This window comes from Mirounga angustirostris, unplaced genomic scaffold, assembly GCF_029215605.1.
Source record: "Mirounga angustirostris isolate CCGP_5_RB_7025 unplaced genomic scaffold, mMirAng1.0.hap1 SCAF_2, whole genome shotgun sequence".
Classification (NCBI taxonomy): domain Eukaryota; kingdom Metazoa; phylum Chordata; class Mammalia; order Carnivora; family Phocidae; genus Mirounga; species Mirounga angustirostris.
In genome coordinates this window covers 186,917,908-187,206,265 of record NW_026991710.1, presented here as the reverse complement: position 1 = coordinate 187,206,265, position 288,358 = coordinate 186,917,908, and the positions used below count along the sequence as shown (strand labels likewise).

Below are 288,358 nucleotides of genomic sequence, written 5' to 3'. Positions count from 1 at the left end.
TGAGCTGGTAACAAAGAGCTGAAATGGTTTTCGGCCATAAAGTAGTGATGCTCAAACTTATTCTCCCTGTGACATTTCCAGAACCTGTAGCCAAAGTCACAAAAGGAACGTTAAAAATTTTTTTTCAGAGAAGGTTCTGGTCTTTTCCTGCATGGTTCCAACTGCCAGTGCAATAAAAAATGCAATGAATGCATAAAGCAGAATTGCAGCGGCATTTAAGAGAAAATTGGGGGAAGAATTGACAAAAAGAAACCATCACTTTGGTAGAAAGTCTCCAAGGAGCAAGTAACACCAGCTCCTACCATCCTTCCATGTGATTCCATGACTTTAAAGGGGTCTTAGAGCTGCCCAAATGCAGGAAATATTCAACAGATTCATTCAACAAATGTTTGTTGAGTGCCTACCGTGTTTCAGCACAGAGACACAAGGAGTTATGATCACAACAGTGAAGTCGTCACATCACATCGCTTTAACGTTTTAAGCACTACTCGAAAAATACGTGATCTCTTCTGTAGACATGGTGCTAGACATTCATAGATGGGGACTATTATCACCCCCATTTTATAGATGAACAAATAGGACTACAGAGGTTAAATAACTTGCCTGAGTTCGCACACTAATAAATGGCAAAGCCAATGTTCAAGCTCAAGTTTCTCCAGTTCCAAAGACCGAGGTTATAAACCCTGGGCCGCTAGCTTAACTGCCCTGGTTTAAGCTTCGTCCCTTCTTCTGTCCTCTTATTGTCTCTCTGTCTTCACTCTTTTCTTTCCCCTGTTCCTTTTTTACCTTTATTTTATTTTTTCAAGTCAAGTGTATAAAGGTATAATATATAAAAATAAAATTCACCCCTTTTCAGTACAGTTTGGTAAGTTTCGACAAATTATATGGTTGTTTCCAGCACCCCAAAAAGTTCTTCTTGACCTTTTACCAGTCAAGCCCTTTTCCTGTTTCCGGACCTTGATGATTATTAATCTGATTTTTCCCCTCTATCATTTTGCCTTTTATTTATTTATTTATTTTTTAAGATTTTTATTTATTTATTTGACAGAGAGAGACACAGCGAGAGAGGGAACACAAGCAGGGGGAGCAGGAGAGGGAGAAGCAGGCTTCCTGCGGAGCAGGGAACCCGATGCAGGGCTCGATCCCAGGACCCCGGGATCATGACCTGAGCCCAAGGCAGATGCTTAACGACTGAGCCACCCAGGTGCCCCTCCAATATAAGCTTTTAATGCCATAAATTTCCCTGTAAGCTCTGCTTTAACTGTGTCATAGAAATTTGATACATATACATGTCATATCAATCATTCATATTATAATTATGTTATAATTTTAATTAATTGATTAAATTATAATATTTCCTCATCTTCTTTGTGATTTCTTCTTTAATGTAAGTTATTTAGACAGGTGTTGATTAATATTCAAATATTTAAAGTTTTTCCAGATATCTTTTTGTTATTGATTTATAATTTAATTTTATGTGATAAGAAAACTTACCTTGTATGAATTTCTGCATTCCATATTTTTCTCCTCAAAGCTACACTCTAAATGAAGAATATCTCTCTACATTGCCATGGAGTGATGCCCAGAAAATAGTGTAAAAAAAGCAAGGTAGAATACAACTTATATATGTTTTTAAATGGAAGGATAAACCACAAAATTAATAAACAAAATGATTCCCTACAGAGTGAATTGAGGGAACCGCTTAGAAGTGAAAAGTAGAAATTAGATTCTTCAAATATACTTTGTTTTGTAGATTTTACTTTAGAAGCATGGTTATAAAACAAGATTGAATTGGAGTTAAGAGGGGGAAAGAAAACTCTTAAAATAAAAAACAATATGATCACAAAATCATAGAGACAAATAAAATGGTTTTGCCACGATGATTTGTATTTGCTTATAAAAATAAATATAAAATATAAAAATAAAAATAAATATAAACATAAACAAATGCTCCATTTAAACCTTCTTAAAAGAAGTATTGTGGCTTAACTTGACCAAGTTTTTGGTCTGGGCGCCAGAGTATAAAGAGGGGGAAATATAAACCCTAAATCTTAAAGGAGACATTTTGTAATGAGAAATACCTATTTGTTCATCCTTCTCCTGAGTAAACATTTTAAATTTCTGTTTTTTGTAAAGAAAGTAAATCTAACTATATCATTCTACTAAAAAACCTCAAAGACTCCCCACTGCTTACCTGAACAAGTGTGATATACATACCCTTGGTAGTATCTGAGATGATTTGAAGTCATCCGTGGATAAATATTTTCTAAATTTTTAACTGTAATGTACTTACTGTAAAGTGTATTAGAAAAAAACTAGCATAACAAGATGGTGAGTTCAGGGACATTACGCTAAACAAGATTAAGTAAAAAGTGAGCTGATGTGAATATCAAACAAATATTACGGAGACAACATGGATATGGCAAAAAGTTTGAAAAGCATGGAGAAAAAAAGATGTTTTGGAAAAAGTGGCTAACAAGATGAAGTTCAGGTTTTTCCACGTGGCACGCAAGGTGCTTATCTCTCCAACTTCATTTCTTGCCACTTCTTGCCCAGCATTTCATGCCTCAGTAACAAACACCGAATACCAGCCTTTTCCCACCCTCCAGACTGTATCTTGCCTTCCTATGCCTATCCTTTCCTTCTCACCCGTCCTCTCAACTCCAGATGATCCTTTCAAATGGCTTGCAGGCAGACCCTACATTTGTACTTCTTCTCTAACTTGCACCTACCCACAGTCTACGGGAATGATGTCTTTGTATGCTTTTTAACCCACAGGATTATGAGCTCCTGAGGGTAAAGATTGTTTTATCCATCTTTGTATCTCAGTGCTGGCACAGTGATTATTCAAAACTGCCTTGCATAAAACCTAGAGTCAGCTTGGAATACGCTTAGTCATAAAATGGTAGTGCTTTTATTGAATCATTCCTACATGCAAGGTAGGGTAGCAGACAATTGGGATCAAAGAAAAATAAAAATAAATCCCATTAGGTAGCTTACAATGATCTCATTTAATCCTCAGAATTCTTTTATGAGTTAGGAATTATTCTTTATCTTACAGATGAGAAATTTGAGGCTCAGAGTGGTAGCAATATAGCATAATGGTTAGAAAAATAGATTCTGCCTTTAAAAAGCTTATATTCAAGAGGCACCTGGGTGGCTCAGTCGGTTAAGAGTCTGACTCTCAGTTTCGGCTCAGGTCATGATCTCAGGGCATAGTCTGCTTGTCTCCTTCTCTCTCTGCCCCTCCCCCCACCCATGAGCTCTCTCTGTCTCTCTAAAATAAATAAATAAATCTTAAAAAAAAATAAACCTATGTTTAAATCCACTTAACAGCTCTGAGTGGGTTACTCAACCTCCCTAAATCTGGGTTTCCTCTTCTGTTAAATGGAATAATAATAACAATACCTACCTCTTTGGGTTGTTATGAGGGTTAAATGAGATAGATAGTGTTGATAAGGCAACTTGAACAGGGTATGTATACATATATTAAGCCTAAGTCTAAATGTCACATTTTAAAATGTACTATATATATCACAATATTTATAACATAATTATATAGAAAAAGACCTTTGTGTTGCTTCATGATCTGCCTCAGTAATAGAAGATGTCAATAAATTATATCCACAAATAATTTAAAAGCAACTCAAATCTTTATATCATCCCTTGAAAATGCCAAGGAGGATTTCATCCATAACACACAATAAAATGTCTGTAATATCCTTCACATCTAGCATGAATCTGCCCAAAGCACTACTGATCAAAGCATTCAACTACCTCCCATCTTTGTCTGCCTATGTCTCAACCTTTCCCCTCCCCAAAAGAAAATCAAACAAAAGTCTCTCTTCAAACACAGCCTGTGCTGGCTTTTTTTTTTTTTTCTTTTTGCCTCTCCCATTTCCCCTGCCAAATCCATTCTTTCCCCAAGTAACTTTCTGCCCTCTCCACTGTAAATCAATTTGGCTGTGAACCTAAAACAACTCTAAAAAATAAAGTCTATATTTTTAAAAGTCTTCAGAGATTTCTTGGTTTATATGCTGTGTCACAGTTTTTTGGTGTAGTCTGCACAACACTGAGTTATTTAGTAGAAGAATAAAATAATAGCTAACATTTTTTGGACATTTCTCATATGACAAGCACTGTTCTGAGTATTTTATGTATATTATCTCATTTAGTCTGGACCCTTCCCTCCCCTTAATTTTACCCTGATCTGGCAGGTGGGGCCCAGTCACCAAGATGGCGAAGATAGACTTATCCTCATTGGGTGGGAGAGGACACCCTATAGGTATGTTACTTTTCTTTCCATGTCTCATTAAGTTAACTTCCCCAAATCACATGCTTAATAATGGAGGAGGTAGCATTTCTCTCCAACTCCAAAGCCCACAGTCTTTGCAAACTCCATGAGGATAAGACACTAGATTATTAAAAGCAGAGCTGTCTCAAAGGATAGCAATGGAGTACAGACCTGTGGCTGCCAGAGGTTAGTGTGACTACAAAGACATAGCACAGGAAATTTTGTGTGGTGGTACAATCATTCAGTATCCTGATTGTGATGGTGGTTACCCAAAATTATACAGGTAAAATTCACAGAATGTATTCCCCCAAAAAGTCCGTTTTGCTCTGATGATTTAGAAGAGGAAGAAGAAGAAGAAGACGACGAAGAAGAAGAAGAAGAAGAAGAAGAAGAAGAAGAAGAAGAAGAAGAAGAAGAAGAAGAAGAAGAAGAAGAAGAAGGAGAAGAAGAGGAAGAAGAAGAGGAAGAAGAAGAAGAAAAGGAGAAGGGGGAGGAGGAGAAGAGGAAGGAGAAGAAGGGGGAGGAGGAGAAGAGGAAGAAGAAGGAGGAGGAGGAAAAAAAGTAAAGTTGCTTTAACACTTAACAAAATTTCTCCCATCCAATATACATAAAAACTGAAATTGACCCAAAAATCAGAAACTAAAAAGTCTAGGCTGTCTTTCCTCTCTAGGAAAACTGTACCCAGGGTCAAGTTGTGACTAAGCAACTTGACCTTCCACCTCCCTTTTTACCTTCCACCTCCCTTTTCTGAGCATCTGCCCTCCTTGCCTGATCCTCTCCTGCAACCCTGCAAGCAGGGCTCCCATGGGCTCATGCTGCCCTCCTCCCAAGTGCACAGGATCTGCTAGGGGTAACATCTGGGCCCACTGCCCTGGGATTCCTGCACTGGGGAGCTCTGTGCATTCTACAACTATAGCCTTAATCTATGCTAGGGGTAACATCTGGGCCCACTGCCCTGGGATTCCTGCACTGGGGAGCTCTGTGCATTCTACAACTATAGCCTTAATCTATTTATCAAAAGTCATTTCCTTGACATGAGGTTCGGCTCTCGGCTGGTTGCCATAGTAGGAAGGATCTACTAAACCCATGCTCAACAAAGGGAGGTGTTAATAACCAAGAATGAGCAAACAGGATAGAAATTTTAGTCAGGAGTAGACAAACAGACAGTAGTCGGGAGATGTGGGGCAGGGAAGCTTTCACAACCTCATTCCACTCATTCCTTGTAGGTCCTGCTCATTCTGGCCTCTAAATATAAACGAGCCACTACAGAAAGATATTATCCCTTTTCCTTTTTTTAAAATTTTATTTTATTATGTTATTCCTTTTCTTATTCAGAATAGTGGGGGAGGCTGTGGAGGGGGGGAGAGGGGCAGAAGTATATAGGAACTCTGTACCTTCTGCTCAATTTTGCTGTGAACGTGAAAATGCTCTAAAAAGTGAAGTCTATAAAAAAAAGAAGTCTTCAGAGCCTTCTCGGTATACATGCTGCATCGCAATTCTTCAGCCAGTCTGGGCAAAACGGGCTTTATTATTCAGTAGGGTAATAATAAAATAACAACAGCTAGAATTTTCTGAACAGTTATCCCATGACAAACTCTGTTCTAAGTGTTTCACAGATACTTTCTCATTTAATTCTCTAGCAATCCTAAGAGGTAGGTATTATTATTCTCAATTTTACAGGTGAGGGAATGAAGGCAAGAGGTCACGTGTGGCAGACATGGAGGTGTGCCACCCAGAGACCTGATCCTGTGGCTCACCTGTGGGGGAGGGGGCGGGTGGAGGAGAGCAGTCAGCCTCCTTTCCTGAGCTCCCCCAGGGCTGGTCACAGATGCAGGGCATGCCTGGCCTGAGGCCTGCCCTTCCTGGCCACACACATCAGGTTCTGTACAAGGTCGGGCCACTGCAGCTCAGTGAAGGACACACCGTCCGGAGCTCCCTGCAGGGTTGACTGAGGCTGTGTCAGACCTGCGTGTCACTCCTAACGCTTTCACCCAGCCCTGCTTCTGCCCTGCTTTCGTAAGTGCTGAGCCTCAATACATATCCTATACCCCAAACTCCGTCTCAGCGTGGGCTTCTGCAGGACCCAACTTACATAGCATTGGCCAGGGGGCACACGGCTGCTAAGTGGTGACGCCATGAGTCAAACCCGGGCAGTCTGATACTCTCAAGCACGTGATGCGCTGCTTCCAGATATAAAAACAAACATGGAACATTGATAGCAATGGTTGAAACCATTCCTTGGAATATCGGAAACTTTGTTCTTAATTCTTTATAGCGGCGCTATTGAGATATAATTCACATAACATACAATTCACCTTCTTCAAGTATACACACAATTCAGTGTTTTTAGTATAGTCACAAAGCTGTGCAACCATCACCACCATCTAATTCCAGAACATTTCATCATCCAGAAAAAAAAAACCCTGTACCCATGAGCAATCACTTCCCGCTTGTCTTGAATTTGGTCCCCCTAAACAATAATCAATGTAGTTGATCTGTTCTTGTGGGTTAGGATATCTGTTTACTATCATCAAAGGTACAAACTTTCCTAATTTGATTATTTTTTAAAGTATCAAAGCCATAAACACGTTCAAATTCTTGTTTCATGATCTCGCTCCTGGGAATTTATTCTTTAAAAAAATTAGGAAAGGGGCGCCTGGGTGGCTCAGTCGTTAAGCGTCTGCCTTCGGCTCAGGTCATGATCCCAGGGTCCTGGGATCGAGCCCCGCATCGGGCTCCCCGCTCAGCGGGAAGCCTGCTTCTCCCTCTCCCACTCCCCCTGCTTGTGTTCCCTCTCTCGCTGCGTCTCTCTCTCTCTCTGTCAAATAAATAAATAAAATCTTTAAAAAAAAAAAATTAGGAAAGATGGGGGGGCGGAAATAAAATTGTTTGCTACAGTATAGTTTATACAACTAAAAAAGTGGAAAGAACTTTGTCCATTGTGGGGATTGGTTAATGAAATCATGGCACTTTAACAAAATGGAGTATTATGCATCCATTAAAGACCGAATAGCAGCAGGAAAAATGCCTGGTATCATATTAACCATAGCAGCAGAATACAAAATTGTATCTACAGCTATGTAAAACATGTACATATGGATAAAGATCAAAAGGAAATGGAGAAAAATGAAACAGTTGCTACAACAAGATGTTGGAACCGTGAATTATTTTTATCCCTCTGAGTTCCTCTATTATGTCAAAATGTGGTCCTTACAATAAATTAGATTGGAGAGAAACATGCATATATCTACACCAGTGAAAGTTTTCATTCAGAAGGGCAAGTGGCATAACATAAAATTCTCATCAAGATCGAAGACTTTGGAGTCATGAAGACTTGGATTTTAATTCTGGCTCTGATACTTTTGAGATGTGACTTGAGACCCTGACCTAAGCTCTGTGAGCCTCGTTTTCCACAACGATTAACAGGAGCTAATATCTGCTGCATAGAGCTATTGTGAAGATGGGGTGAGGTAGTGGCGCCTATTACCACTTAATAAATGGAAGCTACTGCTCTTTTTTCCTACATGAGTAACTGATGGGACTCGTGGTGGTGGGATTGACAAGGGAACAGGGGGAAGGGGACAGACGTTTCTGTTCATGAAAATACTACTAATACTGCAAACTTTGAATGGCAATCTAATTTTACACTGAATACACAGGCAGAGGATTTTCCATCATCCCTATCAATGGATTCCTCCAATTTAGACCAAGTCAACATTGCTTGAAGGGAGAGTTGGGATTGAGGGCATTATTCTTTCTTAGCTGGAGACCTCAAAAAATCTGTACCTGTAGGGTACTCTTCAATGTGCTAGTTGAAAACTTCATCAAAGAAAATCAAGTACTGCTGAATTTGTGTGACTCATTTTATTGATGAATACAAAGGCCTCGCAACTATTCTCATTGCTGGAATTGTTGGTGTTATCATCACTAACAAAGAGCCACTGTGGCATATTAAGCAAGCAATTCTTTGTCTGTTACGGAGGAGCTATGCCCTTCTCCCAGGCGCATGTCTCCCTTGAGCACAGGACACAAGCCCACTCAAGGACTCAGTTCCACTTCCTTATGCCTCTATTTGTCCTCTCTTCTCATCCACATAGAGACATGCTGTAGCACATCCCACCTTAATAAAAAACAAAAATCCCCATGGGGCGCCTGGGTGGCTCAGTCGGTTAAGCGACTGCCTTCGGCTCAGGTCATGATCCTGGAGTCCCGGGATCGAGTCCCGCATCGGGCTCCCTGCTCAGCAGGGAGTCTGCTTCTCCCTCTGACCCTCACCCCTCTCATGCTCTCTGTCTCTCATTCTCTCTCTCTCAAATAAATAAATAAAATCTTGAAAAAAAAAAACCAAAAAAACAAAAAAACAAAAATCCTCGCTTTATCCCATAATCCCTTCTAGGTACGGCCCATTTCTCTGCTCCCCTTTACAGCAAAAGTCATTGAAAGAGAACAGAAGAATGCTGAAAATTACTGAAGCAGAGTGATGGGAGTATGTATGTTACATTATTCTAGCTACATTTTTTAACAAAAAAAGTTTATTGAGCTGTAATTGAAACCCAGTAAATTGTATATATGTCATATGTACAGTTTAATAATGTGCAATTTTTAATAGTGTACAATAATCAAAAATTACATATTTCATACATATAATTTAATAATAATATATGCAATTACCCTGATTATTCATTGTTATTATATAAAAACAATTTTTTTATATTGGTCTTGTGTCCTGTAACCTTTCTAACCTCATTAGTTTTAGAAATTTTTTGTAGATTCCAAGGGATTTTCTACATAGACCAAGGGTTAGGAAACAATGGCCTATGGGCCAAATGGGACCTGATGCTTGATTTTTAGGTAAAGTTTTTTTGGAACACATAAATACTCATTGGTGATAAATTGTCTTTTGCACTACAATGGCAAGATTGAGTAGTTACAACAAAGACCAGATAGATAAGCATATTATCTGCAAATAGTTTTATTTCTATAACTTTTAGCACAGGCTGAATAAAAGTGTTGAAAGCAAACATCCTTGTCTTGATCTTAGAGGAAAAGCATTTAGTATTTCACTATTAAGTATGATGTTAATATAGATTGTCTATAAAGGCCCCTGTATAATTAGTTTGCTGAGAGTTTTTAATCATGAATGGATGTGGGATTTTGTCAAATACTTTTTTCTATTTCTATTAAAATTATCCTAGTTTTAAAAATCTTCAGAATCTCATTCTGTAGTTTTCTTTACCTAGAATGTCTTTGGTTTTGGTGTCAGGGTAATGCTAGCCGAAAAGTAATTCCACCTTTCCAGCGTCCTGGAAGCATTTGTGTAGATTAGTATTATTTCCTTCTTAAATGTTTGATGAAATTCACTAATGAAGTCATCTGGACTTGAAGTTTTCTTTGTGAAAAGGCTTTAACCACAAATTAAATTCTTTAGTACAAATAGAGCAATTAGAGTATCTCTTCCTGACTGGGCTTTTGTAATTTGTTGTGTCTTTCAAAGAACTGCACATTTCATCTAACTTGTTGGGTTTACTGGCATAAAATTGTCCATGACATTCCTTATCATCTTTTTAGTATCAGTAGAAAATGTAGTGATGCCACCACTTTGTTCCTGATGTTGATAATAATAATTTTTCTTGATCCTTCTAGCTAAAAATATATCAATTTTATTGTTTCCATTGATTTTCTCTATTGTTTTTGTTTTCTACTGTATTGATTTGTGCTATAATTTTTTAAACTCAATTTTGGGTTTAATTTGCTCTTCTTTTTCTAGTTTCTTAAAGTGGGAGCTGAGGTCGATAACTTAAGATCTTTCTTTCTAATACATTTATTCAATTCAATAGAGTTCCTATGTACTATTTTATTGTCATACTGTGCATTTTATATGATGCTTTTTTATTTTCGTTTCTTTTAAAATACTTTCTCATTTTCCTTTTGATTTATTCTTTGACCATTTGTTATTTAGATTATAAATATTTGAGGATTTTCCAGTGATCTTTCTATCATTGATTTCTAATTTAATTTTATGATAGAGAACACACATTGTATGAATTGAATCCTTTAGAATTTATTTGGAATTATTTTATGGGCCAGGATATTGCCAAGTTGGTATATGTTCCATGCACATTTTAGAAGAATGTGTATTGTGTCATATTCAGGCTAACTATTCTATGACTGTCAAGTAGGTTAATTTGATTGATAGTGTTCAAATTACATATTATCTTAGAGCTTTTCAGGTCTTGATGATGCCTTCATAATGATAAATCATTATGGAATGACATTTTTATCCATGATCTCTGAAATCTACTTTATCTGATATTAATATAGCCATTCTTTTTTTTTATTAGCTATTCTGTCTTTTGATTAGTATTAACATGGTAAATATTTTTCATTATTTTATTGTTAATCTATTTGTACCTGCATTTGAAGTGTGATTCTTTTTTTTTTTTTTGAAGATTTATTTATTTTAGAGAAAGAGAGAGAGCATGAGTGGGAGGTGCAGAGGGAGAGGGAGAGATCTCAAGCATACTCCACACTGAGTGCAGAGCCCAATGTGGGGCTCGATTTCACGACCCTGTGATCACCACCTGCGCTGAAACCAAGAGTCAGTTGCTTAACTGACTGCACCACCCAGGTGCTCCTGAAGTGTGATTCTTGTAGGGAGCATAAAATTGCGTCGAAATTAGCATGCCCAAAAGCAAATTCTTTATCTATTCTGAAAATCTCTATGTTAAATTTAGACCATTTAGACCATTTACATTTACATTTACATTACTGATATGGTTAGGGTCACCTTTATCATTTTTCTATTTGTTGTCAATTTGTCCAATCAGTTTTCCCCCTCTTTCTTCTTTTTCTGCCTTCTTTTGATTTAATCTAGGTTGTTTTTTTTTTTAAAGATTTTATTTATTTATTTGACAGAGAGACAGCAAGAGAGGGAAAACAAGCAGAGGGAGTGGGAGAGGGAGAAGCAGGCTTCCTGCCAAGCAGATGCTTAACAACTGAGCCACCCAGGAACCCCTTAATCTAGTATTTTTTTATTATTTCATTTGATCTGCTTTGTTAGTTTATTAGCTATAACTTTGTTTTGTTATTTTTGTGGTTGCTTTAGACATCTTAACTTACCACAATGTGTCTTCTAGAGATGTTATACCACTGTATATATAGGAACCTAAAAATAACGTACCTCCATTTCTCCCCTCCTAACCTTTTTGTTATTGTTATCACATGGTTTAGCTTTATATATGTTGTAGTCCTATATTACATAGTTATTATTTTTGTTTAAACAGTCAATTATCTTTTAACAAGATTTAAATACTTTTAAAAATCTTATATTTTTACCTATGTAGTTTCCATCTCTGGTGCTCTTCCTTTCTTTGCTTAGACCCACCTTTCCATCTGTTACCATTTTCCTTCTCTTTGAAGGACTACCCTTACTACTTCTTGTAGTGTGAGCCTGCTGGTGATGAATTCCTTCAGCTTTTGTATATCTGAAAAAGATCTTTGTCACACTTTTATCTTTCAAAGATAGTTTTGCCAGGTACAGAATTCTAGGCAATCTTTTACTTTTAAATATTTTAAAGATGTTGCTCCACTGTCTTATCATCTGTATTATTTCTGGCAAGAAATCTACTGTCATTCTTATCTTTGTTCTACTATATGTAACATATCTCTTTTTTACTCTACCTGTTTTTAGGATTATTTCTTTATCAATAGATTTGAGCCGTCTAGTCATGATGTGCTCTGGTGTGATTTTCATCATATTTCTTGAACTTGGGCTTGTTGAGTGCTTTGAAACTGTGAGTTTATAGTTTTCATTAAACTTGAAAAAATTTGCTTATTGTTACTTCTTCAAAATTTTTTTCTGTCCAGCCTTCTCTCCCAATTACATATATATTAGGCCATTCAAAACTCTGCCACAGCTCACTGATACACTGTTTATTATTTTTTATGATTATTTCCTTTCATTAGTGTTTCATTATTGTTATGTCTTCAAGTTCACTAATCTTTTCTTTTACAATGTCTAATCTGCTATTGATCCCATCCTGTATATTTTTCACCTGTGATATTGTAGTTTTCATCTTTGTAAGTATTTGGGTATATTTATATCTTCCGTATTTCTATTTAAATTTTTGAACATATACAACAGGGCCGTTAAAATCATGTTCAAGTTTTTGCCTGCTAATTCTAACATCTGTGTCACTTCTGAGCTAATTTTGGACCAATTGATTTGTGTCTTTATTATGAGGAGTATTTTCTTGCCTGGTTATCTTTTATTGGATACCAGACATTATGTATTTTTCCTTGAAGGATGCTGGATATTTTTGTATTCCTATAATGATTCTTGAGCTTTATCTTAGGATGTTAAGTTATAGTGATTTGACCTTTTTGGATCTTGCTTTTAATATATGTTAGGCAAAAAAATGCAGTGTTTGTGGCTAATTAGTCTCACTACTGAGGCAAAAACTTCTAAGTACTATAACAAATGCCATGTGGATCTTGCGTTCCACTCTGGCTGGAGGAAAAAGACACCATTCCCAGCACTGTGTGAATACCAGACACTTTTTCTGCTAATCCTTTTAAAGGAACCATGTGCTGGTGTGTATGAAGCTAATAATAAAGTAAGACCTTCTGCAGATCTTTGAAATCCTCTCTCTGTGGCTCTCTCCTCTCCAGTATTTTGTTCTATGATGTCTAGTCACCTTAGTCTCCCTAGACTCTCAGCTCCACATCCTCAATTCAAGGGTACCACCAGGCTCTGTCCCCCTTCCTGTGCTGAGGCCCAAAAACTCTCTCAAGGCAGTAAGCTGCAGCAATCATGTGGCTCATTCATTTGTTTCTTCTCTCTCCAGGATAACTGTCTTTTGTCACCTGAAGTCTTTCAAACCACTGTTTGATGTATTTTGTCCATTTTTAATATGTTTCATGTGGGAAAGTAAATACAGTCCCTGTTACTCAATCTTGGCTGGAAGTGAAAGTCTCTATTCTTGGTATTTTTGTTCATGAAAATGTCCATAAATAAAACAACTTAAAAAAAAAAGGAAAGAAAAAAGAAAAACTCCTCAAAAGAGTCTTCTCTGTTTCCACTTTATTCCTTCCCATGCTTTCTCAAACCCACTCCAATCTCTTGTCCCCAGCATTGTGGAAACCATGCTCTTCAATGACCTCCAAAGCATGATTCTCAGTCCTCCTTTCACTCACCCTCAGCTTGTAACCAGTTAATCACTTCCTCCATCTTGTAACACTTTTTTCCCTTTTTATATCCAAGATACCACACACACTCTCTTGGTTTTGCTGCTGTCAGCCTCCCTTTTGTTGGCTCCTCTTCCATTTTCCCACCTTTAAAGGTTGGGGCACCCCACAATCAGTCTTTGGGACTTATCTTTTGTTTATACACACTCCTTCCTTCTTTCATTTCATTCAGTCCCAAGACGTTGACAATCATCTGTACATTCACTTTTATTTCAATTCTAATATCTTTCAGACTTAGTTTTTTACTTGCCATTTTCATAAGGATTTTTAATAGATATCTAAAACTTAGCATGTCCAAAAACAAATTCTTTTTTTAAAAGATTTTATTTATTTATTTGAGAGAGAGAGAGAGAAAAAGAGAGCACGAGATGGGGGAGGGTCAGAAGGAGATCCTCAGACTCCAGGATCATGACCTGAGCTGAAGGCAGCTGTTTAACTAACTGAGCCACCCAGGCACCCCCCCCCAAAAAAATTCTTGATTTTTGTCCACTAACCCACTCTTCCTCAGGGGTCCCCATCTCAGTAAATGGCAACAGTGATCACTTAGTTACCTCAGTCAAATCTTTATTTACCCTTAGTTTTTCTCTTTCGTTCACACCCTATATCCAATTCATCTGCAAACCCAGAGAATCATATCTTCAAAATTCAACCACTTCTTACTAAATCTATGACTAATATCTGGTTCCAAGCCAATATTATCCTTCACCTAGACTACTAAAGTAGCTCTTAACTGGTTTCTCTACAATATGTTCTCTACAGTACAGCCATTTTCTTACTTTTAAAACACAAGTCATCCTACTTAGTTTTTTTGCAGAAATTGATGAGGTGATTCTAAAATTCATATAGAATTTCAAAAAACTTTAAATAGCCAAAAAAATCTTTAAAGGGAAGACCAAAGTTGGAAGACTCATTTCCCAATTTCAAAACCTATTACAATGCTACAGTTTTCAAGATTATAGTACTGGGATAAGGATAAACATATAGCTCAGTGGACTAGAATAAGAATCCAAAAATAAACCCATATATCCACGGTCAACTGATCTTCAACAACAGTAGTAAGATCATTCAATGGGGGAAATAACCTTTTAAACAAATTATTCTGGGACAACTGGATATCTACATACATAAGACTGCATTTGGACCCTATCTCACACCATTTACAAAAACTAACTCAAAATGGTCAAAATCTTAATAAAGAGCTAAAACTATAAAACTCTTATTAGAAGGAAACATAGACGTAAATCTTCATGTCCTTGGGTTTGACAATGTCTTCTTAGCTAGGATACCTAAAGCACAAAGAAAAAATAAATTGAATTTAATCAAAATAAAAAATTCTTGTGCTTCAGTAGATACTATCAAGACAGTAAAAAGACAACCTTGATAGTATAAATTGGGGAAAAAATCTGCAGATCACATATCTGATAAGATCCTAGTACTGAGAAAATATAAAGAGCTCTTATAACTGAACAGTAAAAATACATAATCTAATTTAAAAATGGGGAAAGCATTTGAGTAGACATTTCGTCAAAGAAGATATATAAATGACCAAAAAGCACATGAAAAGATGCTCAACTTCATAGGTTACTAGGAAAATGCAAATCAAAACCACAATGGGATACCCTTAACACACAATACTAGATGATTACAGTCAAAAGACAGAAATTGAAACCCTCATATACTGCTGGTACAACTGCTAGGGAAATGGTCTGGCAGTTCCTCAGAAGTTTAAGTGTAGAGTTACCTCATATCCAGCAATTTCACTCCTGGCTACATATCCAGGAGAAACAAAAACACACATACACACAAAAATTTGTACAGAAATGCTCACAGCAGCTTTATTCATAATAGTCAAAAATTGGAAACCCAGGTATCCATCAACAGATAAACAAAATGTGGTGTGTCCATAAAATAGAATATTATTCAGCTATAAAAAGGAATGAAGAACTGACACATGCTACAACGTGAACGAACTCAGAAAATATGCTAAATGAGAAAGACACAAAAGACCACATGTTGTATAACACCACTTATTTGAAATGTGCAAAATCAGTAAATCTATAAAGACAGGAAGTACGTTAGGCATTTCAAAGTTCTGGGGAAAAGAATAGGGAGTGACTCCTAATGGGTACTGCTAAAGGTTTTTTTTGGCGGGGGGGTCACAAAATGTTCTGCAATTACAGTGGTGAAGGTTACACAATCCTATGAATATATGAAAACCACTGAGTTGTATACTTTAAAAGAGTAAATTTTATGGTGTATGAAATATATCTCAACAACAACAAAAAAAATATAAGCCAGATCTTGTTACTCTCCTACATGAAGCCCTCCAATGACTTCCCATCACACTTAAAATAAAATCCAAAACCCTCAGCCAGCAAGACTCTGTGTGCTCTGGCCTTTGGTTTCCTCTGCAATGTCTTCACACATACTCTTGTTATCTCTCATGTGTGCCAGCCGCTCTGCCCAACCTGCTGTTCCTTGGCCCTCTCTTCAGGGCCTTTGGACTTACTACGTTCTTGCTTGAAATGTTCTTCTGCAAGAAGTGAACATGGCTCCCTTCCTCATTTTATTTTGGAAACTATTCACTTTCTCTAAAAAGACCTCCCCTGGCCATCCTATCTAAACTATTAGTACCATTATTTCCTAGCTCTTTATCTGAGATCATTTGCCTCCCCAGCACTTACCATTGACTGTCATTATATAATTTGCCCATTTGTTTACTGTCCATCTCTCACTAGAATGTAAACTTTATGAGGGAAGGGACTTTTCTTATGGTTTGCTCTTTGTTGTATTCTCATACCTACTTTCTGTGCCTGGGAACTAGTAGGTGCACATTATTTAGTAAGTTAAATAATGAAGAGAAAAATGTGTATAGTGGGGTAAAAAATATTTTAAATAAAAAATGACTTTAACTGTTTCTTCCTTCTATGGGAGCATGTCATAATTAATATTAGTTAGAATATAAGGCTCATCTCCATGTAAAATAGAAAAGGAAGAAAAGACTCAAAATTTCAAAACCTTTGTCAGGAGGGAGGGAGGCAAGATGGAAGAAGAGAAGGGGACCTCATTTCATCTGGTCCCTTGAGTTTAGCTAGGTATCTATCAAATCATTCTGAACACCTATGAATTCAATCTGACATGTAAGAAAAGAATTGCTGGAATTCTACAAAGAGAAAAGCGACCACTTTTTGCAAGATAGGAGGTGTGGAGAAGTGAATTGGAAGGGATATATTGGAAGATAAACAGTGGGCAGAGGGCTCCATAAGCCAGCTGCTGGAAAGTGATATAGCCCTGGAGTGCAAAATTGGAACTTTTAGAAGTCTGCTCCAGCGAGAGACGTCCCTGCCTGAAAGGTGCTGGGTCGTGGTTGGTATTTCTGATTTTGTTCTCTCATTCATCCATTCTTCTCTGGGAAAAATGACTAGAAAGGGGAATTCACACCAAAGGAAAGAACCAGAGGTATACTCTCTGCCACAGATCTAATCAATATGGATATAAGTAAAATGTCAGCTGTAATTCAAGATAACGATTATAAAGTTACTAGCTGGACTTGCAAAAAGCATAAAAGACACTAGAGAATCTCTTAGTGTCGAAATAAAATCTAATCAGGCTGAAATTTAAAATGCTTTAACTGAGATGCAGTCTAAATTGGATGCTCTAACAGCTAGGGTAAATGAGGTAAAAGAGAGGGTCAGTGACATAGAAGACAAGATGATGGAAAGGAAGGAAGCGGAGAAAAAGAGGAAAAACAACTAATGGACCATGAGGGGAGGCTTTGAGAAATCAGCGATACTATAAAGTGAAACAATATTAGAATTATTGGGGTCCCAGAGGAAGAAGAAAGAGAGAGAGAGGGACAGAATGTATTTTTGAGCAAATCATAGCTGAGAACTTCCCTAATCTGGGAAAGGAAACAGGCAATCAAGTCCAGGAGGTAGAGAGAACCCCCCTCAAAATCAATAAAAAATAGATCAATACACCAACATATAATAGTGAAGCTTGCAAATTTCAGAGATAAAGAGAAAGTCCTGAATGCAGCTTGAGACAAGAACTCCTTAACCAACAGGGGTAGGAACATTAGACTGGCAGCAGACCTATCCACAGAGACCTGGCAGGCCAGAAAGGGCTGACATAATATATTCAGGGTACTAAATGAGAAAAACATGCAGCCAAGGATACTTTGTCCATCAAGGCTGTTATTCAAAATAGAAAGAGAGATAAAGAGCTTCCAGGACAAAGAGAAACTAAAAGAGTTTGTGATCACTAAACCAACCTTGCAAGAAGTAGTAAAGGGGATCCTGTAAGCAAAGAGAGAGCCCATAAGTAACATAGACAAAAAAGAAACAGAGACAATCTACAGAAACAGGGACTTTACAGATAATACAATGGCACTAAATTAATATCTTTCAATAGTTACTCTGAATGTAAATGGGCTAAATGCCCCAATCAAAACACACAGGGTATCAGATTGGATAAAAAAGCAAGACCCATCCATATGCTGTCCATAAGAGACTCATTTTAGACCTAAAGACACCTCCAGATTGAAAGTGAGGGGGTGGAAAATGATTTATCATGCCAATGGATATCAAAAGAAAGCTGGAGTAGCAATCCTCAAATCAGACAAAGTAGATTTTAAACCAAAGACTGTAGTAAGGGATGAAGAAGGACACTATATCATACTTAAAGGGTCTATTCAACAAGAAGATCTAACAATTATAAATATTTATGCTCCTAACTTGGGAGCAGCCAATTATATAAACCAATTAATAACAAAATTAAAGAAACACATTGATAACAATACAAGAGTAGTAGGGGACTTCAACACCCCACTTACTGCAATGGACAGATCATCTAAGCAGAAGATCAGTAAGGAAACAAGGGTGTTGAATGATACACTGGACCAGATGGACTTCACAGATAGATTCAGAGCATTCAATCCTAAAGCAACAGAATACACATTCTTCTTGAATACACATGGAACATTCTCCAGAATAGATCACATACTGGGTCACAAATAAGGTCTCAACTAGTACCAAAAGATTGGAATTATTCCCTGCATATTTTCATACCACAAAGCTTTGAAACTTGAACTCAATCATAAGAGGAAATTTGGAAGGAACTCAAACACTTGGAGGTTAAAGAGCATCCTACTAAAGAATGAATGGGTCAACCAGGAAATTTAAAAAGAATTTTAAAAATTCATGAAAAAAAAGAAAATGAAAACACAACTGTTCAAAACCTTTGGGATACAGCAAAGGTGGTCCTAGGAGGGACGTACATAGCAATACCAGCCTTTCTCAACAAATTAGAAAAGTCTCAAATACACAAGATAACCTTACACCTAAAGGAACTGGAGAAAGAATGGCAAATAAAGCCTGAACCAAGCAGGAGAAGAGAAATAATAAAGATTAGAGCAGAAATCAATGAAATAGAAACCAAAAGACAGTAGAACAGAACATGAAATTAGAAGCTGGTTCTTAGAAAGAATTAATAAGATCGATAAACCCCTAGCCAGATTTATCAAAAAGAAAAGAGAAAAAACACCAAATTAATAAAATCACAAATGAAAGAGGAGAGATCATGACCAACACCAAGGAAATACAATTTTAAGAACATATTATGAGCAACTATATGCCAACAAATTAGACAATCTGGAAGAAAGGGATGCATTCCTAGAAACTTATAAACTACCAAAACTGAACCAGGAAGAAATAGAAAACCTGAACAGACCATAACCAGCAAGAAAATTGAAGCAGTAATCAGAAATCTCCCAACAAACAAGAGTCCAGGGCCAGATGGCTTCCCAGGGGAATTCTACCAAACATTTAAAGGAGAATTAATAACTATTCTTCTGAAGCTGTTTCAAAAAATAGAAATGGAAAGAAAACTTATAAACTCGTTCTATTAGGCCAGCAATACCTTGGTCCCAAAACCAAACAAAGACACCACCAAAAAGGAGAATTACAGTTCAATACCCATGATGAACACAGACGCCAAAATTCTCACCAAGATACTAGCCAGTAGGATCCAACAGTACATTAAAAGGATTATTCACCACGACCAAGTGGGATTTATTCCTGGGCTGCAAGGGTGGTTCAACATCCGCAAATCAAACAATGTGATACATCACATTGATAAAAGAAAGAACAAGAACCATATGATCTTCTCAATAGATGCAGAAAAAGCATTTGACAAAATATAGCATTCTTTCTTGACTAAAATTCTCCACAGTGTAAGGATAGAGGGAACATACCTCAATATCATAAAAGCCATATACGGAAAGCCCACGGTGAATATCATTCTCAATGGGGAAAAACAGAGCTTTTCCCGTAAGGTCAGGAACATGACAGTGATGCCCACTCTCACCACTGTTATTCAACATAGTACTAGAGGTCCTAGCCTCAGCAATCGGAAAACAAAAAGAAATAAAGGGCATCCAAATTGGCAAAGAAGAAGTCAAATTCTCACTCTTCGCTGATGACATGATACTTTATGTGGAAAACCCAAAAGACTCCACCCCAAAGTTGCTAGAACTCATACAGGAAATCAGCAGTGTGGCAGGATATAAAATCAATGCACAGAAATCAGTTGCATTTCTATGCACTAACAATGAGACAAAAGAAAGAGAAATTAAGGAATCGATCCCATTTACAATTGCACCAAGAACTATAAGATACCAAGGAATAAACCTAACCAAAGAGGTAAAGTATCTGTACTCTGAAAGCTAAAGGACACTTATGAACAAAATTGAGGAAGACACAAAGAAATTGAAAAACAGGCATGCCTGGGGGGCTCAGTCAGTTAAGCATCTGCCTTCAGCTCAGGCCATGATCCCGGGGTCCTGGGATCAAGCCCCATGTCAGGCTCCCTGCTTGGCAGGGAGTTTGCTTCTCCCTCTGCCTCTCCCCCTGGCTTGTACTCTCTTTCTCACTCTCTCACTCTCAATAAAAAAAAGAAAGAAAGAAAGAAATGGAAAAACATTCCATGCTTATGGATTGGAAGAATAAATATTGTTAAAATGTCTATGCTACCCAGAACAATCTACAAATTCAAAGCAATCCCTATCAAAATACCATCAACATTTTTCACAGAGCTGGGACAAATAATCCTAAAATTTGTATGGAAGCAGAAAAGACCCCGAATAGCCAGAGGAATGTTGAAAAAGAAAAGCAAAGCTGGCGGCATCACAATTCCGGACTTCCAGCTCTATTACAAAGCTGTCATCATCAAGACAGTATGGTACTGGCACAAAAACAGACACATAGATCAATGGAACAGAATGGAGAGCCCAGAAATGGACCCTCAACTCTATGGTCAACTAATCTTTGACAAAGCAGGAAAGAATATCCAATGGAAAAAGGACAGTCTCTTCAATAAATGGTGCTGGGAAAATTGGACAGCCACATGCAGAAGAATGAAACTGGACCATTTTCTTAAACCATACACAAAGATAAACTAAAAATCGATGAAAGACCTCAATGTGAGACAGGAATCCATCAAAATCCTAGAGGAGAACACAGGCAGCAACCTCTGTGACCTTCACCACAGAAACTTCTTGCTAGACACATCTCCAAAGGCAACAGAAACAAAAGCAAAAATGAACTATTGGGACTTCATCAAGATAAAAAGCTTCTGCACAGCAAAGGAAACAGTCAATAAAACTAAAAGGCAACCTATGGAATGGGAGAAGATATTTGCAAATGACATATCAGATAAAGGGCTAGTATCCAAAATCTATAAAGAACTTATCAAACTCAACACCCAAAAAAACAAATAATCCAGTCAAGAAATCAGCAGAAGACATGAACAGACATTTCTCCAAAGAAGACATACAAATGGCCAACAGACACATGAAAAAATGCTCGACATCACTTGGTGTCAGGGAAATATAAATAAAAACCACAGTGAGATACCACATCACACCAGTCAGAATGGCTAAAATTAACAAGACAGGAAACAACAAATGTTGCCAAGGATGCTAAGAAAGAGGAACTCTCTTACACTGTTGGTGGGAATGCAAGCTGGTGTAGCCACTCTGGAAAACAGTGTGGAGGTTCCTCAAAAAGTTAAAAATAGAGCTACCCTACGACCCAGCAATTGCACTACTAGGTATTTACCCCAAAGATACAAATGTAGTGATCCAAGCGGGCACCTGAACCCCAATGTTTATAGCAGCAATGTCCGCAATAGCCAAACTGTGGAAAGAGCCAAGATGTCCATTGATAGAGGAATGGATAAAGAAGATGTGGTTCATATATACAATGGAATATTACTCAGCCATCAGAAAGGATGAATACTTACCGTTTACATTGATGTGGATGGAACCGGAGGGTATTATGCTGAACGAAATAAGTCAATCAGAGAAAGACAATTGTCATATGGTTTCACTCATATGTAGAATATAAGAAACAGCGTAGAGGCTCATAGGGGAAGAGAGGCAAAATTGAATGGAAAAAAAAATCAGAGGAGAAAAACCATTAGAGGGGTGCCCGGTGGCTCAGTCGTTAGGCATCTGCCTTCAGCTCAGGTCATGATCCCAGGGTCCTGGGATCGAGCCCCGCATCGGGCTCCCTGCTCCGCGGGAGGCCTGTTTCTCCCTCTCTCACTCCCCCTGCTTGTGTTCCCTCTCTCGCTGTGTCTCTGTCAAATAAATAAAATCTTTAAAAAAAAAAAAAAAAGAAAAACCATTAGAGACTCTTAACTATAGGAAACAAACTGAGGGTTGCTGGAGGGGAGGTGGGTGAGGGGATGGGGTAATTGGGTGATGGGCATTAAGGAGGGCACGTGATATGATGAGCACTGTGTGTTATACCAACTGATGAATTATTGAACACTACATCTGAAACTAATGATGTACTCTATGTTGGCTAACTGAATCTAAATTAAACAAACAAACAAAACCTTTGTCAGTGCTAAAGGGTAGATGATGTAATATAAGACCCTTAGTGAGCAGGTCACATTAACATGATTTTGGATAGGGGCACCTGGGTGGCTCAGTCATTAAGCATCTGCCTTCAGCTCAGGTCATGATCCCAGCGTCCTGGGATTGAGCCCTGCATCGTGCTCCCTGCTTGATGAGAAACCTGCTTCTCCCTCTCCCTCTGCTGCTCCCCCTGCTTGTGTTCCCTCTCTCGTCTCTCTCTCTATATCAAATAAATAAAATCTTAAAAAATAACAAAACTTATTTAAAAAAATATGATTTTGGATAGGCAAAGGTAAAGTTTAAAGCTGAGATGGGTATGCAAGGCTAAACTGCTCTGTATGACAAGAATAAAAATATAATTTCCTTGGAGAGTCTGAAGGAAAAGAGGCCCAAGTTATAAAAACTGGGGCTCCACATAAGTAGGAAATATAAGAGGAACCATGCTACATGGGAGGAGACAAGAGCTGGAGAATAAGATATCTGGTAAGAACCTGGCAAGAGAAAGCACAGAGTCCCTCCCCGGAGGCTGAGAGAGAGAGAGAGAGAGAGCAAGTTCGGCGAGAACAAGAACTCAGAGCCGGGGTATCCCTGGAAAGTGATAGGAATCTTGGGAGCTCGACCCCAATTTTACTCAAAAGTGACCACGACTGTCATATCTAAGGAATGAAAGGAGCAATGTATAAATACAACCTTCATTATCCTCCTTTCCACCTTTTAAGAAACTTATGGAAACAAATAATCAAGGTGTCCTCTTTGAAAAAAAACAAACAGAATTTGATGTGAATGGTGCCCCGTGGGGTTGTGCAGTGAAAGGTGGGAGACAGTGCAGCAATTTCTATAACAGAGGTAGGCTTCCAACTCTGCTAAATGCTTCCATTATCAGAGACATTGCAGATGTGGACATCCCACCGCTAACACGAAACAAAGTCGAGGGCTGGAGTCTTACTCAATTTTATCCTAGGCTATTCCTATTAGGAAAGGCTTTATTAAGATATTCCATTGTTTTGGATAGGACATCAATTAGTCTTAATTTGACACTGAATCACATTGGCATTCAATTATCCTTAATTAAAAAATAATGAACTTGAAAGTGCTGTTTTAATTCTTTGTTGTGAACATGTCTACAATAAAATACACAGGAGAGCAAAGAGTAACTCTATTTAAATCAGTGTGTTTTTCTCCACTTGGGAAACAGAGCACAGAACAGTGATCCTTTTATGACCACACCTAGCATTTAGATAGGAAGTTATCTTGTAATATTGAAGTAAGGTCGACGTGACCACTGTGACCCACCAAAGTCCAGCCATCCTGAATTGGATGACAGTCAAAAAATGTTCCTGCAAGTTCTACAGTCCTATCTACATGAAGAAATAAATGGCCTTTGGGTAAAAACAAGAACTGCTCAAAGCATCTATCGTTCTGAAACACGGCTTTCTCTCCCATCTATCTTATAACAACAGAGCAAAGCAGAAATCAAGCAGCAAAAACAAAGCTCAAATGCTGCAGCCAACTGTCTATTTTTTTTCCCACATTCTGCCCACACCTTAAATAAACATGAAACATTATAACTAGCTGTAGTCAGATACTACAGGAAACAGCAAGGTCAAAAGAAAAACCTCAAACATCCGGCCTTCATCTTTCTTCTACATGAAATCTACTTTGCTTCATGACTATAAATGTTGCCTTACAAAAAGGTAAAATCAGACATGATGTCATAGAATGACCAGGTCCACACTATCTTTCTCAAAATTAGTATTTTTCTGAAAAACACACAACTCACAGGTCAGAAAAAATTTATGTTCTATCAGAGGCGACCAAAACTAAAAATTCTGTTTGTATCACTATGCCAGGAACAAGACATGGACAGGGTTCAATATGAGTGTCCATTCCTTTGGATATTTACTTAAATGCCTGTTAGCTATATGTGGTAATAATTATAGTGGAGTTGGGTCAGGGTTATTTATAACCTAACATCTCTTTTGTTGTCCAAAGCAACAACCTCAGGAGAAAACAAAAGAATCCTAGTGAGCAGAACATCAGCAGCAAAGAGTGCACATTTTCTCTCATGTATCAGTAGGAAGCAAATGAATGGGGTCTCTGACCTAGAACCAACTAGCTCTGCACTTAAAATGGTAGCTTGGGCAGGGGGGCACCTGCGTGGCTCAGTCAGTTAAACCTCTGCCTTTGGCTCAGGTCATGATCTCAGGGCCCTGGGATCAAGCCCAGCATTGGGCTCCTTGCTCAGTGGGGAGTCTGCTTCTTCCTCTCCCCCTGCTCATCCTCTTCCTCTGCTCATCCTCTCCTCCTGCTCATGCTCTCTCTCTCAAATAAGTAAAATCTTTAAAAAAAATAAAATAAAATGGCAGCTTGGGGCAAATCGAAAGGTTTGCTGTCAGTCTGTTTTCTGGGCTGCATCTGCTGAGAGATTTTCATTCTGTTTTTGCATCTGAATAAAAAGACCTTGGCTTGCGGAGCCCAAACTTGTGTATTAATATCAATTCCGACTTTTGCATCCTAACCTCCCACGTCTTTTATCTTTTCAATTCCAATAATTTTAGTCTACTTCAATTATTCTTTTTTTTAAAGATATTTATTTATTTATTTATTTATTTGAGAGAGAGGGAGATCTAGCATGAGAAAGAGGGAGCACCAGCAGGGGGAGAAGGGGAGGGAGAAGCATGCTCCCCGCTGATCAGGGAGCCGGATGCAGGACCCCGGGATCATGACCTGAGCTGAAGGCAGTCGCTTAACCCATTGAGCCACCCAGGCGCCCCTACTTCTATGATTCTTATTAATGTCCCCACTTTGATACTGAATAATGATCAGAATGACAACAGCCACCTCTCAATAAATGCTCATTACATGCCAGGCCCTAGGCTAAACCTATTTTATACATCAGCTCTTTGTAATTGGAACAACCCTGTGTATTAAATATTATTATTCTCGGTTTATAGATGAAGAAACGGAGGCTCGGAGAGATTAGAGAACCTGTCCAAAGCTACAAAGCTGGGGGGGGGGGCGGGGGGGGCAGGGAATGTTCACTCAAGTCTTCCTAAGCTGCTTCTGCACTACTTCTACCTCCAACGTATCAAACTGAAATTCCTCCCTTCTCCTACAATCTACCCTTCTACCTGGCTCCTACTGAGACTGTTCAGGAATACCTCAGGATGAAGCAGTCATCCCTCATTCCACAAATATTTTCTTGGGCGTTCATCTTAATACTTCATCCAGGCTTTCATATGTATTGAGAGCCTACTGCGTGCTGGGTACTGTTCTAGGTGCCGAGGAGACATCAGTGAACAACACAGACAAAAACCCAGCCTGGTGGAGCTTACATTCCAGAAGGGGCCGAAAGACAATAAACAAGAGCAAGCCGCGAACCACCGGTGCTGGTCCCGCCTGAAGTGAGGTGCAAAGAACCATCTCCCGGTTCAGAAAAGCAAGTCTGGACACACCATAAAAAATCGGGCAGCTGTACCTCTGCTATAGACCTGCTGCCTTTTTGTGACAGGATAAAATAAGCTACTCCCAAAGCTCTCCAGGCGGCCCACAAACCCCTCCCACCTTAAACTTCCCAGACTGGCCGAGCCACTGTTACCCAGGAAACGCCCGGGCCGGAAGTAGGGCTGCGGGGGCAGCATCATGATGCATCCTGGGAGTTGTGGTCCGCGCTCAGAAGGCGCAGGCGCAGGGGTAGAGGCCGGGGGCGGGGGGAGGACACCCAGAAGCAGAGCCCCATGGGGATTGTAGTTTTTCATGAATTACACACATTAAGGGCGTCAGAAAATCAGACGGTGCGGTTGGAAGACTTCTCGTTTCAGGCGGTAAAGGTACCCTGCATGAATGCCTGTGGGACAGGGAGACTTGGTTTGGGAACGGTGTGGGTCGTCCTCCGTTCAGCTGTAGATCTGAGATTGATTGGTAGCCCCCAAGTGGAGAGAATGGGCGAAGGACAAGCCCCATAATCTATTTGCAAACGGGAATATGGGACGATGAGAAAATATAGTGGAATCAAGGAGAGGAAGACGCCCCAAAGACTCAGAGAAAGAACAGGCCTCATTATTCATTTCATGAATCAGAAGAACATTTTTCAGAAATTTTGGCCTCTTCAAAAAGGCTACAAAAATTATGTATATGACATGCAGGCTAATTAAAGTATGGCACAGTCTGGAAGAATATACAGCAAAAAGTTAAGATTATTTTTCTTTAGGATTACCTTTTTTTTTACACTTTTATGTGTTTTCTGAATTGTTTGCAAGGGCTAAGTATTCCTTTCTGGTAAAAGATACTTCAAGCATGAAAAAAAAAGTATACAGAGAAATTTTTTAAACATCCTAGTATCCTTCCTTCCTCCTTCCCTTCTCTCCTGCCTCTTTCTTTCCTTCATTCTAAGAGAAAAGAAACTACAGGGAAAAAAAAATTAACGAATAGAGATGCCCTTTATGTAGTTCTTTCTCCTCTGCAGAGAAATACACACACGTACACACACACTCAGACACACATACACACACATACCTTCTGCAAAGTATGTATGTGTCTGTGTGTGTATGTACATATAAATGTGTATTATATGTTTTTCAGATGATGGTGTCATACTGTATGTATCATTCTGTAATTGGCTTTTCTCACTACTCTGCATCCTGTTTTTGAGATTTATCAAGCACAATACATGTAGTTCTAAATAATTCATTTTAACTTCTATATACCATTGCATTATATGATAATGACACATTTAATTATCTAATCTGGTAAGGAATATTTACTCCGTTTTAAATATTTTGCTCCTACAAACCGTCTTGTTATGTACATTCTTAAACAGGTGCATGAATTTCTCTAAGGCATTTACTGTGATCGAAGTTGCCAGGTCTTGGGAGTACACCTATTTTCAGCTTCAGTGATCCTGCCAAATTGCTTTATAAAGTAGCTGAACCGCTTTTCACTCTATCAAAATTGATTGTGAATTCCCTGTGACTCACAGTCTTGCCATCTTGTTAGCTTCATTGACTTAAAATAGTATCTATTATTTTAACTTACATTTACTTTGTCAGAATTTTTAAATTTTGAAAATGGGCCTTTTTTTCTCCTTTTCTACAAGAAACATGTATATTTATATAGTAGAATAATTTATTTTAGATTTAGATTGCATTTCGATAATGGTGTCTTTTTCTCTGTATTCTGTTTTATGTTCTATTTTACATTACTTGGATGTTTTAATTATTTTTAATTTTATTATGCTACTTTTCGCTGTCTTTCTTTATGTATGTCAAGGACTAAGCAACACTTCCTTGCTAATGTAGAGAACACTATATTTTTAGTGAGTTCTGCCTAAGGCTGCCTGAAGTTTTTAGCTATTATGAAAACAAACAGTATTGTGTATTATGTACTCTGTACTCAGAGTATGTGTACATATTGAACCTGTAGGCCACAGAAAGCCCTCAACCTTTTTCTCCTGAAAGGCTTCTCACCAGAAACTAGCTTTTTCTACTTCTGTCTACTTTCAGCATTTCTGATGATTTGGCCTAGATCTTTTGGCTTTGCCCATTTCCATCTAAATCATTTCATTCTTTCTCTTATTTTTTTTTTCAGGCTTTGACTCCATATCTTGCTGTCATCCATAAAACATTTTTAGGAATCAGGTGTATTGAGATAAAATTGGCACATAGTACAATTCACCATTTTTAGTGTACATTTCCAGAAGTTTTGACAAGCATATGTAGTGATGTATCCACCACCAAAATCAAGATAGAGAACAGGTCCATCCTGTCCAAAATATTCCCTCATGCTCCTTTGTAAACAACTGCTCCAGCCTGATGCCCTGACAACCACTTATCATTTTCTGTTCCTATGGTTTTGCTTTTCTGAGACCGTGATTGTGTTAGTCTGCTCTGGTTGCTATAACAAATTATTATGGACTGGGTGGTTTCAGCAACAGACATTTATTTCTCATAGTTCTGGAGGCTGGGAAGTCCAGAATCAAGGTGCCAGCAAATTTTGTTCCTGGTGAGAGCCTGCTTCCTGGCCTGCAGATGTCCACCTTCTTACTGTGTCCTCACATGGAGGAGAGAGTTCTGGTCTCCGTTCCTCTTCTTGTAAAGACACTAATCCCATATTGGGGGGGCCCCACCTTTATGACCTCATTTAAACCTGATTTCCTCTCAAAGGCCCCACTTGCAAATGCCATTGCATTTGGGGTTAGGCCTTCAACATATAAATCTAAGAGTGGGAGACACACCCATTCAGTTCACAGCAGTGATAAAAGTTAAATCATATATTATGTAGCCTTTTGAGACTCAATAAAATGCATTTAAGAGTCAACCATGTTGTTGTGTGTATCAGTAGATTTTTTTATTGCCAAGTAGTATACCAGTACATAGGTGTATGGCAATTTGTTCATGGATTCATCAGCCAAAGGAGATTTGTGGTGTTTCCAGTTTGGGGCAAATAGACACAAAACTGCTATCACCATTTGCATACAGGTTTTTGGGTGAAACTTCACTTTCATTTCTTTTAGGTAAATACAAAGGAGTGGGTTTGGTATGCCATATTTAAAAGTATTTACCTTTATAAGAAATTACCAAACTGTTTCCAAAGTGTCTGTACCATTTTGTATTCCCACCATTGCGTTTGACAGCACCTGGTGGTGTCCTTTTCCCCCCCACTCTAAATGTGTATACTGGTTCCTCATTATCACTTTAAATTGCATTGCCCCAATGACTAAAGATGATAAGCATTTTTTCATGTGTTTTTTGCCATTCATAACCTGTTTTTAAAGATTTTATTTCCTTTTTTTTTTTTGAGAGAGAGAGAGAGAGCACACAAGCGGGGACGGGGGGGGGGGGGTCCTGGTGGGGAGGGGGAAAGAATCTCAAGCAGACTCTGCGCTGAGCGCAGAGCCTGATGCGCAGCCAATCTCAGGACCCCAAGACCATGACCTGAGCCCAAACCGAAAGTCAGATGCTCAACTGGCCAAGCCACGCAGGTGCCCCAGAACTCTTCTTTAATGAAGTGTCTGTTCAAATGTTTTGCTCAGGGGCACCTGAATGGCTCACTTGGTTAAGCGTCTGCCTTTGGCTCCTGTCATGATCCCAGCATCCTGGGATCAAGCCTGGCACCGGGCTCCCTGCTCAGTGGGGAGTCTGTTTCCCCCTCTGCCTCTGTGTGCACACTTGCATGCTCTCTCTCTCTCTTTCTCTCTCTCTCTCTCAAATAAACGAATAAATCTTTAAAAAATAAAATAAATTTTTAAAATATCTTGCCCATTTTCATGGATATATATATCATGGACTTATTTGGCTTCTTATTATTGAGTTTTGATTTTTTTTAAAGATTTTATTTATTTATTCATGAGAGACAAAGAGGCAGAGGGAGAAGCAGGCTCCCTGCTGAGTGGGGAGCCCGAGGCGGGACTCGATCCCAGGACCTCGAGATCATGACCTGAGCCGAAGGCAGACACTTAACCATCTGAGCCACCCAGGCACCCAAGTTTTGAGAGTTCTTTATAAATTCATTGCAAATCCTTTATCGGATATATGTTTTGCAAATATTCTTACAGCCTTTATATCTCTTTTTATTTTCTTTAGAGTGTCTTTCAAAATGCAGAACTTTAAAATTTTGATAAAGTTCTATTTTTTAAATTTCTATTTTATGGACCAATCTGTTAGTGTCATCTCTAAGAAATCTAATTGAGGTTACAAGGCTTTTCTCACATTTCTTCTGAAAGTTTTAGAGTTTTAGGTTTTACATGGAGGTCTATCTATGATCAATGTTGAGGATTATTTTTGTGTGTGGTATGAAGTATGGATCAAGGGTTTTGGTTTTGGTTTTGTTTTTTTGGATATTGATATCCAAATGTTCCAGCACCATTTGTTAAAAAGTCTATGCTTTCTCCATTGAATTGCCTTTGTTGAAAATCCGCTGCCCATTTATGTATGGTCTATTCATGGACTCTGTTTTGTTCCATTGATGCATTTGTCGATCTTTATGCCAATACCACACTGTCGTGATTCATGAAGCTTTACAATAAATCTTGAAATCAGACAGTGTTAAGTTCTCCAATGTTCTCTTCCTTTTCAAATTTGCTTTAACCATTCTTGTTCTTACACTTTCCATAAAAATTTTAGAAAACGTTGATTTCTACAAAAAAAAATTTGCTGGGATTTTGAGTGGGATTGTGTTGAATCTATAGATAAATTTAAAAAAATTGACTCTTAACAATATTGAGTCTTCAAATTAATAAAAAAGAAATTCTGCCTATGGACAATAGTTTTGACCCATGCCTTTCTAGTCCCAGCCTGCGACCTTCCATCTTGACTGCCATCCCCATGGGGTTGGCACTTGCTTAGCCAGCCCTCACAATTGCATAAACCAATTCTTTGTAATCCCCCTCTCTCTTCCCTCTTCCTTTCCCTCTTTATCCCTTTACCTCCCCTTGAAATTATATATCTCACCATTTATTTAGGTTTTCTTTGCTTCCTTCATATGTTTTATAGTTTCAGCATATGGATCTTGCACATATTTTGTTAGAATCATACTTAAATATCTCATGGTTTTGGTGATATTGTAAATGGTACTTTGAAAAACTTTAATATCCAATTGTTTGTTGCTAGTATATAAAAATATTATTGGTTTTTGTATGTTAACATTGCATCCTGTGACTTTGCTTAACTCATTTATTATTTCCCGTAGGTTTTTAAAGGTTTTTTGGATTTTTTTTTACAGGGACAACCATGTCACCTGCAAATAGAAACAATTTTATTTTTTATTTTCCAGCATATATGCTTTATTTTTCTTTTTTTAAAAAAGATTTTATTTATTTGACAGAGAGAGACAGAAAGCACAAGCAGGGGGAGTAGGAGAGGGAGAAGCAGGCCCCTCACTGAGCAGGGAGCCTGATACAGGGCTGGATCCCAGGACCCTGAGTTGCTTAACGGACTGAACCACCCAGGCGCCCCTGTGCTTTATTTTTCTTGCCTTTTTGCAATAGCTAAGGCCCTCAGTATATTGTTCAATAGAAGTGATGAGAGTAGACATTCTTGATTTGTTCCTGTGATACTAGGGGAAAGCATTCAGTTTTTCACCATCAAATATGATGTTAGTTAAGGATTTTTTATAGATGCCTTTATCAGCTTGACGATCTTCTAGTCTATTCATTGTCTTCTAAGAATTTTTATCATAAATGAGTGAATTTTGTCAAATGATGTTTTGCATCTATTGAAACGATCATGTGGTTTTTCTTCTTTAGTTCCTTGTTATGGTGAATCACATTGCTTGATTTTCAGATGTCAAACTGGCCTTACATTCCCAGGATAAACACTATTTGGTCATGATATATTATTCCTTTTATTAATTGCTGAATTTTACTTGCTAATATTCTGTATAGTATTATTGTGTTTGTGTTCATGAGGGATATTGGTCTGTAGGTTTCTTTTTCTGTAAAGCCTTGTTCTAGTTTTGGCGTCAGGGCAGTGTTATTCTTCTAAAATGAATTAGGACATCTTCTCTCCTCTTCTACCGTCTTGAAGAAACTTGGTGTAGAATTAGCATTATTTTCCACCAGTGAAGCCATCTCTGATGGTTAATTTTATGTGTCCAATTTGACTAGGCCATGGTAACCAGATATTTGGTCAAAGATTATTCTAGATGTTTCTGCAAAGCTATTTTTCAGATGAGATTAACATTTAATTCAGAAAACTTTGAATAAAGCAGACCCATAGTGTGGATGGGCCTCATCTAATAAGTTGAAGGCCTTACTAGAAAAAAGACCAACCACCCTGAAAAAAGAGGAAATTCTGGCAGCAGACTACCTGGGTCTCTAGCCCTGGCCTATCCCGCAGATTTGGGGCTAGCCAGCCTCCAAATGTACATTATTATAAATTGTTTATTAATTGTTTGCAAAAAATAAGATAACCAATCACAACAGGCATCCCAAAAAACAAAAACTGTTCTCAGTTTTATAATTTTTGGAAAACAAAGAAGAAAAGAAAACGTATTTGGTGTGGTATACTTCAGAGAAAAATATCAATCATGCATTTCATAAGCTGGTACAGTTTCTTACAAAAACATGTGTCATGTCTCCAGACAATCCTCTCAAGTTTGGAGGTTAAAAATTACAGTGCAGATGTAAACATCTTAATGAATTTTGACAAGAAGGTCTCTATTTCTTGACATTAAACAGAAGGATATCACAAGAGAGAAGCCTTACTACTTAAATGAAACATAGTAAAATGAGTCTTATTGGGACTGTGCTTTAACCTAATTAATAAGCTCCTGCCAAGGGAGGAGTGGCTTCTGGTACGATGACCACCTGGGAATTTGAACCTACAATCAAAGAACATACAGATGGAGCTAAAGGATAAGGTTGTTATTCAGAGAAATTGGATACAACCTAGGAAATTCAGAAAAGACAAATTTGGGTTTTTTTGAAATTTAGATAAACAAATATAGAGTCCCATGTAGAGCCTCTGGCTTGTGATTTTTATTTCTTCAATTATTTAATAGTTAATCATTAGTAGTGTTGATGTTATCTTTATCATTTCAATTAGTTCCATTATTATATGGGCTAAGAAAATAATACGACATGGTAAATAACTACTGAATATGTAAAATAATAATAGTTAACTCTTACTTGTCTGTATCAAGGGAGGGAAAGGCTTGGTTCAAATCAGAGAACTATTAATCCCTCCAGCTGGCAGAGGCTGTGGTCATGTTTCTAGTGGCCTAGACGAGCTTTTAGAAGAATAGAATATCCCATATGGGTTAGAACGTGGAGAAATGGACTACACTGTTGGTGGGAGGGTGTATTGGTATTGTTTTCATGGAAAGTTGGCATGTTATTAAAATTTTAAATATTCTTCAACTCAGAAATTTTCCTTCTTGTTATCTATCCTAAAGAAATACTTGTACATGTTCATCACCCAGTTACCCCATCCCCCTCATCAACCTTCAGTGTATTTCCTGTGATTAAGAGTCTGTTATGGGCATTAAGGAGGGCATATGATGATATAATGAGCACTGGGTATTATATAAGACTGATGAATCACTGACCTCTACCTCTGAAACCAATAATACACTATATGTTAATTAATTGAATTTTAATTTTAAAAATGTGTTACATAAGAAAAAAACCACTTGTATATGTGCACGAAGAGGTATGTACAAGGATTTTCCTTGCTTCTTGGTTATAATCATGAACGACTGAAAACAACCTAAAAATCAGCATTAGGTGAATAAATTATGGCATGTCTATAGAGTAAAAATATATTGCAGCAATCAAAGGGAACAAGTGAAATCTGACATAAAAGAAATCCTTAAGGACAGACAATGTAGAGGGGAGGGGAGAAGTAAGCTGTGGGATAAAGTACATAGTGTGCCATGGTTTATGTCTGTGAAAAAAACTATATTATGTATATGAACAAGAAATGTATGCATAAAAATGCATTTTTAAATGTCTGGAAGAATCCACTTCTTCCAGAGGATTGGGATTGGGGGTGACAACCTTATAGTGTGATTTTTATAACTGGAACGCCATCTTCAGGTATTATTACTCATACATCTTTAAAATTTATCAAATAAAAAGCATGTGGAAGAGAGGGCAAAGCATTCAAACAGGTTAGGCACAAAAAGAGAAATATGAATAACAAAAAAAAGTTCCAAAAATATTTTGAAAATATATCAAGAATTAATGATAGCTCTTTTTGGATGATGAAGCTTTGAATGATTTATTTTTAACTTCTCTTTCTACTTTTCTGTATTTTTCAATTTTTTTATAATGGAAATACATATAAGAAATTTTTAAAGGGTTAAGAAATGGCTGGTAAATCCCAACTAGCATGCTTGTACCTTTAATTCTTACTCTGCTAGAGAGGGTAATATAGTCTATTTGGAGTATGAGGACATTTCTGATGAAAACACCCATGGAAAAGTGAAATTTGAGGTGAGTGGCCCGCTCCTGATATCACATGACAGACCAATGCACTGATATGCTGGAAACCAACTCAAAAAAAAAAAAAAAAGCCCCGATTTGTAGCATTTTTTCTGATTTCCATGGTGTTATGGGTTGAATTACACCCCCCAAAAATATATGTTCAAGTCCTAACCCATAGTACCTCCAAATGCGAACTTATTTGGAAATAGGGTCATTCTAGATGCAATTAGTTAAGATTAAGTCATACTGGAGCCGGGTGTGCACTTAATCCAATATTACTGATGGCCTTATAAGAAGAAGAGACACAAAGAGACACACAGGGAGAATGTCAGGGCCCACAAGTGGAGATTGGAGGGATGTACCTACAAGCCAAGGAATGCCAAGGATTGATGGCCACCACCAGAAGCTAGGAAGAGGCAAGGAAGATTCTACCCAGAATGTCAGAGGAAGCATAGGCCTGTTGGCACCTTGACTTCTGGCCTCCAGAACTATAAGAGAATACAGTACGTGTATATCATTGATATTATCATTATAATAGTAAATAGTTACATCATTACATTGGTTAAGAAAATAATGTTACGTAATAACTAATATGTAACATAGTAATAGTTAACTCAATTATGGTACTTTGTGGTACTTTGCTAAAGCAACCCTAGGAAGCTAAGAGACAGGTATAAATACTTCTATCATGGCCATTTGATATGACTTCACCGAATGTAGAGTTTGGAAGGGGTGTGCACGGCTGGTTCTCATGAGCCAGTATAAACCAGCTCCAACACACCCCTGAACAGCGGACTTAGGTTCATCGAAGCCATAGAGAGTTCTAAGTTGGTCAAAGAAGAATTTGACGTGGGTTTGACCAAGAACTTTCAGCGCATAAGTATCATCAATGGACATTGTCTTATGTCGTATGCACCCAACTTTTCTAAATCTCTATGTTGGTTTCAAGAAGCCCATTAACCTATTTCAGTTCTAGAGAAGCAAGTGCAATCATGAATGTGAAAGTACCTGCTAATCATTCAAGTATCAATGACGACATGAGGGAATGTAGGTCAAGTTACTGGGTTGAGATAATTTCTGTGTCTATTCTGACTGTTTCAGTTAGGAGTTTTAAAACCACTCAGCACTGATATATCCTGGATCAAGAGAGACAAACACACCCACAGTGACACTGGACACCTACAGGAGTGTCAGAACACTGGAATCTTCCTGCAGAACCTGTCTTCTTGCTCCCATCCCTCCAGTGAGGGCCTGCAGCTTTGGAGTCAGTCAGACCTGAGTTTAAATCCCGGCTCTCCTGCTTACAGCCTACTTGACTTGGGAGAAACTATTTAGCTTCTACAAGCTTCAGTTTCTTTATCTCTAAAACGGTGATAATAGTCTAACTTAATTCAAAGGTGATAATAGAACTTAATGCAAAGGTCAGTTATGAGGATTAACATATTTAATGAGACACCTGGCATATAATAATAATAAACAGTGAGTAAATAATGATTAAACTATGGCAGCAGCTCCCTGATCAAGGAGTCCTTAATCCAGGAGGGCGAGCAGCCCAGTTCCCAGAGTCGAGGCACAGAGGCTTACTGATCAGGTCTGACAGCAGCGTAGAGGGAGCGTGGTGCCATGTACCCCACATGTTTTGCCATGGGGTGCTTTCAACTAGGGGAACACCAGCCACCTTTCTGTTCGGTTTGAAGCCTGCCTCCTTCCCGGGATTTGGAGACCTGAATCCACCCATGGTTTAGTCACTCCTCGCCAAAGCAAATGGGCCACGCCGAGAGGAAGCAACAAATGTGAATGATCAAGACAGAAAACAAGACAGCATCCCTTTAAAAAGTCGGTGGAGCCCTCTGTCTTGACAGGCTCTGGAAGCCAGGAGGGAATGCCTGAAACCGTGGGTAGTACTGAGCCTTATATACACCATGTTTTTTTCCCTATACACACATACCTGTAATAAAGGTTTAACTTCTACATTAGTAGAGTAGGAGATTAACTACAACTAATAATAAAGCACAACTGTAATAAAAGCTATAGGAATATGATTTTTCTATGTCTCAAAATATCTTGTCGTACCGTACTGGGCTTTCTGTTGGCCTCGTGAGACGATAAAACGCCCACACGAGGAGAGGCCATGAGGTGAATGACGCATGCGCGCCGGACACGCAGCTCCGCTACCGTTGACGCTCTGACGCTCTGACGCTCTGTCGGCAGGAGGAGCATCTGCTTCCGGAAGGCTTGGCCGGGTCGGCAGGGACTTCCGCAGAGCCCGTTTGCTTCCGGAGGGAAGAGCCCGACTTCTCAAAGGTCAGTCTGTTCCACAAGTGGGACCCCAGGGCCTTCTGTATGTTCAGCAAAGAGAGCGCCCCAAAACATGACTCCCGTCTCCATTCTGGGCTGTGATGATGCCACTGCTTGTCACAATGTGGTCCTGAGACCTACAGATCATGAGGCTACCTGCCTGACACATTGTGAGGGAACCGACCCAGAAGCTGAGGTCCCCGTGATCACGAATTCCATAGTAAGATCCTTTTTCCGCCGGCGCTCTGTGAGGAAGGTTGCAGGTGCTCCTCCTGGTCGGCTTCAGTGAGGGCCGGCATTGTCACCAAAGCGTCCTTAACGTCTTAGTGAATTTGACAGACAGGAAGATGACATTCACTTAGTGACACTGTGTGTGACAGAATTAAATGGCTGCGAAGAAAATGAAACCCACATTCCGATAACTTAAGGTAGTGCTGTCAGCTTTAAAACCGGGGAGATTTACAGAGCCTCCTTCGGAGAGGGAGGTCGGGAGGAGGAGCTGCACACTGCACCAGGTTTTCAGGGAAATGTCCACTCCTTTGGAAGGAATACAAGGCCCGGAACGACCAAGATCCAGTACACACAGTTCATCTCCCATCTGTAATGTTTCATCTCTTGTTTCCTGTCCTTCTTCCTCTCGCCCTGTGGATTGCCAAGCCGTCCAGAAGGCAGTCTAATCCTTCACCTCTCTCGTTGGTCCAGGCTGTTCCCACTCTGTGGCCTACTCTCCCTCCCCCATCCATCACCTGCTCACCCTCCGCATCAGACCTGGAGCCCTGCTCCTTCTGCCAGGTCTTCCCGACCCCCACAGGAGGACCTTCTTCCCTACTTGCGTTATACTTGGTCATTACCTCCACTGTAACATTTATCAATTTTTATTAGAATCATTTTTATTTCTCCCCTCCATGAGAGCTAAGCCTCTCAAACATAGAGGTGATTTTGAGTTTCTTTCTTTCTCTCCAGTGCTTGGAACATAAATGTTTAAATACTGCTTAATGAAAACCAACAATTTCTAAAGCGGTTGGCAGTTTACAAGTCTTTTTTCAAACGCATCGTTTCTACTGATTCTAGAAGTGACTCCGTTTTACCTGTTACTAGCAATTATCATCATCCCACTTATTTTGCAAATGAGGAAGCTACAGTTCACAGAGGGTAAGGAACTTGGCCTGAGCTACTCAGCTGGTAGATGGTCGAGCTGGGGCTTCGAGGCTTGGATCTACAGGCAAGAAAGCAGGGAGTCAGGGGAGCAGCATAAGCATGGAAGCCTCAACAGACTTCAAGTTCATCAGATCTTTTGACTTACAGCCCCGGCAAGAGAGCCAGGAAGCCGAGTGTTTCGGCTTCACCAGATTTCAGATTTTAACCATGCTGTACCTCAGTGTTCTCGTGTATAGAACAACAGGGTTATACTAAATAAGTCCACTTATGTCCACTCATCTTTCTAATCCAGAGATTCCCAAATTTCCCTGATTTCTGCTGCCCTGAGGCCAAACACCTAAAAATTGCCTTTATTAAGTAGTTAGGTCTAAACAACTTAATAGCAGCAGCTTATGGGGTGTCCAGCTGCGTCCCTCCAAAACATAATGGCCCACGCTACCTCTGCAGTCATCCCAAGATGCTTCAGCTCACAATTTGGGAATCACAGTTCTAATCAAAGAAGGGCTCTATTCTGGTAGAAATAAAAATTTTCCTTTTTAGAGAAAGATGTTTATATCATCATTATACCAGTTTTAAAGACCTGAACTATTGATCTATGTTTATTTTTTTTATTTTATGAACATTTTAATGGTATTATTAAGGGTATATTTTAAAGCCTTCATTTTAAAGCACAGATGATTTTGTTAATAATCTGAAACATTGAAAAATATTGCTGAGAATATAGTTTACTGGTATTGCTATAGAGACCAGAATAAATTCTAATATTTTCAGAAATATTATAGCACTAACACGTAAAAATAAAAATCATTCTATTAGAAAGTAAATTATAGTAATACTATCGACAATCACTTTTATGGCTATCACTATACATTCACAAATAAAAATATCATCACCAAAAAACATACCAATTAGTGAACCTTATTGTTGAGAAGGCTGCAGTTGCATTTTACTGAATAGCGTCTCTGTTCCTGGGATAACATTTAAAACAGCATCTAGGGGCGCCTGGGTGGCTCAGTCGTTGAGCGTCTGCCTTCGGCTCAGGTCACGATCCCAGAGTCCTGCTTCTCCCTCTCCCTCTCCCACTCCCCCTGCTTGTGTTCCCTCTCTCGCTGTGTCTCTCTCTGTCAAATAAATAAATAAAATCTTTAAAAAAAAAATTAAAAAAAAATAAAACAGCAACTAGAAGAACTGCTTTAAGTAAAAACGGTTTTTATTTTCAGGGGTGTCATCATATAAAAGTGATTCTCACATGCTAAACTGCTGGAAATAGCCAAAGTTTTGTGAAAGTTTTTCATTAAGTGTTTCATGTTGTCTGTCCTTTAAACCCAAACAGTTGCAAACTCTTCACAAGTTATTGTAATGCTAGTTCAGCTGATAAGTTAATAAAACTCCCTTTCTTTGAAATCCTAAGCCACAAAACATTTGTTGCAATGCTGATAAGAATAAATGGACATGGATGTGCCACCCAAAGGTTCTCCTATTCCAGGATCATCTGCAAAGAGGAAACATCCATTTCATGTGTTTCTTGCTTACCCAGGTCAGTAGGTACAAATACCCACATGTCCAACTGCACAGAGATTGAGCCTAGAGCAGCAGGAGGTGATGTACGAAAACACGGGAACCAGAGGAAGTTGGGGGAGGGGCAGAGCATTAATTAATAGCTGGCAGGTGTGGTCTGCAGGATGTAGGAGGTAGCTGGTTGGCTAGAGGAAGAGAATTAGAAGAAAGGATGCTCATCCAAGGTAATGGTGATGAACCAGCCAAAAGGCCACAGATGGGTACTTGCAGTCGGAAGGATGATCGGAAGAAGCAGAAATAGCACACTTGGCACATAGATACGGGGCCTGAGGAATTCATTTCACTTTTAAGTTTAATTTCATTTTAATTAATTTTGTAAAGATTTTAAGTTTTAAAAATCTCTTAATTTTTTACTGTGGTAAAATACATATAACATGTACCATTTTAGCCATTCTTAAGTCTACAGTATAGAGGCGTTAAGTACATTCACATTGTTGTATAACCATCATCACCAACCACCTGCAGAACTTTTTCATCTTCCCAAACAAACTCTGTACCCTCAAATAACCTATTACCCTCCCTATGCAGCCCCTTGCCTCAGACACCATTCCACTTGCTGTCTCTGTGAATTTGGCTACTCTAGGTATCTCATAGGAGTGAATTATCCAGTATTTGTCCTTTTGTGTCTGGCTTCTTTCATTTGGCATAATGTCCAGGTTCATATATATTGTAGCATGTATCAAAATTTCTTTCCTTTTTAAGGCTAAATAATATTCTATTGTATGTATATACCACATTTAAAAAAAAAATCCATTCATCTGTCAATGGACATTTCAGTGCTTCCACCTTTGAGCTATTAGGAATAATGCTATGATGAACATGGTTCTACAAATATCCACTTGATTCCTTGCTTTCAATTCCATTGTGTGTATACTCAGAAGTGAAATTCCTGGCTCATAATTCTGTCTTTCTTTCTCTCTCTTTCTCTTTCTTTCTTTCTTTCTTTCTCTCTCTCTCTTTTTCTTTCTTTCTTTCTTTCTTTCTTTCTTTCTTTCTTTCTTTCTTTCTTTCTTTCTTTCTCTCTCTCTTTCTTTCTTTTCTTTCTTTTCTTTCTTTCTTTCTCTCCGTTCGTTCATTTGTTCGTTTTTTGGAGGGACTGCCATATCATTTTCCACAGTGGCTATACCAATTCACATCCCTACCAGCAGTGTAGGGATCCTCTCCAACACTTATATTTTGTTTGGTTTCTTTATAATAGCTATCTTAATGGGTGTGAAGTTGCATCTCATTATGGTTTCAATTAACATTTTCCTGGTAGCTAGTGATGTTAAGCATCTTTTCATGTGCTTCTTGGCCATTTGCATATCTTCTTTGGAGAAATGTCTACTCAATGCTTTGCCCATTTCTAATTGGTTGTTTGGTTGTTGTTGAGTTGTACAAGTTCTTTATATATTCTGGATATTAATCCCTAATCAGATAGATGATTTGCAAATAATTTCTCACATTCCATGAATTTTTTTTCACTCTGTTGATAGTGTCCTTTGATGCACAGAAGTGTATTTTGTTTTGTTTTTGTTTTTGTTTTAAGTAGGCCCCACTTAAAATGGAGCATGGATCCCTTGTGGGGTTTCAATTCATGACCCTGAGATTGAGACCTGAGCCAAGATCAAGAGTTGGATGCTTAACTGACTGAGCCCCGATATACAGAAGTTTTTTGTTTTGGGGCACCTGGGTGGTTCAGACAGTTAAGTGTCTGCCTTCGGCTCAGGTCATGATCCCAGGGTCCTGGGATCGAGCCCCGCATCGGGCTCCCTGCTCAGCGGGGAGTCTGCTTCTCCCTCTGCCCCTCCTCCTGCTCATGCGAGCTCGCTCTTTCTCTCTCTCAAATAAATCTTAAAAAAAAAAGAAGCTTCTTATTTTGATTTTTTCTTTTGCTGCCTGTGTTCTGGGTACCGCCTCATATGTACCACTGGACCAGGTCCTTTTAATTGCTAAGATTTAGTCAGAGGTAAATGCATTTTGAGGTGGAGAATAAGTATAACTTCAGGATTGGAATGGAAAACTCAGGTAATTATTAATGTTCCAGATGCAAACAGAGAGGGTTCGGCATGCCAACAGCTTACTAATCAGTCCTAGAAGTCTGTTTTAGAATTCCCAAAGGGCAGGAGTGGGGTTCAGTTACACAAAGGCCTCTTGGGATCAAATAGACAAGGTGTGAAGAAGAGATTGAGATAAAATGAAATAGGATAAGATAGAATAATAATATTAAGGAGGCTTTTGTCTGGAAGATTGAAAAAGGGGAAGCTTCACTTTGCTGAGGGATACAGGTGGTAAGCACACTCTGATGGAAGACCCTTGCTTATTCTGACATAGAGAGAAGGGCTTGACTTCTTCCTGAAATTGTGTATTAAAATGTGAACTTTAAGATGCTGTAGGCTCCTTTTAGACTCTAGGACACTTTGGCCTCTGGATCACTATTGCCCTATACAACCCACTCTCCTAAGGCATTCAAACTTACATTCAAGTTCGTTTACCCTCTGCTGGTGGGGGCAAGTTGCTCTACGTGTGAAAGTTTAGGGCTAGAAGCTCACACCTTCCTACCAACTCCTCGGGAGATTTGACAGAAGTCTTGCCCTCCTGAGGGGCCCAGTTGAGAGCAAGGCCTCCTCTTTGGGCTGAATCAGCTGTCTTTCCTCCTGGGCATATTCTTTGCCTTCCTCAAGATGTTGGCTCTGGATAGACATTCAGTCAAAGACGTATTTCCCTTTAGGGTCTGGTTCCTTCACTGCTTATCTTTCAGTCATTTCTGTTAAGAGCAAACTACACCATCCCTGTGCTGCTTCTGGAGAATTGGAAGCTACTCCCAAGGGACATAGACTTTCTACTGCTTCGTAAACACTGAGCTTCACGTGAATAGGATGTGGCAGGAAAGTCAATAGCGATTATCGCTTGCCTCTGAAGGTCTCTGGATGCTCTGAATCTCCCAGGGCTTTATTACTTTGCAGTCTCCTAGGCAGATGAGAAATATTTCCACTGAGGACAAGATAACCAGCCTGATGTGACCTACTTGCTAGTTATGTTGCCAGCCTGATCGACAAGGGACTTTTGCTCGGAGTCCCCCTGCTCATTGGTAGAGCATAGACATGTGTCCACTCAAGAAAGCCTGGAACCAGGAGGGAGCTGACTTCACCAGCGCGGCATGCCACACTCTGTGTGATCATGAGGCAGCAGCAATCCGGCCACACAGGCAAAAGTGGGGGCAGTGGGAAACCTTGGGCAGGGAGGACGTGGGACTCTTGATATGAAAGGTGTCCATGGTGGTATTTAAGGGACATCAGGGGAAACGTATGATGGGAATTTACTAAAATCAATCTGTTGTAGAGCATCTGTGACTTGTAGATTTGTTTTTTTCTAGCAAAATTTCTGTGTAGCTAGTATGATTGTGACTGCGGGACTTGGTGCTTATTAGGGTGGGAAGATTTTTCCTATGCCTTACAAGGTTCTTCTGACTGGTCTAAGAATTTAAATTGACAGAGACAGATTAAGAGGAGAAAATCAAATTTGATTACGTATATATGAGGAATCCACATAAACATGAAATAGCCAAAGACAGGCAAAATGAGGTATATATGTCATTCTGGGCTAAGGAGAAGGGGCGAGGGGTTTGAGGTTTCAGAGAGAAGGAGACAATTCACAGAAATAATGGAAAGAGCAAATGTTTAGTAAACAAATGCTTGTTAGGCTATCCAGAAAGAATGGGACATAGAGAGACCTTTGATCAAATAGGCCTTACTAGGTTCCTCCCTGTCTACCATACCTTGTTCATATTATACTGTAGTTATCTATGGTGGTACCTTCCTTCCTGGAGCCAGCTGGTCCTCTATCTAGATATTTTTAGACAAAATAGATAAATAAATAAAATAAAAAATAAAAAAATGAAAGTTTTTAGGCAGTTAGGGGGAAGGTCAAAGTTTCTTCCTGACCCTTCTTAAAAATAATCAGCTTAAAATAATCCATCCACATGCCAAATAGACACATTTTGGGGTGGCAAATTTTGCTTCCCTACATGTTTCCCCAACCTAGTGACACCCAGGTTCCTGGTTGGAAGTTGTAGCCAAATTTCCGTCAGTTAGCCATGCACATCTTTTATAAAGTATTACCAGCAAAATCTCTGACCTCCTGTCTTCTCACATCTCCCACGCCACAATACTGTGTCTCTTCTGCCTAGGTCTTTCTTGCAGTTTATCCAGGAGCTCTATGAAAACTCAATTCTGTCTGTTTTTACTTTATTTTTTTTAAGATTTTATTTATTTATTTATTTGAGAGAGAGAGAGTGAGGAGCAGAGGGAGAGGGAGAAGCAGATTCCCTGCTGAGCACAGAGCCCAACATGGGGCTCGATCCCATGACCCTGAGATCATGACCTGAGCTGAAGTCAAGAGCTTGACACTCAACTGACTGAGCCACCCAGGCGCCCCTGTTTTTACTTTCATGAGAGTCAACCCCCTGGAGGGAACACAATAAGGAAGCAACTATTAGAATTGTGGGATAGTATGAAGGTTAGCCTTGTGGTTACAACAAAAGGCAAACGACAAAAGATAAAAGAATAATAATATTACATGCAAGTGAGTCCACCAAGAACTTCGCTGCTTTTTACATATTTTTAGGAAAAAGAAAAAATAAGTATCGTGCTAGGAAACCTAATATATATATATATATTTTTTCTCAAAGTCACACCATTAAAAGCTAATTAAGCAGTTTGATTTTAGATATTTTTTGGAAGAATGTGGAGAATAAACAAGTAACCCAGACACTGTTCATAGAAGTAGTCTGTTGTCTTCCAGATCAGATGTACCTAACATACAATTACTTTATATATGCCCCAGTCTTCAAGTCAAAATTTTGATGCAGCTAGAGTTTGAACACATGAATGTGGTTCCATGCTCTTTGCAGGTTTATGACTCACTCATCTTTGAGAATCTTATTTACTTATTCAAGTCAATTGGTTTCCTTGAAACATTGTTGCTGTCTAATAGTCAATAGTCCATCATCAAGTTTTTGGTTTTTTTATTTTGGGGGTTTTTTGCTTCAAAAAATAGCAGAGGAAATGACATTAACATTTTAAGATCAGTTCTGTTTGCTCATATATAAACATATATATTGTTTGATCAAAAAATGTATTCAAGTAAAAATTATAGAGATCTTTTTGAACATCTGCTTCATCTTTTTTTTTTTTTTTTAAAAACTTTTTATTTAAATTCAATTTCATTTACATATACTGTACTATTAGTTTCAGGAGTAGAATTTAGTGATTCATCGGTTGCATATAATACCCAGTGCTCATTCCATCACATGCCCTCCTTAATGCCTATCACCCAGTTACCGCATCCCCCCACCCCCCACCCCTCCAGCAACCCTCAGTTTGTTCCCTGTAGTTAAGAGTCTCTTCTGGTTTGCCTCCCTGTTTTTATCTTATTTTGTTTTTCTTTCCCTTCCCCTATCTTCATCTGTTTTGTTTCATAAATTCCACATATGAGTGAAATCATATGGTATTCATCTTTTATAACTGACTTATTTCGCTTAGCGTAATACCCTCTTGTTCCATCCACGTCATTGCAAATAACAAGATTTCATTCTTTTTGGTGGCTGAGTAATATTCCATTGTATATATATATATATACCGCATCTTCTTTATCCATTCATCTGTCGATGGACATCTGGGCTCTTTCCATAGTTTGGCTATCATATTATATTTATATATGTATCTGTTTCCTATTCAGAGTGTAAGTTACTTGAGGGCAGAGACTGTATCACATGTTTCCTGTACCCCTAATGCCTAGCTAAGCACAGAGCACACAGTAGGTGCTCAATAAGTACTTTAAAAAAATGTACTAAGGGAGTACCTGGGTGGCTCAGTCATTAAGGATCTGCCTTTGGCTCGGGTCATGATCAGGGTCCCGGATTGAGCCCCACATTTGGCTCCCAGCTCAGTGGGGAACCTGCTTCTCCCGCTTCCTCTGCCCCTCCCCCACCATTTGTGCACACGCCATGTGCTCGCTCTCTCTCTCAAATAAATAAATAAATAAATAAATAAATAAATAAATAAATAAATAAAATCTTTAAAAAAAAAGAATATCAGACATTGGAGATATGAAAGGAAATGACATTGATGTGATTTTTTTTTTTTTTAATTCTATTGTGGGGCACCAGGCTGGCTCAGCCAGAAGAATATGTGATTCTTGATCTCACAGTTGTGAGTTCGAGCCCCACATTGGGTATAGAGATTACCTAAAAATAAAATCTTTTAAAAAAATCTATTATTGGGGCGTCTGGGTGGCTCAGTTGGTTAAGCCGCTGCCTTCGGCTTGGGTCATGATCCCAGGGTCCTGGGATCGAGCCTCGCATCGGGCTCCCTGCTCGGCGGGAAGCCTGCTTCTCCCTCTCCCACTCCCCCTGCTTGTGTTCCTGCTCTCGCTATCTCTCTCTCTCTGTCAAATAAAAAAAAAAAAAAAAAAATCTATTATTGTAGGAACACTAAACATGAGATCTACCCTCCTAACAGATGTTTAAATGTACTTTACAGTATTGTTATCTATAGGCACAATGTTGTACAGCAGACTTCTAGAATTTGTTCATCTCACATAATTTAAACTTTCTACCTGTTGATTAGTAGCTCCTCATTTCCCCCCTTCCAGCCCCTGGAAACCGCCATTCTACTTTCTAATCTCTGCTTCTATGAGTTTGACTATTTTAAAAGCCTCATGTAAGTGGAATCATGCAATATTTGCCCCTTAGTGATTGGCTTATTTCACTTAGCGTAATGTCTTCAAGGTTCATCCATGGTGTCCCGTATTACAAGATTTCCTTCTTTTTAAAGGCAGAATAATGTATCATCGTATGGATATACCACATTTTCTTTATCCATTTATTTGTTTTGAGTATTTAGATTGTTTCCACATCTGGGCTACTGTGAATAGGAACATGGGAATGCTAATATCTCTTTAAGATCCTGATTTTAATGCTTTGGGTAAATACCCAGAGTGGGATTGCTAGATCATATGGTGATTCTATTTTTAATTTTTTAAGGAATCTCCATACAGTTTTCCATAGCAGCGGCACCGTTTTGCATTCCCGCCAGCAGTGTACAAAGGTTCCAATTTCTCCACATCCCCAATAACACTTGCTATCTTCTTTTTTTCTTATGATCACCTTCTTAATGAGATTATATCTCATTGTGATTTTTGACTTGCATTGATGATTACTGACATTGAGCATCTTTTCATATACCTGTTAGTCATTTGTGTGTCTTTTTTGGAGAAATGTCTATTCAAGTCTTTAGCCCATTTAAAATTGGTTTATTTGGGTTTGTTTTTATTTTGTTTTGTTTTTTTTGTTACTGAGTGGTACGAGTTCCTTTAATATTTTGGAAATTAACCCCTTCTCTGATATATGGTAGGCAAATATTTTCTCCCATCCTGTAGGTTGCCTTTTCACTCAGTCATTGTTTTCCTTGCTGTGCAGAAACCTTTTAGTTTGATGTAGTCATGTTTGTCTATGTTTGCTTTTGTTGCCTATGCTTTTAGGGTTGTCATATCCAAAACATCATTGCTAAGGCCAATGTCATGAAGATTTTCCCCTGTGTTTTCTCTGGGAGTTTTACAGTTTCAGATCTTGCATTTAAGTTTTATCTATTTTGAGTTGGTTTTTGTATATGGTGTAAGTTATGGGTCCAATTTCTGATATGGAGTTTTACATTGTTAAATTGGTTCTTTCTCTTGGTCATTCAGTTTCTGCAATCCCCTTGACTTCAACCACACAATCCACCTTTTTATTTTTCTTCTAAAATTCTTCTCTTCTTGTTAGATTCATCTTTGCCTAAAACAGAGCCCATTTCTTTCCACTTTGCTTCCCACATTCCTTTCTCGCCTAGATAAGCATTGGTTCTGGTGCTCTCCTACACCCCCTGCAGCCAGCACTGAGTCAACAGGAAAATTTTCACATGTAATATTTGGAGATTCAACACTCAGGTAATAATTCCCTTGCTTTTAGTCATTCATATCCTTTGGTTCACCGAAATGTTGAGTCTAGTGCCTTCTAATTGCTGACCTAAATAATATCCCCAGTTTTTTTAAATATAAAGTTTATTTTAGTAACAACCATGAGTCATTACAGAAGCTAATGAACTTGGGAATTCTATGAAATCATCCAAGCATATAAAGCCTATTTTCTAAGATTCCTTTCTCTTAGTTCAAGGCCACAAGAATTGGAACATGATGGAACTTGACTTCCAGCCCACATTTGCCTTATGTCTAGATAATTATGAGTTATAAATCAAGCTAACAAATTGTTAATGAGGCACATTCTACTCTCCTATCTTAAATCTTAACAAAATATACCATTGTAATGACCTATAAGGCCAAGGTTGAACTTAGAATTTTCAGACTCCTTGGTGTTCTGTACAGGACTATGGTGACAGAGAGAAAAGCTGGCCCTAGCCCTGGGCCAGTCCCCTTCCCTTTTACCCAGCCCTATTCCTCGAGGAACTAAGGGGCCTTGCATCCCCCTATGTGGACTCCTTAAGCCGCATTCAAGTTCCAGCCACACATCCTCACTCCCTTCAGACAGCAGTACCTGGGCATCCTTTGGGCAAGCACAGTCTGTCTTTTGAAGATGGATCCAGGGAAGAGTCCCTGCAAGCTCAGGGCCATTTGGACAGGGCCCTGACTTGTGGTCTAGAAGAGAGGGTGCAAGCTCCAGATAAGGAGTGCAGTCAGGGGAAGACCAGAGGAGCACCTCCTAAAGCACGGGGTCCAGGCAGGGGCCTACTTGCCCAAGTCTACTGCTCAACCCAACGGTGTGTCATGTCCTCTCAGCCCACTTCTCATTTCAGGCTCAGCCCAGTGGACAGTTCCATGGAAGCACAGACTTTCCTTGTGTTGCCAGCATAAGCTCAAGCTACTTCAAGCTCAAGCTCAACTTTCTGCCCCATAGCCATCTCCAATATTGTAGGAGTTTGCCTGCACACAAATGCAGACCAGAAATATCTCTGAGTTAACCATCTCAGAGGAAGCCTCAACTAATACAGGACAGGAGCAGGTGGGCAAGTGCTCAAACCTCCCATTGCTTCAGGTAGACAAATCTGGGCAGGTTTCCCTGAGCCTCTTTTGAGATCCTCATAGAAACAAGCCCACCGCTCAGAGAAGCCACCTCAACACGTCCTTATCTTGGCTTTTCCTCCTCCCCTGTCTCACTCGTGCTCTCTCACTCTTGCTTCCTGGAATCACTTCCCAAATAAATGCCTCACACTCGAGTCCATGCCTCAGGCTCTGCTTTTTGGAATACTCAACAGAATAAAGAGACACATCCAAGAAATAAAAGGACCAGCCCCTTCCAAGTACAACCGCACGATCAGCCCAGGCTCACTGGAGTCCTTCATCAACAATCATTTAAGAACTTGTCTGAAGGTAAAAAGTATTCTCCAACACGTTTCTATTATAACCTAAATTCCTATTAAAGAGGTTTTTGTTGTTGGTTTTTTTCCTTTGAGGGGGTGGTCCCTTTGGTCTTTCCTCTATCTGAATGTCTAAAGTCCTTTTATGAAGCCTCACTCCCATGGCTAAATTTTCCCAAATCGACCATAGCCTATTGGGAGGCAGGATGGAGGCAGCTGCTTATGGAAAATGAAGAAGGAAGGGAAGCAGACCAGAAGCAAAAAGCTGTTAGTAATTTTGACATCAAAGATTACAGTGAGCAAGATAAAGTACAAATAGTTGACCATTTTATACAGTTGACCACTGGGCTGAGGATTGCATATACCAGAATTTCCTGAACAGTTCCCACTTCAAAGTTTTGACATGAGATTCATAAACACAGTCTTCTGGTCAGACTGTTGTCCAGATTTAAGCTTCAGAAAATAGGGTCACAGACCATCCATGACCAGGCTAGGGGCTGCTTTCTGTTGTCTGGGTGCCTTGTCCAGGGCCAGGGCCTTAAGATTGGCTTCCTAAAGGGTGCATAGTGCCCAGTTCCTGGAAGCCTATGGGAAGGAGCTTTTTGACAAGACCAACAAACACCACTTCTTGCACAGCTTAGCCCTTTAGGGGTACCCTATTGCAGAAAGCCCCCTGAGGCCAGTTTACTACTGGCCTCTGGAACCACCTTGCTGTACACCAACTTTTACTACCAGGCTCTGAGTAGAGACTGTAGTGCCCAGATTTTGGCCCTTGTGGGAGGGAGCCACTCATGACCTAAAGGTGAACCTGGCCATCTACTATTTACCTCTCCAATTTAAAAACCAAAAATGGGGTGGATGGCAGAGAGGACCAACCATGTAAACCATCAATCTTAGAGCTGGAAGGATTAACCCCTCACTTAACAGATGAGATTCTGCCATAGAATTATAGCCTAAGGTAATATATTGGGCTTTTCTTAGATTTAGTAAAATTAATCCTAAAACCTTAAACAGTTGCATAATTGCAACCATTTGTGATTTAATATTTTCAAGGGGTTATTTTGTATGGCAAACTGGTGTGGAGGGTTCCTGCAAGGTGCAAACAGATTGATTTCATTATCCGTGCTGACCCCCAGTGGTGGAGGTAAGGAGGCACACCCAGGAGTGGGCACCGGTGTTCGTGCATCCAGGAAACAAGACATACACAGACCTAAGAATAGCCAGCTACCCATCCTTATAATCAACGCTACAATAACCTTGTAGATTTGGTCCTTCTCTTCAGATATGAGAATGTCATCTCTATAGTTATGAATAAACACCTTTTATGTACTAACACTGAAAAAAAAATCAAACTCTTGACCTCCAGATACAAGGCCATAGAAAAATGTTTTAAATATTCCAGGTATTATTCAGCAAACATTACTGAAATGAACCATGGGTTAGGCACTGTTCTAGGCCCTTGGAATAGAAATATCAACAAAATGGGGCCTTGAGCTAGAGGAACTCACAGTTCTTTCCCTGGAATGAACACTCAACAAATCATTACATTCAGTGTGACATGCCCTGTTATAGCAACAAATTGGCTTTTTCTACTAATATTATTAAGAGCATCAAATATCAGAGATATCAGGGAAGAAAAAAATAACTTGGCAACTATGGGGTTGTCAGAATAAAGCAATAGAAAGTGTGAACTTTTAAAACATGCCAAATTACAAATTAAACAGAAAATGGTTGGTAATGAAGCAAACATCAAAAAATCTTAGGAAGCAGTATTATGAAAAGAAAATAAATGCAGTGACCTGAGCTTTGGATGTATTTGTCATGCAAAATGGAAGGTGGAAAAAAGGCAATATGCATAGATCTGAATATATTAACATATTTCAGTAAAAAGTAGACTGAAATACATTCATCCCTAGCAGATGAACAAAAGGAATAACGCTTTAGATTTTAGCAACCTTGGCTGAAAGGATGGAAGCAATTTTGAGCCATTTAAAAAGAAAGTGACAAACTAAATCGGGCCAAAATTTAGGATTAATTTAATTTAATTAGTATTTAATTACACTTAATTAGTAGTGTAGGGGGTAAATGTTACCTAGATAAATGACAACCAAGGAATGACAGACACATTCTAAAATATCAAAAACTAACAATGTCTTGGTTTGGACACATATCACTGAGAAAGGACCAAAAATGGAAATTTCTACTTTTTAAGAAAATGTTAGACTTTTGGGTAAAGATGATTGAATGCAGTTGGATCACAGGATCTACCTCTCTCAATACCTAGAGATATAAACTACCTGAAGAGAAACAGCAGAGTTCCCCTAAAGAAATAAACATGGTATAATGTTAGGCTATAGCCTTCAGAAGGAGATGCTGGCTAATGAAAGAGAAAGAGGACTTTGGCAAGGCTCTGCCAGATGTCAGACCCCCTGGAGCCACTGGGCAGTGCAGGTGCAGAGTCCAGGACCACAAAACCACAAGGATCTCCAAGAATGTTTGCCCTTGTCTCAAAATGAGAAAAGAATTTAAATTAATGAAAACTTCAATGCTGTTTTATTTTTTTAATTTTTAAATATTTTATAGGAAAATTATTTTTACTGCAAAATATGTGATCTGATATGTTTGATATGATAAATAACAAGACTATCTCCAAAAATGAATGTTCAGGACCCATCATAATTTCTAAATGGCCCCGCTAATATGCCCCATATTGAAGAGAAAGGGACTTAGGGAATAGCTTTATCTTGTCATGGAGTGAAAAAAATAATTTCTCTAAAGGCCAGCACTGATTTCACTTTTACTTCAGTTATCTATTTTTCTGGTAAATTCAAGAAAATACAACAACTGAAAAAAAAAAAAAAACTGGCCAGATGGGCTCAACAGTAGAGTGGAAATGACAAAAGATAAAAGCAGTGCACTTAAGAACAGTGAATAGAAATTACTCAACCTGAACAACAGAAAATAGATTGGAAAAAAAATGAACAGGGCTTCGGGGTCCTGTGGAACAGTAACAAAAGTTGTATTTGTATCATTGGTCCCAGTTTGAGAGGAGAAAGAATAGAGAGCTAGAAAAACATTCAAAGAAATAATGACTAAAAATTTCCCAAATTTGGTGAAATATATAAACCTATAGATGCATGAAACTAAATGAATCCCAAATCAAAGAAATCTGTGCCAAGACACATCATAATCAAACTTTTGAAAACAGGCAAATCTAAAAGTAATCATTCATTGCTTAATACTTTAAAATATATTACATTAGTACATTACATACATTTTTACATTAAAATATAATACATCATATCATTTTTAATTAAACGGGGCTAATTATAAACTTTCAGAAAAATTGCAGCAATAATATGAAGAGTTTTGTTATATTTCTCATCACATTTCCCTTACTATTAACAACTTACAAGACCATAGTACAATTATCAAGAGAGAAAATTAACATTGCTACAATATTATGAACTAAACTGTAGACCTTTTCAAATTTCACAAGTTTTCCATTAATGTCCTTTTTTTGTTTTGTTTTGTTTGGGTTTTTTTTGTTTTTTGTTTTTTTAATTTTACTATGTTATGTTAATCACCATACATTACATCATTAGTTTTTGATGTAGTGTTCCATGATTCATTGTTTGCGTATAACACCCAGTGCTCCATGCAGTACATGCCCTCTTTAAGACCCATCACCAGGCTAACCCATCCCCCCACCCCCCTCCCCTCTAGAACCCTCAGTTTGTTTCTCAGAGTCCATAGTCTCTCATGGTTCATCTCCCCCTCCGATTTCCCCCCCCTCACTTTTCCCTTCCTGCTATCTTTTTTTTTTTTTTTTTAACATATAATGTATTATTTGTTTCAGAGGTACAGGTCTGTGATTCATCAGTCTTACACAATTCACAGCTCTCACCATAGCACATACCCTCCCCAATGTCTATCACCCACCAAAACTAACTAACTAAATAGATAGATAGGTAGATAGATAGATAAATAGATAAATAAATAAAAGTAATCAGAGAAAGATGATGGAGAACACCAACTCAAACAACAGGAGATTACTCATCTGGATCCATGGAGGTCAGCAGGAAGTGGCACATTTTTCAAGTGCTGATAGAAAAGAATAGGAAACTGTGAATTGTGTCCAGAGAAACTACCCTTCAGGAAGGAAGGGTAGGGAAAACAAAATCATCCTCAGATGAAAGAAAACTAAGAGAATTTGTCACTAGCAAACTACCCTTGACGAATGGTAAAAGTTCATTCTCCAGATAGAAAGAAAATGGTAACAGAAGGTTTGCAACTTCAGAAAGAAAAGAACTGGGGAATGGGTAAAAATAGGGGTAAATATAATGAACTCTCCTTCTCATGAGTTTCTGAAATTATGTTTGATGGTTGATGCCAAAATTGTAACAGCATCTGTTTGGTGTTCAAAATATGTAGAAGAAATACTTGAAACAATTATAAAAGGAGGGAGGGTAAAAGCATCTAAATGGAAGTTAAGTTTTCAATACTTCACTGGAAGTAGTTAAACATTGATACCAATAGGCTGTGGTAAGTTATGTATGTACATTATAATACCTAGAGCAACCACTAAGAAAACTATGCAAAGCAATATACTCAGAAACAGTATAAATTAAGCAAGGTGGAATCCTAAGAAAATGATCAAGCATCCCATGGGAAGGCAAGAAAAGAGAAACAGAGGAAACAAACAGAAAACAAATAATAAAATAGCAGACATAAACTCCAACATTTTAAGAATTACTTTAATGATAAATGGTCTAAAAATACTAATTAAAGACAAAGATTAGCAGAATAGATTTTAAAATAAAAGAAAACATAATTCAGCTACATGCTGTGTACAAGAAACTCACGTCAAATACAACATAGGTAGGTTGAAAGTTAAAGGATGAAAAAAGATATATCATGCTAATATTAATACTGGTAACAGAAAACAGATAAAGTAGACTTCAGAGAAAAAATTAAAAGGGATAAAGAAGCACATTATATAATTATTTTTAAAAATCCACCAAGAAGACATAGAGATACTAATTGTGTGTGTACCATAGAGCTTCAAAATTCAAATAAAGGCAAATGTAAAATTTTTACTCAAAATTAGCATTATAGTGATCCCATTTATTCAGAATTATTTTAGTCTATCCATCCTTCCATCATGTATCTTTTTATCTTCCTATTTATCTGTATATGTTCCCGAGAGGTGGATGGTGTGGTATTTTCCTATATTAAGGATAGTTATTTCTAGGTTATGGGGTTGAGAATGGTTCTTTACCATCTCGTCTTTTGCTATATTAGTCTGCTATATTTTTTAAGATGAGCATTTTTAAAAACAGTGAAGTCATAAAAAGAAATAGCTACATTAAAGCAAAATAATGTAGAAATTAATGAATTCAGTGTTTGAACGTTTTACTGGCATTTCTAATTAGATTTAAATTAGATTTTGGAATACTATCTCACAGAAAAGCAGATGGGCTCAACTTACGTTCACTGTGCATTTGCCTGTGGTTCAGTTTAAGCAGCTTGCTTTGTAAAGGGACATAAATTGAACCAGATTTAAGTATATATAAATGCTTATTTATTAATTTAATTAAAATGAGATAGAATGAGATAGAGTCAACTCTTCATTTGAATAAAGTAGAGCATCCTGATCTATATTCTGGGGCACCATGTGTTCTATGTATATGGAGATGACCGATGTTTTCAGCCATCAGGAAGGTTCAGTGGGGCCTGGGGCACTGGAGCCCCTAAGCCATTCACCTTGGCCATAAGCACTGTTGTCCATTTATCCCCATCTGTTATAGGAATGTTATTTCCTGTGCATTCTGTGATTAAAAAAAAAAAAGAAGAGGAAGAAGAAGCTGAAAGATTTATTACTCTTATGCATAAGTCAGATTGGTAAATGAAGGTGAAGTTCTTCTAGATTATCTAAGAAACCTCACTGATATTGATGCCAATATGCATATTATTAAACAGAGCAACTGATTATCAAGTAAGACAACAAGCTAGAATTGCAGAATTGTAGTGGTTATAGGTTATGTTTCATAGACTATAAAAATAACCGTTTAAGTCTATGTATGTTAAGAGACTCCATAGTTAAGCAGAAATTAAAACAAGGTTCATTAATATGACTGTGAGTACTTTCAATGTACCGATTTTTCAGAACTAACTAGATGATTCAGGAGAGTTCCCGCTTTTCTGCAATAGAAAGAGAAGAGAGAGTATTTTATTTTATTTCTATATTCCTTAGATTATTAGTGTTTACTAGCAGCATTCTCAAGGCTAAGTACATAGTTCCAAACAGAACCAAGAGAAAAAAGCAGCTTTGACAAGATTAGATCTTAAAATAGAAGAAATGAAAATAGCCAAGAACATCTAAGACACTACTAAGAAGAAAGAGGGGAGATTTACCCTGCTAAATATCAGAACTTCTGTGAAGCTACGGCACTTAAGATAGTGTGGTATTGCCACAAAGATAAACCACCTGACCAATGAAATTGGCCCATGAAGCAGAATAGGGTCTCCAAACAGACCTCCACCTATTTAGTCTTTGACATGTGATATAGGTAGCATGGCAGATCAGCAAAGAAAGGAGGGACTTTTCAATAAATAGGACTAGTAAAAAATGGTTATTGATAAGGGAAAAAGAAAAATATATATTTATCTTTATCTACGAAAATTAATTCCAGATGGATCAAGGACTTAAGCGTCAGAAGCCAAACTTTAAAATGTTTAGTAGAAAATATGGGAGAATGAGATGCAAAAAGACATTTAACCATAAAAGGAGAATGAGATTTTTGATTGTAGCAAATTAAAATTGAACTTCTTTCATCAAAAAGTGAAAAGACAGACTACAAATGGGAAGAAGATATTTGCAGTACATAAAATCTACAATATCAACACAGAATAAAGAGCTCCTGTGAATTAATAAAAAATGACAAAATTGCCAAAAGACATTAATAGGGATTTCACAGAAGAGGAAACATATGGCTGATAAACATAAAATTTTGCTCAACCTCAGTAATCAGGGAAATTAACAAGACATTTTGCATCTATTCTATTGGCAGCTATTAAGAAGACAATACCAGATTTGGAGATCGTAGACCAAGAGATCACCTATTTATAATTTGGTGAGAGTTTAAATTAGAATCACTGTTTTGGAAAACAATTTGGATTATCTCATGAAGTTGAGCATTCTCTTATCTTATGGCAGAGTAATCCCTCTGCTATAAGCCACAAAGAAAGTCTTCCCCATGTGCATCAGAAGACATTAAAAATAATAACAATAATACTAATAATAATACCCAGTGCCATTCATAATAGCAAAAATCCAGAAATAAATCCGAATGTTCATTGATAGAAGAATGGGTAAATTAGCAGGAGAATGGATAAACAAGTTATACACTTAAAAACAGTATGTTATTTAGGCAATCATATATATGTGATAGAATATTTTTTAAAGCAAGGGAATCATAAACATAAATTCAGGATAGTCATTACCCCTGGGCTGGAGGGTGTAACGCAGGGAAAAAGACAGGGGAAGAGTAGTTATCAGTAAATGTTAGGGTCAGAGTTCTAATTCTTGAGTTGTGTAGTGTGGTGCCAGGAGATCATTGTATTATTCAAGTACATTCAAATATATTTATATAGAGGCCCAATGAACTATGAACCAATGTGTCCTATGAACCAGGAATTATGATTAATCTATTTTGTGTAGTAAGTCATTTTAAAAAGAAAAGTAAAACAGCAGAATTTTAAACAAATGGAATGTAGAGCTTCTTGTCATTTTCTTATTCTATAATTCTTTGTTGCCTCTTTAGCAGTGTTTTATTTTAAATTTGATTTTTCATAAAATTTCTTATGTTTGGTTCTTCAGATTTACTTTCCAAGTCTACTCTTAAATATCTAGTGTTCATTATCTGTTAGTATCCAGGTGAGAAAGTTTAGAATACATTCTTTTCAGGGTTCAACTTCTGCAACATGTTGTAAGTACTGATGTTTCATGTAAACCTTTCTAATTGTAATTCTAATGTTTCATGTAAATACTTTCTAAGATGGCATTATACTCTACAGGTGTTTGGGTTGATTTTTAATGTAGCCTAGGATAGGAAGAGATGTTGGCTTCTAACAACACAGATTTATCAATGGCCTAGCACACTAATCTATTAGTTGCTAGTTATCTCTATATTTTTCCACTAAGTTGGAAAAGGAAAGTATAAACTCTGTGAAGTTAGCCTAGTTGTGTTACCCGTAACATTTAGGGAGCCTGTTTTTTTGTTTTTTTTGTTTTTTTTTAACTTTTGCTGCCTAACTGTCACACTTCTTATCTCATGTGAAAGACATCTTCCTATAGGGATTTTCCCTTAGTGCCTTGTGGCACATGAGAGCAGACCCACCATTTAGAGGCATTTAAGTAGCTTGTATATTAATGTGACAATTAAAGAAACAAAATGTTATTGTATCTTTTAGCTCCTGAACACAAGACCACAGTGACAGTAAACTAGGTCAAGGCATGGTATCAGAGAGAGTTAGTCTTGGTCTTTGAGAGTGAATCCCCTTTACCTCCTAGTCATGACTCATTGACCAAACCAGAAAGCTCAGATGGAACAATGCAGCAAAATGGCACACACCATGGTGTGTGATCACCGTCATGTGCTACTGATACTTACAATGGACAGTAGACCTCTCTTCTTGTTGACGACAGGTAGGTTGAAAAATATCTCCTTGGAGATTTTCTTCGGTCTTTCCAATTATATTGAGATGGGCTTAGTGTTGAGGAAGATCATTGAACCACGTAGGAACACAGGTTGGAATTTATTCCTTGGCAGGTGTAGGTTAGAGGAGCGGGTCTGTCATTTGTCCTTGTGGCCTCAGGTCACCCTTGGGAACATGATGGTGCCATTACTGATTTGGAACGTGGTGGAGAGTAGGTTGCTAATCCCTGTGCCTAGGGAGAAAAAGAGATATTAATAGCATAAATTTATAAAATGAGGGGGACTGACACTTGCTTATTGTGAGAGGTAGGAGTTTAAGATATAAGAACTTAGTACTTGACAGCCATATTAGTTAGCGGGGCTTGGTAAAATCCCTTCCAGTGAGGCTTAAGCAATGTGAAAACGGATGAACACAAATGTTAAAACATTGTTATTTCATGATCACCTGGATCAATTGCTAGAGCCTCTCCTACTTGGGAATGAAATGTTGCATCTCGTATGTATTGTTATAATCCAACACAGCACCATTTAACTAATGTATAGTTTGCCAAAAGCGCTGGGAAGACCCAAAGTCCTACAAATTAATATTTCATATGAGGAGAATGCCAGTCTTTTATAAGCTATAGATTTCATGTTCATGCTATGGGCAGGCCCGTTTTTAACATATTATGGCAAGCTTCTTTTCCAAATGCAATTTTCAGATTTTTACTGTTCCTGCTGGATCTGGATGATGTGGGTGGTGGAAACAATGTTGGTGTTATAAAGCTTTACAAACTGTTTACAACATCCTGTAAAATGCCCACTCAGTCTTAATGGACAAGGCATTTCAAACATTGGAATAAGGTCTTTTCCAACATTGGCTGACAGGTATTTGTATAGGAATTACTTCTGTCCTTCCTGAAAAAAATACAAATACTAAAGCATACATTTATAAGGATAACATTTTATTTGAATAGATTAAGTCTGAATAATTATAAATATCCTTCAAGGGAAAGGATGAGTTGCCTTCTTTGTCTTTAGAGTTCTTCTCATACTGTGGGCCTGGAAAATGGGGCAGTTCTTATGGTACTATTGAGGCTACACTGGTAAAATTGTGGACTGTGTAACTCACATCTAATTATTGTTAGAATTCTTTCTTTGTTCATGTGTGCCAGGCCATGAGTTAAATTAGTGGGAAGTAGAAGTCAATACATTGGCAATACCAAGTGGCTATCAGGAAGTGCCAAAGATGATTTGGTTACCAGGTCACCCTGACAGTTTGAATGTCGGGTTGTCGAGAACACTGGTTATGTTTTGTACACCAAGGGTCCAGTCTGAGAATGAGGAATAGCGTATTTGTATTAGAGCTCTGGCAATATAATAGTCACAGAAGACAGTGATATAAGGGCCATTTGGCTATCTTAGCTCCTCCAGAAGTGAGGCACCCTTATGGTATTATAACCACCATTAGCCATAATTACCCCAAAGCACAGCCAGTGCCATTGAAAATGTTAGCAGTTTTTTGGGTTTTGGGTTTTTGGTTGTTGTTGTTTTTAGAAGAAATAGTACTCACTTAAGGAAGAACATCAAGTTCTGCTGCTTGGGGGTACCTTCGTTGGCCAGGTAGGGGTGGGGCCTCAGTTGTTTCTGTGGCTTGAGTAGGGTGGTTATTGTCTAAAAGTTTTCTGTCTTGCTGGGCAAATGCTTTCCTGGTCCTTTGGCAAGAAAGAGCAGACTTCTTTGGAGGCTTTTCTCTTTTTTTGGTGTGCACCCATTGGTGTTTATGGGAGGTTAGTTTCCTCCCTAGTTGATCCAGGACATATGAGACAAAAACAAAACTCAGGAAATTCACTGTCACATCATTCCCTGAGTTCTGAGGTTGCTCCCCAGACTTCCTTTTTCTGTCCAGTTTTAAAGTCTTACATTTGCTTTATAATGTCTAGGCTTTTTAGCTATACTTATCAGGAGGAGTAGGGAGAAGTGCATCTACTCCATCTTGGTCCCTATAGTGTTTTCATATCAATGAAATAGGAATTCCATTGGAATTAAGAAACATAGCATGAATTTCAGATGTCTCTAGAGACATGCAGAGTGATCTAGATCAGAGTTTTCTCCAGTGGAAACCCTAAGCCTGGGTAATGTTTTAAAAATCAACTTTATCTTGTTTAATATTCATACAATAAGGAATATTTACATACAATTGAATGCACTCATTTTTAAGACTACAGTTTGATGAGTTTTGACAAATATATACACCTGTGTAGCCATCACCACCATTAAGATGTATTCTCATTACCCCCAAAATCTCCTTTGTGCCCCTTTGCAGTTGATAGAGCCCTAATCCCTGCCTCAGGCAAGAATTGATATGATTTCTCTCAATACAGCTTTGATTTTGCCTGCTCTAATCCTTTATTTAAATGGAATCACAGGGGTGCCTGGATGGTTCAGTCGGTTAAGTGTCTGACTCTTGATTTCCACTAAGGTCATGATTTCAGGTTTTCGAGATTGAGCCCCATGTCATGCTCTGCACTCTGTGTGGAACCTGCTTAAGATTCTCTCTGCCCTCCGCCTACTCTTTCCCTCTCTAAAAAAAATAATTAAAGAAATGGAATCATATAATATGTACTCTTTTGTCTGGCTTCTGTTACTCAGCAAAATGCTGCTAAGATTTATCCATGTTGTGTGTACTGGTATTTGTCTTTTGTTATTGATAATGACTATTCCATGATACAACTATCCCTCAATTTGTGTATCCATTCACCTCTTGATGGACATTTGTACTGTTTCCATTTAGGTCATTATACGTAAAGGTGCTATGAGCAGTCATGTGCAAGTCTTTTGGTGGATCTGTATTTCCATTCCTCTTGAATAAACACGTGGGAGTGGAATGAGTGGCTCATACAGTAAATGTATATTTAACTTTACAAGAAACCGCCAAACTGATTTCACAAGTGGCTGTCCAATTTTGCATTACCAACAGCAGTATGTGAGAATTCTGGTTACTTCACTTGCTTGGGCTCTGGCTTTGGTCCTTGCCACCAACACTGGTGAGGATCCCTCCAAAACCAGTGTGCTTTCAGTGCTAGGCTCAGGCAGTGGCCCTTCTTACTAAAACTAGTCCATGCTCCCACCATGCCAGCTCTTTAAATTCCCTTGCACTGAAGGGTTGAGTCAGGTCAGACTCTGGGGTCTTCCCCTCACATACACACCCAGAACCACTCTCCCCATTTGACTTTTGAATTCTGGCTTTTGAATCCAGCAAGTCTTTCTCAAGCTTAACCCCACTTTTTGTCAGCATAGGAGATCCTTCCTGAAGGGAAAACAGTGTTTTGCCCAGTGTCATTAAGAAGCCTAGCCTGAAAGAGATGTTAAAAAAAAAAAAAATCATTTGGAGGGGCAAGGGTGGTGGAGCCCAGTAGATCAGTCAGCTATCAGTAATCTGATAGGAGGTCATGAGCAAGATAATTTTGTAGCTGTTTTAATCCTAATAGACCGTGGAAGATTTGTAAGTTACTTACTTTCAAAATATGGTTTGTCTCATGGAACTGATTAATACTAATACAAAATTGTTTTTTCATTGAAAATGAGATAAAAAAAGGCTTTATGCAAAAGAAATATTCCCCAATTAATTCCATTAATTCAATTTCAATTAATTTGAAAATAATTTTAAACAATCTCTTTTTCTTTATAGTAATGATCATGCAGGATATTAAATTTTATTCAGAAAACATCTCAACCCACCCAACACTGGCTAGTATTTTTTTCAATTCTCCAATTATCACCTACTCATTAGACAACCTGCTGGAATCCTTCTTAGTGGATACTTCTCTCCTTTGACAGCCAAGGCAAACCAATCTGTGGATGTTTTGACGTTTTGATCAGGACATCACTGCAAGAGGCCCAGAATAGGGGGCCAGATGGTCCTATCTGGGCCTTAGTTTCCCCGTATTAGATTGAGAGTATTTCTAAAATTAGATCTCAGGCCACAGGACCTGTACTCCTCTGGATGCCCATTATAGTCTTAAGATGTCTGCAGGACAGACGGAATGGAAAGTATCTGAAATGATAAAAAATGCTTCCCCAGGGCAAAGCATTTCCCAGAATGACAATATTCTCTCAGGGCATGGTGTCTGAAACGTTCACTGTGATTCTGTAAACCTCCTAACAAGGAGAAAAATCACCTTGTGAATTGCCAAGTGAATTGACTGCTGATTCACAAGGGTGTCCACCAGGTGGTGAGTAAGGCTCACCCTCAGTCCTCCCTTGGAGTGGGATACAACTAAGCAGGTCTAGCCAGCAGAATTTTCCTGTGTTCTCCCAGGTTCTGCCCCCTGGTGTCCATGCTCCATGTTATTCTCTCCCCCGTGAGTGTAGGTGAGATCTGGGAATAGGACAGGATTTCATCCTGTGATGCGGTTGTGTTACCTGGCAAAGTGAAGGGATTCTGCAGATGTAACTAAGGCCTCTAATCAGTTGACTTAGAATTCAGCAAAAGGGAGATTATTCTGGGTGAGACTGACCTGAGCAGGTGAACACCTCGAAAACGGATCTGGGCCTTCTCTGAAGGGAAGAGATGTTTGAAGTGAAAGAGACCCTCCTACTGGCCTTGAAGCATGTTAGAAACTCTCTGTGGAGGGAGCCACGTGGCAAGGACCCAAGGGTGGCTTGTAGCTACAGAGGGTGGTTTCTGGTCAATGCTAGCAGGAAAACAGGGACATTCATACTATAGCCATAAGGAACTGAGTTCCACTGATAACTTTTACAAGCTTGGAAATGGTTTCTTTCCTAGTCAAGCGCCCAGGCAAGGACACAGCCCACCTGGCATCTTGCCTTCAGCCTGGTGGGACCCTGAGCAGAGAACTAGCTCAACTGTGCCTGGACTCGAGGCCACAGAAACTGTGAGAGAATAAATGCGTGTTGTTTAAAGATGCTAAGCTTGTAGTAAGTGGGTCTGTGGCAGCAGAAAACGAATAGAGCTGGAGCCATTCAGCACTCATCCTCCCCCAGCTTTGTGCCCCTTGATTTCACAGCCCTAGCACAGGGCCTTGCACATAACAGGGCAGAGTCCAACCTGGTATGTGCTCTAAGGATCTGGTGGAAACCATGAAGGATCCCTTAGGTGGTAGTATGTGAGCCTTGATGTAGGACAGAACCCATTGTCTATGTGGTCCTAAGCTGTGTGCTTTACAAACCACTGTGTAAGGATGATAATATTTGTTAGAATCCTTTTATGAATAAGAAAGCTGATGTCCACAGAGCTTAACCAAAGTGCCCAAGGTCGTGTTGTTGATGAGCGGAGACGTCAGGCTTCGTGGCCTGATCTTGATGACTCCAAAGTCAGCGAGCTTTCCAGTTGATGGTGCTGCTTCCTCTTCCTCATTTCCACTCTGTTTTTGTGTTCCTGAGAACCACGTTATCACCCACCTCCCAAGTGCCCAACTCTGGCATGCTCATGCAGTTTTACTCCTTGCCTAGAGCAACACTTGCAGCCAAAACATTCCTCGTTGGTCCCCTTGCTCATATATGTTTACTGCTCCTCACACACACTATCACGGACAGATGCTCCTGGCTTCGATCCCCCAGCAACAGCAGCTTCTGCTCCTTTACTTTCTGGAACCTACAGTAACAGGTGAGAGAAGAGTAGAGCTGGATAGAAAATCAGGGAGTGACGTAAAAAAAAAAGAAAACTATGAATAGGTATCTGCCCATTTGCAACCAAAGTTGACTCCCCAGCTCTGTAGCATTCCAACTCTGTCCTGGGATTTTTTCACCCTTCTTTAGTTTGGCTTCTTTAAATGATGCCATAAGTATATAGTTCTTGGCCCTATTGAGAGCAGGTTCTGGAAAATGAGTCTCTGCCATTTGTTCAGACTATTTTTAAGGATCTGAGATCATCTGTTCTTCTGCTCTTTCCTGCAGCCATTCCCAAGGAAGGGCCCGGTCCTTTCTGAGCTTCTATCCACTTGACCAATTCTCCTTACACGTGCTGCTTCAGTATCTCAAGGGGCCAAAGCTCTAAGAATCAAGGATAGGGTGTTTTCACAATCTGCTTTACAGATGCCTGTTCTCTGCTAGATTCTAGTGCATGCTTTGGCTTGTGTTTTTGATTTGAATCTCTTGGAGAAGTTCACAGTAGAAAGAGTAAAGAATTGAGAGTCAGAAATACCTGGATTCATGTTCAGGCACCATCACCTACAGGCTGTGTAAACTTAGGCAAGTTGTTCAACCTCTGAGCTTTCATTTTCTCAGTTACAAAAGTAGGATAATAATACCCACTTCATAAGATTCACTCATAAATTCATAATTCTCATAATTCTTATAATTCTCATATTCATATGAGAATTATAGGAGGTGATGTTTGTAAAGCCTCTGGCATGGAGAAATTGCATAACGGAGCTAGCAACTATTATAAGCACATGTGGCAAAATGATGGTAGGAAATATTAACTGATGCGTTCCCATCATCAGCATCTTCACTTGCTTATACTCTATTATGCTCCCTCTTCCCACACTGTCCATTGGCTGTTAGACATGAAGTCTTTGTGGCCCCAAGGAGAATTGTTGCAGCAGAAGAAAGAGGACTTTATGTTCTCAAGTTCTGATGTCTAACAGCTGAAGTTGACAGAGAATGAGAGGGCTGATCTGCTTCTTCCCTCCCCTGCTTCCCTGCCACTAGGTCAAAGTCCTCCAAGCTGGAGAAGGGAGGAGACCTAGTGAGGAGAGTTCCAGAGTGAGTCACTGGTGTGGGTTCCTGCCCATTTCCTACTTGGAACCCTGAAAGAGTAGCTCCCACAATAAACCCCCCATCAGAGTAGCTATAGGAAAAGCAGCCCCATGGACACCCTGCTTGTCCCAATAGCACTCAAGAAACAGTTAACTAACCTTTCTCTGTGGTATGAGGTGCATTTGACTTTGAGGGGTACAAAACATGCCATCCCCAAATAGACCTCTTTGGCATAGGATTATTTCAAGTAACTGCAGACACAGGATTAGCTCTGAAAATGGAGTAGAAGTTACTCTTTTGCAAGAGAAATTTGTATTTATAAAGGAAACCTCCACTTATAAGGATATCTCCCTCTCCGTATCAAGAAAAGAAGGATCACTCTTAATCATAAGAGACTTATCGATGGAGGAGGCACAGACTTAAATCTGTATAAAAACCTATGGCGCGAGCCAAGCTACTCATGCTGTTTGACAAGGTCCAAGTATGGGGGACGATCCTGAAAACAGGAGACTCCATAGCCGGCTCCTGCTATTCTCTTTCATTTTGTTTATGGCAATCTTTATAATTGTGGGAATATTTCTGGGGTTTCATGATAAAGTGACTACTCATCTTAGTTACGCCTATCTAAGCAATCATAATGAAACTAATTCCACGAAGAATTAGTTTCTATAGAATAAAATAACAAGACAGTCATGCTCTGTCTAGCACCTTTCTCTTTGTGTACTGTTTTTTAGTTTTAGCGAAAGCCAATAAGCAGAAATCAATAAAGGTCATGTAAATCATTACAAAGGAAACATGAAAGAAGGCTATGGCTGTAATCCAGAAAATGATCTAAGATTTGGAAAAACAAAAATATCCTAACATATAAATAAAGTTCCTCCAAGGCTGTCAGGAGGAGATGCTTGCAACCTGATCCTTTGTCTGTGTCTCTTCATTTGCCGACGCCGTCCTTTCCTACGAGAGACCCACCCCGGCTGGAGCTGGACCCCGGCAACCTTACTTGTGTTTACCTTGCTTTTCCTGATAACCTCCCCCATAACCAGCCCACCTCACCTTTCCTTCTTTTGTCTTTAGCTGAAGATGGTATTTAAGCCAGAGGCTAAGCCATCTCAGGGAGTTATTACTCACTTTTCCCTGGGTATCTTCCATTTACACATGAGGTATCATGTTAGTAAACTTCTGGGTTTCTTTCTCTTGTTAATCTGACTTTTATTACAGGGGTCTCAGCAAAGAACTCAGAAGCTTAGAGGGAAGATGATCTTTCTTCCCCAACAGGGATTTGAGACATTGAGTAGTAACAGTGTAAACCATAAAAGCAGAAGCTCAATGGGAATGCAGCTATCTCCATGGATGCCAGAGAGCAGAAGTGATGAAGACAACCAAGTGGAATGATGTAAGTCTTAGCAGGACCCACTGGGCACCTGTGACAGTGGAGGACCAGATACTTCCAACCGTCCAACCTCTTCCTACCTCTATGACACAATGCGTCACAGACTCCCAAGCAAGGAGAGAGCCCCAAATAGGCTGAGTTAACTTTGAATGGATCGAGTGTGCCCTAAACTGATGAGTTTTCCACTACCAAGTAGAATTGAGGTTCAAGTAACTTGATTTATTAACAGAGTGCTAAAGTTAATTTGTATACCCAGAAAATGGAGGCTGTCCCAGTGAACTGAATGTCCGAGCAAGTGTGCACACACGGGTGCTTGCACGAGTGCGTGCACATGCGCACACACACACAAACACACATGTCATCATGGCATCCTTCCCTGCTCTGTACACCTCTGGGAGTGATCTCCTCTTTTGCCAAGGGCCCTGCCACCCTGTACTTTCTCACTATTCTTATACTTGGGGTTAAAGACAGTTTAAAGCAAACTCACGGGGCGCCTGGGTGGCTCAGTTGGTTAAGCGACTGCCTTCGGCTCGGGTCATGATCCTGGAGTCCCGGGATCGAGTCCCGCATCAGGCTCCCTGCTCGGCAGGGAGTCTGCTTCTCCCTCTGACCCTCCTCCCTCTCATGCTCTCTGTCTCTCATTCTCTCTGTCTCAAATAAATAAATAAAATCTAAAGCAAACTCACATGTTTATTGAAGCTTAGTTTTGTATTTTTTAAGATTTTATTTATTTATTTGAGAGAGGGGGAGGGAGAGAGAATCTGAGGCAGACTCCACGCTGAGTGCAGAGCCCCACTTGGGGCTCAATCCCATGACCACGAGACCATGACCTGAGCAGAAACCAAGAGTCCGATGCCCAACTGACTGAGCCACCCAGGTGCCCCTGTAGCTTAGTTTTTTTAACATACATAATTCTAGGTCAAAGTAATCTAAGAACTAGGTAGAATTTTCTCTCACCTACGATATGTGCCTTTCTATCTAATCAGCTGCTAATTTGAGCCATAGGAGAAGTTAATTTTAAGACTGCTGCCCATTTCCTGAAAGAGAAGCTCCCACAATTCCTCCCCCATCAGAGTAGCTGTAGGAAAAGCAGCCTCATGGACACCCTGCCTGTCCCAGCAGCGCTCAGGAAACAGCTAACTAACCTTCTTCTGTGGTCTCAGGTGCAGTTGACTTTGAGGGGTGCAAAATTTGACTGACTCTCCTTACACATAGTGCTTTGAAAAGATTATGGATACTGACTATTTGTACTAGAAAACTTCCTCAGTTGAACGTCATCCAAAACATCCTGGTTGGCAAGCAACGATGTGATTCAGCTGAAGCTGATGTGACTGATGAAATTATCAGGGTAGCAATGGCACCAGGACAATTCAGAAAAAAGCAGCAGTTGACCCAGCTTTTTCTTGAAGGCTGTTTGGTTACTTTTGCTGGGATACTTCTGTTGAAAAGTAAACTGAGGAATATTACATTTTTAAGAGTTTATTTGAGTAGAAATGGATTTGAATCAGGTAGCACCAAACCACAAGTGGTTAGGAGCCCCCTGGGGCCTCGGGGAAAGACTTGCATAGAAAAGACAGAGAAGCAAAGCGTGGAAATTGATTGGCTCTAGCTTGAGCAGTTGCCTTATATGGAAAAGTTGGCTGTTTGTGATTGGTTGTCCTTAGGTTTTGATTTCTTTTTTTTTTTTAATTAGTTTTTGCTGTAGTGTTCCATGATTCATTGTTTGCATATAACAGCCAGTGCTCCATGCAGTACATGCCCTCCTTAATACCCATCACCGGGCTAACCAATCCCCCCTCCCCCCTCCCCTCTAAAACCCTCAGTTTGTTTCTCAGAGTCCATAGCCTCTCATGGTTCATCTCCCCCTCCGATTTCCCCCCCTTCATTTTTCCCTTCCTTCTCCTAATGTCCTCCATGCTATTCCTTATGTTCCACAAATAAGTGAAACCATATGATAATTGTCTTTCTCTGTTTGACTTATTTCACTTAGCATAATCTCCTCCAGTCCCATCCATGTTAATGTATTTGTCCTTTCTGATGGCTGAGTAATATTCCATTGTCTATATGGACCACATCTTCTTTATCCATTCATCTGTTGAAGGGCATCTCGGCTCTTTCCACAGTTTGGCTATTGCAGACATGGCTGCTGTGAACATTGGGGTGCATATGGCCCTTCTTTTCACTACATCTGTGTCTTTGGGATAAATACCCAGTAGTGCAATTGCTGGATCATAGGGTAGCTCTATTTTTAAATTTTTGAGGAACTTCCATACTGTTTTCCAAAGTGGCTGCACCAGCTTGCATTCTCACCAACAGTGTAAGAGGGTTCTCCTTTCTCCACAACCTCTCCAACATTTTGATTTCTTAGCCCTGAGGCATTACCGGCTTAGGTTTGGGCCTGCTTACCTAGGCTGCCCCAGCATTAGAGTCACCTCAGTCCAAATACTTACCTTTCAATCACAATTGGAAGATATCCTTTTGTTTTAGTGTCCTGCCTGGCAAGAGCTGACCTGGAGAGAGCCGAAGGTATCAAGGTGATCAATTAGGACAAGCCAAAGTGAGAGTAACAGTGGAGCCTTTAAATGCTTAGAGGGTTGGAGGAGCAAGAGGCAAATTGGGGATGCACTAGCTCTCCCAGTGTTTTATTTCCCCCCCTGGAACAGGGCCAGCACAAACAGGAAACCCCAGACAAAAGGCTCCTGCCAGTTTGTGGAGGGGGTGGGAGAGAGCTGGGGGAAGAGTAGGAGTGAAAATACTGAATACTGAGTCAAAGTGAAGGCGAGTGTCTTCAGGGTCCTCCTCCCCCCAAGCCTAGAAGGTGGTCTCTGCAGAGGTGCCTGAAAAATGACTTAACCACGGGCTCCCCAATAAGGAGGCCTCCAAATGGAGGTGATAGGGCTAGGAATGCAGATATATGTAAGCATCACCAGGGAGGAGGGCCTGAGGATCCCTCCAGAGACCCCGTGCGATGCACACAGACACTGTGCATTGGCTTTGCACAAAGTGTGCTATGGGGAGGTCAGCTCCCCGCCGACGAGGTCCACCAGGGAAAGCCTCTGTGATTGGCTAACATTGGGCCTGAGAGATCACACATAAGGTTGTGACCTGGAGTCACCCCTCAGCTTGACTTTCTTATCCACAACCCAAGACCTAATTGGATGTTAGTGGAAAGAAATTTGTGACCCACACAAGGAGATTTCAAATGTGGCTGAGTAGGTCTTTTTGAGCATTTGTCTGTATTCTAAACCCTCATTTGTTCATTTGCTATTTTTCCATATGCTTCCTGAGAATAGATACAAATGTTTCCTGTATTATCTTGACCTTTATTGCTATTTTCCTTTAAAAACGCAACAACGTGAAGATGGTAGCATGCTCCTTTTCTGTACTTCGGATGCACTGGTTTGTTAGCAATGAGGACAAATGGCCTGTTTCTTTTCATCACTTCTTCCGATTTTGTGATGTTCATTCCCCTCCATACCCTCTCACCATGTAAAACCCAGTGAGGAAATCAACATTCCCTCCAGAACAAATGTACCATGTGTACCCCACATGGGTGTTAAGAGCAGTCCCTTAAAAGTTGACCTATTCTGACTTAGCTTGGCCTTGTCTCTCTGCAGTCTGGGAGAAGGAGGCTATACCAAGACCAATAAGTTGACCTGCCCTAGGATCAGCTGGAAGCAACCCTAGTTTTTAAACTATTGAGTCATCCAGGTTTCCTTTGCTTTCTTTTCTGACAGATAAATAGGTAGAGATTGACTAGTCTTTGACTAGTCAAAGACTACCTATGATAAGGCAGGGGTTTGACTTCACACTGGAATTCTTTGACTCAGCTTACTCTTGTTGACTTGAAAGGAAGGGAAATAGCCTCTTATCAGGTGTTCCCTGAGTTGTTATTTCAACAACCATCTGACAAACTCCACAAGGGCATGAAAGGTGTCTTTTATCTTTTTTTTTTTTTAAAGATTTTATTTATTTATTTGAGAGAGAGAATGAGAGAGAGAGACCACATGAGAGGGGGGAGGGTCAGAGGGAGAAGCAGACCCCCTGCTGAGCAGGGAGCCCGATATGGGACTGGATCCCGGGACTCCAGGATCATGACCTGAGCCGAAGGCAGTCGCTTAACCAACTGAGCCACCCAGGCGCCCAGGTGTCTTTTATCTTTATAGCACCTAGCACAGTGCCTGGCAAAGAAATTATAAATACTTGGGGCGCCTGGGTGGCTCAGTCATTAGGCATCTGCCTTCGGCTCAGGTCGTGGTCCCGGGTCCTGGGATTGAGCCCCGCGGGCTCCCTGCTCAGTGGGGAGGGAGCCTGCTTCTCCCTCTCGCACTTCCCCTGCTTGTGTTCCCTCTCTCGCCGTGTCTCTGTCTGTCAAATAAATAAAATCTTTAAAAAAAAAAAAAGAAATTATAAATACTCAATAAATATTTGTTGAATAAAAGTTTAAAATCCTCAGGGCCGTCTGTACATTCAGGACTGAACCTGCTAATGTGGCTGCCATAGTCAGGCAGGATCTCTCTCAAGGTAGCTCAGCATAGTGGTTAAGTGGGTAGACCATATAGATAGACTCCTGGGTTCAAATCATGGCCCTGCTCCTACTTCATTGTGTCTTTGGTCAAGTTACTTCAGTTTCCTCCTTTGTAAATTGGGTCTGTCTTGTAAGGTCGATAAGAGCATCACATGAGTTAATATTTAAAGCCACTTAGAAGAGAGGGGGCATAAAGTTGAGAGCTGTATGTGTTAATAAGTAAAGTAGTTTTCCTAGTTCTACTGACATTTTCAATGACAGCAAACTGGTTGATATCTAAATAACCTACCATGGTTCTGTTGTGCTTTAATTTGTCAGACAACTTCTCTGTCTTTATCTTTTTTATTGTTGCTGTTGTTTTTGTTTTTTAGAGAGAGAGCAGGTATACACATGCATGGGAGCTGGGGGGGGGGGCACTGGGGGAGGGGAAGAGAGGGAGAGAGAGAATCCCAAGTAGACTCCATGCCCAGCATGGAGCTCAACGTGGGGCTTGATCCCATGACCCTGAGATCATGACCTGAGTAGAAATCAAGAGTCGGACTCTTAATAGACTGAGCCACCCAGGTGCTCCTCTGTCATTCTTTTAACAAATTCTCATGTCACTCCTACTGGAAGGAACATATTATGGCCCCCATAGTAGAGAAGGAGAAACTGTAGTTCAGACTCAGGTAGAGGTAGGTAGTTAGCTCAATAGAACCAATGCTACTTAACTACATGAAACCCAACAGAGGAGGTGTAGATGTGGGCGGCAGAGTGGGGATGGGGAATTCTGAACTGAAATGAACTGTGACTATGCTCTGTGAAAAATATTTCTTAGTCATAGTTGAGCTATAAGTCTCCTATGCTGAAAAATGGGTTGCTCCAAAACCATAATACTTTCCAGATAGTGCACGTGTCAACTCAGCATTTCCTGGAATTTACTTGACACCGTTTGAAATTATGCCACCCTCCAGCTAAGGTAGTTCTATCAATGCAATGACTCGATACAAAGTAGATGGCCTTAAGACTCACAGATAAACTTTCACAGTAAGCTTCCATCAGTGACTTGAGTTTTAAGGAGAAATTTGTAAAGAGAGTCGGTAACAAATAACTTAAAAGTTTTAGTGGTTAACTTTAATATCAATGTACTACAGTGGCTCTGAGTCTAGCCTTTCTTCTTATGCTCTCATTGGATAAACCAAACTACTATTTTGGTTCAACCGTCTCAACCTTTCAATTCTGCTCCATGCTTGAAGATATATGAGGAGATGTACGATGGGAGAGGGAGAGAGCAGGGATAAATCAGATCCTAATTTTGTATGATTATATACTAATATTAGAAATTCAAATGAAATATAAATGGTATTTGACTGGTTTGAACATCAGAGAGATATATCTAGAAAGTTCATCTTCAATTTCTTACAGTAAGGATTTTTTTTTTACTGTAAGGATTTTTGAAAAAATGTTTTCAGAAGGCTAAAAAGTCAATCAGTAGGGATAAAGAACTGAAAACAAAATAGAAGGATGGAATATTAATTAATTTAAGTCATTAAATTTTGTATCAACCTGGGCTGGGTCAAGGAAGTGTTGAATCAGACCACAGCTGATATGCACAAGCCAGGCAAATCTAATTTTTTTTTCCTCATTCCAAAGTCTCAAGTTCATAGCAGGAAACAGAGAGCTATGAGGGGTGGAGAGGGAGCAGGAGATGGGGAAGGCAGGGTCAGAATATGCAGGTGCAGAATAAGATTTCAGTCCACACACTGCCTCTACCCCCCACCCAAGCAGTAGTCTGACTCATTCTTACAGATTTTGAAATAGTAGACACTCTCAACAGGCACCACTTGCAAATTTAATTTTTCAGTCCTTTCCATCTGAATTTGCACCGACAGCCATTAAGTGGCTCTGGAGGCAGGTGTTCAAAATAAAGACACAGCAGCATTGGTTAGAAATAGCGAGCTGCTATTTCTTGATTGTATTATGTTCTGATTAAAAATTGGAAACAAACAACAACAACAACAAATACAACAACAAATACACACACACACTAAGGTTTGAGCAGAACCGGGTTTTTTTAAACTTTAAAAATGGGAGAAGTTCTTGGGAAACTTGAAGGCCTAAGAAATAAATACAATAAATGAACAATAGGGTCTGGAAATATTGCAATAGACTTACTTCTTTAGAAGATTGTTAGATAGTATTAGATATGGATAGGTTACAGAATATTAAGTTTTGTTTCCTCCTTGGCTCGCCACCATCTTATAAGCCTCCAAACCTAGATCACCTCTCCCCTCTCCCACCATGGCTTCTTCTGCTGTTTGTCCATTTTTACCAGGCTGCTTCTGTTCTGGCCAGTTATTTTTAGCTAGTGAGAATGATCACTGCCTACACTGCCCACAGGTACTGTGATGAGTTCTTAGTCACAGAACTTCCATATACATCTTGATAATAGGAGAGAAAGGGAGATGAAAGGCTTAAGTCCAAACCTGAGTTGGGAGAAGAAATAGCAGAGCAGGTGTTGGCCAAAGTTTTCCTTTCATTTGGTTCATGGGTAAGAAGGATCACTAAATAGGCCCCCAACAGTGTTTCTCCAAATGTGATCCTGGAAACAAAGATGCAGGGATCACCCGAAGTGCCTGTTGAACCTGAAGATTCCTGGGCCCCGTCATCCTTGACCTCCTGAAGCAGGATTTCCAAGCACAGAGCCCTGGTATTTTCTTTTTCACATGGTGATTGTGAGGCATGCCGAAGTTTGAAAGGTTGTGAGCTCTCTAGACATGCTCAAAGCACCACTTACTTTTACATATGATGTGAGCGCTGGAAGAGTCTTTAGAAACCCCCTGACTTTACACCTAGGGAACACAAAGTTGTAATTTGGCCACGATCACTCTACTATTAGTGGCCTAGTAGAGACTGGGACCCAAATATCTTCCTAACAGCCACATGCGATTGCATTTGATTTGCATCTACTATCTATTATTTCCTCATCATCTATGCAATGGACTGATGGAGATCCTCCCACAGCAACATTTGCTTTTTTCTCTTGCACAGGATCCACTGAAAAGTTAGATAAATCTGAAAAGAAATGAAGACTTAAATTGTAATCTTTTATTTTAATCTATGGAAAGTTCTGGCAAATCGCTGATGTTGATGACATAGTAACAGTGTACAAGGAGGATCTTTGATCACAAGATTTCTGTTAAAAGACAATTCTGGGCCATTTCTAGTCCCTGCCGCTTCTCACTGCTCAAGTCTCATAAAGGAAGGGCATTTTTAAGAGTACAAATTTATTTCATGTGGCAAGTAGAATTTTATTGGACTAGAGTAAGAGTAGCCCTTCTCAAATGCTACATCAAAGATTCAGATCTGACACCAGTTTCAACATGTATGGGTTTTTTCCCCCACACCACCAAGCAATTCTTGGACACCCCCAAGGTGTCTTCCAATGCAGTTTGATGCTGATACTACCTACCAGGAGAGAGTGTCAGACAGCACAGGGTTAGGGGCTTGATCCTGCAAGACTGCCCCCCCCCCCACAGATGCCAGTTGTGAGTTCAGATGGTCACCTGTGCCTCTGAGGACAGTCTATAAATCAGAGGTTCCAATGATGCCCTTATGGGTGCCCTTGGTGGGATCCCCTTCTACTGGGTTCCATTAATTAGCTAGAGTGCCTCATAGAACCCAGAGAAGCATTTTATTTACTAGCTTACTAATTTATTATAAAAGGATATAACTCAGAAACAGCCAGACGGAAGAGATGTGTAGGACAAGGGATGGGGAAGGAGCACAGAGCTTCTGTGCTCTCTGGGTACACCATTCTCCCCACATATCCATGTGTTCACCAGCCTGAAAACTCTCTGAACCCAGTTCTTATGGGCTTTTATGGAGACTATGTTACGTAGGCATAATTGATTAAATCATTGGCCACTGGTGATTGAACTCAACCTGCAGCTCCACTCCCCTCCCCAGGGGTCAGGCCAAGGAGGGGGCAGCTGAAAGTTCCAACCTTCTCATCACATGGTTCCCCTGGCAACCAGCCCCCATCCTTAGGTTACCTGGCTGGCTTTCCAAAAGTCATCTCATTGACATAAAAGGCACCTTTAGGGGCGCCAGGGTGTCTCGGTCGTTAAGCGTCATCTGCCTTCGGCTCAGGTCACGATCCCAGGGTCCTGGGATCGTGCCCCGCGTCGGGTTCCCTGCTCCACGGGAAGCCTGCTTCTCCCTCTCCCTCTACCCCTGCTTGTGTTCCCTCTCTCGCTGTGTCTCTTTCTGCCAAATAAATAAAATAAAAAATCTTAAAAAAAAAAATTAAAGGGCACTTTTATCTCTCTTATCATTTAGGAAATTCCAAGGTTTTTCCGAGCTCTATGTCAGAACAGGGATGAAGACCAAACATCTATTTCTTACTATAAATCACAGGATCACATGGATCATTTCAACCTGCAGGAAGTTTGATCCTGGCAAACTGAGAAAAATGAAGATAGTGGAATGTGTGTGTATGTGTGTATATAATAAGCACACCACCTTTTCTTGGGAAGTATTGGTCCTTTAATCTGAGATTATGTCCTTCTTTATTTGGAGGTGGGGGGGTAGTTAAAATATCTTTTTTTTAAATGAATAATGGTGATAATAGGTGGTGTTCTTAAAAAAATGTTCTTATTTGGCAAAAACAAAAGTTGGATATTTTTAATTCCATAAAATCAAAAGTTGTAAACATAACTAGATTTTTTGACATTATCTTATTACCATACTCCCTCATATTGAATCTCATTTCAGCAAATCAGTGCTCACGGGGACACACCCGACATTCTCACCTCTTAGTTCCATGCCCTTATTTCCAAAATGGTCTGTGTCCTGCTTCTTCATCCTTCTATTCAGTCACATCTTTTTCGGGATCAGATTTGCCCCACCTTCCACCCATTCTCTGACCACAATCTCTCATCATTTAGTCCATTACTGGCGGTACAGTGGATATTCAAGTTTATCAGGACCATCACGTTCTAGACCACTCCTCTTATTCCCTGTATGTACCCCCCTTCTGTTTTCATTTCCCTCTCCAGCCAGCTTAGATTCCATGGTTCATCCATTCAGTAACTCATTTTTCAGCATCCTGAAGTCCTCTGTGTTTTTTTATAAATGTGGGCAAAGGCCCAAAGTTGGATAAAGCCAACACATGCCAATACTCAAGCAGCTGAGTATAACTAGATAGAATCACACCACAGGGCAGGCTGGTGCCACTGTGGACTGATTCATAATCGCTAGTGTTAAGGGGAGCCTCAGCACTGCCCAGCGACCTTACTGAGCTTCTCTGGTCAACGTACTCTCCCACTCTTGACAATGACTGTTTCAAACTTTCCTTAATGCCACCATCACTTCCCTAACTTTGAGCAGAGACCTTGTCTTCTACTTCATAGAACATATAGACGCTATTATAAAGGAACTTCCTGCCACAAAAACTGTAAACCTAGCTTCATTAGCACCCAGCCTCACACTTTACCCATTAAAAAAAAAAAAAGTCTCCTTTCCTCTTCCCCAAAATTATGCTTCGATTTACCCTCATTCACTTCCTGCTCTAACTACCCTCTTCTCTCTCTCCCTGTCCTTCAAAGCCAACTTCTCAAGTTTCTTATACTTGTTATTTGTTTCTTTACTTTCCGCTAATGAATCAATCCACTCTAAGCTGGATTCTGCCTCAGTATTTGCAGAGTCCTCTTTGTGGGGATCACCTCTAAAACCTGCTGTCGTCACAAATCCAATGCATATTTAAAATCTTTTTTTTTTCCTCTGAATTCTCAGTAGTTTGTCACATTTCCTCTGGAAAGTTTCTTCCCGTGGCTTTCTCAGTCAATACGGTTTTCCCATCTTTGACTTGGGTGGTCCTTTGTCTCCTTTCCTGGGTGTTCAAATGTTGGAGCTTTCTCTTCCGACGTGCATTCTCCCTGGGTGGCATCTCTAACAAAGCACCTGCAAGGCCATTCTTGACCTCATCTCCAGCCCCCTAACCCCCCCGCCCTTGTTGACTCTCCTCCAGCCACAGTGGCCCTCTTAACGCTCCTTCAACCTGCCAGGCAGAAATGGGTTTTTGGAAATTCTTCAGTAGAATCAGTGAATTAGCGTTCAACACCCTGGCCAAGCATGCTTCCCTTGAAGGGAGGGCTGTCAGGTCCCCGAGCTTATATTTAAGTCACATAAAACCAAAGCATAAAGAGCAGATTAGACAATGGACTCTTTCAGCTCAGGCATGCTCCTTAATAGCTTTTGTACTAAGTTTAAATTTGGCAAAAACATTTTCTTGAGAGGGAGTTGCTTGCCTTTTCTGAAGATTCCTAAACATCTCAGTTCTTCGGGTATTTTCTTTTTTTTAATTTTAATTACAGGATTATTAACATACAGTGTTATATTAGTTTCAGGTGTACAGTATAGTGATTCAACAAGTCTATTTTTTTTTAAGATTTTATTTATTTATTTGACAGAAAGAGACACAGTGAGAGAGGGAACACAAGCAGGGGGAGTGGGAGAGGGATAAGCAGGCTTCCCGCCGAGCAGGGAGCCCGATGCGGGACTCGATCCCAGGACCCTAGGACCATGACCTGAGCCGAAGGCAGACGCTTAACGACTGAGCCACCCAGGCGCCCAACAAGTCTATACTTTACTCAGTGCTCATCCTAAGTGTGCTCTAATCCCCTTCCCCCATTTCCCTCACCCCCCACCCACCTCCCCACTGGTAACCACCAGTTTGTTCTCTGTAGTTAAGAGTCTGTTTTTTGGTTTGTCTTTTTTTTCTCCCTCTGTTCCTTTGTTTTGTTTCTTAAATTCCACAGACAAGTGAAATCATGTGGTACTTGTTAGGTCTTTTCATTATCAGTGTAGTAAAAGGTAGAGATTCTGGGCATGAAAATTCTTTCATGGATATTTGTTGGCCTGCTTACCATGTGATAATTATAATCATATTGTAAAGGAAAAGGATGGAACGAGTAGAAAAATCAATCAAGAAACTAATACTCTAGTTTGTTCCTTCAACAACAAAACTCTGAGAATTATCTTGGGCTCAAGTTCTAATATTAAGTATGTTATGATTTCTCAATTAATACCTACAGAGATTGACACACAGAAGAAAGTTAACAAGCTAAACAAAGTCACATAACACGGCTTTTGGAAATGTATGGTACCCTCTCCACCCCTCCCTTCTGTACGCATCATGTACAACCCGTGTTCTCATCACTGAGAGAGTTTTGTGCCCCTTTCACCTCCCCTTGATTTAATTTCATTTTTGAAGGCTTGAAAGGTACAATAAAGAGGAGTCATTTACATCAGTGGGTTTTAAAATGGAGCTGGGAGGCCATTAAGGTGGGCCTTATGCACACTCCTCACAGGGTGGAACCATGGACTTTTGCACTGGGCCAAACAGCAAATATTCCCAGGCCTCTGCGGGAGCACCTGCAATTCGGCATATGAATGAAGTTTTGCTCAGTGATAGCCTTCGCAAGCAATTATGGTTAGCCAGGACTAGTTTTCTGTTGCCAACACCAACCAGAATTCTTTGCAAACAACATAGACAAGCATTCCCTTTTGTCTTTAATAAACCCTGACTTCTGTTCCCTAGTGGGTCAAATTTTGGGTTGCCACCTGAATCTGTGCTCCCAAATTGCTATTCTGAGACCCAAAATGAATGTGTTTGTTTGATTCAGTTCTGCTTCTTTTCTCAGTCGACACAGGTAATACATTGACATGGTTCCAAAAAGTCAAAGTCATCTAGAAAAGTGAACAATGTGAAATCTCACTTCCATCCTTGTCCCCATTCACCATTTACATTTTTATTAATTTCTTCTTCTTCTTCTTTTTTTAATCCTCCTGGTGTTTCTTTATGCAAATGCATTCATATCTCCCTCCTCCCTTTTTATGCAAAATACAGCATATTATTATAGTGTTCTGTTTCATCCTTTTCTACTTAATCATACACAGGGGAGATGTTTATCTATCATTTGAGCAGGCTCCTCCTCACTTTTTTACAGCAAATCATGTTCCATTATGTGGACGTATCACAATGTATTTAACCTGCCTTCTCTACAGATGGGTTGCTGCCATTTTTTTAAACCATGAAAACGAGGTTTTGATGAGTGCATAAAATTTTGTACATGTACAGATGTAGGGGTAGTCTGAATTTCAAGAAATGAAGATTGCTACTTCAAAGAATATATAATTGGATAAGTATTGCCAGATTCTCCTCCACAGGGCATTACACCATTTTGCAATCCAACCAGTGGGAGGAGATATTTCCTTGTGTTGCCCACAGAATGATATCTAACTTGAGGACTTCTGTCAATCTGATAGAGGACAGATGATCCCTTAGTTTAATTTGCTTTTTCTCTTATCATGATGGAGATTAAGCTCTTTACCTGAGTGTTAGGGACATTTGGTTTTTCCTTTTCTGTGAACTGTGTTCATGCCCTTGGTCCATTTTTCTACTGAATTGCTGGGTTTTTTTCTTTTTAATATCTCAGACTTCTTTAGATAGTAGGGAGATTAGAATGGGCTGGTTTTCTCAACCCGTTACAGCTTTAAAGAGCCTTAAAAAAGTTATTCATGCCATCCTCTATTCCTTGGAAACAGGAATCCCCTATTCCCAGTTCGGATCATTTAATTTAGTTTTCTGACTTAAGAAGTATTCCATGTTCATTATAGAAACACTGGAAAGAATTTAAAACTACACGTTTGCACTTGTTAAATTCCTTTTCTAAGTACATAAAATAAGGGAACACTTCCCCGGAGGTGGCCACCAGGGGCATCAGTGGTTTGACATGTATGTCCCCTAAGTTCTTTTTCCCCTTCTATTAGCTCTATTGAAAATGTATGTGGTGGAAAATGTTGTCCTTCAGCAATATTCTTTATACTCTGTTACCATTCTGCAAAGCAAGGAAACAAACAAAAACATGGTCATATTTAGGGACTGTGACTGCAGACCTGCTATCCTTCCTGGCATCATGGTCATCTTAGGAACAGGGCCCCAATGACAGGGCCTGGGAAGAAGAGAGCTCTACTCATCCTATTTAGTAATTTGCCATCATCTCAAAATATTTGATTACAGGGTCCTGCTGCATCCTCTTTGGTCCTTCCAAATCAAGCCCCAGCTCTTGGTTAAAACCATTTTTAACTAGAGTTAGTAGCACAATATCAGAAACAAGAACAACAACAAAAACTTGAACATGTTGGTAATTTTAAGTTAAAATTTATATTTGGAAATAAAAATGCGTAACAAAAGTTTACAAAACAGTCACACAGGAACACATCTCAGGATACCATTACATGCCTCATTTACTTAGAAAAAGTTCCATAGGTGAAACAAAGAGTGGTCATTTATAAATGTGAGTTTCTTTCCTTGAGCAAAAGATAGCTCCCGTGAAATGTCAGACTGCAAAACCTGTGAGGCCCCGGGATGCGGTAAGGGCTCAGGGCCTGCCTGAGTGAGGAGGCCTGCAGGCTGGCCTTCCTGGTGGGGGCTGCTTCCCCACGCGCCAGAGGAGGGGCGAGACTGCTGATTGCCAACGTCCTGTGTGCCACAGGCCTTTTTTTCAATGAACAGTATATCGTTATAACCACCATTTTTTGTACCTTTGACCGAAAACTTCAACAGAAAATAACTTAACGTGCTTAGAAATGGTACCATAAAACGTGCTATGGTTTCTGTTGTGACTCTTAGCATCTTTGGAAAATTTCCATCTCAGAAATTTCTGATTTGGTTAGCTTTCTTGGAGATTCCTGCCTTGGTGGTGGTGGGAGGGTGTCATCCTCCAAGCACACTAGTCCGTACGAAAAAACTAGCTAGGGTGCTTTTTCCAAAGCCGGTCTAGGGCTCTGCCCTCATCACAAAGGCTGTGCCCACCTGTGTCTCTGCTCAGGCTCAAACCATCTTCTAGTGATGGAGTGCCCAGCTGATTGATTTACTGTTTCTTCGTGGCATTTCACTGATTATTATGTAAGTTGTATTTTAGGATGTTCCTATAGAATTTCTTCAATTCACGCTGCTATCAGCGTGATCGACAGTTTGAGATGTTTACATAACAGCTCTTCACATATTTTGCTGGTATGTGAAGCTCAAGAGACTGGCTCAGGCACAAAGGACGGGATATGGAAGCTGCTGGATGAGCTGCATTTCAGCACCATGAGGTTCTAACTCTGCCTCCCTCCGTTAACGCTGCATCTAGCTAAATGCCTCGCAAGAGTCAAGGGGATTTGCTCACACTTCCTCTGGTCAAATATTTAGTTTCCTTTTCAATACTAAACATGACTTTTTGTAACAAAGACATGCTTGGGCCAAACATCACAAAACCATGCGCTCAGACAAATGATCAAAAAATACAGTTGACTTATCTCCAAATCCTGATTCTAAAAATCAAGGTAGGTCTTTAAGACCATGACCCTGCCCGGGGAGCTCCACGTTCTAAGATACATTATTCCCCATCATCGTGTCTGTAGTTTGACAAAAACCAGAGTACATACTCTCATATAGGAGCATATCAAGATCATTAATTCATAACTACAATGTTTAACTTCTTCCATGATTACTCAAAAATTCGTAACAGCATCGCTAAAACTTGCTAATTATCAGGGCAGTTAATTTAGAAACATTTCCTCTCACAACAATTGTACCACTATCCATTTTTATTTATTCCTAATTAAATTTGATTTCGACTACCTGATTCTGAGTGTGAGGTAGCCTCATAGTTCTATTGCTTTGAAAGTAGGAGGTTCTAAAGTACCATGTGAAGTATTCGATTAGATTTAAACGAGAGGAAAATATAGGATTGGTTAAACCATTTCCTCACTTGGCATATGAACTTAAAAAAAAACCCAAAAAACCATCCATCTTTAGTGATAAAGATACAGTTCTTTTGTGAGCATAGACACAATACACGGAATCTGTTTCTTTCCATGAAAAGCAGAATCAAGAGAAAAGGACTCAAATTCTGTGGCTACCTTTCGGTTAACCCGGGTAAGAATGTGCATAAATTCAAGCTTGTAAGCATATAGTTTCAGCATCATACAAAGTGACTGGATGAACCAGGATCCATCCTTTGAATTTCGCCAGGAATAGTAACCTACGGGGCAGAACAACAACCGAAGTATCATGAGTATCTGATTTTATAGATTATTACATAATTATAAAGGTAAAAACAAGCACAAACTTCCACAAGCATTACTAGCCATAAAAAAAGGAAATAAACAACACCTCTTGTTTCAGGGGAGATGATGCTGGTACGGGGTGTGGGGGGTGGTTTTGTGCATACACCTCTGCTTTTGGCAAGGAAAAGAGTGTGGACTACCTTCCCCGCTGAATGACGGGGAGCGTTCTTGTCTGGGTTTCCCTTCTCACAGGGAGGAAGAGGGAAACATGCAAAAATGCAGAAGCAAATGTGAAAGAGGCACCATTGTAAGGAGCATGGTGTTGCCATCACATTGATTCATCCAAGAAATCACTTGCTTATGTATGCACACACATTTGCATGTCCTAAACTTGTCTACAAGGCATCCAAATAAAGTACGATGAAGACATGACAGAGTATTCAAAAACTCCAAAAAAGGGAACACAATGTATTCATTGTACATTTTTCAGATTAACTCTTGGATCTATTGCTTCTAATTTGGAAGTACTTTACCTGGAACTGTCTTGAGGTTAAAAAGAAATCATGTTGAGCGTATTTAAAAATGTAACATTCTTTAAAAATACATTTGTCCTCTATTTCCAAACTTTGTGACACCCTGAGTTAGTTGTATAATAAATAAATTGCACGATCAATCAATACTTATTTATAGGAGGACAGGTATAACACAATCACAAAAACGTGGAATAACCTATTTCTTTTCCCTCGTTCCACTTTACCTTCTCACACACTTTTCAGGTTTATTTTTATTATTTCCTATCTTCCAAAGAATTCCTGGAAAACATACCTCTCTCCTATTCTAAGAAGTGGACGAAGCTCTTAGCCGATTACCATGCATATGACAATATAGCACATATTGTACCATTTCACAAGATTACGACTCATTACTCTATATTGCAATATAGTATCCTATCTGGCATTAAGTTCATGAAGGACACTGTGGAAGTATGCTTTCTTATTTTTTTTAATATGTTCAGGTAGACAGCATATAATACATCATTAGTTTCTGATGTAATGTTCAACTATTCATTAGTTACGTTTTTTGTTTGTTTGTTTTAAAGATTTTATTTATTTATTTGAGACAGAGAGAATGAGAGACAGAGAGCATGAGAGGGAGGAGGGTCAGAGGGAGAAGCAGACTCCCCGCCGAGCAGGGGGAGCCCGATGTGGGACTCGATCCCGGGACTCCAGGATCATGACCTGAGCCGAAGGCAGTCGCTCAACCAACTGAGCCATCCAGGCGCCCCATTAGTTACATTTAACACCTAGTTTAACACCTGAAACCATGCGCTCAGACAAATGATCATCCTCACATGTGCCCTCCTTAATACCCATCACCCAGTTACCCCATCCTCCCACTTTCTTATAAATGCACATTTTCCAGCCAAACTTTGCTAAAGACAACTTTCTGACACATCTCTGTCGTTAAGGTACCTAAAATACAGACCAGTTAGCTGTTTATGAATGTCAAAATCTTGGCAGCCTTTGGAACACTTGTTTTGTGTCTAGAATCTCCAGGTAATGTTCGTTATTGGTAACTGTCTTACCAGGGGCTGTAGAATAGGCATACAAGAAGTCTGCTTCAACTGGTATTTTCTGACAGGTCATGTCATCCTCGGTTCCACTGTCTGTCTCAATACCGCAGTCCAGTTCTGTGCCTCGGCAGGCCTAGCGGTTAGAAAATAAGCATTTAAAGGTGCCTGGGTGGCTCAGTTGGTTGCATGTCCGACTCTCGATCTCAGCTCAGGTCTTGACCTCAGGGTCGTGAGTTCAAGCCCTGGGTTGGGCTCCACGCTGGGTGTGGAGATTACTTAAAAAAAAATTTATTAAAAACTGTATGTGTAAATAAACAAAAAAACAAAACAAAAGGGCAAACAACAACAACAAAAAACAAAAACCAAAAAAAAACTGTATGTGTGTATACACATTACTGTTATTTCTAAGAAATGTAAAGGCTGTGTAAAAATGGATGTTAAAATGAGGAATCTTTTTGATACAAGTCTAAAAGGAACATTTATTCTCTATCTTGTAAGTGGTAGCTTAAATGAATAAAAAAGTTACAGCAGTTGAGTAGCTTCAGGGGAAAAAAAGAAATCCATTGGCTAATCCACAAATGAGTAAATTAATCCCTGATTAATCCTCAGTAACCAACCTGTTTAGGTATAGATTACCTGAATAATGAAAAGTTTGGGTTTTCCAGTCAGACTTCGACAATAATCCCCTCTGAAGAAACCTGTTAATTTTTTCAGGTCAATGGGTCCATTTGTTCCAAAAATTATTCCTTCATCCCCATGGCTTAGAAGCACGCAAACAAAACTGCTCCTTTTGCTGTGATCTTCTTTAGAGACTGGAAAAATGTTTACAAGTAAGGAAAATAGACATACAAAAAACCAATACAACTTCATTCACCCATCAATCTCCCATTAAACTGTACAGGAGGAAGATGAAGAAACTTGAGGACAGAACTAAGAGATCATCGAAACCCAATTTGGGGCAGTCAACATACCTCAAGCCACGTTAGGGAGGTGGCATGAATAACTTTTATTTTATGTATATAAAATATGGGATTATATAGAGTATGGTGTCATAGTTCTCGTGCTTTATTATTATAATTACAGCTATACCATAATATAAAATTAGACAATGAAAGTAGGTCACTCTTTTAATTATTTCTTACCACTGTCCATTAATTCCAAAATTTCTTCACATGTGAGATCATTTTTATTCCTGACTTCATATTTCAAGTTTGTGAATGTTTCCCGGAGGTTTGCTGCATCTACATCTGTACCAGATCGAGGTGTCATTCCTTGAAAACAGAAAGGATTACTTATAATTGCATAAAAAAAAAAAAGTAACTGCTCTGAAATAAACTATTCAGCAAGTCACACAATCCACAATAAATTCTTCTTTTCAACTGCTAAGAAAATTCAATGACTTTGATCATGGTAACACAAAGTCTCTTTAGTTTCTTAGCATATAAGACACTTCATAACATAAACTGTATCAGTGTTATGGTCATAAAGATATCTTTCACAGCTGCTTAGATAGTGAAAAACACAACTGAAATGCTTAATGAGAGAAGTCTGGTTAAATAAATTATGATTCATTTACATAATGGAATACTATGTTGCCATTAACATTTCTGTAGACATGGGGTGCCTGGGTGGCTCAGCTGGTTGAGCGTCCGACTCTTGATGTTGGCTCTGGTCATGATCTCAGGGTTGTGGGATCGAGCCCTGCATTGGGCTCCAAGCTTAGCTCAGGGTCTACTTGGGATTCTCTCTCCTTCTGCCCCTCCCCCTGCTCACTCTCTCTGTCTCTCAAATAAATAAATCAATCTTAAAAAAAAATTTCTGTAGACAAAATTTTGCCATGGGAAATGGTCACTGTATTAAAAAAAACTATAAAACGGGCGCCTGGGTGGCTCAGTTGGTTAAGCGACTGCCTTCGGCTCAGGTCATGATCCTGGAGTCCCGGGATCCAGTCCCGCATCGGGCTCCCTGCTCGGCAGGGAGTCTGCTTTGCCCTCTGACCCTATCCCCTCTCATGTGTTCTCTCTCATTCTCTCTCTCTCAAATAAATAAATAAAATCTTTAAAAAAACAAACAAACAAACAAAAAAAACCTATAAAACAATAGGATCCTACTTTTGCTTAAGAAAAAATGGTATATATATACACACATTTCACATACTTAGAGGAAGTGTATTTTTTTGATTCTAAGTTCCCAACAATTTTCAGATCTGTTACTACTTTAATAATATGTTTTCAGAAGCCCCCCCCCCAATCAATGACTACCACATTGATACTGTTCACCAGGCATCCTGCTATGAGTAGTTTCTTCAACCCTTCCAAACACAAGTGAGACAGTGATTGTGACCAGCTTCACTTGTACGAATGTGGGACAAGGAGCACAGAGAAGTTCAGGAACTTGTTGAAAGTAATAAGGCCAGCGTTAGGCTGGTACCCAGGGGTTCTGGGCTTTTGTCCCTCCTTTACGGTACCCTCCACATAAACGTACAGACTGACTATACAGTGCACTCAGATCTAAAAAGGCTAAAGCATTAGGGAGGACACACCTTAGAACTGAGTAAATTATTAACATGTATGAATGGGAAAAAAGACTCAATGTCTGTGCCTACAAAATATCATTGATAGAGCATCTCTGAATAGTGTGACTATGAGTGATTTTAATGTTTTTTTTCTTTTGGTAATCTGTAGTTTCTGAAATTTCTATTATGGCCATACGTAAAGTTTATAAAATTAAAATAAGCCTATCAAAGTTTTGACTTTGGAGAGGCTGAGGACACCATGCAGCTATGTGACAAGGTGAGTGAATTCCAGTCCGGGGTTGTGAGCCATTTAATAGTAGAATAGAAAACATGAGTCAGGAGATCACTGTGAGGACCTGACCTTCACATTTCAAAGCAGAAGAAGAGCTCACTCGAATGCTAAAGCCAGACTCCTGGGTTAAGTATTTTGTTGTTATGGTTGTTAAAGAATAGGTCCCACAATGTAAAATTCTACAGGACGTGGGCATGATAACTTAGCAACATGATGCAGAGTATCTAATGGCTGAAGGTGGCACCTCAGCTTACAGCCAAAAGCAATACAAAGGCTCCCATTCAGAATCAGACACCAATTTTTCCAATTACTCTTTCCTTATAACTAGTCTAACACCAAGCTCTACTTATTATTCCAGTGCAACCTGGATTCTTCTGGCCATTTTTACCACCAGCCCTATGGCCTCCTAAGTTGGATCTGCTGCTTCTAATTTCTTTAATTAAAAATTAAGTCTAGGGGCGCCTAGGTGGCTCAGTCGTTAAGTGTCTGCCTTCGGCTCAGGTCATGATTCCAGGGTCCTGGGATCGAGCCCCACATCGGGCTCCCTGCTCGGCCGGGAGTCTGCTTCTCCCTCTCCCACTCCCCCTGCTTGTGTTCCCCTCTCTCACTGTGTCTCTCTCTGTCAAATAAATAAAAAATCTTTAAAAAAAAAAAAATTAAGTCTAATGTGACCAATATGCCAATTCAAAGAATTATCACAGCATCAATATAAAAATAATGGAGAAATAGCCCAAATGTCCATTCATATGGTAAATTATGCAAATTAAGCAAATGGAATATTATGTAATCATTCAAAGATCTGAAAATTATATAGCAATGAGAAAAATGCTTATATTACATTAAGTGGAACAAGCAGGATAAATTATTGCTTAAATATTATGAATGAAATTAAACTTTGAAAGAAACTGTCAGGAAAAAGAATCAAGTAACACATCAAGATATTAATTAACTTTTTGGGATTGTAAGGGATTTTATTGTTTATATTCTCTAAAAAAAAATGTCTGAACCATATTAGTAGATTCAAGTCACACCCAGTATAGAGACTGAGAAGGGAGATTTGGTGATCAGGCCATGGTGAACCTAAGAGAGCAGTTTCAGTAGAGGTAGAGGTAGAAAACAGAAAACAGATTCTAGAGGGATGGAAAGAAGTGAAGATGGCATGCTAAAGCACATGTTTTCAAAATTTAGAGGAGACAAAAATCAGATCAAAGCTTAAGAGGAAGCAGGGTAAAAGAAAGGTCTCTTTAAGATGGGATTCTGTCATTTTTGTGGGGGAAAAGGAAAAAGTCATTAGAGCAAATGAAGATACAAAGAAGTGAAGCAGTGCAGGAGGTGGATTCAGAGCTCAAACTGGGGGGTGGGGGTGGTCAGACACACCAAGGCCAAGTCCTAGCTCGGCTACTAAATGACCTGTGTGAACTCTGTGTCAGAATTTTAACCTTTCAGCATCCAATAGTGGTTACTTTTCAGAGTTGTTGTAAAAATTAAATGAGATAATACCAATGAGGTGCCTTGCACAGTTCTTGGAAAGAAAAAAATACCACTCCTTATTTGTTGTGATCCCTCTATTAGAATGAAAGAGGGAGCAGAAGGATAAAGAAGCAAGGGTTACACAGAAGTCAGGGCAGAAGAGCCAACATACAGATGGGAGGGAGCTGTTGGAAGAGGGAGAAATTCTGATGATGGGCAGAAGATCAAGAGTTTGTGATAGAGGATGTGTAGGGTCCTGCTCTATCTTTACTCTGTGGCTATTCTGTGTTATCGTTTACTAACTAATAACATCAGTTCCATTTTTCATATTATACCAAACGTAAATGGTATAATATTTGAAGAGGACTAAAAATTACATTAGGATACATACCAGTACTTCTATGAAAGTTCTTATTATTAATTATTATACATAAACCCATTTCAGGATAATCCATTTTATAACTGTTGTCCAAGAACATTCCAGAGTCCACTGATTTGCTTCCATGTAAGATCTTTCTGTTTGGAAATCAAACAACAGTTTACAAAGGCAGAAATGACCAATGCTGCTGTTTACATTAATGCAACTTTTATAACACATAAGAACAGTTCACATTTGTTGAATGAATGTCAGGCTGTGTGCTACAGGCCTTTCCTGATTTAAATTTCATGAGAAACCATTTCACAGATGTGTAAATGAGTGCCCCGAGGCTCAGTGCTGAGGGTTACGCAGACACTGTGTCATACCTGTCCGACTTCAGAGTTCAGGCTTTTGCTCTCTACATTTTACGTTTTCCTCTAAATTTTTACAAAATCTCACCAAATACATTGTATAGTTTAAAATTCTTAAATTTCTTATAACTTGTGAGATATTTATCTCTCAAGGTACGAGTAAGATCTTAAAAATTACCCTGGAAATGAGAGGAAACCAACAAAATACAGATAGGACTCAAAGCATAGTATTTTTCACAATTCCTAAATTGTTCCTTAAACACTACGAGCTGAACAAATTAATAGTTAATACATAGAATCACTGTTGTAAAGAATTGGAAATACTTGTCTGAAAGTCACTTATCCAAAAACCTCTGTTATCTAGACCAGGGTCAAAAAACTTTTTTTCAAGAGAGCCACACATTAAGTATTTGAGGCTCTGTTGAAGCAGCTACTCCATTCTGCTGGTGAAAGTCGCCCAAGACAACGTGTAAAGGAATGTGTGTGACTGTGTTCCAATAAAACTCGACCAAAATAGACCGCAAGCCTGACCCCCGATCTAGGCCAGAGATCAGGACATACCAGGTCTAGGAACAGCCAAACATCAAAACAAAGTCCACGTCCTCATACATTTAACCTGAGTGTATTTCACATTACATACAATTCTAAAAACATTTTTGGAAAAAAATTAAAATAGTAAATTAAAACAGTCAAGGTCAGAAACAATTATATTAACTAAGGTGAAGATCCCCACGTTTTATGGGTGAGAAAATTAATACTCAGAAAGTATTAATACTCAGTGACTTGTTGAAGATCATATAGATCACAGATAGCAATAGGAGAGCTACACGCCTGATGCAGGGCAGAGACTCAAAAAGCCGAGGGACACGAAGATAACTTATCATCGGATAAAAACAGACCTAAATCTGTTTTGGGCTCCCATGCAATTTGCTATTAAATTATATTCTGTATGATATGAAAAGGTAGGAAATTTTATAAATCACTTAAAAGGTTTAAAAAAAAAAGACCCCAAACTTTCTTAAAAGAGATTGTATTTCAAAAGTTTAGTTTCTAATAAATCTCCTTACCTAAACAGACACTGCTAAACCTTTATTGGTAACCTGTTAATCGTTCTGTAATACTTTTGTTTAGTACTAAGATCACTAAATAATTACTATTATTTTTGTCCAAAATAATAATACTGGGTCTCAGGAGAAACTTTCTAGAATTAAAAGCTCCACAAGAGATCCCAAGTGGATAATGACATGAATTACACGAAGGGTGTTTGCATTTTATCTTTTTCCTTTCTCCATCATCTGGTTAGGGGAAGCATTATTAAGCAAAGTACTGCAAAGAGGAAGACGGAAAAACAAAGGGTACAAGATCATCTAAAATCAGTCAATTCTTCCCCAGACTCAGAATTGGCATTTCATTTTAGCCTTAAAACTCATAAATAGGGGCGCCTGGGTGGCTCAGTTGGTTAAGCGTCTGCCTTCAGCTCAGGTCATGATCCCAGGGTTCTGGGGTCGAGTCCCACATCAGGCTCCTTGCTTAGCGGGGAGCCTGCTGCTCCCCCTGCTTGTGCTCTCTCTCTCTGGCAAATAAATAAATAAAATCTTAAGAAACAACAATAACAACAACAACTCAGAAATAGACAGAAAGCCAAAAATCTCCTGCAAACACAAAAGCTCTCATCCTGCAGACGGATTTAGGGAGGCACAGAAGCACCCAGACTTGCGAGTTCTGCCTCTTCTGTAGCGTCCTTCTGCTTCCAGGTCGGAGATTCTGACTGTGGCTCGGGCACTATACCTCATCTTTCCCTCCATCCTCTCCACAGTTTCGTGAAAGTTTGATTTTAAAGACAAGATTCGGGGAGAATAAGTTAACATGTGCAAAAGCCACGCAGCTGTTGAGGTAAGAAGTCAGCTGGTTCTCTCTGGTTTGAAAGCCCTTTCTGCTTCCCTATTCCTTAAAGTTTGCTGTATTACATACACATCTTTCCCTGATTATAAAGGATAGCATTAGAAATACTCACGTTTCTGAATTTTTAATGGATTTTGCATCCACTGAGTGTTCAGTGTTCTCCATGGATACTTCTAACTGGAATATAAAGAAGACAGAAGTTAATCCGTCATTAGGAGACCATGCATTATATTAATTATTCCAATGATTATTTCTCTAAATTAATGCTTTATATGACATTTTCAATTGGCATTACCACTCCTCGCCCAGCTTCACCTCTCTTGTTAAAGGTTTTGGTGAGTCAAACCTAGGAGCAATAATCCTTTCCAAAAGTATGTGTAATGTAGTCCATTTCTTTCTCTCTCTCTTTTTTTAAGTGAGCTTTGAAGTTCATATAGTGTACAGGTAAGAAGCATGCAGCTTGATAAATTTTTACATTTATCCACTCCCAACCAGATCAAGACACAGATTGCAACTTGTTTCTCTTGCAACAGATCAGGTCATTCATTGCTAAGAACTCAGCCTTCCAACTCAGCATAGTCAAAACAAAACCCAGAAACTTCCCATCACAATCGTACACCTCACACAATACTATGCTACAATGCTTTAGATTCTCAAGAGATCCAGCACCAGGAAGTTCCAAACCTCCATATAATTTTTACTCTGAAACTGGGCTTGAGAATTCCAACTTCTCATCTAGCGTCGTGGAATGTCCAGGGACACCTGGAAGTGAGAACTAAAGTTTCTGCTTTCGTTCTTCCATCAGACAATTCCAGTGGACCTGACATGGTGAGCCGGTCCTTACAACTGGAGGAGCTACCACTTATGGGGCACTTATTATACAGCAGGCACTGAGCTAGGCATCTTATCTTTTCTCTTCCCAACACTCCTGAAAGTCAGGAAACCCTACTTCTCGTGATTAAATGACTTTGTCCACAGTCACAGAGCTAAGTGACTCAGGCGCTCTCCTTCCCACTCTGCTCTGCTGCCTCTGAAGAAGCCAGTTCCTTACTACTTGTCTTCCGGAGTTCTCCCATGTCTTCTCTGGCCTTCCAGAAGTAAAGGTACTTCCCATGGCAATCTGCCTCCCTAAATAAAAAGAGAAAAACAAGTCCAAAAATTCTTGACTTCCTCCAGCCTCTAGAAGCCCTGGCGATCTAAAAAATTTGAATCGAAAGACAACTTTAACCTGACTCGTATGCTAAGATCAGAAATCGTAAAAGAATATACAAGCCCATCAACAGGACTCACCCAATCACAAAAGCCTTTATAAAAAGTCCTAGCCTTCCTCCCCATTTTTAAATTTAAAAAATTGTGATAAAACATACATAAATCTACCATCTTAACTATTTTAAGCGTACAACTCAGTGACATTAAGTATAGTTACATTGGTGCATAATTATCACCACCATCCATCTCTAAACTTACTTTTTCATCTTCTCCCAAACTGAAAATCCCTACCAAAGCCCACCCTCTTCCAAGCCCAAAGCTAAGGAGACCTCTTTTATTCTCCAAAACTAAGTTCTTTCCTGCCTTCTCCCTGAATAGCGTGCAAGCCTATGGTGCGAAAAGATGGAGACAAGAATATGGAGGAAGGGAAGCATCACCATTTCAATTCAACCACAGAGGAGAGCAGTGTTTTACTTTCTCTCAAAGCCAGTCTTTGTTTTGCTTTTCTAACAAAGACTCTTTGCTTTTCTACCATCTTGTTTCCTATAGGCTTTCTAGAAAACCAAGGGAGGATGGTGAATACAACTGGGATGAACCATCTTTTAGTCAGTAAGCAAATACTTAATGAGCACATGCTTTGTACCAGGTACCAGTGTAGACACCAAGACAGAGTGGAAGGCAAGACAAAGTTCTGACCCTCAAACTTTCATCCTAGAAAGGAAGAATAATTACAAATTGATAGTAAGATTTCTGACACTAATTGGGACTATGAAGAGAAGAAAACAGAATAAAGTAATGGGGAGACTGGGAGTATGAGCTACTTTAGCTAAGGTGGTTGGGAAAGACATCTCTCAGGTGACGTTTACATCGAGATCTAAATGACATAGAGGCTATCTTTGCCAGGAAGGACCAACAAGTACAAAGTCCCTGAAAAAGTTTGGTGTATTCATGGTACAGAAAGAAGACTACTTTGACTAGTGCATGGTAAAAGAAGGGAAGGCATAAAGAGAGATGAAGTAGGGAAGGTGAGATCACACAGGGCCCTCAGGAGCTGAGAGCAGCTTTGGTTTTATTCTGGTTGCAAGGAGAAACCATTGGTGTGTTTTAAGCAGAGAGGGACGGCATGCTTTAAAAAGATCACTCTGGCTGCGGAGTGAAGAATCAACTGTGGAAGATTGGAGTAGAAGCACACAGGACAATGGAAAGCCTTATAGAATAGTTCTGGAAAGAGATGATGGTGGCTTAGATTACAGTTGATAATTGGAAATAGGTAGTTAAGAGTCTGGAACTCAGGGAGAGATCAGCGCTAGAGATACACGGGGCACTCTGGTATTTACAGGCCAGCACGAGACTGAGAGAGGTGACTGAAACGGGTTGTGGGGCGGGGGGGTTGGTAGGGGTCGGTCAGATGAATGTGGTATACCAAAGCATGCAGAAGTCTTTCAAAGAGTGTTCCATGCTTTAAATATTGCTAAGAGGTCAAGTCAGTTAAGGACAGACCACTGGCTTTGGCAAGAAGGTCATGGGTATAGTGGGGATTATCAGGAAAAATTGTCCAACACCTGGAAATGGGCAAAATGGGCAAAAGAAATTATTGTATATCATTTCAGCATGGTGCTGGGCGTGGTCTAGAGGAATCTTGAGGATTAGTTGACTTTATAGAGTCTTTTTTTTTTAAGTTTTTATTTAAATTCTAGTTAGTTAACATATAGTGTAATATTGGTACCAGGAGTAGAAGTCAGTGATCGATCACTTACATACAACACCCACTGCTCATCACAAGTGCCCTCCTTAATACCCATACCCATTTAGCCCATCCCCCACACACCTCCCCATCAGCAACCCTTCTGTTCTCTATAGATAAGAGTCTCTTGTGGTTTGCCTTTCTCTCTCTTTCCTCCCCCCTCCATGTTTTGTTTCTTAAATTCCACATATGAGTGGAATCATATGGCATTTGTCTTTCTGACTTATTTCACTTAGCATAATACACTCCAGCTCCATCCATGTCATTGCAAATGGCAAGATTTCATTCTTTTTAATGGTTACTATTCCGTTATATATATATATGGCATATCTTCTTTATCCATTCATCAGTCGATGGACATTTGAGCTCTTTCCATAATTTGGCTATTGTTGATAATGCTGCTATAGACATCAGGGTGCAGGAGCCCTGTTGAATCAGTATTTTTGTATCTTTGGGGTAAATACTTAGTAGTGCAATTGCTGGGTCATAGGGTAGTTCTATTTTTAACTTTTGAGGAATCTCCATACTGTTTTTGAGTGGCTGCACTAGTTTGCATTACCACCAACAGTGTAAGAAGGTTCCCCTTTCTCCACATCCTTGCCAACACCTGTTGTTTCTTGAGTTGTAATTTTAGCCATTCTACAGGTGTGAGGTGGTCTCTATCTTGGTTTTGATTTGTATTTCCCTGATGACTGATGTTGAGACACATGTCTTTTCATGTGTCTGTTAGCCATCTGAATGTCTATTCGTGTCTTCTGTCCATTTCTTTACTGGATTATTTGGTTTTTGGGTATTCAGTTTGATAAACTCTTTATGAATTTTGGATACTAACCCTTTATCTGACCTTGTAATGACTAGGTTATTTTACAACTCTGTAGGAAATTAAGTCATAGAAAATGGATAGCCATGCTAATGATTCTTGCCTATAGCAACAAAAATGAATTTTGTCTTTTAATGATGCAATTGATTTTCGACCTATAGAAAAATGACCCTTCCAAATTACCTTTCACTGCCCCGTAGGATATTAACCAGTTCCACTTCTATTAGCAAATTCATATCCTTATACCCAACCATCTATGTTTGTTCTTCAAATTCTCCTTTGAACTGGTCTTAATATCTTACTGGTTCTATTATTTAATTAAATATCTGACACATTTATTCTACATTTACACAACAGCCAAGTGTTAGACTTTTCAAACATTATAGTTTAAAAGGATCAATGTTGCTGCAGTGGGTTGGGGAGAAAATGGGAGAACAAAAATGAGTAAAGATAATACCAGTGAGCAAGCAGTTTTGCAGGGAAGGCGAAAGGAGAAATGGAATAGGAGCTGGAGGGGGACGAGAGGTAGAGATTTCTTGCTTTGTTTGGTTTTAAAGATGGGCCATAGAAGGCTTGCTTTCATGCTGATGAGAACGATCTATGGAAAGTGAGAAATTAATAAGGCAAGAGGAGAGAAAGTTTGCGAATCTAGCTCACATATTGAAAAGCATCGGTCTCAGCTAAGAACAAGTGAGGGTTCGTCCCCCCATAAGGAGAAGGAGGGCAAACTATTGGGGCACAACAGGTGAAGGAGGGTGAATGTGATGGAAGGAGGATGAGGTACTTCTTATAAGATTGTTCCTATTTTCTCTATATTTAGAAGATAAACTATGAGACATGAATCCCAAAACGTCTGAGGTGTACTTTCGTGGGTATTTACCCATGTATTGTAACCAAGTAATACCAAAAACCAATCACACACAATGCTAGCAGAAGTGTGGGAGATAGGCATTCTCATACTCTACTGGAAGGGGCATAAATTGGTATTATCTCTTGAAAATGATATCTCTTGATATGTCCTCCTATCCCTCAGTAAGAGCTTAGAAGTTTGATCCGGTAAAATTACACTTCTAAGAATGCAGCCTAAAAAATAGCCCCAGGGGTTGGGAGAGAGGAGGAAAAGGGAAGGAGGGAAGAGGAGAATATTGAGAATTGAGAATAGTTAAGTTGTGGTATATCCATACATTGGTTAATACAGCTATAAAACTTTTTAAAAGAACTTACCAACTATATATGAAATGCTTATAAGGCAAAGTAAAAATAGGTTATAAAGTTGTATAAAATAATATAATCTCAATTAAACACAAGAAAAAGATCCAAAGTAATTATCCAGCATCTTTACATATTAACCTATCTTTTAACAGTGGCTGTCTCTGGGTGATGGATTACTGGCAACTTATTTACTCCTTGATATTTCCCTATATTTTCTACAACATCTGTATTGTTTTTAAATTTAGAAAATAGTAACAAAGATTATCTTATAAAATAATATCTATCAGCAAGGATAGATTGCATCAACCAGGACTGTGTGGTCAATTTCAACTCTCAGCCCTGTTTCAAGAGTGATAAAAACAGGGGAACGCTACTACTATGAAAGTAGCAATCTTTCCTTGGCTGCTCTGTACCATGTCCTAGTCTCCCTCTTTTTCTTTCTCTTTTGTTTCACACATACAACAAACATAGATCAGGTACAAGAAACCTCAAACGTTCTTGAACCATAAATATAGAGACCAAATTGCCCCGTGCATGTCAATTCTAACTGGGCAGACTAAAATGCAAAATAATTATCCATCTGTGGTTGAAAAACAAAGTTGTGGTTAATTTGATGAATTGAGAGAATAGAGTGGCTAACAATTCTCAAACCAAAGGCAAATACATAATAAGTGATTTACTGTTATTATATTACAATCCATAAGAAAATAATATTATCTATGTTTCAAGATTTTATGGCCAGCCTGTAGTAAATCTGGAGTGAAAAGAGAGTGGGAAAGAAGACTTAATAAAAATAGAAATTTCTAAAGCTGAACCTGGAGCTCCCACCAGTGTCCTTTCTGGCCCGTGTTTGCCTCAAATTGGCCCTGTGAATGGGTTTTTCCAAATGTAGGGTGTTGAGGACCCCATGATGGGTTCCCACATGACTGAGGCCTTTAAGATCTCTTGTCAAACACTTCTGCAAACAGTGTCGTGATTCTTAGACTGAAATAGTAACTTCTAACAACCTTTTATCTCTTGCCAACAATAAAGCTATGGGATGAAACTATTTTATCCTTATAGATAGTTTAATTTTTTTTTTTTTTTGTGATGAGTACTGGGTGTTACACGCAACTAATGAATCGTTGAACACTACATCAAAAACTAATGATGTATTGTATGTTGGCTAATTGAATAAAAAAAAAAGAAAGTTTAAATTTAAATAGTGATCTGCTTTCCAGAATTTTAAAATATTTGGCTTCTTCGCTCATATCAATGTTAAGATTTCATCTAAATAATAGGTGACTTTTAAGTAGTCACTTCCTTTTCATGTATTTATTGAACTTTAACCAAATCATTTTTAATAGTTAAGAAAGTTTTCATATAGATCAAGCCTAATAAAAGTGATTGTAATTTAATGATATCTGATATTAGGCATGAGATGGACGATTTTGTTTCAGTAAGGTAGTTGGTGGCTGAAAGGAAAAAATGGGAGTTCTTTGGAATGGGATTTAAAACAGTGTCTTATACTATTCGATAAGGATTTCTCAGGAACACATACTATAACGTGTTCCATTGCTTTCTTTATCAGTATCTGAACCATATATATTGCAACAGTATCAGCTGACCTTCATACACTATCACGAACTTATATAATGGTAAATAAAATCCTCATTGCATCAGACATGTGCACATTTGCTCTCTCCTTGTCACCATCTGCTTTTTCCACATGAAAACACCACATCCCCACTCTTGGGAGAGGGCTTTGGTTCTTGCAACTTACTAACGTGTCACACTTAGCATTACCTCACCTCCATTAGCTAATGCCGGGCTGAATACAAATTATTCTGGGGATGGTGATCTCATCTTAGAAGAATAAAAAAAATATCCCTCAAGGGAAATATTTAACGCTCTAAGAGGTAACAGGAGTTTATGTCTTAGAACATTTTCATTTGACCAAACATAAATGGGAAAAGCATACCAAAAGGGTTTAAAAAATATATCCTAGCACAGCAATGAACTTAACACTAATTGTTTCTTACTGTATTGATATATATAATTCTTTCCATCAATTCAGGATGCTGCTGATTATAAAGTACATTTCTGAACATTAGATCCTGGAGAAATTTTAATAGACCAATTGGCATTAGATGGCAATTTGAACTTGGGTCTTAGACTCACCTCTCTAGTTCCTAGACCCCTTTAACACTTGCCAGTAAAGCTGCTCCACACAAATCTTCAAAAACTAAAAGAAGGTTGTCAGTATAAATGTACTGTCACTCTAAAATAGATATTTAAACATTTCATGCTGTTTTCCTAAACAAGTGAAAAGTTGTAACGTTTTCCTATTTATATTCTAGTTAGCCAACTAAAGGGACCATTGTATATTGCAATAATCCAGTAAAGCAGAATAGATGATCTACAGTGAAGGCAGCAGAATGAAAATTAATTTCTAAAACTGAAATTTCTATATGAAGTTATAAAGTGTTAAAAATTAAAAAGCCCACAAAACCCTGTTATTAAAAATGAATAGTTTAAAAGCATGCCTATGGTAAAGATTTCAAAATAAGATATTAAATTAGTATCAACAGTTTGCCAGATTCCTACTCCACTAACCTGTCCCGCAGCAGTAGGCTGTTCCTAGGGCCTGTCCTAATAGGAAACTGAGGTAAAGGATAAAGCCTGGTCTCAAAAGGGTTTGAAATCTCCAAATGTGACATCAGAATGAATACTGCTCACTTATGAATCATCTCCATGAATCTATCTAAAAAAAAAAAAAAAAATTACAAGTAAAGATTTACCAGAACACATAGCCAGAGAAAAGGCCAAAGAATCAAAATGTCTTATGTGATTTGAGGGTTGTGTACAAGTGTCCCGTAACAATAGTTCCTCTTGATGATGTCTCGTCTGGGCTAGACTCTGAGCCAAAAGGTACTTTTGCTTACTTAGGTATGCATTTATTATTTACTTATGTGTTTCTGGCTAGTCCTTCCAGTGATGGTCTGAGACATAATGATCCCCATTTTACAGTTCAGCTGACTGAGGCTCAGAGCAGTTAAGTAACTTACGGGGCAGAGCCAGCACTCAAACCAGGATCTGTCTGCCTTGCGAGGGCAGAGTCCCACTCCTCAACATGACTTACTACCTTATGGGAGGGGTAATAGTCTCTCTACTTTCAATAAAGGAAACTAAAATCCATAACCTAGAAGCTCTAATTAAGATGAGACAGAGAGCATAAATAACATGACAGAAACTGACAGCAGAGACACTGAAATAGTATAAAGTGCACTTACTGTAATTAATGAACAAAATAGGAATGACACTTACGGTGTTTTTGATGCCACTGGGTAATCTACTTCTAAAAGCAAAGTATCTGGTTTTATGTTATTAAGACATTTTCTATATGCCTGTAAAGTAAAGGTGAAGCCTTTCCATCATGACTTCTGGGAAGGCTATACTTTTGCCAAAGAGCTTGAAAAACATCAGGATTGTATTTATGACCTATTAGAGAGGACAAAATCTTAAAAGCAGTCACATATCCAGATTCAGCAAGTGAAACAGAAAGAGCAGACTTTTCACAATAGTTTGGATAAGAACAGATTTCAGCTGTAATGTACTAGAGGTTTTATTGAAATTCTTTCCCATCTGGTCTCTGAATTTCTCCGGGGAATTAGAAGAATCACCAAATTGGATATTGGTGATTGGACCAATATCGTTGAGCCTGGTAGTCAATCTCTTAATATGTACTTTGTAATTAAGGTGAAAACACACTGAGCAGCAAGTGAAATGAAATACAGAGTAAACTGAACAAAGTTTAGTGGTGCCATACAAACAGATCAAACCATTCTTTCCTTTTCTCTGGAAGGGCCCCAGGACCAGGAAGACAGGCTGAAATTGTTCCCCACTGTCCAAAGCCATATTTTGTATAAAATAAATGTAGAATGAAGGATCTTGGATGCCATTTATAGAAACTACAGATAACCTACAGGGCCTCCTCCCTTCCGCTCAGGACCACTCCTCTGTAGAAGGAGATTCTGGTTTACAGCCACCTGATTAAAGAAATTCCGCCTACCAGAGAAGGTTTGAAACTGGGAAAAGTCTGAGTTGGTATTTATTCATTTGTCATTTGCGCTGTAATAATTTACTGAACTGTGTGCAGAGTACTGCAGTAAACCTGAGTGTCCGGAGTGATGGTTAGAGCCATGGATCCTATCCCTGTGTGGGACTCACACCTGTACTCCCTTTTTCAAAAGTGGCTCCACAAGGCAGATGCCACACAGTGCTCAGTAGGGATCAGAGAATTTTATCTTACTCTACCCTAATTCGAAAAGCTCTATAAGCAATTTGCAGGCAAGAATGAAATAGGCAGAGAAATAACATCATATAGTTACAAAGCATAGTCAACAGACATCTCATTTTATCCTCACAACAACCCTATGAGGTGTGTATATGATTTATGCTTAATTTATGAATGAGCTGGTAAGTGGCACCCTTGGGACTTGGCCTTGAGTGGTCTGGCAACAAAGTACCTGTTCCCCTCCATTATATATGCTACATCTGTACAAAACATTATCTAACAGTCTAAAAATTCCCACCTCTTTTTTGGGACCCAAACACCAGTGCTTCCCATATTTGAGGCAGAATTTAAAGATCTAATAGTAGGCACCAAAATTGTTTTAAAGCCGTACATGAAAATAGACTGCTTGTTAGCACTGAAGGGGGATGAAGCAGTAGATTGTGTTAAATTGGGTTTGAAAGCAAAACAGTAAAGAAACATTGTAATTGCCTGTATCAGATAACATGTCAGTCTCTTAAAATGGCAGGAAGTAAGGCCTTTTTTAAAGAGAGCAAAAGCAAATCTGATTTAATTAGGTACAATGTTGTTGTTTTACTGTGAACAGGTTTTATTGCCACACTCCAATAAATTGTTCGTTCATTAAAACACATTCTAACTTGGGGCACCTGGGTGGCTCAGTTGGTTAAGCGTCTGCCTTCGGCTCGGGTCGTGATCCCAGGGTCCTGGGATCGAGCCCCGCATCGGGCTCCCTGCTCGGCGGGGAGCCTGCTTCTCCCTCTCCTCCCCACTCATGCTCTCTGTCACTATCTCTGACTTTCTCAAATAAATAAATAAAATCTTAATAAATAAATAAATAAATAAATAAAACACATTCTAACTTTCAAAGCCTTCTTTTGCAAAAGAGCAAGGCAAAACCAAAGCTCCAACATCAGGTTGTGACAGGGATGACTTAAGCTTTACATTTCATTCTTGGAGATCATCTAACTCCAACACAAAGTGGCTGAGCACATTTTGATGCAGGCTGGTCTAACCACTTTGCTTAGCACCTGTTACTATCCTGCATATTCATATTGTCACAGCAACTCCATATTTCACTTCTGCCATTTCTTTCTAATTCACATCTTTTAATTATAATTTGCTAAGTAAACCTAAAATAGGTTTAGTTTTTCAGATAGGGCATAATTATTAAAAAGCATAATGCTGTAGTATGGCCATTACTTGTGCCAAGCCCGATATACGGGAAAAAACAATAAGGAACAACAAGGTAACAAGATAAACATAGTCCCTCATGGAATTTGCTTACAGACTAGTAGGGAAGATAGTAGGGAAGTAAACAAGCAACTGCAAAGCATATGCCATTTGCTTTTTATGGAATGCAGGATGCAAAAGGAACTCATCATAGAAAACTTAACCTTGAAGTACTTAATGAGAACAGAAACCTAAGTGGGAGTTCCTCAAGCAAATGTGATGTAATGAAGGGAGAGAGGGAATGCAGAGTGTTCCAGGAAGAGAACAGGTATGAAGATCAGCCTGGCTGTTCAGTAAGTGAAATGGTGGTATAACGAAAGATAAGATGGGGAGGGGACCACGGCGCCAAACTAGGCTTGGCTTTGTTAGCCTTGTTAAGGGATTGGGTTTGTCCTATGGGCAAAGGAACAGCCTTCTAGAATTCTATTTTATAAAGATCACTCAGCTTGTGCTGTGAAGAATGGAATGGAGGGCAGGGGGACGGGTCTGGAAGTATGGAGGCCAATGAGGACTGCTGCAGCTAGGTGAGAGCCTAGGGTGGTTCTCAAAAATGGAGAGAAGTGGACAGAGCTCATGGGTATTTAGGAGGTCCAGGTGGCTTGATGGCTAACTGGGGAAGGAACAGGGAGAGGTAGCTGAGAAGGCTGGTTTGGGGCTTGGATGCCACTTACTAAGTACAGGGACATAGGCAGCTTCTGCATGGCTTGAGAACAGACCCACTGAAATCAAGAGTGACAAAGTGTGAGAAAGGCACGCTTTTCAACATGCCCTGAGGGGATCTCAAAGCGGCTCCTAGGTGACTTTGGCTACAGATACTAAATCACAGGGAAGAGCTGCAAGGATTCAAGGAAGCCTGCAGGTCTGAAAAGGAAATAGAATTCAATGCTTGAAATTTACTTCTCTGGAAAATTGAGCCACACAGTCAACCCGAAAAAATCTAGACCCGACAGAGAAAGCAGCAGAGACTAAACCCTCTTCCAGTAATAGGAGGATCAGTCCGCGCCTCTCAGCAGCACCAGGCTTGCCTCCAGCCCTCTCGGGGCACCGTTTTTTGGCGCCGATCATCCGCTCCACTCTTCCCGATCCAAACGTCAGCCCAAGGTCCCGGCCACTCTCACTTCCCAAGCACCCCGCTGCCTTCGGCTTCGGCTCCGGCTCCAACCCCCTATTCCCACCCCCGGGTCCAGACTCTCCTGCCATCCGGCCTCGACGCTCCCGGACCGGCCTCTCGATCCTCCAGTCCTCCGGGCTCCGCATCTCCAGCCAGATCTCCGTTCCCTGGCCTCCACATCCCCTGGTGTCCCCCACCCGCCTCGGGTCTCTCGCTATGCAGGCTTCAGTGCAAGTTCTCGCACCCGTCTTGGTGCGATAACAAAGGATCCGCCGCAAGGACCGTGCCCACGTCCTCCTCCCCGGAACAGCTGCAGGCCGGGGCAGGGTGCCGGGGCGGGCGCAGGGCTTGGGAGGATGAAAAGAGCGGCCCAGGGTTGACGGGGCCGCTGCGGGAAGGGCGGATGGCAGCACTCACCGCACAGCCTCCAAACAGCCACGACTCCTCTCGCACCGGTTAGACTTCCCAAACCGCAGGCCCCAGCCCGCAGCCCTAAAAGGTGTGCTCCCGGGAGGCCCCGCCCCCGCTAGCCCCGCCCCGGGCCCGCCCCCGCGCTCTCGTCCCGGCGAGGACCTGTCCCTCCAGCCCCAGCGCTCTCCCGCTCCCGCCGCCCCTACGCCGCTGCCTCATAGGCCCGGCGCACTCCTCTCCCCGCCCCCGCCGCCCCATGCTGCTCCCTCAAAGGACGGCGCACTCCTCTCCCCGCCCCCCGTCGCCCCAGCCGCCCCCTCATAGGCCCTGCGCACTCTTCTCCCCGCCCCCGCCGCCCCAGCCGCCCCCTCATAGGCCCTGCGCACTCTTCTCCCCGCCCCCGCCGCCCCTTGCCGCTCCCTCATAGGCCTGAGCGTCCCTTCCTGTCGGCACGCCCTCCCCGCGCTCTGGCCTCGTCCTTGCGCTTGGTTTGAAGACTGGTCCCGCCTGCAAGTGAGAACCCGCGGGTTTCCGCTGGCGGCGCGGGCTTCTGAAAGCAAAAGGAGGGACGCGTGAACGCCTCGCGAGGCCCAGGGAGCAGAGAGGAGGGAGTCAAAGGCGGGCCTGACGCCCACTCAGACCTCCCGGAGGAAGGGGAGCAGGCCGCGACCCGCGCTGGTAATCTCTACTTCTCCTCTGGTGCCTGAGGCCTTTCCTTGGCTCACCCCCAGTTCCCTGCCCCTAAGTCCTCCTTCCCTGCGCTACTGCTTCCCCGCCTGTTTTGGTTCACGAATACGTTCAGACCCTGATGCAAACAAGGAGTCGTTTTCGCAGAATGTATCAACACAATCGAGCGCGAAATTCTGCATCAAACTTCAAGAGGTTCAGGGCATCCTTCTAAGTCAGGGATTCCCACGTTAAGAACCAGCCTGCCCCCAACATTTCTGTCTATTCGGGTATAAGTCAGGGGCCGTAGTGTGTCCATAAATAGACGTCGTTATATATATATATTATATATACATATAATATATATATGGCAGCCCTTTGTTGAGTGCTTAGTACATTTTTCGCAGCACATTTTCTTATTTTATCCTTTCAACAACTCCTGGAGGTAGGAATCCCAATCCCTGCACGGGTTTAAGAAAGTTAAGTCATTTGCTCTTGCTAAAAGAATTACCGGAGTTAGATTTGCATCCCAAGAAGAACACTTGGGCCTTTCTTAATCCCTCCCAAACTGAGAGAGGACCAGTGTTTGGCAGGCTTTTTTCTGCTGCGGTAAAACTGAAGACTAGGACCCCCTCCGAACCCTACCAGTGGTTCAGCGTGCAGTTCTTCATAAGGAAGGTGCTAGTATGGTTGCACAGATCCTATCACCCCATTGTGATGCCCACACCCCTTCCTGTGCTAAACTCTCTTACTAAAATGATACTTCAGTTAAAGCAGCAGCAGTGGTTTTCTGTTTTCCTGTAAATTATACTAATTAGTCTAGTGAAACTTTAACATAGTAAAAGGGTTGGCTAGAGGCGATGTCTTCTGACTGAATCCAGTTAATTTCTTTTTACAGAATTGTCTCAGAGGTGGCCGACTTTGATCTGGGCCTGGAAGAGGGAGAGGCAAGTGAGGCATTCCAGGTAAGAGGAATATATATGCAAGAGGGTGATTGTAGTGGGCCAGGGACAGGACGTGGTCCTTATCATTCAGTTGGTGAGATGCCTGAACAATAAGAAATAAAATGATTAAGTAGTTTCGATTCTGGAGACTGTAAAGTGGTTTAGAATCTGCTCTAGATTCTCGAGGGAGTTTGGATTTCTTGAGGTAAGCCAAAGTGTGAATTGAGTGATGTTCTGAATCATTAATGAGTGTTGCTATGGAAAGTTACAAATCTGGTTTTAAGGGTGATTAGCCTGGCAGAGAGTTAGGCTATTTGGATGGGGGATCCAGTGGGGATGGTAGAAGGGGGGAACTGGAAAAGAACAATAGATCACTGTAGGTTTTTTTATCTCTTACAGGAGATTTCTGGGAAATTATGAGTTGCTTCTGTTCAAGCACTGAGAGGCAAAATGACCGAAGTGGAAAAGGTGAATGTGCTCATCTGGAATGTACTCTTATATAGCAGTAATACTATAAATAAATTTTAATCACATACTTTATTATGACTATTCTAGCAGTGGGAGAAATAGTACAAATGTATTCCAAGAGGCCATAAAGGGGATTATGTTAAGAAAACATTGCCAGGGGGCTCCTGGGTGGCTCAGTTGTTAAGCGTCTGCCTTTGGCTCAGGTCATGATCCCAGGGTCCTGGGATCGAGCCCCACATCGGGCTTCCTGCTCGGCAGGAAGCCTGTTTCTCCCTCTCCCACTCCCCCTGCTTGTGTTCCTTCTCTCGCTGTATCTCTCTCTGTCAAATAAATAAATAAAATCTTAAAAAAAAAAAAAGAAAGAAAACATTGCCAGGAGCGCCTGGGTGGCTCAGTTGGTTAAGCATCTGCTTTCGACTCGGGTTGTGATCCCGGGGTCCTGGGATGGAGTCCCACATCCGGCTCTCCGCTCGGCCTGGAGTCTGCCTCTCCCTCTGTGATCTCTCTCGCTTTCACTCTCTCTCAAATAAATAAGTAAAATCTTTTTAAGAAAAAAATATATATATTGCCAAATACCAGAGCATGACTAAATACTGGCACTGAACATATATGCCAGAAAGCACAAAATACTGATGAATCTGTTCTCAGGGCAGAGGAAAGAGGAGTTGACTTGTGATAGACAAAAGAGGAAAGAAGCTTTCCCTAGAGGCCAGGAATCATGAAGCATGTGCTGTCTATTCCAGCTGGTCCTGGGACTCAAGCTTTCAAGTGTCTGAGCTGGGCAAGTCTAGGCAAAACCTAGGGAAACCAGGGCTACTGAGGTTGGCTGGCTGTGTCATCTCTCTTCCTCCTTCCCTCTGCCTCTTCTCCCACTACAGTTCCTCTAAAAGGACTAAGCCAGCCTTTTTTCTAGCCTGACCACCTTTAGTTGTAAAATCAGTATTGACCATGGTTAAACACAATGTTAAGAAATAACATTGTGGGCGGGGTGGGGGAGGGGGGCGCCTGGCTGGCTCAGTGGGTAGACCATGTGATTCTTGACCTTTTGGTCATGAGTTCAGGCCCCACATTGGGCATAGAGCTTAATTTAAAAAAAAAAGAAAGAAATTAACATTGTGGTGCAATGTGAAGAAATAAATAATAGAGCTCTTAAACCTATTATTTTAAAATACAACAAATATTTTTCTTTGGAACTTGGAAACTTACCAAAAATAGTTACGGCCCCTGTGTGAAAAGGGGTTTTTGATGTACAGTTATATAAAAGAAAGACAGCAGTCCTTCCCTACCAGGAATTAAAAGCATTTCTAAAATGGTGACCTATTTCTTATCCCAGGGGGTAGGGATGAGGAATACGATAGTCCCAAACCAGAATGCCAGATGCCTTCCTTGTCTCCATTTCCTTTGCTTTTGTCATTCAACCCTCCTGCGCCAGTAGTCCAGCCCCCAGTTGTCTTCTGACCCTCAACCCAGCTGTTAAAATTTTTGAACTGTGCAGAGAACATGAGAGCACAACATATATTGAATTCCTCTTTTTCCTCTGTTGACATTGTGGTTTCTTCAGTCTGGTAAGTGTCAGACTGGTTTTCCATTGTGTCTCCATGACTTTCATGTATGGTGTACATAAAAAATATTGGATTTTTTTTTTTTTTTTTTTACAAAATCAAAAGTTTTCCTGATGTCCGTGTCACTAAGTGTGAACATTCACATGGTTATTCTGTCAGTTACTGGCTAGGTACTAGAGCTACAAATCCTGTCTAACTGCATTCTGTGTTTATTTTCTTCATTAAGTAATCAGTGGGCTTTATTAAAAGTTAGTACATTTCATAGAAGAAAGTCAGTTTCTCACTTAGGTTGTCTAAATGTAAAGGATTTTTATCTGTATGCGAAGCAGATTAAAATAAACTGAATACTCAGAATCTAGCAATCTGGAGTCCTATGTCACTTTATATTGAAAAAAGCCATTTCATTAAAAATTATTCCAGCTCTTCAAACCAGTGAAATTGTATTCTGTTTCTAGGCATATCTGTTATGAAGATTATATTGATACCTTTAGAATTATGTTTGTTTCTTGGTTTATAAAACATAATTTTCATGTGGATCAGGTGTAACAATAATCTTTCTTGGGTCTGATATGTTTGAAGTCCAATGTGAAATCTAACAGTGTCATGATATTCTACCATCTCAGTCTTTTAGGATGAACCTGTTTTTCCTTCCCGGGAATATATCAGTTGCCATTGAGTTTGTGTTGCAAAGTTTTCTGCAAAAATTCAAGAGAATATTTATCGACTCGATAAGCGTAAGTACTGGAAAGGCATTGCCAGAGGTAAATAGGAATTTTTCCCTTGAATGCTTTAGTACATGTTGTTATTTCACTTTAAAAAACTATTATATGTGTTTTCTACATAAATTATGATATTACTAATGAAGATGATACTAAAGAAGAGGGAGACTACATCAGCTATCGATTTCTATATGAAAAACCAGACCAAAACTTCTTGGCTTAAGACAAGTTAATTTTTTCTTACAGTTCTATGGGTTGACTGGCCAGGTCTTTGGCAGATGTCACCTGAACTCACTCAGGCTTACTCAGGCATTGAATTCAGATGTCTGGATGATCCAAAACATCTGAACTCAATATACCTGAGAGTTAGTTGGTCTTGGCTGTTAGCTGGGGTAATTTGATTCTTCTCCTGATGTCCTTTTATCCTCTGTGAGACCAGAGTTCTAGCATGACAGTCTCAGGGCAGGACTCCCGGCATAGCCAAATCCAGCTCAAAAGCACTTACTACACCTCGGTTTGCTTCACACTTGTTGATGCGGCATTGACCAAAGCAAGTCACATGGCCAAGTACAGAATCAGTGAGTGGGCTCAGATACCATCTCTTGATAGGAGGAATGGCAGAGATTTTGTGGCCATTACTTACCTACAATGCAAGCTTTTCTCCCCTTCTAAAAGGCGATCCTTTTTTTTTTTTTGTAAGTAAACCAAAATCCCAAATCATAAAAGTGTTTCCTGGCCCCCTTACCCTGGCCTGGCTAACATGGAAATATTGTGTGCAAACAAAAAACACATGTCATTAATAAACAAGGATTAAAAGACTGCTATTTCACATTGACTAATGACAAAAATACAGTCCTTAAATTAACAGACACAGGTTAAAATGTGTTTATTCCTATCTTTAAACATGCTTATGATTAACATAAACCAAAACTAACCAATATTGCAGTTCGCATTTATACACTGAATTGTTCTCCCAACTAACTATCGTGTTGGGACAAAAGAAGAGCAATGGATAGAAACAGAAGAAAAGGGAACTGCACAGTGGTGTCTAGAAATGAACTCTGTGCTAAGAAACAGCACAAGAGTGATGGCCAACGTAATAGCACTACTTGGGCAAGATAGATAGTGCTTGATGCAATAACGTGGTTCTAATAAAAACCATAATGATACAAAAACCACTTATGTTTACATGAGGCTTTGTAATTTACAAAACGTTTTCTTACATCCTATCACATTTATCCTCATGATAATTACATAAAGTGTTCAGGATGACATTGATCCCCATTTTGCAGGTAAGGCTTAGGGTGCTTCTAAAATCATAGTACTGTTAGATGGAAGAGCCAAGATCTAAAGCTACCTGATAACTAGCCCCATTCTTACTTCACATTAAAACTCCATGCAAAACTATATATACACATATATATATAGTACATATATACACATAGTATATATGTTATATAATATACGTATATACATAGTATATATATACATAATATATATTATATATAAAGGCAGTTAAGGAAATAACCATTACGAAATGGGTTTTGAAGTTTTACCAAAAAAATATATTCTGAACAAAGAAATTGATGTCCTTTTTTGTTTTAGTACTAACTGCAGAAATCTTACATGGGATACAATTTACTTTCCCGTAACTTCTAAACCAATGGAGAGAAAATGGGAAGCAAGACTGAAGCAAATTGAAGAACGAGCATCTCGTTATGAGAGGAAACCATTGTCCTCAGTATACAGACCAAGATTGTCCAAGCCAGAAGAACCACCCTCCATTTGGAAACTATTCCTTCGGCAAACTCAGGCTTTTAATTTTGTTAAAAGCTGTAAAGAGGTAATTTTCTTGTCTCCTACTTTTTTTTTTTTGTGAAGCTACTATAATTTAGGATTAAAAAAAAAAAGTCTGTTGTTTGTCTTCATTTCAATCCACATGATCTATCAAAAGAATTTAATTGTGATCTAAATATCACACTATTTTTTTTTAAGATTTATTTATTTGTCAGAGAGAGAGCACAAGCAGGGGGAGTGGCAGGCAGAGGGAGAAGCAGGCTCCCAGCTGAGCAAGGAGCCCGATACAGGACTCGATCCCAGGACCCTGGGATCATGACCTGAGCCAAAGGCAGACACTTAACAACTGAGCCACCCAGGTGTCCCTAAATATCACACTATTTACAGAAATTATTCCTATGAATTTTTGGCCATTTACTTAATAAATGAAAAAGAATGAGCCATGTAGTGACAATTAGTTTAAAAAATTTGTAATGATATTTTAAAAAGTTTTAATTGAAATATAGTTGACATAGTATATTAGTTTGAGGTGACCATGGTGATTCAACAATTATATACATTACAAAATGCTCACCATGGTAAGTCTAATCACCATCTATCACCAAAGTTACTATAATATTATTGACTATATTCTCTATGCCATACTTTTCATCATCATGACTTATTTATTTTATAACTGGAAGATTATACTTCTTAATCCCCTTCACCTATTTCTCCTGTCTCTCCATCCCCTTTTGCTCAGGCAACCACCAGTTTGTTCTCTGTATTTATGAGTCTATTTCAGGTTTGTTTTGTTTTTAGATTCCACATATAAATGAAATCATGATTTTTGTTTTTCTCTAACTTATTTCACTTAGCATAATATCCTTTAGGTCCATCCATGTTGTTGTGAACAGGAAGACGTCATTTTTTTTATGGCTGAGTAATAATCTTTTGTGTATATATACTGCATCTTCTTTATCTTTATTTATCAATGGACACTTAGGTATCTTTCATAACTTGGCTATTACAAATAAACATAGGACATATACTTTTTTGAATTAGTGGTTTCATTTTCTTCAGGTAAATACTGAATTATTGGAATTACTGGATTGTATGGTAGTTCGATTTTTAATTTTTTTTGAGGAACCTCCGTTCTGCTTTCCATAATGGCTGCACCAACTTACATTCCCACCAGTGGTGCATAAGTGTTCCCTTTTTTCCAAATCCTTACCAGCATTGTTATTTCTTGTCCTTTTTTTTTTTTTAGATTGATTGATTTATTTTAGAGAGAGCAGGGTGGGGGAGGGGTAAAGAGAGAGGGAGAGAGAGAATCCTCAAGCAGACTTCCCCACTGAATGCTGAGCCTGACTCAGAGCTCCATCCCAGGACCCTGAGATCATGACCTGAGCTGAAATCAAGAGTCAGATGCTTAACCAACTGAGCCACCCAGGTGCCCCTATTTCTTGTCTTTTTGATACCAGCCATTCTGACTGGTGTGAGGTGGTATCTCATTTGATTTGATTTGATTTGATTTGCGTGTCCCTGATGATTAGTGATATTGAGCATTTCTTCATGTGTCTGTTGGCCATCTGTATGTTTTACTTCTTCCTTACCAATTTGGATGCCTTTTTTTCCCCTTCTTTTTCTTGTCTGATTGCTGTGGTTAGGATTTCTACTACTATATTGAGTAGAAGTGGGAAGAATGGGCATCTTATCTTTTCCTCATCTTGGAGGAAAAGCTTTCAGCTTTTCATTACTGGGTATGATGTTGGCTGTGGGTTAGTCATTTATGGTCTTTTTATGTTGTGTTCCCTCTATATTCACTTTGTTGATAGTTTTATCATGATGTTAAATTTGGTCAAATGCTTTTTCTGCATCTATTGAGGTAGTCATCTGATCTTTATCCTTCATTTTATTAAAGTGTTGTATATGTTGATTTGTGGATATTGAACCATTCTTGTGTCCCTGGAATAAACCCTATTTGATCATGGTGAATGATCCTTTTAAAGTATTGTGTTAGGTTTGCTAATATTTTGTCGAAGATTTTTACATCTGTGCTCATCAGGGATAATGGTCTGTAATTTCCTTTTTTTTGTTGTAGCATCTTTGTCCGGTTTGGTTTGAGGGTAATGCTGGTGGCCTTGTGGAACAAATTCAGAAGCATTCCTAAAAAAAGAAAAAAAATTCCTTTCTCTTGTATATTTTGGAATAGCTTGAGAACTCTTTATTAAATGTTTGGTAGAATTCACCTGTGTAGCCATCTGGTCCTGGACTTTTGTTTTTTGGGAATTTTTTGATTATTGATTCACTTTCATTACTAGTAATCCATCTGTACAGATACTCTGTTTCTTCCTGATTCAGTCTTTATCCATTTCTTCTAGGTTGTCTAATTTGTTGGCATATATTTTCTTGTAGTAGTCTCTTATAAACCTTTGTATTTTTGTGGTGTCAGTTGTAACTTCTCTTTTATTTCTGATTTTATTTTTGAGTCTTTTTTATTCTTGGTGAGTCTGGCTATATTAATTTTGTTTATCTTTTCAAAGAAGCAGCTCTTAATTCCATTGAGTTTTTCTATTATCTTTTTAGTCTCTATTTCATTTATTTCCACTCTGATCTTTATTATTTCCTTCCTTCTAATTTTGGGCTTTGTTCTTGTTTTGCTAGTTCCTTTAGGTGTAAGTTTAGATTGCTTTTTTGAGATTTTTCTTATTTCTTGAAGTAGGACTGTATTGCTATAAATTTCCCTCTTAGAACTGCTTTTGCTGTGTTCCATAGATTTTGAACCATTGTGTTTCCATTTTCTCTTGTGTCCAGGTATTTTTTTTATTTCCTCTTGAATTTCCCCATTGACTCCATTGACCCCATTGATGCATTGTTTAGTAACATGTTGTTTATTCTCCATGTGTTTGTGTTATTTACAGTTTTTTTCTTGTAATTGATTTCTAGTTTCATATTGTTGGAACAGATGCTTGATAGGATTTTAGTCCTTTTAAATTTATTGAGACTTGTTTGGTGGCCTAACATATGATCTATCCTGGAGAATGTTCCATGTGCACTTTAAGAATATGTTTTCTTCTTTTGGGGATGAAATGTTTTGTATATATCTTTTAAATGCATACGGTCTCGTGTCATTCAAAGCCAGTGTTACTTTATTGATTTTCTGTATGGATGATCTATCCATTGATGTAAGTGGGGTGTTAAATTACCCTACTATTATTGTATTACTGTCACTTTCTCCCTCTTTGTCTATTAATACTTGCTTTATATATTTAGGTGCTCCTATGTTGGGTGCATAGACATTTATAATTGTTGTATCCTCTTGTTAGATTGATCCCTTCATCATTATGTCATGCTATTCTTTTTTTTTTTTTAAGATTTATTTATTTATTAGAGAGCGCATGCAGGTGGGGGAGGGGCAGAGGGAGAGCATCTCAAGCAGACTCCCTGCTGAGTGCAGAGTCGGACAAGGGGCTCAATCCCAGGACCCTGAGATCATGACCTGAGCCGAAACCAAGTGTTGGATGCTCAACCGACTGAGCCACCCAGGAGCCCCTATGTCATGCCTTTCTTTGTCTCTTTTTATAGTGTTTAAGTCTAATTTGTCTGATATAAGTACTGCCTTTTTTTTTTTTTTTCATTTTCATTTGCTTGGAATATCTTTTTTCCATTCATTTGCATGGAATATCTTATCCCTTCTTTTTCAGTCTATATGTCTTTCAGTCTGAAGTCTCTTGTGGGCAGCATATAGATGGGGTTGGTTTTTTTTCCATTTAGTCATGCTTTGTCATTTGACTGGAGCATTTAGTCCACTTAGTCCGTTTAAAAGTGATTATTGATAGATATGTACCTATTGCCATTTTGTTAGTTGTTTTCTGGTTTTGTAGTTCTCGTTTTTTTTTTTTTTTTTTTTTTTTTTTTTTTTTTTTTTTAAAGATTTTATTTATTTATTTGAGAGAGAGAGAATGAGAGACAGAGAGCATGAGAGGGAGGAGGGTCAGAGGGAGAAGCAGACTCCCTGCCGAGCAGGGAGCCCAATGCGGGACTCGATCCAGGGACTCCAGGATCATGACCTGAGCAGAAGGCAGTTGCTTAACCAACTGAGCCACCCAGGCGCCCCTGTAGTTCTCGTTTTTTCCTTCTTGCTATCTTTCCTTGTGATTGATGACTTTCTTTAGTGTTATACCTGGATTCCTCCCTCTTTATTTTCTGTGTATCTGTTACAGGTTTTTGGCGTATAGTTACCACGAGGTTCATGTATAATATCTTACGTATATAGCAGTCTATAAATTTGGTGGTTGCTGATGTTCCAACACGTTCTAAAAGTGCTACATTTTTACTTCCCATCTCTGTGTTTAAGTGTATGATGCCATATTTTACATCTATTTGTTTTATGTATCCCTTAACTAATTTTTGTAGATATTTTACTACTATTGTCCTTTAACTTTCATACTTGCTTTATAAGTGATTGATCTATTTTTACTATATGTTTTCTTTGATAAGTGAAATTTTTTCCTTTCATAATTTTCTTCTAGTTATGTTCTTTTCTTTTCCACGTTAAGAAGTCCTTTTAAAATTTGTTGGAAAGCCAATTTAGTCATGAAGAATTCTTCTAAATTTTATCTGTAAACTCTTTATCTCTCCTTCAATTCTGAATGGTAATCTTGTTGGGTAGAGTATTCTTGGACATAGGTTTATTTCTTTTCAGCACTTGAAATATATCATGCCACCCCCTTCTGACCTGCCTCGTTTTTGCTGAAAAAATCAGCTTACAATCTATGGGTGTTCCCTTGTATGTAACTAGTTGCTTTTCTCTTACTGCTTTGAAGAGTCTCTATCTTTTTATTTTGACATTTAGTTATCATGTGTCTTGGTGTGTACCTCCTTGGGTTCATCTTGTTTGGGCTCTCTGTGCTTCTTGGAGTTGTTATATTTTTCCTTCCCCAGGTCAGGGAAGTTTTAGGCTATTATTGCTTCAAGTAAGTTTTCTGCCTCTTTATCTTTTCTCCTTCTGGGGCTCCTATAATGTGATTGTTAGTGCACTTGATGTTGTCCCAGAGGTTCCTTAACCTATGGTTATTTTATTCATTTCCTTTTCTTTTCAGTGTTCAGCTTGGATGCTTTCCAAAATCTGCATCCTCTAATCTGCTCTGATTTCCTCTAGTGTATTTTTCATTTCAGTTACTGTATTCTTCAGCTCTGATTCCTTCTCTTTTATATCTCTTATTTCTTTGTTGAAGTTCTCAAAGTACATCCACTCTTCTTTCAAGTCTGGTAAGCATCTTTATGACCATTATTTTGAACTGTCTGTCAGGTAGATTGCTTATCACCATTTCTTTTTCCAAGGTTTTGTCTTATTCTTTTGTTGTAAACATAGTCCTCTGTCTCCTTATTTTGTCCGACTTTCTGTGTTTTTGTTTTTATGTATTAGGTAGGTCAGCTCTGTCTCCTGGTCTTCAGAGTAGTAGCTTTATGTGACAGGTGTCCTGGGGGCCCAGAAGCACAACCCCCGCCGGTCACAGGAACCAGTCGCTGTGGGGGTGTCCCCTTGTGACTGCATGTGACCTCCTGTCATGCCCAGGCTGCGGCGGCTGCTTGTGCCCAGGTTGCTGGGCCTGGTCCTCAGCCTTCCTTGTCCGTCAGCAATGACTGTGGCCGTGGCTCCTCTGGGCGCCCTGCTGGACAGTCCTGGCCCCCAGGTCAGCAGACTCTAATAACTGGCTGTGACTACGTGGGCACACGGGTGGGAAGAGCTGGTCCCCAGTGCTGTCGGCCCTGAGGCCTGGCTGGCGCTGCTGCAGGTGCGTGGCGTGGCGGGCTAGAACCTGAGGCCTCTGGCTGAGAGGACTGGCCGCAGCCACCGCGGCTCCTCACCTGCCTGGGGCAGGACTCGCTTTGGGGGGTGCCAGTACCAGCCGGGGCTGTCTGCTGGGTGTGGCCAGGTTGGTGTTGCTTTTTGGGGGTGCTGGTCCCAGCCGAGGCTGTCTGCCAGCTATGGTGAGGCAAGAGCCATGCTGGATGAGTGCCTGTCAGGGCAGGCAGGTTAGATGGGGTCAGTCGCCTGGGGAGCACTGAAATGGGGCAGGCAGACAGAGTCAGGACTGGCTCCCACCATTGTCGGGCCAGCTAGGCAAAGGAGGGCAAGAAAAATGCCACCCACTAGCGCTTTCGTCTCCCGAGGGAGCTCCTACCCCTATCTTGGTTCCTCTGGCACTGGTCTTAAAATTAGTCAATAAATCTTCCTGTATATAATCCAGTTGCTTTTCAAACTGCTGCTTCTGTGTGCTGGGTCTTGGACCGAGTAATACAGTGTGTTGGCCCTGGAACAGTGGGGTCTGTCTGAGAGTTAAGTCCTGGTGATTTTCAACAACCAGACATACTAGGGAATGGGGACTTGTTCTCAGTTCTCTTGCTGTAGGTCCCCAGGCCTGGGGGTGCCTGATGTGGGGCTTGATCCTCTTCCTCCTCAGGGAGGACTTCTACACCTGTGCTAACCGTCCTGCTTGTGGTTCTCCGTACCAGGTTTTGGTTCCTATTTTTGTTTTACCCCCTCCTACCCTTCTTGATGTTGCCCTGATTTTACATCTTTAGCTGTGGAAGATCTGTTCTGCTGGTCTCTGACTGTTTTCAGAGCAAGTTGCTTTACTTGTGGTGGTTACCTCAGTGTGTCCATGGGAGGTGAGCTCAGCATCCTCCTACTCAGCCTATTTGTCCTACTCTCACATGATGACATTTATTTGTTTATTTATTAAAGATTTTATTTATTTGACAGAGAGAGACACAGCGAGAGAGGGAACACATAATGACATTTAAAAGAAGCTGTGCTGGGGCGCCTGGGTGGCTCAGCAATTAAGCGTCTGCCTTTGGCTCAGGTCATGATCCCAGGGTCCTGGGATTGAGCTCCATGGAGGGCTCCCTGCTCAGCGGGGAGTCTGTTTCTCCCTCTCCTGCTCCCCCTGCTTGTGCTCTCTCTCTCTGTCAAATAAATAAATTAAAAAAAAAAAAAAAAAACTTAAAAAAAAATAAATAAAAGAAGCTATGCTTAGAGGAAGAATGACCATGGACTGAAAAATAATAGAATGACTAGATTTAAGTGGAGAAGTACAACAATACCCACAGAAATATGAGGAAACGAATGAGTGGAGTATGAAATTTTTAAGGATGAAATGAGGAGGAGGGAAAATTGCACTTAGCGCAGAGTCTGCTTGAGAGTCTCTATCCCTCTGCCCCTCCCTGTGATGCACGTGAGCTCTCTCTCTCTCTTTAAAATGAATACATCTTTAAAAGAAATAGTTCAATTTCATAAACTAGAAAGTGAAGCTATAATAGGAAGTCAAGCTGGAGTGATTGAAAAGTGATTTTTCTCCTTTTTTTTTCTCTTTTTGATCTGGATATTTGAATTGTTTCTGCCTTGAGCACGTATTACTTGAGTGAATAAAAATAAATATAATTAGATTTTAATTGGCATAGATGTAATAATTGTATTTCATTTTTTAGTAATAAAGATGTTCAAATTCCACTTTTCCAAAATTTGATAAAATTCTTCATGAACATTGCATAGCTACAGTTGATTTTGGATTTGTGCCTTATTAATTTTTTGATCTTCTAAAGGATGTTCATGTATTTGCTTTGGAATACAAAGTGGGCGATGGACGACGTATTTACCTGGTGACAACCTATGCTCAACTTTGGTTTTATTATAAATCCCGGTAAGTCTGTAAAGGACAACACATTAAAGTTACATTTCCTTCATCTAGTAATGTTTGTGAAATTAATTCTGGCTGAATTAACTGTTGTAGATCTCCATCCCCCATTTGGTTATTCCTTTAATAGTAGAATTGAATTCTGGAGCTTCCTTGTCATGGAACACTGCATGATCTTACCTGGTGCCGGGAGAAAAGTGTGCAATTGTGTGTGTGTTTTGAGTTCCTACGCATGTGATGACTCAATCCCCCATCACCTCTTGTTCAGATTACAAACCTTTTACTTCTGTAGGATGCCATCTGGAATTCACTTAGCACGGGTCATCATTTACATACCGAAGCAGTATGTATTTTTATTAACCCATGTTAAAGTCTTATCTCTTGATCCACATGTGAGCATTGAAAGCTCTTTGAAGTCAGGTGATTCAGAATATGTTTTTAGCCAATTTTTAAAATACTGTTTTCTTAATGAAAATACAAAACTTTAAAAATTCTCATTTATCAAATCCCAAGAATACATGTGTAGATCCTGAGATTTTGGTTTGAGAAAGAAAGTTCTTTTCTCAGACAAGATTCTTTCTATAATGACACCAAGAAAAAAGAAAGGTCATACAATGTCAGAATTCTGTGAATAAATAACAGCGTGAGGTTGACCATATTTTCAAATTAAATACTGTTACAGAATATGATTGTTACATCTTCTTTGATGGAGCTCTTAATAATATGATCCCTAAACCCACAGAGAGCAGTTGTTCATTTTGCCATGTCTTCATTATGCCGTAGTTATAAGTCATTCAATCACAGTTAATGCAGTATCTTGAGATACAAGATCAACTGCCATGATTTTAAAAAGGTATAAGATGTAAACCTAACAATCTTGCATTATTCAATTCAGAAAAAATCTCTTACACTGCTATGAAGTCATTCCTGAAAATGCTGTGTGCAAGCTTTATTTTGATTTGGAATTTAACAAACTTGCCAATCCAGAAGCTGATGGGAAAAAGATGGTTGCATTACTCATTGAGGTAAGTTACAAACTCAGGTTTTTCTCCTTATATCTGTATATCTCTTCATTCACTTATTCATTCATTCATTGAGTCCAACCTATGTAATATTTGGGTTCTGTGTTTCACCACCTTTTTCTTCTCTTCCTTTTGACTTTTCGTTTCATAATATGACTTCTCTGAGTAAACTTCTAAAATGGTCAGAGGTTCAGTTTAGGTCCATATATATTGTAATATTAGTATATCTATTAAAAATGGACTTGAGAAAGGTAGCAGTTTGGAAACTTTGTTTTTAAATTATATATTAACTCTCTATTACAAGTAGCTGACTCTGGTAAAAGTTAGGCAAAGTAATTTTTACTGTAAAAATTGGTTACTGAGATGAATTTCAAGAAAACTTTGATTAAAAATTGTGTCCTAATTTTTGTCCTGGAAGGAATTTTGGAAATTATTCTGTCTTACACCATCATAAATGAGGAGACTACGGTCTAGAAAAACTTAACTCCTATTTCAGGTCCAATAGTATTGGTAAAACATGATCTAGAAATACAGTTATTGTTTTTTTTAACAAAGAGAAAAGACTGTAATTCTAGTATATGTTTTTGATTTAGCAGTGTCAACCAGAAAGTTACTAACAAAAGGGATAATATGGGCTTGTTCAACTAAAGTCTGTTAATATTTGTTTATAAAATCTTTTAAGATTTTATTACATTAAGTTTTATTAAACTTATATTGGCTCTTGGGCTCGAAGTAGGTATTAACATTTATCGGTTAATTTTTCTTTTTTCCCTTTTAAAATTTTTTAAAGTTTTTATTTTATTTTATTTATTATTTTGAGAGAGAGTGAGCAAGCCAGGGGAGGGGCAGAGGGAGAGAGAGAATCCCAAGCAGACCACGCTGAGCACGGAGCCCGACATGGGCCTTGATCCCATGACCTGGAGATCATGACCTGGGCTGAAATCAAAAGTTAGATGCCTAACCCAACTGAGCCGCCCAGGCACCCTTAATTTTTTTTCTTTTTTTTTTTTAGAGAGAGTGCATATGCGTGCCAAAATCAAGAGTCGTATGCCCACCTGACCGAGCCATTGAGGCGCCCCTTAATTTTTTTCTTTTAGATGTTAACTATAGATGACACATTTTATAACTTTAAAAATATATCTTAAAATGTTTTTGATGAAGAGTATCTGCTGATTATGTTGAATCACTCTTTTTTTAAAAATTTTTTGAAAAATGTATGCAAATACTTTTAAAAAGTCATGTAATGTTAGCTTTCTCTTGGCTTCCCCCTTCCCTTACTTAGGTTTATTTATTTATTTAAAATATTTTATTTACTTATTTATTTATTTATTTGACAGCGAGAGAGAGATAACGAGAGCAGGAACACAAGTAGTGGGAGTGGGAGAAGGAGAAGCAGGTTTCCTGCTGAGCAGGGAGCCCCATACGGGGCTCGATCCCAGGACCCTGAGATCATGACCCGAGCCGAAGGCAGACGCTTAACAACTGAGCCACCCAGGCGCCCCTAGGTTTATTTATTTATTATGAAGTATAGTTGACATCTAATATTTTACTAGTTTTAAGGGTATATTAACATAGTGATTTAACATTTATATACATTATATAAGATTCACCATGTTAAGTCTAGTTTCCATTTGTCACCATATAAGCTTATAATATTAATGACTATATTCCCTATATTATTGTGCATACATCCTTGTAATTTATGTATTTTATAACGCAAGTTTCTGTCTCTTAATCTGCTTCACCTATTTTGCCCATACTCCTACTTCCTCCACTCTGGCATCTGCAGCTTGTTCTCTGTATTTTTGAGTCTGTTTTGGTTTGTCTTGTTTGTTTTATTTTTTAGATTACACAGATAAGTGAAACCATGTGATATTTGACTTTCCCTGTCTGACTTCACTTAGCATAATACCGGTGCTGGCAAATGGCAAAGTGTCATTCTTTTTTCATGGCTGAGTAATTTTATTGTGTATATATACCACATCTTCTTTTTCCATTCCTCTATCAGTGGATGCAGGTGTCTTCTGTATCTTGACTATTGGAAATAATGCTACAATGAACATAGGAATGCATGTGTCTCTTTGAATTAGTGCTGTTGTTTTCTTTGGGTAAATCCCTGGGAATGGAATTGGTGGACCGTTTGGTAGTTCTATTTTTCACTTTTTGAGAAATCTCCATACCGTTTTCCATAGAGGCTGCACCAATTTACATTCCCACCAACAGTGCACAAAGGTTCCCTTTTCTCTACATCCTTGCCAACACTTGTTATTTCTTGTCTTTTTGATACTAGCCATTCTGGCTTGTGTGAGGTAATACCTCATTGTGGTTTTCATTTGCATTTCCCTGATGATTAGTGATGTTGAGCATTTCTTCATTTGTCTCTTGGCCATCTGTATGTCTTCTTTGGAAAAAGGTCTGTTCTAGTCCTCTGCACATTTTAAAAGTCAGATTGGTTTTTTTGGTGTTGAGTTGTAGGAGTTCTTTATATATTTTGGATACTAATCCCTTATCAGATATATCATTTGTAAATATCTTCTCCCATTCAGTAGATTGTCTTTTTGTTTTGTTGATGGCTTCCTTCACTGTGCAAAAGCTTTTTAGTTTGATGTAGTCCCAGTTGTTTATTTTTGCTTTTGTTACCCTTACCTGAGGAGACAGATAAAAAAAAATAATGCTAAGACAAATATCCAAAGATTCTTGCAGTCTGTTTTCTTCAAGGAGTTTTATGGTTTCAGGTCTTCAGTTTAGGTCTTTAACCCATTTTGAGTTTATTTTTATATATGATGTATGAAAGTGAATTCTTTTGCATGTAGCTGTTCAGTTTTCCCAGCACTAGTTATTAAAGACACTGTCTTTTATCCATTGTATATTCTTTCCTTCTTTGTCATTGAATAACCGACCACTTAATTGTGGGTTTATTTCTGGGCGCTCTGTTCTGTTTCATTGATTTATGTGTGTACTTTTGTGTCAGTACCATACTGTTTTGATTACTATAGCTTTGTATTATAGTTTGAAACCTGGAAGTGTGATACCTCCAGCTCTGTTCTTTTTTCTTAAGATTGCTTTACCTAGTGGTGGTCTTTTTTAGCAATCTCTACACAACTGGGTTTACCTGCTGGGTATAGCAGGGGGAGGGGCAACGGGAGAGGGAATCTTAAGCAGAGCTGAGTGCTCCATCCCATGACCTTGAAATCAGACCTGAGCTAAACCAAGAGTGGGATGCTTAACTGTGTCACCCAGGTGCCCCGGGATTATTTTAGATAATATAATCTTCATACATATTTTCATGGAGATTAATTTCATTTATTGGTTACTTTGTATAACAAGTGTGTAACCCAGTAAGTACTTTTCCTTTTGAGTCTCCATGTGAAGAGGCACATAAATTAGATTAACTCTTAACAGATGGTTAAGAAGTAACTGACTAATAATAGCTAGTGATAACATATCATCCTTTGAGTCAATGACTTAACTGACAAATTTTAGTAAGCCCCTTCTGCCAAATGGAATGGACTCTGGTGCTAGTGCATTTGTAAAACTATACTGACAGGCAACATTGCTCAAATAATCATATTTTTAACTTGTGGATTTTGTAGTTTTAATATTTAAATGTCTTAAATTTTTATTTGAAGTTTAACTTGGGAAAGTTAACTTAAATGATTAGGGTTGCTTTTCGTTTGTTTGCTTAACCTGCAGAGTCACTACATTTATTCTGTATAGCTCCGAAGTATAAAACTAGACTTTATTCATTTATCAAAATGTTTCAGCCTCTAGTAAGTGTCGGTGTGTCTAGGCACTCGGGAGACCATGGTTTAGCCCACAGAGACCTAGCTTCTGCCTTCATAGAATTTATAGTCGATGGGAGGATAACAAATTAGGATAGGCTTAGTTACCATAATAAAAAAAAAAGTGACTTAAACAAGATAGAGATTTTTTTCTCCCTCATGTAATGTCTGGGTATGCTCCATTACATTAGAGACTAGGCTTGGTTGCTTTGTTATTTCCTGAGGTGTTGCCTTTATGTACATTGTCCAAATGGCTCACTATCACAATATCTGCTTTCCAGTCAGTAGTACATGGTAAAGGGACGGGCATGCCTCTCCCCTAGAAGAGTATAACTGAGAAGTCACCTGCTTTCCTTCTGTTCACATCCCATTGGCCTGAACGTAGTCTTGTGGCCACACGTTACTGCCAGGGAGTCTGGGAAGTGTGGTCTTTATTCTGGATGGCCTTGTATCCAGGTAATCAGCATTCTACCTCCACAGAAGCAGGCGAGAACGGGTAGTGAGGGATAGCCTCTGTAATGGAGAGGAAACCGAAGTCAAAATAATCACACAAATGAACATAAAATTGTAGTTGTGTAAGTACTGTAACTGGGGACAGAGTATGAAGGGGGAGTTGATGTAGAGAGGGAAATTGAGGAGGCCTCTGAGGAAATGAGAACTTACTAAAGAATACAGAGAGCGTGGGAGGGGTTGCTCTAATAATGTAAAAATGACATGAATAAATACAAGTTATTATATTATATAACTGTTAGGTATCTAAATGCTTGGCAGTTTATAAGCATTTTGCTAATGTCAAGATAACCACATATGGTACTTCTTAGTAACTTCCTTTTGCAAGTGGGAAGACTGAGGTTTCAGAAGTGACTTCTTTAGTGGCTGCACAGCTAATGCTTTTAAGCAGGTGCATATGCCAAGCACTGTGCTCACTCTTTACTATCATCTTGTCATTTACTCCTAACAACAGTACCAGAAGTTAGGTCCAGTTATTATCCCATTTTGCGATGGAGGAATGTAAGGTTTGGACTTGACCAAAGTCACAGAGCTGGTTAGTGGCAAAGCCAGTACTCAAACTAGATCTTTCTGATTTCACATCCTGTGCTCCTATCCCTGTGCTTGCTGCCTTCTTACAACGGGTAACTGCCTTTGCTGTCAGCAGCGTCCAGCCCCAGTATTCTTGGAGGTGGACTTCGGTTCAGTGTGTGAGGAACCTTCCGAAAATTAAAACTATGAAAAATGGAATCGTGACTTTTTAACTCACAGATGATATTTAAAGAGATGCTTAAAAAGAAATATACTTATTGTGCTTAAAAAGAAATATATTTATTGTGATTTTAGAAGAGATTAATGTATAAGCTAAACTGTTAGAATTTTAGGAAGTCCTTTACTCCTGAGAGCCTAGGACTTTTTGAACATGTATGATAATTTAAATATGTCTATTTCTATACATCAGTAATTTGGTGAAGTTGTCACATAGTAAATATTCAGATAATAAAATAAAAAATGAGTTGGAGTTGTACCAAGATATTTGAATTTTCTCATGGAAAATTTTTTTTGAAATATTAATTACTTATATTTTACCTGTGTTTTTAGCATGTTTGTAAAGCACTTCAAGAGCTATACAGGGTTAACTGTTCAGCCGAAGATGTTTTCAACTTGGATTCCAGCACTGATGAAAAATTTAGCCGCCATCTAATATTTCAGCTCCATGATGTGGCATTTAAAGATAACATTCATGTTGGTAAGTATACTGTTTTTTAAAAAGTCATGGAATTCTGTTAAAATCCTCGTATTTTCCTGTTCCTCTTAAACCTTTGTAAGTATTTGTCAGGTTTTATGGTTATTAACCTGTCCTAAATAATGAGATGTGATTTTTCACATCTTCAGGATTTGCCTTTAGTTCTAGACCTACCTTCCTCTTCTAGACACATTTTAGATACATTAACTACTCAGGAGGTCCTTGGCATTAGCGACTCTTGCTAGAGATTTTGAGATGGCCATGCATTGCCTAGTACTGGTTTCTGCCCCAACAGGAGTCTTTTTAGAAGTCTTTTTGCACGAGAGGCCTAATTCAAGTCTCATCTGTGATGCCTCAGAGCTGTATTTCTGTCCTTCACTTCAGCCTTGCCTTAGCCTTAGCCTTTAGTCCATGAGGACTGGGGCTTGGGCTCCAAACCACATCTGGAGAGGCTTTTTTATTGTTTATTGCTCCAGGCCGAACCTCAGGACTGGGAAAATGTCTGCATATGTAAGCCTGAGAGTGTAATCAGAGTGTTTGTCTGGAACTGGACATTGAGAGATGCAGGCCCAGGTATAAAATGAAGTCAGTCTGAGGGGCAACAAGTAGGTGGAATGGAAACGCTGAAAATCAAGGTCTAAACAGAAGCCCAAAGCCTGAGTGTTTATCAAAGCAGCAGTAGAGCAGAGTATTTCTAGGTCTAAATGGCAGATGATTAACTGAAGTTCCCGTGATAGGTAATTCATTTCAGAACTACATTTGTTTGATAGTTTCAGGGGTACCTAGGGGAAAAGGCATGAACATGGTCGCAAAAGGACTGGCATAGAAGTCAGGAACCTAATTACTAAATTAGAGTAATGCTAGGTCGCAGTGACCCAGTTTGCTGTGTATGAGGGGCTCCTATTAATCTCCCTATTTTGTGTTGTATAGTTGGATATTCCTTCCATCTTTCTTTCATCCCTTAGATATTGATAATTGTAGAATCTATCCTTGTCCCTCTGTTCACTCTATCCATAACCTTGATTATCATCCACTCTCAAGTCATCAACACATAGATGGTAATCAAAGCCTTAAGTCTTCGTCTTCAGCCAAGATTGCCCTCCTTGACCCATACAGCCAACTGCCTATTAAACGTTCCCACACAGATACTTCAAACTCAGCATTCCTAGACCAGATGCCTCATTTTCCCCCTAACCTTGCCCTTTCTCCTGTGATATGTATATCAGTGAGTAGTATCCATCATCTACCCAACTACCCAAGTGGAAATGTTGGTGTCATCTCTGAGCTCTATTTTCTCTCAGCTTATTTATTTATTTAGTCAGCTGGCTGGAGTGATCTGATTACACCACTAATGTGCCTCACACCCTTCAGGGATTGCTCACTGCCTTCAGGAAAATTCCAAATGTCTTAGTTTGTACAGAGGCCCGCAGAGGTCCACCAGCCTCCTCTCTCACCACCTGATGCTTGTAGTGTAAACCTTGACAGTGTTCTGTTTTGTTGTAATGCAAGCGCCTGACTTAAGCTTTGATTGCTGAGGCATCCCTTTCAAAGACAGCTATCTCAATAAACACCGTCAGCCACACACTACCCACTGAGGCTCTTTAGATTCAGAAATCTTGATTGATAACTGACCTTTTGGGCCTCTTGTTTTGGCTTCCTTGCTTTAAATTCCTGTTCTTTTTTTTTTTTTTTAAAGATTTTATTTATTTATTTGACAGAGAGAGACAGTGAGAGAAGGAACACAAGCAGGGGGAGTGGGAGAGGGAGAAGCAGGCCTCCCGCCAAGCAGGACCCCGGGATCGTGACCTGAGCCAGAGGCAGACGCTTAATGACTGAGCCACCCAGGCGCCCCTAAATTCCTGTTCTTATGTTTTAAATTCACCAATAAGGGGTGAGCCCAGGAAACCCTAGGACTCCACCCTCAACCCCAATACAAGCAGAACCCCCTGCCCGTGTATGCGCTCCCTACCCGAGAGCTTGCTGTGTGGCCCCAGGTATGCAGTGTAATTTTCAGGTCTTACAAGTAACAAACCTCTATTTTTTCCCCAAGTTTCCTGATGGTTGTTACTGAGGGGCCTCTTGCAGTCATAATGAGAGCCACAAGGGCCAGTCCTGGTACAAAATAGGCCTTCTCCCTCTGTCCTTTACTTAGCTCCTGCGGGGCCACATTTTCTCTTGTCCGTGGGCCTTTGTACTTTTTGTTGCTGCTGTCTGAAAAGACACACTCCAAGTACCTGGCCTGTGGAGACTCAGTGTAGATATCGTCAAATGAGAAGCCATTTCTGTCACGTCCCGAACCCTGAGACCCAGGGCAGCGTGTTGTCTGGGTTGCGGAGAGCCCATGGCTTCTCGCGTCCAAGCATTCGGCTCTTGCTGAGGTAGTTTTCTGTGTTGTTGTTTTGGCTTCTTTATTTCCGTGCTACTTAATGTTTTAGGCAGGGACAGTTTCTTACTCACTTTTCATTTCCAATGCTTGGTACTACGTAATGGTATCTTCATCAATAGTATTAGTGATGGCGCAGACTGCAGGAGCCGTACAATGCAAGCAGGCATTTGATAAGGACGCGCTGAATCGAAGACTGCTAAGTGGGCTCTAGCACCAGGCTCTCCACTCTTCGGAGTTTTAAGCAAGATATTTCTTTGATTCTGTTCACTCCTCGTAGTCTGCTCTACGGCTCCTTGGCCGCAAGGCTAAACCTTGAGATTGGTTGTTTGGGAAGATGGGAGAGTAGCAGTGTGTCAGGTAATTGGCAGTCTCTGCTGCAGATGTCTTCTGAAAGCAGATGACGTTCAAGCTGGCTTTGAATCCGGTTCCCTCGCAGAAACAAAGTCAGAAAGGCTTTACTGGCAGGACAGCGTACACAGAAGTATGGAGACAGAAGTGTGAGGCTAACCTGGGGGTGCGGGGGCAGAGGGTGGCCGAAACTTCCTTCCTCCAGAATTAGGAACCGCCAGGACCGGGAGATGACAGAATTAGTCCAAGATTTCCCCTTCAGTTTCCGTCCCTCCATGTATGTCTTGGTGACACTTCTAGCGCCCATTGTCAGCCTTCCAGAAAGTAGAATTAGAGTAAGCGTAAGCGATCAGAGAATGTTTGCAAAAAGTGAAATTTGATCTGCCTAAAATACACCTTTGCCAGCCTGTAGGAGGACCTGAAATTCCTAGGATTGACAGATTCTTTTGAGTTATCTGCAGCCAGTGAAATGCCTGTCCCCACATTAATGATGAGGACGAGCCTGTTAAGAATGGGGGAGGGAAGTAGAAAGCAGAGTTTACTGGAAGCCTATGTTGGACTTCATGCTGCTGAAACTGTCATTGTTGTGTCCTGGCTAAGTCAGCTCCCTGCCAAAGGTTAGAGGCCCCCCTGGCCTGCTGAGCGCAATGGCTACCTTCCCAAGTGGTTCTGCAGCCCTGCCTTCACTTCTCGCACGGCCTCCAGTCAAGTAGATGTGATTTTACATTTCCGGAAACATTAACCTTATCAATTTATGTTCGTATTGCTTTGTTGTCCTGCGCTACGTCATGATTTCTTTTTACTCAGTATTTACCCTCAGTTCCCTCATTCCAGATTTAATCATGCCTGTATATCCCTGCAAGGATCACATGCTTTTGCTTTCATTTTGATGTATCGTGTTTTATGAGCTACTGGGTTTGTTTCGTTGAGCAGAGAGTAATTAATTTGGAGAGAGAGAATTTTGAATTTAGAGCATCTCTATTTAAAAGTTTAAGCTGTCTGGTAAATAAAGTGACAAACCCAGACAATAGCAGTTTTAGAAATTAAAATCAAGTTTCTCTGACAACACGGCGTTTCTCCAGTATTGTTCTATATGAAGCAACTTAACCAAATTCTCGCTTGATTTTATGGTATAAGTAATATATGAGAGTTAAAGAAGTTCTGGATTGTCGTATCTTCTTTTCTTGGTAAAGACAGGACCTCTAGTAGTTAGAGCTCTTAGAGTAAGTGTTGAAATACAGTACATGTATTTAATTGCTTGCCATCTGGGCTTCACTTATGATGCCACAGCCCATCTGGTGACCGATGAGAGGGTGAGGCACGAGGAACAACAGTTGTGGAGGTGATGGCTGTGAATGTCAGGGCGCCCAGGGCGTATTCTGACAGGCAAAGGAGCGAGAAGCAGCTCTGCAGAACTTTGCTGACATTCTGACTCAAGTGTTAATGTGCATTATCTCGGCAGCACTCTTGATGCATATAAACCTTTCATTCTTTAACCCATTAATTGTCAAGATAAGTTCTACTCAATTTATATTGATAAAAGTGGTGCTCTCGGGGCACCCGGGTGGGTGGTTCAGGTCGTGATCTGGGGTTCTGGGATGGAGCCCTGAGGCATCAGGCTCCCTGCTCAGCAGGGAGTCTGCTTCTCTCTCGCCCCCTCACCCCGGCTCATGCTTTCTCTCGCGTGCTCTGCTCTCTCTCAAATAAATAAAATATTTAAAAATAAGAATAAAAAAATAAAAGTGGTGCTTTCTTGGTGACAGTATGTTAGGGTCAGGCTCATACTAGCAACATTGACACTCATCTTCTCAAACCAACCTTCCTTGCTAAGATGATTTATTTACTTATTTTTAATTTTTACAATGGAATAAGATAAAATTGTTTTAAAATAACAGTAATTAGAGAATCTTGCAGGTCAAGTCACTGGGCAGTTGTCTTTTTTTTTTTTTTTTCAAATTTTTATTTAAATTCTAGTTAGTTAACATATAGTGTAATATTGGTTTCAGGAGAATTTAGTGATTGATCCTTCACTTACATACAACACCCAGTACTCATCACAAGTGCCCTCCTTAACACCCATCACCCATTTAGCCCATTGCCCACCCACCTCCCTCCATCAACCCTCAGTTTGTTCTCTCTTGTTAAGAGTCTCTTATGTTTTGCTTCCCAGCCTCTTTTTTTTCCCCCTTCCCATATGTTCATCTGTTTTGTTTCTTAAATTCCACATATGAGTGAAATCGTATGGTATTTGTCTTTCTCTGATTGACTTATTTCACCTAGCACAATATACTCTAGCTCCATCTATTCATTGCAAATGGCAAGATTTCATTCTTTTCAATGGCGCGCGTGCCACATCTTTATCCATTCATCAGACAGTGGACACTTGGGCTCTTTCCATAGTTTGGCTATTGTTGATAATGCTGCTATAAACATCAGGGTGCATGTACCCCTTCGAATCTGCATTTTTGTATCCTTTGGGTAAATACCTAGTAGTACAGTTGCTGAGTCACAGGGTATTCTATTTTTAATTTTTTGAGGGACCTCCATACTGTTTTCCAGAGTGGCTGCCCAGTTTGCATTCCCACCAACAGTGTAAGAGGGTCCCCTTTTCTCCAAATCCTTGCCAAGATCTGTTGTTTCCTGACTTGTTAATTTTAGCCATTCTGACTGGTGTGAGGTGGTATCTCATTGTGGTTTTGATTTGTATTTCCCTGATGATGACTCATGTAGAGCATCTTTTCATAGGTCTTTTAGCTATCTGGATATCGTTTTTGGAAAAATGTCTATTCATCTACCCATTTCTTAACTGGATTATTTCTTTTTGTTTTTTAAAGATTTATTGTTTTGAGAGTGAGAGAGCGATTAGGGGGAGGAGCAGAGGGAGAAAATCCTCGAGCAGACTCCCCACTGAGCACAGAGCCTGACACGGGGCTCATTCCCAGGATTCTGAGATCATGACTTGAGCCAAAACCAAGAGCTAGATGCTCAACCAACTGAGCCACGCAGGCGCCCCTGGATTACTTGTTTTTTGGATACTGGGTTTGATAAGTTCTTTATAGACTTTGGATACTAACTAACCCTTCATTGGATATGTCATTTGCAAATATCTTCTCCCATTCCATAGGCTGCCTTTTAGTTTTGCTGATTGTTTCCTTCACTGTGCAGAAGCTTTTTATCTTGACGTAGTCCCAATAGTTCGTTTTCACTTTTATTTCCTTGCCTCCAGCAATGTGTCTAGTAAGAATTTGCTACAGCTGAGGTCACAGAGGTTGCTGCCTGTGTTCTTTAGGATTTTGATGGTTTCCTGCCTCACATTTCGGTCATTCATTCATTTTGAGTTTATTTTTGTGTGTGGTGTAAGGAAGTGGCCTGGTTTCATTCTTTTACATGTTGCTGTCCAGTTTCCCAGCACCATTTGTTGGATATTCTTTCCTGCTTTGTCAAAGATGAGTGGACCATATAGTTGTGGGTCCACTTCTGGGTTTTTTGTTCTGCTCCATTGATCTATGTTTTTGTGCCAGTATCATACTGTTTTAATGACTACAGCTTTGTAATAGAGCTGGAAGTCTAGAGTCATGAAGCCTCCAGCTTTGGTTGTCTTTTTCAGGATCACTTTGGCTATTTGGGGCCTTTTGTGGTTCCGTACAAATTTTAGGATTGTTTGTTCTAGCTCTGTGAAAAGTGCTGGTGTTCTTTTGATAGGGATTGCATTAAATATGTAGATTGCTTTGGGTAGTACAGACATTTTAACAATGTTTGTTCTTCCAATCCATGACCGTGAAATGTTTTTCAATTTCTTTGTGTCCTCTTCAATTTCTCTCATAGGTATTCTATAGTTTTCAAAATACAGGTCTTTCACCTCTTTAGTTAGGTTTGTTCCTAGGTATTTTACTGTTTTTGATGCAATTGTAAATGAGATTGATTCCTTGATTTCTGTTTCTGCTGCTTCATTATTGGTGTATAGAAATGCAACTGATTTCCGTACACTGATTATATCCTGCGACTTTGTGAATTCATGCCTTAGTTCTAGCAGTTTTTGGTGGAATTTTTTTTTTTTTTAAGTAGGCTCCATGCCCAGTGTGGAGCCCAATGTGGGGCTTGAACTCTCGACCCTGAGATCAACACCTGAGCTGAGATTAGGAGTTGGACACTTAACTGACTGAGCCACCCAGGTGCCCCTGGTGGAGTCTTTGATGATATTTATTATAAGTGACACCAAGCTACCCTGTCAGTGGGAATTGAAAAAATAAAAGATTGCACAAGAGGAAGGAAATAACAGAAGTATGTTAGTTTGTAATAACAACTCAGTTTTGAAACCAGAAGTCAAAAAAAGAAGCCTTACTGTATAAAGTTGGCATGTGTAGATTTGTGCCTAGATCTTGAGTTACAGTTTGTGGAAAAGAATTAGATTAATCATAATATTTTTTCTTCTAGGTAATTTTGTGAGAAAAATTTTGCAGCCTGCTTTTCACTTAATTGCCAGTGAAGATGATGATAGTATTTCAGAGAGCACGGGCCACGGATTTTCCCATTTTCCTGAAACGCCAATTAAACAAGGAATTTCCTTTAGCAAAATGTCCTCAGATAAAGATAGAGAAGAGAGCCGGACACAGAATTCAAAGGAATGGGAGAGGCTGGGGTCAGCTGAGCAAAGCAGTCCTGACCTATCATTTTTAGTTGTGAAGAATAACGTAGGAGAAAAGCATCTTTTTGTAGACCTCGGTAAGTAAGATTGCCAGCTCTCTGTTAGACTGTCCTCGTGTCCCTCCCTGAGCGACCCATCAGTGCCCATCTGTCACTTTGCTTGAGGATTCTTGCTGCCACCACTGGTCCACAGTGACCATGGAATCACTAGCAGAATGTGACCCATGAGCTAGGGTGCTGGCACATGGCGAGGCTTCTGTCCGGAGATCTGAGAGCGGCCCCTGTGGGACCGAGGCCCCAGGCTGCCCTGAGTTCCAAAAGAGAATCATTGGAACTGTCACTTGCCCCGAAGCGTCCAGAGGATTTGTGTCAGGGGAGTCCTGACAGGGGCCAGTTGGACCAGCGTTCTCCAGGACTGGTGACGGGTTTAATGAGATGAAATACATGTTAAAAACAGATACAGTATAAAAATGGTACTTTTATGTGGCAAAATGAGGCCAGTGGTCTCTTCACTCAAGAGCTTTGTAGTCAGTGGCTGGAGTCATTTCGCCAGCTTTTGGACTATCCTCATGCTGGGGCTTCTTCACGTATGCTGTCTTCCTCCTTGCTTCTGGTCCGTGGACCTGAGGATGTATGAAGCACTGGGCAAGAGGGAGCCTGGTCAGGTAACACATGGGCCGCTCAGGACCCCCAATTCAACCGGCTCCAATCTGGTGAACTAAACCTCATTTTTTAAGAATTTTAAGTAGGCTTCACGCCCAGCACAGGGCCCAACGCGGGGCCTGAACTCACGAAGCTGAGATCAAGAGTCAGATGCCCGACTGATGGAGCTACCCAGGCGCCCTTAAACCTCATTTTTATGCTGTTGTTCTAGCTTGTGGTTTGAAAGCCATTAAGAGCACATTTTGCCATTGCGTGTTAGGTCAACTGCGAAGGTTTCAGTGTCTAGAGGCTGAAGGAAACTCTGTTTAACTTAGAGGCAGGATTATCAAGCCAACCGGGCCAAGAGTAGGGAAGTGTGCCTGCTGTATTATATACCTTCCTAGCTAGCTACCCTGACAACCAGGTGCCAGAATTTGGAAATGTAGTCAGAGAAGCGCAGTGCAGTGGTTTGGGTGTGAACAAGCATGAGTTACGAACAGAGGAGGATTCTTCCAAATGACAAGTCTTGTTTTGTTAGCGGAATATCCTCTCCAGGTTGTGCTAACATGCAGTAAACTAGGGAGAAGGCCTAGTAGGAAGTGATTCGGGAAGGGGGGCAACAGTAGCTGGTCGCTGTGCTCTACCTCAACCCCAAACAGATACCCCAATTCATGACAGTTAGCCCTAAAAGTTAGTTTACTGGACTAGCAAGGAAATTTCCATGATATGCTTGAAAGATAGATTTCAAGAGTATACCCAGAATTATTTATGTACCAAAAAGGGACATTCCTTAAGGCATCTTTTGAAAAGGTCAGAGATTTAATAGTACACACCCAAATTTTTTTCTGAAAGATTTTATTTTTTTTAAGTATTTTTCTACACCCAACCCAGGGCACAAACTCACAATCCCGAGATCAAAAGTCGCATGCTCTACTGACTGAGCCAGCCAGGCACCCCACAGGCCAAAATTTTTTGAGGAACCTTTTTATTGAAGTATAACAATTCAAACTGAAATATGAGTAATTTGTGAGTGTACAGGTCAGTGAATTATCACAAGATGAACATACCTTTGCCACCAACCCCTAGATGAGAAATAGAAGATTATCAGGACCCCAGAACCTCTTCCATGTTTTTCCAGTGAGTACTCTTCCTCCTCCCCACAGGTGACCCCTAATCCATCCTCTAACACCATAGACTAGTTTTTGCCCATTTCTGAACTTTTTATCGTTGGAATCATATAGTATTTATGGCTTGCTTTTTCACTTTCTTAGTGGTTTCTTTGATGAAGAAAAGTAACTTTAAATAGTAGTAGTCTAATTTATCAACATTTTCCTCTTAGTGTTTCTGGTATCTTGTTAAATCTTTATCCCCAAATTATGAAGATATTCTCCTTCTTATCGTCTAGAAGACTTATTTTTTTTTTACCTTTTATATTTAGATCTATAATCCACTTGGAATGGATTTTTTGCCTATTGTGTGAAGAGGAGTCAAGATTCATTTTTTTTCCTGTACGAATATCCATTTGTCTCAGTACTATTTGTTGAAATAATTGTCCTTTTCCTAAAAGGACATCTTTGTCATAAGTCAAGTGTCTATATATGTTTGGTCTTTCTCTGGATTATGTTCTGTTCCATTGTTATATAGATCTACTTTTGTGCCAATACCATTTACTGTCTCAATATAGGCTTTTTTTTTTTTTTTTAAGTCTTATATCCAGTAGGAGAAGTCCACTGAGTTTGTTCTTTGAAATTTCTTGGCTGTTCTTGACCATTTGCACTTCCATTTAAACTTTAGAATCAACCTGTCAGGTTACACATACACACACACGCACGCGCGCGTGCGCTCTGCTAGAATTTTGGTTTAGTTTACACTGAATCTAGAGATCAACTTGGAATTGACATTTTTATAATACATGAGCATGCTTTGTCATTCCACTAACATAGATGTTCTCTAATTTCTCTCAATGTTTTATAATTTTCTAAACAGAGAACTTATGTATCTTTTGTTAGATTTATTTTAGGTATTTGGGTGGTTGTTTTTTGTGGGTTTTTTGTTTTTTTGGCTTAAACAACAAACATTTATTTCTCACGGTTGTGGAGGATAGAAGTGCAAGATCAGGGTACCAGCATGGGTGGATTCTCGTGAAGTCCCTGTCCTGGTTTACAGATCATGATCTTCTCATTGTATGCTCACATAGTGGGGAGGGAGCAATATTTGATTTTTTTGATGCCTCCCTTCTTTGGGATTTTGGCACCAGAAATACTCACTGCCTTGGAAGCTCTTTAATAGTCTCAAACTTTTTTCCCTAGATGATTTGCCCAGCTTTTCTATTTATTTACAATAGAAGGGTTACCCCCAAGTAATCTCGTCTCGTTTTCTGTTTCTGCATGTGGCATTCTTCCATACCAACTCCACTTTATCTTAATTTGTATATTGCTTTTGTTTACAGCTGATAGAAAATAATTACTTTTTCATTTTTATTTTTGTTTACATGAAGGTGAGGTTTTTTTTCCGCCTTCATTTTTTTATTGAGGTGTAATTGACATACCACCTAACATTAGTTTCAGGTGTACAACATAATGATCTGATATTTGTAGATATTGCAAAAGGATCACCACAGTAACTCTAGTTAGCATCCGTCACCATACATAGTTACAGAATTTTTTTCTTCTGATGAGAATTTCTAAGATGTACTCTCTTAGCAACTTTTAAATATGCAGTACAGTGTTATTAACTGTATTTGCCGGGCTGTACATTACATCCCCGTGACTTACTTATGTTATAACTAAAGCTTGTGTTTTTTGACTCCCTTTACCCATTGGCCCACCCCCACCTCCCCACCTCAAGCAACCACCAGTCTGTTCTCTGTATTTATTGGCTTGGGTTGTTTTTTTCTTTATTTTAATTTTTAGATTCTCTATATAAGTGATACAGTATTTGTCTTAACCTGACTTATTTCACTTAGCATAATGCCCTTAAGGTCCATATGTGTTGTCACAAATGGCAGGATTTTTCTTTCTTTTTAATGGTTAAATAATATTCCATTTTGTGGAGATACATATATATTTTTTCCAGGTTCATTTTCTTTATTCATTCATGCTTTGTTGTAAGTTAATTGAACATACATACTTGATTTATTTCTTTGCTTTCTGTTCTGTTCTGTTGATCTGAATCTGTTTTTACTGCCAATCCTGTACTGTCTTGATTACTGTTGCACTGTGATGTAGTTTGAAATCAGGACGCATGATGCCTCCAGCTTTGTCCTCCTTTGTCTGGGTAGCTTTAACCATTCCGGATCTTTTGTAGTTCATGTAAATTTTAGAATTCTTTATTCACTTCTGTAAAAAATGCCATTGGAATTTTGATAGGGATTGCACTGAATCATAGCTTGCCCTGGGTACATACTATAGACATTTTAACAGTATTCTTCCAGTCCAGGAGCTTGGAATATCTTTCCACTTGTTTGTGTCATCTTCAGTTTCTTTCATCAGTGTCTTTTTTATAGTTTTCTGAGTATAGGTCTTTCACCTCCTTGGTTAAGTTTATTCCTAGGTATGTTATTCTTTCCAGTGCAATTGTAAATGACATTTCTTTTTTTAATGGGATTGTTTCTTAACTTCTTTTTCTGATGGGTTGTTACTATATAGAAATGCAACAGATTTCTGTACTGTTGATTTTGTATCCTGCAACTTCACTGAATTCATTTATTCTAACGGTTTTTTGGTGGAGTCTTTGGGGTTTTCTACATAGCCATTTCTGTACATAAACATGTGTAAATAATGACAGTTTCACTTCTTCTTTTCCAGTTTGGGTGCCTTTTATTTCTTTTCTTGCCTACTTGCTCTGGCTAGGACATCCAATACCATGTTGATAGAAGTGGTGAGAGCGGATGTTCTTGCCTTGTTCCTGATCTTAGAGGAAAAGCTTTCAGCTTTCACCACTGAGTATGATGTTAGCTTTGTGTGTGTCACATACAGACTTTATTATGTTGACCTGTGTTTCCTCTGTGCTCCTTTTGTTGAGAGTTTTGGTCATATGTGGATGTTGAATTTTGTCAAATGCCTTTCCAGCATCTATTGAGATGATCATTTGATTTTTATTAAGCCACTTTGTTTTTTATGAAAGACCCATATTAGCATGGCAACAGCTTTTTTTGTAAGATTCCTCTTTGGAATCTTTCGGTTAGTGAACACAGGTAGTAATGTAGATCGTTCATAAAAGTAAAGTGTAGTAACACGAACTTCCAGAAAGTGGGGGATACCCATATTGTTGAATTTGGTTTGCTGTTACTTTTCTTCTTTAGTTATTTTGTTGAGAACTTTCACGTATGTTCATCGAGGATATTGGCCTGTAATTTTCTTTCTTCTCTGTTTATTTTTGGTGTCATGGTAACACTGGCCATGTAAAGAGTTTGGAAGGGTTCCTCCCTCTTCTGTTTTTGGGAATGGTTTGAGAAAGAACGTATTCTTCTTCTTTAAATGTTTGGTAGATTCCACTTTAAAGCTCTCTGCTCCTGAGCTTTTGTTTGTTGGGAGGTTTTTTTGTTTTTTTAAAGATTTTATTTATTTATTTGACAGAGACACAGTGAGAGAGGGAACACAAGCAGGGGGAGTGGGAGAGGGAGAAGCAGGCTCCCCGCAGAGCAGGGAGCCCGATGCGGGGCTCGATCCCAGGACCCCGGGATCATGACCTGAGCCGAAGGCAGACGCTTAATGACTGAGCCACCCAGGTGCCCCAGTTGGGAGGTTTTTGATTGCTGATTCAATCTCCTTACAAGTAATCGGTCTATTTTCTATTCATGATTTCAGCCTTGGAAGGTTATCTGTTTCTAGGAAGTGGCAGACTTGTTCAGGTTGCCCAATTTGTTGGGGTGCATGCAGTTGCTCACAGTCGTTTTCTGTGATGCTTTGTATATCTGTGGTATCAGTTGTAACATGTTCTCTTTCATTGCTGACCTGATTTTAGTACTCCCTTTTTCCCTTGGTGAGTCTAGCTAAAGGCTTGTCAGTTTTGTTTATATTTTCAAGGAACCAACTCTTGCTTTCATTGATCCTTTCTGTTGTTTTTGAAAGTCTCCATTTCATTTACTTCTGCTCTGATCTTTATTATTTCCTTTCTTCTACTAATTTTGGGTTTGTATGCTGTTCTTTTTCTAATTTCTTGAGGTGTAAAGTTGTTTGAGATTTTTCTTGTTTCTTGATATAGGTATTTATCATTATGAACTTCCCTCTTAGAATTGCTTTTGCTGAATCCCATAGGTTTAGGTTTGTTGTATTTCTTTTTTTTTTTTTTTTTTGTCTCTAGGTATTTATCTTTTGATTCCTTTGTGACCTATTTTTTTTTTCAGTAGCACGTTGTTTGATCTCCATATGTTTGTGAATTTTCCAGTTTTCTTAGCATTGATTTCTTTTTTTTTTTTTTTAAAGATTTTATTTGAGACAGAGAGAATGAGAGAGAGAGAGCACATGAGAAGGGGGAGGGTCAGAAGGAGAAGCAGGCACCCTGCCGAGCAGGGAGCCCGATGTGGGACTCCATCCCAGGACTCCAGGATCATGACCTGAGCCGAAGGCAGTCGCTTAACCGACTGAGCCGCCCAGGCGCCCCTTAGCATTGATTTCTAATTTCACGGTATTGTGGTCAAAAAGATGCTTCATATGATTTCAATCTCAAATTTGTTAAGCCTTATTTTGTGGCCTAATGTATGATCCATATGGAGAATGCTCCATATGCACTTGAGAAGAATGTATTCTGTTGCTTTTGAATGGAACGTTCTGTATGTATCTGTTATTTCCATCTGGTCTAATGTGTGGTTTAAGGTTGATGTTTCTTTGTTACTGATTTTCTGTCTGGATGATCTATCCATTGATGTAAGTGGGGGTACTGAAGTCTCCTACTCCTGTATTTCTATTTCTCTTGTTAGATCTGTTAATATTTGATTTATGTATTTAGGTGCTCTTATGTTGGTGCCTAAATATTTGTAAGTGCTATATCCTCTTTTTGGATTGACCCCATTGTCATTATGTAATGCCTTTCTTTGTCTCTTACTACAGTCTTTCTGTTGAAGTATTTTGTCTGAGGAAAGTAGAGCTAGCTACCCCAGCTTTCTTTTGGTTTCCATTTGTGTGGAACATCTTTTTCCATCCCTTCACTTTCTGTGTGTGTTCTTATATCTGAAATGGGAGCATGTAGATGGGGCTTGTTTCATTTTTATCTTTTCAGCTACTCTCTCGCTTTGGATTGGTGAATTTAATCCATTTACAGTAATAATTGATCCATATGTGCTTGTAGCCGTTCATTATTTTCTGGCTGTTTTTTAATTCTTTTTTTTCCTACTTCTCTTGCTCACTTCCTTTGTGGTTTGATGAATTCTTTAGTGGCACGCTTCCTTTCCCATTATCTTTTGTGTAGCTACTATATAGCTTTTTGCTTTGTGGTTACCATGAGGCTTACAGATAACGACTTACATTCATAGTAGCCTTTTTTAGGTTTATAACAACTTAAGTGTGAACGCATTCAAAGCTGTGCATTTTTATGCTCTGCCCCCGTTTTACGTTTTGCCAGTCACATTTTACCAGTCACATTTTACATCTTTTTATCTTGTGCGTCCCTTAGCTTATTATTATAGTTGCAGTTTTCACTACTTTTGTCTTTTAACCTTTACACTAGCTTCACACTTGACTCATATACTTCTTTAATATATGGTTGCCTTTACCAGTGAGATTTACACTTTTATACGTTTTCTTGTTACTAATGAGCAACTTGCCCTTTGTTTTTTCCCAGCTTACAGGTGTCCCTTTAACATTTCTTGTAAGACCAGTTGAGTGGTAATGAACTTTTTTATCTCGTGCTTGTCTGGAAAACTCTTTATCTGCCCTTCAGTTATGAATGATAACTTTGTCAGATAGAGTATTCTTGGTTGGAGGTTTTTTCTTTCAGCACTTGGAATATATCATGCCACTCTCTGTGGCCTGCAACATTTCTGCTGAAAAATGTGCTCATAGTCATATGGGGTCTCCTTGTATGTAATAAGTGATTTTTTTCTTGCTCCCTTTAAGATTCTCTCTCTCTTTTTTTGTTTAACTTTTGACATTTTAATTATAATTTGTCTTGGTATGGGTCTCTCTGCGGCATTCATTTCATTTGGAATTCACAGTCCGTCCTGGATCTGTATGTCTTTCCTTCCCCAGGTTATTGAAGTTTTCAGTTACTTCTCCAGAGAAGTTTTCTGGCCCTTTCTCCTTCTGGGATTCATATAATGTAAATGTTAGTCTGCTCAGTGTTGTCTCAGAAGGCCCTTAAGCTATCTTCACTTTGTTTCATTCTTTTCTCTTTCCGCTGCTCTGTTGGGTGAGTTCCTCTGTCCTGTCTTTGAGTTCATTGGTTCTGCTTCATCTAGTTTGCTGTTGAACCCCTGTAGGGTATTTTTCAGATCGGTTTTTGTATTTTCAGCTCTGTGACTTCTGTTTGCTACTTTCTTACATTTTCTCTTTTTGTTGAAGTTCTCACTGTGTTCATCCATTCTGCTCCCAAGTTTGGTGAGCACCTTTATGACCATTACTTTGAACTCTTTATCAGATAAATTACTTATCTCCATTTCATTAAGGTTGCTTAAGAGTTTTATCTTACTTGTTTGGAATGTAGTCCTCCGTTCTTCATTTTGCTTGACTCTGTTTGTGTGCATTAGATGAAATAGCATCTCCTCCCAGTCTTGGAGGGTTGGCCTTGTGTAGGAGATGAAACTTATCCTTCAACCCTGTCCTAGCTCTTGGCTGTTTCTCAAACTTTTATAATTATCCAAGCAGCCTATTTTATTTTTAAGAGTTCCCAGGACTTCAGAGTATGCCAGGCCCAGTTAATGTCCCAAAGGAGAGGATCTCATTCAGCACCTACATTCAGGTGATGGGAAGCCAGACCCTCAGGCAGCAGCTTTTAAAGAATGAAAATATGTATAGTCATATGGGACTGCGAGTGTAAGTCCCGCTGACCCTCACAGCCAGGTAATATGGAGGTCTCCCATAGGTCGTAGTCGCAAAAATCAGGACTGGAGCATATAAGCTCCTTTCTGAGAGATGCTGGTGCACTATCGTGAGGTAGAAGAGAGCACGGAGATAGCATCCCCTGGCCTACCTTCCCTGAGAGCAGCTCTGGAGCTTCTAGACCTGTGCCTAACTTGAAGACTGCCCCTCAGGCCAGAGCTCTAGGACAAGCCATTAGGCCTCTTTCCCAGAACGGCTGGGGGTGCTCCAGTCTGCTGTCTGTGCAGTGCCCTGCGGGTGGGAGCCATCTAAGAACTATCTCTGAAGGCTACAGTCTTGTGAGCGCCCCCCCCCTCCCCCCCGCTGAACCGAAGCCCCCTGGCCACCAGAGCCAGGTGATTGAGGGTTATCCCCTAGGAGGCAGCCCCCAAAAAGCAGGGTACCCGATGTCAAAACTGGGGCACGAGACACGTATACAAGTTCCCCTCCGAGAGATGCTGGTGCTGTAAAGCACAGCAAAAGAGAGGATGAAAATATTGCCTGCCCTCCGAGGTCTCAGGAAGGGTTTCCAGTTAGCCCCTAGGTGCATGTTTAATTAGAAGCCTGCCCCAGCAGCTGCACCAATGATGATAGCTAATGGGCCTCTTAGGCAGAGAGACTGAGCTCCTGAGCCTGTTGGCTCTTGCTGTGCCCTCGGGATGGTCGCTGGTTAAGAACTCCTTCTCCGTTGGTTACAGTTTTGTAGGACCTGTGAGCATCAGTCCCACTGGCCACCAGAGCCAGGTGATAGAACGAAGTCCCCTGGCAGCAACTGCAAAAATCAGGGCATCGAACAAAGGGCATAAGCTCCATTCTGGAAGATATCAGTGAGCTGGATGAAGCAGAGGGAGAGTGCAAAGGTGATGTGCACTGAGCTCCATTCCCTCCATTCCCTGAGAGCTCTTCTGCAGGCTCCTGTAAGTGTGCCAGACCAGAAGCCTGCCCCTTGGGCCAGAGCTGCTGCACAAACAAATAGGCCTCTCTCTCAGAAACTGGGGATGTGTTTCAGTCTGTCCCTTTGTGGTGCCCTGGGAGTGGTAGTGTCCCGAGAACTGTCTCTCCAGTCGTTACAGTCCTGGGGACCCAGGAACGCAAGCCTCCCTGGCCTTCAGAGCCGGGTGATCAAGGGATCATCTGAAAAATGGATCACCAGTAAACACTGGGGCACCAAATGTGAATAGACACTTTCCTCCAGGAGCTACTGGTGCTCTGGAGCACAGCAGAGGGGGAGCCAAAGATTGTGTCCAGTGGCTGGAGTGAGGCAGAGGGGGTGAACAAAGATGGCACCCACTAAGAAAAGGGGGGAAAAGGAAGAGGGGGAGAAAAAAAAAAGATGGCGCAGAGAAGAAGATGGCGCCCACCACCTCCATCCCTGGAGAGTATCCCTCAGTCCAGCACTTTAAAGTTTGGAAATGAGTCCCTTTCGCATAAAGTCTGGGCACTTTTGAAGGGCTGCTTCTGCACTAGGCCTTGGGGTGAGTGAGTCTGCACGTAAGCCCTTAAGAGCCCTTCCTCAATTTGCCACGGCCCAGCTGGTCTTCAAAGCCAGATGTTTCTGAGGCTCATCTCTTAGGTGCAGGCCTTAAAAGTTGGGGTACCTAACGTGAGGTATGAATCCTTTGCTTTCAGGGAGAAGCCCCGGGTTTTGAATTCTCCCAATCGTAGGTTGTTGCACTGGGGGTGGGGCTTATGGTGAAATTGTGTCTCAGCCTTTCCCACCTGCTTTGGTGTGGTTTCCATCTCATTTGGTGAAGGAGTCAATCTGCCGGGTTGTAGGTTTTTTTCAGATGAAATCGTTCCAAATATAGCTATAGATTTGGTGCTCTGTGGTGTGGAGGGAGTTTGGGATCATCCTGCATTGCCACCTTGAACCAGAACCAGTTGTTTCTCTAACAGTGCTCTATACGAAATTAGTATTTGCTGACTGTCACTGAAAACATGCATTCATACTTGTTTTATTAATTTTTGACAATAGGAGTTTATACAAGAAATAGAAACTTTCGGCTGTATAAATCATCGAAGATAGGAAAGCAGGTGGCTTTGGAGATTGCTGAAGACAACAAATTTTTTCCTAAACGGTCCAAGAATATTTCTGAAGAAAACCAGTATTTCCTATCTTCTTTGGTCAGCAATGTCAGGTATATAGTCCCAGAATCAAACCATTACGTATTCATGAATGCTCTTTAAACAGTGATAGGCGTTGTATAGTACCAACATGTGAATTGTGTAAATTCATTCTAACTTAAGAAAATGAAAGTTCTTAAAATTCCAGGTTAACTTTTTTCTTTCATCCATTTGGAAATAGAGTTACTATTAATATCTACTTTTCATGTATGCACATTCATACATATAATTTACGTACCTCCTTCATTCAAAGAATATTTTTTGAGTTCATTATTTATGTGGTTATGTCAGTTGTTTTATCCACTTAACATTATATCATGAATATCTGCCAAGCTAATAATTTGCAACAGTTAGTTGTAATTAAAACTTTTAATGCCTATATGGTTTTCCCTTATACTGATAAACTCTAATTTGTTGTCAGTTTTGTTGTTGAACACTTAAGTTGCCACGCTTTGGTCATTTTTAAAAAGTGTGAAAGACCCCTTTCAACAGAAACGTTTGCCTCTACTTCCCTATATCTGGGCTGGCAAATTTTGTTAGTCCCAATCACGTGTTTAACGATCAGACTAAATTGCCTTGCTACATTAACTTGCTCTACTTCTTTTTCCTTGGCCTTTCCTAGATCGAATTCTCAGGAGAAATCCCATAGAAATAAATGTTAATAAAATATTTAAAATACTTCACTGGAGGGGAAGTTGTGTCCAGATGTCCACTTGGCAGCAGTTACCCAGGAGGGTGGGAAGACAGGTGGTTTTTCGTCATGTTATTTCTGTCATAACATTTTTCAGAAGTAATGTCAAAGTCTTCACTTCCTTACCTTTTATTTTTTTATTTTTTATTTTTTATTTTTTTTTAAAGATATTATTTATTTATTTGACAGAGAGAGACACAGCGAGAGAGGGAACACAAGCAGGGGGAGTGGGAGAGGGAGAAGCAGGCTTCCCGCGGAGCAGGGAGCCTGATGCGGGGCTCGATCCCAGGACCCTGTGATCATGACCTGAGCCGAAGGCAGATGCTTAACGACTGAGCCACCCAGGCGCCCCACTTCCTTACCTTTTAAATGGAAATGATATCACCCCCTATCTTGGGGAGTGGTGAAGATTGAGTAAAAACTGTACACATAGGGGCGCCTGGGTGGCTCAGTCAGTTAAGCGTCTGCCTTCGGCTCAGGTCATGATCCCAGGGTCCTGGGATCGAGCCCCGCATCGGGCTCCCTGCTCAGCAGAGAGCCTGCTTCTCCCTCTCCCGCTCCCCCTGCTTGTGCTCTCTCGCTCTGTCAAATAAATAAAAATGAATTTTTTTTTTTTTTATAAAGGATACAAGTGTTGTTTCTTTTTTTTTTTTTTTTTAAGATTTTATTTATTTATTCATGAGAGACAGAGAGAGAGAGAGAGGCAGAGGGAGAAGCAGGCTCCCAAGGAGCAGGGAGCCCGATGGGGACTCGATCCCAGGACGCTGGGATCATGACCTGAGCCGAAGGCAGACGCTTAACCATCTGAGCCACCCAGGCGCCCTAAAAATGAAATCTTAAAAAAAAATTTAAAAAAACAAAAAAGAAAAAAAAAACCGTACACATAAAATGACAGCCGTGTCTGGCACATGGTATCTGCTCAGTGAATGTTAGTTGTTAGCAGTAGCAGTTTTGCGATTCTGGAAGCACTGTGGGGATAGTGGAAGAATTGTATGACAGCCACTTTTGACTATTGTTGGCTAAGAGTAGGATCTTACTTTCTCTTGGGTGGGAAAAGCACCACACACAGCCTGTAAGACGGCCTGAAGTCATCTCCCTATTATCAAACCCCATTTCCTTTGTAGTTTCAGTATTCATTCCACAGAAGTGGAGAGAGTTCTTCTACTGAATAGGGTTTCCTTAATTTTCTTTTGTTGTGTCCATTTCTTCCTGAAATGAAGGCTGAATTCTTTAGGGTTATGAATATGTCTTTTAGTTTATTTTATTTAAAAAAAATTTTTTTTTTAAAGATTTTATTTATTCATTTGAGACACAGAGATACAGAGAGAGAAAGCATGAGCAGGGGGAGAGGCAGAGGGAGAGGGAGAAGCAGGCTTCCCGCCGAGCAGGGAGCCCGATGCGGGGCTCGATCCCAGGACCCTGGAATCATGATCTGAGCCGAAGGCAGACGCTTAGCCATCTGAGCCACCCAGGCGCCCCATGTCTTTCAGTTTATTTTAATTCACTTTTTCCTTTGCTCTCATCCCTCCTTCCTTCTTTCCCTCCCCCCCATTATTCACACTTTTCAAATCATTGTAACAAAAATTTCACAGGCCCTGTGCATTTGAAGAATAGAATTATATACTTCATTCCATGGCTTCAGCAGTCCCAGAATCCTCTGACACTGTAGTTGAAGAAAGTATTTTTTTTTTTTAAAGATTTTATTTATTTATTTGACAGAGAGAGACACAGCCAGAGAAAGAACACAGCAGGGGGAGTGGGAGAGGGAGAAGCAGGCTTCCCGCTGAGCAGGGAGCTCGATGCGGGGCTCGATCCCAGGACCCTGAGATCATGACCCGAGCCCAAGGCAGACGCTTAATGACTGAGTCACCCAGGCGCCCCGAAAAAAGTATTTTAAATGATCACCAGACTACTCTTTGGATTGGTGTTTTTGTAGGCAAATGTGACTTAATTGTCCTAGAAGAATTAGCTGTTGAATAAAGGATTTTAATATGGAACTAGGTGAAATTCAGTTTCCTTTCTGTAGCCATCTCCCTTTGATTCTTAGATAACCTTACTTTGTTTCTTTCAATATTTTCTCCAGATTCTCAGATACTTTACGAATTCTGACATGTGACACATCTCAGAATAAACAGAAACGAGTTGACTATTCTAACAGTACCAACACTAAAGGTAATTTTAAGAAAACAGTTTCCTATGAAAATTTAAGGATACAAGTCTATTTTACCTTCAAAATCTTAAATCTTCAGGATTCATATCTACTGATCCTTTAAAACAACTTAGTTTCTATGCAAAATGGAAAATGCGTAAAGAAAAGATATTTTTTAAAGCTTATTCACTAATTTTCATTATATGGTAATTTTGAGGGGGGCAAAAAAAACCCAGAAGAAAATAGATGGTTTGTAGAAAGAAACCCCTATTCAAAGAAAAAACTAAAAGTTCTCTTCCCCTCGGTCCACAGTCACAGATGGGCAGTCACTGTTCGTTTCCACTGAACCCAGCGGAGCTGTCCCTGTATTCTCTCATTCTTTTAATGGCTGCAGAATTTTTTCAAGTAATGTGTATGATCTTCATTCTTTTACTGAAAAACATACAGGCTCTTTCTAACATCCCATGCATTAACTCTCCAGTCAACATTTTTATACACATATTTTGGGCCATCATTTTTTATAAAAGCAAAAAACCAGAAACAATCTAAATGTACAAGAAAATGGGATTGGTGAAATCCTATAACATACTCTGTAGCCATTTAATTTAAATTTATAAAGCCAATATAAAATGGAAAATGTCCATTTATGTTAAGAGAAAAAATAGACTCTAAAATTATTTTGGAGGTGTGATCCCAGGTTCATTAAAAACATTTAATGGATAACATTTTCTTAGGTTTATTTTCTTCTGGTTAACAGTTATTTCTAGGCGTTGATTTGGACTTTATTTCTCTCATTTCTGCTTCAATGTATTTTCCAAAGTTTCTCCAATTATGTACAATCTTTTGTAAGTGAAATATAGGCTTTATTTTAAGAAAAGTAGACAATTCTGTGTTTAAAAATTAAATGACATTTTAAACAAAATACCGTAAATTATTCCAGGAGATTCTTAGATACAAAATATAACTGAATTGTCAGAGCCCTACACCTAAGGATCATGGGAGAACACACCTATAGCGAACAAGTGGAGTTTGGTCCTGGCTTCAGTGTGGAGAACTCCTGCCATGGGGAACTGTGGGGCATCTCAGGAAGAGGGTATTAGGAAAGATTTATTATAGGATGCAGGCTTGAGTTAGGTGCTTTTGAGAAGTGTCTAAGGAGGCGTGGATTTGTTTTGAATTGGGTACTGTCAGAGACGATTCTATGGTTGAATATCTTCGTAAATTTGATCTAGAAGGAAGGCAGAGGGCAGTGGGTGTAAAGCTATAATGGGTAAAGAAGCAGCAATTACTTATATTGGATAAGATGAGAGGTGTTGGTCATTTTTACAGTTTGGAGAACATTCATGTTTTGTCTGCGTTCAGACATGATTACAGAGTGGTCTTGTTTTTGTCACGAGTCATCTTGGCCACAGAGTGGCCTTATCTGATGTTGAAATTCTGTGAGATCATTTCTGAGTAACAGGAAAGCACCGGGGCTGAAGTGTGAGTGACCAGCCTGCTCTGTAATACCACCAAGGCCTAGCTGCTGGTAGTGGGCTGGCTCCTGGGGATAAGGGCTTGCTTTTCTCTTTATCAAAATGAAGAAAGCAGTTGAAATGATTACAGGCGCTTCTTATGAATAGTAGTTCACATTTGACTTAACTGAGAGGTTTGAATTTTCCCTGCTTGCTTGTAAGGCAAGCAAGAACCCATGGCTGCCTAAAAGCCATGGAAACAAAAAAGCTGCAGGGACTCCAAAACCTGTAATTGTCCTAAAGAACAGCTTAACATTTAACTCTTCAACTTTGAGCCACTTTAATTATAATTAATTTTTCTCTCTGTTGCAGCAGAAAACATTGAAGGTTTTCACTGTTCACCCTACCCTGAAATTGATCAGTTCGTTCTTTCTTTGGTGAATAAAAATGGCATTAAAGGAGGTAAAGATAATCTTATTCTTTATTCACTATAATATGACAGAGTTTTAATACCTTTAGAAACATTATTTGCATTTTAGGAATTCGACATTGGAGCTACTTTTTCCCAGAAGAATTACTGGTTTATGATATTTGTAAATATCGCTGGTGCGAAAACATTGGAAGAGCCCACAAGAGCAATAATATCATGTAAGTAATGGTGTTTGCTAACGAGTTCTGGGTATTTAACCAGTATTATTTTAAATGTTTATAATTTTTACAGTTGAATGTAAAAATGATTTTGGTTTTATAATAAATTTAGTTATATCAAATATTGTATTTGGTTTATGTTTTATAATATTAAATTGACTATCTTAATTATCATCTTGCTTTATAGCACATGTCATCTTTATTTGTACTTTATTCAGTAAAATAATCCCTTAGATAGTATAATCTTGAGAAAGACAGACTTGAGCAGTTCTAGGAAGAAATTAGAGGCAATAGGTGAGCGGACAGGGGTGATGAAGTGTCTCTCCCTTGTCTGTTGCCATTGGTCCTTGACATCTTATGGAGTGTAAATTGAAATTGAGCAGATTTGGGTGGAAAGGAAATTATTCAGTGCTAAGAGTTGGAGTTAGTTTAACATGGTCAAGGCAGAGAATGGTATTGGGATGCCTGGGTCATGATCTCAGGGTCCCGGGATTGAGCCCCACCTCCCTCTCTGCTCAGTGGGGAGTCTGCTTCTCCCTCTGTGCTCCCCCCCCAAATAAATAAATAAAATCTTAAAAACAAAAGACAAAGAATGGTATTGAAGGGAACCAATATTTATTGAATGCTTGCTGTATACCCTAGGCCCTGTTTTAAGAGTTTTCTTTAAAATCCCCCTGGCAAAAGGAGAGGAAGTGAAGGATGAAATAGAATTTTAGATAATACAAGGATATGGTGACAATAGGAATAAGACAGAAACCCAGTAGTTATCAGTTATGATATGGGAAATTTTGCTCTGTTTCATATATATGTTTTATATTTAATATCAAAGCTGAGACTTCTGTATATCAATTGTTTAGAGCATGTGTGCCAGACATGAGAAAAGATCCTGAAGCTTTTGCTAGAAAGCTGGAAACATCTTGGGTAGCACCATTTAATGCTATACTTCTATATGTAGATTAGCTCAGTTTAAAAAAAAAAAAAATCAAAAAACTATATGCTCAATACACAAAAGCTATCACATAGAATAACACAAAGCAAAAGCTCCCCCAGAGGGCCAGAACCAGTGATCACTATGGTTATGATTTTGGTATATCTTTCTAGTCTTTTACTCTCTGCATATAAGTTTACCAGAAAATCATTATCATAAGATGATCATCTGTTAATTTTTTGAGATTCTCAGGTCACTACGTATTTCTTCCTGAAAAATTACCTGCTTCTATTATGTATCCATAATCTCTTCTTTTTCTTAACTATGAAATCACCATATGTATAAAAAGCATGTATTATAATGTGTAGGTACACTTCAAAGACTAACACTAAAATGATTACTTGTCCTATCTGCCACCCACCTTCAGAAGCAGAACTTGACCAAATCTCAGAAGCACTTTGTGGGACCAACCCCAGTTTCTTCCTTTGCTCTGACCATCTGAGATAATAGTACCTGTTATCCTGGGTTTTGTGTTAATCTTCCCCTTGCTTTCTTTAAATGTCTTTTTTCCCCATATATATTTATATTTCCAAACAATACATGTTTTTGAATCTTGTGTCAATTGCGTCCTTTGAATTGCTTTTTGGTCAACATTGAATTTGTGAGGTTCATCCATATTGCAACATGTAGTTGCTTATTCTTTTTTTCACTATTGTATAGTACACCATTATATAAATACAAACGTGCCAGTCTGTTTTCCTCCTGTGCACATTTGGCTTGCTAGTATGAACAGTGAAGCTACAGATACTTTGGTACATCTTGCCTGTGGCACATATGTGAGAGTTTCTCAGAGTATTTGCCTGAAAGCAGAATCGCTCTGTCATCGAATATGCACATACTTCATTTTACTAGGTAATAAGTTATTTTCCCAAATGGTCAGTTAATGTATACTCCCACCAGCAGTGTTTTCAGATTTTCTACTGTCCCGTATTCTCACCAACACTTGGTGTGTTAAAAACCTGTTTAGGGGCGCCTGGGTGGCTCGGTCGGTTGGGTGGCTGCCTTTGGCTCAGGTCATGATCCCAGGGTCCTGGGATCGAGCCCTGCATCGGGCTCCCTGCTCAGCAGAGAGCCTGCTTCTCCCTTTCCCTCTGCCTACCACTCTGCCTCCTTGTGCTCTCTATCTCTCTGTCAAATAAATAAATTAAAAACAAAAAAACAAAAAAAACTCTGTTTGGCTGATCTGGTGATATAAGATGATACTGTGGTTTTTCATCTGAATTTACCTGGTCACTAATGAGTATGAGGTTGGATGATCAAACCACACTCACACGAAACAGAGATCTTACCCAATGTCGGGGTTTACGAATACTTTCTAAAGATTCAAGGAATCCAAAGGCACAGGTGAAGCCGACCGAGGCCCACAACACCTGGCTCAGCTCTCCAGGTCCATCCTGCACCGGAGGCTCTCTGTGACTCCGGTCGAAAGCCGAGGCAGAAGTGAGCGGTCACTGCACACGGGGGACACTGAGGTCATGAAACGTGTGTTGTACAGCTCTGTAGTTACATAGCATGTGTGACATTCCCAGGGAACTGTACCTCCTAAATCCACAGAGTAGGTTTATTTACAAATACACAGAAATCAGAAACATCCTGCAGAGCGCCTTCTGTAGGCAGGGACCCTCCACCTAGTGCACAGGCCCACAGGGTCCCAGCCTTCTCCACTCTTGGTGCCCTCTGGATCTTAGCAGCTTTTACACATTTCTCCCAGGCCAGCAGAGATACCTAACAGTTCAGTTTATTAATTTCAAACAGTAAGTAATCATGATCTAACAACTGAGTAGCTATTTGAAAAAACAGTATTCATCAAAGAAAAATTTTTAATTGAGATAGAGTTGACAGCATTACTTTTAGCTGTACAACATAGTGATTTGATATAGGTACACACTGCAAAGTGAGCTCCACAGTCAGTCTAGTTAACATCTGACACCATGGAGTTATAATTTGTTTTTTCTTTCTTTTTTTTTTTTTTTAGATTTTATTTATTTATTTGACACAGAGAGAGATAGTGAAAGCAGGAACACAAGCAGGGGGAGTGGGAGAGGGAGAAGCAGGCTTCCCGCGGAGCAGGGAGCCCGATGCGGGGCTCGATCCCAGGACCCTGGGACCATGACCTGAGCCAAAGGCAGACGCTTAACCGACTGAGCCACCCAGGCGCCCCTCTATTAGAAACTTTCAGATATGCAGTACAGTACCATTAGCTATCGATAGTCACCGTGCTGTACATCACATCCCCATGACTTACTTACAACTGAAGGTTTATACCTTTGAACTCATTCTTTTTTTTTTTAAGATTTTATTTATTTATTTGAGAGAGAGAGACACAGCAAGAGCAGGAACACAAGCAGGGGGAGTGGGAGAGGGAGAAGCAGGCCTCCCGCTGAGCAGGGAGCCCAATGTGGGACTCGATCCCAGGACCCTGGGATCATGACCTGAGCCGAAGGCAGACGCTTAACGACTGAGCCACCCAGGCGCCCCTTTTGAACTCATTCTTAAATAAAAATACTTATTAATGGGGTGTGTGTCCTTCTGAGCATTGCATAATCTCTTAAACCTTGGAATTAGATTGAATGCTGCCACCCCACAGTTATCTCTTACTCCACATTGGTGGTTATGGTCCTTGTTTGTTTGATTGTTTGTTTTTTTAAAGTCCCATGAGTTGTTTTCTGTTTTTTTTTAAGATTTTATTTTTATTTGAGAGAGAGCATGAATAAGCGGGGGGTGGGGAGGAGGCAGAGGGAGAAGCAGACTCCCCTCTGAGCAGGCAGCCTGACGCGGGGCTCAATCCCAGGACCCTGGGATCATGACCTGAGCTGAAGACAGACCCTCAACCAACCGAGCCCCACCCAGGCGTCCCGATTATGGTCCTTGTCATCACAGTCACCACCAAAAACCTCAGCTCTGCAAAGTAGGCCACCACTGAAAGGAGTGAAGCCTGTTACAATACCAAAGCTGTGAACTGTAAACCAGTATTACGTGGGGCGCCTGACAGATGTCAGCTATCACTTTGTTGCCCTAGGAGGATGTAAATATTCTTCATGGCCTGGGGACAGGCTGGTGTACAGTTTGGGAACGGCAGCATTCGGGTGTTTATGAGGATGGTTCAGCTTTTCTGTAACTTTTTAGATTTGCTTAGTTTGGTATCTTTTCATCTAGTACTTTGTCTATTTTACCAAAATTTTTAATGTTATCGGCAGAAATTGTTCCTAATATTCTTAAATTTTTAGTATATTGTGATTTGTTATTACATCTGCACTTAATTTCTTTCTTTCTTTTTTTTTTTTTTTTAAGATTTTATTTATTTATTTGACAGAGAGAGACACAGCGAGAGAGGGAACACAAGCAGAGGGAGTGGGAGAGGGAGAAGCAGGCTTCCCGCCGAGCAGGGAGCCCGATGCGGGGCTCGATCCCAGGACCCTGGGATCATGACCTGAGCTGAAGGCAGACGCTTAACGACTGAGCCACCCAGGCGCCCTGCACTTAATTTCTAATAACATTTGTTTCTTTACCTTATTTATTTTTGATCAGTCTTGCAAGAATTGTATTAGTTTTCACATTCTGGCCTTGTTGGTTCTTTTAAATTTTTGCTTTTTATTACTTCCTGCCTTTTATTTTATTAGGGTTTATTCTGTTGTTCATTTCCCAAGTTAGTTACTTATTGGTCTTTAGCCATTCTTTGTAAATAAGCTTTTAGGATTCTAAATTTCTCTCCAAAGATCATTTTAGTGCTGTTTCACATATTTTAATAGGTATTTTCAATTCCATTCGGTTCCAAACATTTTCTAATTTCCATCATGATTTTTCTTTGAGTAATTGGTTATTTAGAAATTTTTTAATTTCCAAGTTACGGGTTTCTATTAGCTATTTTTGTTACTTCTTTTTTCTTTTAAAGATATTATTTATTTGAGAGAAAGAGAGAGCAAGCACATGAGGGGGCGGTGGGGGGTCGGGGAGGAGCAGAGGGAGAGGGACAAGCAAACTCTGGGAAGCGGAGCCCAATGCGGGGCTTGATCCCAGGACCCTGAGATCATGATCCGAACCAATACCAAGCGTCCAATACTTTACCGACTGAGCCACCCAGGTGGCCTTCTGTTACTTATTTCTAAATAATTTGCTTTGTGGTCAGAGATGTGTGAATACTTTTAAATTTAATGAGATGGACATGGTACCTAGCACAGTCAGTTTTTATAGTTGTTTTTTATGGGTGATTGTAAAGAACTATTTCTAATGATCTGAGGCCGTGTTCATATATGCCTCTTATAGCAAACTTGTTAACTGCTTCTAATTTTATTAAAAAATGCTTTTTAGGTCATTCAAATTTTCTGTACCCTTACTGAATTTTTTGTGATTATTTGTATCAATTACTAAAAGAATGTTTTTTAAAATCTTGATTTATGGTAGACGATTCATTTATCCTTGGAGTCCTGTCAGTTTTGCTCACCCATTCTGAAGCTCTCTCACTTGGTGGGGACAGGTCAGGAATTAGGTCTTCTTGGGAGGAACTTTTGTCAATGTGTATTTTTTTTGCCCTAAAGTCCATTTGGGGTGCTATTTTTCACAACCAGCGTTTTCTTTGGGTTGGTGTATTATTTATTTCCATATTATTTACTTCTTACCTTGTCTTCATCTTGAAGTCTTAGGCACATCTCTGGTAAGCAGCATGTAGATGAATTTTGTTTTCCATCCAGTCTGGGGATTAAGTAATAAATTTTTCCTTTTTTTTTTTTTCCCAATGTAAAGGATTTTGATTGATCTGAAAAATGAAGTGTGGTATCAGAAATGTCATGATCCTGTATGTAAAGCAGAAAACTTCAAATCAGACTGTGAGTTTTTAAGTTTTACATGTATGTCAAGTGAAAAGTGGATCTCTACATAAAAGAGTAAAACTGTTTTTCTTGTTCAGGTTTTCCATTACCTGCTGAAGTTAGCCTCCGGTTTCTTTTCAAAGAGGTGAGTGCAGGTTTGAGTTTCTCTCTCATTCCTAATCCGGTCTCAGTGCGACAGTGTAATTGAGCTTATGCGCCGTGTCCGGACGTGTGCAGAGTTTGTGAACACACTCCTCAGTACGTGTTGTCACTTAGGGGTGTGCCGTGGTGACTATGCCAATGTCCGCACACATCTCGTGTGCGCACGCTCTCACCTGCTGCGCACAAAATTGTGGACACGCCTGTTTGACCACGCCCAGCCAGGGGGCAGGTCTCTCCCTTTTGGCTTTACAAAGGATGCCAAAATACTCATCTTTGTGTTTCTTTCAACAGCTCTGTAGGTAGAATTGCTAGAAGTAGAATTATGTCAAAGGGTGTGTGCATTTTAAATTTTGGTAGATATTACCAGATGGCCCAATTGACCTTGTCACCTTAAAAACTTTTATTTACCCAAATCATTCACATTCGATGTGAGAAAAAATTAGAAAATACATGAAAAACCAAAGGGGATAAACCCCTCCTCAGCTAGAAATTGACCACTCAGGGATAACTGATGTGTTTTGGCATGTATCTTCCAGAATTTCCGTTGATGTGTGCTCACGTATGTATTTTCAAAGTCGCAGTATGCATCCTACTTTATAGGCTTTTTTTTCCTAGTTTTCATGAGAACGTATTACCAATTGGTATCCATAAAAATGGTAGGAAATTAGGCTTCACGAATTTATTTATTTATTTATTTAAATTGTTTTAATTTATTTGACAGAGAGAGACACAGCGAGAGAGGGAACACAAGCAGGGGGAGTGGGAGAGGGAGAAGCAGGCTTCCCGCGGAGCAGGGAGCCCGATGCGGGGCTCGATCCCAGGACCCTGAGATCATGACCTGAGCCGAAGGCAGACGCCTAACGACTGAGCCACCCAGGCACCCCCTAGACTTCACAATATAAGATGGTACCGGTTTACCCTACATTTTTGCCAACATTATTTTTACCTTTTAGTGTTTACCACCTTATTTGGCCAAAAGTGGTATTTTAGCCATTTTAGTTTACATTTCCTAATGTATTGAGGAAATGGAACTTCTTTCAGATTTCCTGTTTGTATTTCTTTTTTTTTTTTTTTTTAATTTTTATTTATTTATTTGACACAGAGAGAGATAGCGAGAGCAGGAACACAAGCAGGGGGAGTGGGAGAGGGAGAAGCAGGCTTCCCACCGAGCAGGGAGCCCGATGCGGGGCTCGATCCCAGGACCCTGGGATCATGACCTGAGCCGAAGGCAGACGCTTAGCGACTGAGCCACCCAGGCGCCCCAGGAGATATTATTTTGAAGTGTAGTCTTTCAAGAACAGTCCAAGAAATTGCTGGTTCTGCAGAGCTGCATTTTCTATGGGAGAGAGAAAATCCAGGATCTTAGGTCAATGACGTGACAAAATGGTGGGTATGCATTTAAAATATAGAGTAGGCTCAGGGAAAGGAGGCTTCTTTTTTTTCCTTTTTTTAAAAGATTTTTTATTTATTTATTTGACAGCGAGAGACACAGTGAGAGAGGGAACACAGCAGGGAGGAGTGGGAGAGGGAGAAGCAGGCCTCCCGCCAAGCAGGGAGCCCGATGCGGGGCTCGATCCCAGGATCCTGGGATCATGACCTGAGCCGAAGGCAGACGCCTAACGACTGAGCCACCCAGGCGCCCCCTGTTTGTATTTCTGTTATCGATTGTCGGTAACTGTGCTCTATCCACTTTTCTCTGAGGTCTTGTTGATAATTTATGAGAACTTTTTATTAACTCTTTGATCATGTTATTTTCTAGACTGAACATTTTAGTGTTCTTTTTTCCCACATCTATCAGCCTTTTCCTTTCTAGTGTTCTGGTTAGAATAAAAGTTACCTGCTACAGGCTGATTAAGTGCTCAGTTTACATTCTAGATAATGGTCTGCTGCCTATTCGATTTGACTAAAAAATACCTCTGGATATTTGCCAAAACACATGGTAGGAACTGGACCAACATAGCTGATAACCAGATTCCCTGGTAAATGATTAGGTTAAAAAGTGTTCTTGAAATAACCAAGAGAAAATTAAATTTGTAAAAATAAACTTTGCCTCTAAGAGGAGGAGGTATATGTCATCCTTGTATGTTTGGAGTCTTATTTTGAAGCATGTTTGTGGTTTTAGTGGATTTTTAAAAATTACCTTTCCTGCTTATCCAGTAGTACCTCAAAAGTGCCAAGTTGAAAGTTGTTTTGGTACATAGTATTACCACTGCTTGGACAGAACTTTTTTTTTATTATTTAAAATAGAAAATTAATAAAAGATGGAACAGCTTCATGAATACCCATGTACTTGTCACATCGTTTTAACAGTGTATATTTTGTCATTTCTGCTTCCTCTGGCTTTTTTGCTTTTAGTATTTTAAAATGAATTACCCATCAGTGTTAGTTACCTGGCTTTCTGTTGCATTAATCATCTCTGTTTTTTAAACATTTCTATTTTTTTTCTCTTCCCTATAGCAGTGTTCCCCAAGGACAGTGGGCTCTCCCTTCACCTACATTTGCCATCGTTAACATGTTGCTTGGCCACATTTGTTTTCCCCCTCTCCTGTTCGGTCGGGCGCACACTGTTATTTTGGATGACTTTTTGTCTTAGTCCATTCAGGCTGCTATAAGACAATACTATAGACTGGATGGCGTAGACACCACAGAAGTTTCTTTCTCACAGTTCTGGAGGCTGGGAGTCTGAGCTCGGGGCACTGGCCGACTTGGTGTCTGGTCAGCTCTCTGGGTCATAGCTCTCTCCTCGCTGGGCCCTCCATGGGCTGAAGGAGCTCTCGGGGGGCCTCTTCATACTTAAGCATGTAGCTAGAGAGATTTAAGTTAAGGATATTCTTGAGTATGGTACCATTTTTAGATTCAGGAAATTTAATGTTGATACAATACTGTTACCTAATATACAAATCCATACTCCTCTATCTTGACAATTGTCTCAACTGTTCTTAACAGTTTTTTAAATTCATGTTAATTCTTAAAATACTTTATAAATAGGAAAATCAGTCTTTTAAGATAGCAGATAGGTTTTCCAGTTTGCCTTCAGCTGGACTATCTGCTTTTTAAAAAATTCAGTCTACCATCTCTCTAGCCCCATCTGTGTATATGGAAAAGAATGTACCAGAGGAACGGGACGGGGGGGAGGAGGGGGAACGGACTTCCAAATTTAGAGCTTCGAGTGTCTGAGCTACAGTGGCAGTGACATTTGAATTAATGAACTCATTCCCATGGCGACTGTACTGGAGAGAGTATCATCCAGAGTATTTATTTTAGTGTCTGCTCAAGACCCGGTCTTATACCGAATACTTTAGTTTAACACAGACTGACTGTAGAGTGAGAGCATCACGTAGTCTCCTTGACTGACCTGTATTCTCTCCCTTTCCCGCTCCCCCCCCCCCCCCCCGCCGCCTTCCCCTTTCAAACGAAAGGAAGAAGAGTTCACAGCAGCTGAAACAATGAGCAGTGACACCAAGAGTCCTCATAAGCCACCGTCGGGTCTGTTGTCAGAAGGTGCCATTTCCGACGCCGACTGGGACAATGGCCTTGATGAGCCTGACTTTGTGGAAGCTACTGAAGATGCTGAGCTAGCCGCAGCTGCCGAGTGTGGTCTGCTCGGTTACTACAGCGGAGATGGTGAAATTCCCGATGAACTAATCATGCGGGTATTGCAGGAGTAGCTCTTGCGTAACCGGCTGTGCTTTGGCCTGAAGACAGTTTTAGTAACCTGAACATACTAAGTTATAGTAACTTGTTATTAAACCTGTTTATAGGGCGCCTGGGTGGCTCAGTTGGTTAAGCGACTGCCTTCGGCTCAGGTCATGATCCTGGAGTCCCTGGATCGAGTCCCGCATCGGGCTCCCTGCTCGGCAGGGAGTCTGCTTCTCCCTCTGACCCTCCTCCCTCTCATGCTCTCTGTCTCTCATTCTCTCTGTCTCAAATAAATAAATAAAATCTTTAAAAAAAAAAAAAAAAAAATAAACCTGTTTATAAAAACCAAGTTTGATCACTTTGCTTCTCAATTCCTGTTTTTTACTGAAGTAAGCCAGTTTTATTGAAAATTAGCTTAGAGGGGCGCCTGGGTGGCTCAGTTGGTTAAGCGACTGCCTTCGGCTCAGGTCATGATCCTGGAGTCCCGGGATCGAGTCCCGCATCGGGCTCCCTGCTCGGCGGGGAGTCTGCTTCTCCCTCTGACCCTCCTCCCTCTCATGCTCTCTCTCAAATAAATAAATAAAATCTTACAAGTAAAAAAAAAAGAAAAAAAAAAATTAGCTTAGAAATCTTATTGATTGACCAGAGGTGGTCTATGTTCATATCAGCATAATTCTGCATGTCTGGCGATAGGTTAAAACTCTTAATCTTATTTAAAAAATTTTTAATTGAAGTATAATTGACATACAGTATCCTACTCAGGTATATATCCTTCTGATTCGCTATCTTTATATGTTACAATCCCCGTGATAGGTCTAGTTACCGTCTGTCATCACACCAAGTTATTACATATTACTGTATATTCCCTATACTGTATATTACATCCTCATGACTTATTTTATAACTGGAAGTTTGTACCTCTCAGTCATCTTCACCTGTTTCACCCCCTCCAATCCCTCCTCCTCCTGGCAACCAGCAATTTCTTGTATCCAGGAGTCTGTTTCTGTTTGGTTTTATAGATTCCACATATAAATGTAGTCATATGGAATTTGTCTTTGACTTATTTCACTCAGCATAATATATTCTAGTTCAGTCCATGTGGTTCCAAATGCCAGGTTTTTATTCTTCTTTATGGCTGCGTAATATGCCTGTGTGTTTGTGTATACTCCTCGTTTTCTTGATTCCTCTGTCAGTGGACACTTAGGTTGCTTCCACATCTTGGCTGCCTCAGGAAACAATAATGCTTCAACAAACATATGATACATTCCTTTGCACTACTGTTTTCGTTTTCTTCAGATAAATACCCGAAAGAAGGGGGATTACTGGATGGTATGGTATTTCTAAGTTTTTGAGGAACCTCCATACTGTTTTCCCCAGTGGCTGCACCAACTTACATTCCCACCAACAGTGCACGAGGGTTCCCTCTTCTCTGTAGCCTCACCAACACTTATTTCTTACCTTTTTGATAATAGCAATCTGATGGGTGTGAGGTGCGATACTCACTTTTGTTTTTGTTTTTTAAAAATTTTATTTATTTGAGAGGGAGAGCACGCACATGAGCTGGGTGGAGGCGCGGAGGGAGAGGGAGAAGGAGACTCCCAACTGAGCAGGGAGCCCCATACGGGGCTCGATCCCAGGACCCTGGGATCATGACCTGGGCCGAAGGCAGTCGCTTAACCGACTGAGCCACCCAGGCGCCCCTTCATTATGGTTTTGATTTGTGGTATCGAGCCGTCTTTCACATGTCTGTTGTCTATGTGTTTATCTTTTCTGGAAAAATGTCTGTTCAAGTTCTCTGCCCATTTAAAAATTTTTTTTATATTGTGTAAGTTCTTTATATATTTTTTATATTAACCTCTTACAGAATGTATGATTTACAGATATCTTTTCCCTTTCTGTAGGTTGCCTTTACATTTTGTTGTCCCTTTGCTATGCAGAAGCTTTTGAGTTTGATATAATCCCATTTGTTTATTTCAGCCTTTATTGCCCTTGCTAGAGAGACTGGTCCTCTGGAAAAAACAACAAAAACAACATAGATATAGAGAAGGAGGGGGTGTAAGGGCTGAGGGAGAGGGAGAGAGAGAATCTTAAGCAGGCCCCATGCCCAGCACAGCGTCAACATGGGGCTCGCTTTCACAACCCTGTAATTTTCTTTGTGATGTCTTTGTCTGGTTTTGGTTATCAGTTATGCTGACCTTGTAAAATGAATATGGAAGCATTCCTTCCTCTTCAATTTTTTGGAATAATTTGAGAAGAATAGGTACTACCTCTTCTTTAAATGTTTGGTAGATTTTACCTGTGAAATCACCTGGTCTTGGGCTTTTGTTTTTTGGGAGTTGTTAAATGACTGATTCTGTTTCATTACTTGTAATTGGTCTATTCAGATTTTCTATTTCTTAGTGAGTCTTAGAAGGTTGTGTATTGTTAGGAATTTATCCATTTCTTCTAGGTTGTCCATTTTGTTGGTGTATGATTGTTCTTAGTAATCTCATGATTATTTGAATTTCTATGGTGTCAGCCATTTCTGACTTTATTGGTGCCCTTCTCTCTCTTTCTTAACGAGTCTGGCTGGTTTTATCAGTTTTATCTTTTCAAAGAACCGGCTTTTAGTTTCACTGATCTTTTCTATTCTTTTTTTTATTCTCCATTTATTTCCCCTGTGATGTGTATTATTTCCTTCCTTCCCCTAACTTTGGGCTTTGTTCGATCTTCTTTTTCTAGCTCCTTTAGGTATAAAGATTGTTATTTGGGACTTTTTTTGCTTCTTGAGGTAAGCCTGTAGCACTATGAACTTTCCTCTGAGAACGGCTGTTGCTGTGCCCCCTAGATTCTGGAAAGTTGTTTCCATTTTCTCTGCCCCACGGTAATTTTCAGTTTCCTCTTCGATTTCTTCATTGATCCACTGGTGGTTCAGTAGCAGGTTGCTCCCTCTCCACATTTGTATTTTTCCAGTTTGCCTGAATTTGAGACAGGTGATCTTTCTTGGAGAGTACTCCATGTGCCCTTTAAATGAATGTGTGCTCTATAGTTTTGGGATGGAATGTTCTGTATGTCAAGTCCCTCCGGTTTAATGTGTCATTTAAGGCCAAGGCTTCCTTATTGATTTTCTGTCTGGATGACACTGATTTAGTGGGAGTTTAATATTAAAGTCCCATATTATTATTGTTAATTTCTTCCTTTATGTCTGTTACCTGCTTTGTGTTTAGGTGTTCCTGTGTTGGGTACATAGATGTTTACTAATGATGTTCTGTCCTCTTCTTCTTTTTTTTTTTTTTTAAAGATTTATTCATTTGACAGAGAGAGACAGCGAGAGAAGGAACACAAGCAGGGGGAGTGGGAGAGGGAGAAGCAGGCTTCCCGCGGAGCAGGGAGCCCGACGTGGGGCTCGATCCCAGGACCCTGGGATCAGGACCCGAGCTGAAGGCAGACGCCTAACGACTGAGCCACCCAGGCGCCCCCTGTCCTCTTCTTGTATTGACCCCTGATCATAATGTAATGTCCTTCTCCGTCCTTTGTTACAGTCTTTGTTTTAAAGTCTATTTGGTCTGAGTATTGCTACACTAGTTTTTTTTTCCATTCCATTTGCGTGGAATATCTTTTTCCATTCCTTCGCTCTCAGTCTGTGTTTAGGTCTGCAGTGTGTTTCTTGTAGGCAGCGTATGAATGGGTCGGTTTTTAAATCCATTTAGCTACACTTTGTCTTATGATTGGAGCATATCAAAACGCCATTTTGTTAACCATTTTCTGGTTGCTTTTGTTGTTCTCTGTCCCTCTTGTCTCTTGGCCCCTTCCCTGTGGTTTGATGGTTTTGTTTTTGTTTTTTTTTTAAAGATTTTTATTTATTTGACAGAGAGAGACACAGCGAGAGAGGGAACACAAGCAGGGGGAGTGGGAGAGGGAGAAGCAGGCTTCCCGCGGAGCAGGGAGCCCGATGCGGGGCTCGATCCCAGGACCCCGGGATCATGACCTGAGCCGAAGGTAGACGCATAACGACTGAGCCACCCAGGCGCCCCTGATGGTTTTCTTTAGTGTTTGGGTTCCTTACACGTTATTTTGTCTATTTTAGGGTTTTGGTTATCATGAGGTTCATATACCTGTTTATAACAGTCTATTTTAAAATGATAGTCACTTCTAGTCCTTGGTGGGATAGCCGGGGCTAGCCTGGGCCCAGGCAGTCCCAGGGTCCTCTGTGCCGGGGGACGGGGGCCCAGACGCTGCAGTGGGCACGGGCCAGAGGGTCCTGGTGTCCTCTGCCCTCGCACTGCCCTGGGACTAGCTGCAGCTGGGCTGTACACACTGGGCCGGGGGGGTCCCGGGGGTTGGCTGGAGCGGGCGGCGGGGAGGTCCCGGTGCACACGGCCCTGCAGCTGCCAGCCCCAGAGGAGAGGTCCGAGGGCCCGGAGCCCGCTCCAGTCAGGCTCCCAGGCAGAGGGGGACAGTAAGTAATGGTGCCCGTCAGCCCCCTCAGCCCCACACGGTTCTAGCAGTTTCCCAACAGCCTGGCGCATGTTCTGAGGTTAGTCAATGGGTTTCCTTCACTGACAAGTCTCTTTGTCCTTCAAAGTGCTGTTTTGTTTTGGGGTTTTTTTTTGCTCTGCCCCCCCAGTGCTAGTCCTCGTGCGGGCCGTCGCATCAGGGCTGGGGTTCCCGCCGTCACCCCGTGTCCATCGCTCCCCCTTCTCTCTCCACGGGGCCCCCCTGGCGTCAGCACAGCAGCGGCTCCGTCAGGCCTCGGGTGTTGTTGAGGAGGAACTGCTCCGCGGGCAGCTGGAGATCCGGTGGGTTCAGGGTCCTGCCCCATCTCAGAACTCCGGACGTGCGACAGGGCAGAACGCTTGGTGGTCAGCGTCTGATTGGCTAGTGTCTGGATCTGGCCTCTCAAGCTGCTTACACACTCCAGCTGGCCACTTAACATGGTCACTCAAAGCAAATGACTAGGAGCCAAGTGATAAATTTGGGTGACAAGCCAACCTGAACAAGCAGACAAGTTTAACTTCTCCAAGAATTTTTATTTACAAAAGTATAGTATCAGAAGACGACAGGCAAGAGCAGGGGGACTAGTCTTTACATAGTCACATTCCAGTAGACTGGTCTTTCTGGTCAAGGAGCTTCTCTAATTGATGGTTGATATTTTGTAGGTGGTTTTCAGCTCCCAGAAGGGTTCTCGCTCTGAGTAACAGAGCTGGAAGGCTGGATGAATCATACTGTTGAAGGAAAATTATATTTAGATTAACACGCATAAAAAAACTTTTATAGCCCTATCTGTTACACAGCTCGATGCTAAGTAGAGCGTTTCATTAACTTTCATTTTTTAAATTAGGATCATTTTTTAAAAAGTTGATTTAATCCTTTTCCTTAGGGCATAATTAATTAATAAGGTTACAAGGGAACTGCTCTAGAAAGCTTATGCTGATCTCCTCCCAGAAGACCAGTTGGTTCCAAGAACAGTGGCATCTAAATTATTTAAAACAAAATTATTCCTCGTACAGATCGAGGCTTGGTTTGGGCAAGTCTGCTGATCTCATGCCTATTTTAAACCCAGAAAACGGTAAGGCAGATTAACTTTTACTGGAAGAACTAATGGAAGGAGAATACCAGGCCCATAAAAGGTCACGAGGGAAAAAGTCGTCTAGAAAAATTTATGGGGAAGACTGAAGACAAAATTAGAATACAAACCCAACATAAAATAGAAATCAAAACCCAACTCATGATTTTGAAATAACAAAGCCAAGCTTCATGTTGTAAACTGTATCTAAGGACGAGGGACTATATTCCCCTTACAGAATTTGCTCATACTTAGGATAACCATTTAATTTCATTTTTTAAGGTATTTTCCTTAGTAATGAAAAGAGCAGCTTTGCGCAGAAAAGCTATGCAACTATGACTACCACTCACATAATCCATTCTTTCTAGACTCTACCCTACCCTATTACTATGGACTTCAGTCAAACAGGCATTTGGAAGCCTACTGTATTCAAGCTGCCGTGGGACACTTGCTCTCAGGGAGGCGTGAGGGGTAGGACTCACATTTGGGGTTAGAGCTCTGGCTTAGGAAAGAAGACAGATACCCAAATGCCTACTTTCCACAAAGGCAGACAGACACTACAAGAGAGCACAGAAAGCCTACGGGCATGCGAAGGACACGTTAGTACGAGTAGTGTATTCCGAGCAAAGTCGAGTCCCCAGGTCTCTGTTTTCACCAAAGTTATGTTCAAATTCAAGAAGTGCTAAAATCATCTCCAAGTGAGTAACCGAATCCCCAACTCCAAGCAAGCTTTAGACTAGTTGGGTCCTGTCACAGAAAACATTAATCTCAAAGCATTCTATTTTCAGATCTAACATACAAACAAACTGAAGGCTTTTAAATCAGTGTAAAAAAAACCTTAGAAGTGAAGAATACAAGTATGATCATAAGATATATGTATTTACATTTTATATAAAATTATTGTTTTTTTTTTTTTTTCCCTGTAACTTAAATTTCTTATTGATCTGAGCTGGTTATTGTAACAACAGCATTGTCTGCAGCAAAAATCTGGAAGCAACAAGTTTTATTAGAACAATAATATACCACGCCTTTCCCTACTCTATGTCTCTTTTCATGTTTCCCAATTAGACCTACCATGCATAGGGGATAATGGCCTGTTTCCAGATAAAAAAAGCTACTGTGAACACGGGCAGAACAAAGAACAGGTCCGTGTGGCCTGACAGGGATGACGATTCTCATGAAGCAAAGCACAGTTGTTCGAGCACTCTCCTGTTCAGTCATTTCTCTTTAATAAAATCAGCGTTTCTAGATTGTTCTCTATTCCTCTAGCCTGAAGTAGCTAAACAGGTGATGGGAGAACACATTTTCATGGATTCACAGTGACGCTGTTTGGGTAGACTCTCATGTTGCATCCCTCCTCTCTCCCCCAGGCTTCTCCAGAAGTTCTGCACAATGTAGATGCCCTCATCTTCTGAATCACAGTGCAAAATAAAAACTGAAGTTACCGTTTCCTTTACATGAGGTTCTTTCTCTCGAATATCTGAATAATCTTGATGAAGCTGTTTTAGGTTTGATAAGAAACACGCTGCTTTCCTCAGGGAAGATTTTCTCTCCTTAAGTTCGTCATGTTTTATTTGTAGTTGTTTCAGCTGCGGTTCTAACCTGCAACAACAACACAGTTTCCCCCAAATGAATGCCTACAGTCAAGTGTAACAGCCTAGGGGGGCAAGAGGCTGAGTGCATAGGTCCACTGAGGCAGGACCATGCAAGGCAGGGGAGCTAGGTCTTTAAAGAACCTTCGGTTCTGAAATTGTGGATGTGTGACAGGGTCTAAATTTCAATTTAAAATATAGACAAAACTCTGAGATACAATACATAATGAGGAATCAGAAGTGAAACCCACAGAAGATGTCTTGAACAAGCCCACAAGCCATCCAGGCATTTTGAGGGAACCGCGGTTAACGTCTCCCAGCCTCGGGCAGGAGCTCGGGCCCGGCAGGGCAACAACGAAACGTGGACAGAATGCCTTCCCTCTGCCCATTTTCCAAGGTCCAATAAAACCACTGGAAAACTTATCAGAGTGACTGAAGGAAAACTGCACGGGTGGACTACTTTCTCTCTCAGGGGCTTAGGTTCTCATCTATAAGATAAAAAGGGACATGTGGAATTTTATGGACCAGTAAGGGAAGAGGCTGCCAGTTCTTTATTTTCTTAAAGATAAAAGGCAACTGCCCTCTAATACAATTTTAGAAAAGTCCTTTCAACAGTTTCGTCTGTGGGACAAATGCAGCAGTTGTGGAAAAGCTGACAAGGGTTGTGCTCAGGGGTGCAGGATCAGCCATCAGTCTGCAGATCTGGGATCCTGGCCCCCACTTGCGACGGGGCGGGGACTGTGGGTAAGTACCTCTCCCCCAGGCCTGAGGTCTTCCACACGTCAAGTCAGAATAACGACACACCAGAGTTTTCTTTCTAGGCCCTCTCAAGATGCACTTTACAACACCTAGAATTATATCTAGAAAAGGAACCAAGAGGCTGGTCTTTAAAATGCCCGATTCTGGGCGCCTGGGTGGCTCAGTCGGTTAAGCGACCGCCTTCGGCTCAGGTCATGATCCTGGAGTCCCGGGATTGAGTCCCGCATCGGGCTCCCTGCTCGGCGGGGGGTCTGCTTCTCCCTCTGCCCTCTTCCCTCTCGTGCTCTATCTCATTCTCTCTCAAATGAATAAAATCTTTAAAAAAAAAAAATAAACAGATAAAATGCCCGATTCTGACGAAGCAGGCACATGACCCCCCCTCCCAGGACTATGAGGACAAGGAGCGCATATATAAAGCGTGCAGGCCAGCGCGCAGCATACCCGGGAAGCTCGTCCGAACGTTTTCCTTAGGCCGGAGCCCGGGGAGCTCTGCCCCGCTCTGCCCCGCTCTGCCCCGCTCTGCCCCGGGCCGGCGCTGCGCCACAGTCGCATGGGGAGCTCGCCCTCTTCCGAGCCTTTCTGGCCTCTTCAGACTCGGCACTGTACTTACAGGCGGTCTTTTCTGGTAATTGCACTGTCTCGCCCTGTTTTGCAACAGCTCGGAGCACAGAGTGGACCTGCCTCCCTGCCCCTCAGCTCGCACCATCGTCCTGGCCGCACGGAAGGCCCCCCACAACCCTCTGTGCTCCCGGCGCCCGGACCCACTGCGGGGGCAGCCCTGGCCCCTCTCCCAGCCCCGCACGCAGGAGCGCGTTCACACGAGCGCCGGGCCAGTGATCCCGTTCCCAAGAACCGGTAGCACACAGCACCAACTGAAGGCCAGCGACCGTGAGGCGCTTTGTGTCTGTTCAGGCATGTAATCCTCCCAGCACCCGGGGAGGGGTGGGTCTTGTGCTCGGTTACAAATGAGGAACCGAGGCCCTGGGGGGATAACTAGCCCGCCCGAGGGTGCACAGCCGGTAAGTGGCCGGCCCTGTGGTCAAGGCCAGGCATCTCGTCCCAGAGTCTGTGCACGGAGTCTCTAACTGGGCTGCCTCGGAGGCCGGAGTTGAGAGATCTGATGGCAGAGAGCCCGGTGCTGACTTCTCCTTTGCCAAAAGCTCCAACTCGGCAGCACGACCACCTTCACTGAGTTTGCAGGCACGAAGAAAACCTGGGACTGCGCTACAATACAGCAGAGGTTAGCAGGCCCACACGATGTACTGTAATTAAATCCTTCCAGGTAGGTTCTCAGAGGAGTCTGACACATCATCTTACCAAAGCAGTTCATCCTGGAGTTCAAGCAAACGTTGCCTTTTCTTTTCAATATCTGAAATAATCTAAAGTAATAAAATAATTTGTTACAATAACGCCTTAAATGTCCGAGCACTGCTAGCTACCCCGTACCAGGTGTTAGAAATGGCGTGGGAAAGAGACTCCATTGTCCCCCGCACGGAACTGTGGTCTAAAGGGAAGACCGGCGCTGCACACAGACCTGACATAACCACAACTCGTGAGGCGTGCTGCCAAGGGAAAGAACAGGGGACACTGAAGAATGGGAACAGCAGGGGCATTTCCTCCAGGACAACTCTGAAGAGGAAGCAGGGGCCAGGTCTTTACAACCCTGTGAGCAATCAAGTAAGGAGTTGGGATTTTATGCAGGTACGCTAGGAAAATACTGAAGCAGGAGAGTGCCCTGATCCAATCCGTATTTTAAAAGAGTATTTCCACATAACAAATTATCTCAGCCATCACTTTTAGGGACTACCAGACTATTCCACGGCTGGACATTCAGACCGTTCCCTTGTAAGCAATGCAGGGTTGACCAGTAGGACAATAAAACTGAAGAAAAAAAAAAAACAGCAAAGGCGGCCTGTAATCGCTGAAACGAAAATATATGTCTTTCACCTCCATTTCTATTATAAATGTGGAGGGGGAGCTGCTCTTCCATTCCTGGATTCCTGCAAGTGTGGAGCTCAGAGGTCATCTGGTCCACCCATACACTGATGGGGAAGTAAGGCCCGGCACTCACTGGCTCGTTTCTCCTCACGTATCCCAGTGGTACAGTTTCCAAGAAGGTGGGAAAACATCAAAGTAGCAGAACCAGGACAAGAAATGAGGTCGCCTCGCCCTTAATGCAGTATTCTTCCTGGGCTGCCCCTTGAGACATGGGACAGTTCTTTATTCTAAAAGGTCTTACTCTTTGACAGCCACAAAAGCCATAAATATATGTTACTTATAGAGTTATTAGTTACTTAATAGCATGGAAGTGGTTATTTGGGGCTTGATAGCCTTTTTAGGCTAGTTGGGATCCCCATCCCTTAGCATGCATTAATAGTACACAACCACAAGACCAACCAAATAAAAGCCTGACTAAGAAAAAACAACTTCGACAAAGCGGAGGTCCTGAAACCCAGCGTCAGGGTGTTACTTAGCTCTGCACTGGGTATGCTTCTAATAACACATGTCATTTACCTTTGTGTTCTTCCTTTTCAGAGTTTTTGACATCTGGACTTCTTTAAGCTGCACAAAAGAAAAAATAAATATTTGTGTGCATTTTCCAAAATTAAAATGTTTATTAACTCACAATATATTGCATTGAGTTGAAAAACAACCTGTGAAACACAAACAGTTCTAATGAGCCCTTTCCCACGTTGCCAGCAAAGGCAATCTTTTCTAAGATAGCCATACACTGCGTCAGGATAAGCAAACCAAATTTAGACCAACAAATTTATGTCAAGGAACTTACCATTTTGATGAGTTCTTCTTTCATATTAGAATGAAATTTTTTGATGGCTTCCTTACAAATTTTAGATTCTACTTTTTGTCTATAGCAAGAAAAAAAAGATCAAACTAGGTATCATATAAAGGATTTTGAAAGGTGTGTTTCATTTGCTTAGCACATCAACAAACCATGATTTGGCATACACCCATTTTGAATATCTAAGATGGCAGGGCTAGAGATATTTTTCAGGCTTAAAAAATATACTGGAGGGGCGCCTGGGTGGCTCAGTCGGTTAAGCGGCTGCCTTCTACTCAGGTCCTGATCTCCTGGGGTCCTGGGGTCCTGGGATCGAGTCCTGTCATCAGGCTCCCTGCTCAGTGGGGAGACTACTTTTCTCTCCCTCTGTCCCCCACCTGGGCTCAAGCTCGCTCTCTCTCAAATAAATAAATCTTTAAAAAAAAAAAAAAATACTGGAGGGCGCCTGGGTGGCTCAGTTGGTTGAGTGGGTGCCTTCGGCTCGGGTCATGATTCCGGAGTCCTGGGATCGAGTCGAGTCCCACATCGGGCTCCCGGCTCAGCGGGGAGCCTACTTCTCCCTCTGACCCTCTCCCCGCTCATGCTGTTTCTCGCTCGCTCTCTAATAAATAAATAAATAAAATCTTAAAAAAAAAATACTGGAAACAGCCTCAACAAAAGAGAAGGAACAGGAAATATGTTCCCCTAAACCTTCAGGTATGTGGTCAGCTTCACTCCCTGCCACTGGCTATGTCCACAGGTGAAGGCAAGCGACGTAGAAAGGTGTACAGCCAGTCCCCGTCCTTTCCTGCCACCTGATCCGACGAGCAGCAGACTTCAGCGCCCCCGCCTGCCAACAGCTGCAGGATTACTTATGTAACACACCTGGACTAGCCAACAAGCATGGAGAAGCCAGCTGGACTGAAGCAGCCACAAGCCCAGTTCTTCAAAACCTGACAAAGCTGACCCTAACAAACTGGTTCCGGTCCCGGTCATCAGAAGAGGGCCCAAGGCTCCCAGTCTGGCGCAGTCAGGGCCGCATGGCAGACCCCTGGTGTGCAGCGGCGGCCGCCACCTTCCAGGACAGCAGCTAACCCCCTACTCAGCCTCGGCGCCCTAGGATACCTTTTAATCGAAAGTAATAAATATTTTGTAGAAGTGACAGGTAATTAGAAAATGGTTTCTTGGGGGGGAAATCCATGAGCAAGAAAAGTCACTCAGGAGAAGGGGACCGAGCTAAGCATAACACAAGAGAAGGCCTGTACTTTCGAATACAGATCTTTGTAAAAGGTCTTATCAAAAAAGAGTGTTAGAAGGTATTTCTAGTGACATCAGCAAGATAGTGGAATAGGAAGCCCCAGGCCAGATTCCCTGCACAGGGAAGCCAACCTAACCACTATATTACATCCCAAAAGGCCTTGTCCGAATCCCAGAAACCAATTAAGAAGTTGCAGGCAAGTTCAGAGTCAGAAACAGTCCTACTGAAATAGGTAAGAAAAGCGGTTTCATATCAACTTGGACAGCCCATCTCCCAAGCCAGCACAGCTTGGTTCACTCAAGAAGCTCTGCACATGGTTTCTCCCTTGGGAAAGAAAGAGTGGAACGTGTGTCCAAGGTTCTGGCTTTTCAGGGGGCTGCCCCAGGAACTCCCTTCCACCGTGCCTGATCTGGAATGCTAACGGAAGCGGCATACGTGGGATGCCTGGTTGCCATGGAGACAAGAGTTCAGCCACTGCTGTAGTAACAGAAGCTGCAATGCTACCCACAGGGGATCGGGACAAATAGCCCAGCTCGCACCTTCTCCCTTGGGAGGGAAAGAGAAGAGTAGAAGGTTATCCAACGTTTGGAATGGTTTCTGTGTCACCCGAAGTACAGCAATGGTGGGAACTGAAATAGTTTGGATGCCTTTGGTCAGAGAGATGAAAAAGGAGTTCAGCAGCTTGTTGCAGCACGAGAGAACCCACAGTACCACAGAGAGACACCAGAGGGAGCTCTAGTCTTTAGAGATTACAAATCCCTAAAAAAGAAAGAAACAAACCTCTCTAGTTGGGGAATCACATGCACAAGCCCAAAGAAGATACATCCCCAGAAAAGCACGGAGGGACCACCCAGGTTGATTGGCAAAGGTCTTCCCCTGTACAAATCCAGTGTAAAGATGGGGAGGGGTGGCTGCTTTTTAAATGTACAAAACACAGCAAAAAATAACAAGGCACTAGAAGAAACAAGAAAACATAACTCAATCAAGTGGGGGAAAAAATCCCCAGAAATAGACCCTAATAAAGAAATGGAGACCTGTGAATTGGCTAACAAAGAACTCAAAAATAATCATCTTAATGAAGCTCAATGTGTTACAAGAAAACACAGATGAATAACTAAAACTACATCAGGAAAATGATGCATGAACAAAAGGAAAATATCAACATAGAACTTATAAAAAGAATCAAAATCTGGAGCTGAATAGTACAATGACAATTGAAAAATTCACTAGATGGGTTCACAGCAGATTTGATCAAGCAGAGAAAAGAAACGGCAAACTCAAGAATGAGTCATTTGAAATTATCAAATCGGAAAAAAATAAAAAAAAGAATGAAGTGGAGAACAGTGTATGGGACTTATGGGAACCATTCGATACACCATTATGTGTGTTATGGGTATCCCCAAAGAGGAGGGAGAGAAGGAGCAAGGAACTTTTTTGAAGAAATAATGGCCCCAAACTTCCCAAATCTGAGGATGGAAATGGACACCCAAATTCAGAAAGCTCAAAAGACCTCAGCTAAGAGGAACCCAGAGAGGCCCACACTGACACACATTATATTCAAACTGTCCAAATTCAAAGGCAAAAATAGAAGGTAGCAAGAGAAAAGCAACTTGTCATATACAAGGGAACTCCCATAACATTGTCAGTCATTGTCATTCTCAGCAGAGACATTACAGGACAGAAGGGTGGGATGATCTATACAAAGCACTGAAAGAAAAAAAGTGCCATCCAAGAATACTATACCTGGCAGAATTATCCTTCCAAAATCAAGGAGAAATAAAGACTTTCCCAGATAAACAAAGGCTGGGTTCATCATCACCAGACCTGCCTTATAAGAATTACTAAAAGGAGTCCTTCAAGTTGAAACAAAAGGACACTAGACAATAACACAAAGACATATGAAAATATAAAGGTCTCTGGTAAAGGCAAATATACAGATGAATACAGAACCCCATAATACTGTGATAGTGATGCATAAATCACTTTTCATACTGATACAGAATTTAAAAGATAAAAGCATAAAAAATAACTATGAAACTGTGTCAATGGTAACAATATACAAAGGTGAAATCTGTGACATCAATAACAAAGTGTTATCCCCATACGGTGGGGGAGGAAGACAAAGGAGTAGAGCCTTTGTAGGTGATTGAAGTCAAGTTAACATTTTAAAGCAGACTGCTATGATTTATGTCATCCCCACTGTAAGCACACATGCACACACAAAATCTATAGAAGCACAAAAGAATAGAGAATCAAGACATGCCACTACAAAAAAAAAAAAAAAAAAATCAACGAAACACAAAGGAAGGTGACAAGAGACGAAAAGAAGGACAAAATAACTAGAAGACTTAGAGAAAACAATAGACTTCAGTATTAAGTCTGTCACTATCAGGAATTCCCCAATCAAAAGACATCAGAGTGGCTGATTGGATTTAAAAACAAAGATCCAACTACATGCTGTCTACAAGAGACTCATTTTAGTTAGGTATAAGGAAATACACAGGCTGAATGTGAAAAAGATACTCCAGCAAATGGTAACCAAAAGAGAGCAATGGTGACCATACTTACATCAGACAAAACAGACTAATTCAAAAATAGTCACAAAAGAAGGATATTATGTAGTGATAAAAGGGTCAATTCACCAGAAAGAAATAAAAGTTACATGTGCACCCAACACTGGAGCAATTCAACAATTCTGAATTAACAGGATTGAAGGGGAAAGCAGGCAGTAACACAGTAAGAGTAGATGACTTCAATACCTCGCTTTCAGTACCAGACAGCAACCAGACAACAGCTCAATAAGGAAACAGGATTTGAACAAAACTATAAACCAACTGGATCTAATAAACCTACACAGAACATTCCACCCAATAACAGAATCCACATTCTTCTGAAATGCACACGGAACATTCTCCAAGACAGATCCCATGTTAGGTGACAAAATAAGTCTTAACTAACTTAATACGACTGAAATCATACTGAGTATCTTTTCAGGCCACAGTGGAACTAGAAATCAACAGCAAAAGGAAACCCAGAAAACTCACAAAATGTGGAAATTAAACAACACACTCTTCGACTACCAATCGTTCAAACAAGAAATAACAAGGGAAATTAGAAAATATCTTGGAACAAACAAAAACAAAATGTACCAACACTTATGAGATGCAGCAAAAGCAGTTCTAAGAGAATTTGATAGCAATAAATACCTACATTAAAAAAAAAAGAAGAAATACTTCAAATCAACAACCTAACTTTACACCTCAAGGAACTAGAAAAAGATCAAACTCAACGATAGCATAATGAAGGAACAGTAAAGATTAGAGCAGAAATAAATGAAATGAGAAACAGGAAAAAATTAATGAACCTAAGGGTTTTTTGAAAAGATCAACAAAACTGACCAATCCTTAGACAAAGAAAAAAAGAGAAAAGACTCAAAAAATGAAAGAACAGGCATTACAATTGATGCCACAGAGGTAAAAAGGCTCTTAAGAGACTGCTGTGAACAATTGTAAGCCCACAAATTGGGTAAACTTGATGAAATGCAGAAATTCTAAGAACATAAAACCTGCCAAGATTGAATCAGGAAGAAATAAAAAATATGTTCAAACCTACAGTTCATAAAAGTAGACTGAATAACTGATCAAAAACCTCCCATTTAAGACCCAGTGAAACCGGATGGTTTCACTGGAGAATTCTACCAAATATTTCAAGAAGAATAAACAATCCCTCTCAAACTCTTCCAAGAAATTTAAGAGTGCCGGGAGTAGGGTGGTGGGGAAACATTTCCAAACTTATTTTATGAGGCTGGTATTACCCTTATCAAAATCAGACAAAGATACTACAAGAAAAGAAAACGAGAGACCAATATCCTTATTGATACAAAACTCCCCAACAAAATACTCAAAAAGGAAATTCAACAACACATTTAAATGATTATATATCACAAGAAAGTGGATTTCTGGAATGCAAGGATAGTTCAGCATACAAACTACAATCAGTGTAACACACAATAACAGAATGAAGGACAAAAGCCACATGATCATCTCAACTGATAAAGGAAAAAGCATTTGACAAAATCCAACACCATTTCATGATAAAAACTCTCAACAAACTATGAATAGAAGGAAATTACATCAATATAAAGGCCATACATGAAAAGCCTACAGCTAACATCATAATCAAAGGTGAAAAGTTAAAAGCTATTGCTCTCAGATCAGGAACAAAGTGGGGATGCCTCACTTGCCATTTCTATTCAACACAGTACTGGGAATACTAGCCAAAGCAATTAGATAAGAAAAATAACTATATGGTATCCAAATTGGAAAGGAAGAAGTAAGTTACCTCTGTCACAGAGGACATGATTTTATGTGTAGAAAATCCTGAAGATTCCATACACACACAAAAACTGTTAGAATAAACAAATTCAGCAAGATTGCAGGATACAAAAAACACACAGAGAACAGTTGCATTTCTATATACTAACAATGAACAATCCAAAAAAGTAATTAACAATCCCATTTACAATAGCATCAAAAAAAAAAAAAAAAAAAAAACCTTAGAAATAAACTTAACCAAGGAGGTAAAATATACATTGAAAACTGTAAAAACATTGTTGAAAGAAATTGGGAGATACAAATAAAAGGAAAAACATCCCAAGTTCATGGACTGGAAGCCTTAATACTATTAAAATGTCCATACTACCTAAAGCAGTCTATAGATACAATGCAATAACTACCAAATTCCCAATAGCATTTTTTGCAGAAATAGAAAAAAAAAAAATCCTAAACTTCATATGGAATATCAAAGGACACCAAATAGCCAAAACAATCTTGAGAAAGCAAACCAAGTACTTAACACTACTGAAATGTATACTTAAAAATGGTTAAGATGGTAAATTTTATGGCATATAAATGCACATTTAAAAATAAATAAAAAATAAATAAGATAAATAAAATAAAAATTAAAAATTTTTAAATAAATTTTAAAAATAAAAAATAAAAATTCACAATTAAAAAATATATCAGCTCTATCTAATAAAGGTATTTCTAATATAAATATGAAATCATGATTTTAAGATGTTAAAAACACATAAAAAATTAGGAAAACTGATTAGGTCTTTCTGCATATGGCTTACAATGATGATAAACTGGTAGACTATACCAACCAAAATGGTGGTGGTCTACATACGATAGCCAGACACAACTTTTTCAAATTCTAGTATCTTAAAAATTTGGTCAATTCCCTACAAATAACTAATTGAATCAGTTATAAAATAGCCTGTTTGTAATGTTTGCATTTCATGGCATACTTCCCTACTTATATATACATTGGTAAACTACTTACAATCTGTAAGTTTAACAAATTATTCAGGTGGTGAGTTCCAGATACAGCGTATTAAAAATAGCACACCCTTCGGGGCGCCTGGGTGGCTCAGTTGGTTAAGCGGCTGCCTTCGGCTCAGGTCATGATCCTGGGGTCCTGGGATCGAGCCCCGTATCGGGCTCCCTGCTCCGCAGGAAGCCTGCTTCTCCCTCTCCCTCTGCCTGCCTCTCTGCCTACTTGTTCTCTCTCTCTCTCTCTCTGTGTCAAGTAAATAAAATCTTTAAAAAAATAAAATAAAAATAGCACACCCTTCAATAGTTAATTTGATTTTGAAAGAACAAAACTTTTCATGTGGTTGAGAATACTTTAAGAAAATAAAACAAGACCAGAGATTCTACCAGAATCATGGGGTATGACAAAAACACAAGGGTATAATTTTAAGTCTATGGAGTGCCTGGCTGGCTCAGTCGCTAGTGCATGCAACTCTTCATCTCAGGGTCGTGAGTTCAAGTCCCACATTGGGCATGGGGCCTATTAAAAAAAAAAAAAGGCTAACAAAAACACTATACCTCTTCTAAATCATTTCTTATATCAAGAACACTATGCTAAAAGGCAAGATACTGCCATTTTGCGCAAACGTCAGAAATCTAAGTCTTTTCTTCCTTTTGAAGAGATTTATGAATGGGAAAAGGGTAACACAGTCAAGAGATGGTCTATAGTAAGAGACCTTCTGTACCAATTTTAATAGCAAACTGGCTTTAGAACATACAGTACCAAAAAAAACCACCCCAACCAACCAAATAAAAACATAGAGTACAGAAGAACAGACAATTCCCACAAAGATGATGATGAGTTAGCATGACAGGTGAGAAGGGCAGGGGCTGTGGCCCGGGACAGGAAAGGACAGGTCAAGGTTGGCCTCTGCTTCTTCCCCAGCATGATTCTTACAGCTGTGCCTGCCTCACAGCTGCAGCCACTTAGACCTCTGTCCCTGTGACTGTAAGAATAAAATTACCTGGGCTGTGCTTGGGGGTCTGGAGAGAAACATGGAGACTACCTTTGGGAGCTTTCTCCTCCGCCTTCCCCTGCCAAACCCCCGGGGCTGGAGAACGATAATCTAAGGAGTGTAGCAGCTCTTAACCGCTACTTATCTCTGGAGGGTTAAGATTAAGTCCTGACCTGACAGGTTACTTTGTGGAATAAGTGACTGAGGCTTCCCACCCTAGGCCTTATCCGCCCCCATCCCTCGTACTCCTGGGAATGGATGTGAATCAGGCTTGATCTTCCCTTATATACACTGTCTGTCTGACAAAGAAGCTGACAGACGGGGGTAAATGAGCTCATAGGCTGGAGTAACAACACACTGGAGGAACACAACTATATCAAAGAGAAAGCAAACTATTTGATCAGAAATCCTAAGAGAAGCAGGTATTTCGTAATAGATGACCCAGTATTTTGAAATAAACCTAATAAATATTCTAAAGAGGACAGTAGCAACAGAAAACATGACATAAAAGGAACCAAATAGAAATATTAGACAAAAAGTCATATGGCTACATACAGAACTCAGGAGATGGGATAAATGGCATAATGGATATATCAGAGAAATAAGTTAGCAAACTTCTAGTTTCTAGACTGAGGAAATCTAGAAAAACAGAGCAGAGGACAAGGATATAACATTAGAACAAAAATATTTTTAATTTTGGAATTAAAAAACCACCTTAGACTAGAAAAGTCAGACCCAATATAGTGAAATTAAAGGATATCACAGACAAAATATTCTAAAAGTTTAGAGAGAAAGAGCAGATCACATATAAATAAGACTTCGACAGATACCAAATTTTCCACATCAACACTAGATGCAAAAGAAGACAAAGGAACAGTGATTCCTAAGTATTTAAGGAAATGATTTAGAACCTAGAATACTATATCCAGCTAAACTGTTATTCAAATTCAATGTCATGACCAAAATAATCCAAAGGATTTAGAAATTTTACAACATAAAGAGCCACACTCAACAGTGTTGGGATGAAACAAATAAGAAAAGATACATTACCAGAGATTGTTGTAAGAAATGTATGAAATAAAGGTGATCAGATAAATACCTTAATAAGTGTTGTTGCTGTCTAAAAAAGAGAAAAAATTTATGTGCCCCAGAATTAAAAATCTCTGGGGTAGGGGTAAAGAGAGAGGGGACCAAGAGTTAAGAGAGCTTATTAATGGAGTTAAAAATTCTATTTTTTAACGAAGTTATAATTAAAAACACCAAAGTAGAACAAAAGAGATCTAAAGACGTAAAAACAATGTATCAACACGTTCTTCCAAATATATTGGTAATTATAATAAATGTAAATGGACTGAGGTCAACAAAGATGGACATACTGGATTTAAATTTTACTATTTCTTTTAAGATTTCATTTATTTATTTGAGAGAGAGAAAGAGAGTGAGAGCACGAGGGGCAGAGGGAGAGGAAGAAGTAGACTCTCCACTGAGTAGAGAGCCCAATGCAGGGCTTGATGCCAGGCCCTGGGGATCATGACCTGAGCCGAAGGCAGACGCTCAACCAACTGAGCCACCCAGGCGCCGCTAAATTTTACTATTTATTATAAAAAAATTTTTAAGGTCAAAGGCTAGAAATAAAAGGAAGTAAAAAGAATGTAAGTTCTAGCAAATGCTAGCAAAAGAAATCTAGTGACACAATACTAGCATCAGATGAAACAGATTTTAAGACCAAAAGAAGCATTTTTAGGAATGGAGAGGGTACTACAGAAGGATAAAGTGTTCAGTCTACAAGACAGAGCAATTTTATTTATTTATTTATTTAATTTTTAAAGATTTTATTTGACAGAGAGAGACACAGCGACAGAGGGAACACAAGCAGGGGGAGTGGGAGAGGGAGAAGCAGGCTTCCCGCTGAGCAGGGAGCCCGATGCGGGGCTTGATCCCAGGACCCTGGGATCATGACCTGAGCCGAAGGCAGACGCTTAACGACTGAGCCACCCAGGCGCCCCAGTAGAATTTTTTTTTTTTTTAAGAATTTTATTTATTTATTTGACAGAGAGAGACAAAGCGAGAGAAAGAACACAAGCAGGCGGAGTGGAAGAGGGAGAGAGAGAAGCAGGCTTCCCGCTGAGCAGGGAGCCCGATGCGGGGCTTGATCCCAGGACCCTGGGACCATGACCTGAGCCAAGGGCAGACGCTTAACGACTGAGCCACCCAGGAGCCCCGACAGAGCAATTTTAAACATGATGTACTAACAGAATAGTCTCTAAATATATACAGCATAAATTGATAAGAGAATCAGGAAAAATAATACTGATTCTACAGAGATCCAATAATTAGATTCCCTACAGATTATGTGCTAGGCCATAAAGAAATTTTAAAAAATTACAAAAAATATCACGAGTCTATCAAATTTGATCAGGACATATGTAAGACACAAGGTTAATACAAAAATATAAATTAAAAAGTCACATATTTGGACATACCAAAACATACTACTAAATAATTCACAGGATTAAAGAAAAAATTATAATGGAAATATAAAAACAGGTAAACTAGACGATGAAAATACACCAAGAGCCACGGGATGAGCAAAAGTGGTGCTTCGAGGAAAATTCACTGGGTGCATATATCACAACATCAGAAGACTTACTTATACTCTAGGATGGTTTTCTCAAATGCAGACAAAACGACATCTAACTCCGCGATGTCACTGGCTTTCTTTCCTTTCAGACACCAAATATGTACAGAGTCGGAAATATCTAGAATATTATGAGAAGTCCATTGAATATACTGATTATATTTTGGCTCTAGGCCCAGGGTTCTGAAAGCCTACAACAAAAACTGCCCCACCAAATTGCCAAAAATAGCTATGGTTGAAGAGGCACATGGGAGGAGACAGGACTCACTTCTCCCCAGGCCAGGCCAATCTCACAAATCCCCGTCTATATGCTCACTAAGTGCCATCTCCTTGGTTCTCCCGTTTCTACCAACACAGCCTGAAGTACCGCTGACTCACAACTACCAGCTCTACCTTTACTGCATAGTCTGCTGCTACCCAATACTACTTACTGGTCACGAGCTCTTCTTTGTTATAGTTTAATTTTAATCTACCTAATAGGCCACACAGAGATTCCCCACTGTGCTGATTTAGTCTCAGTAATGTGGATGAAAGGTCAAGCATTCAGTAAGAGGGGGTTGCAGAATACCTAATGATAAGGATAGGATCCTATTCGGGGTGAGCAGTGTCGGTAAAAGGATAGAAGAGTATATACCAAAAAGCAGGGTGGCTCTTTTTTGGGTGATGGGATTCGTAGGTGATTTTATCTTCCTTTCTATACTTTCCAAATGTTTCTAAACATATATGACTTATCTTTTAACAGATTAAAAGATTATCTTAAAATAATTAAAATATATTCCTTAAAAGGAAATGAAAGAGGAAGGAGAGAAAATGCTTTATTTTCCTCCCATTTTTCAATAAACTTTTATTTGTATCAATAAAAATGCAGAACAATGTGGATGAATCTCAAAAAAGTTATGCCAAGTGGAAAAAAAAAAAGCCTTATTCAAGGTAAAACTATGTGATGTGTTCAACACTGTTTCAACATTGTGTGATGAAAAATTAAGGTGATAAAGCAGGTATAACAGTAAAATCTGGGAGTATAAATATATATTGTAAGATTCACCTTCGTTGTAGGTTGAAAATTTTCATGACATATGTTGTAAAAATCAGTTACTACAAAATCATAAATTTTTAGCTTTTCAAAGTAGCAATTTTATATACTTACAATTTACTACTTTAACAACAACAAAGTTTTTAAAATAAAATTCCTGAATGCTTGACAAAGTATAAAACACTATTTTGTACCTGAGTCTATGGCTTCACTTCCTGATTTCTTCCTTTTGCCACAAAACACCTTTCTCTGAGTTTTCTACAAAAAAAAACAAAACAAAAAACAAAAGCAAAGATGTTTATTTAGGAAAAGTTTTCATTCTCTTAAAACATGTAAGTTATCTGATCATGGTATTTCAAACACTCTCAATTCTGGCTGTTACTCTCATTTAGTTCTAAATTATTACGTATACTATCTAAATTAATATAAAGAGACATTGAAAAATTAAATGGTTTCAAAAAGTAAATAAAACTTTTAGTTGGCTTTTAACAATGGTTACCTTGGGGGCGCCTGGGTGGCTCAGGTCGTGATCCTGGGGTCCTGGGATCGAGCCCTGCGTGGGGCTTCCCCGCTTAGTAGGGAACCTGCTTCTCCCTCTCCCTCTGCCCCTCTCCCAGGCTCGTGCACTGGCTCTCTCGCTCTCTCTCTCTCGCTTGCTTTGCACTCTCTCTCAAATAAATAAAATCTTTAAAAATTAAAAAAAACAAACAAACAATGGTTGCCTTGGAGGAAGTTCAACTTTTATTACTTAAGGTAATAACCTGTGGAGTCAGGCTGCCCTCTGCTCCAAGCTAGGATGAAGGAAGAGCTTCTGAACGAGCTCTGGGGCCACACCCGACCATCAGATGGGGCTGGGGAGGAGGCTCCTTTACTTAGGTGTAGGACCCCAGGGACCCGCGGCAGGGAAGCTCAGAAGGGGAGCCCTAGGAACGCCCGCTCCCCTCCGCACCCACACTGAGTGACGACTCCGCCCGCAGCGCGGGACTCCTACTCTGCCGAGGCGCTGGGAGCAGGCTGCTCAGAAATGAGCACCGGGAGTCCAGGTGGGGGTGCCCTGAAGGTCCTGAGTCCTCCGCATGTGCAGAATGAGACTACGTCAAGCTTCCTGGAAAGCGGCTAGCACAGGATTAAGAATGTAGCAAGTAGGGGCGCCTGGGTGGCTCAGTCGGTGAAGGGGCTGCCTTGGCCTCGGGTCGTGACCCCAGGGTCCTGGGACCGAGCCCCACATCGGGCTCCCTGCTCCGCGGGAAGCCTGCTTCTCCCTCTGCCTCCTGCTTGTGCTCTCTAATAAATAAATTTAAAAAATCTTTAAAAAAATAAAATAAAAAGGCTTTTTAGGCAGGACTGTAATTCAAAAGGATTGAGAAACACTACCCTTGAGTAAGGCGTACTCTACACCCACCCTGAGAAACCCTAAAACCCATCTCAGACCAGATTCACTAGAAAGACAGAGACTGGAGGTTGTAGGCAGAATTCAAAGATGATCCCCAGTGATTTGTAGAACTCCCTCCCCCTTGAGTGTGGGTGGGACCTGTGAATAGGATAGGATACTTGTTCCCTCTCTCAGGTTACCTTAGAGAAGACTCCACTGTAGCTGACTCGAGGGATTCTCTGGCTTTGAAGATGTTAGCTGCCATATTGTGAGAGGGCCGCATGACTAAGACCTAATGGTGACTCCCAGCTTCAACCAGACAGAAAACAAAGAACCAAATTCTACCAACAATCTGAATGATCTTAGATGAGGATCATGAGTCTTGGATGAGATTTCTGTCCTGGCTAGCATCTTGATTTCAGCCCTATGGGACCGTGAGTAGAGAATTTGGCTAAGAGGGACCTCTGACCGCCAGAAATTGGGAGATACAAATGTGTGCTGTCTTAAGTTACAAAGTTAACAATTATAACAGACATTGAGTCGCAGTCCCAGCGAGTTTGAGCTGCTTGGAAAATACATTCGGCTTTCCACAAACTGACCCTAACAAAAGATAAAAACCAAGCTTACAGAAGTTAAAGATGATCAGCCAATAAACAGGCCACCAATTAGAATAAAAAGTCAACATTCGTAAGAAGATAACAGAATTCAGAGTCTCAACAACCCGTCAACAATATCCAATACACAATCCAAAAGTATTCAAAATGTTATACAAAAAATGGGACCCATAGTCAAAACAGAAAAAAGTACTCAAGAGAAACTAACCCCAACTTAGCCCCAAACAAAGACTTTGTTAAAGCAGCTACTTCCCAAAGAAGTAAAAAGAAATGGTGGTCTTAATGACTAAAAAAAACCAGGGTACCTTAGCTGAGGAACTATATTAAACAAACAAACAAACAAAACCCCTAAATGGAAATTCTAGAACCAAAGAGCACATAGCTAAGAAGTCACCGGGTCATGTTTTAGTTTCCTGTGGCTGCTACAATACATTACCCAACTTGATGGCTTAAAACAGAAATTTATTCTCCAAGAGTTCTGGGGGGCAGAAGTCTGAGATCAGTTCCAATGGGCCAAAATAAAGGTGTTGGCGAGACACTTCGGTCCCTGGGCCGATGGTGCTGAATGCCACATCTCCCATCACAGGCACTTATCTGTGGACGGATGCCCAACTGTTGTTGCTGCGGGGGGTACACAAAGGGCGTCTGACTCGGCCATGATGCTCTTGTTTTTGTCTTTAAAGTGTATCTCTTGCAGAGTAGCATAGAGTTACCCACAGTCTCTGCGTTAGAGTTGGAATGTTGAGTTCACTTACTTGGGATGTAATTGTTGGTGTGGTTAGGTTTAAGTCAGCCATATTGCTCTTTGTTTTCCACTCATCTATTTTGTCCTGCTATTGCCTCTCCAAAAGCCCATTTGCTTTTGATGTAATTTTAAGTATAATTAGGTTCAAGTCTACCATCCTCCTTATTGTTTTCCACTGGCCTTTCGTTTTGTTTTTTTTTCCCTCTGTTGCTAATTTTGGATTAACTGAATATAATTCAGTATTCCATTTTCTCTCCTCGATTGGCTTCTTAGCTATGCCTCTGAATTTTTTAAGAGTGGTTGCTCCTGGGTTAAAAATATGCATCCTTCAGTTAGCAAAATCTACTTAGATTCAGTATGTTACCACCTCATATCCTACTTCCTGAGAGTTAACTACTTCCACTGCATAAATCTCATTACATAACCACATTATTTTCTTTATCCATCATCCTCTGTGCTGCTTTGGACACAGGTTTTGCTTCTACATACATTGTAAACCCAACCTTATGGTGTTGTCATTTTTGTGTGAAACAGCTGTTTCTTAAGGTAATTATGAGAAGAAAAAAAAAATATGTAGTTTTTGTCACCCACTCATTTTTTAAAATTTATTTATTCTCTTTAAGTAGGCTCCACGCCCAGCGAGGGCTCGAACTCACAACCCTGTCAAGAGTCTCATGCTCTGCCAACTGAGCCAGCCAGGTGCCCCCCTCCTTTTTTTAATTGATTTTTCTTTTCCAGTTGTCTTTTCTCCTTCCTATAGATCTGAGTTTCCTTCTGATACCTTTTCTCTTCAGCCTAAAGAACATTCTGCAGCATCCTTTTAATGCAGGTGGGCTGGCAACATATTCTCTCAAATTTGCTTTCTGAATGTGTTTATTCACCCTTTTTTAAAGGATGTATTCAGTGGATGTAGAATTCTGGGTTGACATTTCTTTTTTCTTCAGCTCTTTAAGTATGTCTTTGTATTGTTTTCTGGTCTCCACTGTTTCTGTGAGACAGCTCTGAGACTTGTCATTGTTCCCATATATATTTACTCTGTCCCTTTTCTCTGGCTGCTGTCAAGATTTTCTGCTTTTCTTTGTTTTTTGGCATTTTAACTATGATATGCTTAAGTATGGTTTTATCTTGCTTTAGGGTTTACTGAGCTTCTTGGATCCGTAAGTTGGAAAATTCCAGTAATTTTATTTCTTAAATTTCAATTTTTCTACCCCCATTCTGACTCTTCTTTCAGAACTTTTTTTTTTTTTTAAGATTTTAATTATTTATTTGACAGAGAGAGAGCGCATAAGCAAGGGGAGCGGCAGGGAGAGGGAGAGGGAGGAGCAGGCTCCCCGCTGAGCAGGGAGCCAATGTGGAGCTCGATCCCAGGATCCTGGGACCATGACCTGAGCCGAAGGCAGACACTTCACCAACTGAGCCACCCAGGCACCCCTCAGAACTCTTATTATATATTTTAGGTCCTTGGTATTGTCACACAGGTTCCTGTGACTCTGATTTTTTTTTTTTTTTCCCCAAACTTTTTCTCTCTGATTTGCAAATTGGATAAACTTTTATTGCTTTGTTTTCAGTTTCACGGACTAAACTGGCTTTTAAAATCTGCAGTGAAGGGGGCACCTGGGTGACTCCATCGGTTAAGTGTTCAACTCTTGATTTGGGCTCAGGTCATGATGTCAGGGTTGTGAGATGGAGCCCCATGTCAGGCTCCATGCTGGGTGTGGAGTGTGCTTGGGATTCTCTCTCTCTCTCTCTCTCCCTCTGCACTGTCCCCTCTCCCACCCCCACTATAAAGAAAGAGAAAGAGAGAGGGAGGAAGAGAAAGAGGAAGGGAGGAAGGAAGGTCGTTTAGTGAAGCCCATATGTAGTGAATGGTGCCCCTTAAGATATGTCCATGCCCATGAGTGTCATCACAAGCATCCTTTGTGAGAGAGGCAGAGGGAGATGAGACACACACAAAGGAGAAGATGATGTGAAGATGGAAGACAGATAAGGAAGTGATGTGACATCAGCTGAGGAATGCCAGAGCCACCAAAACTGGAAGAAACAGAAAACAGAATACGCTTTACCGCCTGGGCCATCCAGGTGCCCCTAACGTCCTGGTTTTAATCACTGTGCTTTGGTAATGTAAAAAGTAAGAATTAGATGAAGCTGGGTAAAAAACATGTGGGAACTTCCTGAACTATTTTTGTAACTTTTAAGTGTAAAATTAAGAAAACAAAGAACTAAGCTAAAAAATTCATGATGCAAAACTCCGGAGAACTAAAGAGAATCCACAAAATTGGGATATTAAAAACCACCTGAGGCACCTGGGTGGCTCAGTCGGTTAAGCGTCTGCCTTCGGCTCAGGTCATGATCCCAGGGTCCTCAGTGGGGAGTCTGCTTCTCCCTCTCTCTCTGCCCTTCCCCCTGCTCGTTCTTTCTCTCTTACTCTCTCTCAAAAAATAAGGTCTTTAAAAACAAAACAAAACATCCAAAAACTGCACTTTGTAATCAAGTAGACTATTCCCCCACTATAAAAAGACAGTAAAGGAGATAGAATATCTGAACATGTCAGTCACCTTGACCTGAGAGCACATTCCCACGATACCTCAAACAACTACAGATTCAAGTTCACATGGGATGTTCACCAAGACAGACCAATAAGAGGCAAAACAACATGTATAATATGCTTCTATTTGTGTAGAAAGGGGAACTAAAAGAAGAAAATAGATCCATATTTGTTTATACTGGCAGAAGGAAACTGGAAGAACACATAAGAACCTACTTAGAATGTCACCTGGGTGTATATTTACTGGGTGAGGAAGATGGAAAGTGGAACATGATGCAGCAGAAACACATTAAACTTAAAACTTTTTTTGGACATGAGAATGAATTATTCAAAGCATTAAACCAAGTGAATAAAATGATATATTAAGAGCTTGACCAAAAGATCATAAATGTCAAGAATTTAAAACAGAGTGCTTATGACCCAGAAATCTTAGCCACTTTTTTCCTAAGGAAATGATCAAGGGTGTATACCAAGATTTAGCTAGAAAAAAATTCATGAAAGCACTTAAAAATTTTTTTGAATTGCAACCATTCGTTAGAGATTAACTACACTGCAGCACACTCATGAATGAAATGGCGTGTGCTCATTAAGATGGTAGCCTAGAACACTCAGTCAGATGGTAGCCTAGAACACTCAGTCAGATGGTAGCCTAGAACACTCAGTCAGATGGTAGCCTAGAACACTCAGTCAGATGGTAGCCTAGAACACTCAGTCAGATGGTAGCCTAGGACACTCAGTCAGATGGTAGCTTAGAACACTCAGTAAGATGGTAGCCTAGGACACTCAGTAAGATGGTAGCCTAGAACACTCAGTCAGATGGTAGCCTAGGACACTCAGTAAGATGGTAGCCTAGGACACTCAGTCAGATGGTAGCCTAGGACACTCAGTCAGATGGTAGCCTAGGACACTCAGTCAGATGGTAGCCTAGGACACTCAGTCAGATGGTAGCCTAGAACACTCAGTCAGATGGTAGCCTAGAACACTCAGTCAGATGGTAGCCTAGAACACTCAGTCAGATGGTAGCTTAGAACACTCAGTCAGATGGTAGCCTAGAACACTCATTCAGATGGTAGCTTAGAACACTCATTCAGATGGTAGCTTAGAACACTCAGTCAGATGGTAGCCTAGAACACTCAGTCAGATGGTAGCCTAGAACACTCAGTAAGATGGTAGCCTAGGACACTCAGTAAGATGGTAGCCTAGGACACTCAGTAAGATGGTAGCTTAGGACACTCAGTAAGATGGTAGCCTAGAACACTCAGTAAGATGGTAGCCTAGAACACTCAGTAAGATGGTAGCTTAGAACACTCAGTAAGATGGTAGCTTAGAACACTCAGTAAGATGGTAGCTTAGAACACTCAGTAAGATGGTAGCCTAGGACACAAGTGCCCAGGCTGGTCCCACTGGGGGTGAGCAAAGTGCAGGAAAGGCGCTGAGGAGCCTAGACCAAGGAGCAGGGTGGCTCTTTTTGGGAGATGGGATTGATTGTAGGTGATTTTATTTTCCTTTCCATACCTTCTGAATGTTCTCAAACATTTTTATAACAAAAATATATAACTCATCTTTTTAAAGAAACAAAGGAAAGAGAGGAAATGCTTTATTTTCCTCAACTCTTTTTTTTCCCTCCAGGGGGATGGCAGGCACTCTCTTACCGACTGATGTGGTTCTGTCATGGCCTCTTTTTCAACAACTGACTTGGCACTAAGGGGTCTGATTTTTTTAGGAGTGACCGACTCAGCCAATTTCTCTGGAAGCTCTGAAGATGTACATGGTGTATCTGAAACAGGTTCGTGTGGCTGTGTCCTTATTTTCTCTGCAGACTGAACTTTTCTTCTTATATCACCTTCTTCGGTGCTTTCAGATTCATCGCTAATGGGCTTGACTTTTCTTCTTGGCTATGGCAAGAAAGCAGCATTACTGGTTTAGAAAATACAAATGCTTTATCATCCTTACTGTAATAGCGGATAGCCCTAGTTAAGTCCACATTTCTCATTTCCCACCTTCCAGCTTGAACATAACAGGAAGATGGCAACGAGATTAGCAGGCAGGTGGGGAAACCCAGACTCAAGAGCTCCGAATAAACGCTCCCCACAGTTTGCTCTGCCTTTGTAGATCACGATCTAAACAGATGACATGAACGCTCTGAAAACCGACTAGGGACACAGAGACTGGAGGTCTCTATAAATAAAAGCACCTAAAATATGAAAAGCTATTTCCCTTTTTACAATAAAAGTATCTTCTGAAACGTAACATTCTTTCTCTATGTAAAATGTGGTTACGGCACATTTTCTCTATTTGCATCCAATCGAAATAGGAAAGGAAATCTGCTGCAAGATAGCAGAGAGAACATTCCTACATACCTTTTTTGCACTCATCTCTATAGACATGTTTTCACCTGCTTCAATTTCGTAAGTGTCTGACCTGTACCGAAGAACAAACCATCAATATCTTGCACCTATTTTTTTTTTCACGTCTTGTATAAGTCGCTCATCCAATATTAAAACAAGCTCACTTTCATGAGACGATTTCCCTCTGGGCGGGCCTGCCACCTTCCCAGAGTTATGGGTCATCTCCCACATCTTCCCACGCCCAGGCCACATCAGTTTATTCTTGGCGGGCAGGTGGGCGCCCCATTACTGCACCACCTTGTGGTCATGCCCCAGAACTGCACTTTCCCCCACGTTACCACTCCCAGCTCTATATATGGCCCATCATTTGAAATAAAAGCTTATCCACAGACACCAGCCCCATCATTAGGGGATATAAAAGGGAAGCCCGTCTTTTTCCCTTTGAAAAGGAAAAAAAAAAAAACCCTAAATTTCCGATGAGAGATGAGAGTTCATTTTTCCATTCAATTCAACATTCATTTAACGCCAACTTGTACACCATGCATTCAGAACGCAGGGGGCCCCCTGAAGGTGGCAGCATAGCAGGGAGAGAAGACTGGCAGTTTAGAAAGACGGCACTGGAAGGTGTGGGATGGGCGGGCCAGAAGGGAAAGAGCGGTGCTGGAAACAAGGGACAGCAGGCCCCTGCTGCAAGAACGTGGCGAGAGGAACAGGTGGTCAGACCGTGGCAGGGTTGTGGACAGGACAAACAGGACCGGTCAGAGCAGAGAAGCTACCAGGAGTGACTCCTAGGGGACAGCAGGACCATTAATCTAGAGAATCTCAAAGCAGCTTGCTGACACTGGGTGAGAGAGGAAAGGACTGAGCTTGGTTTTGCCTTTGTTGAATCTGAGGTGCCTGTGGACATCTAGGGACATATGGCCAATCTGCAGGACGTGGCGGGCCCCGGAGAAAGGCTGGGCAGGACAGACAGACTCGGGGCGCAGTGGCATCTGGGTAGCTAACACCATGAGAGTAACACGGGGGGCGGGTGGAGAGGAGAGAGCCGAGAGCAGCATCACCTGTGCACATCAAGAGGGGAGAGGGGAAGGAGATCAAGGAACAAAGACCCAAACATCCCTGGTGAGGATCTGGGCCTAGAGGCTGATGCCTCTGCGAGTCCTGGGAAATGCTGCTCTCTCTCGTCCCTGCTGCCCCAACTCCCCTTCATGTCCATATAAATGGATGAAAGACATAAATGGGAGACCTGAAACCATCAAAATCCTAGAGAACACAGGCAGTAACCTCTTTGACATTGGACATAGCAGCTTCTTACTAGGTATCTCTCCTGAGGCAAGGGAAACAAAAGCAAGGGCCTTCATCAGGACAAAAAGCTTCCGCACAGCAAGGAAACAATCAACAAAACTAAAAGGCAACCTACTGAGTGGGAGAAGATATTTGCAAATGACATATCTGATAAAGGGTTAGTATCCTAAATATATAAGGAACTTGCAAGGGGTGCCTGGATGGCTCAGTTGTTTAAGCATCTGCCTTGGGCTCAGGTCATGATCCCGGGGTCCTGGGATTGAGCCCTGCATCAGGCTCCCTGCTCAGCGGGGAGCCTCTCCTCCCTCTCCCTCTGCCCCCCAACCCCCCCTGCTCACTTGCTCTCTCTCTCAAATAAATAAAATCTTTAAAAACTTTCATTTCTTAAAAAAAACTTACAAAACTCAACACCCAAAAGGCATACAATCCAATTAAAAAATGGGCAGAAGACTTGAACAGACATTTCTCCAAAGAAGACATCCAAATGGCCAAGAGACACATGAAAAGATGCTCACCACCACTTACCATCAGGGAAATGCAAATCAAAACTACAACGAGGTATCACCTTACACCTGTCAGAATGACTAAAATCAATGATAAAAGAAACAACAGGTGTTGGTGAGGATGTGGAGAAAGGGGAACCCTCATGCACTGTTGGTGGGAATGCAAACTGGTGTAGCCACTGTGGAAAACAGTATGGAGCTTCCTTAAAAAATTAAACAGCAAATTGCACTACTGGGTATTTACCCAAAGAATACAAAAACACTAATTCAAAGTGATACATGCATCCCGGTGTTTACAGCAGCATTATTTACAATAGCCAAACTGTGGAAACAGCCCAAGTGTCCATCGACTGATGAATGGATAAAGTGGTGTACATATATACAATAGGATGTTATTCAGCCATCAAAAAAAAAAAAAAATGAAATCTTGCCATTTGCAATGATGTGGATGGAGCTAGAGAGTATTATGCTAAGTGAAGTCACTCAGAGAAAAACAAATACCATATGATTTCACTCATATGAAATTTAAGAAACAAAACAAAGGAGCAAAGGGAAAAAAAAAAAGAGCAGGAGGCAAACCAAGAAACAAACTCTTAACTACAGAGAACAAACTGATGGCTCCCAGAGGGGAGGAGGGTGGGGGGATGGGTGAAATAGGTGATGGGATTAAGCAGTGCACCTGTAATGAGAACCTGGCGATTAGAATTAAAATAAAAACTTTAGTATATGTGCTGCACGAAACTTAAAAAAAAAAAAAAAAAAAGCTTCTCCCTCCCTCCCTTTACCTCAAAGCTAAAACCCCCTTCACAAGCATGTTTTCTAGGATAGTCTGTTGTCAATTATGACTACTTTGGGGCTTTTTAGATTAAATTGGACTGTTATAACTGAGGTAGAACTGACATATATTAGTTTCAGGTGTACAACGTGATCATTTGCTACTGTACACATTGCAAAATGATCTCCACAATAAGTCCAGTTAACATCTGTCACCATACAGAGCTACAAAACTTGTTTTTCTTGTGACGAGAAGTGTTCAGATCTACTCTCTTCGCAACCTTCAGACATACAACACAGTATTAGCTACAGTCACCCTGCCGTAATACATGCCCAGAACTGTTTTCTAGGACTGAAAATATGTACCTATAATTAGTTACTATAAGTAGTGTTATTTTCTGAGAACAAGTTTTCATGCAGCAGTTCTCTTGAGGAAAAACCGAGGTTGGCTCCGAAGATGTTTAGAAAGCTTTAGTTTTATAAGCTTCTATCTTAGAGAGCTTCTCAGAAATCCCATTGACCATGAATAAACAACTGCTTGAAATGTAACCGTACCCTTTCTCCACTTCTTTTCTTTGAGGAGTTGAGGGGATGGACGACCCGCAGTATTCGGAGAATTCTTCTTCATCAGCATATATAGCGGTGCTGTGTAAAGGAGGGTCTACAAAAGATTATTTAAAAAAAGAAAAAATGCCACTTCAGAAGTCTGGCGGCTTGGGCAGTGTCTATGCCCTTTACCAGGGCAAGCTCAGTCTGAACGACTCACCACCACACAGGCGACTTACTCCCCAAATGCTTTTGAGCTCGCACCTCAACACTAAGAAATTTAAACTGTTTCACAAGTACATACATGGACATTTATCAGTTATAACCTGTATTACTGTATTTACATACTATGTGGGAATTTTTTAATGAGCTAAAAGAAATCTAAATAGGAATCCTGGCATTCTCTGTTCTCACCCGATGGAGCGTCACGGCTCTACGTGAGAGACCACTGCTGGGAAAGGCACAGAAAGGACTCAGAGTAAAGGAGGACATTCCTACCTGCTCAGGTCAATTGGGACCTCAGCACGCCAGGCCAGGCTGCTGGCTGACAGGGGGAGCTTGGGGGAGGGCGGGGGGCGGCCAGGGATTGCTGCAGGGTGCCTGGTAAGAGCCAAGCGACCATTGCTTCATGCTCAAATTTTAGCATGGCGGTGTAGATTTAAAAGACAGGTGTTCAAATAAACAGCTGCTTAAACGATGAACATTATCAATGCACGATTTTAAAGTTAGTAGTATATTCTGTGTTGCTCTCAACCAAGCAAAGGGATTTGTTTACAACTGCAAATAACAAAGAATAAAAGAAATAAACCAATCCTGAATCTCCATAGGTAACCAGTCATCCAAACTGGACTCTCACATAGAGAGAGAGATAACCCAACTTTAATAAGATAAATAATCTGATTTAAAAATGGATAAATGATCTGAATAGATAGCTCTTAAAAAGATACACAAATGGCTAATAAGCACATAAAAGGATGTTCAAGATCATTAGCCACTGGGGAAATACAATTCAAAACCAAAATGAGGTACCATTTTCCATCCACTGGGATGGCTATCATCAGAAAAAACCCAAGTGAGGATGTGGAGAAACTAGAACCCTCATGGACTGCTAGTTGGAAATGTAACGTGAATGTTGCAGCCTCAATGGAAAACGGCATAACGAGGCCTCAAAAAAGTGAACACAGGGGGCGCCTGGGTGGCTCAGTCGTTAAGCGTCTGCCTTGGGCTCAGGTCATGATCCCAGGGTCCTAGGATCGAGCCCCGCATCGGGCTCCCTGCTCCGCGGGAAGCCTGCTTCTCCCTCTCCCACTCTCCCTGCTTGTGTTCCTTCTCCCACTGTGTCTCTCTCTGTCAAAATAAATAAATAAAATCTTTAAAAAAAAAAAAAAGTGAACACAGGATCCAGCAACCCTACTTCTGCATCTGTACCCTGAAGTGAAAGCGGGGACTCAAACAGATGATCGTACGTCCGTGTTTACAGCTGCGTTATTCACAGTCATCAAACGTGGAAGCAACCCCAGTGTCCATGGACAGATGAATGGATAACACAGAGGATGGAAGATGATTCAGTTTTCAAAAGAAATTCAGACACGTGCTACAACATGGGCGGACTTTGAAGACATACTGCTAAGTGGAAAAAAAAAAAAAAAAGGCACGAAAGGAAAAATACTGTAAGAATCCTCTCATACGAAGTATCTAGAGTCGTCAAATTTCTAGCGTGGACAATGAGGAGCTACTGTCTAGCGGGCAGACTTCCAGGTAGGGGCAAACGGGAAGGTTCTGGAGGTAGACAGTGAGGAGAGCTGTACTCTTACAAATGGTGAAAACGGTCAATTTCACGGTCTGTAGAGGTTACCACACAAACACAATGAGACCGCTTCACGCTCATGGCCAGAATCAGACAGTCAGGTGACAGCAAGGGCTGACCAAGCTGCAGGGAGACTGGGGCCTCGTGCATCGCTGGGTGGGGGGCGGCTGCTCGGTAAAGCAGTTCCTCAAAACGGTGATGGGGCACGACCATACGCCTTAGCAGCTTCCCCCTCAGGTGTGGACCCAAGAGAAATGAAGACACAGGTCTGTACAGAAACTTGTACATGAACGTTCACAGCAGGATAACTCAGACTGGGCCCACAGGGGAAACAACCCAGGTGTACGTCGACTGCTGAGTGGAGAACAAAGTGAGGTATAGTCAAACAATGGATTACTGAGCTACAGCATTTTTAGGAATGAAGCACATCGACACTTGCTACAATACATACGGACCTTGAAACTACTGCGCTGAATGAAAGAAGCCGATCACAGACGAACAGGGTATGACCACTCCATTTACGTGAGCAGGCACACCCATGGTCAGGAAGGAGGTGGAAGGTTGCCAGGGGCTAGGGGTGGGGGACGGAGGGGTGAGGAGGGACTGCTAATGGGTACAGAGTTTCTTGCTGGGTGATTAAAAGATTCTGGAATACACAGTGGTGATGGTCGTACAATTCTGTGACTACATGAAAATACCACTGAACTGTACACTTGGGGCGCTTGGGTGGCTCCGTCGGTTAAGCAGCTGCCTTCGGCTCGGGTCATAATTCCAGGGTCCTGGGATCGAGCCCCGCATCGGGCTCCCTGCTCAGTGGTGAATCTGCTTCTCCCCCTCCCACTCCCCCTGCTTGTGTTCCCTCTCTCACTGTGTCTCTCTCTGTCAAATAAATAAAACCTTAAAAAAAAAAAAAGAATTGTACACTTGAAAACGGGGAATTTTTTGGTAAATGAATTACATTTCAATTTAAAAATTTATGTGGGGGCACCCCAGGGGGCTCAGTTGGTTAAGCGTCCAACTTGTGATTTCGGCTCAGGTCATGATCTCAGGGTCGTGAGATCGAGCTCCGTGCTGGGTGTGGAGGCTGCTTAAGATTCTCTCTCTCCCTCTCCCCCTCTCCTCCCTCCCCCTCTCTAAAAAATAATAAAATGAAAAAAAAAATTATGGGGTTTCTTTTGGATTCCGATCTTTTACATTTAAATTTCCTTTAAATAAGTAATTAAAACATTTTAATAAAGCCATAACAAAAGATGTGTTCTGGTAATGCTTATCTTATAAAACGTACAATATTCTTTTATTAACGAAAGACTACAAGATCTTAGAGACCAAATTAAAAATATGTCAGAGGTTACAGGTTTTCAAAATGCCCTTTAAACTTATTCCAGCAACAATGTCTGATCAGGGCGCCTGGGTGGCTCAGTTGGTTAAGCGACTGCCTTCGGCTCAGGTCATGATCCTGGAGTCCCGGGATCGAGTCCCGCATCGGGCTCCCTGCTCTGCGGGGAGCCTGCTTCTCCCTCTGACCCTCCCCTCTCTCATGTGCTCTCTCTCATTCTCTCTCTCTCAAATAAATAAATAAAATCTTTAAAAAAAAAAAAAAAAAAAAAAAACAATGTCTGATCACTGCTGATCTCAAAGCACCTGGTACTTTCTGTTCAGTTTTGGCCTGTGGAGTGGCCAGTGAGGACCCAGCCAGAAGCAGGCCCAGCTGGACAACTCACATACTCCTGGTCAACCGGGTACCAGCCCTGTTTTCCTCACATTCCAAGGAACACAGGTGAAGCTCTCCCCCGGCTCTCCTGAAGGAACCTCTGACTCTGTATTAAGGAAAAGGGGAAATTACCCCTCTTCTCCTCCCTCAATTAAAGCGCCTTACTGAATGACTCTATTCGTGGTATGGAGTGAGAAACACAGTTCATATTCTTCTTGTTAGAGAGTACTGTAACGGGTGTCCTGATCGGACTGGCTTGTTGACAAATGCTACTAGAAGAGTTCCACCCTGATAAATGTTTAACAGAGTTCTTAGTTCCAACGTACCTAGAAGTGGGGAAAATTAACTCAAATTATCAAGTACTCCCCCAAACGCTATAGTCATATGCAGACATAGGGTTTTTATACTTGAAGATATTTCCATATTTTTATCAATAACTAGCCTAAAGCTTTTAGGATAAACTATAAAATTTTTAGGATAAAGACTTAAAATACTAACCAAAGATTTCGTAAGGTTCTTCATCTTTCTCATTTTCACCCAGTCTGCCGATGCTGGAGATAACAGAATTATCAGGAAAATGAAATACATCAGTGGGCTTCTGCTTTGGGCCGGCTTTCTAAAAGTAGACAAAGTCAAAGTCATTGAATTGGCGCTAACAAGCAGGAACATTATAAAGCCGATTTATTTAGCAAGGACAATTCTGCTATTAGTGGGGCTGAATGAAATGATCCTTCACACTTGCTGTGGGGAGAGGCACAGACCACTTTGACAAACCAAGGCCAGGACTGGCGAACTTTTCTGGAAGGGACCAGACAGCAACTACATTAGGCTTTGCATCTGTTCCAACTACTCAGCCGCTACTGACTGAAAGCAGACAGCAACAATGCAGAAAGAATAAACATGGCTGGGTTGCAATAACACTTTATTTACGAATACGGAAATGTGCATTACATAACATTTTCCCCTATCATGAGATGTTCTTCTTTTGACTTTATTTCAACCATTTAAAAATGTCAAAATCATTCTTAGTCCAAAAAAACAGGGGGCAGGCCAGATTTGGCCTCTGGGTCATAGTCTGCCGACTCCTGATCTCGGGAGAGCTCTGGGCCCTCTCTCCAGAAATATGCCCATACACCTGAAAGTTCGTAAGGATACGGGGCAGGGGGAGCTCCCAACCAAAGGAGAGAGACAAAGGTTTATGGTTCCATATACTAACAAGCCCCATGAAGTTTGCTGCCCTAAATCCTCATGAATAGACCAAAACATACAGAAAATGAGAAAAACTTCCATCATAACTCTGGAAAATGAGGAAGGGTGCCATTAACAGATGAGAAAGTATGAGAAAATTCTGGAAGATATAAAGAAGATGGAATAAATTGAACAACAAAAAACAAAACTTTCCCATTTATAGACCTTCCATCTCCCTGAGGCAAACTGGCCTCCGGCATACAGCCACTTCAAGGGAAGAGGTCCGGAGAGCTGAGAAATCCTCCTCGGGCACTGCGGACTTCCTTCCGGCTAAGGCAGGCTGGGAGTGGGGCTGAAGAACTTGGAGAAACCCACGCCAGGTACGCTGGATGTTAGCCACCGAGGGCAGAGAGCTGAGAGAAATCCATCCATAGAACAAGCACGCTAGGGCAGTGTGGGAGCCCAGAGCTGAGCGCAACCTTTGCAGAGGTGTCCCAGGCCTTCCCGCAGGACAAGAAGGGGGTTAGGGCAGCAGGTGGAGAGAGCTCACAGGACAGGAGGGCAGGGCAGAGAGCAGACAAAACCCCCCACTCCCTGCACCCTGAAAGCAGCCACTCTCAGACGTCGTTAATGTAGGTTTCCACTGCCAAGTGGATGAGCCATTGGAAAATAATATGAAATGAGCTATGGAGAGTGAAGAAATATACCCGCCTTTAACGTACATTTATTTTAAGACCCTAAAGAGAAACTATAATGTGGACTAAATCAATAGCATGAAATCATAAACAATTGTGGGAAACAAATGGAGAAGTAGTTAAATGAAAAAAGCAAAATACAGAGAGTTGTACACATTTTTATAGGATATCAATTATCCAACTGGAAAAAAAACCAAAAAACAAAACGGAGGCCCAGAAAAAAAGATTCAAAATGTTAACAGTGGTCATTTCTTCCAATATACTGGCAAAGGTGGGAGGAAAAGGAATATGCTTTTCATCACAATAAAACACTGAGTTTACCCAGTGAAATCTATGAGATTCGAAGCTTCCCACGAAACGTGTTATTTCATATCATCAATTATGAGAGAATCACATTAAAATACAAAGATAACTTACATCTTTTGTGGAATGTGTTCTTCCTACAGTGTTCTTTGAAGATCTCACACTATTAAACAGCAAAAACACACATAGGAGGAAATATTTAAAATAACTGGGGAAGCACCCTATAACTTGCAACCCTCTCTAAGCATTTTTTCTCCCCAAATTATATTCCTTGTTAGTTGCATGAATAGTGTGCACCCAGTGCAAGTCAGGTTATGGCCAAATCCTTTCAGAAAACCGAACCTGTATCTCACACATATTTTTTACAGGTCAAATCATATCACCGGTGTAGAAAGTTGCACAGCTCTCTTCCTCAGACACAGACACTCTTCATCCTGCTGTTATCCTCGGCCCTGAGGACAAGTCAACAGCAGCGACTGAGCGTTTCTGCAGAACTGAGCAAAAGGGAGGTCCATTGGCATTTAAAAAGCACCTGACACCCATTCCACCCCATGCCTGGCTCTTGCACATACATCTTCTCATTTGGCTCTCACAGTCCTATAAAGCAGAAGCGAAGCCCATGTTGCAGATGTCGATTCACCCAAAGCAGCACACAGCCAAGGAGAAGCCTGCATTAAAACGTGCACCAAAATAAATAAAATCTTTAAAAAAAAAGGGCGCCTGGGTGGCTCAGTTGGCTAAGCGACTGCCTTCGGCTCAGGTCATGATCCTGGAGTCCCGGGATCGAGTCCCGCATCGGGCTCCCTGCTCGGCAGGGAGTCTGCTTCTCCCTCTGACTCTCCCCCCCTCATGCTCTCTCTCTCATTCTCTCTCTCAAATAAATAAATAAAATCTTAAAAAAAAAAAATAAAACGTGCACCAGTTCAAATCCAGCTTCCCTCCTTCCGCCCCTTCATGCCCCTCCACTGGACATTACGATAAAAGGATAAAGTTGTACATCTTCAAGCTTAAAGTAAACAAGATGTAAAAACAGGGACTAAAATACAAACTGGAAATAAGAGTGGCAGGAAATATTATCGCCAGTGAATGTGTATCGAGTATCCTTTGTGCACCAGGCATTGTACTAGGGGCACTGGGAATGCTCTGGGAAATCCCATCCTCAGCCCCTGACTTTACAACACGCCACGCAGACACCCGTTTGTGGGTAGCAAAATCAGCTTAGTGTGTCTGAATCCATATTTGAGTAATGTTGTATTTGATAAAACTTCAAACTCACAGAAAAATCACAAGTGTAAGAACATTCTGTATATCCTTCACCCAGGTTCACCAATTGTTTCCATTTTGTTTCATATGCTTTCTGTGTGTACATGTAAACGACAGACACCATGCACCTTTACCCCTAAATAAGTCAGTGTGTCTCTCCTAAGCAAGACAGTATATTGCATCGTCATGGTACAATTTCCAAATTAAGAAAAGTAACACTGCTATGATTATATAATCTACAGTCTATATCCAAATTTCATCCGTTGCCCCATCATGTCCTTTAAAAATTTCTTTCTGCGTTTTCAAAAAGGAAATACAAAAGAATATAAAATATAAGATTGGGCGCCTGGGTGGCTCAGTTGGTTAAGCGACTGCCTTCGGCTCGGGTCATGATCCTGGAGTCCCGGGATCGAGTCCCGCATCGGGCTCCCTGCTCGGCAGGGAGCCTGCTTCTGCCTCTGACCCTCCCCCCTCTCATGTGCTCTCTCTCTCTCATTCTTTCTGTCTCAAATAAATAAAAAAAAAAATCTAAAAAAAAAAAAATTAAAATATAAGATTGCACTGGACATTGTATCTGCATAAACTCTTTCTTGTTCTACATGTGTGTAGCGCACATTTATGTACAGTGATGTAAAAATATCATTATTGTGACTCACAAACAAAAAAGCTGAACTCCTCAGAGCAGCAGTTTTCAAACTTCTGGCATCAGAATCACCTGGAGGGCTTCAAACCCAGAAGGCTTGGCTCCAGCCCCAGAGTTTCTGATTCAGCAAGCCCAGGATGGGATCTGAGATTTTGCATTTCTAACAAATGCAAGGAACCACACCTGAAGAACCTCTGCTCTACTGGGTTCTCAGCTCCCAAGAAGAAGATAGAACAGGTCTTCATTTTATGGCATTTATGATTCTAGGGTTTCAGAAAAGTGACTTATCCGTGGTCATACAGCCAAGGAACAGAAATAGGACTAAAACCCAGATCGCCTAATTTCTTATCCTCCTCCCCACTGGCTCCTGCCTCCTCTGTGTTTAAGAAAAAGTCAGGTTTCCTCCTTACCTTAGCGTAGGAGCAAGGTGAGGTTGCCGAAAGACAGAAACCTCTGTGATACCATATGTAAGATTTTTGGTATATGTGCCCCAGTGTGCTTTAGGGGGAGGGGTGAACAGATTTCAGGAGTCTCAAAGGCAAGAATGTTACATGTATACACACACACACACACATATGGAGAAAGAGGGCGAAAAATGGGGAAGGGGAAGTCAGGGGACAGAAACAAAAGCTACCTGGCCTATCAGAATAAGCTTAACTCTTGTCAGGTGATGTTAAGGCCCATATTCTTTCCCCATCCTCCCCTCCATTGGGAGAGTCTTCCGTTCTTCCCCACCAGCCACAGGAGTCTAGTCTGTTTATTCCACCTGCCTGCTCCGCCCTGCTCCAGCCTTTCCCCACCCTATATTCTGCTTGGCTCACCTTCCACAGTCAGCTCGCATCTAAAATGCCACCTCCTCCAGGCAGTCTTCCCACCGTCCTGGAGAACTCCTGGATTTGTATGACCCTGTGTACCCACTGTGGCAAGCCGAGACCCCTTTAGTGCTCAAGACACCGCCAGTGGGCCAGATGTCAATGAATCCATTAAAAATAACATTTTGGAGAGCGGTTTGGCAGCCTATATTTAAATGCATGCCCTTTTTGATAAATAAAAACCAAGCGCCTGACCCATCCTGGAGCGCCCCTTTTAAAAAATAACAAGCGGCAGCTTGGTCTCCCAGCTGGAGATTTGATTCAGCTTTAAGGTCTGTGTTACAAAACCACCAGGGTCTTGAAAATAAGAATACTGACTACCAGCCGGAGTGCAAACGTTTCTAGAATGTTATGTGTGGCAAGCAGCAGATAATCGATGCGTTATTTATTGGATATTTTGTTTCAAAATATTTTGAGTCTTTAGACTACAACCGCCCACGCAAAGCTAGCAAACGTCCTTTTCCACCCTCCAGGCACAGGGTTCAGCTGTTAACTCCTTTAAATCTTGCGGCAACCCTAGGTAGTCGGGGTAATTATTCCCATTTTACAGGTGGAAACCGAGGCCCTGAGCGAGTTCCAAAGTGGCAGAGCCAGGGAGCGTCGCTGCGCAGCACAAACAGCTCCGAGAGGCACAAACACCGCAGTAGAGGAAGGAGATAAAGCCTGTCCCCAGCCCGCGTCCCCCCGGGCCGCACAACTCACCCGCCCGGCCCCGGGCACCGCACCCTCCGCGGCGGGGCCATCCGAATCCACCGCTCTCGCCGCAGTCTGAGCCCGGAAAGCTCCCGCCAAACCCCGCGCCGCTCCGAGCAGCCAATCGGGACAGAGCACGCTCGCCTGCCCCCCAAGCCCCTCCCCGGACCTTGAGCGCCCGCGGGCCCGGGGCTCCTCCCCGTCCTGGAGAGCGAGAGAAAACCCGGACTGGACTTATGGGAAAGCTGGAGTCCACGCCTTACAACCAATTGCTGATGGTCTCTGAGTCGTCAGCAGTTTGCCGGGCTTTTCTTCGCACCCGCGCTCCGCGCCAGTTTTCCAAAGCTCCGCAGTTCCTTAATCGCATGGGCCCGCCCACGGGGCGGGGAAGGGGAGGAGCCGGAGCTGAAAAGAGGTGGTGCGGTCGCTCTGTGGACCGGATCCAAATCCGGCTAGGAGCTCCTGGTGCTTAGGCTTAGAGCAATGCATCGCAAAAAGGCAGGATTTGACTCCGCCGCTGCCCTCAACCAGATGTGTGAGCTGCGCGTGTTATTTTACCCCTATTCCAGTTTCCTCACTGCAAATGGGGAGGGCCCCTTCTGGAGCTAATATTCTCCTATTCTTTTCTTTGTTTAAAAATGTATTGTCCTGCAAACCAACGTTGGGCCCTAACCATACCGTAAATAAAAATGTACTTAAAATGGATCAAAGACCTAAACTTGAAAATTATACAACTCGTAGACGAAAACAGGCAAAAATTTCATGACGTTGAATTTGGTGATGATTTCTTGGATATGAGGCCAAAAGCACAGTTTGGGACGATGAAAAAGTTCTGCAGATAGGTAGTAGTGGTTGATTGCCTAACCTGAATGTACTGAAGTAGTGTCGCTCAAGTGTAGAGTTAAAAATGATTAAAATGCTAAATTTCATGTTATGTATATTCTATCACAATAAAAAGTTATAACGTATTTCATGCACACAAAAGAATAGAATATATATAATGTACGGATAAAAAGGAACACCCATGGGGCGCCTGGATGGTTTAGTCAGTTAAGCATCGGACTGGTGATTTAAGGCTCAGGTCATGATCTCAGGGTCATGAGATCCAATCCTCCCCACCCCCCACTAACGTGGGCTCTGTGCTGGGCATAGAATCTGCTTAAGATTCTCTCTCTCGGGGCGCCTGGGTGGCTCAGTCGTTAAGCATCTGCCTTCGGCTCAGGTCATGATCTCAGGGTCCTGGGATCGAGCCCCACATCGGGCTCCCTGCTCGGTGGGAAGCCTGCTTCTCCCTCTCCCACTCCCCTGCTTGTGTTCCCCTCTTGCTATGTATCTCTCTGTCAAATAAATAAAAAAATCTTAAAAAAAAAAAAAAAAAAGATTCTCTCTCTCCCGGGTGCCTGCTCAGTCGGTTGGGCTGTGCCTTCGGCTGGGGTCCTGATCCCAGGATCTTGGGATTGTGTCCCGCGTTGGGCTCCCTGCTTCGCGGGGCGTCTGCTTCTCTCTCTGCCCTTGCCCCTGCTCATGCTATCTCACTCTCTTTCTCAAATAAATAAATAATCTTAAAAAAATTTTTTTCTTTCTCTCCCTCTGACCCTCCCTCCCCACTCCCTCTCAAAAAAACCCCAAAAAACCAAAAAACCACAAAATAAAAGCACCCATGTACTCACCACTGGATTAGAAAATAAACCATTATCTCCCCCCACCCATCCCGCCAGCGATAACCACTCTTGTGACTTGTCCTCAGACCCACAAACACCAGACTTACAAAGCTTTTCCCAGAAAATGGAGCTACCTTGATAAATCCCTAAATAATGTATGAATTACTGTATTGTTCTAAACTTTATATAAATGATATTTGGTATCATTTATATATATATATCTGCAAGTGCTCTTAATCAAAACTATGATTTTTAGATTTAGCCACATCAATGCATGTAGCTGTAGTTCATTTTTTTTCATTGTCTTTGGAATGCATTAAGCAAATATTCCACATTTTATTTCTCCATTCCCCTGTGTATGGCTACATCAGTTGTCTTCAGTCTTTTTGCTCTTACCAACAATGCAGTGCTAAACATTCTTGTGTCTCACATGACATATGTCTGAGAGTCTCTCTAAGGATAGACTCAGTAGTAATATTATCATCTCATAGGGCAATGACATTTTCAGCTCTCCATGGTAATGTCAATTTTTTTTAAAAAAATTTTATTTATTTATTTGACAGAGAGAGACACAGAGAGAGAGGGAACACAAGCAGGGGGAGTGGGAGAGGGAGAAGGAGGCTTCCCGCCGAGCAGGGAGCCCGATGCGGGACTCGATCCCGGGACTCTGGGATCATGACCTGAGCCGAAGGCAGAGGCTTAACCAACTGAGCCACCCAGGCGCCCCGGTAATGTCAATTTTTATACCCTGTTTGGTAGACTACAATTTAAATCCCCCATCAGCGGTATATAAGAGTCCCCTTGGCTCTCTATACTTTTCAACACTTAGAGCTTTCAAGACTTTTACATTTTTACCTAACTAGTGAGCTGAAATGCTATCCTATTATGTTTTTGATTTGCATTTTCCTTAAGTCCATCATCTTTTCATTGTTTATAGGTCCTTGATTCCTCCTTAGTGATATAACCCCACCCAGGAATTACGTGGGCAATTACCATTGGAGAGTAAAATACCTTTGAGGAATTGAAAGTACCTCCCGGCTAATGGGTAGAAATAGGGTTCCTGGAGCCACAGAAATCTGTGGATTTCCTATCCACCCTTAAGAGAGTGGATAGGTAGTTCCATTTTCTGGGAAAAGGGTAGTAGGTCTTGTGCTTGTGGGTCTGAAAAAAAAACAACAAAAAACAGAACTGCCCAACTGTCAAGACAGAAGAGATTCAGCACTCTGGATGAAATAAAAACTCAACCCAAGTAGCGTTTAAAAAATAAAAGGAATTTATGAGCTTGTGTCCAGAGGTAGAATGGCTGTCAAGCACACTTTGACCTAGAGGTTTGACAAGCCATCAGGACTCTGAATCCATTTTCTTGCCCTCCTTGTACATCAGCTTTTTCCTCAGGCTGGGTATTATCATCACCATCATCATCACCATCATCATCATCATCACCATCATTATCATCATCACCATCATCATCATCATCACCATCATCATCACCATCATCATCATCATCATCATCATCACCATGATCATCATCATCACCATCATCATCATCATCACCATGATCATCATCATCATCATCATCATCATCATCATCATCATCGCTTGGACTTATTGAGCATTTACTATGATCCAGGCATTGTTCTAAGGGTTTAGTACTTATTAAACCATTTAAACCTCTCAATAACCCTATGTGGTAAATACTCTAATCCCACTTTACAGATGAGGAAATGGAAGAACAGCCCCACAGGTGGTAAGTGGGGGTGCCTGCATTAGATCTTAGGATTCAGGCCCAGAGCTGGCACCTGCTAGCTGTTCCAAGTCTCACATGTGAACTCCACCGTTCAAAAAAAAGGGCATAGCCGTGTCTAGCATTCCCAGAAAAAGCCCTAAGCTTTACTCAAATCAGTCCAGCTTTGGTGACATACCTACCTCGGTGAGTCAGGGTTCTCCAGGGAAACAAAACCAATTATCTCATACAATCAATTATAGAGGCTGGTGAGTCTGCAATGAGAGGGCAGGCCAGCAACCTGGAAATTCAGGTTAAGTCTGAATTCTGCAAGGCAGCAGGCTGGAAACTTAGGGAGAATTTTTAGGCTGTAGTCTTGAGGCAGAATATTTTTTTATCATGCGTGAAATCCCAGTCTTTGCTCTTAAGGCCTTCAACTGGTTGGGTGAGGCCCACCCACAGCATGGAGAATAATCTGCTGTACTCGAAGTCTGCTAATTTAAAGATTAATCACATCTAGGGGCGCCTGGTGGCTCAGTCGTTAAGCGTCTGTCTTTGGCTTGAGTCATGAGCTCAGGGTCCTGGCATCAAGCGCCTCATCGGGCTCCCTGCTTGGTGGGAAGCCTGCTTCTCCCTCTCCCACTCCCCCTGCTTCTGTTCCCTCTCTCGCTGTCTCTCTCTCTCTGTCAAATAATTAAATAAAATCTTAAAATAAAATAAAGATAAATCACATCTAAAAAATACCTTCACAGCAACACCTAGACCGGTGTTTGGCCAAACACATGACCCCTGAGCCAATTCCTGCGGCCAAAGAACTGGAATAGCATCCAGGAAGCCCATGGATTCCTACTAGAATAGCAGTGGTGGATGGGGGTTGGAAAGTGAGAAAGTGGGAAATGGATGCTGTGGACACAGGCAACTGAAGTCCTTTGCAGAAACTTGCCCAAGCCCATAGAGCTAGTCATAGGGAAGGCAGGATTCCAACCTAGGCTTTCTAACACCAAGCTCACATTTGTTCCTCTCATGCTCCCTTCTCAGTTAAACTGTTAGCTTAGAGCAGAGATTCTCAAATTGGGTGAGGAAAGGGGTCACATTCCAGGATCTCCGAGGCATGTGGAGTATGATAAAACAGTAATATTGTAACACAGAGAAGACTCTCAGTTGCTCTGGTCAGAGGGTGGGTGGGAGGGGCACCTGGGTGGCTCAGTCGGTTGGGCGTCTGCCTTCGGCTCAGGTCATGATCCTAGGGTCCTGGGATCAAGCCCCATGTCGGGCTCCTTGCTCAGCGGGGAGTCTGCTTCTCCCTTTGCCTGCAGCTCCCCCTGCTTGTGAGCTCTCTCTCTCACAAATAAGTAAAATCTTTAAAAAAAAAAAAAAAAAAGAGGGTGGGTGGGAGCCTCGCCTAAGAATTTAGTGTTGAATGGCAATTTCCAAGCTTCTGTGGTTTATTGTACTGCTGGGGCGAAGACCAGAACTTTCATGAGCATCTGAATGTAGAAAGCCAAGTGTAGAGCCCAGTCTGGGTGGGAGGAGGCAAACACCAAGGCTCATCATAAGACAGTAAGAGAAACGTAGGGGCTGGGGGCTGGGAGCTGGCAGCTGGAGAGGGGAGAAGGGTTGGTCAAGCGAAGAGGAGAAGCCCAGCAGGTGAGCAAAGCTGCAGCCAAGGACAGATCCGGTTGCTGGGAAACTCTTTAAGGAAGCCATGGCCCATATTTCTATTTTCAGATGGCCCCTGTGTTGTGTGTGCTCTCTCCATCACCATTAACCTTTTGCATATTTGTTAAACTCAACAACCTTGTCTCGGTGTACGTAGGGATTAGGGCCAGGGGCCAGGATGGGGTGAAGCATGGTGTTGGAAGGGGGCTGAACACACAGGAGTGGAGGGAGCAGGGTCCCGACTCCTGCAGGTAGCCTGGGACAATGTGAGCAACCAGAAGATGAAAAGTGATGGCAGAAAAGCTGGAGGACATCTTCATGGGTGGGTTGGTAGGTAGGCGGGGGCCCTTGGTAATAGAACATTCTTTCATGTTTGGAAAATGAAAAAAACCCCACAATTATTGCTTTTATAATACACATGCAGAAAATAAAGAACTACAAAGCATCTTGGACGCTGGGATGAATGGAGTGGTTGGGCATGGACACTCCCCTGGGGAAATATATCTTCCCTGTGGATTTGGTTGATATATATATTAGTTTTAGGTTTTAGAATTATTAGTTTGATTTTTAAATAAGAATATAAATGAGAATATTATTATTTATCTTACAGGTTTATCATGAAGGTAACAGGTAAAGAATATGGAATCTACATATATAGACTGCATTTATATACATATATATATAAAATATCCATTTGTAATTTATTTTTTAAGAATACAAATTTTTGCCAGGAGTTTTAGGAATTGCTCTAACATTGCTTTGGTTTTTTGTTTTTTAATTTAAATTCAAGTTAGTTAACATATAGCAATTGCACTACTAGGTATTTATCCAAAGGATACAAAAATACCAATTCAAAGGGGCACATGCATCCCAATGTTTATAGCAGCAATGTCCACAATAGCTAAAATACGCAAAGAGCTCAGATGTTCATTCACAGATGAATGGATAAAGATGATGTGGTATGTATACACACACACACACACACACACACAGTGGAATATTACACGGCCATCAAAAGGAATGAAATCTTGCCATTTGCAATGACGTGGATGGAACTAGAAGGTATTATACTAAGCGAAATAAGTCAGAGACAGACAAATACCATATGATTTCACTCATATGTGGAATTTAAGAAACAAAACAGATGAACACAGGGGAAGGGAAGAAAAAATAAAATAAGATAAAAACAGAGAGGGAAGCAAACCATAAGAGACTCTTAACTCAAGGGAACAAACTGAGGGTTGTTGGAGGGAGGGGTGGAGGAATGGGGTAACTGGCTGATGGGCATTAAGGAGGGCGCGTGATGTAATGAGCACTGGATGTTATATGCAACTGATGAATCACTGACCTCTACCTGGAACCTAATAATGCACTGTATGTTAATTAACTTGAATTTAAATTAAAAAACAAAATCCAAAGCAATCTTGGAGCAATTCCTAAAACTCCTGGCAAAAATCTGTATTCTTGCAAAATAAATTACAAATGGATATCTCACTTCTGGCATAAACAACAACAACAAAAACAAAACAAAAGCGGCGCCTGGGTGGCTCAGTCGTTAAGCGTCTGCCTTCAGCTCAGGTCATGATCCCGGGGTCCTGGGATCGAGCCCCGCATCGGGCTCCCTGCTCTGCGGGAAGCCTGCTTCTCCCTCTCCCACTCCCCCTGCTTGTGTTCCCTGGCTCCCTATGTCTCTGTCTGTCAAATAAATAAATAAAATCTTTTTTTTTTTTAAAGATCTTATTTATTTATTTGAGACAGAGAGAATGAGAGAGAGAGAGCTCATGAGAGGGGGAGGGTCAGAGGGAGAAGCAGGCTCCCCGCTGAGCAGGGAGCCCGATGCGGGACTCGATCCCGGGACTCCAGGATCATGACCTGAGCCGAAGGCAGTCGCTTAACCAACTGAGCCACCCAGGCGCCCAATAAAATCTTAAAAAAAAAAAAACCCACAACAACTTATCATTTCTTATTGGGCCTCTGTTTTTTTTCAAGGGAGCTTTTCTGTAGAACTTTCTGTACAGAGCCACGGCCACCAGAGGGCAGACGAAGACTGGTCCTGGAGGTTTGAAAATGTAATTGTGGAGTGCTTGCATTTTCAGATGTTGTTAAGGAAAAAAACAGATGAACACAGGGGAAGGGAAGGGAAAATAAAATAAGATAAAAACAGAGAGGGAGACAAACCATAAGAGACTCTTAACTCTAGGAAACAAACAGGGTTGCTGGAGGGGAGGGGGGTGGGGGGATGGGGTAACTGGCTGATGGGCATTAAGGGGGGCACGTGATGGAATGAGCACTGGCTCTTCTATGCAACTGATGAATCACTAAATTCTACCCCTGAAACTAATAATACACTACATTGAATTTAAATAAAAATTTTTTAAAAAATTAGAAACAAAAAGAAGTCTGTTCAAGATTAGTAACACTACTTTTTTTTTTTTTTTTTGGAGAGAGCGAGAGAGAAAGTGAGCAAGCATGAGCTTGGGAGAGGGGGAGAGGGAATCGATCCCAGGACCCCAGTATCATGACCTGAGCCGAAGGCAGACGCTCAATCGACTGAGCCACCCAGGTGCCGCAAGACTACATATCTTAACTACCTGTTGCTCAATTCATTTTTCCTGGCCCTGTTATCATCTGTCAACCTCATTCCTATAAGTTTCCCTGAAGGTGAAGGGGGTGATTTGCTATTATGGAAAAGAAAACACAGAAAATAATTTCTTTCTCAAATGTTCCTTCTGTGTTTTTAAACTTCCTGCAGCACCTACTAATTCCTGGGTGCACAGGAATAACCCATTAAACCTGGCCATTCTCTTCGGGAAAAAACTCAAGGCGTTATCTGTTTCAAACAGACCAACTGCTCCGCATCTGTGACTATGATGCTGTGAAATTAACCGGAAATGTCCCAGGAGGGCAAGGCCGGGGCGAGGAAGGAAGAGACCACTGCTTGGATGTTCCCTTTCAGAAAAAGAGGAAATTAAACCCAGAAAGGAAGTTTTATTCGGTGTATTTTAAAGTCGGAAGGCAGAAAGGTTTTTCTGTTGTGGCAAACTGCAATGACCTTAGATCCCTCCATGTGTCACAAGCTCGCCGGCATTTCCCTGGCTCCGATCCTCCACTGCTGAACTTATTTGCTCTGCCACCAACGTCCTACTTTTTCCAGACCTAACTGGCACTGCTCCTAGCCAAGCTGAGATCACATGGCTAATAGGTCTGACCACTGCATCAGGACCTGCCATGTCACATGTTTCGGATTCCATTCCTGGCTCCCTGCAGGGCTGGGTCTGGTGCAGGAACCCTGGCAGGAGCATTCTAGCAAAATCCAGGGTTTCTCCGGCCGAGCAATCGGTGACTCCGACCTGCAGGGGAATTTGTTTTATAACTCAAACTTGTAAAAGGGACACATGAGCACATAAGTGGAGAAAGAGAAACGAAAGCACACCCCATAGGAAGAGATTTTCGTAAGAAAACAAGAGACATAAAATTTCTACAGTAGAAATTTGTCTCCATGATTCACTCTCAAGCTGTGGTCAAAAAAAAAAAAAAGTTTCTGAAAACAGTTTTCATCCTTGTAATGACCTTGCTCACTCTGACATGACTTTTGGGTGGCCTGACAGCACACACAGTTGTGCAGATGATTTTGTTCCCAGAGTTCAAGGCAGCTAGTTCCCTACCTCAGGGATCTTTTTCTGCTCAGCCAAGAATGAAACAGTAAAAGAGTCAAGGTGCCATCAGCCAGACAACCTCAGGTCAGACAGGCTGCCCTCTCAAACCCCCAGGTGACACAAAAACCTTCTTTCTGGAACCTTCTGTAGGAGTAAACAGCTCCCCCCACCCCACCACCACCCTCTGGCTGCCACCCTGTGTCTCACAAGCCACCTCTCTAACCCTGTCACTTAGCATAAAGAAAATCATTACCAGCTGCCCTACCCCTTCACCTCACACCACTGCCAGGACACAAACATGCCTGACTTTTTATTTCCTGGGCTTGGAGAATAGGAGAAGACTTCCTAGAGGAAGTGGCATCGACAATCGAGTTGGAATAAAGGGATAGGAGTCAGCTAGGCCAAGGTAGGAGAGGGCTCTAGGGAGAGGGCATATGCAAAGGCCCAGTAGTGAGCAAGAGTGGGATGCATTCTGGGAGCTCGAATACGTTCAGTGTGGCTGGAACAGAGTTGGGGTGGTGGCAAAAGGTGAGGCTAGAGACACAAACAGGGGTTCCCCAGTTCCTTGCTCCTCAAAGTGTCGTACCCAGACCAGCAGCATTGGCATCCCCTGAGGAGCCTACTCAAAATGTACAATTTCAGGCCCAATTCCAAATTTATTGAATACAAATCTACATTTTAAGATCCCCAGGGGATCTGATGCACAACAAAGTCTGAAAAGCCCTCCTCTAAGTATATTAAGCAGTTCAGACTTGGGAGCAACCAGAACTTTCTGAATGATAACACAGGGGAATCACATGATAAGACTTGTGATTTAGAAAATTCATCCTTGCTGCAAAGTGGAGGAAGAGAGGGTGAGTCAGTAGAGACCCACAGAGAGATACAGAGGCCGGTTAAGGGGCTGGTGCAGCTGTCCCAGCGAGAGTCGGCTGCCACCTGCCTGGGCAGTAGGGATGGGAGATGGGGAGTGGACACAGCCAATAGGCTACGGGAGAGCGCATCCGCAAGACGGTGGTGGTGGGTGGAATTCCTCCCAGGTGCAGGGTCCACTGCCCACCCGGCCGGGTGGGGCCAGGGAGCTGGCACGAGCTCAGCAGGGTGGGGAAGGCAGGATTAGTGGGTGTGGGAAAGCACAGGACTCTTAAGGGAGAGTCCCTCTATGTCTGCACATGTTAAAGCAGAATGTGAGCAAACCGGTTTCACGCATGCTTCACACGTGTCCCATTCAGGGCCTGGTGCTTGGGTACCCCTGTGGCAGGGCCCGCCGCCCCCCCGCCCCCGGCCGTCACTCCCATGACCCACCCTCCGATTTTAACTGGCCACGTGCAAAGCAGGAAAGACTGCCTAGAGTTCCGGGGGGAGGGTGAACCAGTAGCCTGAGCATTGAGCAAGGACAATTTCTGTAAGGGAAATTTGACAGGCAAGACCATTCCCCCTTCCCCCATTAAAAATCGCAACACAAGTGAGTGGCTAAGAACTTAATTTAACATGTATTTGTGAAAAACCCCTGCTTCTGGCCAAGAACAGTCCATCTCTGTAGCTTTAGGAATGCTACTGAGGAGCAGAAGTCATCCAGCAAGACTTCTACATGTTTGCAAGTCAACAGTGTGAAGGAGTTAAAAGTCAAAAAGGACAAGTGTGGGTTTCTTTTTATGCCAAATAGGAGGCTCGCGCTAACCTGCAACTGCACTTTCTCAGCTCCTGGCTCTGAGGCTGGTGCAGCCAGGAAGGATGGAGGAGCGGCCTCTGTCCGGGCCGACTGTGGCCGCGGCCAACCTCCAGGATAGATGCGGAGGGGGCTGGAGGTGGAGGAATGGGAGGGACGCTCAGTCCAACAGCCCCGCGGTCCTCGCCTCCCAAGGTGCCGCCAGGCCTTCTGCCCTCTGTCCACCTGTCCTGCCTGGCATCTAGGGCAGGCTGGCCGGCTTCTCTTCTGCTTATGCTGCCGTGAAAAGAAACAATGGCCACAAATATGGAAGAAAGTTCCAGAGTCCACGGCATTTACCAGTCTCCACCTTGTGACATGGAATAAGATGCAAGCAGGTGCATTTACAATGGAGAGATTGGGGGCCCCTGGGGACTGGCTAATGAAGGAAATGTGTCCGACACGGTGACGGGCATCACACTGTGGAGGGGAAGGCACAGCCAAAAAAGGTGACCCAGGCACGAGAAGTGGTGCAGCGGGAAAATTCCGAACTAGTTAGCTGATCTTCCTGACTTCGCAGGAGCCCACGCCCCCACTCGCTCCCAACGGGCTTCTGTCCTCACTGCTCTGCTGGAACACTTATGTCCAGAGTTGTCACCGTGGTGGAATCCACTGGAAGTTCCTCTGTCCCCACCGTATTCCACCTTTCAGTAGCATGTGACGTAACTGATCCCCTCCCTCCCCAAAACTTTTCTCTCTTGGCTTCCGGGACACCACCTGCTTGGTTGCCCACCTTCCTTCATGGCAGGTGATTCTCAATCCCCACTGCTGGCTCCTTAATTCCCTTTCACATATGCAAGGCTGGTTCTGTCTTGGGATCTCCTCTATTTCCCATCCAGATTTTCTGGTTCCCCGGGTTACCTGGCGAAGTCTCTTTGACCTCCCGTACACTGCTGACTTGCCCATGTGTTATCTCCAGCCTGACGGTCTCCTGAGCCATAGACTCCTATCTTCACGGGCTTGTCTAGCAGGCACCTCCAGGAGAAACTGTGTCCAGATTCAACCTCCTGATTCCCTCTCCCAAAGCCCATGCAAGTCTTCCCAGCTCAGCGAGGGCAGATGCTCATCTCCCCACCTGTGTGCACACCCCAATCCCTCCCTTTCCCTGGTTCCACCTCCAACCCCTTTCCTATCTCCGCGGCCACCAACCTGGTTCAAGCCGCCATTATGCACCATGCTGTCCTTGCATGGTCTCCGTGCTTCTCTGATCCCTCTGTGACAGCCAGGGGTGGTCTTTGAAAAGGGTAATTCAGGGAATGTTACCCCTTGCCTCAAAACCCCTCATTGGTTTCCTCCTGAACCCAGAGTCATATCCAGATTCCTGTCTGGTAACCCGGCCCTCCTTCTGTAACTTTTCCCAATACTACACTTGCCCTCGCTTATGATGCTCTAGCCTCACTCGCTTTCTTTCAGGTCCTGGAATACATCACACGCCTTCTCACCTCAGGGCTTTTGCACTCACGATCCTGCTTTTTGAACCCTTTCCCCAAACCCTGTGAAGCTGGTTCCCCTTCCTCATTCTTCAGGTCATCACCATAAGTGTCACCTCCTCAAAGGGACCTTCTCTGACCCCAACACTTAAACCAGGCCCTGTGGTCCCCTCCCCAATACTGTCTCAGTTGTTTTTTTCAAAGCGCCCATCACAATCTGAACTCATTTGTTTGTTGATGGTAAACACATAATTGTGGATTCACCCCCCAGTGGGTCTCTATAAGGACTGAATGGGGACATAAGTAAGGAACGAACACAGCATAGCACAGGAGTGTACTCCCTAGGATAATCCCACAGCTGCCAGGAACCCCATCCCTGAGGATTTCTTTTTTTTTTTTTTAAAGATTTTATTTATTTATTTGAGAGAGAGAGTGAGATAGAGAGAGCATGAGAAGGGGGAGGGTCAGAGGGAGAAGCAGACTCCCCGCCGAGCAGGGAGCCTGATGTGGGACTCGATCCCGGGACTCCAGGATCATGACCTGAGCCGAAGGCAGACGCTTAACCGACTGAGCCACCCAGCGCCCCTGAGGATTTCTAGAGCAACTTCTGAGGGATCTCATGAACCTGCTGTATGCCTGTACACGGCCTCACACACACTCTCCGCTAAAACAGAGTGGCTTGTTGTACCAAACTTTTAGTCCTTGATGGATCTGGGGTTACCAACATCACAGAGAGCAACTGTATTTAATTTCGGATAAGCCATAAAACCAGAACAAGACTCTGGGAAGTGATATCAGGCCCTGCTGGGACGAAGAGCAATCGTAGGATAGGAATCAAAACCATTTGTACTGAGGCTTAGAGGCAGAACGGGTAGGGCCGAGAAATAATCCACCGACCTGTTTGGTCAGAAGTTCACGGCCAAGGCGCCTGGGTGGCTCAGATGGTTAGGCGTCTGCCTTCGGCTCAGGTCATGATCCCAGGGTCCCGGGATCGAGTCCCGCAGGGCTTCCTGCTAGGCGGGGAGACTGCTTCTCCCTCTGCCTCTGCCTCTCTCTCTCTCTGACTCTCATGAATAAATAAATAAAATAAAAAAAAAAAAAAAAAAAGAAGTTCACGGCCAAAGGTGGACAAGAAGAAACATCCACAGCATGAGGTTGGAAGCTCAGTTCCAGCTTCTGTTCTGTCTGGTATGTGGCATTGATCCCATCACACGTGTGCTTTGATTTCCTCATTGTAAAATGGGGACAGCGGTAGCATTTGGCTCCAAGGGTTGTAACGTAAAGTGGGGCATCTGGGTAAAATGCTGAGAATAGCGCCTGGCGTGTGGCAACATCGGATGCATTTCAGTTCTTCTTCTTCCAAGTAATTGAAAAAGTGGGAGGCAAACCTATGTACCAAATGCCAAATATCCTTGAAAACAAACTGCCTTTCTGATTTTGGATCTAGAATGTGGGTGCATCGTGGGGGAGGGGTCCTGCAGGAAGGGGCAGGACGAGCTCTGAGCGCAGAGAGACGACTGTGGTTTTAGCTCGCTCTTCCTCACTCCTCGTGCATCCTCGCTCCTTGTCTGTAGGGAGACGCCTGCTCTCTGGCTGTTCCTGAGAGAAGCTTAACACACAGGGGGTCTGGACAGAAGAAAAGACTGCCTCATTCCGAGTCAGCCGTCCTCTTCTGTTCCAGCTGGGTTTGAGACACAGACCACTGGGCTCTGGAGGTGTGGTCTGATTTGTGGGAAGAGTGCCACTAAATATTTACTGCTGTTGAACAGGCTCAGACCCCAAACAGTGCACCACGGAAGTTAAGAATTGAGACAGTGTTTAGGGATTAATATCCAGAATATATAAAGAATGCCTATAGCTCAACAAAATGCACAAATAACCCTATTTGTAAAAATAGGCAAAGGGCTTGAAGAGACACTTCTCCAAAGAAGATATACAAATGACCCGTAAGCCCAGGAAAGGATGCTGACCCTTACTAATCATTACAGAAATGCAAAGCAAAACCACCACGAGATACCACTTCACACCCATTAGGATGTGCGTTATATCACAAACACAGAAACCAACCAGAGAGCACGTTTACAGACAGGTTGTGGATAAATTGGAACCCTTGTGCACTGCTCGTGAGAACATCAAGGGGTGCGGCCACTGGGGCAAACAGGATGGCAATTCCTCAACAAATTAAGCATAGAATTACCGTAGATATGATCCAGCAATTCCACTTCTAGGTGCATACCCCAAAGAATTGAAAGCAGGGACTAAAACAGGTATTTGTACACCTGTGTTCACAGCAGTATTATTCTCAATAGCTAAAAGGTCCGAACAACTCAAATGCCCGTCAGCAAATGAAAGGATAAAGAAAATGTGGTCTGTGCCTACAATGGACTATTATTCAGCCTTAAAAAGGACGGAAGTCCGGTGATGGGCATTAAGGAGGGCACGCGTTGTGACGAGCACTGGGTGTAACACGCAACTCATGAATCGTTGAACACTACATCAAAAACTAATGATGTACTATACTATACAGTGGCTAACTGAACATAATAAAAAAAAGATCAAAGGGAATTAATAAGAGTGTAACAAAGAGTATCCATTCTCCTTCAAAAAGCCCAGAGGTTATTACTTTGAGTTGGTCATGAAGGACATATAATCTTGGCACAATAAATTGGCCTGGCACTAAATAAAATGTACTATTATAACAAAAAAATAAGTAAATAAAAATAAAATAAAAGGGAAGGAAATCCTGACCTGCGCTACAACATGGATGAACCCGGAGGATATTATGGTAAGTGAGATCACCAGTCCCAAAGACAGATATGCTGTAGGATTTCCCTGCAGTGGAATTCACGGAGACAGCGAGGACAAAGGTGGTTGCCAGGGGCTGGGGAGAGGGAATGGATGAGCAGAGTTTCGGTTTCACAGGATGAAGAGTTCTGTGGACAGATGGTGCTGATGGTTGCACAACAATGTGCATGCACTTAAAGCCTCTGAACGGTGTGCTTAAAAATAATTAAGATGAGGGGCGCCTGGGTGGCTCGGTCAGTTAAGCGTCTGCCTTCGGTTCAGGTCATGATCTCAGGGTCTTGGGATCGAGCCCCGCATCGGGCTCCCTGCTCAGCAGGGAGCCTGCTTCTTCCTCTCCCTCTGCCCCTGCCCCTCACTCATGCTCTCTCTCTCTCAAATCAATAAATAAAATCTTAAAAAAAAAAGTAATTAAGATGATACATTTTATGTGTTTTACCACCTTTTTTTTTTTTGAAAAACCCAGCAGGAAGATCAACCTCATTACAAGAGAAGCTTTGTTCAAAATTGCAAGTATTTGTTCACATGAGATTTAATGAACACCTACTGGTTTGCAGGCCGTGTTGGGCGCTCAGGGAGGGAAAAGAAAGGTCATGCCCAGTGTGAAGATGCTCACACTCACTCAACTCAGGGGAAGAGGAAGAGAAAGGGGAGACGACGAGGGCAGACAAGATAAGGAGTTTATTAGCTCAAGCCAAAGGCAGAATGGATTAGGAGCCTCACCCGAGATATGTGAACAGGGCTTGGGCTTTAGAGGAAAAAACCAACCATCTCCACACCAAACAAGAGATTTAAGGGAGGGAGGCGGATTTCAACCCCACACACTAGAGAAGGAACTGGGGGCTGAATACCTACAGAAGAGGAAAATCTTTACAATGACAGTGTAGCCTGGAAACCAGAGGAAAAGGAAAGAGAAAAAGTTGGCTGCTACAAATGAGACATCTTCTAAAACAGTGCTTAGTAAGAGAATTACTAAAATACACGGAATTAAATCCACCACAGAACCGCCACCTACAGCCAATGTCTCCAGAAACAGAGCTTCCCAGCAAAGAATTTGCATTTCCAAGAATATCCGTATTATTCACACCATGGTTTCTTCTGCACAACATATCAGGGCTGTTGCCAGAGAACATGGCCGGAGGCCCCGGGTCACCCTATGTGGGGGTCAGGGAAGTGGCAGGCGGGCAGGTCTGTGGCCGAGGGCCCGTCCTGCTCTGCACCCGCGCACGTCCGAGGCTGGCCCGAACACTACCCCGGTCATGAAAAGAGAGGCTTTCACTCGCTTGAAATGCAGAAATATTTATTTTGGTTTCCTTCATTGTTTTTGGAAATTCTGTTTTGGTTTATAAAACATAGAAATAGCCAACACTTAAAGCAAACATTCAAAACCCCAAGGTGACAAATTATTGACTTTTTGTGCAATGAAGAACACACATATGAAGTTAGGCTACCAAATAGTGTTACTATGATGACAGTTCTTCGGTGCCAACCCCGTCGTGCTTGTATAATACACGGAACTCTCACAAAGCCAAAACCAGCTGCTTTCAATGTATAAATGACAACTTAATTCAGTCACACGTAGCAAAGACTTGCAGTCAAGTGAAATGCAGCTAAATTCCCAAATTAACTTTTTCTTTTTTTAAAAAAATCCCTTGAGAAGTTAATCCCAGAAAATGAGTTTTCCAGATTTCTATCTCCTAGAATTTTGGCTTGTCAAACACATTTCATAAAAATCAGGTAGCATTATAAGACCATTTGCTTATTACTGTCCATTTCAATAAGTACCCAAGTATATCTATTCCCTTAATAGGTTTAAAGACATGCCCTGCCTGAGAATTTATTTGAGGGTGGAAAAAGCCACTTAATCACAACACAATCTTTTGATATGAAAACCACATTAAAAATCCGTTGGCCATCACAAAGAATGACTGGTTCAGCGATGATAAAGGGGACAGTTCATGAGGCGTCACAGTTGAGCATGGGCGATCCAGGTAATTATTTCCTTCTTGAAATGCTTGTCTTCACTGCAGAGTCTAAGGCAGATTTTTTAATAACCCCTGGGAGGGAGTAGTGGGGGGTGGGGGACGGGAATCAGGTCTGGAGAAGAGGGTCTGAGATCATTTTGCTCCGCGGGCACCAGAAGCCGCTCGCTCAGGTGAGCGCCCATTCATCCGAGACGACGTCTGTGCTGTTCTGAGTCGGATCTGTTCTCTCCGTCCCTGGGAACCTTTTGCTCCTACAGGACAACAGGGACTGCTGAGAAGCACGCGCCGCTCCAGACCCGACAGCAGAAGGCTCGTCGGGGCGCGTGTGAAGTGGGGAAGGCGAGGAGGCAGGGGTTTAAAAAAATCTCTGGCCCGCTTGCCACGTTCTCCAGCTGGGACAGTTCTTGCTTTGAAGGGACAGCTTCCCTCCAGTGCACTGTACCTTGCAGAGCGGCAGAATCTGCAGGAAGTAGCAGACATCTCAGAAATAGCGAAGTCCTAATCCCTTGGTTAGAAAACTGGGCGACAGAAGTTTTCACCGCCTTTTTTTTTTTTTTTAAACAGAGGAAGTCTCAAATAACTTAGCACGTGGATCGTTTCCCCTTTACGATTTTAAGGCTCATTTTGGAAACTGTGTATCACCATATACATGGTCTGCAACAGGAGGTGACCGTAAGGCAGTGTTCCGTGTCCTCTGAAATTCCTATGGCGAGAACCCCGAATGCACAAGTCAAACGTGGACGCTCCCTTTCCTACGCGCACTCTAGTCAAAATTACCAACGTGAAGGCCATCAGCAGGAGACTGCGGAGGGGTGTGGTTTCTTCCTGGCATTAAACTTTGATGGTGGAATAAAGTTCGTCTATCTGTGCCCTGAAATAATTCCGAAGCTCGGGCCGTTTTGCCTTCATCGTTGGAGTCAGGAGGCCATTGTCGATAGAAAATAATTCAGTGTGGAGACTAATGCCTTTGACCTGCAAATAAACGAGGCCATTAAAGCAAAAACCGAGGGCAGAATCAACCTGGGCCTAAAAGCACGTGGGTCAGAACGGATGGAGACCCCATGGCCGATCCAGTCCCTCCCTGGACTCGGGCCAGTGGGCTCGCTCAACACAAGGCAGGGGCTGCTCCCAGGACAGGATGCGGGCTTGGACCCCGACCTCCAAGGGAAGAGAGTGCCTGCCCTCGGTTACAGAAATCTTTCCCCCCTGGCCAAAGCTCGCCCTTACTCATTCCTCGTGGGTTTCTTTAGGTCCCCTCGTGCTCCATACCTATTCACACAGAACCCTCAGGTCAGAAACCTGTTTTGTAGGGGTGCGTGCACGGTGATGCAAATCTCACCTGTTCAAATGGTTTCAGGCCAGATTCCTTCCCAAGCCTCACCATGTCTTCCAGGATGGCTTTTTTGACGTCCTAGGAAGGTGAGAAAACAACACGCTTGCTGTGCTGCAGGTCTGGAGGCACGTTCAATGCCAAGCCAAGGTACAGAAGCCAGACCACACACTCCCCGAGCCTTACCTTGTTCCTGCACAGTTCCTCAAAGGAGCCTTCAAATCCTTTCTTTCGGGCCCAGGAACATAATGTCTCAACATCTGGTACCACAATTGCTATGAGAAATGCCTTTAAAACAGACAAGTGAGTTATTATGTGGCTTGATCCAGATGTTCTGAAATAGAGATTCTTTATCATTCTGCATGATGGACCACGGGAGAATCTGATAGATGTTACAGACCCTCTTTTCGGAACATATTACCAGCCCCAGGAGTCTACTGAGCCCAGGTTAAGAGCTCCCGGCTCTAAAATACAGACAGCAGCAGGAATTTTGCAATTAAATGTTTTAAAAGGACCACTAGGAGGGGCACCTCGGTGGCTCAGTCGTTAAGCGTCTGCCTTTGGCTCAGGTCATGATCCCGGGGTCCTGGGATCGAGCCCCGCATCGGGCTCCCTGCTCCGCGGGAAGCCTGCTTCTCCCTCTCCCACTCCCCCTGCTTGTGTTCCCTCTCTCGCTGTGTCTCTCTCTGTCAAATAAATAAAATCTTTAAAAAAAAAAAAAAAAAAAGGACCACTAGGAATCAAAACCTAACAAAACCCTAATTTTTATTTACTTTTGCATACATATTTATATATATATATATATATATTTTAAGATTTTATTTATTTATTTGAGAGAGAGAGAATGAGAGAGAGCACATGAGAGGGGGGAGGGTCAGAGGGAGAAGCAGACCCCCCGCCGAGCAGGGAGCCCGATGCGGGACTCGATCCCGGGACTCCAGGATCATGACCTGAGCCGAAGGCAGTCGCTTAACCAACTGAGCCACCCAGGCGCCCTTATATATATTTTTTAATAAAACAGTTAAATAAGCAGACAAGATAATGGATATCAAGTAACTGCTTTTAAAAGGAGAGAAAAAAAATTTATACAGATGCTTTTAGATCTCCAATGCCACATTTTTTACAATTTAGTAACAATAAAACTAAATAAAAATCGAAGGCATGTTAAGACTCTAGGTCAAAGAGAGGTGCCTGGGTGGCTCAGTCAGTTAAGCACCTGCCTTCAGCTCAGGTCTTGATCCCAGGGTCCTGGAATCAAGTCCCGCATCAGGCTCCTTGCTCAGTGGGGAGCCTGCTTCTCTCTCTCCCTTTGCTGCCCCCCGCCCCCAGCTTGTGCTCTCTCTCTGTCAAATAAATAAAATCTTAAAAAAAGAAAGATTCTAGGTCAAAGAAAAACAGGTATACTCTCAAAGAAAAATAGGTGCATTCCTTATAAGGTAATAAAATATTCTTCCACAAGTATCTAAAAGTCTCAAGATTCGTAAAAAGATTAGCTTTCAGGAAACAAGACCACTTTCTCTCCCTTGCCACCATCTGCCCAATATTTTGGCAAAAAGACGTTACACTACAATATTGACCTTGGTTTTCAACTTCATGTATACACCGGCTCACAACCCCCACTGCTCAAACATGATTTAGGAGACACAGCATAAATACGCTGGGTCTAATATGTTGAAAATTCTAAACTTTCTTATAATCTATCAATATTTCCTTTCATAGTTTAAATTAGAAGCCTATTTTACCCACTCCCTAACATCTTTATTCAACTCCCCTTGGTACGCCAGACCACTCTAGTTAGGTAAAATAAAAATATGGAATTTAAAGAGAAAAACTTTTCTGGATGAGAAATGCCAAGCAGCAAACCCCAATAATATTCCAGCATGTCACAAGTGAAAGGCAGTTCAATACTCATCGCAGACCTTCCATCGCACTGCAAACATCCAGAGTTCGAGGCGCCGGGCACACCTGGGCAACACGGCTCACACCCCAGAACACACGTACCTGCAAGCTTTCTCCATGGACAAACACCTGAGCGATAGGTTCACTTCGCAGGTAGATATTCTCAATCTTCTCGGGTGCTATGTATTCTCCCTGTGCCAGTTTAAATATGTGCTTTTTCCTGTCGATAATCTTCAAGGTACCATTCTGTTTATTAGAGGGGAGGGGAGGGGAGGCGCTGTGAGTGGGTCTGTGGCTGGGGGACGCCCCCGTCCCAGCCCCATATCAATCACACCCAGTCCAGGGCACTTCTCACATGCTTTCCTTTAATCCTGGTAACACTGCCCAGGGGCCAGTTATCAGCCCATTTTAGAGAGAGGGAAACTAAGGCTTGGGGAGACTAAGTAACCTGCCCAAAGCCAGTGAGTCAAGTACAGAGAGAGAAAGGGACTCCAGAGTCCACGCCCTTCACTTCATCCCTGGTAGCCCACCAGCCGCGCTCTGTGTGCTGTGTATCTGCCTCCCCAAGGATGAGTCATGCTCCTTAAGGGTACAGACACAGATTGTCCTCCTAGAGCACCCTGCACAGAGCAAGGGCTCAGTAAAAGCTCCTATAGAAAGGCCAAATGCCACCTTCGTCATTGTTTCAAGGCGGAGGCAGGGGTGGGGGTGGGAGGGGCTCGCTCCTGGGCCCCTGGGGCAGGGTCCGTCAGCGGCCCACGTGCGGACCGTGGGAAGGATACAACCCCTGCCCTAGACGAGCCAAATGCCATCGTGTCCACCTCTGGTTGCCAAAACCCCCAGCTGTCTGTCCACCCGTCCCCACCCCGGGGTCCTTCCTGTGCTTCCAAAAGTCAGCTGTAGGCAAGTTTCTCCGCTTCTCTCACTGCACGTTGGTTCTGTGCCATTTCCCCAAGGAGCAGACTGAGGTCCAAGGAGACGATGAAATGTGTTCACTAGAGCCGGAGCCAGAATTGGAACTGACGCCCAATCCCTCTTGAACTTGAAAAGAGGGACTTAATTTATTTCTGAATAACGTGGGTATTCTGAAGTCTGAATTAACTGGGTGGGGAGGAGGAGTATTTTCCAAATCTAAAAATTTCTGAGAGTGTCGCGTACATTAAATCTATAAGAATCGAACAATATGCAATAAGAAAACTTGCCTTAGCCATTTTAGTAATTCAACACAGTGACAACTTAGAAAAAGCAGTGGCAAGCCAAACTGGTCAAACCCATGGGTGGCGCTTCTTGTAGGTTCTTTTCCCTCCTCCGATGGACCCTGGCCTTTGTCTACAGTAACAATTCTGAGACTACCTGTGTTTGAAGGTGTTGGCCTAACCGTGGGACGCTTACCCTGTTTTTAATGAGATGACCCGCCTAAGAAACATACACTCGCAACTTCTTGCCCACCACACCTTCCTGGCCGCCGACCACAATGCCCCCCCCACCTCGCTCAACTAATAAGGCCTTCACATCGAGGCCCAGGACTGATATAGAAAAAGCCATACGTTGTCTCTCTGGATTTCGAACAGGAAGCCGCAACCGGAATTGATGTCACGCATCAAAACCAAACATATTCGCTACAGTTCAAGTGACAACCCTACCCAGGCACACTAAGAGTATAAAGCTGTTCCCTGCAGGAAATGGAAGAGCCTCCTCCTTGCCCCCCTCAGCAGGGAAAGGGAAAAAGTGAGGTCGCACAACAGCAAATGGCAGAAGAAAAGTATCTGTGAACGAACGGGGGAGGTGAGTGCTTACTGGAAGCCACTTTCCAATGTCCCCCGTGTGTAACCAGCCGTCTTTGTCCAGAACTTCTGCTGTTTTCACTGGGTCCTTCAAGTAGCCTTTAAATACATTTGGCCCTTTCACACACACCTGAAGAGAGAAAGTTTGGGAAGGGGGGTGGTTAGGGGGAAGTGGAGGGAGGGGGTCGAAAGTTCCGATTAGGAGACTGGTAAGCACCGGGGACCGAATGTACAGCCCAGCGACCACAACTCACACAGACACGTGATTATATTTAACAGTTAAGAGACAAGATCCTCAGAGTCCTCATCATGGGGGGAAAAAAACCCTTTTTTTTTTCTGTTTTTCTTGTATCTGTGTGAGATGATGGAATATTAACGAGACTTATTGTGGGGAGTAATCCACCATAGATGGACGTCAACCCATTATGCTGTTTCCTTTAAACGCATACAGCATGTATGTCAATAACATCTCAACAGAACTGCGGGGGACAAAGGTGATCTGTAACAGCATTTACGGGGGTTCTCCAGAGAGAATGAGTGTGTGTGTGGGGGGGTGCGTATCTCAACCTTTAGCAAGAAGCCCTGAATTCCATGATCCAGAGTGCACCAGCACAGCCACACTGGGACCCTGGAGGTACGTCCAATGCCCCTGTTCCCTTGTCCTCAAAATAAATGTCAGCTGCAGTCAAGTTGTAGGGCTAACGCTTGCCTGAGGTTCTGGCTCAAAGCCCCAAAGGGGAGGAAATCACTTTGAAGTCATTAGGCTTTCCTTCCACTAGCCAGTGGCTCACGAACAGGTCTCCAGGGCCATGAGCTGACAGGAGCTGTGCTTCAGGTCTTCAGGCCATGGAGACTTTGCATGCTCTCGAGCCCAAGTCCCTGCAGCGTCTGGTGGAAGAGACGTTCGTGGTCCCCCTCCCCCATAAAGGCCCTTCAAAGAGAAGCCCGTTTGATCCAGGATCACCAATAATGTCAAGTTCAGAGGCTTTATGGGACGCTGCCGAGAAGCGGCCAAGCTATCAGGAGGATGGCAACGTGGATGAGCGACTTGGTGGTTCACTCACCTCACCCTCGCCCTTGGAAGCCAAGTAGTTCATTTCTTCCACGTCCACAAGTTTTATAAGGTTGCAAGGCATTGGGGCACCAACATGGCCTGCGTGGTAAATAAAAGAATGATCATTCCCAGGAGGACTCCTACTATCCTTAAGCCAAATGACGTTTATGGCCAACAGGCCTGCTCGTGATGGGAACAGCTGATATAAACGTCTGTTTGCAGCGATGCCAGCCCGGCTCCCCCAGTAAATGAGCACAGAGAGTGTATTTCTAGAATAGAGACAAACATTCATAAGTCTCTTAGGATCTTTCCCCAGTTTGATGCCCCAAATTATTTTTTCAAAGTATGAATAATTTGGCTGTCGATTGTAAGGGTTTCTACAAATACCTGGAAGCAAGCTTTCTAAAACTTTTACCAGGCTCCTATGGTCTGACGGCCCCTGCTCATCATTTACCACCCCTCACTCACACAGACTTCTTCTCAACATCCCCACTTTCTCTAAGAAGAGAAAATACACAACTTTGCCAAACTGGATTATTCTCGCAACGTCACCTGGTTCTGACCAAGATGGTCTTTACTTCCTTAAGTATGGGTGAACACATTTTAAATTTAAATTTATTAAGATAGGATGGTGCAGGGGCACCTGGGTGGCTCAGCTGGTTAAGCGACTGCCTTCAGCTCAGGTCATGATCCCAGGGTTCTGGGATCGAGTCCCACATTGGGTTCCCTGCTCCGTGGAGAGCCTGCTTCTCCCTCTCCCTCTGTCTGCCCCAAGTCGTGCTTGTGATCTCTCTCTCTCTCTCAAATAAATAAATAAATAAAATCTTAAAAAAAAAAGAGCATCACAAATAATTCCTCCTATGTTTTAATGATGTTTGTGTAAAGAGATCACTGTTCCAAATTCTCTAGGCTGGTAAGAAACCAGGGGTTAAAAATTAAACCAGGAAGAAGGTTCAGAGACTGTTAGCACAAGTCCCAGCAGAATTGTGCTTCTAGAGTCTGGACATGAGAATCCATGTTCCTAGACGGTGCTCATATTTATAATATACCAAATAAATTAGTGGCATTCACGTATCAGAGTGCAGAATGTACCACCGTCAGAGCTGGGTTGGAATCCTGGCTCTGAAGCATAATGCCGGGTAAATTCTTAGACACTGTTTATGTGCTTTTTCACCAACACTCATTTCCTCTCAGAGGTAACAGGACTTAGGCCACAGGGTTGGTGCGGGGATGAAACGCACCCATGTGCTTAAGGACAACTGCTCCGTCGATTATTTTCGTATCTGCCTTCCTTGCGCCTTTTGGGAGAAATGACTTGTTTCTTTCTCTCTGTGGTCTCAACACCCGGCCCAGCACCCAGTGTAGACTCAAGTCAAATTTACCAGCAAATAATTCGACCCCAATCCATTCCCAGAAAGCTCTGTGGGGCCAAATGTTCTGAACCCGGAGGAAAGGGCTTTTATCCCTCAGCTGTCAGCTTCAGATTCTAGGTGAATCTAACGCCACCCACCTTCCAGCTGGCCCTCCAAGCATGGATGCGCTGCCATAGCAGCCCTTTCCCACAAGGATCCCTGATTGACAAGACTGTTCGCCCCAAGGCCTAATCACTCGAGACACAGAACTTCCATTGGTCAACGAACCGAGGAGGAACCCAATTCCAAGAACGTCCACCGGAATAAGGAGATCCCCATAAGGAGTGTCCCATGGCTCCTACCTGCTGTCCAGTCCCCAGGTATGGTCAGACAGCAACCGGCGGTGCACTCGGTCTGTCCGTAGCCTTCATAAAACTGGGCCACCAAGAGACGAAACGTTATTAAAGAGAACAGTCACCCTGTGCTGCAAGGGCACAGATCAGGACGTTCTCCTCACTCCTGAGTGATGGCTAACCGTGGTGACACGTCTCTTTTTAAAATCTGTTCAGAACTACTATGATAGCATCCAAACATCTTCACCCCCAACCCGAAACCCCGGCCACTGTCCGTGGTCATCTTCTACTCGCCCTACTGTAGACAGGCGAGGGGGCCACCAACAGGGCCCGACAGGTCACACTGCACATGACCCACCCAGGAGTGCGCTCGGAGCTCTGTCCACTCACGGCTGTGCCTCACACCTGTCCTGGTTGCCCAGTCTCGGCTGCCTCCCCCGCCCTCTTTAAGGCAGGTTCTCTCCAGGGTTTGCAGGTCGGCTTATTACCTGCAACCCATCCCCGTGCCCTCAGGCCGGATTAAAGGCAAGTTTCCTGGCTGTGCTTTACCCATCTGTGGTGGCCAGAGATGCATCATCTCCTGCCTTGGGGTCTCTAAGCAACCTGGGAATAACGTGATCTTCCAAACCAAAATGAGACACACACTTATGACTTTTTGGAAAGGAGAGGCCTGGGCTTAAAAAAGCCCGAGACAACCAGCCGCGTGACGCCCACCTCACCTGACAGCCGAGCGCTGCTCTCAGAAACGTCAGCACGGTGGCGGACACGGGCGCAGCTCCTGTGATCATCAGCCTGACTTTTCCTCCCAGGCTCGACTTACAAGGCAAGGAGAGGGGAGATAGTGAGGGGCCGATGGCTGCATGGGGGCGGGCTCCTCAAAGACCCTTTCTGGGAACCCGGGGCCCGGATCCACTGGCTCCTTCTCTGCAGGCCACACGGAGCTCACCAAAGCGCAGAGAACTCACAGGCATTCCAAAGAGGAAGGCCTGGCTGGAGCTGGTTTCCTCCTGATGCTACACCCTTCTCTCTCAACGGGTATGAAAAACAAGCCAATACCTCTACCTGCAGGTATTTTGAAGGAATTAGAACAAGACTGTGGTAGGTTGGGAGGCAACCACCACATGTGGCATTTTTGGGGACATAGTATTATTATTCTGCATTCTTTATCACTGGTGCCTAAGAAATGAGCAATGTACTTGCTTCAGAAAAGGAAAGCAAGATAAAAAATTAGAAAGGCCCAGGGTGCCTGGGTGGCTCTGTCAGTTAAGCATCTGACTCTTGATTTCGGGTCAGGTCATGGTCTTGGGGTCATGCCCCACGTCGGGCTCTGTGCTCAGCATAGAGTCTGCTTGAGATTCTCTCTCTCCCTGCCCCCTCCCCCCCTCCTGTGCTCCTTCTCTTTCTCTCAAATAAATCTTAAAAAAAAAAATAATTAGACTGATGAATCACTGAACTACTACATCTGAAACTAATGAGGTACTCTATGTTGGCTAATTGAATTTAAATTAAAAAAAGTAAAAAATAAATTACAGAGGCTCTACTCCCCTGAGGCCTTTTCTGCCCTTCCATGTTACCATGTTCGGGTTTGCATGGGACACTGAGGTTTATGTACCGGCTTTGTCCTTAATTTTTAGAAATGTGCCCGGATAACCAACAACGTGCCCTTCTCCCTCACCATCACACCTCGCTTTAAGAAGGAGCCCTCATAATTTTTATTTATTTATTTATTTATTTATTTATTTATTTATTTATTTATTTATTTGACAGAGAGAGACACAGCGAAAGAGGGAACACAAGCAGGGGGAGAGGGAGAGGGAGAGGGAGAGGGAGAAGCAGACTCCCAGCTAAGCAGGGAGCCCAATGCGGGGCTGGATCCCAGGACCCTGGGATCATGACCCAAGCTGAAGGCAGATGCTTAACAACTAAGCCACCCAGGCGCCCCAAGAAGGGGCCCTCATAGACACTCCGAAGCCCAAGGTAGTCTCCCTAGCAAACAAGAGTTGAGAATGTAGCACCTGTATTTTGTGGAAGATGAGTCTGTCCCACAGGCTATTGTTTCTAATGATGCCACTGCGAAGCTCTGCTTCTTTCCTCTTGGAGGCGAAGTCCAGCAGCCATCGCTTCAGCGTGGTGTTTGCCTGCCCAAAAATCTGATGGGTCAAGAAGGAAAAGACAGTTACAAAATGACAAGGATGGTGAGAATCGAAAAGTCAGAAAATAACAAGTGTTGGTGAAGATGTGGAGAAATGGGAGCCCTCATCTGCTGCTGGAGGCGGGGAATGTAATAGGGCATAGTTGCTTTGGAAAGCAGACTGGTAGTTCCTCAAATAGTGAAACACGGAAGTACCACAGGACCCAGCAATTCCGCCCCTTGGTAGAGTACCCAAGAGAAATGAAAACACGGGTCCACACAGACACTCGTATAGAATGCTCGTAGCATCATTATGCATGACAGCCAAGAAGTGACAACAACCCACAGGCCTACTGATGCATGAAGGGATAAATAAAATATGTTCTAGCCATACATGGAATATTACTTGGCCATTAAAAGGAATGGAGTACTGTCACGTGCTCCCACATGGATGAACCTCGTGAAAGAGGCCAGTCACAAGAGAACACGGAAACCAGACTATGCTGTTTTTAGTGATAATCATGGATTCCATTCACATGACAGTCCGGAAGAGGGAAATCCACAGATTCAAAAAGCAGATTCGTTTTGCCTGGGAGTCGGAGGGAGTAGAGGACAGCTACTGGGCAGATCCAGGGTTTCTTTCGGAGGTGATAAAAATGGGCTGTGGTGATGGTTGCAGAACTCTGTGAATATACCAAAAACCTTTGAATTTTACACTTTAAACGGGTGAATTATATGGAATGTGAATTATATATCTCAATCAAGCTGTTTTTAAAAGTTTTTTTTAAAGGACTATTAAAAAAGAGAGAGAGAGAAGGTTCTCATAGATCACAGAAGCCCTGCCTTACAATAGAGAGCATGAAAACTGCCCCGTCCAAATTTATCTTGAAGACTGCTCATGTCACATGCTGGTCTTGCCCGGGATGTGTGGTCCATGCCACAGTGACCCCCCACAGAGGGGCTGGCATTCTCTCCACCCCTGGCTTGGCTTGTCACTTCTTTCCATGTGGCTGAGTAATGTCACATGCTCATGGGCATTACAATTTCTAGAACCATTTCATAATTATAGTTATCATGTGATGCAGTTGGCAGCTTTATGAGCTAGACAGCAGGAGGAGGTAACACAGTCCATCATGCAGATGAGAAAACAGAGGCTCTAAAGAGTTTATGGTACAAATAATATGACCTTCCATCTTCTACCTGTATTGGGCCTTCCAGTTTACAAAGTATGTTCACCTGTTTTCTCTTATCATCTTCACCAAAGGCTCTGTGAGGTAAATGCATTCAGGCTTTACCGCTGGGTAAACTGCACTTTTTTGAGATGGCGTACAGAAGGTACCCGGAGGGCCCAATTCAAACCCAAGTCTCGGACCCCACTCTGCTGCTCCTTGGAACTTACTCGGTCAAACATGCGGTTCAGCAGTCTGGGGACCACAGGAAAGATTGTGGGTTGAAGTGCCTTGAGGTCATCCATAAGCAGCCTGATATCTCCTTGGAAAAATCCTATTTTAGCTCCATGACACAGCATTACACACTAGGGCAGTAAACAAAAATAACCCACATGTCGTCATCAAAGCAGGGACTACGCAACATACACACAGACACACAAGGCTTCTGTTTTAGCAATTTGGTCCAGTTTCCAGAAACCATTAAGTTCCTGCATGTCGACAGCTTTTCAAAAAATGTTCTTGCATTCCCTGGTCATTGCACAACATCAAAGTGTGGTTTTTTTCTCTGGATCCCCCTGAAGATAAAGGAGCTGATAAGAAACCAGACTATGCTGTTTTTAGTGATAATCATGGAGCTTCTGCTGTTTTAGCTTTAGGATAAATAGCTGGTGAATGAATGACACAGTGTTATGTAATCCAAATATTGTACTTGCCTGGAAACTTTAGGCCTAATTTATTCCCCAAAAACTTAGCTACCTGCAAACTTGGCTATTTGCCAGCTTATTAAAGTCTCATTTTTAAAATCTGAATCTCATGAAGAAATGTCTGAAAGGCCACTGACTCTGTTGCAGTTCAGACACTGGGGCATCAAACAGCAGACTGGCTTGACGTTCAGCTATAATCTACTGCACGGATTTGCTCCCACCCAATGCAAATCGCCCCGGCAAGCCATATGCACTTGACCCACAGTCAGCCTATTTTAAACGTTAAAAAGAAAGAGAGATTCAAAAGATGATGCCATGGAAGTACACATGGTCTCAGGCTTGAAAGCAGAAACCACTGGAAACGTACACCCTGGTTCCTGGTTTAAAAACTCAAGCTCAGGGAGTGTGCGCCCAGGCACCCTTCCAAAACCATTAGGTGTACATGGGCCATTATCAACTCATTTGAGATCACTTTGGAAAGTCACAAGACCTCCTGAGGTGTGCAGGAACCGAGGTAACAGATGCAAGATGGGAATCTCGTGACCCTTGATTCCTTCAGGGTAAGTGCATCCTACGGGCCAGCAGCCAGTCAAAGGGCTGCTCACTCTCAATTAGTCACCTCTCGATTCGTCTGGGTCACTGACACCTCGCACGGTGCTTGGCCCACAACGGGTGCTCAATAAATATTTGTCAAATGAATGAATGGTGCCCACTGGTTTTTCCTAGAAGTATATGACCCAACATTGTCCCAAGAAGGAGAAGTAAGTGATGGTTCTCGTCACAGTTGTATACACTTGACCCAGGCCAAGGTTAGCTAAAGATCATCCTGCTTTTCCAAGGGCACTTGGAATATTGGTGAAAAAAATGAATCTTAAGCCGACTGGTGCATTATGAACAAGCCAAGTGAAAACCGGAAGCTATTTACAGAGGCAGAAGCTTCACGAGGCTTTGCAGGATGGCGTTCATAAAAATTCTACTTTTTACAGTTAATCTTTCTGGAATCACACCCATGTGCATAGCCTTCAGAAGTCTGAGCATCTAATTTTAAAATGAATGATTAAAGTTCAAGTATTCGGACCACCCCCACTTCCACTCCCAACATTTATACTCTTTTAAGCAATTAGCACCATTTCTAAAATGGGGCGGAGCAAAGAATTCTCTCTGGGGATGACAGTCTGCCCGTGAAAACTTACCTGAAGCAGCTGCTCATACATGTGTGCAAGTGGTAAAAACGAAATGTGTGTGTCACTGGCATTCAAGGCAAGAACTGTCTGTAAAACACAACAACTTAGCAGAACACCAACAAACGAGCAAGCAAGCACAAAGAAAACAAAACAAGGCCTACCTCTACAACTCTTTCAAACATATGGGCGAGAGGCAAGAAAGATATCAAAGTATCATCTGGGGAAGGGTTGGCTGTATTCTGTAAGCAAAGACACCCGCAAGGAGAGAAGCCTTAATATTCCCAGTAATTTCCCATTTTATTTCAGAGCACATAATACCTTAATGCTAAGGACAAGTACCGTTTGCTTACAATCTGCAGTTATTTCTCACCAAAGGATGAAATGAAAAAGCAATACTTTAATTATTCAATCAGAGTGGAGGTCATTCCTCATGGTAAAGTAAACCCACTCTGGGCTTTAGTCCAAATAGGGAAAATTTTGTCCAAATTGGGATATTAATTAAGGGATCATGTACTTTAATCATTTAGTATTTCAAAGTTACCAGACCCCATTGTCCAGCAAGCTCAATTCCACCTTAAGTAAGAAATAAAGGGTCCGTTCCAACAGAACATAGCATATGTTGTGGAAATGGAAGATCTATTCCAACATAAAATAGCATTTTATGTTGTAAAGGGATAGAAGGAGGGAAGATAAGAGAAACTGATTTCCAGGCTGCTTTAATGTATAGTATGAATGCATTTTGAGCATTTTAGTTTGATCAACATCTTTACCTGAATGGCCTGCTTTACACCCCATGAAAAATGTCTCGGTTTGTTTAGTGCAAGCTCTGATCTGATACCATCTCCTATAAAATGCTGATTTGTGACAGAGGTCTGCATCAAGGCTGAGGGGGACATCTGGTTTCCATTGCAAGGCTAAGAATGGGCTTTGCTTAGAGCCAGGCATAGTGAGGGTTTGCGCGGAATGTTCACGTTATTCACATAAGGAATTCTGGCCAAAGCGGAGACTGCCTCTAGCAGCTGCTGCCCCCCCGCAATTAAGAAATGAAGGCCCCGTCAGGTGCCTATGTGACCACTTCCGGGCCATGCCCACCCCCCCCCAAAGTCCTGAGCAAACCCAGCACCCCCAGAAGCACGTGATGTAGCCTGAACCTGCCACAATCTTAGATCAATTTTAGTCAAGTGTGATCTGCATCCCGACTAGTTCATCTCAGGAGGAAACAGTTTATATGAGAAGTCAGACTCAGTAATTTCTACACTTTTCAGTTTTCTGATTTGGTACCCCCAAAAATGTGCATTAGCAAGATTAGAAGTTTTACAAAGTTGAGAATGCCCCGACCTTATCATTAATTTTAAACAAAGTCTGTAATCATTTGCCTCAGTGAGCCACGAGTGTATTTTAAGTTTTTTTCAGAGGCTACTTAGGAAATGAAAATTCCACTTAGGTGAGGTACTAAATGTTGAATTCTGTTTATGAAATATACGCCAAAAAAGGTATCTGGGACTAAGAAAGTGTGGGTGGAGGCAGGCATGTGACACGGGCCTTCTGTAACCACCAAAGACATGCATTCCCCAAAACCATTAAGCATGGGGGCTCCTGTCGTGAAAATTAGGGCTCACAGAAGAACCCTCCCAGAGACTGCAAAAGCAAATTATGTTAAATGTGCAAAGGTATGAGGGAAAGGCATTATATTGCTCAAGAAGTACTTTTAAAACTCAAGTTTGAAATATACCCTTGCTGCTATAACTGAATTGTATCCCCCTCCTCCCCAAATTCATGTTAAAGCCCTAACCCCCAACGTGACTGGATTTGGGGATGGAGCCCTGGGGTAGGTAATTCAGGTGAAATGAGGTCATGGGGTGGGGGACCTGATCCAATAGGGCAGGTGTCCTTGTAAGCAGAGGAAGAAACACCAGAAACCTCTCCCTCATTCTCCATGCACACACAGAGGAAAGAGCAGGTGAGGACACAGTGAGGGGGTGGTTACCTACAGGCCAGGAAGAGAGCCCTCACCAGCAACCGAATTTGCTGATACTTTGATCATGGACTTCCAGCCTCCCGCACTGTGAGAAAATAAATATCTGTCGTTTAAGCCACTACGCCTGTGTGATTTCGTTATGGCCACCCAGAGGACTAGGACACTTGGGGGGACAAACTTTAAGATTATAGGAAACCAACGAAAGTTCAAGGCTTTAATCTTTCTTATAAAATGGAAGTGAAGTCAACTGTGATAAAGTATAATAATTCAGAAACCTTCCGTGTACCATTGAACATTGCATTTGTCCACTTAAAGAAATTATTTTCCCCACACTGGAATAGTAGGTAGATAAGAGCCCAAGAGAGTCATTTCTTTTTGGTCCTGTCCTGGAAACATTTATAGAGCAGTATCCATATAAAGTTGTACCCTATAAAAGTTGTAATAGCTTCTGTCCATTCAGCTTTATGGTCACATGCAGGAGTTGGGAGATTAGGTCCGCAATGAAAACAATTTGAGGGCAGGTGACTTAGACCATATTAAAGCTCAGATCTTATCTCTACCTCAAATACAGCAGGGGCCTAACATGGTGGGGCTGCCTTTACCACTCTCATTCTTGAGGCCTCATGCCAATCAAAGAACATGAAGAAAGAGGACAAAATCCCTAAAGTTTACCTCTGTGACTTTCACAAAAGCTGAACAGTCGCTCACTACATTTCGATGAGTGATCAGTGCTCCTTTGGGGTTGCCTGAGGAACACATAGGAGCAGAACAAAGTTAAAGAAAGTCCATCCAAAAGTGACAGAAATTAAGGAAGCCGAGAACCCTGTATAATTGGGTTATGCCTCTAGCCTGAGGTGCACCCAGGAAAGCCAAACATTGGATGACCTGACATTCCGGAACAATCTGCCATACTTTACATGAAACTTCTTATCATAAACAACATTTATTAACATAGGTGACTTTTAGAGGGCACATAAGAGGAGAAAACCCAGGAACTTTATTTCTGGACATCCAATGTCGGTTTGTCCCAGGAAATGGGGAATCTACTGTTGCCTTCCATAACCATCCGAGGAAGGACACGGCACGCTCAGGTTCCGAGAAGGTTGGATACGGTGACAAGAGAAGAGCGCTCGAGCCCCTCTAGGTCCTCTGCTTTCGGTCCATCTGTAGCTCAACTAAGTCCCCCGTCACCCGCCATCCAAGAAAGGGGGCAGGGGGTACACACTTCCAGATACCACTCAGAAGCGACCACATTTCAAAACTTACCTGTAGTACCACTGGTGAAACAAATGACCGCAAGATCTTCAGGTGCTGGAGGCTACAGCAGATTAAAAAAACAAAACCAAACAAAACAAATCACAACCGAGGTGGTCTAAGGCAGAACCGAAAAGAAAACTGTAAGCCATTTGCTAACCCCCAAGATGTGTACGAGTCTCAGACACAACTAGATATTGGAAGGGCTGAAGCAGGGGGCTGACATTATGAACTTACCTTAGGCCTCTGTCTGTTGGCTCTTCCCAGGTCCTTAATGAGAAAAAAAAAAAATCTTAAATGGAAATATTTTCTAAATGTAAAGAAGGTGACATCCAGTCACTTCAAGCTGACTTTACTGTGGGATTCACTTATTGCTGGCTCAAAGACAGCAGACATTTCAAATGAAAGAAACTGGCAATTTTAATGAACCTGAAGCGAAATGTTTACGCATTGTTCTCAGACGCCATTTTCCAGTTGTCTTCTTTCATATATAAAACCATATAAATGGTATGAGGACTAGTCTTTGAAACAGGATTTACTCAAAAGCCAGTAACCAGAGCCTTTGACGATGGATTTCTTGTCCCCACTCCTACACCCTTTCATGGTCTTTAGCAAAGCCTGGCTCTTAACCAACATCAAACCGTAATTATAATCCAAGAACTGAAGATGTTCTGCATCCTCCCAAAATCACCCAATTCTGGGTAACTGGCATCTTCTTCAGTCTGGAGAGAAAAACCCATCTCTGCCAGATGAAATGCTAGAGGCTCAAATATCTGTACCCCCCACATGGAGTGGATAAAAAAAAAGATTTGGGAACCCTCAATTATAAAACAGTCCTCTTGAACGGACATAAAGAGCAGCAGGTTCATTTCTGAGGGGCGCATCTCTCAGCGGCTGGCTCCCCGTCACTACCAGGGGGTCATTTCGATGCTGTTCAGTTCACTGCATGGAAGCATCTCCATGGCCACGTTAATTAGCTATTAATTTCACTAATGAACCATTTATATTCTTTTCCTATTAAAACTGAATGGCTTGAATGAGCATATGGAGTGAGCATACCTAGAATTAAATGGAAATCTGATGAATGTGCTCAGGGCTCAGGGAGTTTCTGCCCGGTGTGTGGTTTTAAACTGTTTTTAATCTTAATTACATTTTAAATTATATCTATAAACAGACCACTGATTCAAAACAGGAACAGTGAAGTCCAAATAGAAGTCAACCAAGAGCTGAAGCAATGGTAATTCCATTTTTTTTCCCAAAAGAATCTTCATCAGACCCAAATCTCCACTCATCTGTTCAAAATTCTTACATAACTTCAATAGTTACATGCGATTTGGCTTTTAATTTATCAGGAACAAACATTATCCAAATGAGTGCCCTATTAGCCAAGGAAGTCCACAGCCTCAAACCTAAGGACATTATGTAGAAGAGTACAGCAACCTTAAAAATAAACGAGTTCCCATCTTCAGGCTCCAAATGCCAAAAACAAAACACCTTAACCAGAAGAAAAACCAAATTCTAGTTAATGATTAACATGCTAAAGTATTTAGGGGTGCCAAAACTAGAAGTTAATGAAAATGCATTAAAATAATAGATTCACGAATGAATGGAGGGACAGAGTGATGCATGAGTACGTGATGAAGCAAATATATTAAAATGCTAGCTGTGGGGTGCTTGGGGGTTGTACGGCAGTCTACTGTTCAATTCTCCCAACTGGCTTGCCTGTTTGAAAATTTTCATAATAAAATACCAAAAAAAGCAAAAATTTCAAATACCAATATTTCCCTTTTTGATCCTATAAAACTATCTATTACTATAAACTTGATCATGTGACCAACCATAAAGCCAATTTTAAATCCACATCTTGAAAATTAACCTTTTGCTTCCAAAATTTTTAAAAACCAAGTATGAATCATATTACACGGGGAAGTGTGGAATAGCGTCTTTTATAAAATAGAGCTTTTAATATAAACTTTATATTACAATCTTAACTTACCTAAATTTTTTCATCTTAAAATTACTTCATCGTAGAGCCGTCGAAAAACACCGAAAAATTCCTGTGTGTGTGTGTGTGTGCACATGTGTGCGTGTGCATGTTTGTGTGGTGGGGTTAGGGAGAAGGAGAAAAGATGGGAGGAAACGATGACATTATTGTGAGCGGTGATCACAAGTAAAAAAACAAACGTGCAGGGGCGCCTGGGTGGCTCAGATGGTTAAGCGTCTGCCTTCGGCTCAGGTCATGATCCCCAGGGTTCTGGGATCGAGTCCCCATCGGGCTCCCTGCTCCTTGGGAGCCTGCTTCTCCCTCTGCCTCTGCCCCTCTCTCTCTGGCTTTCATGAATAAATAAATAAAACATTAAAAAAAAATTAAAAAAAAAAAAACGTGCAGAAACACTGGGTAAAAAGCTAGCTAAAAGCCCAATTAAATAGTATAGCACACCCGTTCTTAAGGACTCAGCTTCTCTGCTACTGTGTGTGGGGGGGGGGTATGTGACAGAGGCTCTGTTAGAACAAATTACAGTTTCCCTATGAAGGCTAAGTTCCTCCGTAAAGGTATTACATAGACCCTTGTTTGTAGCCTCCAATTCCTTGTAGAAGGAGAACTATAAATAAAATTTGAAACCCTATTTATAACAGTTCCAGGAAAATATTTATAACATTTTCGGAAGGAGAACAACTTACTGTATTTAGCCTATTCCAGTGATATGTACCTGACAAGATCCTCCTCTTACCAGCTTCTTAGGATTAAACTCTAATCCAAATCCTACTGGGAGATTCAGCTTCTTACACGATGTTATGTCAAACAACCGATTTAAACACAGGCCCCACTCATTTTCCTAGAATGGTAATTACCTTTAAAGTGTTGATTAATGTGAATCTTAAGAAATTTAATATAGGGGCGCCTGGGTGGCTCAGTTGGTTAAGCAACTGCCTTCGGCTCAGGTCATGATCCTGGAGTCCCGGGATCGAGTCCCACATCGGGCTCCCTGCTCAGCAGGGAGTCTGCTTCTCCCTCTGACCCTCCTCCCTCTCCTGCTCTCTGTCTCTCATTCTCTCTCTCTCAAATAAATAAATAAAATCTTTAAAAAAAAAAAAAGAAATTTAATATAAAAATAAACCAAATCCAACATCTATGCTGGAAATTCACAACTTGGGAAAAAGAATAATGAGGCAGATTTCTGTAGCTGGCTCTGTTTTAGAAACAAATCAGTAAGTAAATGGCATGAAAGCTACTATAAGGACATACAAACTTAAATCTCCGCCTGAATTGGAAATGCACGTTTCTGCCATATATTGGCATGGCCTCTCAGTACTCTAGAATAAATATATGAGCATTGCAACTTGTCTTATGAGAATACGTTCTATGTGATGAATTCACAGTGGGGCATGCATGCAGAATTCTTCTTTCCAGTAAGGAGACAGGAATTTCCACTCTGCGTCTGTTATGGGTTGCTGAGCTGGGATTGTGTGATTGCACTGGATACCGCATTTGAGCCCAAATGGCCACAGGGGCACCTATCAGAGAAGTGGGCAGGATGACTCACCTCCATTGCCTTCATACTGGTGATTTCCACACCACACCTTTTGCCTCGTTCCAACAGATCGATGCCATAGGAGTCCATGAGGACAATGGTTTTAAGGCCTGGTGTTAACTTATTTTCCATACCATCTAATAAGAGGTTGGCCTTCTCTGGCTTGTCAACAAAAACCAGAGAGAGTTCAGCTGGGAAGGAAGAGACACAATGAAGAATGAGCTCTGAGATATTAAAAGCCTGACTGTATCATATCTGACACCAGGTTATTTTAAGGACCACAGTCTTCGAATAGAAAGATAGATGTGCATTTAAACATAAAATCCTGGGGGCGCCTGGGTGGCTCAGTCAGTGAAGTGTCTGCTTTCAGCTCAGGTCATGATCCCGGGGTCCTGGGATTGAGCCCCGTGTTGGGCTCCCTGCTCAGAGGAGAGTCTGCTTCTCCCTCTCCCTCCACCGCTTCCCCGGTTCTTATGCTCTCTCTCTCTCTCTTCCCCTCTCTCTCTCAAATGAATAAATAAAACCTTTAAAAAAATAAACATAAAATGCCTATCAAATCAAATATAACCAAATGTAAAGTGACCAAATCTAGCTGATAACTAGGCCAACGTCCACCCGGAGACCACAGACATACCTTTGTTGACTATGTAGGTGATTGCTTCTGTTCCAAGGGTATCATAGAGGGGAACGACCACCATAGAGTAAGCAAAGCATCCCTGTTCAATGATCACCCACTAAATGAACAGTAAAGATCGGGGAAAGAGAATGAGATGTCGTCATGGAACCACTCCAAGGAGAACAACACTCTAGAGAGATTCAAAGTGGAAACACGAGACGTGACAAAATTCACATTTGTGTGTCTACTACTATGTGCCAGGCACCATGAGGGACTCATCATGAGAACAAAACACCTGCCCCCTTCTTCGAAGGAAAGAGCAATTTGCCGGAAGAACTGAGGCAAATATGGGAAAAGATAATTAACAATACAAGAGAGTGACCGACTTGGACACGAGGGAGACCACGGTGGGCCACCTTTTCGGGGAAGGTAACTGAGCTCACCCTTTGCCAAGGCAGCACGGTTTGGACAGACAGAGAGAAAGGCAAGGAGACCCCAGTAGTGGGGACTGCATGATGGAGAGCAGGGAAGAGCGGGGTAAGCACCCTGGCCGGAATGGGTGTTCCAGTAGGCAAGTCTATGGTGGGAGGAGCAAGGCTGCGGCTAGGGAGGGGCCTGGCTCCATTCCCCGCGGGATGCACAGCTGCGGAGGGCTTCTCGGCACAACAGAGGCTCTGGGTCTGAGGAAGACCAACCTGGCAGCTGTGTGCAGTAGGACCTGGGAACTGGGGAAGGAGGGACACACACCTGTGTAACAGGAAAAATGTTCTGGCAAAATCTCCCCAGAAAAGTGGTGAAGGGAAAGACGTTACGATACAGTAACTGGTCCCCTTGCCTCTAAACTCATCAGCCATGCGGCAACTACTCAGTCTACACGGCAAACATGGTGAGATCAGCCTTTCACTCAAAATCCTTGGCGGCACCGTTAACCTCCAGCTGCGGTTCTCGAATCCCCTGCAGAACGCCGACGCACAGATAAAGACGTAGCTGCTGTAGGAAGGGAGCACGACGCACTCACATTCACTTGGCCCAGAACTGTTTTTCCCCCTTTGCTTTCCTGGCACCAATTTGAAGCTGTGAACATGGAGGTCGGGTCCAAGCTCCTCAGGAGGGCCATGTGGTACACATGGTCCTGTCTTTCCTGCACCTCCAAGCTCTACCGTGAGAAAATGCCTCCTTCCCCAACACAGACATGCTGCTTGATGCAAACATGTGGCTGTTCCTGACATTCCCTTGGCTCCCCCACCCTCACATCCTTCAACACGCCACTGGGAGGCCACCTCCAGGAAGTCCTCCTTGACTGAGCTCCCATAATCCTTTTTCCCTGTGTCCACGCTTACCACGCTACAGAGAAAGCATCAGCTTATGGGCCAGTGCTCCCTCACATGGTCCCTTAGGAGGAGGATCCAAGTCACTGTTGTGCCTTGGAGCCTCGCAGTGCCTGGCATATAGTAGGTGCTCAATAAACATTTATTAAACTAGCTGATAAACACAGGAAGGAGCTTACTCTGTGAAGTAAGGAATACCTGTCCTCGTGATAGATTCATTATAAAATTCCACTCACGCAAAAATCTGGGATGTGTTCCCTTGAATGAGTTTTACTTGAGATGAAAGAAACTAAATTTCATGAGCCTGGTCGTCCAGCTGTGGGAAAATGCTCTTTTTCCCATACCAGTACATAAAACTGTAGGAAACCATCCTCATTTATAAAACAGTCGGTAGCACAGGGATGGAGCCCACACGTCTTTTGGACACAAGAATCAATTCAATTCCTTCAAGCTTAGGTGCTTGAATTTTTCCCAGCCAAGTTATGCCACTAATTTGTTCATCATGAACACTATAAGCAACAGCTCCAAAAGGGCTTCTCACCTAAACTGACCTTTAATGCAAGGATCTGCAGAAGTACGATGCAGCGCACTCGACAGCCAGATAGACTGCACCCCCACATTAAGGCTGACTCACGGTCAAGGCACTTTCCCCACTGCTCAGGGTATTTTAAATTTTGTAACCTGATCAGAGGGCAAGCTCCTACCTTTCAGAGAGCAAAGAGGAGAGTCTGCAACTGACAAAAATGTGTCCAAGTTTCTCTACAATTTACAGATGCTATTTTTCTAATCACAGACATAAGCCTTAAGGTAAGAAGAGTCCTTGTGAGTTATTTGTTCTAGTAACCTCTTTGTTAGTTTTTGTTTGAGACCTGGTTTTAAAAAAACAAAACCAATAATCCAAAAAGCGATTCCCCCCACCCACCGCAACATAAAGGCCAAGGAGGCCCTGGCTTGGGTTTTCATATGTGGCACTTTTTAAAAAATTTTATTTATTTTTATTTAAATTCAATTAACATATAATGTATTATTGGTTTCAGAGGTAGAGGTCAGTGTTCATCAGTCTTATATAACACCCGGTGTGCTCATTACATCACATGCCCCCCTTAATGTCTGTCACCCAGTTACCCCATCCCCCCACCTCCCCTCCAGCAACCCTCAGTTTGTTTCCTATGGTTAAGAGTCTCTTATGGTTTGTCTCCCTCTCTCATTTCATCTTGTTTTATTTTTTCCTCTCTTCCTCTATGATCCTCTGTTTTGTTTCTTAAATCCCACCTATCAGCGAGATCATAAGATAACTGTGTCCCTTTCTAAGGAGTAACACAGAGACATATATTCTCAGTAGAGATCAGAGCACAAAATCAGGTGCTGGGCAAAGGTAGGTGTGACCTCCCAACTGGCTCTTCCATCTGAGGACTCTCAACACCACACACAATTGTTGTCTCATGGTCAATACCTCGGGTCTGTTCTGAGCGAAGATGCCAATGAACTGATCCGGGGCAGCCTTGAAACCCTTCTGGATGAGCGCTGAGCCCACACACTCGGATATCTCTGCAACCTAGAACGGGGAGGACAAATATCAGGAACTGCGTCAGGCCCAAAGCAAGGAACAAAGCTCACGGGGTGACGGCCAAGCCTGACATCTTGGCCAGCAAGCAGCCCCGCACCAAGGGGGAGAGCGGGGGCAAACAGGCACTCTTTCTGCTCTACATTTTTGTAAAACGCAAGGCTTGATTCACCAGAACACACCATTAAGGGAACTGATCACAGGGCTCCTTCTGCGAAGCGGACGAATCAGATCCCGATAGCTGCAGGTCACACGTCAGTGGATGCCAGGCCTTCTGACACATTTCTATTTTACAGTTTAGTTTTATAAAATTATAAAAGTAATACAAGGACACAGAATTATTATTATTTTTTTTTTTTAAAGATTTTTTATTTATTTATTTGACAGAGAGAGACATAGTGAGAGCAGGAACACAAGCAGGGGGAGTAGGAGAGGGAGAAGCAGGCCTCCCGCGGAGCAGGGAGCCCGATATGGGACTCGATCCCAGGACCCTGGGATCATGACCTGAGCCGAAGGCAGACGCTTAACGACTGAGCCACCCAGGCGCCCCAGAATTATTATTATTATTACTGTGACTATTGGTAGTTATAAAGAGCAGCAAAGCAGCCAAAACTTGTCATTTGCTATAAATACAGAAAGAGCAAATTTGGGGGACACCTTCAAAAAACTTGTAACAATTTTAAGTAAAATAAATAAATAAGAAAATAAATACTCTTATTGCAAGTAAAAATAGGTAGATTCATAAAAATTAGGTGGGACTATAAACCTGGCCCTGTCCTCTCCCCATTCTTATCCCAAAGTAACTAAAAAATCATTTTTTTTTAATCTTCAAATTTGGAATCATTTTCTTGATTCTCAGTTGATGGCTTCTCAAGAGCACTTTGAAATTGCACCCACGCCTGTAGGGAATAAAGCCACACCTCTTCTGGCCCAGAACTCTGTTTGTCCTGCCATGTAACATCACTGCACTCTGCCTATGGGAAGGAGGGCTGACACAGGTGAGGTGACAGCAAGAATGATACGAATATGCTGTTTTTCTACTCACAGCCTGTTTCACAACCTCTGCTCGCATGTCGGGGATGGGAACCCGTGAAATGCTGCCGTGGTCTGCAGAGCGTATCGGGATAACCTGCAGGCATTTCTAGCTCTAGAAAGAGGCTCCATACCTTTCTTGAGAAAACCTCAAAGGGGCTCCTAGCCCCACAAAGGTCAGAGTCGCTAGGCTAACGAAAACACTTGAATGTACAAATCCAGAGTTGGCTTCCGTGGGTCTAGTTTTATTTATTTATTTTTAAAGACTTTATTTATTTAACAGACAGAGAGCACAGCAGGGGGAGCAGGGAGAGGGAGAGGGCGAAGCAAGCCCCCTGCAGAGCAGGGAGCCCGACTCGGGGCTTGATCCCAGGACCCTGGGATCACGGCCTGAGCCTAAGGCAGACGCTTAGCCGACTGAGCCACCCAGGCGGCCCACCCGTGGGTCTAGTTTTAGATCGTCACCAGCCTCTGGCTGAAATGTACAAAAACACAGATTAACGCCTTCAGAAAACGCACTGATTTTCAACCCGCCTCGAAAAATCCAATCTGCCGTGGACTTGCCTTCTCTGCCTTCCAGCCAGCATACAACAGAAGGAACCAGACAGCACTTGGGGATTCTGTGAGGCCTGAAGCCCCACCATGCAACATTATGTGTCCAACACACATCAACTGTTTATACACCACGTGTGGAAATGAGGAGGCTCCGCAGCAACTTTATTTTGGCTCTGGTAATGCAAAATAAAAGCGGTGGATTCCCTCTGGCCCCTGGGGCTACACAGCTCTTCGCTCCTTCCACAAGAAAGGTACACCGAGGGGCGCCTGGGTGGCTCAGTTGGTTAAGCGACTGCCTTCGGCTCAAGTCATGATCCCAGAGTCCTGGGATCGAGTCCCACATCGGGCTCCTGGCTCGCCGGGAAGCCTGCTTCTCCCTCTGACCCTATCCCCTCTCATGCTGTTTCTCTCTCTCTCTCTCTCAAATAAATAAATAAATAAAATCTTTAAAAAAAAAAAAAAAGAAAAGAAAGGTACACCGAGCTGTTTTGCCTCTTTGCTCTCCGTCAAGAGCTACGCAAGCAAAGCCTTTGCATTTCATTCCTCCTCAGAGGAGCGCAGGGGAAGAGCGTGCGGTGTGTGTCTCAGTCTAGGGAGGGCCTCAGGAGTTCCTTGTGGCTCCTTGAGGCTCCTCGTGACCATCCCCTGTCACGTACACTCCAGAGCGCGCCAACTGCTAGAAGCACCCTTCACACCAAACATGGAAGGAGGAAGCTCATTTGTATTCACGAATGCCACAGGACGACCTGCCCCTAGAGCACAGAGCTGTTTCCTGGACAGCTGTGCTGGAAACAAAAGGCAGCAGAGCGGACACTTCCAGGGGCTCCCATACACCCCTGGGGTCCTACGTCCATGGGGGCGGGGGAAGCAGGAGCTTCGAGATATCCTGTTATCACGATAAAAATAAAAAGCAATGTCTTCCTGCTCTGCTCCCTGCTGTCAGAAACTATTTAAACAGCTGCAGCTGTGGATCAGTTGGGCTTGCAGAGGGACAAGAATAAATCCGCCCAGATCCCAGCTTCCTTTGTGCTTGTACGATACTGCAGGTGTCGTCTCTGAGCCTCTGTACCGCTCGCTGTGGCTGCCCTGGGGTTCAGTGTCACACCAGTCCCAAGCTGGCCGGGTTCATACGATGCACTGAAGAGCCCTAGACCAGAAGATGTGGAGCTCACTTCTGGTCCTGTTTCTGCCACTGACCAGCTGTGACCTTAGGCGAGTCCCATCCTTTCCTAGGGGATGTTTTCTCATCTATAAAATGAGAGAGTTGCTCTATATTGGGGCTTCTAAATGTCTCTAGTACCCCGCAAGGCAGAGAATTTCTATCCCCCCCATGGGCTCTGGGAGAGAGTCACCTGCTTCAAACACATTTCTAGAACGTTATCATAGAATTATATTCTACTTGACAATGCATCCACTTCAGTTCTCCAAGAAAGTGCTTTTGACCCACCAATTAAGTTACTTAACCAGTTTTTCCCAAATCTTTGTGTAAAACTTCTCCCTTTGGATGATGCACGTTTACCCCAGAGCTCTGAGCTAGTCCAGTGCACAGATTCTACAGCAAGCTTCCAGCCCTCACAGTCAGGGGCTACAAGAACAGATGGATTTCAGCCCCACGGCATGCATGACGACCCACAGAACCAGAAAACTCACCTGTTTGTATGAAAGCCATTCATAGGGTTGGTCTGGCTTCCGAGAGCCTAAACATGGGCCATTATCTAAAAGAAGGAAAAAAAAGGAAAAAACAAAAAAATGGATTCAACGTGCATAAATATTCTAATTTGTATCCCACTTTATTCTACAAAGTATCAGGTAGACTTTGGTCCCCCAGATTAGAAATAAGGAGTTCAGATTGGAAATGTGTTCTCCCTGGGTTCTTGTCTGATTTTTTGTTTGTTTCTGTTTGGTTTCTTAAATGGGGCAGGAGAAGAGGAAAGATAAGAGAATATGAGGCAGGGGCGCCCGGGTGGCTCAGTCGGTTAAGCCTCTGCCTTCGGCTCGGGTCATGATCCGGGGGTCCTGGGGTCGAGTCCCACATCAGGCTCCCTGCTCAGTGAGGGGGTCTGCTTCTCCCTCTCCCTCTGCTGCTCCCCCTGCTTGTTCTCTCTCACCCACTCTCTCTCAGAGAAATAAATAAAATCTTAAAAAAAAAGGATATGAGGCAAATACAATTTTTAAGGACACTCAGTCTGTGAATTCTTCCATACCCTATTGGTTTAGAAAGGAGTCAGTAGCTGCATGGTAAAGAAATCCTGGTGTAGGTTTTCAGAAGAAATCCTCAAAATTTCTAAAGTGTAATGCATTCTAACTCAGAATATAAGAAGGAAAAGATGACTCTTAATTGCCCAAATTCTGATGACCTGGGATGTACTTACACGGGTGAAGCCTTAATTGCAGAGAAACAAAAATGAGGAAAAGAGGCAAAATTTGTGAAAGCAAAAACTAAGAAATATCAGGATGTGTCCTGACTCTAATTTACGTACTGAATAAGCAGGAAGCAAGAAGACCCATATTAAGTATTCATGCTAAGGGCTAGCACAGTAATAATATCACTCGAATCATTTATATTTGGAATCATGAGATTTCTTCTACAGATTAACTCCAAGCTCACTTTATGCTCAGTTTGTAGCTGTTGAAGGAAAAGCTATGTCCACCTAAAAAAAAAAAAAAGAGAGAAAAAGCTGCCATGTTCCGATGATCAGAGCTGACCACGTACAAGAATGCTTCCTAACTAACCCAGGCTCGCCCGCCAGCTCTGTGGTAAGCTGGGCCTCATCATTCCTTCTACAGGGTGTTTTTTGTCACCTCCCCTCTGGAACAGGGGATCTACATTTCTGTTTTTTGTTTTGTTTTGTTTTTAAGATTTTATTTATTTGACAGAGAGAGACACAGTGAGAGAGGGAACACAAGCAGGGGGGAGTGGGAGAGGGAGAAGCAGGCTTCCCGCGGAGCCTGATGCGGGGCTTCATCCCAGGACCCTGGGATCATGACCTGAACCGAAGGCAGACGCTTAACGACTGAGCCACCCAGGCGCCCCTCTACATTTCTGTTTTGAGACTATAATGTATGCGGCTTCCCCATTCTGGGTTTGAGTGTCAGCTAAGGTGTCCTGATCCGGTTTGGGGGCCTGGAGGACGGGGGCAGGAAGGCAGAGCACGGCCCCATCAGCAGCTCTGACGAGGCTGGGCCCATGACATGGAGTTTTGTCCTGGAGAAGAGAAGTGGGATGCGCGCGTGTGTGGGTCAGTTGTGAGGATGGGGAGCACCCAGGCTGGACCGATTCACTGCTTCACACTGACTTTTGGCTGTCTCTACTGCTCTGATGAAAACAGAAAGAGCACAAACGGCCTCATTCTCAGACCCTCTGCCATTCACTGGGACTGCAGTGAAGACCAGGCCAGATACCTCAAGTTCCATCAGTTGTTTTCAGACATGTGCCATATGAAACGTTACTTTATTCTTCGAGAACAGGGACTGGCAATGTCTAGGCTGCAGCCAAATCAAGCCTGCCACCTGTTTTTGTAAACACAGTCTTATGGAACATAGCCTCACTCGTTCATTTACATATTATCTAAAACCTTCAGCTGAGCAGGCCTAACAGAGACCACGTGGCCCGAAGAGCCCACATATTTACTATCTGGCCCTTTTCAGAAAAGGTTTGCAGACCCCAGCTCCAGGACAGTAGGAACTTAAAAAAATACCATACCCAGGCCCTACTAACCAAAAAATTTTTAAACTTTTTAAAAAAATTTAAATTCAATTAATTAACATATAATGTATGATTTCTTTCAGGGGTACAGGTCTGTGATTCATGAGTCTTATACAATACCCAGTGCTCATAACAACACATACCCTCCCCAGTGTCCATCACCCAGCCAAATTTTTGATATAATTGGATGGGGATGGAGCCTGGGCCTCAGTATTTTTTCAAAGCTCCCCAGGGGATATTGCAGTGCAGCCAGGGACAAGAATCCACAGATTCACAGGCAGAGGCCTCCTCCTTATAAGGAGCTCCCTGTGTACAGTTTGAAAAGACGAGGTTTAAAAACTCCACGCTGGCTTCTCCTGTCATTCAACAAACTCCCAACTACCTTATCTAGATGCTGGTTTTTGCTCTCCTATACAGGCTTATCTTATGGTAGTCTAGGAAAATTAAACCTTAGAATAAGGGTGCCTGGGTGGCTCAGTCGGTTAAGCGTCTGCCTTCGGCTCAGGTCGTGATCCCAGGGTCCTGGGATCGAGCCCAGCATCGGGCTCCCTGCTCAGCGGGGAGTCTGCTTCTCCCTCTCCCTGCCGCTCCCCCCTGCTCGTGCTCTCTCCCTCTCAAATAAATAAATAAAATCTTTAAAAAAATACTTAAAAAAAAAACCCTTAGAATAAAAAGCTCCTCTCGGAAAAAAAAAAAAAAAAGAAGGCAAAAGTGACCTGCAAAGCAGCTTCCTTCAATCAGTATAGGTTAAGAAGAGTGAGCTCTGTTTTCTTCAACTTCTCTGAAACATTCATATAAGACTTTCATTTTCTAAGTACAGAAAGTGACCAAAAAAATAAAGGTACTGTCTTGAGGTCAGAGGAGAGTCAGAAGTATAATGTAAGTCACCATACTACCAGGATGAATTCATTCTCTGCTAGAAAAACGTAAGAACATTTCTACACATGACTTTGTGGTAATGGGAAAGATTCTATATACATATATACACATCTATACATAGAGAAGTGTTTAATATATAAATATTTTGAAGTGGCTATATGGATATTTACTATCACAGACCAACCCTGACCCTGACACTGACTTTGAACAAGTTCATAATAGAGAAGTTTGCTTTCTCTTTAGAATGGGGCTTAATGAATCTCTTACAGCAATACTGGTCAAAAACACATTAGAGCAATCCGATGTTACCAGTACCCAATAAAAAACAGGGCACTTTTGAGCACATGTCCTATGCAGTCCCTGACTGTCAGGGGACTCTAGTCTAGCTAGTTGTAGCAAAAATAAAGGCTAACCACCAAAAGATTTAAATAACAAACATGGATCCCAGAGACCATTTCTAGGGAGTCACCTGGAACAAGCCAAAACTAAGCGGCTAAAACACAAAGGGGGGCGCGGGAAGCGGGGGGGTACTCTCTCCATCACTGAGGACACATTAATGGAGCACCTCCTGTGTACCAGTGCCGAGAGAAGAGACGGCCACCTGTTCAAGGAGCCCTGGCGAGTGGGACAGAACAGCAGGTGAATGCCTCTGTGCCCTGGCGGGGCTATTACAGAAATAAGTACAAGATGCTGGGGGAGGGGGGCCCCTCACCTGGAGGTAGGAGATGAAAATGACAGACTAGGGTGGCGTTGCAGAAAAGGGAGAAATGCAACAGGAGCTGCAGAGGGTTAGTAAGTGCATAGCAAGCACCCTGGGCTGGAGGTGGGAAAGAAGAGGCTTTATGATCAGGAAAAAGACAAGCGCACAAAGGCGTGGGGTTATGAGAAAGGGGAGGAGGTCCAGGTTTTGGAAGAAGTTCAGCGTAACTTGAGGAGAGTCTACCCGGAGCCTGGCAGGGAGAGAGGCTGGAAAGGTAGGCAGGAGCCGCGGAGGGCAGGCCGGGTTTCTCAGGCCACTGTTAGTACGGAAGCGTTGGTCCCATGAGCCGACCCTTGCAAAGGGTCTCATAGAACGCTGCTTCCTTGGCATGTCGGTGTTCATTTCTCAAAATATGGGTCTCATGGTCAAGTAAGTCTGAAAATGTTGGATCAGGCCCCGTTAAACCTGTCTTTTGACCTCAGGAAATGTCAGAGCCCAATAATGAGCTGATGTATGTGAGACTCTCCATAAAACCCAGGACACGCTGCAAACCTATTTGACCATAGAACCCACTCTACCTGGGGAGCAGCAAGAGGGGCTCATGTGCTTTGGGGCTCACTCTGGGAGATGCTATGGGAGGAGGGGGACTTGAACAGGTGGAAGTAGATGGAAGATGAGAGCAAATACAACTTCCTCAAGAGAGACCACTTGTTTGTTCTGAATGAAAATCGTTAAGCATTAGTCACACAAGTTCAGAAAATGCTTACTTGACACCTGGATGCCCCTCTGGAAGCCTTCATATAAGGTTCTGACATCATCGTAAAAATACACCAAGGGCTCATCGCTATCCAGTAGCGGGGATCTCCGAGCACCATCGCTACCCTGTGGAAAGAGACAGATGCATGAGCACGTTAAGAGGAAAATGTTAAAAATAAAAAGCCTAACGTGCATGCCCACCAGGCCCTCCATAGGGCCCCTGTGGGGGAGCTGCTCAGTATTTGTTGAACGAACGGAAGTGCAGGATTTGCTAAGAGAACTCATTTGTCTGGGGTCAAGTGCAAGCTTCAGAGAATCAAGGCTAAAACCAAACAGCTATCAGAGGGTCCCAGGGGTCTGGCTGGATAAGGCGAAGAGAGCAGGAAGACTGGAAACCTGCGACCAACACACGTGCCTTGAGCATCCTCAGACCTCCACCATCAATGGCCCAGGAGTCCAAGGTTGCATCAGCTCGCACGGAAATGACACACCATTCGCTTTTACTTCTATCATGTTATGTATGTTCCTTTTGAGATTACTGCCACTGTTTTATCTCTGTGTCAACAGCAATCTAACCTGTTAGGAACTTCTGATTCTCCGGGGAAATCAGATGAGGATACAAGAACTTCTGGTACTACAGGAAAGGACCATTCACAAGTGGGAGACATCGTTTCTAGCATGAGGTTTGAAGAAAGCAGAGAGGAAACCCTTCACGAAGAAGGAGCAAAGGCTGGGTCTCAGAGAGCAGAGTCTGAGCACACAGAGCTGATGGAGAAATGGGATGCATTCCAGGGGGAAGAACCAACATGGAGACCCTTTATAGGTCATGACCACCAGATAGATTTTGACGTATCCTTTTTCTTCTTCTTCTGTTTTTCATTTGTTTGTTTGTTTTGTTTTTAGGATTTAGGTAAGATTCTTCATATTTCCTCCTACAAGCTCTCTTCCCAACCAATTTATCATATATGTACTTCAAAAAAAGCAACAGTACAGAAGTATTTTTTTTTTAAGATTTTATTTATTTATTTGAGAGAGAGAGAATGAGAGACAGAGAGCATGAGAGGGAGGAGGGTCAGAGGGAGAAGCAGACTCCCTGCCGAGCAGGGAGCCCGATGCGGGACTCGATCCCGGGACTCCAGGATCATGACCTGAGCCGAAGGCAGTCGCTTAACCAACTGAGCCACCCAGGCGCCCCAGTACAGAAGTATTTTAAGAAAAAAAAAAAAAATGACTAGCCCCTATTATCAGTTCGATGAGTTCTTTCCAGACTTTTTTCTATGCTTTACATTTATATAAACTCTTTCATTATCTACAATGTACTAAATAGGTGTTTGACACTTGATCTAAAGCTAATCATCATTTTCTGGAATAAATATCACCCAATGATACATGTTACTCATCCTCACAGTCTTCTCTATCTTGACAGACACTTTCTAATACCTGCAGCCATGATTCCAAACATGATTATTAATTATAACACACTACTTAATAAAGCAGAGAAGTTATTCTTTGTGTGCGCAATGGTGGGAAAATCTCTGCTCTGTAGAATCATGCATTATTATTACCTAATCTCTGAGTCTTATTTGCTTGTCTGCAAAATGGGGATCCCATGTGTCCATGTCCAGGGTTGTCTTTAGCTAAACAAAATTGGTCCTATCAAATAGGTCCTATAAAATATGTAGAATACTACTCAGATACCCTGTGATGTGCCCTAACTATAATGTGAGTCCTGCTTAGCCTGGATCTTTTCTCCAACAAATACTCGGATTAAAATTCAGAAGCAATTTTGTGGCTTTACCATAAGCACTGGAAGCCTTTTCAACCCAGGAAGCCACCCACCAAAAAGAGCCAGGGTATCACGGCTAAGGTAGGAGAAAAAGGAGCAAGGGATGGAGTGACAGAAAATGGGAAAGAGAAAAAAGCTAAGAAAAGAGGTACACCCGGTAGAGAGGAGCGGACTCTGCAGTAAGTAACGGCCTGCTGCCCATTGGTCCAGCCCAGCCCACTCCGCCTAGCAAGCATGGCCAGGAGGCACAGGCAGCCTGGTAGCCCAGACAGGTCCTCATGGCCTCAGCTTAGGAATGGGCTCTCCTCCACCTCTCGTCCTGACGCTCGATATCACTTGCATGGTATCACTCAGGGGTTTCTCTGCAAAAGCAATGCTGTCCTCGCCAAGTATTCCACTGAGAACTCCTACAGCTGTCAGTGGGGTGGAGGGGAATCAGGTGAGTAAGACACAGAGCTTTTCCCGAAGGAACCCAAGTGACTCTTATCCTTACATCCCCAGAGGGGCTCCACGGCACACTGGTTGAGGCAAGAGTGCTCAGGAAGTCAGAATGAACAGACAGGAGTAGCCCGGAATCTGGAGCACAGGCTCGTCCTCGAGCCAAGCTCCCCGAAGGATGGTCTGGGGAACACCAGGCCCTTCTAAGGAAAGCAAATTAGCTCGCCCTTCACCAGATCTACTGAATCAGAAACTCTGGGAGTGTTATCCAGCAGTGCAGCAAGCCCTCCAGGGGATTCTGGAGCATGCTGAAGTGAGAACCACTCACTGGGGACATTAAGGTCCCAGCAGGAAAGTAGTGAAAATTGGAATCATGCTTCAGAAAGAAATCTACAAGAAGCGAGTAAGCAGCATGAAGAATGGCATGGAGGGAAAAGGACTAGAGAAAAATGTACTCATGTGGGCCTGGGTGAGCGCAGTGGCAATGGGAATGGGGAGAAGGGTGACACTAGAAGTAGGAAGGGTTAATGAATGGGGTCTGGCCAGTCACTGGGTCTAAAGGAGGTCTAAAAATAGCAGTTCCATTTAATCAAAAATAGAAGACTGGGCATGGGCACCAGGTTTGTGAAGAGCGTCAGTTTAGCTTTGGATATATGGAGACCATATCCCTTTCAAGATAGTAGGTCAACCTTCCAATTCCTATTTTGAGAATCGCTGCTCTAGAGTATAATCTTATAACAAACTTTTGGTTAAATAATTCTTTGGCTAAGGTTAATTTTTTGGTGGTATACAATCCTCAAAACTGAGAAACAGGGAGGCAAAACAGCCAAATCCAAGTTAAAGAAGTTAATTATATCCCAAACAGCCATCCTCTTGACAAAGTAACCTGAAGACAAGATATTTATTATTATTCTAATTAGCAATTAGAATATTTAGCAAAGGTTTGAGGATGAAGCAATAAATGAACTCTATGCCAAAAAGGTACACCGTTTAAGGAATAGGTGAAACCGGGTAAAAAGTCACACTCACTTACTTGTAATATACTCTGTAATTTCAAGAGAAGAGTCTGAATGAAAGGGGAGGGGGGGCACTAAGCAAGATTTGTGCTTTGAAATTTGTTGTTCTATGAAATGATCACATGTTCCCCTGAAGCAGCATCATTTTTGATGTGCATATGTGCTATTCTTCCCGAACAAAATGCTATTTGTATACGCTGGGTATTAGCACCTTAATTATACCTACAAAGGGGAGGGACTGCACTCTGAGTGTTGGGAATCACAGCTAAAACAACCGAGCTCAAATGTCTATATGTGCTACAAATCGAGCCATTTCAAAAGGAGGGCATTCCGGATAAAGAAGATGTGGTCTATATATACAATGGAATATTATGCAGCCATCAAAAGGAATGAGATCTTGCCATTTGCAACGACGTGGATGGAACTGGAGGGTATTATGTTGAGTGAAATAAGTCAAACAGAGAAAGACATGTATCATATGATCTCACTGATATGAGGAATTCTTAATTGCAGGAAACAAACTGAGAGTTGCTGGAGTGGGGGGTGGGGTGGGAGGGATGGGGTGGCTGGGTGATAGACACTGGGGAGGGTATGTGCTATGGTGAGCGCTATGAATCGTGCAAGACTGTTGAATCTCAGATCTGTACCTCTGAAACAAATAATGTAATATATGTTAAGAAGAAAAAAAAAAGAAGAAGATAGCAGGAGGGGAAGAATGAAGGGGTGGAAATCGGAGGGGGAGAGGAACGATGAGAGACGAAAGACTCTGAAAAACAAACTGAGGGTTCTAGAGGGGAGGGGGGTGGGAGGATGGGTTAGCCTGGTGGTGGGTATTGAGGAGGGCACATTCTGCATGGAGCACTGGGTGTTGTGCACAAACAATGAATCATGGAACACTTCATCTAAAACTAATGATGTAATGTATGGGGATTAACATAAGAATAAAATAAAATAAAATAAAATAATAAAAAAAAAAAGGAGGGCATTCCATTACTGGGTCATGCAAGTGCATGTCACTATTTCTAGGAACACCTACTTAAATGAAAAAAAAAAAAAAACTTCTGGACTTCTGATATAACCTACAGATGGAGGGTAGAGGCCGGGGTTTCAATTCTGCTCAAGAAACAGGAAGAGCGGGGTTCCTGGGTGGCTCAGTTGGTTGGGCATCTGCCTTCTGCTGGGGTAGTGATCCCAGGGTTCTGGGATCGAGCCCCGTGGAGCGGAGGGTGTCCCTGCTCAGCGGGGGGCCTGCTTCTCCCTCTCCCTCTGCCTCTCTCCCCGGCTTGTGCTCTCTTTCTCTGTCAAATAAATAAATAATAAACAAACAAATAAATAAATGAAAGAAAGAAAGAAACAGGGAGAGGTAAGCAGACAACCCCAATTAAACGTGCAGGAAATCAGTCAGTAAGATCGAGTGACAAGGAGGATTATGCTATACACTTCTTTAATGTGGTTTTAGAGTTTTTCCAATTTAAAAAATTAGAGAAGATCGTGAGTCAAACACACTATGATCACATCAGTGGTCCTGAGTCCATTCGGCAACATCTATATAAGCTAAGGTCCCTCTTGAGGTCAGTCTCCCAACGTGAGCTGAATTAGGACATGAAAGTTCAAGTTCCACGTGGGGCCAGTAAGGGCAGGACCACAGCGGACATCTGCATATCCGTGGTTCCCAAGACCAGAACCTTTGCCAATATGGGCCCTTGCTCCCGCTTTCTGAAAGTTCACTTTATGACACTTGACCTTTATGAAAGACCCACATTAGTAGTACCTGTTTTCACTAACCAGACGAAATCTGAAGAGGAGTTTTGCGTTAATGCGAAGAGGAGTTTTGCGTTCATGCAAAAAGGAGTTTTGTGTTTACGTAGGTCTTTTGTAAAACGGAAGTGGCATAACTTGAACTTTTGGAAAGTGGGGGACACTCTTGCTTTATGCCATTTAGGCTTACAAAAGCTTTCATAGGGGCGCTCTACTTTGGGATAGCAGGGGAAACCTATATTTGATAAAAAGGACTCTTGATGGTGAGAGTCATTTTGTGCACTCTCATATTTAAATGCCAAAAGGGAATTACATCCTTGAGGATTTCTGGGGGATAGAAAGATCCAGGCTTTATAAACCGGTCTCGTTCCTCTCAGTCTAGAAAATGGGTATCTGCAGGCCATGACATTCAAGTTCCTCTTGTGTTACTACTGTTTACTCCTGCAGGGGGGGGAGGGGCAAGAAGTGGGAGGGAGACAAGGCAGGCAAGGAGAATGTGTAACTTGTAAGGAAGCTGTTGAAGATGTGGCTGGATTTTAATGTTAAATCCATCTCCAGGGGGAAAAGCAGCGGGTAGAATCACAGTCCTGGGGGCATGGGCACGGGATTTTTTTGTTGGCTTTTTTTTTTTTTTTCTGTTGCCAATATGTTCCATGTGAAATATTCTTCCCAGTACTTATATTTTTACATGCATCTTACCCTGCCCAGAACACCACTGTCTGCTTCTCAGGCACAAAAACCACTCTTCCATCCAGTGACCTCTTAGAGAGACTCCCTGGCCATCGATTCTCATTTCCAGCAACGCTACATCTTTGTTATATGAGCCAGGGCCTTTAAAGGCCAGCCAGTCGGTGACTTTCCCAACCATACTTCCCGAACGCGAACAGACAAAACACACTTAGACTCCCCATGATATGCTGAACTGTCTATGTCCCAGGATAACAGGGAACCCTCAGGTTCACGGCTCATGCTCACCATTGAACTAGCTGACTTCCCGAGATCCTTTATGCTGAGGGAGGAAAGAAAGGGCAGAACCACCACATCACAATCAGTGCTGGGTTCTGTCATCTGAATGCAGGAAAGCTGGAAGCTAAGTGAGTATTTCCTGAGCGCCTCTTACAGACCAGGGGCTCTTCAGGTGAGAAAACAGCCCCAGGGCAAGGCTTTGGCAGGACATCTAAAATGTCCTGGACCGAGCTCCGTGGACATCTGGTATGGTAAGAGGTTTTTGTGAATCCTGAGCAGGTTCAAACTCACCCACATACCGCTCATCTCTACCTTCGAGGAGCCAGGCCCAGATCACCGGGGGCCGACTCGGTTATTTGGTTCTTCAACACTTTCCTCTAATCCTCAGAAGGGCTTCCATTTCAACCCCCCTCCCCAGTTTCCTACTTCCTGAGCCCCCGCTATCCCAAGGGGAAGATGTGCTTCGGTGGGGATCGGGGGCTGGCACGGCACTTAGAAACTATAGTTCTGTGCCCCCAAGCCCATTTCAATGTCATCACCAGGGCAAACCAGCCAACCACCAAAGGGAAAATAGCAGCCTCCCACCTCCACGAGAGGGAAGAAAGTCTGGAAGCCACCAAATCCAAAACCCACAAACACACATTGTGCCAGCAAAACAAAACTGCCTACAGCATCTCTACATGCCTGCCATTTAGAATATGCGAGACATTCTGCTCCACTTTTGACTATTCTAAAGGGAACCAGTGTCTTTCTTATCCATGGTTGGCCTTCTAGACACGAATGTGAGAAGCAGGGATTTTTGTCGAGAGGCTCAGAAAGTTGGTATTTGTCATTTGGCACGAGTTGACCCTGCCTGGGTGCAGGCTATTTGTAAACTTAAATAAATATTCCAGCACATACTTCTGTCATTTATAAATATATACGTTCCCTGCTTAACGAAGCCTCTGAGAGGCAGCATCCTTTGTACAAAATCAAATTGCATTGTCAGACCTGCTTTACCGTATTCCTATTAAGTGAACGGATTAAGCTTTTACTGCCCAGTTAAATGGAACCGAGGAACAAATCTTTCTAAAACAATCATCTTTCTTTCTTTGAATTCCTAAAGGCAGCTACTTGATATCCTCTGTGGCCCGGTCTTGGCAGGGAGATCAGAAACTCTGCCTTCAGTTCTCTGTCATGCCTGTCCTTCGCTGTTGTGCCCACTCACCCACCCACCACTGCCCCGTGACCAGCACCACCTCATTCAAATCCCTAGTCACTTTCAATTAGTAGATGAGCCTAAAAACATATAGAAGCTCAGTTAAGTTTCCTACAACGTGAGTGTAGTTAAGAAAAAGTAATCAGCAAGGTTTTTCATGCTTGGTCATTAAGAAGCCTGTAGAGTCTTAGAAGAGGTGCTAAAGTTACGGCAAGGTATGAGAATGCTGATGTTTGCACACTCCCAGAATAATACGTCTAAACAAAAACACCCCTCCAAATACATTCCCTCCATCCACTCCCACTGCCCCAACTGCTAGGACTGCTTGTTGAAAATGCCCTCAGATGCCATAACGCTTCAGAAAAAATGTGTCTGAAAACTCTCTGAACACCACAGCAGCCAAGCTGCTAGGGATAAGATTAAAAAGGCAAATCTTAAAAAAAAAAAAAAAAAGAAAGGCAAATCTTTGCATACATCTTTGTTGACCACACACCCCGTTATTTTGCCATCAGGTGAGAAAACAGCCCCAGGGCAAGGCTTTGGCAGGACATCTAAAATGTCCTGGATCCAGCTCCGTGGACATCCACGGAGTGGATGGGGAGTCGGGGGAAGCATGGGGAGTGGGGGGAAGCATGGGCAGTGGGGGAATACTGACCAGACACCTGCAATTACAAACGGCAAGTAAATGAAGGTTAATGCCCCCAAACAGGGATTTACACAATTATCTGTACATTAAATATATACAATTTACACATTATTGACAGGTTTGAAGCCAGCGATCAAACCAGGAGATTCTCTGGAAGTCCCACCCAGACTTCTAGTCGACCGTTCCAAGTCTTCCCAGGGATGAGAATTCTGTTTTTATTTAGGTTTCTATTTACAAGTGACTGCAGAAACAACTAGACTGTTCCTAATACTCCTCCCTTCCTCTTCACGCTCCCCTGCGACCTCCCACCGGGTTCAAATTCATGAGTCTAACACCCCCTCTTACAGGTGCTCTGCCACAGACCGCCAGAAAGGCGGCCATGCTTCCACCATCTGAACGCACCTGCCCTTCCCAGACAATGTCTCTTCCTGCTCTGCCCTGGCAGCTCCCACGCGGACCCTCCCTGCACCTCTGCCTCATGGCCGAGTTTGCCCCCGCCCCACTGGAAAACAGCGCCCCCACTCGGAACCAGCCCCAGCCATTCAAGTCCAGCGCAGTGCCATTCTTTGCCTTTTGTTTCTTCCAGCTTTACTGAGGTGTCATTGATAAAACCGTGAGGCCCCTAGAGTGGACCCAGAGTGTTGCCTACAGTGTGAAAAGATTCTCGCCATGGAGTCGTTAACATCTCATCACCTCAGAATTTACATTATTTTTTCATTTTTCGGTGAAAACACTTCAGTCCTCCTCTCTTAGCGAATTTCAATTGTACAGTGCAGTGTTCTCAACCACGGTCGCCATGTTGTAGGTGAGCGCCACGTTGTAGGTGAGCGCCTCAGGCCTTGCTCAGGGGGCAGCTGAAAGTTTGGGCCTCCAGCCCCAGGCAACCCCCCTTCTCCTCACTGCTTCTGTGAGTCAACTTCTTTGGGTCATTTTCACTCTCTGGATTGCCGATGTCATGACCCCAGAGGCAGGCCGTTTGTCTGTGCAAGTCCCATGCGAGTCTTCGTCAAGACCTAAAACCACGCTATCTGTGGCGCATTGGTTCACAGGCCAGATGTGTCACATTTAGTTTGCTCCTTTCAGAGTTCTTATGGGAGAATGAACCAGAGTTCTGGCTCGAGGGCAGGAGTCCTTGGTGGTACTGCCCTCTGGCCTGTAAACTGCAGGAGGCCAGCGGCCTCTTCTTCCCAGGGATTGTGCACACATTACTTGGCCGACGTTCAAGTGCTTCTTAATGGATGTCTGTCAAATCATTACTCTGTGACTCACGGAGGATGAAATCCAGAGTGTCACATCCTCCATAAGAGACCATCTGGAGTACGGGATTAAAATGCTACGGCAAGCTGCTAACCGTATATAGCCCACCATGTGGACGGGTCAATCCCAAGCTCTCATGCTGAAGGAGGAGCCAGCCATCATGCGCCTGAAGGTCACTAGCTCACCTGGTGTGAAAGTCATCTAACTTAGACAAGATGACTGACGCCCAAAGAACTGGTTCTGCATCTTGAAAGATATGAACCCACACTAGAACCAAGGAGCCATAACTAACAAGTTTAAACAGTGAATCTGTTACAGACTAATTGGTTTAGTTGACAAAGGTAAATTTGAAATGAAGTTCTGATATTCTTAAAATGAAGTCTCAGAAAGGCTATGGATTTATTGGTATAAAAAAGTTTTTGGGGGGCGCCTGGGTGGCTCAGTCGGTTAAGAGTCTGCCTTCAGCTTGGGTCATGATCTCGAGGTCCTGGGATCAAGACCAGCCTTAGCTCCCTGCTCAGCGGGGAGTCTGCTTCTCCCTCCCCCTCGGCCCCTCCCCCTGCTTGTGCGCTCGCTTGCATGAATAAATAAAATCTTAAAAAAAACACAAACTTTTTGCACCCTACAATTTACTTCCTTCTCTAATATTTAAAAACAAAGCAAATAAGTCTTCGTCAAGACTTAAAACCACGCTATCTGTGGGTTTTCATTTAAGTACATTATAATCTAGCAGTAGTTACCCAAAATCTTTCCATCTTAATTTGACAAGTAAGCTATCTCAAGGCCTATCTCTCACTGCTTAAAGGAATTCTCATATTCTTTCTACTACCTCCTTCAGCAATTACAATGATTCCTTTTTATACTTTGGAATGGTTTGTTGCCTTGATCCCTTAAACTCTGGTAGGTGGGCCTATGACCGCATTAGCACCAAGTTTTGCTCTGACCCCATCTATTTCCAACCTGGTGCAGGGTCAGAGGAGGAGGGGAGGCAGAAGCTCACCAGAAGTCCACTTTTGCTGCTAGCTCAGTTCCATGTTCCCAGCCCCGGGCCTCACTCCCATCCCATCCTTGATGGTGTCTGATCCCACACCCAACCTGTGCGGGAAGCTCAGACTCTATTCTTCTATTACCTGTTCCTTTTCTTCCTTCCATTCCATCACTACCTGCAGACTCATTTGCCTGCAATACCCATTTTCAGAAGAGGCTGCTTCTGGGTCCAAAGGTCTAGCCACTGGCTCTTCAAATTAATGTAGATAGGGGCACCTGGGTGGCACGGTCAGTGAAGCATCTGCCTTCAGCTCAGGTCATGATCCTGGGGGTCCTGGATTGAGCCCTGCATCAGGCTCCCTGCTCTGCAGGGAGCCTGCTTCTCCCTCTCCCTCCCACTCCCCCTGCTTGTGCTCTCTCTGTCAAATAAATAAAATCTTTAAAAAAATTAATATAGACAGACCCAAACTTTCCTTATTATCCTTATTTTCCTCCTCCCCCTGCCCCTGAAAAGCCCTAGCTATAATATATAACTTTCAACTACCATAATGAAGGCAGCAGAACAGAGCTCTTGATATTCTACTAGCTGTATGATACAATTTTGCTTCTTTGGATTCAGCTGTTTTCTTGTATATAAAACATGACCGTTAAAAGAGGAGGCCTTTTCAGAAGAAGAAAACTAACATTTACTGAACACTTAGTATGGGCCAAGTGGACACTCTGCAAGTATCTATGCAGTCCGCTTAACGTCCATGAGGGAGGACAGAAACTGTCACTCCTGTTTTCCAGGAAGCTGAAGGTCAGGAAAGTCAGGGGAACGTGCCCAAAGCTGCCTGGTCTAAGCAGAGGAGCCAGGCCCAGCCTCTACCACATCTGCCGCTTCCCTGGTCCCTTCCAGCACCATCATGCTCTCCTCTGTCCCTTAGCCGCAACCACCACGGCCTGGGCCCTCACGGGTCAAGGTCGAAGGTCATCCTCACCAAGGGACATGGGGCGAAGGTCATCCTCACCAAGGGACATGGGGATCTCAGGCAACAGGCAGAGGCAAGCTGAAACCTGGAAACATGCACGTCACTTGTGAAAGTGATTAAGGGCCACACGGACACAGGAAAACTCGCTTCCCTCCACAGCTCAGAGTTCAGGCAGCCCTTTGGGCCCCGAAACCACAGGCATAGCCCTCTAAACTCAGTCCAGATCAAACATGCCTGAAAGTTAGGAAAGGCTTGTTGGATTCTGTTCCAAACTCCGGTTTCTCTGTCCTGTTCCGCAGCCTATGTCCTCACTGCCTTTCCTACACAGGGCTACAGCTCGAGTGCTAACATAACTTTTTTTTTTTTTAATTTTCTTCATTTGAGAGCGAGAGAAAGGGGGAGAGAGACAGAGCACAAGTAGGGGGGAAGGGCAGAGGGAGAGGGAGAAGCAGACTCCCCGCTGAGCAGGGAGCTCAATGCAGGGCTCAATCCCAGGACCCTAGGGTCATGACCTGAGCCTAAGGCAGACGCTTAACCGACTGAGCCACCCGGGAGCCCCTTTGACCCTGACTTATAAAAGGAAATGTCAGAAGCTGCAACTTATCAAGAACTTCTGTGCTGCTACTTTACGAAGGTGTAGCTTGGAATCAGCCGCTGTGAGGAGTAATGAGATGCAGCAAAACTGAAAAGTGCAGATTCCTCTCGTTTTAATATCCAGGTAAGGTTTATGGGAAAAGGAGGGTAAAAATCTGGATGCGAAATCAGGGCTGGGGCGGGGGATCAGGGTGTGGACTGGCAAATGGCACTTACTTGTTTTCAAAGTAGGAACAAAACAACATTTTATTCTGGCAATCAGTTCCTCGGACCATGCCAGATATGCTGGCTCTTCATGAATACGTAATGAAGTGAATTCAGTGCTTCCTTCTGCCATAGCAGTCCATATGACCATGCTAGCTATATAAAAGCCCCTATAATTACCAAGTATCAGAACTCAAAGCTCGTCTTAAATTCAGTATTTTAAGTTCTTTCTTAGAAATGCAAAGCAAATTTTATAACTATTCCTAAGACCTAGAAGTTCTGAAAATCAGAGCTAAATCCATTTCTATAAGCGAAGAGAAAAATCAGGAGGCCTCTCTGCGAGGTAGTGGAATTGGAGATTTTAATTTTCTTTCTGCTTATCAGTAATTTTTAATCTGTCCTACGGAGGACATGCATGCTTATTTTCCCAAGTCTCACAATGACTTTATGCTTAGCTGGAGCTTAAAAAGCACACTGTAAGCACCTCCACAATTTCTCATACAATACGTATTAGGCATTTACAGTTACTGCTAAATTATAAATATCTTAAATCTGCACTTGCCAAGTACTCTTTCCGTAGCAATGGTAATGCTACTATGAGACACCAGGTCCTCCTCCAGAAAAAAAGGAATGTCAGAAACCTCACACACATCTATTAGGAAAATTGAATTCTACTCCTTTATGGTTTGCGATTAGCTGAGGTAAAATATTAAGTCACATTCACCTTCTAAATAAGGTATAGAACCAACTTTTCTTGGCAATAATTCAGTCATTCTATTTTTACATTTTGGCATGAATTAGACTGACATATCTTCCATATATTTTAGAAGTTTCAAATTAATGAATCCAATCAATTGTCTAAAGGAAAGCAAAGAACTAAAACCCTATAAATAACAAAGAGGTACTCAATGAAGGCCAAGGCTTCATTTGAAAGGGTACCTCTCCTGCTCATGGCCATCAGCCTGGGGAGCAGGGCAGGATGGGGAAGAAGAAACATTCTTTACGTGTGTTGAAAGTTATAAATACTGAAAATCGATTCTGCCCTGGGTAGGGGAAAGCGAGAGACTACAACGCAGAGAGTAGGCCAAGAGGCCCAGCACCAGTGAGAACCTGGCTGCTTCATCTTTTCAACCCCTAATGTTTTGTACTGAAGAGATTCAGAAGGGAAGGAAGGCAGAGCCAAAGCATTAAGAAAGAATCTTTCTGAAAAGCGTCCTTAGCTTTCCCCGTGCCATCCCACCCATTCAGCCGTAATGAGGGAACACACGCTCTGGTTTCATTTTCATGACGACATGAACATGGCCTGTAATTTGCCCAAGTTCTATACAACCATGGTCTTCAACAACTCAACCTTCGATATCTCCTGAACGCCCTTGGCTTGTTCATGTCCTACCTGAAATTCTGTGGCCATGTTATTCTGGCAAGTTCCTAGCCTCACCGTTTCCTAGGCGAAATCTCAGAGTCCCTTTCAAAAACTAGGGGAGGTGTTCTAAGTATCAGGTATACCACAGATGAAATCCTTCCTTCTGGAACGTTTGTTCGACAACAATCTTCTCTGTGAGCCCTGCAGGAGCAGCAACTCTATGCCTATCCTTTCCCACTCACGGAACCCTCTGGGCCTCCTGCAGCGCCTGGCATAGGGTTGAAACTCAATAGGATTTGTGCAATGAGCCTCCTTGTGACTAAAGGGAGACACCCCACCAACAGCACCTCCTTTGTCCCTCTGCCCTATATTTTGGCCCCTACCCTCCATCTACTACCCCGTTGACAAACTTTGGTGTGTTGAGCACATTTTGGCTTACAAAGCGCCCTTGCAAACAAGTCGACTGATGTCGACCAAGATAGCACTCAACATGGGAATCCGGGGGAACACAGAGAAAATGCACACGGCAGGCAACCGGCCCCTCCACTTACCGCCACCTCCACAGACTGCATGGAGAGGTCGCATGGTGGCTTCAGGGCTTTGGGCCTCGTGGCGTACCAGAAGGTGGTGAGGGCTGCAAAAGCTCCAAAGCCCATGAGCGTGTTGGTCGGCAGCGTGCGAACGTACTGTCGGAAGTCAGCCAGCTCTGGCATTCGAAAATACCGGAACAGCTCGTGGGCTTGCATCGTCCCGTGTTGGTGGTTCCCTAAGCTGAATTCTGTCAAAAGAGAAAAATGTCACATTCCTCTCAGGAAGGCAAGACTCGTCTCCAGAATTCCCAAAGGCCAGCCATCCGGCTTGACGCCTGGCGGACCGATCAAGGCATTAAACCCACAGTCTAATGGTCCAGCTCTTTTCTTGGCTGTCAAATGTCATTTCTCTAAAAACCCTTTAGAAATTCATTTTATGTCTATCATTTTGTGTCGAGCTTCCATTCCCCACATTAAAAAGGTTTCGCTCACGAAGAATTCTTGTCACAACACGCTCAAGTGGCTTAAGTTACCACCTTCTTCCCTGATACCGTCTCTGTTCTCTTCCACCTGATCAGATACACTCAACTCTCCTTATCATGGCTAATGAGAAGAAAGGGACAGAAGTACAAATAAGCCCACACCACCTAACGGCCGTCCGCGCCTGCTTCTTTCCACGCATCTCAGAACTAGCTCCCAATGGGTAAAACACACCAACCTAAATTCCAACGTGCCTCTCACCTTCCCCATACTCTGTACCACAAAAGCAGCAATACAAATGCAAGGCAACTGTAGTTCGCTATTCTGATCAAACAATCTCCTTTATATTTCTTGAGATATTATAGCTAAAATATTATAATGATAAAAGGGTGCACATAAACTTTAAACCAACCACCAAATATCTAGAGAGAGATTGCAGCATAGTATCTGAGAAAAAGTACAGAATGGTACTTAAGATCCCAGATTCAAGAGCCAAATCCTGTCTTCCCAGCTTATTAGCTATAGGATTGGGGACACACTACTTCGCCTCCCTGAGCCTTGTTTCCCTATAAATGGAGGCTGAAAATAGTAGCAATCTCGTGGGGCTTTTATAATGACTAAATGATTTACACCGACAGCTTAGAATGGCATGGGGCACCAGAAACTGCTCAATACATTCTAGGTACTACCATTATTTCACCTACCAAGATTCTGGGATTAGTCCTGTGTGCAGAACAGGAAGGGATAGAGTTAATTAAAAACAACGCTTGCCCACAAAGAGTTTACAAACAAAATTAAGAAGCCAAAAACACACAGAAGAAAACTAGATGAAAAGCCTCACACTGTATGTTACAGACAACTTATATATACATCAATATAAAAAGTGTGCAGCACAGATAATAAATAAGAGTAATTCTAACGAGAAAACTATTGATGAAGAAGTGCTTTAAAGCGCCTTTGACAGTAAAGGGAAGGGCATCATAGTGAATGCTCTGAAGGCTTTTCTCAAAAACTGCCTGCCAACCCGCCAAGTGCTAACATTTTAGCTATCATTCAGAAGGTATTTGTGAGCTACTTATTATATGTTCTTTTAAATAGCTAGGTCACAAGGCTGAAGATAATTTTTTTTTTCAAATACAGACATCTTTACATTTCAACCTATACTATCGTTCATTTTTTTTTTAATCGAGTAGCAGAGGATTCAGCTTTCACTGGCCACCAATCCTGTAGTATATTTGCTCAGCTCAGACAGTCTTGGGCTACAACAGCTCTGTGTAGGCGCACGCACACACACACACACAGAAGAAATTTCCAGGTTTTACGTAACAGTCGAGAAGGAACAGATAAGCAAGACTTCTTCAGGTCATAATCGTGGAGACAGAGCTCCAGGACTTACAAAACCACTCACCATCTGTGCCACCCAGAGCTGACGGCTAGGTGACACGCCATGCAGCCATGCAGAGCAGAAGAGGTGGTGACAGTGGGGGTGGGAGGGGGGCTGGAGGAGCTCAGCTGCCGCTTACCGGACCTGCCAAGGTCTCTCAGGGCATTAGTCACATGCCGACTCCTGCACTGGGCTAAAGGTAACTAGCAGACAAAATTCATACTTGACTTCCCAGGAGGAGACAGGGTGGAGGATGGGCCAATGAGCAGCTGGGAGCAGAGTCACCCCACTGCTCCACCCATGGGCAGGGACAGGCATCTGCCAGTGCCAGATCTGAAAACAGACACTGTTTTCTTTCTGCTTGGCTTCCCAATAAGAAGAGACAATGGACAGAGTTTTTTTAAAAACACCAGCGAAATACATGATCAGATGTTGGGTGGTTATGTCAGACCAAGGAAGAAACAGATTGTCCGTAGTATACTCCCAGCAGATTCATTCTAGATGAATGCATAGGAACTGAGCTACTCTAGTCGGTGCCCAGGGCGGAGCACCCGGCGTGTGCCAGGCCCTGTGCCCAGCAGCCGGGAGGGTGGTGCTGATGACCCAGTGTAGGGTCTCCATGGGCAAACTGGCTGGTGGGGAAGCCACGAAATAAAGCAAGAAGCGTTACCACCAGTGGGAGCCGGGATGAGGCAAGGCCTCTGGCAGGAAGGCACGTGCGTACACTGAGACCATGAGGATAAGCAGACAAATCGAGTCCGGCCCCTTTTGGCACCGAGTGGGCAGGTTTCATAAACAGCATTGCCACCCTAAGAACGCGAAGCAAGCTGACGAGTACAATGTGCAAACCTGCCTTCCCCTCCAATCATCCCACCTTCCAGCCGTCCTCATACCCACGGCACCCCAAATCTGAAGAGGACTTTCCCACCCCTCACACACACACACACACACACACACACACACACACACACACCCCCCTGCCCTTGTCTCTTCTCTCCCACAGGTCCCTGAGGTGATTTCCATAAAACCTAGATAGTGTGAATTTGCAGGGGCTGCTCAACAGAATCCCATCTCTGCGTGAGAATACGAAATAATTCCCCCATGAGCAAATGCACTCAGAAGCTGGTGATTTTTTTTTTTTTCTATTTTAAGCATCAGCAGTAGCCAAGCTGTAGACAGCATTAGACTAAGAAAGAAAGAAAAGAAAAAGTCTATTTCTAGAGATAAGAAATAAACTAAGAGACTAAAAAACTAAGAAAGAAAACCTGGAAAAAAACAAAAACTTCAGAAAATGACTGATTTAGTAGCACCCATGCAAGAATATTTAATCTGACATGAGTCTGTAATGCTAAGGGTTTAAATCCAGCTACATTCTTATCTTTAGTGGGTAATGACAAGGTATAGCAGTTTAATTCATGCCTCTCAGTGGGCAGCCAGGTGACAGGCTGCAAACCAGCTTCACTGAACCCACCGGTTAATGCTGTGCATCAGAAAACTATAGTCCATCCAATAAAGAACTAAAGAAAATCCTTCTTTTAGATCCACGTGAAGAACAATTCGTCAACGTGAATGGAAAGCATTATAAACCTTCTCCCTTCTATGGAACTGCTATTAAGGAAAAAGTACTTGGGGTATTTAGAAATGGAGGCAGACCCACATTCAAAGAAAACTGGCCACAATAAATAGCCTTTCAAGGCTGCAGGTGAATATAAACACCACGCTTTAAGACAGTCCCCCAACAGGTCTCAAAGAAGAAGAATCAAGACTCGTACGTGCCAACACATGATTAAAAGCCAGACTGACTTTATTCTTATTCCAATGGTGTTCCCGTTGGAATATTTTTAAGATTCTTTCAAAAGCAAATTTCCACACATCCTCTCTGGATGTTTGCAGGCCAGGCAAATAACAATGCTACTGTTGGCTAAGAATATGATTCAATCGGCTTAAAGGCTTAAGCTGTCAGTATTTCTTGGTCAAGAACGCACAAGCCTGTGGGCATCTAGCTTCTCCTTCCCCGGCAGCTACTCCTGCATCTCCTTCCTCCCCACACCTACGAAAAGTGGGTTTGCTCACTCGGGTCCTGGAGTCTAAAACCACAGAATGACAGAAGACATAACAGTGGTCAGGGAAGCATGGTGCATGTCCGGGGCAAAGAACCAGAGGGAAGGATGCCTGGGCAGAAATAGCTATACGGGGCCAAGTAATAGAAACTGGATCGCATGACTCTCAGAAAATAGAAATCCTGGTACTTATCGACCCACACTTTGGGAAGCGTAGCTAGCAGCCCAACAAACGCTGATTTAGTGTTTCGGGAAGGCTTTCACATCCTGTATTGCACTGTCTTGCAGGACAAAATGATCCTAAGGTAGCTGAGGCTGGAGATTTAAGAGGCTTTCCCGAGGTATGTCCCATGACGGGGATACCGACCTAACACTCAAGTCATGCTTTTTCCTCTAGGCAAACAATTCCTAACCTCTGCAGAGCCGCTGATCCTCTGCACCTGGAACACGTGGGTACTCCTTTGCATGGGGGGCTGGGAGGCCCCCGCAGCCCACCCCGGCCCAGGAATGGTGAGGGCAGGTGCTCTCTAAAGGTCCTTCCGGCACTCACATTTCATGGCATGATGAGAGCTTAGCATCTGAACTCCATGCTAACGCTCCATGTCTTACATAACTGCTCGCGTTTGCCCCATCGTCCTGGAGTCTGAACATATGGGTCCAAGGCCACCCAGACACAAACAAAGGTTCACCTCTTACCATTTTGTTTACACCAGGAAAAAGTGCTGTGGGGCAAAGGTGACTCACAAGGGCATCACTCTCTAAGGACACAGGGATATGCGCGCACACACACACACACAGGTCCTGTGATTCCATAGATTTATACTTACATCAGCATTTTATTTTCTTCCTGTCATTTACAAACCAAAAAAAAAAAAAAAATGGGTGATCTGGACGTGTCTCCCCTTCTAAAGTTCCTCACGCTTTCATTCAGCTGAATAACAGTGGTCTGATGGAATACTTCACTAGGAATGCAGCCTCCAAGCAAACCCACATAAATAGCACCCTTGCCCCGGCAGCCGCAGATGAAGAAATCCTGACATCTCTCCTTAAAAGCAGCAAGCTAAGCTGGCAAGATGCTGCCTCCCTCCTTGCTCCACCTCCTCCGCTTGTACAATAGGCTATTTACAGAAGGCTGAAACTGCCCCTTTGTCCCGGCGCCGGCTGGGCAGAGCTCGGCCTCGGGGAGGAACAAGGGAGCGGGCGGCCAGACCGTGCACTTGTTCTTTCAGTGTGCCACTCCAGAACCGCTGGCCTCGTGCTCCTTAACCCTGGCTGGCAAATCACCTAACGCTAGATTTGCTTAAGCCATCCCTTCCTGAACCAAAAGAGCAGCCGGGCTCCCCCTGAAGAGGGATGTACGGGAGCTCCACAGGGATGCCAGAGTCCACCAGTTAGAGAGGAAAAACAGAAGTCGCTGTCCAAACCTCATTCTATACAGGACCTCCAGACCACGGTCACTGCCCTGGGACCATCCTCCCATTTTGAGCATGAGAAAGAAGAAGACCACCCGGGGAACTCCAGGATCCCACACAACAGTGCGCAAGTCATCCCCCAAGGAATTAATTACTTCCTTCCACTGCCTTGAGTGTTTCTTTCCAACTAAGGATAGTAAAACTTTTTTTTTTTTTTAAGATTTTATTTATCTATTAGAGAGAAAGAGTGAGCACAAGCAGGGTGAGGGGCGGAGGGAGAAGCAGACTCCTCACTGAGGAGGAAGCCCAATGTGGGGCTTGATCCAGGACGCTGGGATAAGGACCTGAGCCAAAGGCAGATGCTTAACCCACTGAGCCACCCAGGCGCCCCAAGTAATAGTAAACCTTAAGCGCGTTTGATTTCCATGAAAGTGATTCTCTGGGTCACCAATTCAACTTCCAAGAAGATTTGCAAAGGAGAAATGAAGCAGAGATGCTCTGCTTTTAGAAACCTGATTTATGGAAATATTCAAGTCAAGTTGAAAATTCTCTACTAACCCACTCCCACCCTGCCCATCTCCCCAAAGTCAGAAAGAGTAGTACATAAAGCTTTTAAAGCATCAAGCTCGACCAATTTGTAACCAGCAAGATTAGCGCGATACCTCACCTGTTCATATTGGCCACCAAGCCACAACTACCATATATGTCCCCAAGTGGTGAGATTCCAAATATAATGTGGGTAAACAGATAGGAACATTTAGGGATGATGAAATGGTCCAATGCCTACTTACGACAGTTTCTGTATTCAGTAAGCTACATATATACTTAAGTCACATGACAAAATAAGTTACTTGAGAAGTGTGTGCTTTTTCCCTATTTACATTTCACTGATATTTTATTAAAATTCTTCGAAAATGCTTCTTCAAACAGGATTTTGTGCAGTCATGTGTGTGGCCATCACTGAACAAATTCTCCCATGTCACAGGAACGTATTTGTATAATGTTAGGACAGTTTAAAAAATGTGTCTGATGGGTCCATATTCATATAACTCAACCTCATACTTGATTGCTTTTTAAACTGACTTTTTAAAAGCTTTTGACAGTAATATCCACCATTTGCCTTTGTAAGGTCAAGCCTCCAGAAATAACAACCCAGCTACTGTTAAATTTCTTTGCCTTAGAAAAGCCTGAAATCAGTTAGGTGGGTTTTATGAGAACCCAAGACTAGGACTGGCAGAGGTGGTTTTGGGAAAGGGGCCTTCTCTACCTGATGGGTGTTCAAACTGAGGTGACCGACAGGACCCCTCACAAAATGAGAGCCTGGGTGACATATGATGACTGACAGAGTTTGGGGGAAACCCTCACTCTCTCTCGGGGCATGTACATTATTTACTCTTCATGTGTGGACCCCATTCAAGAGGCTTGGAAGTAAAAGATGTAACACAAATATACATATACAACATAGTGAAAAACAAGGCATCAGTCAGTGCAAAAGAAACGAGAAAAGAGGTCCACACCCTCAAGGAGGACCCGCATGCAGAAGACACAAGGGAGGCTGGTCCTCAAGGGATGAGTGTGGTCTCAGAACATTAGCTCTGCTATAGGGCACAGGGGCCAAACAGGATGGCAAGAAGCAACTCCCCAGCTCAGCTCTAGGATTTTTGGCAAATTAATCTGGAAGGAGTGACAGGATTAAATTGGGTTCAGGAGAAGGGAAGGAAGACATTCAGAGAAATCAGTCTGAAATTATGATTTCTTTAGGAGCCATTGTGCTAAGCAATCACAAACATGACTAAATGTAATCCTCACAACAGTCCTCACTGTAGGGAGATGTTATGAGCTTCAATTCAAAGACAGGAGACTGTGCCCGGGAAAAGTTCAACGTCCTGCCCCAGCTCCACACGAGAACGGGACTAGAGGCTAGGTCTGAAGGCAAAGCCTGTGGACATTGAAAAGCATGTGTTGCCACCAAGGCACGCGGTGATTCATATCTAGACAAAGGTGGGAGGCGACGCTCGGAATGACAAAGAGCCATGACACACAGGGCTTTGAAAAGCCGGGATCTGAATCCCAATGCTCATCAACAGATGGAGGGACACCCAAGAAGTGGTACCTGCAGACAACGGGGCATTATTCAGCCTTTAAAAAGAGAAGAAAATTCTGGTGAGAACTAAGCAAGATGGCAGAGGAGTAGGAGACCTGGTTTTTGTCTGGTCCCAGGAATTCAGCTGGATAGGGATCAAACCATTCTGAACACCTATGAACTCAACAGGAGATCGAAGAAAAGAATAGCAACAACTCTCTGAACAAAAAAGCGACCACTTTCTGGAAGGTAGGACATGCAGAGAAGTGAATCCGAGGCAATATTGGGGAGGATAGAAGGCGGGGGAGGGGGCCTCCATCGGCTGCTTCTGGCAAGCAATAGAGCAGTGCAGCACAAAATTGGAACTTTTAGAAGTCTGCTCCGCTGAGGGACATCGCTCCAGTGGCTAAGTGGGGGGGGGGGGGGGGGGGATCCTCGTGGGACAGTGTGGTCTCAGGACCTTCGGGGTCACAGAAAGACCAGGGGTGCCTGAGTGTGGCAGAGCTCCCAGGTATTGGAGCGGGGAAGCCGGCTGCAGAGACAGAGCAGAGGAGTGGGCTCTCAGCTCGGGGTTGCCATAAACCGTGATCCGAGGCACAGTCAGGCCACTGCTCCTCCAGCAGGGACCCAACAAGTGGCAGATCCAGGGAGACTTCCCTTCCTCCCCCGGGCACCGCAGGGATCTGCTGGGTTTGGAGACTCCACATGGGGTTGTGTGCAAGAGATAGAAACCCTCAGTCACAGGCCGGGTGAGCAGGGAGTGCGGCCTGAGACTGGGGAGATGGGAGTGATTGCTTTTCTCTGGGGGTGCACTGGGGAGTGGGGCCCCAAGTTTTCGGCTCCTCTGGGGCGGAGATTGGGAGGCCGCCATTTTCACTCTCATCCTCCAAAGCTGTACGGAAAGCTTGCAGGGAACAAAAGCTCCCGAGAGCAAACCCGAGCAGATAACTTAGCCCGACCGGCAAGGGTGGGGCAATTCCGCCTCTGGCAAAGACATTTGGGAACCACGACAACAGGCCACTCCCCCAGAAGATCAGCAAGAACAGCCAGCCGAGACCAAGTTTACGGATCAATGAGAATGGCAGAACTCCAGCGCAAGGGGAATACTGCACATAGAATTCATGGCTTTTTCCTCGTGATTCTTTACTCTTTCAAAGTTAATTTTTTTAATTTTCTTTTTTTTCTTTTTTTTTTTAATTTTTCTTTTTCCCTTTTTCAACCAACATCTTATCAATCCCGTTTTTAAAAATCTTTTTTATTTTTCATTTTTAGAGTCATATTCTATCCCTTCATTGTAGTTAACCTTATTTTTGGTACATATCTAAGTTGTTCTCTCTTTAAAATTTTGGGATACAGTTTCTTCTAACAGACCAAAATATACCCTAAATCTCTAGTGTATGACTTTGTTCTAGTCTTCTCCTGCCTGATCACATTCTCTCCCTTTTTCTTTTAAATTTCTCTTCTTTTTTTTTCAACAAACTTATCTTATCAATTCCTTTTATAAAATCTTATAATTTTCATCTTTACAGTCATATTCCATCCCTTCATCGTATTTACCCTTATTTTTGTACATATATAAGCTTTTCTTTCCCAAATTTTGGGAGGCAGTTTCTTCTAGCAGACCAAAATATGTCCAAAATCTAGTGTGTGGCACTGATCTATTCACCAGCCTGATCATATTTGATCATATTCTTTTTTTTTTCTTTTCCTTTTTTTCTTTCTTTCCCTTTCTCTTCCCCTGGTTTCAGGTCTCTTCTGATTTGTTTAGTGTATATTTTTCTGGGGTCGTTGTTACCCTATTAGTATTTTGTTCTCTCATTCATTTATTCTCCTCTGGACAAAATGACAAGATAGAAAAACTCACCTCAAAAAAAAGAACAAGAGGCAGTACTGACTGCCAGGGACCTAATCAATACGGACATTAGTAAGATGTCAGAACTAGAGTTCAGAATGACAATTATAAAGATACTAGCTGGGCTTGAAAAAAGCATGGAAGATACTAGAGAAACCCTTTCTGGAGAAATAAAAGAACTAAAATCTAACCAAGTCGAAATCAAAAAGGCTATTAATGAGGTGCAATAAAAAATGGAGGCTCTAACTGCTAGGATAAATGAGGCAGAAGAGAGAATTAGTGATATAGAAGACCAAATGATGGAGAATAAAGACACTAAGAAAAAGATAAACAACTACTGGATCACAAGGGCAGAATTTGAGAGATAAGTGATCCCACAAGACGAAACAATATTAGAATAATTGGGATCCCAGAAGAAGAAGAAAGAGAGAGAGGGGCAGAAGGTATATTGGAGCAAATTATAGCAGAGAACTTCCCTAATTTGGGGAAGGAAACAGGCATCAAAATCCAGGAGGCACAGAGAACCCCTCTCAAAATCAATAAAAATACGTCACATCCCAACATCTAATAGTAAAACTTACAAGTCTCAGAGGCAAAGAGAAAATCCTGAAAGCAGCTCGGGAGAAGAGGTCTGTAACCTACAATGGTAGAAACATTAGATTGGCAACAGATGTCTCCACAGAGACCTGGCAGGCCAGAAAGGACTGGCATGATATATTCAGAGCACTAAATGAGAAAAATATGCAGCCAAGAATACTATCTCTAGCCAGGCTGTTATTGAAAATAGAAGGACAGATAAAAAGCTTCCAGGACAAACAAAAACTAAAAGAATTTGCAAACATGAAACCAGGCCTACAAGAAATATTGAAAGGAGTCCTCTAAGCAAAGAGAGAGCCTAAAAATAATATAGACCAGAAAGGAACACAGACAATATACAGTAACAGTTACCTTACAGGCAATAAAATGGCACGGAATTCATATCTTTCGATAGTTACCCTGAATGTAAATGGGCTAAATGCCCCAATCAAAAGACACAGGGTATCAGACTGGATAAAAAAAAACAAGACCCATCGATATGCTGTCTGCAAGAGACTCATTTTAGACCCAAAGACACCTCCAGATTGAAAGCATGGGGGTGGAAAACCATTTCCCATGCTAATGGACATCAAAAGAAAGCTGGGGTGGCAATCCTTATATCAGACAAATTAGATTTTAAACCAAAGACTATAATAAGAGATGAGGAAGGACACTATATCATACTTAAAGGGTCTATCCAGCAAGATCTAACAAAGCAGCCACTTATATAAGCCAATTAATAACAAAATCAAAGAAACACATTGACAACAATACAATAATAGTAGGGGACTTTAACACCCCCCTCACTGAAATGGACAGATCATCTAAGCAAAAGATCAACAAGGAAATAAAGACTTTAAATGACACACTGGACCAAACAGACTTCACAGATATATTCAGAACATTCCATCCCAAAGCAATAGAATACACATTCTTCTCTAGTGCCCATGGAACATTCTCCAGAATAGATCACATCCTAGGTCACAAATCAGGTCTCAACCAGTACCAAAAGATTGGGATCATTCCCTGCCTATTTTCAGACCACAATGCTTTGAAACTAGAACCCAATCACAAGAGGAAAGTCAGAAAGAACTCAAATACATGGAGGCTAAAGAGCATCCTACTAAAGAATGGGTCAACCAGAAAATTAAAGAAGAATTTAAAAAATTCATGGAAACAAATGAAAATGAAAACACAACTATTCAAAATCTTTGGGATGCAGCAAAGGAGGTCCTAAGAGGAAAGTATATAGCAATACAAGCCTTTCTCAAGAAACAAGAAAGGTTTCAAATATACAACCTAACCCTACACCTAAAGGAGCTGGAGAAAGAACAGCAAATAAAGCCTAAACCCAGGAGGAGAAGAGAAATAATAAAGATCAGAGCAGAAATCAATGAAATAGAAACCAAAAAAAGAACAGTAGAACAGATCAACAAAACTAGGAGCTGGTTCTTTGAAAGAATTAACAAGATTGATAAACCCCTGGGCAGACTTATCAAAAAGAAAAGAGAAATGGCCCAAATAAATAAAATCATGAATGAAAGAGGAGAGATCACAACCAACACCAAAGAAATATAAACAATTATAAGAACATATTATGAGCAACTATATGCCAGCAAATTAGATAATCTGGAAGAAATGGATGCATTCCGAGAGATGTATCAACTACCAAAACTGAACCAGGAAGAAATAGAAAACCTGAACAGACCCATAACCATTAAGGAAATTGAAGCAGTCATCAAAAATCTTCCAACAAACAAGAGCCGAGGGCCAGATGGCTTCCCAGGGGAATTCTACCAAACATTTCAAGAAGAATTAATACCTATTCTTCTGAAACTGTTCCAAAAAACAGAAATGGAAGGAAAACTTCCAAACTCATTTTATGAGGCCAGCATTACCTTGATCCCAAAATCAGACAAAGACCCCATCTAAAAGGAGAATTACAGACCAATATCCCTGATGAACATGGATGCAAAAATTCTCACCAAAATACTTGCCAGTAGGATCCAACAGTACATTAAAAGGATTATTCACCACTACCAAGTGGAATTTATTCCTGGGCTGCAAGGTTGGTTCAACATCCGCAAATCAATCAATGTGATACAATACATTAATAAAAGAAAGAACAAGAACCATATCATCCTCTCAATAGATGCAGAAAAAGCATTTGACAAAGTACAGCATCCTTTCTTGATTAAAACTCTTCTGAGTGTAGGGATAGAGAGTACATACTTCAATATCATAGAAGCCACCTATGAAAAACCCACAGCAAATATCATTTTCAATGGGGAAAAACTGAGAGCTTTCCCCCTAACGTCAGGAACACGGCAGGGATGTCCACTACCACCACTGCTATTCAACATAGTATTAGAAGTCCTAGCCACAGCAATCAGACAACAAAAAGAAATAAAAGGCATCCAAATCAGCAAAGAAGAATTCAAACTCTCACTGTTTGCAGATGATATGATACTTTTGTGGAAAACCTAAAAGACTCCACCCCAAAACTGCTAGAACTCATACAGGAATCTAGTAAAGTGGCAGGATATAAAATCAATGCACAGAAATCAGCTGCATTTCTATACACCAACAAGACAGAAGAAAGAGAAATTAAGGAGTCGATCCCATTTACAATTGCACCCAAAACCATAAGATACCTAGGAATAAATCTAACCAAAGAGGTAAAGAATCTGTACTCAGAATACTATAAAAAACTCATGAAAGAAATTGAGGAAGACACAAAGAAATGGAAAAATGTTCCATGCTCATGGATTGGAAGAACAAATATTGTGAAGATGTCAATGCTACCTAGAGCAATCTACACATTCAATGCAATCCCTATCAAAACACCATCCACTTTTTTCAAAAAAATGGAACAAATAATTCTAAAATATGTATGGAACCAGAAAAGACCCCGAATAGCCAGAGGAATGTTGAAAAAGAAAAGCAAAACTGGGGGCATGACAATTCCAGACTTCAAGCTCTATTACAAAGCTGTCATCATCAAGACAGTATGGTATTGGCACAAAAACAGACACATAGATCAATGGAACAGAACAGAGAGCCCAGAAATAGACCCTCAACTCTATGGTCAACTCATCTTCGACAAAGCAGGAAAGAATGTCCAATGGAAAAAAGACAGTCTCTTCAACAAATGGTGTTGGGAAAATTGGACAGCCACATGCAGAAGAATGAAACTGGACCATTTCCTTACACCACACACAAAAATAGACTCAAAATGGATGAAAGAGCTAAATGTGATACAGGAGTCCACCACAATCCTAGAAGAGAACACAGGCAGCAACCTCTTTGACCTCAGCCACAGCAACTTCTTTCTAGAAACAAGGCAAGGGAAGCAAGGGCAAAAATGAACTACTGGGACTTCATCAAGATAAAAAGCTTTTGCACAGCAAAGGAAATAGTCAACAAAACCAAAAGACAACCGATAGAATGGGAGAAGATATTTGCAAATGACATATCAGATAAATGGCTAGTATCCAAAATCTATAAAGAACTTATCAAGCTCAACACCCAAAGAACAAATGATCCAATCAAGAAATGGGAGAAGACATGAACAGACATTTTTCCAAAGAAGACATCCAAATGGCCAACAGACACATGAAAAAGTGCTCAACATCGCCCAGCATCAGGGAAATCCAAATCAAAACCTCAATGAGATATCACCTCACACCAGTCAGAATGGCTAAAATTAACAAGTCAGGAAATGACAGATGCTGGCGGGGATGTGGAGAAAGGGGAGCCCTCCTACACTGTTGGTGGGAATGCAAGCTGGTGCAGCCACTCTGGAAAACAGTATGGAGGTTCTTCAAAAAGTTGAAAATAGAGCTACTGTACGACCCAGCAATTGCACTACTGGGTATTTACCCCAAAGATACAACTGTAGTGATCCGAAGGGGTACATGCACCCCAATGTTTATAGTAGCAATGTTCACAATAGCCAAACTATGGAAAGAGCCAAGATGTCCATCAACAGAGGAATGGATAAAAAAGATGTGGTATATATATACGATGGAATATTATGCAGCCATCAAAAAAAAAAAAAAAACAATGAAATCTTGCCATTTGCAATGACGCGGATGGAACTGGAGGGTATTATGCTGAGTGAAATAAGTCAATCAGAGAATGACATGTATCATATGATCTCACTGATATGAGGAATTCTTAATCTCAGGAAACAAACTGAGGGTTGCTGGAGTGGTAGGGGGTGGGAGGGATGGGGTGGCTAGGTGATAGACATTGGGGAAGGTATGTGCTATGGTGAGCGCTGTGAATTGTGTAAGACTGATGAATCACAGACCTGTACCTCTGAAACAAATAATATATTATATGTTAAAAAAAAAAAAAGAAGATAGTAGGAAGGGAAAAATGAAGGGGGTACATCGGAGGGGGAGATGAACCATGAGAGACTATGGACTCTGAGAGACAAACTGAGGGTTCTAGAGGGGAGGGGGGTAGGGGGATGAGTTAGCCTGGTGATGGGTATTAAAGAGGGCACGTACTGAATGGAGCACTGGGTGTTACACGCAAACAATGAATCATGGAACACTACATCAAAAACTAATGATGTAATATATGGTGATTAACGTAACATAATAAAATTAAATTTAAAAAAAGAGAAGAAAATTCTGATACGCGCCATAACATGGATGAACCTCGAAAATATGATATATGTTCTAGGGACTTCAAATGAGGCAAATTCGTAGAGACAGAAATAGAGGCTACATGAGTGGAGGGTGGGAGGGAAAGGGAGAGTTATTGCTTCACGGGTACAGAGGTTGTGTTTGGGATGATGAAAAATTCTGGAACTCCATAGCGCTAATGGTTACACAATATTGAGAACTTAATGCCACTGAATTATATGCTTAAAAATGGTTAAAAGGGTAAATTTTATGTTATGCCTATTTTATACTAAGAAGTTTTTAACAACTTAAAAAAAAACACACAGATTTTGGTAACTAAATGGATATAAAGGGGAAAGAGAGAAGAAATCGGAGGGCTGGGTTTTTGAGACCGGGAGAATGAACTGCGGAATGAGGTCCTCTCCTGTGTCTCTGGGTGAGCTCCCCTCCTGGCACCTCGCAGTTCCTCCACTGCGCTCCTGCCCTTCCCTGGAACCCACCAGAAAGTCCTCACTAGGCCTCCATGCCCACTCTGCATCCCCCTCCCTTGCTGTCTCCTTCACCTACAGCCCTTTCCCTGGCCCTGTTTTAAGATGTCCAGCCTTACCCACATAGCCACTTTCTCTCATTAACTCGTAATTACATGACCTAGGAGGTCAGAAGCAGTCAATCCTCCTCTGAATTCCAGGAGTATGTTCCTTGTAGCCCGTGGTGCGATCCTCAGCACCTCCTACTTTACACTTGTGGGGGGTGTATGCGTCTCTCTCTTTCAGGGCGAGGGCCTCTTCCCATCTGTCTTTCTATGCCCCTGATGCCTTGCCCAGAACAGGTGCTTCATTAACCGTTACTGAGCTATGAATGACCCTCTGTGATTCTGCCCAATTCTCTGCTACCCATCCCAGGAGGGTGTATTAATAGAACAATGATTCTTCAAAGAGAAAGGAGGAATTCAAAGTATTTCTAAACTTTAGCATTCTCCCTCTATACCCCACACTGCGGTGGCGGCTGCCATGAGCCCATGTGCTAGAAGGTGATGTGGAGGGGCGATTTAAAGGTGGAAAACCACTGATTTAAAGCTACATAAAAATACTCTCCTGCCCATCTTCCCATGATGTTTTTCAATTCTCAGACTGTTTCACTTATGTATAATGTCACCCAAGGTCACCAAAGGACCAGGGTCCTTTGGAGCCCGATGCGGGACTCGATCCCAGGACCCTGAGATCATGACCTGAGCCGAAGGCAGACACTGAACCGACTGAGCCACCCAGGCGCCCCAAACAAATACCTTTCTTAAGGAGAACTGCAAATGTCAGAAGAAGGGCTTGAGTCCAGAGCCTTACACCAGGCTGGCATCCAGCTTCTGTAAGCAAGTCTCCTATGACACAAAAGAGAAGCCTCGAAACCAGAGAAACTTCCCAGGAGCTGCTGGGGAGCAATGGCGGGACTGCAGTGAGGAGAGCCCTTGGACACGCCCAGGGCACCAGGTGGGTGGCCATCTGAGACGTAAGGAATGCTGCAAGTAGGACCTGCCTGGCATTCTCCGGAGAGCAGGGAAAGAAAGCCAAAGAGTTCTCCTTCCATCACCCTTCAACATTGATATAAAGACATGTCACGTACAGCCACTTGGGAGAATGATAATTACAGTTTGCACTTGCCCCAGTGAAGACATCCAGGCAATGTGAGGTGGCATGGACTTAAGAGAAGTTTCCATTCGAAAAAAAAAATCCTAAGGGAAGCAAGAGTTTTCCATTGGTCTTCAAACATTGATTTAATTTTGTTAAGTGAGTCCTCGGAAGCCATGATGAGCCAGGGACGTTTCCTGGTATGAGTTTGAGAAGGGGCAGGCTGGGCGGGACAGGCCTCAGTCAGTCGCCTCACTTGAGCTGATGGACACAAGATCCGCTGGCTAGGCCAGCCCAACCCTTCTGCAGGAACCGAGACAGAAGAGCCTTCTGTGGGTCCGGCTTCCCACTCATCCACTGGATCCAACAAGGCATGATACTCAGTTGACATGTGGTACAGGGAGAGCCCTAATTATGCCTGGAGGACTGCATTTTAAGAACATGACACCATGGTCTGGGGGATAGGGCAACCCAAGGAGAGACTATTATGACAAGAGCTAGGGAAGGAAATATAATTCAGAACGTACTCTCCACCTTCCTGGCCTGTGATGAACTACAAAGCAAGCCCTGAGACAGGAGGCTCCACCTCCTAACAGGGAAAGAACTTAATAGGAAAGAGGACAAATGTCCTTTTACAAGAGCCACAGCTGGACCCAGCGAGGCAGGAACTCCTCTCCACTCAGGGCCCTGGGACGGGAAGGAGGGCCCATTTGTTTGAGAAACTGCACACAGAGAAGGTACCTAAGTCCCGGGTTCCCCTCAGACATTGTGTCCAAGAGAACACTAGTCTCAGAGGCAAAAAGTTCATTGTTCTAGGTACCAGCTGTGTCCGATGAGCTGCAGAATCTTGCACCCGCTTCACTGCTGCCTGTGTGGACCTCAGAGGGGATAAAGGAAGGATGGGAAGAGAGGAAAGGTACACCCCCTTCTGTCACCAACACCACGGAGCATCTCCAAGAAGGTGCTAGAGAAAGCAAAAGGTGGCCACAGAGCCCTGACTCTGGGGACTCCATAACAGGATTCCCACCTCCACGCAGAAACTCCAGAGGACGGCACAGTGCAGAAAGAAAACAAGCAACATTAGAAACTGTTCTACGCTTGTGCCCCATAGGTATTTGTTTTGTGACTTTATTATTCTATGTACCTTGCTGTGTTATTATTATTTTTTTTTTATTTCTCAAGATAATGGCCTCCCGAAAATGGCCTAGCGTGGCAACCTCTCCTCTAGGAGAGTGACAGATGGGTAGAAGCCCCTCCCAGGTAATACACACCAAGGCTTTCACCGTCCGCCCTGTGTGGAACCCTGGCGCAGCCACTGACCAGCTACGTGGCAACTTCCACATAAGGGTCCCTTTGAGAAAGGTCCCACTGCGAATGAACAAAATCGCAGGGGGAAGAAACCACTCCCCCTCGTCCCTTGCCAACAGAAGGCCAACCGCATGAGGACGCGGTACTCCAAGCTCTTCCTCTGCCTTCGACGAGTTTAGGGTGTCAGTGAAAACAAACACACCTGCAGGAAAGATTTAACCAAACTATCCAGACAGAAGGTGAAGAAGTAAGCAGTGGAGGGCTTCGGGAGGGAGAAGGCAGGATGGATGGGCCTGAGCATGGAGGCAGGGCCTTCTAGAGAGCCTGCTGGAAGCAGGCAGAGACGGTGGGGGTGGGGAAACAGCCTGAGAGCCAGCCCAGGCTGGCTGGGGTGGGGGGGGGCAGGGCAGGAGTGGCTGGCTCGTTAGGAACCACGGTTCCACAAACCAGGGTCACGGTCACGCCGCCAGGGCTCAGGCTAAGCCGCAGCTGGCTGCAGCAGCTTGTCCCCCTGCAGCGGGGAGTCGTCCGCAGAGTATCCCGTGTCCCCACCAGGACAAGGCCTGGTGCGGGAGACAGAGAACAAGGCCCAGTCCTTGCTGCGCACAGAGGTCGCGACGATCAAATAGCAGTGACCTGGATAAGAAGGCTGAAGGCACACAAGGTTGGGTAGAGTTACTTACACCTCTCAAAATAGACTGCGTCTTCAGGGGGACTGATAAACTAGAGGGACGGCTTAGCCACGCAGGGTAAGTGGGAGACAGAACACAGACAGACCTCTCCCCACACAGAGGAGGGCCAGCCACTCACGGATGGGGACGCTTTTGAGTGTTTACCGATTTCAGCACGGAAATTAATTGTTTCATTTAATTGTCTGTGTCCCTAAAAAGCAGCGATGAAGGGAACCTACCAAATATCCGTAAGCGGTGGGCTTCCTCAAGATCAAACGGAGCCTCTGAAGAGCGTGGGACCCCATTGTGACCTCTAGATGTCGTCAGCTCTGTGGGAGACCTCGGTGGTGGTGCAGGAAGCCACACGTGAGACACAGACAGGGTTGAAGGATTAAGCTCATTGTAGGTGGAGGGAAGAGGGCGGGCTTGGTGACAGCCGCGGGACAAGAGCTAGAATAACACCCAGAGTTTAGGTAACAACAAGAGGAGGTGGGTGGCCCTAGGAAGCTACAAACAGAAATCCAACAAGTTGCAGAGGACTGTTGAAAAATGACGCTGTGTTCAAAGGGGGAGGAAGAAAAAGAGATGGTCTCATCCAGCTATTACCTACTTCCAACAAGTGACACGAGTTTGGGGTCTCTATTTTCCCCTTGTGTTTTGTTTAAATTTTATTATGAAAATGTCCACATGGATTCAAAGGTATATAGAATAGCATAAGAAGGCACTATGTGCCCCTAATCCCAGCTTCAGCTTTAATCATGATCAACGTTTTGTGACCACTGTCTCCTTTTACACCCATTAAAAAAAAAAAAATGATTTTAAAGCAAATCCCACACATCTTCTCATTCAGGTGACACTTTGGAGGCCCATCCAGCACGATGCTCCTTCAGCTCTGTGAAAGGATCTGCTGGGAGTCACGCTGACTGACACATTCCCTGCGTCCTGCCAACTGACTAAAGGTTTCAACAAAGAAAGCCAACCTAAATATTGACACAAAGTGCCATACCCAGCGTGGTATTTAATTGTCACACAAGGAAAGGTCCATAAGTCCAATTTGAGAATATTTACTGTGCATGCACTCTATATCAAACATTGCTCCAGCCTCGGGCGACACAGTAATAAATAAAACAGAAAAAATAAATAAAATCTTTGTCCTAGGAACGCATGGGTGGCTCCGTCAGTTAAGCATCTGCCTTCAGCTCAGGTCATGGTCCCAGGGTCCTGGGATCGAGCCCCGCATCGGGCTCCCTGCTCAGTGGGGAGTCTGCTTTCTCCCTCTCCCTCTGCCCCTCCCCCTCCTCATGCTCTTTCTCTCTCTCAAATACAAAATGAAATATTTAAGAAATAAAAAATAAATAAAATCTTTGTCCTGATGAGGCTTCTACATTGTTAAGTTCTGGTCCAAAGTCAAAATATACTCTGGATTTAACATGACTCTTCTGACGTCCGAGGCCAATTTGACGTGAATCACAACCCAGTTTTGCAAAGCAGTTTTGATCCCCCCTTAACTGACAAACTGAGTTCTCCCTCTCTCTCTCTCTCTCTCTCTCTTTTTAATGGCATTCATAGGTATCTTGCCACGCTGATGTAGAGAAGGAGTTTATTTTCTGGTTCTCTAAACTTTTTAAAATGCATCCAAAATAATAAATAAATGTGTGCTTAATATGTAAATGCACTCATCTATGAACTCTAGACATTTGCAAATATTTTCTGAACATTGTAAAATATACATATATGAAGTTATGCTAAAAAATAAATATCTACAGAAGTTCTAATACGTCCACTCTGCACGGTGGGTGGTCTACCCCCACTGCAGGGCACGTATGCCCCATTTTGGAGACTACTACTGAGCAGTACCTAAATTCTCTGGGCGCCTGCCTGGCTAGAGTCTCTGTCAGTTCCTGAGTTTGAGAGGCAATAAATAAAAGGGCTAACTGGAGCACCCTGAAAAGCTTGCCACGGCTAGGGGGCAGCGTAACAGTTGCAGCCAAAGCCCACACACAGACTTCCCACCTAAGAGGGAGACAAAGATACTCAACGTTGCCCATGAGGGCAAGAAGTGTTCTGGAGAGGACAGGACATTGCCAGTGACGTCACTGGCCAAGCGTGAGAGCCCAAATGGACTGGGCCAGTTAATGTGGAGGAAGGAGAATCAAGACCTCAGGGCCACGGCCGACCAAGAGGCTGGCCTCATCTGAGGAGGCCTCTTCTGGGGAGCCCCTAGCTTCAGCCCCTGCCTCAAGGGCCAAGGGTCTTCAGTCAGCCTACACTCTAGAGAGGTGTTAGCATTGGTTGTGCTTATCTCTGAATCCTGTCCGGAGAGGAAAACACTGGCTGGCTCTGGCTTCGGAGTCTAGCCTGACTGGGCTGCCAGCCACACCTCTCTGGATCGCGGTTCTGTCCTCTGGGAGGTGGTTGGCTGGACTGCTTGACAGGCAAGTTCCCTGCCAGCTCCACAATCCCGGGTGCCTCAGAAGCTTGCCTGAGGCACAATGTGGGTAACTGTCCCTACAGAAGGAACAAATAGCTATCTGACCATTTCACTAGTAAAACAGAAACAAGGTATGGTTTTAAGTAGAAAAACCAGGTAAATGAAGACTACAGTACAGTTATGTAAGATTATCTGGAACTTGACACTGATCTGCCTGCCTCCCACATCCTGCAAAGCCTACAACCACCTGCTGCTCGAAAATCTCTGAAATACCCTGAAAGAGATACCCCAGATGGACCCCTAGCCACTAAGTTCAACCCGATGAAAGTTCAGGCTCTGGTCTAGTGATTTTTGATGCTTGATCATAATACACAAACCTGGAACATTTAAATGTGTATTCTTGTCAGTGACCCCCTTCTATAGGACACCTGACCATCTGAATGTCTCCTGGTCTCAACCAACCATCAGATGATATTTAGTGCTTACTCACGGTAAGGTCCCATGTTAAATGCTGCTGAAAACACACAAATGACAATGACTAGGTCTCTTAAATGCCCAGGGCCTAGAATGTAGCTGAAGAGCCTATGTGAGGGAGCAAGATATGTTCACATGAAAGGCAGATGAAGGAGGGAGGGAGGGGTGCTATTCCAAACGATGAATAACCAGTAAAGCCAGGCATCAACCTGGGAAAGAAGTAGGCCACTAGCCCAGAACAGGCTCAGGAGATCCTTGGATGGACCAGGTACTAATTCTTCCAAATCTGATTCAGGGGTGGGGGCACTTGGGGTGGCACTTATTTCTAACCAATATGGGAGTGTTTCGGCATTTTATCCATCCTTGTGGCTGCTGGTGCACCCCAGCTAACTGAATATCAGCCTAGGGTTCCAGTGAGTGATCTGGAGTTTCTAAGGAGCAGGGCTACGAGGAAGGAGGGTGCAATGAGGAATTGCAGACAGGTCATGCTAAATGAACAGGGTCCATGAGGCCCTTCCAGGACATAGGAAGTCCAGTCAGGCAGAAGAGAGAGCTCATGGAAAGGGTCTCGGGATGCAGAGATCTTGAATGCAACCCTGTGCTTCCAGAGTCTGCTTTCCAGAAGTCCCAGGATGTGGTAGTTTGGGAGAGGCACGGGAAACAGCAAGTTGGAAGCAAACTCTAGAAGTTCCCAAGAGCCAAGCTAAATAAAGACTTGGGGCTTTCTAGAGGAAGCCCTGGAAGGCTTCTGAGCAGAGGAGGGATTCAATCAGAGTTCTGCATTAGGAAAAGTAATCACCCCTCCCTCTTTTTTTTTTTTTTTTTTAAATGAAGGGTCTCTGCTAAACCAGAGGTGACGTGCTATGGATTGGCAGTGATGCCGAGGAGAAAAAGGAAGAATGGGTATGTGTTGTGCAATACTGTACAGAGAGTAAATTAGGAAAAGCAGATTGCAGGGCACAAATCAAGGAGTACATTGAGATCCGGTCATTCCCCGAACCCGCCCAGGAACAAACTCCACTGTGTGCCATGGCCAAAGGGGAACACAGGTTGTGTAACCGGGGCTAAGTCATCCATCTCCCACACAACAGGTCTGCCCAGGGAGCAAGTTAGGCTATTTCAGTGTTCTGGGGGCCTGGGGTCATTTGGAAGTCCCTCAGACCGGGGTGACCGAGGAAGCGAGCATACATGTGTGAGCTGGGGTTCCCTCCCCTCCCCCCTTCGACCGTGGCAGTCCTGCTTTTGTATGCTATCTTGGGGTTCTGCCTAAAATTTTACTAGAAAAAAGGCACCTGCACCCACTACACGATACCACCATTGTGCCTTCAAACCCTGAAAATTCACTATTCTGTTCTCTTGTCTAAAACATGCTGAGAAAGTCTGTTTCTGGTAAAAAGCACCCTAAGATATGCAGCAGAAAGCAAATCTGTGTGTCATGGCGAGGCCGATCTCTTCCTTAAGTGAGTGGCGCTTGACCATCTCTGCTAAGCCTTGGTCCCTGTTCCCAGCCATGCACTCTCTTCCTTCCACACACTTGATGCATTAACCATGCGCCTCAACTGTTCGCCCGTCTTAGGACACCCACTTCCAGGGCAGGCAAAGCCTTTTACTCCTTAATTCTCTAGAAAGTCGTAGCTGTGTAGCAGGTGATCCTGCCGCTCACCAAACCAAGCTGAACCAAAATTGTTGTCATTTTCAGCACTCTGGTGGTATAAGACAGAGTGTAAAAGTGAGACAGGGAAATATCAAGGAGCAGTGACAGGGAAAAAGAATCCTCTCTGTCCTCAGTCTTGCCACTAGCTGGGTAACCTGGAACTTTCCAGATACTCCTGGACTAGGAAACTTTCAAGCTCTAGGGAGGGAGCCGAGCCAATTAATTAGGAGCTCTGACCCTGAACCCTGACTGTGTAGGTTCAAATCCTGGTTTGGGCGACTTAAGCCCTGCACCTGTTTTTATATCTTTTGTAAAATAGGGATAATAGTAGGACCTCCCTTGCAGGGTTGTTGGGAAGATTAACTGAGTTAAACACGAGAACCACTGAGAACGGGGCCTTGCGGGGTTGGCTGTTATCACCACCTATCATGCCCTGAGCCTGTCCCTGCCCGGGCTGTGGCCACAAGATTAGTCAGCTGATAACTGCCCTGCTTTGTAGGTGACAGCTGAGCCTTGAGGGAGAAACTAGTCTCTGCAGCAACTTTCTCTTTACTCTAGTTATTAAAAGAATAAATGGTATTCGAGGTATCTGGGCCTTAGATATACAGATATTTCTCTCATAACAAACCTGAGGGGGGGAAGTACCCATTTTTTCCGCAGCCAAAACTGTGCACATGGACAGATAATACATTTATCAGAAGGCCTTCCCGAATGAGGAAATGGTATAAACAGCAACCCACATTTCCTCTTTTGATGCCCTAATTTTTTCCATTTCTCTCTCCAGACCATGAAATCCTTATTTCAACAGCTTCGGACTAGAACACATGAACCCAAAAGTCCATTAAAATCATTCACCAACAAAAATAATTTTCAGGGGGCACCTGGGTGGCTCAGTCGTTAAGCGTCTGCCTTCGGCTTAGGTCATGATCCCAGGGTCCTGGGATTGAGCACCACATCGGGCTCCCTGCTCAGCAGGGAGCCTGCTTCTCCCTCTCCCACTCCCCCTGCTTGTGTTCCCTCTCTCACTGTGTCTCTCTCTGTCAAATAAATAAAATCTTAAAAATAATAATAATAATTTTCAAATCATTGTCAATTTCAACAGTTTTAGAGCAGAACATGCCCTAATTTTTAAAAAAGATACATTTAAATACATGAGAAGCTTGGCAAACTGTCCTGAAATAGTTATTCTTAAATATCCAACAATATTGGATTGAGCCTGGGCGGCTCAGTCAGTTGAGCGTCCAACTCTTGATTTCAACTCAGGTCATGATCTCAAGGCCCTGGGATCAAGCCCCAGGTTAGGCTCCACACTCAGCAGGGAGTCTGCTTGAGGATTCTCTCCCTCTGCCCTTCCCCCTCCACATACACACACATGCGCCCTCTCTCTCTACAATAAATAAATAAATCTTAAAAAAGATATATATCCAACAATAGGAGAAGGGTAAATAAATCGGGACATATCCCATATACCACATTATGCAATCATCCTCAAAACTCATTTTTTGAGGAGCAGGTAACAACATGGAAAAATGTTCACAATATAACTTAGGTGATTCAAATTAAGTTATTAAAATTTTTATCTTCAATTAAAACTATATGCTTAAAGTAAAAAAAAAAAAAGTTTATAAAAACACAGATAGGGGGGCGCCTGGGTGGCTCAGTTGTTAAGCATCTGCTTTCAGCTCAGGTCATGATCCCAGGGTCCTGGGATGTAGCCCCAGGTCCCCAGCTCGGGCTCCCTACTCAGTGGGGAGTCTGCTTCTCTCTCTGCCTCTCTCCCCGCTCATGCTCTCTATCTCTCTTTCAAATAAATAAATAAAATCTTAAAAAAAGAAAAAAAGCTCTCAGAGCCCCTTTAAGTATGACAATGTTTAAAACTAAATTCAGCCACTGGCAGCGTCAGATCAGCTCTGTTCACTGAGATGTAATCTCCAGGAGTGAGTGTCAAAGAAAAGTGACCCTAAGATGTTTGTCTGCCTAAGCTGGAGTGATAACCTTCAGTAAAAACTCTGGCACCTTCAGTCTGTCTCCTCTGACTGACCTGCCCGTGAGAGAGCAAGGCTTGAAGACCAAGATTTCAGGTTAGGCCACAGGATACCAACAGCTTAGAGCTGCCTTAAAGGAAGTTCCTCTGTATTTTTTAACACAAGAGTCTAACCCATTGCATCATCCAAACAATACTGTTCATAAAACATTATTAATGGATCCTAACTCAACAGAATTTGGATATAAGAGAGAGTAAGTGCAAAAGAATAATGGACATATGCTTTATGTGGCAAACTTGCATAATAAATTCAGCAACTGACCTTAAAAATTATATATTCATCTCAGGTTACTGAGTATCAACAGAAATTACTAGTATTCTTATAGTCTTGCCCTTTCCAGAAAAGTGAAACTGGAAGAGAGAGAAGAGAAATCCCTAACTATGATGACAAAACAATCTGATCTTTCCCCGGCCCCTCCTCTGAACACGTCTGTTTTCCACAAGACAGCTACATCAAAAACGAAAGATGGCGTAAGGCCTGGACATGAGGCATGACACTGTGGCATTCGGGGACACTTTCAGTTCTTTCAAACTTCATTCAAAAGAGAGATAGCTATGAAAACTCTACCTCTGTGATGCAAACAGAAACCCATCCCTACCTGCATTTGTCCAAAGTAGCTATCTCTTAAATGGCCCAAATTAAAAAGCCCAGAGATCTCTTTTTAGTCGGGCTGCCTGCAAGAATAATAAAAGTACTGCCAAAATATGCGTAACAGAGACAGGAAGGAAATAGGTCAAAATGCTTATAATTGTGAGGGAAGGGTGATTAAAAAAAAAAGTCTTCTCTGTTTACAGTAAATGCAGAAAACAGATCTATAATATATGGTCTATAATATGTCTATATTATTTTAAGTGAGGAAGGGAGGTATGAGGTTTGCTTCTTTTAAGGATCTTCTTTTTCCAGTCACAGAACCTTAGCTCACTAAAGACTTTAGCCTAATGCAGTCCTTCCACAAATAAGGAGTCAAGTTTCAGACTGGAAAGGGATTCTCCCAGTTGAGTGAGGACAAGAAAGAACGTCTCCATAGACTGGCTCCACCGTGATGGGAAGCAAGTTTTCCTTTAAAAGTTCGACCTCCTCGACCCCACTCATCTGCCAATCTAACCTGCCATCTCCATTTAAAAGTGCAGAATCAACCAGAAATTTTTGACTGACGTTTTGTCTGTGTTAAGCAAATAACTGTTTACACTGAGATAATCACAGGTGAAATTTGTGTCGGAAACTGTGAGATGTCATGTTTTTCTCATGCTAAGCAAAGACAAAAAATAAATAAATAAAAGGAAGGATACTGACAGTCGGGGGCACTCTGGATACTCCTGCACCAAGAAGATGCTTTTTTTTTTTTGAAGTGTCAACTTTAAAAGGCAAAGAGCACTTTTATAATGGTCTTAATTAAGCTCCATAACCTTGAAAGTAGGTGGACTGGGGCAAGGGTCTGAGATTATGATTATGATTAGTGTCTGTCTCTAGGTTCTAGTCCACGTGTCCATTCAAGTCATTTACCACCACTCTTCGTCTACGCTGCAAGGAGATCGGTATCGTTTCTGCTTCCTAATTTCAAGACACCAGGCTTCGTACACCAATGACTCCAACACGGCTATGTGCCGCGGCTATGGGCACTCCTCTGGAGACACCGCGAGAATTTCTACATTTGGCAACCGGCTTTTGATGCTGCATTTGACCCTCCTGCAAGCGCTCCGCGCAGGGGCCACCATCACGCCGAGGTAGCAGCACCGTCCGGCTCCGATGCTTCCAGACGCGGTCCGAGAGCGCCTCAAAAACCCCTCCACGGGGACAGGAGGGACGCGCGTGGCCGAGACACCACCGGCCCCAGCCCCGCGGGATCATCCCTCGCATCTGAAGCTGGGGGTCCGGCTTCTGGGCCGGGCCGGTCCCCGCCGCCACACAAACAGGAGGCCGGTCCCGCGGCGCGCGTCACCCGGACCCCGCCGTGCACCAGCCCCGCGCCCGCGCAGCCCGCGGGAAACGGCGGCGGGGCATCCCCGGCTCAGGCACAGGAAGCGGCGGCTGCTCCGGCGGCCCGAAGGCCTCCGCTGCCGCGGGAAGGGGAGCCGAGGGCAGAGGCCGGAGAAGCAGAACGTCCCCGGGAGCCGAGGGGAGGCTCACGCGTCTCCGCTGCGGCCGCCGCCTCCCGGGCTTGGGCCGGCGGGGCAGCCTGAGCCCCCGCGCCTCCGCCGAGACCACCGGCGCCACAGCCGGAAAGGACGCGGCTCCCCGCGGCAAGAGCACTCACCTCGGCTGGCCGGGCCGCTGCGCCGCCGGCTGTCACCGCAGCCCACTGCTGTCCAGCCCCGGTTCCGGATGCTATTTAAGGGCGCCGCCGTAGCCACTGCGCCCTGGCTGCGCCCCAGCCTCTGCCGCCGCCGAGCCAAGCTGCTGCCGGTGCGCCAGCCACGCCCGCCCCGTCCGCAGGCCCCGCCCCGTCCGCAGGCCCCGCCCCCGCCAGCAAGCCCCGCCCCCGACGCGCGCCCGCCTCCCGTCTGGAGAAGCGCGAGCGGGGCTGCCTGCTGGCGGGTGCAGGGAGGCGGCGAGCGAGCTCAGCAAGAGTCGCTTCGCGTGCCCTCGCTTTCATAGCGAATCTGTGGAAGGGCAAAGGGTCTGTTGTAGGGCCTCAATCTGGAAGCCCGGCCGGCCTTGGGGTCCCGTTGCTACGGGGACCGGAAGACGCCCTTTCGCGTCTTCCACTCCCAATTGCCTGCCTTGCTCACTGACTTCTTGGCGGACCGGGGCGGGGCGCATTCCAGCGGAATGGAGACCCAGCGTTACTCAAGGGCAATATCCACCTGCCAAATTCTTAGGGCCTGTGTATCTTACTTAGCCCTGGCTGTGGTTCTGAGGGTTTCTGCATCCGTGCGATGCCCATTTGGCATGAACATTTTCCAGGTCCTATCCCAAATGTTACTTTTCCTCCTAACACCTGAGGCCTGCCAGTGTCCTTAATCCCTAATAACGGTTCGGGTTACGGTGGGACTTGCGCCCAGTATTGGGAGGAGGGCTACTATCTAGTACTTCTTTGAATTTGAAGAATGAGAAGCATTATTGTGATGATAAACCCCTCTGATAACAACAGCTACAGTTTATTGAAACAGTTCACACACATTGTCTTCTAGAATCTTCATCATAACCCCATGAGGTGGATGCTGACACGATTCCCCATTTACAGATGAGGGAGAAACTGAGGCACAGAGGTTGATGCTAGTGCGGGCAAAACCGCACTCGGAACTCACGCAGTCGGCTTCCAGAGCGTGCACATCATAACCACCGGACTACATTTTGTCCTTACGTTTTTGTGAGCCTGTGCTCACTGGAGGCCACAAGCGTATCAGGTTGACTTGAGCAAGTAATATCCTAAGGACTTTCCCCCCAAAGTGTGCCGGGCACCATAGAACAGTGATGGTGAGGGCATCTGTAGCAGCTCAGTGCTCTAAGACCCCCTTCTACACATAGACTGCCTAAGATTAAAAATGGACTCCACTTTCCTTTCTGTTGGTTTCCATTTGGATAATCCTTGGTTTCTCTGCTCAGGTCTCTTCCTCCTCACCCGTGATTTCATCATTTTAGCCTCTTCATTTTTCTCTTGCTTCTCCAACCCCTTCAGTCCTTCAGCCCCTCCTTAGGCACTTCAAAGTTGTCTGCTGTCGTGGTTTGTCAGGGCTGCCATTCTGAAGGATCACAAAGCAGGTAGCTTGGACAATAGAAATGTATTGTCTCATAGTCCTAGAGGTTGGAATTTCAAAATCAAGGTGTGGGCAGCGTTGGTTCCTTCTGAGGGCAGCGAGGGAAGAATCTGCTTCAGGCATCTCTCTTTGGCTTGGAGAAAACGGTCTTTTCCCTATGTCTCCTCACCTGGTTTTCTCACTGTATGTGTCTGTCTCCATATTTCTTCTTCTTATGAGGACACCAGTCCTAGTGGATTAAGGTCCACCATAAGAGCATTCACTTGATGCCTTCTGTGAAGACTCTGTCTCCAAATAAGGTCACATTTTGAGGTACTGGGGGTTAAGACTTCAACAAATAAATTTGGGGAGAGGATGGGATGCAATTCAACCCACGACATGTGATAGCTGTCACTGACTGTCTTCCCTAACCCTTCCCCCTCCAAGACACTTTTCTCCTCATCGGTATGCTCTTCCTTGGTTTCTAGCCCTAATGCAGGTAACTGACCACCTGAGAGTGGGAAAAGCACACAACCAGGGATTACATCGCAATTCCTACTCTCTCTGGTAAAGCTGTTGTGTGACTTAGGGCAGCAAGTTCAGGTTTCTCCTCTGGAAATAAAGGGACTAGATGAAATAATTTCTCAGGTCCCTTACAGTGCTAACACTTAAAAAAAAAAAAAAACTTATCTCCCTAAAAATTTCACAATGTATGGGGTTGTCCCATAACCATGAAATAAAGACTTTGAAGGTAGGCAGTATTACACAGTGGTTAAAAACATAGGCTTCAGAGTTGGGCATTAAGCCCCATCTCATCCTCTGTAAGACAAGAATAATGGTACCCACCTTAGAAGGGTGTCAGCCCATGGCCTCAGTTTTCTCATTAAATGAAGGTTCCAGACTCCATGGTTGGGGGTTTCATTTTGTGACTCGTAGACAAGACTACGACTTGTGAAGACGTAGGAGCACAGTCTTAAGTCTCTTTTCCACCTACTTTTTTCCCCAAACGTTTCTGTAGCCCCCAGAACAAAAGCCAACTGGATGTTGCAGTGGAGTAAGTCTCCTAATGGAAGTTTGAGTCTCTGATCAGTTGTTCTCAGCCCCATTTTGGCTTGATTTAAATGTTGTGGCTAATTCTGGCTAGATCCAAATCTATTGAACACCGATTGAACCATCTTCTAGAGAAGCTAAGGAGAGTCAAGGTCCTTTTGGGGACAAGCTGAGGGACAGGTTGACCACGATCTTGTCTCAAAAGCTCCCACTTGTGATTGCCAACTGTAGAGTTGTGACTATTATAGATCTTCTGTATCTACTGCTTTTGAGCATGGTCATCTGAAGATTAGCCACATCAATTAATAGTGGCCAGTGTGCTTTTAATTCCAGGATAGTTAAAGAAAGGGTTGGCATCAATGGCTGGGTGCTCCTCACTCAGTCTGTTTTGAGGCTGCATCTATGTTAGGCATATATCCATCTCCCCCATGAAACTGTTAATGCCTAAAGAGCAGGCACTGTGTGCCATGAATCTCAGATTTGCTGGGCTTCCAGCAACAGGGAAAAAGGATGTTTCCACCAAACTGACACCATTCTGTAACTACTGGTGATTATCACATGGTCTCCAGTGGCCCTCATTGAAGCCATAGTCCTCCCTTCTCCCATACCCCTTTTATTGTTAAAGTGCATTTGATCCTCTGATTTCATTAACTTTATGAGGGCGAGTTAGTCTACAGCTCTCTAGGCAATAACTTCCACGGGTGTACCCCTCTTCCCACTGGGAGGCTCCCAGAGGCCCTCCGTGGCTCCTGTCCAGCTGGATGGAAATACTTGCAGGTTAAGAGCAAAGGCTTGGAGTCAGACTGCTTGGATTCAAATTCCACAACTCACTGGTTCCTTGGGCAAGAAACCCTCTAATCCCTAGCTTTCTTTCTTTCCTTTTTTTTTTTTTTTAAGATTTTTATTTATTTATTTGAGAGAGAGAGAGAGAGAGTGACAGAGAAAGCATGAGCGGGGTGGGGGGGCAAGGGAAGAGGGAGAAGCAGACTCCCCACCGAGCAGGGAGCCTGACACCGGGCTCCACACGGGGCTCTATCGCAGGACCCCGAGATCA

The 288,358-nt window shown here is 42.2% G+C and overlaps 4 protein-coding genes and 1 pseudogene across 15 annotated transcripts; 2 read left to right on the top strand and 3 right to left on the bottom strand.

Annotated features, from left to right (window-relative positions):
- The first annotated feature begins 26,232 nt into the window (after positions 1 to 26,232).
- On the top strand, positions 26,233 to 40,541 carry LOC123847738 (protein N-terminal asparagine amidohydrolase-like; annotated as a pseudogene).
- A 38,797-nt stretch (positions 40,542 to 79,338) lies between these two features.
- Positions 79,339 to 101,891, bottom strand: CASP3 (caspase 3). Of its 5 annotated transcripts, XM_045879633.3 has the most exons (9): positions 101,768 to 101,883; positions 97,311 to 97,458; positions 90,782 to 90,858; positions 89,843 to 89,907; positions 87,491 to 87,615; positions 83,965 to 84,093; positions 83,459 to 83,634; positions 82,835 to 82,955; positions 79,339 to 81,224 (listed from the first exon to the last, which is right to left on the bottom strand). In XM_045879633.3, exons 3-9 carry the CDS (start codon positions 90,842 to 90,844, stop codon positions 80,995 to 80,997), a joined length of 909 nt encoding a protein of 302 aa, XP_045735589.1. In that variant the 5' UTR covers positions 90,845 to 90,858; positions 97,311 to 97,458; positions 101,768 to 101,883; the 3' UTR covers positions 79,339 to 80,994. The 5 variants fall into 5 exon arrangements, with proteins under 5 accessions (XP_045735589.1, XP_045735591.1, XP_045735588.1 ...); XM_045879635.3 differs by lacking the exon at positions 90,782 to 90,858; XM_045879632.3 differs by lacking the exon at positions 97,311 to 97,458 and having other exon boundaries at positions 101,768 to 101,877.
- A 315-nt stretch (positions 101,892 to 102,206) lies between these two features.
- On the top strand, positions 102,207 to 156,655 carry PRIMPOL (primase and DNA directed polymerase). Of its 5 annotated transcripts, XR_010409731.1 has the most exons (17): positions 102,207 to 102,439; positions 103,326 to 103,392; positions 103,771 to 103,839; positions 106,025 to 106,135; positions 107,726 to 107,963; positions 115,508 to 115,605; positions 116,495 to 116,624; positions 121,994 to 122,141; positions 129,307 to 129,594; positions 140,149 to 140,311; positions 143,072 to 143,160; positions 144,964 to 145,053; positions 145,131 to 145,239; positions 150,968 to 151,050; positions 151,131 to 151,177; positions 151,916 to 152,100; positions 154,614 to 154,751. XR_010409731.1 is itself a non-coding variant. In XM_064585699.1 (16 exons), exons 5-16 carry the CDS (start codon positions 107,784 to 107,786, stop codon positions 154,860 to 154,862), a joined length of 1,674 nt encoding a protein of 557 aa, XP_064441769.1. In that variant the 5' UTR covers positions 102,209 to 102,439; positions 103,326 to 103,392; positions 103,771 to 103,839; positions 106,033 to 106,135; positions 107,726 to 107,783; the 3' UTR covers positions 154,863 to 156,655. The 5 variants fall into 5 exon arrangements, 4 of the variants coding, with proteins under 4 accessions (XP_054364536.1, XP_064441769.1, XP_045735594.2 ...); XM_064585699.1 differs by lacking the exon at positions 151,916 to 152,100 and having other exon boundaries at positions 102,209 to 102,439; positions 106,033 to 106,135; positions 154,614 to 156,655; XM_045879638.3 differs by lacking the exon at positions 151,916 to 152,100 and having other exon boundaries at positions 102,209 to 102,439; positions 144,967 to 145,053; positions 154,614 to 156,655.
- Positions 156,656 to 159,695: 3,040 nt separating this feature from the next.
- Positions 159,696 to 196,795, bottom strand: CENPU (centromere protein U). Its single transcript, XM_045879641.3, has 13 exons — positions 196,702 to 196,795; positions 193,336 to 193,384; positions 191,534 to 191,651; positions 187,527 to 187,632; positions 184,402 to 184,462; positions 183,694 to 183,936; positions 176,960 to 177,023; positions 175,745 to 175,853; positions 165,518 to 165,596; positions 165,244 to 165,291; positions 164,047 to 164,108; positions 161,824 to 161,980; positions 159,696 to 160,037 (listed from the first exon to the last, which is right to left on the bottom strand). Exons 1-13 carry the CDS (start codon positions 196,740 to 196,742, stop codon positions 159,906 to 159,908), a joined length of 1,269 nt encoding a protein of 422 aa, XP_045735597.1. The 5' UTR covers positions 196,743 to 196,795; the 3' UTR covers positions 159,696 to 159,905.
- Positions 196,796 to 211,990: 15,195 nt separating this feature from the next.
- On the bottom strand, positions 211,991 to 284,988 carry ACSL1 (acyl-CoA synthetase long chain family member 1). 4 transcript variants are annotated; one of them, XM_064585697.1, is made up of 22 exons: positions 284,832 to 284,988; positions 257,910 to 258,136; positions 244,186 to 244,300; positions 239,784 to 239,848; positions 236,436 to 236,537; positions 233,673 to 233,772; positions 233,051 to 233,229; positions 229,743 to 229,775; positions 229,518 to 229,569; positions 228,924 to 228,997; positions 226,435 to 226,512; positions 226,283 to 226,360; positions 224,616 to 224,750; positions 223,101 to 223,235; positions 221,805 to 221,900; positions 221,095 to 221,167; positions 219,391 to 219,479; positions 218,340 to 218,456; positions 216,645 to 216,788; positions 214,830 to 214,931; positions 214,653 to 214,724; positions 211,991 to 214,285 (listed from the first exon to the last, which is right to left on the bottom strand). In XM_064585697.1, exons 2-22 carry the CDS (start codon positions 258,102 to 258,104, stop codon positions 214,145 to 214,147), a joined length of 2,175 nt encoding a protein of 724 aa, XP_064441767.1. In that variant the 5' UTR covers positions 258,105 to 258,136; positions 284,832 to 284,988; the 3' UTR covers positions 211,991 to 214,144. The 4 variants fall into 4 exon arrangements, with proteins under 4 accessions (XP_064441767.1, XP_064441768.1, XP_064441766.1 ...); XM_064585698.1 differs by lacking the exon at positions 284,832 to 284,988 and adding an exon at positions 262,640 to 262,658; XM_064585696.1 differs by lacking the exons at positions 226,283 to 226,360; positions 284,832 to 284,988.
- Positions 284,989 to 288,358: the final 3,370 nt, after the last annotated feature.

Bases quoted from the DNA above. Each gene is read 5' to 3' on its own strand.
- PRIMPOL (XM_064585699.1), top strand. From the start codon at position 107,784: ATGGAGAGAAAATGGGAAGCAAGACTGAAGCAAATTGAAGAACGAGCA. The intron at 107,964-115,507 runs GTAATTTTCTTG...GATCTTCTAAAG, and splicing joins TTGTTAAAAGCTGTAAAGAG to GATGTTCATGTATTTGCTTT. The intron at 145,054-145,130 runs GTAAAGATAATC...TTTGCATTTTAG, and splicing joins TAAAAATGGCATTAAAGGAG to GAATTCGACATTGGAGCTAC.
- CENPU (XM_045879641.3), bottom strand. From the start codon at position 196,742: ATGGCCCCGCCGCGGAGGGTGCGGTGCCCGGGGCCGGGCGG. The intron at 191,652-193,335 runs GTAAGTTATCTT...GTCTACTTTTAG, and splicing joins GAACACATTCCACAAAAGAT to AAAGCCGGCCCAAAGCAGAA. The intron at 177,024-183,693 runs GTAAGAGAGTGC...TTTTTTTTGTAG, and splicing joins TGACAGAACCACATCAGTCG to AAAACTCAGAGAAAGGTGTT.
- ACSL1 (XM_064585697.1), bottom strand. From the start codon at position 258,104: ATGCAAGCCCACGAGCTGTTCCGGTATTTTCGAATGCCAGAGCTGGCT. The intron at 229,570-229,742 runs GTAAGTTCATAA...AATCTGCTGTAG, and splicing joins CCAACAGACAGAGGCCTAAG to CCTCCAGCACCTGAAGATCT. The intron at 221,901-223,100 runs GTGCTACATTCT...TTGCCTTGTAAG, and splicing joins TCATCTTCCACAAAATACAG to TCGAGCCTGGGAGGAAAAGT.
- CASP3 (XM_045879633.3), bottom strand. From the start codon at position 90,844: ATGGGAAGTACCTTTACTTCTGGAAGGCCAGAGAAGACATGGGAGAAC. The intron at 87,616-89,842 runs GTGAGTATTTCT...ATTTCCAAACAG, and splicing joins TCCATTAAAAATTCAGAAAC to AAAGATCTTACATGGAAGCA. The intron at 84,094-87,490 runs GTATGTATCCTA...TCTGTTTTCAAG, and splicing joins GAACTTTCATAGAAGTACTG to GAATGACACCTCGATCTGGT.